Source organism: Lepidothrix coronata, unplaced genomic scaffold (genome assembly GCF_001604755.1).
Source record: "Lepidothrix coronata isolate B3197 unplaced genomic scaffold, Lepidothrix_coronata-1.0 Scaffold10, whole genome shotgun sequence".
NCBI lineage: Eukaryota > Metazoa > Chordata > Aves > Passeriformes > Pipridae > Lepidothrix > Lepidothrix coronata.
In genome coordinates this window covers 3,123,123-3,360,296 of record NW_016690190.1, presented here as the reverse complement: position 1 = coordinate 3,360,296, position 237,174 = coordinate 3,123,123, and the positions used below count along the sequence as shown (strand labels likewise).

At 43.0% G+C, this 237,174-nt stretch overlaps 8 protein-coding genes and 1 long non-coding RNA gene across 24 annotated transcripts in view; 7 read left to right on the top strand and 2 right to left on the bottom strand.

Annotated features, from left to right (window-relative positions):
• The window catches only part of DENND2A (DENN domain containing 2A), a 57,486-nt gene extending 54,469 nt beyond the window's left edge, over positions 1–3,017 (top strand). For both annotated transcript variants that reach the window (XM_017804909.1, XM_017804910.1), the window contains exons 18-20: positions 120–359; positions 1,412–1,498; positions 2,295–3,017. In XM_017804909.1, coding sequence (XP_017660398.1) covers positions 120–359; positions 1,412–1,498; positions 2,295–2,326 — 359 coding nt within the window. In that variant the 3' untranslated portion in view covers positions 2,327–3,017. The remainder of the gene's footprint in view (positions 1–119; positions 360–1,411; positions 1,499–2,294) is intronic.
• A 6,402-nt stretch (positions 3,018–9,419) lies between these two features.
• LOC108492404 (pseudouridine-metabolizing bifunctional protein C1861.05-like) lies at positions 9,420–34,177 on the bottom strand. Of its 4 annotated transcripts, none has more exons than XM_017804693.1 (19): positions 33,780–34,176; positions 31,916–32,019; positions 31,264–31,378; positions 29,860–30,034; positions 29,137–29,248; positions 28,023–28,129; positions 27,068–27,194; positions 26,408–26,528; positions 26,038–26,123; positions 24,857–24,981; positions 23,530–23,589; positions 19,694–19,760; positions 18,434–18,528; positions 16,738–16,866; positions 15,172–15,286; positions 14,235–14,372; positions 13,406–13,572; positions 12,889–12,977; positions 9,420–9,833 (listed from the first exon to the last, which is right to left on the bottom strand). In XM_017804693.1, exons 2-19 carry the CDS (start codon positions 32,007–32,009, stop codon positions 9,638–9,640), a joined length of 2,118 nt encoding a protein of 705 aa, XP_017660182.1. In that variant the 5' UTR covers positions 32,010–32,019; positions 33,780–34,176; the 3' UTR covers positions 9,420–9,637. The 4 variants fall into 4 exon arrangements, with proteins under 4 accessions (XP_017660182.1, XP_017660184.1, XP_017660183.1 ...); XM_017804695.1 differs by having other exon boundaries at positions 31,935–32,019; positions 33,780–33,831; XM_017804694.1 differs by lacking the exon at positions 16,738–16,866 and having other exon boundaries at positions 33,780–34,177.
• Positions 34,178–36,690: 2,513 nt separating this feature from the next.
• On the top strand, positions 36,691–57,998 carry MKRN1 (makorin ring finger protein 1). Of its 3 annotated transcripts, none has more exons than XM_017804698.1 (9): positions 36,742–36,926; positions 43,820–43,948; positions 48,725–48,951; positions 51,716–51,856; positions 53,663–53,889; positions 54,374–54,588; positions 55,276–55,386; positions 55,836–55,974; positions 56,403–57,998. In XM_017804698.1, exons 1-9 carry the CDS (start codon positions 36,757–36,759, stop codon positions 56,613–56,615), a joined length of 1,572 nt encoding a protein of 523 aa, XP_017660187.1. In that variant the 5' UTR covers positions 36,742–36,756; the 3' UTR covers positions 56,616–57,998. The 3 variants fall into 3 exon arrangements, with proteins under 3 accessions (XP_017660188.1, XP_017660187.1, XP_017660189.1); XM_017804700.1 differs by lacking the exon at positions 36,742–36,926 and adding an exon at positions 37,661–37,681; XM_017804699.1 differs by lacking the exon at positions 51,716–51,856 and having other exon boundaries at positions 36,691–36,926.
• Positions 57,999–59,272: 1,274 nt separating this feature from the next.
• On the bottom strand, positions 59,273–67,447 carry RAB19 (RAB19, member RAS oncogene family). 2 transcript variants are annotated; one of them, XR_001873102.1, is made up of 4 exons: positions 67,174–67,447; positions 66,147–66,330; positions 63,677–64,075; positions 59,273–61,614 (listed from the first exon to the last, which is right to left on the bottom strand). XR_001873102.1 is itself a non-coding variant. In XM_017804701.1 (3 exons), exons 1-3 carry the CDS (start codon positions 67,366–67,368, stop codon positions 63,810–63,812), a joined length of 645 nt encoding a protein of 214 aa, XP_017660190.1. In that variant the 5' UTR covers positions 67,369–67,447; the 3' UTR covers positions 62,332–63,809. The 2 variants fall into 2 exon arrangements, 1 of the variants encoding a protein (XP_017660190.1); XM_017804701.1 differs by lacking the exon at positions 59,273–61,614 and having other exon boundaries at positions 62,332–64,075.
• A 173-nt stretch (positions 67,448–67,620) lies between these two features.
• Positions 67,621–90,295, top strand: SLC37A3 (solute carrier family 37 member 3). 2 transcript variants are annotated; one of them, XM_017804902.1, is made up of 15 exons: positions 67,621–67,733; positions 71,340–71,516; positions 71,957–72,071; positions 74,072–74,164; positions 74,609–74,692; positions 75,897–76,042; positions 76,671–76,767; positions 77,823–77,907; positions 78,934–79,115; positions 80,917–81,058; positions 82,265–82,366; positions 84,223–84,270; positions 85,013–85,164; positions 86,904–86,969; positions 87,826–90,295. In XM_017804902.1, exons 2-15 carry the CDS (start codon positions 71,416–71,418, stop codon positions 87,916–87,918), a joined length of 1,506 nt encoding a protein of 501 aa, XP_017660391.1. In that variant the 5' UTR covers positions 67,621–67,733; positions 71,340–71,415; the 3' UTR covers positions 87,919–90,295. The 2 variants fall into 2 exon arrangements, with proteins under 2 accessions (XP_017660391.1, XP_017660392.1); XM_017804903.1 differs by having other exon boundaries at positions 67,725–67,770; positions 71,338–71,516.
• Positions 90,296–110,033: 19,738 nt separating this feature from the next.
• LOC108492508 lies at positions 110,034–115,066 on the top strand. The gene is made up of 2 exons (XR_001873125.1): positions 110,034–110,145; positions 110,638–115,066. It is a non-coding gene; the product is annotated as an uncharacterized LOC108492508 (long non-coding RNA).
• A 1,882-nt stretch (positions 115,067–116,948) lies between these two features.
• On the top strand, positions 116,949–206,774 carry KDM7A (lysine demethylase 7A). Of its 5 annotated transcripts, XR_001873088.1 has the most exons (25): positions 116,949–117,124; positions 143,447–143,532; positions 149,511–149,628; positions 150,481–150,641; positions 152,330–152,471; positions 152,729–152,915; positions 153,774–153,936; positions 157,005–157,092; positions 157,821–157,927; positions 160,732–160,823; positions 164,925–165,014; positions 165,856–166,065; positions 167,543–167,667; positions 168,182–168,339; positions 172,002–172,099; positions 174,330–174,478; positions 174,616–174,824; positions 176,959–177,044; positions 178,040–178,316; positions 179,044–179,487; positions 180,876–180,941; positions 192,983–193,126; positions 193,874–194,012; positions 203,096–203,256; positions 205,821–206,774. XR_001873088.1 is itself a non-coding variant. In XM_017804662.1 (20 exons), the coding sequence occupies exons 1-20, from the start codon at positions 117,009–117,011 to the stop codon at positions 179,136–179,138; spliced, it is 2,757 nt and encodes a 918-aa protein (XP_017660151.1). In that variant the 5' UTR covers positions 116,949–117,008; the 3' UTR covers positions 179,139–184,014. The 5 variants fall into 5 exon arrangements, 3 of the variants coding, with proteins under 3 accessions (XP_017660151.1, XP_017660152.1, XP_017660150.1); XR_001873089.1 differs by lacking the exons at positions 192,983–193,126; positions 193,874–194,012 and having other exon boundaries at positions 203,054–203,256; XM_017804662.1 differs by lacking the exons at positions 192,983–193,126; positions 193,874–194,012; positions 203,096–203,256; positions 205,821–206,774 and having other exon boundaries at positions 179,044–184,014.
• Positions 205,821–221,403, top strand: LOC108492384 (cystine/glutamate transporter-like). 3 transcript variants are annotated; one of them, XM_017804665.1, is made up of 13 exons: positions 205,821–205,925; positions 207,837–208,098; positions 210,073–210,199; positions 210,960–211,075; positions 211,756–211,881; positions 214,301–214,400; positions 214,481–214,525; positions 214,711–214,834; positions 215,121–215,224; positions 217,145–217,241; positions 218,051–218,200; positions 220,505–220,679; positions 221,293–221,403. In XM_017804665.1, exons 2-13 carry the CDS (start codon positions 207,906–207,908, stop codon positions 221,355–221,357), a joined length of 1,422 nt encoding a protein of 473 aa, XP_017660154.1. In that variant the 5' UTR covers positions 205,821–205,925; positions 207,837–207,905; the 3' UTR covers positions 221,358–221,403. The 3 variants fall into 3 exon arrangements, with proteins under 3 accessions (XP_017660154.1, XP_017660155.1, XP_017660153.1); XM_017804666.1 differs by having other exon boundaries at positions 205,894–206,002; positions 207,839–208,098; XM_017804664.1 differs by lacking the exon at positions 205,821–205,925 and having other exon boundaries at positions 206,893–208,098.
• A 130-nt stretch (positions 221,404–221,533) lies between these two features.
• LOC108492385 (poly [ADP-ribose] polymerase 12-like) lies at positions 221,534–235,390 on the top strand. Of its 2 annotated transcripts, XM_017804668.1 has the most exons (9): positions 225,799–226,451; positions 227,786–227,938; positions 228,598–228,733; positions 229,213–229,333; positions 230,381–230,471; positions 231,711–231,786; positions 232,503–232,633; positions 234,457–234,608; positions 235,048–235,390. In XM_017804668.1, the coding sequence occupies exons 3-9, from the start codon at positions 228,674–228,676 to the stop codon at positions 235,326–235,328; spliced, it is 912 nt and encodes a 303-aa protein (XP_017660157.1). In that variant the 5' UTR covers positions 225,799–226,451; positions 227,786–227,938; positions 228,598–228,673; the 3' UTR covers positions 235,329–235,390. The 2 variants fall into 2 exon arrangements, with proteins under 2 accessions (XP_017660156.1, XP_017660157.1); XM_017804667.1 differs by lacking the exons at positions 225,799–226,451; positions 229,213–229,333; positions 230,381–230,471 and adding exons at positions 221,534–224,586; positions 224,666–224,842.
• The last annotated feature ends 1,784 nt before the right edge of the window (positions 235,391–237,174 follow it).

Here is a 237,174-nt window from a genome sequence, read left to right as displayed (position 1 = left end):
TGAGCAGCTTTTCCTGCTCAGGTTGAGTCTGAAAAAAGCCAGGGAATTTTTACCCAGGGATTTTTCTAGCAAATCCTCACAGCACTATCCTCACCACTGCCTCTTTATTTTCTCCTTAGAGACCAGCCCTTTAAATGAAGTGGTGTCTGAGGCCTTTGTCCGTTTCTTTGTGGAGATTGTGGGCCACTATTCCCTCTTCCTGACCCCTACGGAGCGAGAGGAGCGGACCCTGCAGCGTGAGGCTTTCCGCAAGTCTGTCTCTTCCAAGAGCCTCCGACGCTTCCTGGAGGTCTTCATGGAGACACAGATGTTTGGGGGCTTCATTCAGGAGCGGGAGCTGCGGAAGCAGGGGGTCAGAGGTGAGCAGCTTGGACTGGGCTCTGCTGCTGTGGAAACTGCTGTGCTCCTGCGAGAGCCGGGAGATGCTCCATCGGCCGCCAGCTCCATCCCCAGCACCATGGCTGGAGGCTGCAGTATCTGCAGGAACAGCAGGAGGGAGGTGGTAGGGAAGCACCAGCACAGGCTGATGGTTTGTTCTGACACTAGTACATGACCTTCACAAATCCCTTGGGGATTCCTTGTCTCCATTTCCTTATCTTCCCAAAGCAGAGAGCATTGCCTCACAGGAGTGTGGTGAGACACGTGCACGGTGCATGGGAACCAGCTACTGGAGAACAGGGGCACTTTGTGCCTGATCTGGGTATTTCTTGTTGAGATTGGGGTTATAGTCACCCTTATCCCTGCAGTATCGTCCACGTGTGGGCCTCTTCTGTTCCACATTGAATTCCCATCAGGACTGTCACATAAGGGGTATACTGCTGGAATGATGTTTATTCTTGCAGTCCCTCATGTCCCCTTCCTGTGTCTAGAGGAAGAATGGGCCAGTTATGGCTCTTTTGGCTAGTAGAAGATATGGATGCTCATGTCCTTCCCAGAGCTGCTTCTGTTGTTTCACTGCTGTTATCCCACAGTCCCAAGGACCCTACTGGCAGGTGAAGTTTCTTGTCCCTGCTGCTGCTCAGTGCTGGCTTACAGCTTCCTCCCAAGCACTAATAAGCAGGGGACACTTGAATAGGTGGCTGAGTAAAAGAGATTTTGCAGTGTGGTAAATGCTGCATGACAATTCCCCAGATGATCTCACTCTCTGGACTTAGCTGTGTTCATAGCAGAATGAACAGAGTTTTTGTCTCTCCCTGAGTGAGGAACAGAAGCTCAGTCAGCCTTGCAGTGGGGAGGGAGGGGGCAGACCAAAGTTTCTGTGCCAGATCTGGGCTCAGCTGGTGGAGGAGGTGGGGTGAGTTGTTCCCTGTTGTTTGCAATAGTGTGTGGATAAACACACTTTCAGATGGGCATTCTTGCTTGGATTTATAGGGACACAAAATAGAAGTTGCTGACTTCTTTCTTTCTGCAGGTCTGTTTGAGGTACGGGCTCAGGAGTACCTGGAAACACTTCCCAGCGGGGAGCAGAGTGGAGTCAATAGGTTCCTGAAAGGCCTAGGTAAGGAACCAGCAAACCCCCTGGCTTCTCAGGAGGGTTGGGCTTCTTGCTGCCTTCAGGGTGGGCAGTAGAGAAGCTGCCCAAGGGTGGCAGGGCTGTCCTAGTGACTGTGTGTGGCATCCTGCAGAGCAGTGCTCTGAGCCATGAGTGATCAGTGTCTTCTAAAGGAAACAGCTAGGTCTGAGGTGGCAATGGAGCAACCAGTGACTTGGGGGTGGCAGATGCATGTCCTGGTGGGGGAAGTGACACAGTCTTCATTGCCTTTGGGTTCACCCTTGGGAATCAGCCTTGGGAATCGCCCGGGAGTATTCTAAGATTGAATCTATTTTCCACTGTAAGAGTAGCTAGACAAGAGCTCCAAATGCCAGAGTTCAGAAGTCCTTGATGATTCATTGGACACTGTGGCTAAGAGAGTTTGATCATATGTTCAGGTGGCATCCCTGGCCATTCTTGGCCACTTAAGAGCAGCAGTGCCTGAGGGGCTGGAGTGCCTGGCCTCCATACAGGCTCTGGCCAGGTGAGCTTAGTCATGTGTTCACCTTCCAGGACTGCTGGGCAAAGGGGCTCTGGAGGGTGTGCCTGGGGGTTTGCAGGGTCCAAGTCTGTAGCACTGCTCCCAGGGGATGGGCAGAGCTCTACAGGCACCTGCTTCCAGCTTTGCAGAGCAGCTGGCTGTGGACAAGGACCCGGGGCTGGCAGCAGGGCCAGTTCTCTGCACAGGGTGGAGGTGGTGAGGAATGACACTTGTGTTGCCTGTCACTGTGGGGAGTCCATTTTCCTTTCTCTGTCTCTTCAGGCAGCAAGATGAAATTCCTGCACAAAAAGTAGGAGTGAAGCACATCCTCGTTCCACAGAAGAGAACAGCTTTACCATTTAACAGCAATAAATCAGACTTATCAAACATTCCCATTCAGCCTGCTCCCAGGAGCCAACAGCCTTGGGCAAGCTGACCATGGCCAGGCTGCACTCGCACGGACATGTAGTGCTGCAGGAAGGTTGGATGGCTGTGGGGCTGCCGGGACAGGCTTCTGGATATCTACAGTACCATGCACTGGACCAAGCACTCTCTCTGAAATCTGCACTAGCACGTTGCAGGCATCCCAGCAGATTGGATCTCTTAGCTAGTCAATTCTTTGGGTTTTGTTGTATTTTTCTATTTATATTGAGGTTAGAACAATTATTAACCAATGACTCTTGCCCTGCCTCCTCTCTGCCTGGTGCTGCAGGAGGCCGAAGCGGGACTTTCACGGGACTGAGCAGTCAAAGCTCAGGCATGGAGGGGAAGAAGAGAGATGTATGGAAGTAGGTCCCTGCAAAGCAAGGACACCAAGGGCTGCAGGGGTGATGTGGACTGACCAGGAGGAGCTTCCAAGCAAGGGAGAAGGGTGAGGGGGAACCACTAAACCTACTGAGGACTTGATGGGCCAGCCAGCTCCCTCAGTGGCTGTACCAGGGGGTCTTGGCCCAAGGAGAGGTCTTTCCTTATGCAGTGTAATTAAAAGCGAGTGGTGTAAAAGGCGTGCGGATCCATCGTGTTTGGGGGGAAAGGGGTGAGCTGTGTCTTCCCACCAGCCCACTTGGAACTGACCATGAGCCAGAGAGGACATTTAGCAGCTGAACTCTCGACTTGGCCAAGCTCTCAGCTTCTCTGTGAATCTCAGAGGCTGGGTGGCCTCGTTCCCTCTCCTGGCCGCTTGCAGGAAGAGACCAAGGTGGAGCTCACCTGCAGGATCTTGCCTTCGAGACCCACTTCCCAAAGGTCAGATGGGCTCTCTTCTCCCATTTTGGGTGTTGCTGCTGGGAAGCACAGTAGGAAACATGCAGAGCAGAGTGCCTGCTGCTGCCTTCTGTGCTCCTGGTTTGGGAGGAGGTAGGGTCTCCTGCTTGCCTCTCCTCTGTTGTTTTTGGTGGGGAGGAGAGGTGGGAGGCTCATGGAAGTTGAGGTGGTGTGAGGTCTTTTTTCCAGCTGGTGTGGAATCTGTTACACTTCCACTGCTTATGAGAGCAGACTCGAGTATCTGGAGCATCCTTGAGTCTCCTCTGCTCTTTGGAGGACAGTCTCTTTCCCTGCTGCCTGGGGGTTGCAGGGTGAAAGCCACATACAGATACCTTTGCTGTGGGCAGCTGTGCTACGCTGGGCTGTCCAGGGCTCCAAGAAGTTTTGAAAGTGGTCCACGTACCCCTGTGGTCAGTGGGCTTTTCCAGGTAAGAGGACCTTGTTGACCAGCAGCGGGGTTCAGAGGAGCTCACCCCTGCTCTGTACCGTACCAGAGCGGTGGGTCCAGTGCTGCTCTGTGAATCTTTTGAAGCCTGCATTTACAGAGTTTCCTACAGCAGCCTCCTCTTCCTGTGTGGTGCTCAAGGACAGAAGAAGTGGGCAGTAATGGGTGGTGGCAGGCATGGGCAGCTGGGTGGGTGGAGGGGTGAGCTCTGGGAGAGATGGTACTTCACTGGCTCGCAGCGCAATGAGGCTTGCTCTGTCTGTGACTTGTGCCACTCTCTGGGGACCAAACTGTCTGGGCAAATGGCTCTGGGTGGCCCTGTTTCAGCAGGGGGATGGCCCAGAGGTCCCTTTCCCCACCTCAGCCTCTCTGTGGTTCTGTGGTGAGCACTGTAAATGCCAAACAGCTGTAGTGCCACACTGGGCAGGAGGCAGGTCAGCAGCATCTGCAGCTCTGTGCCCCCCAAATTTTGCACAGGGACAGATGAACCAGCAATAAAGGGGCTCAGAGAAGCCAGCAGCGTTTACCCTCCACCCCTCCCCAAGGTTAGGCTTCTGCAGGGGTGACCAGGTGGAGAGTGTGGGGGCTGCCCCTCAGGTGTTCTGAGCAAAGTTGGCACTACTTCAAGCCTAGTTTGTCACAGGAGGCAGTGGTGGCCCACTAAAGGGAACTGCAATGAGATTCAAGGTGAATCAAATGCTGTGCTTTGGTTCTCTTTTTGAAAGATGTTTTTAATACTAGCACAATGAGGTTTTGCAAAGCTGGGATGCTATTACACATGCAGAGGTGGCCAGGATGCCTGCAAAACTCTGTGAGATGCTAAATAAAGCTGATCTGTGACTCAGCTCCAGCCTTCAGAAGCAGGTCTCCTACACAGTCCCGCACTGCCAAGCCTGCTCCTGGGGACTCCGCATTTCCCTTCTCAAGTGATGTTTTCAACAGCATGGTATTTGGCCTTCCTTGGCAGGAGCTGTGGTAAGGAACTGGGAGGGATGCCCTGTGCTTGGCTCAGCTTGAACTTTTGTGTGAGCATGCTGAGATACTGGCAGCTTTTACTGCAATATCCTAATACCTTAAATTAAAAAGGGTTGTGAAAAAGACCCTTTTGCCTCATTTGGGGGCTCCAAGGGGGCTCTGCCAGCACAGCGCTCTGTGACCACTCAGTGCTTTTACTGGCAATTCTCAGGCAAGTGGGAATCAAGCCTACATAGTGTACAAAATCTAAGGGGGGGGTTAAAAAGCAGCAGCATGAGAGGTGCAATGAAAGAAACATTTACAACTGTGTCATTAAGGATTTAAAATGAAACTCAGACAGAAAGTATTGATCTCCAGCTGCAGGACAACCTCTTCAGCTTTATTTCAAGCTGTGTTGCTCCGAGATCAGCATGTCTTTAAGGGCTCTGGATGCTTTGGAGGAACCCACCTGTAAAGAAAAACCATAAGACCATCTGTGCTGGGTCTGACCATGGGCCCATGTGTCCTCTTGTGGAGGCTGCCAACAGCAGGTGGCCAGAGAAGACTGTGAACAGAGCACACATATGCTGGGTATGCCCAATATACTATACATACACACACACACTGTACTATACATACCCAAAACCTTAAACTTGCCTACTGTACATCCCACAACCAGGGGTTTCCTACAGCAGAGCTGGTGTCTCTGTGTTTAGTATCCTTGGATGAGTTTCTGTTCCATGACGTTATGTATGTGGGTGCAGACAAACGTGCTAAGGCAAGAGGCCAATCTGGGGGCAGTATGGATTTGCAGAAGGATACGGACCAGGATACTGGTTAAACATTAAAAGCTGTGATCTCTGCTCCCTGACAGTTCCTGGCTAATTCAGCAGCTCTCACACACCAACACAAGCAGCTCTGCAGGGCCTGTGATTCACAGGACTGCACTTGCTGACTCCCAAGCTGCAACCTAAACCCCGAGTCCTGTACCCCTCCTTGGTTTTCCAGCATGGGCTGCTGCCAACCTGCAAGAGCTCAAGGTACCCATCAAATCCCAGCCCTCACAAAAATTTATGGAATTGTCCCGTCTACCATGCAGTAGATGGTGGCCAGTGCCAGCAGGACAGACAGAGAGCCCTGTGCAGTCAAGAGACCAGATCCAGCCCTGCACAGGGCAGCCAGATTTGGGCTTAAGAGGTGCAGCCAAAGAGCTGTGCTTGCGTTTGGCTGTGTGTTGGTGTCCCTGGTGCCTGTTGCCGAGGAGGTTACAACTCACCTCTCTGCCTGGAGACGGCTTTCAGGTTGCAGATGCTAGCAGGTAGCTTGCAGGTGTAGAGCCCCAGGCAGCCACCACAGTCAGAGGGCTTCTGGCAGGGCCGGGACTGAATGATATGGCAGGAGTGCTGCAGAGAGAGGGAAAGTGGTGGCTGCAGTGCCAGTGTCCAGCTGTGCCCAGCACCCATACAAGGACCCCCTCCCAGTCCCAGCTGTGTCATCGCTGTGCTCACGCTGCCAAGAGCCCCAGGGAGCCTGTGCTGTTCACAGGCTCGAAGAGACACTTTCTGTGCAGCCTCTTGCAAAGTCAGAAGGTTTCCTTTGGGGGTGCACATGCCCCACAGCTGGTTAGTTGTTTTGGGAACTGCTCAGTCCTGGAACCCCGTGATTGCCAGAGTCTATCAGCTCCATCACACTCAAGCTGACAGCAGTGTGATGCCTGGGAGTGGGAAGAGCTCAGAAGAGCCTCTTCATTTGCCCCAGAAGGGCAGGGCAGAGAAGCTCCCATTAGAAAGAAAAGCAAAGTTGTAGAAGATTATTTGATAGAATGGGATGAGTGTTTGGTTTTCATTTAAAATGGTAAAATAATGCAATAAATCCTGCAGTAGCAGGACAAATAGCTCACCAGGCTATAGTACAGCAGCTTCATGCAAGGAGCTGGAGAAGCTGGGGCCTGAGGAAGTGGTTCCAGGGGCAGTTCATTACTGCTTTTGGCAGAAAGCACACTCAGCAGCTTTGTGGCCACCACAAACATACACCAGTGGCTCTGCTCTTTTGCTTCTGTGTCACCTGCCCCAGCTGGGTGGCACCTGGCACAGCATCACACAGCACTTCTTGATTAAGGCAAGGTCTACTTGTGTGTCGCCAAAAGTTGGTTTGGGTTTGATAATGGAGCAGTTGGTTATTTGCTGTGCTGAGCCCACGGAGCAGGTTTCCCATGGGCAGAGGAGGTCTGTGCCTCCCTCTGGCCATCGCTGCGAGGAGCTGTGCCTGTCAGCATGGCAAGGGGCATCAGGGCACAGTGCTCCCATTACAGAGCTCAGAGAGCTTTGTGGTAGTGCTTCTGGGAGGGTAAACATGAGACTTTGGGGGCTGGGGAACATTGCAGGGGCTGGGGCTGGAGCAGGACTGTCCCTGCAGCTCTGAGGACAACATGTGATGCTGCAGCCAGACTTGCACTCCTCTCCTGCTCTGCTCACTACCTGCATGCACAGCCATCAGCTCTGCTCTAAGCCTTGCCAGGTACTAGCTGGGGCTTTAGGGGTGTCACTGCCCACCTCCCTCATCAGCACCACAAGCCACACTGTGCTGTGAGGTTATGTTGTGACTGGCACCTTTACATGCAGCTTATGAGGAATGGCCTGAAAGCACCTTTGTACCTGATGTTTGTAGGGTCATGGCATGCTTGGCACCTGCTCCTGCTGCCCTCAGTCCTGCCTGATCCTGACTGGTACCTCCACTCATCCCCAGCCACCCTGCAAACCCCTCCCGCAGACCCTCATACTCGCTGGCCAAGGACAGGTTGTGCTTACCGTGTCACTGTTGAACTTCCCGTAGTCCTTCAGGTGCAGGCTCAGCCTCGGGATCCTGCTGCGGGAGGGCTGCAGTGGGAGCCTCCAGGGCTTGCTGGCAGGGACCTGATCCCCACTGCCCAGCCGGGGTTTGGCCATGATCTTGCTGGGGGACCCGGAGCTGGGGTGTGCCTCTCCCATCGCTTTCCATGCACTGGCTGGGGGGTGGCTCCCCTCTGAGCCATGCCCAGGCAGCTTGTCCCCTCCATCTCCAGGTGGCCAAGCACCTTCTCCAGGGCCCCTAGCTCCTGGCTGCCTCTTGGGGTTGCTGGCCTGGCCCCTCAGTGCCCCAGATAGTGCTGGGGCTGAGCAGAGCAGCACCAGGAGGAGCGCAGCAAATGTCAGTGCCTGGACCTTCATCCTCAAGGCCTGCCTTTGCTCGGGGTTCTCCTGCCTGGACAAGGCTGTTGGAGGCTGGAGCAGAGGTGGAAGCTGTTTTCCCCCTGACTCTGGATCCAACTGAAGTCATTTTTATACAGCAGCGACATAACTTGGGGGCACAGCCCTTTTCCCCCGCCCCTGCTCTGTCCCACCTCCCTGCTTACGAACAAATCCAGCTGCTTGTGTGGGCCCCAGTCCCCCCCCCTTGTGTTCCCAAACACCCCAGCACCCTCCTGCCATGGCCACCCTGTCCAGTGCCAGGTACACACATGGGTGTATGGCATCTCCCATTTCGGAGCACAGAATCTTTTAGCTAAACCACAGTTGCAAGCAAGGTCTTAGTAAGGGTGAGGCTGCTGGCAAACGTTTGTGTGTCTGAAGGAAAGGCAGCAGGTTCAGAAGTAAGGAGTTGGTATGGGCCTGGTGAAAGTGGTCTTGGCTAGAGGAAGGATACCCAGTTAATGCCTCTGTCCATTGCATTCTTAAATAGTAGAGCCCACCCAAGAGAGAGGTGTTAAAGCTGCCCTGACCAAGCTTTGGTTGGCTTTTGTGCTGTGTCAGACACCTGGGATCTGCTCCTCAAACAAGGGTTCTCACTATGGGTGGTCTCTATATGAAATGGAGGGTAAGTCTGTACTCCAGACTTGCTAGCTGTTCAAGAACCAGCCAGCACCAAGACCTAACTCTACTAGAAATTAGTTTTAATGAGTTTCAGTGTTCACTTATCTGTCGATGCCCACAGCTGCATCCTGTGCACATTACATGCTGAGAGAGAGAGTAGGTGACTTTTCCTCATTGCTTCCATGAGAGATACCCTTGCTCCCTCTGCTCTCTTTTGCTTCAGACTTGACACTCCAGACTAAAGAAGGAAGGAAGCCCCAAGTTCAGAGGAAGGCGTGTGGAACAAGGGTCTGTCATCTTTTAAAGGCCACCAGCTGCTCCCTGGTTACCCCTCTTAGCTTAGTTTTGCCTACTTTTTCCAGGGGCATTGGACTTCAGAGCAAGAAAGTGTGGCTGGCTGGCTGGCTCAGGAAGACTGATGAGGTTATCCTACAATGTCATGATCCTGCCAGCTGCACCTTGCCACAGGTTGTGGTCCACGGGACCTCTTAGATAGAAAGGATTTTGCTGGTGGGCCCAGCTGAAGAGACATGGTCCTGAAGATCTGGGAGTCAATGACTGAGGAGCTACCATGATAATGGGCAACAGTGACACAAGGTGGAGGAAGAATAAATTCCCTCAATAGACAATCTAGAAGGACTGGAGGTCAGGGAAGCAGGAGGTCTGAAAGACCAGAAACCAATTTTTCTTTACATGGAATTTCCCTGGTTCGGGGCCTCCTTCCCTGAGCATTTACTTAGGCCCAAAGCAGATGAGTGTTCCCAAAGTGTTCTCAAAGCAGATGAGATGGAGGGATGAGGGGTGGGTGAGATATACTGTCAACAGGCAGAAGAACCAAGCTGTGGTTGCTGTAACCCACCAAATAAATTTTTTAAAAAAAATTTAAAAAAAGGACAGTTAACAACAGCAGACAAACATAAATGTGAACAGTGCAATATCAGTTTTCACCGAATGCACTCCACAAACACTTCACCTCCCAAAAAGTACCATGCACCAAAAGTCTAAATCCTCTGGTCAGCACCCAGCCTTTGAACTCAACACTTAAAACAGTCCAGTTCCTGGAAATAGGAATGCTGGGACTTCAGGGAAGTGATAGATGAGAAAGCCACGGTGTTCTAGTCCATCTTCCATACCTTCACCTCTGGCCAGCTCCTGCTCTTGACTTGCTCCTGGCTGACACTGGAAGTGCTGATTTCTGGGGAAATGGGCTCATAGGAACAGAGAGACAAGCTTGCAGCAAGCAGACCCATCTGGACACAGGTGTCTGTGTCATGTTTAGCAAGCATCCCTGCAAGGATTCCTCCCATTAAGCTGTGGAGAGAAAGAAAGATGGTTTTGAACAAGAGGGGAACAATTTTGACCTTGGGAACGTGGCCATTCATTTGTAAGGGCTTTCATTTGGATCCAAACCAACACTTACAGAAGCTGAATATGTCAACTTCTCATCTCAAAAGTTGAGGCATTTTCTCTTGCATCACATTTTCTATTCTCCTCAGTTTTCCAGGTGAGGCAGGAGAAAAGAAAGGAGTCTAAGAAGGGAAGAATATACTTCTCCCTTGCTCTCTAATTATTTTGTCACTTCTCTGCTCTTTGTTGGTGCCTCATTATGTCCCCTCCTCTCCCTATAGGGGTTGGATAGGGTGAGAGGTAAAGTTTCCATACCTATGTGAGAGGGACAACAGGCATAGCTGGAAAAAGAAATCCAAAGCTGAAATGAGATTGGAAATTCAGATTTTTAAAAACATTTGCTGTGGTTTTCCATTTGAGATTTCCCAGTAAAAATTGTGTGAGTGCTTGCAACAACAGTTGTCATCCTCGGTCCCCACAAGGCACTGAGGCAGACAGCAGGAGAAGGGAATGACTTTGGCATCTGCCTGACTTGCAGGGGAAGGCTCCTTTGAGGCATGGATACGTGCAGGGCGGTGTTTGTGATAGACTGGGAACAACTACTCTTTATTCACAGTCAACTACTCTAATGATGTTCTGAAGCTCAGAAAGGATAAAGGAGAAGTGAAAGAGAAGGGAGAAGACAATGCCATTTGAGAGGAAGAAGCAAGGAAAGGAAAATACGATGTCAAGGAGGATTAATAAGCACATCTATGGGGAAGGGAAAAAGAGCCCTTTTTTTGCACTCGGGCTAATTACCTTAACATCTTTTTATCCATAACAAAGGCACAGAAGATTATGACTTCCATAAAGTGTTCAATCTCTCAACAGCTCCAGAGATTGAGAGTAAATATTTGGGGGAGCATCCCCTAGCAATGCTGTGTGCGGGCAGGCGATGTTATGTTGTCACGGCAGCCCCCTGCAAGGAGCAAACAGCTGCTGCTGCCACCTGCACACACACTCAGCTCCTTGGGCAGCATCTCTGGACTTGTGGGAGAGCCACAGGGTCAAAGCAAGGCAAGAAGTGCCCTGGATCGCTGTTTCTGGGTGTGCACTCTCCCCTGACCAGTGCTTCAAAAGTGTGAGGGTTCACGGGGGCCAAGCTGTGGAAGTATTATTGTTTAAATTAGATATTAGGAAGAAATTCTTTACAATGAGAATGGTGAAACAAGTACAGGTTGCCCGGATAGGTGGTGGATGCCCCATCCCTGGAGATGTTCAAGGCCAGGTTGGATGGGGCTCTGAGCAACCAGACCTAGTTGAAGATGTGCCTGCTCATTGCAGGGGGGTTAAAACTAGATGACCTCTAAGGGTCCCTTCCAACCCCAACCATTCTGTGATTCTATGATAGTCCTTTAAAAGTGCCAACAGGCTGGGCTTGAATGCTACCAGTTCAGGCATGAATGTTACCAGTTCATGTGCTGTGGAGATGGCATGTATGTCACTGCAGTGTCCTAGCATTTGCAGCCTGTTTTGGCACTCTTACTCTGTAGAATAGGAATTTCTGCAGCTCAGAGGAGCAGCTGAGGTTATTAGGAAAGAAAACCCTGGACAAACAAGAGGACTATGAAAATTCCCCCACATGGATTTGGGGACTCTAGGGAGAGGGATTTCCAGATGAACGTTACCTCAGGAATGGGAGCAGCATTGGGCCCCTAGCTCTCAGATAGCTTTGGAAGGAAAAGTAAACTTCCGAGTTCTCCAGTATAACTCAATAGAGGTGGTTGGCAGTGGCATGCTTTATCTCACCTTTGGTCTTCCCTTAATTTAACTTTTTAAAAAGGGAAAGGAATCCCTAAGGAACACGTTTAGTTTACATTAGCCTCTAGAAAAAATTGTCGTGCAGTAAGGGGTACTGGTGTTCTGAGCAAATGGTGCAGAGAGGAGGCTCCCTGGAGGGGCTGGCAGACAATAGGGACATCTGTTGGGATCATGAGCAAAACTCAGCTTTCCTTAGGACAGGCTGACTCCATGAGGTTCCTCCAGCCCCTTTTCCTGCTGTTACACCTATTGCTCCAAACAACCCTAGAGAAGACCAGCTTGCAGTTGCAGTCAGCTCATCTCAGAGGTGGTCTGGGACACAAGGAGCATGTCCTGGTGCTAAGTGGGCTAACTGGCTTGGCAGGAAGTTATTGATTGATCCTAAGTCAAATATTGAGGACTCTGTATGTTTAAAAACAAACAAAGAAAACCCACAAAAACCCTTTTCATTCTGCCCACTGATAATAGAAAAAAAGAAGTGTTGCAATGATGAGTTATTGGTAGGTAAGCATAGAAAAAGAAACGGAAATATCTGTCACATACAGACTTTTGGTCTGGCCCAGAATCAATTATTTCACCATAAGAAGCAAGAAAAAAAAAAAACAACCCTGCCTGCTACATATAGTTTGTCAAGTTAAAAAGGAGCATAATAAAATATTACTCTGACAGACTGAGAATTGATCAGCAGGGCTAGCTAACATAGCTGTCATTTCCCACTCCTATGTAGGGCATTGTGTGAACAGCCAGGCGAATTATACAGCAGACTCTTTTGAAGCAAGAGCTTTAAAATTGCCAGAGGCAAATGCAGAACCTGATGAAATGCTTTTATAGGGCCATTTTTGCTATTGAGTGGCAGTTCCACTTCCACTGGAGAAGTGTGGAAGTAAAGCAGTTAGTTAGTTAGATAGCTTTGATGTAAGGTGGTTTACTTTGCTTTTAGCAGCTCAGCCCAGACTAATTCAGAACTCTTAGATTGCCAGGAAAGGCTTGGATCTTAAAGAAAAGCAAAACTAATGATGGCAAGCCTTCCAAGATGCTTCAGGGGACATTTTTATCGAGCTTTGCAAGGAATCACAGTAACCAGCCCTGTTCTCACGTCTTTGGTGTCTCTTCCTCTAGTAGCAGAATGTCGTTCTCGCCTTTGCAGTAAAATTTCAAAGAAATCCGATTATGGCCCTTCCACACTTAGTTGGAGAGTACAAAGCAGTGAGCAATATACCTGTCGCCAGCTCCTGAGACATTGACTATCTCCTCTCTGCTGATGGGGATGGTGGGGTAGTGGGCGGCACAGAGGCTGGCAGCAGCAGTCTGTGGGAGTAGAGAAGGGAAATTAGTGGGAATTGCCAAAGCTGATAAGGCCTGATGTGGGTGATGCCAGACCTGCATGGTTGACAAAAAAAGAAAAGACTGAAAAAAAAGCAATAATCTTTTTTCACACTTTGAAAGAGATAATTTAAATGAAGCTTCCCGAAAATGAAGCTCGCAGTCATGAATATTCATGTGAGCGCATTTAAAACTAACTGACTATAAACACTGCTCCTAGGAGCCAGCAGTATATGGACAGACAACTTGATTTTCTTTCAGAGCTGTGTATTCCACCTCCCAAACACATACATTTTCCAGCACTGATGCCATGTTTCCTAGGACTGCTGCCGTGCCACCAGAAATAGTAACAGTGCAATATGGTCCAAGAAAGAAGCAACTGAGAGCTCAGAGTTAGTTTGCTGCGCCCTTACCTGTTCTTGAGCTCCTGGACAAAGCAAGATGCTCCCTCCCAGGCTCTTGCCACACAGGAGGACGCCGTGAGTGCCGAGGGTCACCACCACACACTGCAGGTGGGCCAGCAAAGGGCAGGCCAAGGCCACCGCAGTCTGGACAACATCCTCCAACCTGGATGGCAGCTCTTCAGAGAGTGGGGAAGGAAAACCGTGTTATAACTGTAAAGGTCCTCAGCTGGCCTTTCTGTGGGCTGACAGCCTATTTACGAGCACCTCTACTAGTATTTATGAGCACTTCTGAGATGTGGTTGATAAATTTTTTTTCTCCAAATTATGGGAAACAAGGAATTCCTCAGTGTTAGACTTCCATACTATATTTCTATGCTGGGGAATCCAGCACTCAAAGGGACTAAACCTGTCCGTAGAGATCAAAAAAACTGTCTTGAAGCGCACCTTCCTTGTCTTAATGCTGTTGGATTTCCACCTGCCTTTGGCAGGGTGTTTCATTTCTGCACAGGATGGTACTGTTGGGACAGATGCCTCAGAGTACTGTGCTTCAGAGACATGGTTACAAACCAAAGATTGCTCCTGCTTAGCTGGTGAAGTGAGGCAAATGGGATCTCTGATTTCAGACAAGGAGCCATCCCAGGCCTGCTGTGCTCTCTGATAGATCAACAGTCCATACAATCCATGCAGATATGGCTGTAAGGTGCAAGACACCAAGTGTACTTAAGAATTTCCACGGTTATAACCCAATTTGCTTAAAATAGAGGCTGGAGCAGAAAATGCTCTTCTCCAGGATGTAGGTTATCTAAAAGTGTTGCTGATCCTTCTGAGTATTAAATACCTGCTGGCACAGGGTTCCCAAGGGTCCGATTTATTGCTCTTAGCTCTTGCAGGTTGGGGGAAATGTATGTGAGTGCTTTCCAGCTGTCTGAGAGGAACGGCTTAGAGGCCTTGTTCTCATCTGTTGGCTCATAGCACACTTCAAAACAACAATGCAATTGGTTAGTTAATTAATTAATTAGTGGCTCATCTCTATGTCAGAGCAGGATGCAGTGCAGAAGGCTTAGTGTGATCTGCACAACTGGAGTTACACAAGTAATCTATTAGAAACTTAAATACTATTTCCCCCATGCTTGTGACAAGGTCTCCCAAGGGCTACTTTTCAGTGCTCAGCAATGAGACAGCTGCTTCTGGCTCCAGAGTGATACCATCAGACTTCAGTTTTGTTACTTGTCTTAGCTGCTTTTGGGGCCTCTGCCAGATTTTAAGATCATTGTGTCCTCTTTTAGGATTTGCTTTTAAAAATGAAGGTGTAACTCCAAAGGTTTTGGAAGCCTTGTGAAAGGTCCCCAGCATGCCAGTGGAGAGGGGGTATTTATTTTTTGGGAAGTGGGAAAGAAAACCTCTCAAAAAATGCCTTAGGACTTATTCTGAGAAGCAAACTATATTGCTGCTCAACTGGCAGAAGTGCTCAAATTGGCACTTGCCTTGAGATTAAAGACAATGAAAGCAGCTTCCCCTGGCTTTCTGGTAGTGCCCAAGGGCAATACTAACTACACTTCAGGAATCTGATTTAGCTGCAGAAAGAGGAAAACTCAAGAGAAATCAGAAATGTTTTGTCCATTGGAAACAGAGTAGCAGAGTACAGAAACAGGCATGTCAGACAGTAACTGGGTATCTCCAGCAAGCAGCGGAGGCTGGGGTGCACAGAGCACAGAATGTCTAGGCACACAGGCTGTAAGGAGCTACAGGGCCAGGGCTGGGCAAGTTTTCCTTACCTGCTAGCTGATGCTCTTTAGCTAGTTGGCAGACGTACTGAATAGTGGAAAGAGGCACATTTCCATCAATGCAAACTAGCGGGGCCTGACACAGGGTCTCCTTGAACTGGGACACCTAGTGAAAATCCAGGACACGGAGGAGAGACAGCTTGAGTCATTGCAGAGGGACAAAATGATTGCTAGTTAGACTTGAGGTAGGATTTTCACTTGTATTGCAGCCCTTAGGTGCAGGTATGAACCTACAAGAGCAATTCACCAAGGGAAATGGATTTTTCCATTTGCCTCATCTCTTCCCCTTCTCCTTCCCCTGCTCCTTGCCATCAAGTGCTGGACTCAACTGGCAGGGCCCCTCTGGCAAAGAAAGATAGTTGCTGGTACTCACTAGACCACTACAAGGAGAGAGAATGCTGCTGTTTAATGCCACTGCAGGATTCCCTGTGCCATGCCTGGCTTCACTCCACCTTTTCTCACTCCACATGTCATTTAGATGTCCTCTGTGCACAGTGCCTCCTAAGACAGGTTGTTCATCAGCATTTTACTCCTTGGCCCTACTGAATCCCATAGGGATGGAGGACAATGGAGCAGTAGAGTGGGGAGTTGCTGTTCTCTCCTTTGGCTCTCTGAGTCTGCACAAGCACTGTCTGGATGCCAGGCCAGCACTACAGGTACTCGTGCAGCATCCCTCCTGTGTCTCTGCCAGTCCTGGCAGGAGGAAGTGCTGCCAGAATGCACTTTGCAGAAGAAGACTGGTTCAGAATTTCCACTGGCCAAAGCTGTTTCATAGAGCTCAGGAGAATTAATCTGTCATGTAACAGTTTTCTGTGCCAAGGCTTGGGGGAGGCAAGGTGGGGATGTAAGTGGGAATGGTGACCATATTTTTGCCTAGGAGGGTTCCACCTCAGGGAGACGCCACTAGTAAGTAAATTGCATTTAACTTTCATGTTGCTGTCAGTCGTGAAGCACAGGCTTTTGTTCTGTCAATAAAAGAATGAGTAGGGGAGGAGGGTGCAGTGAGGGGCTTTCACTGAATCAGTCCTTAATCACTGCTTCCATTAGCCCTGATGTTTTTGAATGTTTGGATGTGCTGAGCAACAGTTTCTGTTGATACAACTCAGCATGTAGAAACAACAGGAATGGTGGGGAGGGGATAGAAGAGGAAAACTTGCTTTAACCAGTGTTCTGTCCATTTTTTTTTAAATTTTATTTTCTCTATAAGGAGAAATATCATTTCTGCAGACTGGATTTATTTCTGGCTTTAAGGCACCAAAAATTATAGGCTAGCTTGGACAAGTTAATGAAGAGGATTCTGGCCTATGTGTCATGGATCATGGTAGTGGTGATACTTATGGACCAGAAACAGAAACTCCACTTGAGTCAGCAGCAACAGAGGGCTCTGGTAGCTTCTCATGCTGCTATCTCAGTGGCCAGTGGCTGGGGTTAACTTTAGCATCTCTCATGTCCCTCTGCACACCCGCTCTCCCCGGTACAGGCTTTACCAGTGGCCTTTTGTCACAGGTCCACACTCATTCTCGTAAGAAAAGCTTACAAATCAGATGGTGTGCGTACGTATTGCTCTGTGATCTGCTGGTGGATGTCCATATCTCCCAAGCCGATGCTGAGCTCCCCAGCACTGGTGACCACAGCACAGTAAGTGGCTGTGCTCTTCCCCTCCAGCTGAAGGACAGCACTCATGTCCTGAAACAGGGAGGACAGGTACACACTGAGCATGTTTCTCTTCCCTGACACACTTGGCTCAATCTTTCTCTAGCCCAGCTCGCTGTTCTCCCTTCCAGCACCCTTCTCCCTTGGGATAAGCAGCATTTCAGCAGTGTCTCAGTCTAGACAGTGCTGGCACATGGCTATTTTTTAATATTTTCAGTGCAACACAGGTTAAAGCAATCCATTAGTAAATGAGAGTGACAGGTCTCTGCCATGCAGTTCCACAGGCTGTGTCTGTCATAACAGAACAGTGGTCTGCAGCCCTGTCTACTCCAGTCATCCACTCCTGTAGCTTGTGTGACACTCTGATGGCCTGCTGACGTGCTGGCATGTGTTGGTGGCACACTGCAGCTAGCAGTTATGTTGGCCACCTCATGAACTGCCCAGCTGGATTCTAAAAGCAGCCTTGGAGCCATTTTTGCAGCAGTGGGGCAGACGTAGCTGTGACATATCCTTCCCCTGTGGGTCTTGTGAATGATCTGCTTAGAGAACTCAGGGCATATCTTGGAAGGAGCACGTGGACAGAGAAATGACAGGGAAGGTGGAGGTTTCAGGGAAAGGGTCCTCTCCAACAGTTAGGAATGTGTTTTGCTACAAGTAAGGATTGCTTGGTAGCTGGCCAGTAAGTCCATCCTTCCTTGGGAGACTACTCACTTTGGTGGCACAAACTGTGCTGTGTAGAGGAGGGATTAGAGACCAGCCGCTATGAAGCCTTTATAAACCAAAATGGAGTTCAAGCTCTCATTGCTCAACTTGTAAAGTTGCTAAGGTAGCCAGAACTAAGGTCTTATGGGCTCTGTTTGAGTACCAGGGTCATGAGGGCACTCATAAGCCTCAATGATCCTGACTAGCCTCACCTGGGGGCTGTATCAACCTTGCCTTGCCTTCAGTCCTGCCTCTTCTCTATGGAGTTGCCTTATGCCCTAGGTTAGGGCTGCCCTCCTGGCTTTTTTTGCTCCCTGCTGGGGTGGTGATATTCTGCCTTGATGTCCCAGGGAGCTCCTGCTGCTCCTGGCTTCCTGACCTGGGTGGACAAGCTGCTGCTGAAGTCAAGTATTCCCCTGGGGCACAGGTAAGGGGGGTGTCTGCAGCTCTGTAGAGGACTCTGCTCCTCTGAGCTTGGGGGGTGTCCAGCCTGCAATCCCAGTTCCAGGCTTTCTCTGTCTTGGGCTTTACCCAAGCCAGGGTGATTTTGGCATTGCTTTGTGTATCCTCAGGGTCAAGGTTTACATATTTGTTGCTGTGCTTAGCCCTTACTAGAATTTTTCATGGTTCCTCCTGATTTACCTCTATCTTCTTCAAGCACTTGCTGGAGTGGAATTTAGACCCCATAGTTAGACTCTAAATGTTACATACATCTAGCCTGTGCTTATGGGGTTAGCTCCTTGTTTTCCAATTGCCTGTAACTAAAGAAACATTGAATTATTCCTACTCTAAGCCTGATGAAAGGTGGCTCTGATGTCTGCCAGGGTTGAGAAGACTTTTCCCTCTACGTATTGTCATCACTTCCATGTTTCTGAGGTGCCACTGCTGTGCAACATACCATGTGGTGGCAGTAGTGCAGGACAGACTGTAAATGCTCATCCTTCCCCACAGCTGATAAAAGGAGAGGAGTTTGTCCAAGACGGCTTAAACAGTCTAAAAAGCAAATGGAAACAAAAGCTATTAACAAATCCACCAGATTAGTGGGAACACAGTGACAGCCTGTATGGGATGGGTGTCTGTAGGAAAGCCCTCTCCTGGAAAATTTAATGCTCATCAGTCCTTGCCTAGAAGGATAATCAAGACGAAATTCAGCTGCAGCTGTTGCAAATGGCTGGTTGGAGCTGAGTGAGGTGATTCTGCAGAAAGCTGCACCAGCACTCTGAAATCTGGGATTATTTGGAACATCTGCGAGTGGAGGAAAAGAGGAGGGGGAAGAAAATTCTGCACTTTTTTGGCATCAATTCCTTTATCATCACAGGCATGTAGGTTTTCCCATAATGTTTCTGTGCATGGCATTTTTTGCTGCTGGCCTTCCCACACTGCTGTTCCCACAGTGATATCTCACTAGAACCACTGAATCTAAGTGGATTCACGGGAAACCCTTCACCCTCTCCCTTCAAGTTACTACAAATTATACCTCAGTGGGTGTCATGGGTATTTTGGGGTGTTTTTTTTAACACTCAAGCCTCTTCATTAGTGATCTGAAGTGACAGTAGATTTATGTTAGGAAGATTTCAGAAACATCTAAAAGCAGGAATAATCCTAACATCTTTCTGTAATCTGCCCCAGTTAATTTCAATACACAAAGACTGGTCTGCTGCTTCTTATGGTGGAGCACCAGGTACAGTGGGATCCTTTCGTATTGCCAAGGACTGTAGCCCTTTCTCTTCTACAGTAACTCCTGTACCCCAGTCCCCCTTGTCCATAGGACGTGGTTGATCACCTTTGAACAAGCTTATTCCTTTCAAATTCTTACTCAAAACATACTTCTATTGTGACTACAACTTGGCATTAATTAAATCTGAGGGCCAGGCTGCTCAGTAGTCATTGGAGAATGCTGATACTTATTTAACTTTGATTTGGGGTCAGGGTGCTATATGCTAGTTAGCTTCATATTTGTGGACCTTCCTTTTCTGATCTCAACTCCCTCCCCTCTTATTTCTTGGAATGGCCCCTGCCTTTTCCAAGCAGTCTGCCCACTGGTATATTGCCTAATGTGTCCCAAATCTTGACAACATTAAACATCTGCCGTTGAAGGAATACCAAAGGACGAATCACAGCTGGCATGCACCCGCAGGCAAACCCAAGTACAAGGCACCTGCCAAGTTTCTTCCAACACCGCCAAAGGTTCGTCTCACTCTTCCAGCATTTGTTTGCCCACCACCCTGGAAGAAAAAGCTGTTAGTTGGTAAAACTGGGAGGGCTGCTTGGCATAGATGCTATGTCTCCACCAACATGTGAAGTTGCTGAAATATAGGTCAGCAATCAGAGGGAGCAGAGGGCATTCACCTAACAGATTGAGGGCAATACAAACTTCTGTGGCCATCTGTAGACTTCAATCTCAATGACAAGGGGCTGCTTTCTGGAAGGGGAGATCCACTTCATCTCCCCATGAATTGCTATTTTGGTCTTATTTGCAAAGACCTCCTACAACAACGCTAATGAGTGTTTCTGTTGCTATGAGCAGCAGTCTGAATTGACCTGCTCAGAACAGCCTGGGACTCCAGAGCTGCTGACCCAGACCTGACGGGCTCTGCAGCTGCTTTCCAGGCCACTTAGCTCCCACCTTAAACAGTTTGGGGGTTTTATTTATTTTCCTCTTTGAACCTAAAATGATATTTGTTACCTTTGCCTGTACTGCCTCTGTACTTTATTCATGGAAGGATCTGAAAAGTCTGAAGATTTTTTCACTCACCCTTTGCTTCCCAAACATCTCTCTCATAAAAAATACCCTTCTTTTTTACGTGTGGCTATCAACTTCTCTTTTCTCTTGCCTCTGCCTTCCACTCCTCTGTCCATCTGCCTCTCTGTCACAAATAGACAAAGTGTCAGAACACAGGCAATCGCTCACCCATCTCCTAATTCCTCTGCCAGAAGAATTACATCAGTAAGTGCTCAGATCAATCTGGGCTTCATCTGACTATCAAAGGGTTTTAGAGCTCTCGTTTCATAAAATCCTGACACATATTTTCCATTTCTGGAGCCAGCTTGCCACTGGCAGTTATAGTGATCTTCATAGGGTATAACTGAAGCTCCCCAAGGGCTCTTCTTCCCCTGCATGAAGCGGTACATCTATCCTTTGCACACAACTCTTTCTCCTGCATCCAGCCCTATAACCGTAAGAGGCTGCTCTCCCACCTAAGTATGCTCTTTTATTACTTTGCTCTGACCTCCAGGCTCTTGTTTGTAGCTCTGACTCTCCCCAGTTCTGTACTTTGTAAGACTTGGTGCTAATTCTTGACACCTTTACTTTTCTGTCTGGCAGTTCTCCAAGCCCAGAACTGTTCACATCACCTGAGCAGAACTGCCTCTACATAAACAACTTATGGCCTCTGTCCATCTTTCCATTACTTGTCATTTCTCATTAACGCAAATGCCCCTTGGTTACATTTCCTCATGCTCCCTGGGAGTTGCCACTGGCACTGCTGGGAATGAGGATATTTCCATCTACAACTGTGTCCTGTTGAGTGTTGCAGATTTCAAAAGCATTGAGCTCAGCTATTTTAACTCTGAAGCTTACTATCTGTAATAGAGTCAGCCAAGGAAAAAAAACCCCAACACTCCAAAGTAAAAAGCAAGGGTGCTTGTTTAGGCAAGTCAAATAACATGGCTTTGAACACTGGCCACTGTTTCAGTCTTAAAAGAGGGTGCTCACTGCCATCAGTAATGAGCACAAACTGTGTTTCATGTAGTTCCACTATCTGTTTTCTAAAACTGATGCTTGCAGGAATGGTGAAAATACTCATGAAGTCCTTTAGTTGCCTGGCATGCCGATCCTCTCTTTTAGTTCCCTGTGCTCCCAGAGGCAGAGTTGCTGGGTTTTTATGCCAAGCCTTGCCCTAAGAGCAGATATACCAGCCTCCTGCTCAAGGATCCACCTGTGGGTGAACTCCGCTGTTGTACAACCCTACAGGGCCTAAAAAAATGAAGATGCTAGATCTCTCTTTAAAGTAGCAGGTGGGTGCAGTGAGAGAGAAACCAGCAGCCAGCTTTTGAAGAAAAAAAAAATGAATTACTCTCATCACACTTTGCCACCTCAGTCGTAACTCCAAGTCTGAGCGGTACTCAGGTATCTCCTCTACACTGTGGTCGGGTGGGGCTGGCTGAGATGAAAGAACTTAGATGAAAATGGACTTGTTGAAGTGATATGAAATAAGGCTGGGCTAACGCTTTCTGGCAGTGTTTCAGAGAACTGAGTGAGCCTCTGGAACCTTCTTCAATGTCTTAAGAGATTTGAATTCCTAATGTAAAAGTGAGACTCTGCTCAACTTCTGGGTGTCCTGGGGGAGTTATAACCATAATGCTTCTTCCAGCATCTTTCTTTGAGCAAAACTATGCAACCTTCTCAGCAGGTCAGATAGTTACCTATGAAACACTTAGCTTCTGGGTAGCCTTGAAAGCCATGTGGGAATTGCAACCAGGACAGAATACAGCTGCTTTCCTGTTGAGACACCATGAGGTGCGAGTGGTACCCCAGTGCTCTACAGCAAATCTAACAGGCATAAAGGTGGGACCTGCTGGGTGCTGAACCCTTTGGAAAAAATCTCTTTAAAAAGTCAAAACAAAGCAATGCTTTCCTCTGTGCCTAACCACAGTAGCTGTCAGCAGGAACATTTTGGATGTCAGTTCCGAAATCCTCCTGCAGCTCGGCATTTGGGTAGCTGTCGTGATGGACTATCAGCTCTAGGGTTTGCTACTATACAGAAGGGCAGCTAACACCTCACTTTTCCAAGTAACACTAAAACTCTCTTTCTTCCCCTGTCAACAGTTCCCAGTGGGGGCTATAGTGGTCCTTGGCCCTCTCACCATGCTATAGGTGGGATTTTCACTCATGTCTGACATGCCAAGAAATGCCTATTCACCCTTGGACATAGCTCTGCTCCTTGTCCTGACAGCTGAGTGTGGGCTATGTATGTTATTGGTTAGATCACAGGTGAAACACTCGAACTTTTGGGTTTGCAAGCCTTCATAACCAATGCCACAGCATATTTCACCCTTGACCATTATAACACTGTTTGGTCTTTGTATCATGCAACAGCCAAATTCCTTAAGGACAGCTTTCCCATCACATCTTTCCCTATCTGACTGAGGCTGCCCCATCTCATGGTGAAAGCTTCCTGCCTTGACGATCAGCATAGGGTAATTTGAGACACTAGAGAATTTTTGAGGAAGTTTCACCACCTCAATCTGCAGTACTTCATATAGCTAAACAAAAATTTTACAGGCCATGCAAACGGCCACCATTTGCATAGAGGAGTCCCAGGTCTGTTCCACTTGAGCTTCTTGGTTGTTTCTTGTTCAAACCAAATTGAGAGGAAAAGGGCCTGATAACATTTAGAATGTTCTATTTTTTAAAGCCTTTTTTGTTTATTTTTTTTGTGTATGACTCAAATCCTTCACGAGTACTCTACACTGAGACTCTTGCTCTTATCCATGCTGTTTTCCACAGCTAAGGCAGTCCCAGACAGCCAGAGCTGGCTCTCAGCTGGGGATTTCCTCACTATGGGGTCTTGAATTAGGGGCTGACACAGCATGGTGAGGGTCTCTACCCATTGCTCTTTGTATACGTGACTTGAGAGTGCCCTGGGCACCTCTTCTGCTAGAAGAGCTCTGGGCTTGAGGCATCAGGAAACAGCCTCAAGGCACCTTAACAAAGACTGCAGAGGCCAGAGTCCTATGTGGAGATTGTATGGATTGCTTTGTCCCTGTCTTGAGTGGCAGGGATGGTGACTTTCAGCATGGAGACAGAGTAGGTAACTATATTTCACTCCATTGCCCACCTAGACAACACACCAAATATGTAGCACTACACCTGCTTGTGCGTGTGATATCATACATGAATAATGCCTTCCCCCCCAGACCCCTTTTAAAGGCACTCCTTTAAAAGTAGCTGGAAATGCAATGGTGGTGAGAAAACTGCTATAGATACAGTACCAGGATGTCAGGGTTCTGCGCCTTGGCTATAAAGTCAACGTTGATACCTCCAATCACCACCTTTAAGAGGGAAGAAAGAAGTAAAAAGTCATTGGAAGGACTGGAGGAAAAAGTTTCCAAGTCATGTTTGCTTTTCCTAGTCACTTTTCCCAACCCTCTTGAAAGCTGTCTCATTTACAGTGTAAAGGCCAGTGCTTATTTTGGATGGCTAGACACAGGTTGGTACAATCCCAATTAGAAAGAACCAAAATCTCTTCTGTATGTTGGTTTCTGAATTATGCCTGCTGATAGCCTTCCCCAGCGTGGCAGGTGGGATGTGACTCTGTGCACACAGGGGTGCTGGTGGTTTCTCTGTGAGGTGACAGAGTAATGTAAGAAGTCACATGGGTCAGGTCATGCTAGTGCCTTTGAAGCCATCTCTCTTGGAACAATTTCTGACATACCAAACCTCAGCAACATTCAAGCACTATTGTGGAAAAAAGCAAAGAAAATGGGAAAAAGTGGGCAGAAAAATGCAGTCATTTCTTGCAAGCTCCCAGGAGGAATTGCCATACCCGGTGACACTTTACAGATTGCTTTTTTATTGTCCTTCAAAGCCAGAATAAGCAGTACAGCTCCACAAACAGGAAGTTTCCAGATTCTTTGGGGACATACAGCTGTTTTTTCTCATTCCATCAAATGCTGGGTTATTGCCTCTGGAGTCAGTGCCCTCTTTTATGTTGACAAATCCTATTGCAAATGGGTTTTAGAAAATCTTTCAGCTCTCTAAAGACCACCTAAAATAGATTTCCTGTAAACTATAGGGCACACACAAAATCCAAGAGAGTGAATAGAGTATTAGGGTTATAGTGAATCTTGTTTGGATGTGCTGTAACTCTTGTGATTTTGTCAATCATGAGCAGGAGGCCAACAAAAAGAGATATTTATAAACATTTACGGCTCTGCAGCTCAAAATATCTTTCTCCACCCTCTTCCAGGTCTACTCTTGTAGTCATGAGTTCCCTGGCACTAAGAGCAATACAGTCAAAGCTGTACATAAGGGCACAGTAAAAGGTGAAAATGTGATTAAAGTTTTAATGGCTTTGATGGTCTAAGACTTAATGGGATTAGGCCATTGTCAGTGTTTATTCCCTGCAAATGTGGGTAGAGGGGGGAGGAGAAGATGTTTATCTGTGAAGAATAAAAAGTACTAAAGGGAGAATGTGTGACAGTGAGAAATAGAAAGTTTGGTCTCTGGCTGAGTCACTTTTTACTTTTGGGAATAGATATAAATCTATCTTGTGCTGTCAGCACAGAGGTATCATGTGGAGGCCAGCAGAGGACTCACTGGTTGAGGTGCAGTCGTGTCCCCTTGGTGAGGCAGGTTCCCCTTCCTTCTGGTTTTCTGTATTTTGCTCAGGGCTACTGCAATGCAGCTGCCCACTTTGGCATTATTCTGGATCAGTGCAAGGTCTGTTTGGCATTTCTTTGAGGAAAAACAAAAATACCAGCAAGATTGACCTGTTAGAAGCTTATGTAGGAATTCAGAGAGGGAGAAAGCAGGAAATATGTGCTGTGAGGCTTGGTAGAACTGATTCCCCACACTGTAATCCTTTTAGGGCATGTATAATGGGTTACAGTACTGCATAAACACTCTGATATTTTCATTTTTTTTCACCTTCCTCCCCCAGTATCCACGGAAAGAAAACCTGTCTTCTCCATTTGACAGATAGGGAATAGAAGCAAAGGCTTCACAGAGAAAAGAGAAGGTGAAGTGCTTAAATTAGAGCTGAGAGTCTAAAAACATTAGAGGATCTTGGCCAGCTTTCCAGAAAGAGATACCTACTGAGATTTTGCCAAGTCACTATAAGCAATTTTTTTAGTATTTGCACTAGGGGCAGAGTATCAGAGGCTTTGAAAGCCCCACTTTTCATCTGCATACAGCTCTAATTTCCACAAATGCCTTTACTAATCTGCTCTGATTGGTCAGGTCTCCTAGAGGGCTGGCAGCAGAGCCTGGATGAGAATATGGCCCTCTTAAATTCTATGCTGGCATCTCAGTAGATCTGCATTTTTCTTGCCTGTGTGAGAGGATTCCTGTTCACACAAGGGTGTTTTTCTTCCAAGTTTCTCTTACTCCACACCCACGTGAAGTGCTGGATGAGGCAGTGTGATGTACAGCCCAGGTACCTTCCAGAGAGCAACCTCACCATGGGCAACAGTGGCCTGACACTCCATCACAGGGCAGGCAAGCTTGGGGGTCAGATATGAGGGATCTCCTTAGGCTCTGGACCACCTGCTGTCTGTTTTGCCCTCCATTTTTCAATGCAAAAGGGGATGAAGACAGTAAGGATGCTCCTGAAAAATCAGGGTGCAGCTGCTAAACTCTCATCTATTTGCAGATACTGATATGTTTGCCCCTTGCTAGATTGTCAATGAAGTGGTAGTGTTTTCCACCAAGCACCATCAGAAGAGATATGAAAGACACTGGAGTACTTCCTTTTATCTCCCCATTCGGTAAAAGGATACTGGAGTCCAGTGATTTCCCATCAGTTAACTCTATGAGCTTCTGTAACAAAAAAGGGGTCACTTCTTTGCCTGTGATCCCTTTGGACCTGCAAATATAAAGAGAATTCCTGCAGATGAGAAGGACTGAACTGCAAGAGCATCAGAGGAGAAGCACTCTTGCTAGCAGATACTTTATCTCCATAACCACATACCATAAAAAGGTCCTGTAAACAAGCTTTGGGTTACATAAAGCTACAGTTGAAAGTATGTTGTGGGCTCACCCATGCCTGAGGTTAAGCTGTGCTACAGCTCTTGTAGCACTGTCTCTGAATTCCTTTACTGCCTCAGGACCACTGGGTGAGCAAAGGATGAGGTTGAGGTTGCTTCTCACCTGGCTTCACTGAGAGCTTGCTGGATGGCCTCTTCGATGACCTGGCCTGAGGCAGCTCGCTCCTGGGGACAGGGCACTGCTATCAGCACCCCGCTGCTTAGGCCTAGCCCCAGTGCACTGTCTGGGAGAGGATGGGCAGATTGTTAGTGGTTCTCCTTGGATAAGTCAAGTGCTGAAGGAAAAGGACAGAGTAGAGTGGGTGCAGGGTGAAGAAACCCACAGAGCTGAAGCTCTGGTTCTTAGCCGACCCAAGATCAGGGTCTTCTCCAGCCACCAACCAATTCACGTCTCCCTGTCTGTACAGCAAATAGGGCAAGGATTTCTGTCTTTTTCAAACCGATTCCATTTCTGAAGGCCCAGAAACTGTTTTTGCCGACACATTAATATGTGTATTCCCTCCACTTCACAGTGTGAAGAGAACATAAATGAATGAGCATGCCAAAGTGGCTGCAGCTGGCTTGCAATTTTACTTGCTGTAAAGACTGCACTTCCCTGCTACTTCATTTTCAAAGTACTGTTGAAGCAGGAATGGAGGAGGTGGGATGGTGTATTTTTCAGGGTAAATTTTTCTCCATAGTTAAAGAAAGTGCCTAATCCAAGGTGCTCCTTGTGTCCCTCTTTTCCAAGACCTCACATGGGCCTTTCCTGTCTAAAACACACCAATGAGTTTAGCTGCCTCCTCTTCGTCCCGGACATGATATGGTGCCTGGAAGCCACTCTGGCGTGAGAAGAAGGCTGGGAACTCTCTTGATTCTCCAAAGGCAGCCACACAGACACCCTGAGTCTCCTGCAGCAGTGGAGGTGAGACGAGCAGGTAATCAGCAGAGGGAAAGGGAACCCAAGTAAAGAATGGGACTTTTTCCTTCTTACCCAGAAAGAAACTGCCTTTCTTTAGCACAGGGCTTGGTTATTTTTATACATCCCATTCTATTCCATTCTCCCAACAACATATTTCAAAGCAAAGAGCCAGACATGGTAACTGGCTAGACCAAATCAGGCTTACTGAGAGAGGAGGCATGCACGTCCTTTGCTTGTGCTTGGAGCTGATCAAAAGCCATGCTGCTGTCACTAGCACAACACTGAGTCCAAGGTAACACCCTGTGATCTGATGGTATGTCATAAGCTGACAGGAATATAAATGAGTTCTGTTTGCAATTGAGAAGTATTGATGCTGGCCGTCACCTGAAGTGCTGGCTCTGCTGGTTTCCAACATACCAAACTTTTAAAGGTGACTCTATTGAAAATCATCTGGATTCCCATTTTAATTTTGATTTTATTTAGTGTTCAGTGGATCTTTCCTCATCCATCAATATCTGGGAGAATTCTCCCAGAAAATCAAGTTTAAGGCCAGAGAAAGAGGGCATGGTTAGCACTGCCTTTGACCTCAGTTGGAACAGCTGCTGGAACAGCCCCTTGGACATGGATAGATTTGTGTTAGGGAGTAGCCAAGTGCTTGTACAGCCCCAGGACTACAGAACTGTAAATGTGGGTTCATGTACTCTCAATAATAGTTTCTAAAAGTCTTAGGCTTAGTAAGTACCTTCATGCCACTGGGCATTCTGTATACAAAGAACAACATTATCTGCTTTCAGGCCCCGCTGCCCATGCTACCTACCAGATATTCCAGTGTCCTGCCAATATCAAGGATAGACTTGGCTCCTGCAGATACAACAGCAACTGGAGTTCGTCCTAGCTCTGTCAAGTCAGCACTCACATCCATAGCTGTCAGGGGACAAGCAGTCATCATGTTGGTGATTGTGTGGTACTCCAAGCTGATGTGATCTGCCCTCTTAAAAAGCTGTGTCTGCCTGGGATGCCACTGCCTGATTTTGTAACTGCTTAGGTCCACAAACACATTACAGGTTTAGATCGTGCCTTTACATGTTGAAATTGAAAGAGATATTGACAAAAAGAAGTTACATGGCTGAGGGCAGAGGTGCAGCCTTGCACTGTATCTCTTGGTTCCGTGATCACGTTGATAAAGAGTATGCAAAACTTTGGTAGAAAAGAAAGAAAAATGTGTTATGCAGCAAGGATGAAGTTCAAGGAGATAGAATATCACTGAAGGAGATTTTGAGTTTAGAACTGACATTGCTGGCAAAAAAAAAAAAAAAGAAAGCACCATAAGAGCACTGATGACCTCAGGAAACTCCCTGGTCTGGAATTCACATCACATCTGAAAGGGATGGCATACAGCAGGGCACTGCATTTGTGCTATGCTAGAAATACATATGGCTGAGAAGAGAGAATTTACTTAATTCACAGACTACACTGCCAAGACTGGCACATTTTTTAAGAGAGGACTACACACCTCTAATACAGACCAGGGCCTAAACATGTTTTGTGGTGATACTCTCCTTCTCCTCATCTGTGAGAAGTTGATAGCAACACTGTGTTCAGTAGCCAATATCAGATTATCCAACCATTACAAAGAGGGAGAGGTACAGTCAGCTCCTGTTGCACCAGCAAACAATATCCATATAACCACATGTATGCAAAAGATAAAGAGAAACCCCCACCCTCTTAACAACTGGCCTGTGCTCAAGAGGAACATTTTGAAGCTTCTAGAAAGGAGATACCGGGGAGAAAATAACCATAGTTTGGTCAAGAAGAATGACAACTTCACTCTTCTGAACAGACAGTTACTGTAGGACAGACTGGGGAAAAGGAATAAGATGGAATTAAATAATAGCAACATAGAGAAAAATAGAATGTATTGATGTTCTTACTGTTCTCTCCTTCCCGATGGACACCTCCTATGCCACCTGTCACAAACACGGGAATTCCTGCTTTGTGTGCAGCAATCATTGTTCCAGACACAGTAGTGCCACCAGACAGGCCCTGTCAGGGAACAACCAGTCACAGTCAGCGCCCCGGGGTGACATGGAGAACACAGCATGTGGGCAGCAGTGGTTGTGGTCTGACACGCAGCAATGTCACAACAGCCTGCTGTCACCAACTGACCAGTGAAATTCTGATACAAATATTCTTTTGGGCAAAAAGGAAGAGGAATCATCCACCATCATCCCTGCTACATAAGCTGTTCTTGCCCTGATAGCAAAGGCCTTTGTTCCCCAGGGCATTCCAACCAGAAGTCATCGTGGGCAGCTAGTGTCACCTTTAGCTGTCACTTTGAGCTCGCGATGGCCTACGTGTCACACAGTTTGCATGCAGTGTGATAATGCCTTATCGTGCCAATAAGAATATTCTTAGCCAAGTGCTCATGGCTTGCCAGCCCATCCAGAATGACTTTTCAGGAGCCCTGTTTCATGGCTGCTAGTCCCTTACTCTGTGGTATTTTCACTGTAGTTAGGACCACATTTGAGCTTACCAGGAAGATACTACTTTACATTATATTTTCAAGAGGTTTAAAAGCAACCTGGCTTGAACCTGGAGAGCACTATACTAATGCCATGTAGAAAAGACCACAACAGAAAGTCTGTGTACCGTACCTGGCTGAGGACAAAAGGAAAATCTCTCCGAGACACTTTAACTGCATTTTTACTGCTTGCCAAGAACTCGAGTTCCTCGTCTGTGAGTCCCACATGGATTTGGCCCCTTAAAATACCTACAGTGGCTGGCACTGCTCCGTTTACTCTTACAGTTTCTTCCACCTCTCTGGCCATGCTAAAAAGAGAAAAGACAACAATCACAAATTAGGGAGGCAAACAATCAGGCAAGAAACTGCCATGTTTGATGGCCGTCACTCTCAGTTTTACAGTTCTTGTGACTTGGGCTAAGTCCTGTTCCTCTTCCGTATCTTCCTAGTGGCGGAAGTCTTTGCACTTGAGCTTGCAGAAGTGTAAAGCTCCCATTTTCAGGTCAGCAATGTCCAAGCTCTGTGCTTCAGTTTTAAGAAAAATCATTTGGCTTACAAGCAAACCTGGTTGTACAATAGACTACTGAAAATAGGGATCTTTTCAAAATAGGACCTCTCTGTATTTCTTATCTGTTATTTCTCTGAGATCATAGATCTTCACAGAAACCCCAGCTAATTTAAGCCCTGGTCAAATGACCAGAATATATTTTTTTCACAATTCAAGCAGTTAGATATAGAGTAACAACAGTGCCAAAAAGCTGCTGCCTAAGGGTACTCTAGGGCTGCAGACTAGCATACACTATCCTTTTTAAGAGCAGCTTCTTCTCCCTTTCTGAATTACTTGGACATATGCTAGGCAAACTTTAACTACTGAAACTACCTCTTCTCCAAAACAGAGTTTTCAGAGCTTCATTCTAAGACAGAATGTCAGGCAGAATAGTGGCCAGGTAAAGAGCAAGGTGGAAAATCAATACCAAAACATTCCTGTGCTTTCTGAAAGCAGGGATGGAGGGGAGAGTGCAATGTAACTCAATAAAACATAAGTCTACTGAACATTAATAAATAAAAGGTAGAGGTAGGGGGTTTTCCATGCATGGTACAGAAGGCAGGGAGAGGGACCAGCAACTCTCACAGTAGCTGCTCTGAGTGGGCTAAGGAACAGATTTCCCTATTGTGTTTCAATCCTTTTTGCATTACAAAAGATACAGGAAAAGAAACTGCAGAGGGTTTTCAATGTCTGTACAAAGTATGCAATTGAAAAGGCTGGTAGCTCTCTTTTAGAGCAAATGATGACATTATCTGCTGCGATATTTTAAAGGAAGACAGAAATTTAATTACTAGGCTCCCCATATGTGTCCTTAAAAGTCCAAATACAAATGTTTTAACACTTGAACTCATATTCTGCATGCCTAGAAACCTGACATATACATTTGGTCTTGCAACGGCTTTGGCTGGATCAAGAATACTGATACCAATCCACCAGGTATGTGCTTAATTCTTATAACTTTGTTGAACAAGGAACATCAAAATCCAGCACCTCAGATTCAGAGGATAGGCCATGCCATGAGTAATGATGGTGCTTTCCAAGGCTACAACTGGTCTCCCCTCCATCAGGGCTTCCTGGACAGAGGGATGAATCCTGACATAAGCACCTGGGCATAAACACAGAAAAGTGAGTTATTTGTATGTGTATTCATAGTAACTAGTGAGCTGTTTTATAAAAGGCAAATTGTTTTCATCACAGCAAATTTATCCCCCTTCAGCTGCTCTTTGGGGTGAATTTACAAATAACTTCAAGAAGACTGAAGCTGTGTTTTATGTAAGTGAAATATCTGCAAAATATCTCTGCTGTTAATATGAATTATAATCCTCATCACTATCAGTGAATGGTCCTCTGCCACCATTTTTGCAGTCATGTTGTTATTTGCTCCAGGAACATTGCTTGAACATTATTGTGAACTAACTGAGTCCTACAACCATGCCCAAACACAGGGATATGTTTTATAAGTGGAAACACCAAGGATACCATAGTAACTCAATATATTTTAAGACTATCGTACACCAAGACAATTGTTGCTCTTTGCTGTGGTCCCACAAGACTGCCACCAAGGTCTCTGCTGCATTCAGATGAGGAAAATGCTTTCCACCCAGGAACTGTTTAGGACACCTAAACAGAATACACTACTCACCATGCAGAAATCTTCTCACCTGGGTGGTCCCACGTGCCATGGTGGACACATGTCTTCCCAGGCTGGAGGTTATTTTCCTAATCATCTTGTGCATATGGATGGTGCTGAGATAATGGAAGTCAGGTAAAAATGAAAGATGTAATTTAGCAACTATGTGACCTTGTGAAGCTAAAAATATCAGCTCTTGCCTTGATCTTGGAAAAGTAAACAACCCTTGTCCAGGAGATTGCCTGGAGTTTCCTGGTGTTTCAAGCATGAGCCAGGGTGTCAAAGCAAAATGTTATGCTGAAGAAATGGAGTTACAAGGGGTCACCTGGCCCATTATCAGCGCTGGGCTGAAATCGTGGTAGAGCAGAGAAAAGGATGAGAAGTAAAAAACTAGGGAGAATTTTGAAGCAGGCAACTTTTTAAATTCCAAAGCAACTTGCCAATGACAGATTTCAGGCTCAGCCACTGCCACCTCCAACATGAAAGGTCACAAGGAGAAATCTACAAGGCAGCGTAGTGCTATAGAAATATGAATCTGTTTTTTGCTGGTGTCTAGAAGAAAATAAGCATTTCAGAAAGGAGATGAGAACTGGCAAATTGGACTGGAACTGCAAAGAGGAAAGAGCAGCTTTCCCCAGAGCAGGGAGTGCTTTATGTAGGCTCACATTACATCATCCTTCTTAGTGCAATGCCTTGGAAGCAGAGTGGCAATTCAGCCCCGGCAACAAACTCCAGAACTCCTCTGGTCTCTTAGCAACTCCTTTTCACTTTAATTAAATTCATTCCCAAACAGAGAAAGAGGGGGAGAGAGCTGTAAATGTTAAGGGAGTGGTCTGGTCCAGGCCTTGGGGCAGTTTCACTTAATGCCTGGCTGCTTCACATACTTTCCCTGGGCATTTAACCATATCCCTTCAGTCTCTCTATTCCTCACCCCTTCACTAGGAGGAAAGGATTCCCTTCCTCAGTCCTTTGTACCTATTGTTAATTTAGATGGCAAATTAAGTAAAACACAGTACTGTGTTCATGATACACTTAGTGGAACATGGCTCTGATCTCAGTACAGTGTGTGGCTTTACAGTTATATAGAAAATTCTTATACCCAGGAAGAATATATTTGCCCAAATATAAAGACTTCAGCTATACAGGACAGCTTGGGCTGTGTTACATAAGAAAAGTGGCACCGGATCAACTAGACACAATACACACCTGACTGAAACACTAAGATTTTCCACTTTCCAAACTGTTAATAGGGACTAAAAATTATCTTAATGAAGTTTATGGAATCATGCAATAACAAAAAAAAAAAGTGACAAAAGCTCTTACTTCATGCTTACAACTGTGCAGTGCTAAGCTCAGTAGCCTGGGCAGTTCATGGGCTCATGCCAATGTTCTGGTATTGCTGTGTGTGTGCCTACACAGCCCTCACTCTCTGGGGTAAAGTCATCTTTGGAATAAATTCATTAAGGCAACAAGGTTACGCCAAGGATTGGTTGAGCTGCTCGAGCTGTGCTCTGAATTTTAACAACCCCCCAAACTCTGAAGCACAAGAGCCAGGAGTGCCCATACTGTGCTGGCTGGTGGATAAAAACCAGCTGGTCACCACCTGAAACCCAATACGGCTGAGCTGATATCCACTGGAAACTCAGCCAACACTCAGCCTGAGCTGGCTCAAAGGTTTTCGAAGCTTGGCAAGTTCTGCAGCAAGACCTGTACGGCCTTTTGCCTCTCAACCAAACTGCAGATTCGTAGTGCAAGTTTCAGGCAGCTCTAGCACAGACCGGCTCTCCTCCCTCTTCCAAACTGTCCCTACTCATGTCCCCTGTGATCGATCCGGTGTATCCGCCCTCACGGAGCAATGGCCTGGCATGTTTCTTACCTCTGGGTGTCCGTCTCATGGAGGGAGGCTGGGTGGGTACTGGAGCAATGCCTGGGCAGCCTGGGAGGAGGTGGAGGAAGGGGGGCAGGCAGCACATGGGGGTGCGCAGGCCAGGACTTCTGGCCAAGAGAGTCTATTTATTATTAACCACAGGCACAGCTGAGCTCCACAACTGCTCCCTGCCTGGGGTGCAGGGGGCCATTTCATGGCTTCTGTGATTATTTTCGTTCACACAGAGCCAGATTTTCCCCTTTTCTCATTTTTCAGATTCCTTTGCTATTAGATTTTTTTAAATCAGTGAATTCATTACTCACTAAAACAATGCCTTTGCAGACTGAGGCACTTTGTATCTATGCCTAAAAAGCTGGGGAATCACATTCATGCCTCCCCCACAACCTTGCTAAATGCAGCTAAAGCTCTTCCTTCTCAGGGTAAGAGCTCTGCCCAGCTCTTGGCCTCCCCAGAGAGGAAAGCTGTAGGTCTAAAGATAGTTGTGGCCACATTTCGTAGGATGCAGACACCTGGTGATGCCAAGAATACAAGCTGGGTACCCAGCAAAAAACTCTTGTAGTCACCTCCTGTAAAGACAATCCATTCTAGCAGTTCTAGGGCAGCTTTGAACAAGGACTTTGAAACTGATAAAAAGCCTCATAAAAAAGCCATGATACTTTGATATCTAATGCACTGGTATTGTGCATGTTTCAGTTTTATATTCTGCAGAAAATATCAGAGTTGAGAGTTAAATGGCCATGAAGGAATTGATTTACGGGATAAAAGACAGACATGATTCCATGCAGCATCCACGAATAACATAAAACTAGCTGAAGTAATTGCTAATGTATTGCTGAAGTAATCATTGTCAAGCAACTGATTTTACTGCAATCCATTAATCAGGAAATTGTAAAACATAGGTTGTTAAAGCAGTACTTGCACTTTACACTTGTCCGTTTCAAAAGAGATTTCCTGAAACTTTTGTTTAACACAGCAGTAACAAATGGTGTCTTATTTTCTACGTCCTTCCAATCTCTTCAACTAAACACTTTCAAGGAAACTTCAAACAAAACTTGCTGAGTTACAAAGACAATCCGCCTCTGACTTCTGTTACCCAGTCTGGAAGGAATTTAATTGCAGGAATGATAGATTGCATCCTCAGATGCCATAAATGGATGCTGAAGATTTTGTGAACGGTATCTTTTTCCTGGGGGGATGGGTAGTCAGATGTATTGTAAAGAAAATGTGTACGTAAAATAACATTTTTGGAAAAAATGCACAAATTATAATGACATCATTTAATTTTCCACTAAATCTGCAGTATTCTAGGAATCTATCTGGGCCATCCCATTGTTAACATGCTATCAGGCAAGATGATTTAGTAATCAAGCCAGTCACTCAGTTTCCAACTCTCAGCATCATCTCAAGATGATCTTATGCAATGGGCACCCCAGTTCAGCCTGTCAGATAAGTCAGGGGTAAGAATGCGTTGCTTGATTTGCCATTTTTCTCCTAAAACCCAGTGGAAAATCAGCCTGTTGGGTTTATAGCTCAGCCTTCCCGTATGAACCCGTACGTCTCTGAGACAAAATGGAGCTGCTCACTCAGCTCTCTGAGGGTGCTCCTGTGATCTTGTGCATATCCTAGGTTCTGGAATTGTGCCCAGCAGGCTTCTGCAGTGTGATACATGGCTGATGATGGTTTGGGAGCAGTTGGAACTACAATGTGTAGATGAGAAAGGAGAGAGAGCCCTGGAGAACAGCTGGTTTGTAAGTAACAACAGGTTTGTAAGGAACTGTGGGGCAACGTCTAACACTTCTCAGTCCCATCTGCCTGCAGTGACCCACAGCTCGCTGCTGGTACTTCCCTCTCCAGGCCTCAGAAGTAGAAGTTAATATTAAATAGGTTTCTGGGTAAAATGGGAGTGGTTGGGAACAAAGAAATTGCCATGGCAAATTCCTGCTGCCTGCTGGGAGCTGGGCCCTCGGGCCACCCTTCCATTTTCATTCCTGAGTGATTCCCACACCAATTACCATGTCCCCCGAAACCTTTTGTCTCTCAGGGCCCTCCAAGGCATTAGGGAAATGGGAAGCTCCACATTACTTTTGTCATGTCTGCCCTGGGACAGTATATTCCTTTCCCTGTGCACCTGCTTTCTGAGAGTCTGTTAAGAGTTGTTAGGCTGGAATTTGCTTACTGGTGTTTCTCTGTTGTAGAAGGTTGCTTCTAGGCCACCAGAATCCAGAAGAGGTAGCAGAGACATGCAGAATCACAGAGAACACCTGCTTGTCACTGTCTTTTTGGGGTGTGTTTAGTGCTTGGCTCAAGACTCCTGTCGGTGAGAAGCCAAGGACATGATGTGGATTGGGCAAGCAGGAGTTTCACAACCAGGATTTATTACAGAGCCAGTGAGGTCGGGAGGGACCACGGTGGGACATCCAGTCCAACCTCCCTGCTCCAGCCGGGTCGTCCTGGAGCACGTGGCACGGGATTGCGTGCAGATGGTTCTTGAATATCCCCATGAGGGAGATATTACGGCAGGAGGAGGCGATGTCTCTCAGCCCAAAAGCGCAGCACGGGGTGGCTCAGTGCCGACTTTCGGGTCGGGCTTTTGAGGCGCCACTGACCCGTTTTGCTCCCCCACCTCCCGGCCGGCGCCATGTCGCCGTTCCGTGTTGCTGCCCCCGGGAAAAAGCCCTTTCCCGGCGCCAGCTGATTCTGCCGGGCGGGGCGAGGCCCAGGCGCGGGGCAGCGTCGGGGGCGCTCCCGCCGGCGCCGCGGGGGCGCGCGCGGGTCTGCGCGGCCGCGCGGGGGCAGCACCGGTCCGGCCACGCCCCGCGCGCTCCCGCCCGCGCGCCCCGCTCGGCCAATGGGAGCCGCCGCTCAGGAGGGAGGGGGCGGGGCCTCGTCGCGCTCCGCCCCCCAGGCCGGAAGGCTCCCCTCCCGGAACTTCCGGCGCTGCCGCCGCCGTGCGGGATAAACAGAAATGGCGGAGGCGGTGGCGGCGCTGGAGACAACGGCGGGTGCGGCGGCCGCGGCTCTGGGCGCGCCCGAGGCGGCTACGGGAGCGGCGGCCGCCGCCTTCGACTTCGCGGCCGTGCCGCCGCCCTCCGCGGGGCCGGGGGGAGGCGGCTGGACCAAGCAGGTCACCTGCAGGTACGAGCCGTGTCTGCGGCGGGGCGGGCGGGGGGGGGCGGGCGCGGCCGCCCTTCCCTGTCCTTCCCTTCCCTATCCTTCCTTTCCCTTCTTTTCACCCCGCAGGAGCTTTTCCCTCATTGCCGCCGCTTCCCCCCCCTTGCCCCCTTAACCCCCCCCTCCCCCCACGGTCACGTACGCGCGGCGCGCGCCCGCCCGCGGGGGCGCGCTCCCAGCCCCGCCCCGCGCGGCGCGCGCCCCCGCGGCCGGCGAACGGGCCCCGCGGCCTGGCCGGGGCTGCGGCCGCACCGGCACCGACCGGACCCGCCACCGACCCCGGGCGGGGCTCCCGCGGGAGGCGGCGCGGCCGCAGCTCCGGGCCCGCCGGTGGGGGCGGTGCGGTCCTGGCCCCGACCCGCGGAATAGGGTTTGTTTCTGGGGCCGCGCCGCGCCCGGGGTGGTTTGGAGGCGCTGCCGGCGCCTTGCGAGGAGCCGCGGGCTGCTGTTCATTGTGTGAGAACGGCCCCGCAGCGCCCGGCGCGAAGGGCGGCCGGAAAGGAAGGGAAAGGGAAGGAAGTGCTGCAGCCGCGTCCCGCAAAGCGCGACAGAGCAGGAAATGCGAAGTAATTCGAGCGCTTGTGCGTTTCAATCCACATTTAAAATTGGAAACGAATTCCCGATTGATGCAGCGACAATTAGTTATTAAAGAGGAGAGCAGGAATAAGTCAGGGCAGGCTGGAGGAGGCGAGAAGCGCTGCTGCCCGTGTCACACCGAGGTGCTGCGTCATTTCCTATCGGCGTTTTCCCTTAAACCGTATTTCTGATAAATCTTCTGTATGGGGTTATGCAAGCCGTGCTGCGTGTTTTAAAGCTTGCCAGATGGACTATTTTTAAATCTACACTGCTGGTCTGTTGGCAGGCAGAAAGGAATTTAAAACAGTTTTGTGAATGCAGACATATTAGTTTGTATGAAAGCAAATGGTAATCCAAGATTAACATCGAGGAGTATGTCCTGATTTTTTTTCAATTTTATTTTTAAATAAAGAAAAATAAAAATAATAATTTTAAATTACTTTTAGCCCGAATAAGTTTCTGAGCAAGTACATTCCGAGTCACTTGGAAGTAAAAAGGATCATCTCTTGGGCAGAAAGGAAGAGGCTCCAGATCTTGCTTCAGCTCTATATCTGTCCCGCATTTTCTTTTTATATTTGTGCCGATTGCAGGTTGCAGCAGCAGCATGAAGAGCCGCTGCTTGGCTTTGGCAGGAGCTTGCTTGCTGTGTCCCTTCACTGTGCTGCTCAGTCTGCCCTGTTTAAAACGTCCCTATTCGACATTTATTTTGGCTAATGCCCTACTAACTGGTTCCCTTTGGGAAGCACCGTCTGTCAGCGCTCTCGGAGCGCTCCTGCAGAGGGCTCCTCCGGCGAGCCCCCGGGTTAATGTTTGATGCCGGCCACTTAAACGTGAGGAGGAAGTGGCCGAGGCCCGTGCTTAGCTCAGCTTTACGAGCGAGGCAAGGTCAGTGCTCCTTCTGTATAGATTGCCTCGTAATTTCTGGAGATCGAAAGGTTGAATTAGCCAAATTGGATTTGTGGGACGGCTATAGACAGGTATAGATGCAGGATCGATTTATTGAAGACAGTAACTGCCATAGTACAGAAGCAGTCAAGTTCATCAGGGTCCTGCAGTGCAGTCAATCTGTCTAGGGAATATATTTAGTTGCAAACACTCTGGACTAGCAGGAAGCTAAAGCTACTCTTTTGTAATGGTTAATGTGCTTTAACGTGAGCTTAAACAATGAGATCTTGGCCAACGATCTGATGAACATCTCCATTCTTTGTTCTCTTTGACTAATCCTGCTAGTTATCCCATTGCCTGCTTTATTAATTTTTACAGGGCTGTTCCAGTTGTAGGCAGAATAGCTTTCCTCAGACTTTAAAGTGAAATTAACAATTTTGACTTGGCCTTCTGGGAATGTGTAATAAGAATTTTGGGTTTCTAAGTTTGGCTTCAGTAGGATGTATTCATATTCAAGAAGATATGTTTCGTATTATTAAATCTTGGTTTACTTTTATAAATGAGCTTGAGGATTTAACAGTAATATGAAGGGGTTAAGTTTCAAAATGCACATTTTTAGTGTGGGAGGTACAGCAGTTTCTGTCTGAGTAACACTGCACAATTCTGTTTGTTCACAGGCTTTTTTACTTGAACCATCATAAGGGTGACAGTAAATGCTGCCTGAAAAACTTCTGGGAGACAGTGGTCCCTTCAGTATAAATGGGTTAGCACTTCATGGCTGCTAAAGGAATACTGCTGTTCCATTGGAACTGGGAGGTTTAAAATTAGTAGCATGAGTGCTTGCTGCTCCTTTGAATACCTGATATGATAAATAGGTTGGCTAATGAGTTTTAATGTGCCAGTGTGATATCCTTGGGATGGATGATTAATATCTCAGAGTGGGAGACACAGTGACTAAGATGAAGGACTTTGATTTCTCCTAGACATAGTTGTGCTGATGTTACCCTTCTGCTTTTCTTGCACCTAAAGTTTAGAAGTCTCACAGTGAAATATAGGAAATCATCACACTCCCTAAGAGATGATGAAAAATAGTTTTCTAATATTACTTCTGTGATTTAGCTGTTTTCAGGGCTCTTGTGCTTTGTAATAATTTATAATATTTTTAATCAGGAACAAATAGCAGAACTATTCAGAACTAGTTTAATATTCTGATCTTTTTCTTATTGCTGTCTTTGAAATAAGGAAAAGAATGGTGATCCTTGCCAAGTTTCTCAGTCCTTCAGTTGAGATGGATAGATGGTTTTATGGAGTAGTGGTATAGCAAACCTATTTTTCCATAGTCTTGGCACTGTTTGCTCCAGATACTTGTGTTTTCCAGATGTCATGCTAAAAGTCATCAAGTTGATGTAAATAGATTACATTTCACTTGTTTGTTTAATAACTGAATGCAAATAAAACCCTTAGCAACTAATTGGTGTCTTTTGAGAGCTGTCTACATGTTTGTACCTTTGCTGTTCTTTCTGAAAACCTAGGTCAGGTATTTATCTGTCTTTTCATACAAAGAATGTGCAGTAGTCAATTAATGCCTTAGTTCAGTGCACCACCAGGGATAAGATGTGGGGCACAAACCTGCCTGTATTATTCCTTCTGTTGCTGCTCTGTTCTGGATCTCCTGATAACGTCTTGCCAAAGGAGGTTATGGAGAAGAAGGGACAAGGAGCTCAGTGCTATTAAGACCAACTTTTTTTCCCCTTTTTCTGAAGGTTACTAACTCAAGTAGAATGTCATCAGCCACTAATATGGCTGAATGCTGTGCTAGATCAGCATGCTTAGCCTCTTCCTTGCTCCCTTCTTCCCTGGGAGTTCCCAGTCTCTGTATGGCACCTGAAGAAGCTAATGGCTGCAGTTGGCTGTTATCTGAGGATCCCTGTCTGCCAGGCACAGCCTTGGGTCGGGGTTTGCTGTTGGGTGTGACATTCTAATTTAGCAAAACCAGTAGTTTGATAAACAAAACAAAGTAGAAACATGAAGTAAAGAACAAGCCCCATGTGAATAAGGAAACCCATTGCAAACTTCAAAAGCTATGGAAAGAAGCATTGCATATTGATATAAGGATATGTTGTTTTGATCAAGGCATTTGTAACTAGCCATGTATTGAAAATTCTTCTGTTTGTTGGTGTCACTTGTGTTTTGTACAGTCACACAATGAACTGAACGGGGGAGATGATCTGGGCTTGGACTCTGACGAGTTCTGTGGTAGGTTCCCTATGCAGCTTAACCAAGTTATGCTTGTATATTTGAATAGGAAAGGCAGAGAGCACTGCTGCCAGAATAATTGCTTTTTGGATGATAGCATCACAGAGACTCAGAGAAAATCCAGTTATATACTTGTCTTGATCTAATTTTACTTTTTCAGATGAAATTACATGTGTTCTCTGACTACCTGACCAAATGCAAGTTTCAAATATCCTTCTATGTGTCACTGAGTGAGGCAGATAACTCATCTGTCTCTCAGTTTTAAGGATGCTTTTTTTGCTATAACAAGAATGAAGAGGCTGGTATTGCTGTTGTGTAGAGTTAAATTTAATAATCTGTGTGTATAAAGATGCTCTCCAAAATAAGTTTTGTTACCTTTTCCCCCAAAATAATGCACTTTGTTTGTTTCTTGACGTGACTAACGCATGTTTTAGCCAAATGCTGCAATTCAATATGTAAAGTCTTAAATTCTTTGTGACCTTACAGTAAAAATCTTACCTCTTGGTGAGGGGGAGGGTTGTGGAGGAAGTTGGTGTAATCCTTGGAGAAATACATTTTTCTCCCCTCCCACTCCAGCCTTCTTGTTCAAATGATGCTGAATTTGCTGTTTAGGATTGAAGACCTTAAAAAGTGATGTGTGAATTAAATTGTACTTGGGAGTGGTTTACGTTTGGTCTTTTTCCTTATATCCTACCGTTTCTCTATAATGAATTGTGACAGCTTTCAGAATTATACAGAGTCTGTATTTGCGGAGGATTTCCTAACCTAAACTGGCAAAGAAAGAAATTAAGACTTGGAGCTCCATTTCCTCTGTCTGAGAAGCAGTGGGAGAGTCTAATTTTGAGGCTTATGTACTTAGGATAAGTCGTGTTGACCAAGTAGTTTCTATCAGATGTCCTCACTTCAGACTGGTGCCTTTCTCTTAGTCACTTATTTGAGCTGTAGTGCTGTCCCAACGCTTTGTTGGCTTAAGGAGCAGTGTGGCTGGGCAGTGATCTGATCTAGGTTAAAAATAACCATGGGGGCAGTGAAAGGAATGTCACGTTCCATCTGCAGCCATTTCCTGGTCTGAGTCAGCAGGTGGCTATGAAGTTGCTGCCCCAACACATGGGGGAAGCAATGCTGTGTAGAAATCAGCAAAGGGTGGAGATAACACTTGTTAAAGAACAAACACTAAACAACCTGAATTATTTTTTTTACCCTATTGGTATGACTCCCATTTCTTAAAAGCAAGCAAGCCAGAAATTCCAGTTATGTTCTGGTTCTGTGAGTTCATGGGTAGTTGGGTTGTTTTTTTTTTCTTTTGAAGTGACTTTGTTTGTGGGTGGGTTATGATATTTTGTTGGTGGGGGGGGGGTGTGTGGTTGGTGGGGGGTGTTGTGTGTTTTTTGTTAACAGCAGAGAGTGCAAGGCTGGGTATTGTTCTGTTTTTGCAACACCCTGTTCCTGGTGTGTGCTGGCAGTTTGTGCTTGACCCTGCAGAGCTTCATCTTGGTCTTGGACTGCTTATTTTTTATGCAGGGCCACATTTCTTACCTAATAAATACGTGACTACAGTGTACAGGCAGGGGATTTTGAGGGTGAATTGCAGCCTGATGGCAAGTGTCAGCTGGTGGTCTGTAAAACCAGTTCAGATTTTTTTTTGCCTTAGTACATTGAATACACACTGGTATTGTGCATCTCTTAAAACTCAACCCCACGTTTTAATATCTTCCCTAATACTGGATTGCAAATGTCATTTGGTGAATTATTCACTTGGTCTTATCTGACTTCCTAAAAATATATTGGACTAAATAGTTGTGCAGAAATGCTTTTGCAGTTCAACAACTAGTCACCTTTCCTGTTTAGGAATATCAGCTGAATGTACTGTTTGATGAAGAGCTGACTGAATCTTGGTTTGGGCTGCTGAAAGATGATCCCTCTCTCCTGTGCTGGCTGTGTGGCGGTGTAGTGTAGTCAGCTGGTTGGAGGACCTGGTTCTGCTGGCTGTGCAAAATGGTGGAAGTGCAATAGGAGGAGGGCAGGACTGCCCCATTCAGCAGCAGTATGGGCTTAGAAGGGCATAATCTGCTTCTAAGTCTTTCTTCAAGTGGTGTTTTGTGTGTAACCTAAATCCTCACAAATTTTCTTGTTTGCGAGATCTTCCTATTTCCAATGAGTTCAGAGTTTGCAACTTAGTTGGTGTCTGGGGAACAATACTGCTTCTTTCTCAACTGAAGTGTTGGTAAACATAATTACCTCTAACATAGGTTTTGACTTTTTTTTCATTTTTTTCCTTTTTTTTTTTCTTGGCTAATACTTTTATGTGGATTGGGAAAGATGTACTTGAACTGGTATTTTCAGTTGTAGTTTTGATGTGAACATACTGAATCTGAATAGTTACAGTGCTTTTTGTTTCAAGAAATTTGCGTCTTCTAGGTTAAAATTAAAAAAATTAAAATTGAAACCGACTGTTTTGTTTTCTTGAACAGCTGAATTGAAGATTAAGCTTGTGCTACTGGACATGCTAAAATGTAGCAAACTGTCTTCAAAAGCTTTGAAACTATTCCAATCTTTCAAGACAGGCAGCACAGTATTGAAGCAGGGTGCTTCAACTGATTATTTGGCTCCTATTGCAGGAATCAATGCGTGTGTTTTGTCAGATGTAATTATCCATCACAAACATGATTTGCATTCTTGGAGAGGAAATTCACTTTTGATTGAATTATTTATGAATTCAGAATAGATTTTATCCCTCAGGCATTTTGTTTAGGGTGTGTCTGGTTTTGATTCTTTGATTTGGTGGTGGGATTCTCTAAGGTTTTTGCTTGTATCAGAACACAGGAACTACAAGTAAAAACTTTGTCCAAGACTCTTTCCTCTGTGTCATGGCCCAGGATAACTGTTTGCTTTACAGGGTTTTTTCAGGCTTTTGTAAGGGCAGGTCCCTAAATGTGCTGTGCAATTCAGTGGAATGGCTGAGGCTTCCTCTTTTCTCAGATGTTCTTATTTTTATGTTTATACTGGAGCAGGGTCCCACGAGTCTTTAGTGCTGCTCTTAATTGAGCATACCTTGATTTATAGAATAACAAAATCATCCAAATACTTTGTTTGCAACTTCAGTGCTTCTCCTTAATTCACAGTAATCTTTTGTCTTGCAGATACTTCATGCATGGAGTTTGCAAGGAAGGAGACAACTGCCGCTACTCCCATGACCTCTCCACGAGTCAGTCTGCCATGGTGTGCAGGTATTACCAGCGAGGATGCTGCGCTTATGGAGATCATTGCAGGTAAGGAAATGCTCTTGACCCTCCTGCAGCAGTCCTTTCACTCTGAATCCCTGAGTAGAGAGCTCACAGAACGGCAGTGAATCTTAGTGTTCTCCTTTTTCATTGCAGCTTCAGAAATTTAAAAAAATAGCTTTTCACATACTCTGTTCTCTTGCTAAGTAGCAATGTTTGCTTTGCTATGCAAAAAAGTGAGTGAAGGTGAGACCTTGTTTTTGTAAAAGTAATAGTTGTCAAGATGTGGGGTTTACTTGTTTATTAATAATGTGAGTAGATTAGTTGAAATCTGAGACTACATTCAGACTAGTTGAGTGGATAAAACTGAGTTACATTTGTTAAGTGACAATAAAAGCTGAACAGGTAAGAATTTTTTTTCCCTGGTATCGTTTATCTCTTGAGGATTTGGTACTCTGACACTTGAACTGCCATCTTGGAAAAGTAATTGGAGTTTGTCATGTAAGTACTAAAATGCTGCCTGTACAAAATAGTTGTACATTATGAAAACATAGTGTGCTGGTTTAAGAGTTAACCAGCAGGGGAAATGAACTCAACTCAAAGGAGAGATTATAAGTCAGAATAACAATTTATTAAAATAATACAGTAAGTACAATCATACAAACAAACAATTGGTCTTAACCCACAAAACCCAAATGTATAACCCAGCACCCTGGGGCATGAACAAAGTGGTGTTCCTTGGGCCCCGCTTGAGTCCAAAGTAAAGGGAGAGGGGAAAAACCTGCTGGTGGGAGAGCTGTTGCAGTCTGGTCAAAAGTGGTGATTGCAGTCCAGTTGAGGGTGGTGGTCTAAGTCTGGTTGAGAGCGATGAGCTGCAGTCTTCCTCTGGATCCCACGAGTGGTTAAAAATGTTCCAAGACTCCAAGATTATATATCCTCCAGTTCAGGCAGGAATGCTCAGTGCTTCCCTCAGGGCGGGGAGTACCACAAAGGGTGTGAGGACAAGAGCATCCTCCTATCTCACAGGCCTCTTAACACCTAGTTTATAGCCTGAGGAGTCAGGCTCTATGGGCAGAGGGTGCGAATAGTCTATTGACAACAGTTTCTGGGAAATGGCATGGAAGGCTATAGAATACACAGTTTTGGGTTACACCCATACCATGATGAACTGGTCTCAGCTGTCCTAACTAGGACACATAGTATGAATTAAACTGTACCCCTGAAATTATTAAAAAAAAAATCAACTGTGAAGAAAGGAAACTGATACTCTCCTAGTGGAGCAAAGCTGTACAAAGGCCTAGGGGTGTTTGTTTCATCGTACATTGATTTTACTGAAGTTTATCAGAAGTTTTAACATTCTGTCTTATTGCAGTTCTAATGAATGACTAAATATTTGCATCATGATTTAATATGGTAGTTCATAGTTAGCTTTGCTTTCACGTATGTATAAGAAAGAGAATAAAAAAAGCCTCCCTGTAAGCCTTCTGTGTGCCAGTGTTGCTTTCTTGATCATTTAGATCATGGTCTCCAAACTTTGGATCATGCCTCCATCAGTGAAAAACTTCTGAGCTCCCACCAACATACATATTTATTTATAGTTTATATGTATCTGCTGTTGTGCTAATGTTATGTACATAATAAAACATACACACAAATCAGAATTTAAGAAAGGATGTATTAAAGGTGAAATAAACAATACTTAATAAAAATTTTATAAACAGTCCAAAACTATTGTTGCTGTCACTAAAAACCTTATTAGTAATAATATTTTTTTTACTGACAGTAATGTTGATTCAGTGGGATTCACTGTTTTCTAAAATCTTAGTTTAACACTTTGCAATAGTTATTTGAAGGTCCCATTTGAAGTTCAGTTTTTTTCATTCCTTGGTTTTAATGGCTGTCAGAACTGAAAAAGATCTTTCACAAAGATACGCGGATCCCAAAGGAAGTGTGTTGTTGGCTGCACTTACTAATGTGTGATAAATTTAGCTGGTAAATTTCCATTTTCCCTGATGTCAATCAGCTGTTCTTACAGATTAGCTGGAAGGTGTTGCATTGTTATATTTTTAGCAAATGGGTTCAAAATGCACAGGACCTCTGAGTTTGGAAGATTTTTAAACATGTTAGAGAATTGTTTCCAAGCTTTAAGTGTACAAGATATGGAAGTTTTTTTTGGAGTTGACACACTTGCATAGTTTTTGCCAATAAAATTGCATGGTGATGGAAATATTTCATTTTCAAAATGTTGTCTGCATACTACAAGTTTCTTTGAAAGAGCAATTACCTGTTCTTAGAATGTCTTTGCCTTGAAGGGGCACTTTGAGTGTATTTGGTTTTGGTTTATTGTTTTTTTTTTTTAATATCTGCTCAGTAGCTTATTACTAATAGCGACTTGTCATCACGGAAAAGGTCACAAATTTGGACCACTTGTCTTTGTGAAGTAAACATATATAACTCATCCTTGAGTCATCAATTTCTAACTGCTTTACCATGAGATAATCAGCAAACATCTGTGTGATAGAAAAGATTTTTATGGTGGCTCTGCAACTCTTAACTGTTGTAAACGTTTGACTATTTAAAGGTCTTGTTTTTACAAAATTGACTATATTGATGGCGTTCTTTAGTTCTTGGGTGCTTCTGGATCCATCTTTGCTACAATATCTTACCTATGAACGAGGCAGTGAATGAATTTCTGGTGTGGTGTTATCTCTGGAACCTTACCCTGGAATTCTTGTCAGAGCAGCTGCTCCTTCAGTGATTTCACTTGCAGTTTTCCCATAAAGCATTATTTTTATTAAGGTAGTCATTTACTGTTGAAAATGTTTCTCTTCTGGTACATCTTTTCTTTGGTGTCTCACAAAAAGTAGTTCTTCGTGTATTTTATTATTGAAACAGAATCTAACAAGTATAAGCTGAGACATGTGAGAAACATCTGTACTTTCTTCCTGTACAACAAACTCCTCACACTAGTTCTAGTACTTGTTTCTTCAGATCTCTAGCAGTGTTTTCTGTGTGTTTCCCAACAGTATTTGCTGACAAAGGAACTTGTTTTACTTTGTCACCATATTGTTTTCCATATGTAGTTTCAGTCATTTTTACCACAGTAGGAAGAACAAGTGGTCCAGTGGTATGTGGCTTTTTGTTTTTCATTGTTATGTAACAAGCCTCAGAAGAGGCTTTTAAACACTTTCATGAAAAGTTCTCTAAAGCACTGGGTTGAGTATGGTATGACTTGAAACATCGTGGGAAAAAATTGTAGAGGTTTGTCTTCCTGTTCTGAATGTTCAGATTTTCAGTGTCTTGCTAACTGAGATGGCTTCTTGCTATCATTAGCTAATATCTCATGGTACAGTATACACTGAGGGCAAGGTTCTTTGTTAATAACAGTGGATGTAAATCCTTGTCTCAAATTGCCTTCTTGGTAATCTTGATTTATTTTGTGCTCCTCCTCCCCCCAAGTTCTTGTCAGAGCTGAATAGGCTGGCATTGTTTTTACTTTGTAGAGTGGCTGATGAAGAGCTTGCAGTAGTAGGAGTAGAAGTGCTAGCTCTGACATTTTCTTGTTTGCTTTTGCTCACATTATCAGAACTGTCGTCAGTACACAGTTGCGGGAATCTTTTCAAGGCACTTGTTCTCTTTGTCAGGGTTACTTTAGGTAAAACAAGATAATATCATCTGTCAATCCATTTAAGTGGGCACAAGCAAACTGCAATGTGTTGCAATATGCTGAAAGTGAGTGAATGAGGGGGGGTGCCACTGTCAGCCCCACTGGGTGATGGAACACCTGCTCCTCTTGCAGGGCACCTCGTACATACCACACGTGGGACCCTCTGACATATGGGCTGAGTGAGGACACTGCTGTCAACCTGTATGTTAAATATTAATACTTTGTTTTTTAAGGGGGGAAAAATTACAAAAAGCTCTAGTATTCTCTTCCTGCACCCCAGTGGTTTGTCTTGCACACCTCATAGGGTGCATGCACTTTGGAGGCCACTGATGTAGAGGACTGAAGGCTTGACTTTTAAATTTGGGCTTCACAGGATTAGGATTTCAAAGCTGACATTTGGTTGGGAGCATCTCTTTAATGTGCAAGAACTGTGACACTTTGGTGTTTTCAATCTGACAAAAGGTAAATTAATCACAGTCACTTAAAACTTTTGTATGATCTCAAAAAATTCCCTCCTGTTGTCCTTGAAATTAGGCAGCAAATATCCAAGACTTCAAAGGTACACTTGTAATTTATTTTCCCCGTGTAGTCTACTAGTTGCTAGAAGACAGATTTTTGAGGGAAATGGTGCTTTCCTGTTTGTGGGTGGTAGGGATCAAAGTGTTCTGAGCATCATTTTCCACAGTGAGTTGAAAGAGGCACTAGAAATAAATACTAAAATTCAGTGTAAAATCTGAATGACACAACATGCTCAGACACAGGAAAAGAATCATTTATGTTGGTGGGGTTCTCTGAAGTAAAGCTGAATGAACTAATTTTTCTCATTCAGCAGTACTGCATATGCACAGTAGGTATCTGACCAGTTGTAGACATAATTGAAGTTTTGTCTGTGTAAATTAAGTAAAAATTGTGTTATGCTGCTCCGTTTTCTCTAAAATCATGAGTTCCTTCCGTTTCCTTAAGCAGCGCTGACAGATTACACAAGTGGAAGCATGTCTCTATAAAGGGTCATCAGTGACTTTCTCTTTCAAGCCATTTCTAGGTCCTCCTTCCAAACAGCACGTTCACATCTTCATCAGTTTATTTCCAATACATTGGTCTGCTCTACCAAAAGTATTTTTTATGAAAAGTTGACGTGATGATGTTTGTCTTTTTAGGTATGAACATACCAAGCCACTAATACAGGAAGAAGTGGCAGATGTGAATCCAGATGCAGAAATCTATCCCTCAGTGTCCTCAGACTTCGCACCGCTCCCTGAAACAGTTGAAGAATTTATTGCTGAGATAGAAGATGAAAACACGGATCTGGCAGCTGCAGGAGTAGGTGCTGAAGACTGGGTGAATGCTGTGGAGTTTGTCCCTGGGCAGCCGTACTGTGGACGTGGTAAGCTGATCATGGGATAGCAGTGGATTTCCATCATGGGTCAACAGTTTGTAAATAATTGCACATGTAGTGCATTTATCTTAATGCTTTTGGGTACAGCTATTCATATTTATTAACCCCTTCAAGTGAGCTTGAGTTTTCCAATGTGAAGTTGGACTGACTGTTCCGCATCAGTTATTACTGTTGTTCTGAAACTGGGTGTACTTTGACAGTCTCTGTGTGACTGTGTTTGCTGTGCTGTGCCTCTGAATGACTGGGGGGGGTCTCTTTCTGTCAGGTTTAGTTTGCATATGTGATTGGAGAAGAAAATATTGGTGATGCAATTAATATCACTACTCGTGGAAGATAATCTGCTGCCTTTGTGTTTTGGGCCAGTTGGCTTGTTTCAGGGTGGTTTTGCAGTCTTTTAAAGGTTTTTCAGTGGAGGTACAGATTCCTGTGGAATGAATTGAAGCCTAACATTTGCTTTCATGCATACATGGCAGTTCAGGCCAGAGGCCAAAAATGAATTATTCTAGTTACCTTTCTGAGACTGAACTTGCTATTACTGTGACAGACCATGATAAGGTCGAGACTGAAGAAGCTCATCATATGGGACCAGACACTTTGAGTAGCGTAATTGTCATCTACTTTCCCTGCAGAAAGGTAGTACAAAGTCTTAAATTTTAAGTGAAAAGCAGGCTGAAGGTGTTTACTTAAAAATCATTTCAGTTTGGCTCTCTAATACTGAAGGCCCTGAGTACTTAAATTACTGTGTGAATTCAAAATGGACACCTTGTGTCCAGAAGAGTTCAAAGTTGCCATACAGTGCTCAAATTATATGCTACTTTGTCTCCACAGCACTCCTCAGATTCTCAGATCTGAAAAGAGAATTACCTTCTCAGTGTTCCAGGGTGCTGCTTACAGCCTGCTGTGATCTGGTTTGAGGAGAGTGAAGAGGAAAGGAATGACCAAATGACACAAACAGTTTGCTAGCATTGTTGAGATGTTTGATTATGGAGTTGTTTGATGAATGTGTGACTTCAGCATATCCCAAAGGAAGAAAAACTTGACTGCTACCTGTTAGTGTGTCACCTTACAGTCAAAAAAGATACAGCTTCCGTGCTTGTTGAGACAAAGGATCCCTTTTTTTTTTTAATACTCTTTCAACCAGAATAGAATAGTTTAGGTTGGAAAGAACCTCTGGATTTCATCTGGTTCATTTCCTGCTCCAAGGTTGCTGGGGGCTTTGTTTAGTTGAATCTCTATCCTTGGAGATGTTCAAAGTGTCATAAGCTCTGGGCATCTTTTGCAGTGTTTGACTTCTTTACAGGGAAAACCTCTTTCCTAGTATGTAATTGGATTTTTCTCTGCCTCAGCTTGCCTTCTGACGCTTGTCCTGTGCACATCCAACAAGAGTCAGTCTCTCTTCTTGGGCTTCAGCCTCATTAATGACTGGGTGGCCCTCCACTGGAATCAATTGATTGCGAGTTTGAACAGCCAGAGATCTTTTAAATACACCTACTCCTTAAGGAAAAGCTGGTGTTTTCTCTGGAATTCCCGAAGTGTATGAATTTTTCATTATACTGTCAACTTAATTTAACTGAAACAGTTTCTTTTTCTAAGGGTCAGGCTCATTTTTCATGGAAACTTGTGCCAGATTAAGTTAAATAACATTCTCTTCTCTGAATCTTGTTGCAAATTCTGTTTTATATCCTTTCAAATTTGATGTGTTTTAATGTACAAAGATACTCAGCCGTTTCTGTTCTGAACAGTGCCGTGATGCTAATTCCCATGGTGACTTGTTAAAAGCTGTGTTTGAAAAAGCTTTACTGTTCTGAAGCCACTGTCTTTTTGAAGCTACAGAAATGAAGAACCTTGCTGTAGTGATCAGGTAGATGTATGCAGTATGTCCTACAGTGTAAAGCCTTACAGATTATTCTTGTCAAATGTCTGGAGAAATGTACAGATGCTTAGTAACTTTAAAATGGAACTTATTTGTCAAGGTTAGCCAGAAGCCTGTGTGTTTTAAGTTGACTTACAAATAATGAACATTCAGGGGTGGCAGTTTAACCATGCATAGCTTGGGCTATAATGCTTATCTTCTACTATGGATCTCTGATTTGAGACTAAACCTGGTATCTTGAAGTCCACTTCAGTACCAGCAATGATTCTTTGGATATTCACTTGTTTGTTGTACAAATGTGCCACATTTCCATATTTGTTCTGCAGCTACTGCTGCTACATGTTCTGGAGTATTGAGGAAGAGTAGAAAGGCAGAAATACAAGAAACACTGAATTAGGTGTCTGTTTCCTGGTACTACAAGATGAATGTATTTGATGCTACAAAGTGTGTCCCAGAGTGGAAGCAGGTGGTGTGTGGATTGAAGGTAACAAACCAGTTTTTCCACTAGCATGAATTTAACCCTGTTGACTGGGAAGTGGGCAGTGAGAAGGTGGGGATTGAGTCCACCTACTGGAGAGCAGTGGTTTGGGAAACAGCAGACAGAATCATAGAGAGCGAATATTACTCTGAGTGATGTTGGATTTGTAACTACGGAGGCAGCGAAGTCTTTTGAATGTCTCTAGTTTTGCTTTCAAAGAGGAAGCAAAACTGTAGTTGATACAGAAAATATGCATGCTGTTCCAGCCTTGCAGTAAAGACTTTCTTCCTATTTCTAATCTAAACCCACCTTCTTTCAGGTTGAATTTCAGTTTGAAAGCATTACCCCTTGTCTTATCGTTACATGCCCTTGTAAAAAGTCCATCTTCATCTTTCTTGTAGGCCCCCTTCAGGTACTGGAAGGCCGCAATAAGGTCACCCCGGAGCCTTCTCTTCTCCAGGCTGAACAACCCCAACTCTCTGAGCCTTTCCTCATAGGAGAGGTGTTCGATCCCTCTAATCATCTTCATGGCCCTCAACTAGGTAAAAAATCTGTAACAACATTAACTAAAACAAACACTGGCAAATACAGCAGTTGAGGGAATAAATTCTGGATGGTAGTTGTGATTTTTGTTACTTCTTTTGGAAGTGAAGACCATGGATTTCAAATGGGACAGGGCAAGTGGGATTTCAGGAAGTATGTGCCTATTTTCATATTATGCTGAGCTACTCAGAAGAGTAGGTAGAGCCTAGTATATGGTTTTTTGTTACTTTTCTTGGTGCTAGGTCACTAGAACTCATGGGGAAGAAGAGGTAATGAGCATGCTTTCGTTGGGAGTCTCTGACTGAAAAGTGAGCAGGTTGGCAGGTGACTTATTATTCTATTACACACCTGCTTTAGAAACACGTTTCTAACGAACACACTGGTCCAAGATCGATGTGAGTGACTGCTACAGTCAGACATGGCTCAGGAAGCAGACTTGATCTTATTTTGAGAGCTAATTTTTTCCTACACTAATCTTCAATATTTGCTTGATCCCCTAAAACTCTGAGGTCTCAGGGACCTGCTTTTTCTTTACCTGTGTCCCCAAACTAACAGACTGATACATGCCTATTTTATCTCTTTGCTCCATGGGGTTGAAAACTGCCATTGTGCAGCCTCTGATTCATTTTGAGAAGGAGTTTGTCCTTCACTTTGCTGATCCAAGTATGCTTCTGGTAGTTTCTGATAACTTCTCCAAATCTAGTACTTGAACAGCTTCTAAAAGTTATGCTTTCTTACAGCATGGCTAACTTGTTACTCTTGTAACAGCTGGTTATGTAAATGAAGTCCAGCTGCTGTTCTTACTGGTGTTTTTTCTGAATATAATAATACTTTATGTTTATTACATCCTCAATTTCACACTGACTGCTTTTATCTTGTAATTTAGTGATCATCCTGCTTATGTAATAATCTCAAAAGGCCTGTTTGACTCGTGGTGATCCAAACAATGGTGTGTTCAGGAGGTTCAGGTTAAGCAGCAGCTGTCTAAATGGGGAAGAGAAACAATACAGATTTTGATTCAATTTAGAATTAGGTACAGGAATTCACTTAGGGTTTTGCAAAAGTGATGGCCAGCTTAGAATGCAGTGAAAATAGCCTGAACTTCAGTTTCTTACGTTCATCTGTTTGGGTGATAGACAATATCTGTTTAGGATAGTTTTTTTGGCAAATATGTAGAACTGAGTTAGTTTGAGAGGCATGAAAACCACTTCTGTGTAATTCCTAGAGATGCATGGGAGTCTAGAAATGAAAGTTTGTTCATGCTGAACAGCAACGTGCTAATTAACCTGCACATAAGGAACTGCTGATGTGGTGTTCCCATACTAGCATTTTATTATGCTGGATACACCTTTATTACTCCCTTTATTAGCTGTGTAATTTCTGGGGACAAAAACTGTTAGCTTTAGCTGACGTGAAAAATTTAGCTGATGTGAAATTGATTCTAAAAGCAGAGAGAGATCTGTAGCCTTTATTTAATTGTTGCTGAACCAGAATATGTATAGCAATATATTTAAGAAGCTGAGGACTACTCAGAGTTTTCTAGTGTGGACTTAGCCTGTAAGTGGATCTACCCTGACCACTGAAGCCTTGATAGCTTTAGTCTTGCTTGGGTTGAAGGATGAAGAAATTGGTCTTGAAATTTCTGGAGTGGGAAAAATAACTGTTAGTTCAGATTGAGGGTGCATGAAGCTTGGACTGAAATGAACCTTGTTTTTTTTATTATTCTCTTTGGATAACTTGAATGTTCTTACTCTTGGTGCTCTAAATCCAAATGTGTTGCTTACTGTCTTTCATTCTGTTCCCAGCTGCCCCTTTCTGTGCTGAAGCACCCTTGCAGGAAATGGTGATTGAGGAAGAATATGAAAAGCAGCAAGCAGATGTGGAGATAAAGAAGGAGCTGTGCCCCTACGCTGCATTAGGAGAGTGTCGTTATGGAGAAAACTGCGTGTACATCCATGGGGACGTGTGTGATATGTGTGGCCTGCAGGTCTTGCATCCAATTGATGCTGCACAGAGATCTCAGCACATAAAGGTAAGCAAACAACTGTCTGGTGTTAAACAGCTCCAAGTTATTGCTTCCTAGCTCTCCTCAATCACTCGTAACTAATCCCTACCATTTGAAGGTGTGTGCAGGTCAGGCAGTGAATGAAATTCCGGTTGTAAACTAGACTGTTTCCTGTCATGGCCCTGCTCAAAAGCAGCTGGGTTTCCTTATCTGTGCTGGGAGAGCAGTCTGCTTAAAGATCCTAAAGCTTTTTTCTTTGCCTAGTAAAACTGGATGGTCTTTTAGATTGCCTTTTCATGTTCACAAGGAAAGTCTGAAAAAGGAATTTGAACTGTGAACTGATCGTTCCCTGTCTGAGCAAATTTTATTTTGAGGATAAAGATTTTTTCAGTTTAATCATACTCCATTCAGTATGGAAAACAGCAGAGTAAAACTGAGTTTAAAAACCTGCTTAGACCTCACCAGGTGAACAGTTGTCTCTGTAGTCGTTTTCTTTGTCTCTCCTTTTCAGTCTTGCATTGAAGCTCACGAGAAGGACATGGAGCTTTCCTTTGCCGTCCAGCGTAGTAAAGACATGGTGTGCGGGATATGCATGGAGGTGGTGTATGAGAAAGCTAATCCTAGTGAGCGCCGCTTTGGGATCCTCTCCAACTGCAGCCACACTTACTGTCTCAAGTGCATCCGCAAGTGGAGGAGTGCTAAGCAATTTGAGAGCAAGATTATAAAGTGAGGCACTTTCCCATTTCGATTGTGCTTTGTTACTATGGAAGAACTTAGTAACTTGTGACAACTTGCAACAGACTTCCAGATGCAGACTGCACAGAGACTGCATTTAATGCATACTAACTTAGTTTGGAAGTGAAATAATTGTTGGGGATAACATTTACACTCTGATTTGGTTAATACATTTTAAGTTGGCTAAACTCAATGGTAGAAAATAACTGTTTATTTAGTAGCATGTTGTCCAGTGGTTACTGTTTATGTCTTGGACACTCAGACAGGAATCTAGAAACAGATTGACCAGTTCAGAATGTATGCTGCTTAATTCATTACTGCCCTGGAGCATCACTTAGTTGACAAAACATTACTCCATCTAAGGCTGTTCTAAAAAGTACAGACTTCCAGTCAAATAAATACAGGAATCATACCAAAATAAATTTATTTAATTCTAAAGAAAAAGGAGTCCGTGTGAAGTGTTTTTTCAAGCTTTTCTGAGACAAGCTGCCATTGCCGTTGAGTTCTTGAAGAGAGTTTAGGTTATCCTCGTGTAAGAGAACGTAGATTGAAAAGGTCGTACAGCAAGTATACAAGTGCAATACCTCTTTAAAGATGGATATGTGCCATGACTTGTTATATAGGAGGGAGAGCGCCCTGTAATGTGGAATTTTGCAGCACAGTCTGTTCGTTTCCCAGGTCCTGCCCAGAATGTCGGATCACATCTAACTTTGTCATTCCAAGTGAGTACTGGGTGGAGGAGAAGGAAGAGAAGCAGAAACTCATTCAGAAATACAAGGAGGCAATGAGGTATGAGCAATGCAGCCTTTTGTCAAGTTGAGACTGCAGAGATAAAGGCACACATGGAGAAGGGTGTTGATGTAAAGCCCCTCTCACACCTCCTTTCACCACCTTGTGTGAAGTGCATCTTTGCCTATCTGCCCACAGATGCATGCAACCACACAGTCCCAAAGCTATTCCCGTGTTCTTTGACCTCAGTCTTTCCCTCCTATACACAAAAGGCTGGTGGTGTAGCCATAAGGCAGTACAAGCTCGTGCACTGCAAACCATCAGTGTCCCTCTGCATGCATTGGCCCAAACGTGTTGTGTAATACATCACTTCTGTGTGTTAGTCTTACACTGACAAAATACCTTCAGCCCCTGGTACCTGAGATCCTTGTGGACCTACAGGTAAATGCAGTTCTGAAGTCCCGATTGGGGTCTGCACTCAGTAAGGGTTGCGATATTTTCCTTTCCAGCAACAAGCCATGCAGGTACTTTGATGAAGGCCGTGGAAGCTGTCCATTTGGAGGGAACTGTTTTTATAAGCATGAATACCCTGATGGCCGCCAAGAGGAGCCACAGAGACCCAAAGTGGGAACATCGAGTAGATACCGGGTCAGTGCTGCTGTTTGTTTGTTCTTTCCATACAGAGAGCACAAGAGGGGGGTGCATTATGTCTTCTGCCTTGAGAAGAGGACAGGGAGATGTTGACTTTTTCCTTTCCCCCCTCACCCCTTCTGATAGACCTCTGTAATGGTAAATTTGAAGGAATCAGTACTCTGAAGTTTGTGAATGCTGGAGGCCAAGACGAAAAGACTAAATTTGGAAAACTTTCTTACAACATATTGAAGTAGAAATATTGGGTAGCATTAATAGGGGAGTGTAAGGGTAAATTCTACTGGAGGTCAGTATCTCCCTGAATGAGAACTGTGATTTCTTGCCTGTCAGAAAGTACACCAGGGGCTGAACATTGCCAGCCTCTGGAAGGGCTCCTACTTTGTACCATGTGGTCACCCGGGGAAATGCTTGTGTTCCGCTTGCAGGCCCAGCGGAGGAATCGGTTCTGGGAGTTCATCGAGGAGCGGGAGAATGGTGATCCATTTGAAACCGATGAGGATGAGGTGGTGACCTTTGAGCTTGGTGAGATGTTGCTTATGCTGTTGGCAGCAGGAGGTGACGATGAGCTAACGGATTCCGAGGACGAGTGGGACTTATTTCATGATGAGCTGGAAGATTATTATGACTTGGATCTATAGCACCTGTCAGTGGAGTGTGGACTGTTGTCTTGGCTTCAGGCAGTAGCTATTACCTGTGGTGTTGTGGCAGTGCCTGTGTTTCTCCTAGGCAGGCCGATCAATTCCAGGTGCTGTTGTAATAACTTTTACCCAGGGTCTGTCTCTTCCCATCCCCTCCTCTCCCACCCCAGGAGTGTTGTTTTTCCTCTGTTTAAACAAATAACAAGAAATAAATCTTTAAAATGTTAGTTTTTGTAAAAATAAATTTAACTGTCAAACAGTTAGCTTAGGTTTGTTGCTTCATCTGTGTACCCAACAGAGTTCACCCAGTTCCAGGGTTAAAGTGTTTACAGGACTTCCACACTCATTTTGAAGAGCCCAGATACAAAAATGAGCAGTGGCCATGCAGTGGGGATGTAAATTGGCTGATGGCCCTTCTTCTGTCTTTGTACCATTACTTTCAGGCCAGATACAAATACTCTTTCTGGCATCAGCTCCGTTCCAGCCCCCTCATGTACACGTCTTCATTTGTGATTTTGGTCTCTGTTTACTTGCACATTACTATTACTACTGTGTAACCAGAACCAGGTGTGAACGTTCTGGGTTTTTACTGTGTTTAGCATGAAAGGAAAATGTCTTTGTGAAAGGAGAACTCTCTATGTGTATATACCGATAAATGTGGAGTTGGACCTCAAGGATGGGGAGACTCTGTAAGTTAAAAAATAACAAAACCATCTTTCATCCCCTCTTGGTGCATGAAGTGTAGCCTCCAACTGGACGTGAAACTGGTTTAGTGGTCTCAGCCCAGTCTGCGGCAACAATCTTAACTAGTGCTTAACTTGATAAACAGCACTCCCTAATACACCAGCTCTATTTCATGTGTATGGTTAGGGTTGTCAGGAGCAGAAATCCGGTTAGCCAAGGTGGGGTCAGAGGAACACCAGAGAGGACCCTTTAGCTTTATCGCTCTGTAAGTTTTAGAACTTCATGTAAACACTTAAGCCGTGAACTTTGCTAGGAAATCACTGTTCCTCTCAGCTGCTCTGAGGTTCACGTGCTCTCTGCAGCTGAGTGAGGCAGGTTGCCTGGTAAAGCTGTTCAGTTTATGTGACTTACTGCTTACAAAGGCAGTCATGCAGTTTCTGGCTGTAATTTGCATTGAGAAATTACTTTGCCACCAAAGCCCCGGCACAGGAATTTTAACCTTGCATTACATTATTGCTGTTTTTTATTGACTTGTGGATGCCCCGTGATCTGTTCTCCTGCTGCTCTTGTCCCCTAGACTGCCTCTCCTTTCACTTTTAAATGGAATGAGAAATTGTTCTGAGGTCTATAACGTATTGTTTTGCAGCTGCCTTTTGTAAGAAGCACTTTTCCCAAATAAAAAAAATCAAAAAAATTAAACAAGAAGTCAGTCTGTTCTTTTATGTTCGAAGCTTCTGTTTTTTAGCTTGATTATTTTTGTGTGTTTCTGTAAATATAAAGGCATTTGTCACTTTTTCTTAACTCCTCCAGAACTGTGTCACTCTCAATATGGAATTTTAGTATTGTTACAGCTTTTCTAGCAAAGAGCCTGTAATGTAAGGAACACATTCTGCACAGACAGCTGAGGCAGTGGAAAGGTTGAAGGAATATCTAGGGCCATTAGTGAGCACAGATGTGGCTTGCTTTCTCAGAAGTAGTTTTTGCACTATTGTATTACTTTTATTTGCAGTACATATTCTATCCATAGTTTCCTGTCGTAATGATGTTGGCACAGCAAGCCCAAGGACTGCTACAGGCCACTTCCTTTGACTCCACATGCTTCTACAAGCCTATGTGTGTTCAGAAAGAAGCATTTTTCTGCAGAAGTACATGAAGTTGGAAGTAAACTAGTAAAAACTTATTTAGTTGCTGAAGGATATGAATAAGACAACTTTAACTGAACAAACTAAAGCCATCTTTGGTTTGGTTGGTTGTTTTGGTTATGTTTTGTTTTTTTTTCCAGGGCCAACTAGCAGAGGGAGAGAAAGAATGTAATTTGAGCAAGTGACACTTAAAACTGATATAGGGAGAAACAGAAAAAATAAAAGCCTTCCTCCCCTCCGTGGTGAACATAAGTTGCTACATCCTATTGGAAAACTGCATTCAAATGTAAGTTTAACAAAGATGTGTTCTGGTAAGGTGGAAGAAGGTAAAACTTACCAGCCAGAGCACACACATGAGGTTCTTTTCCTAAGGGGTGAGAAGTGGTGTGCTTTACTCTGTGTGGGTGTACATGTGGCACAGTGGTGGATGCTCCCGCTTCTGAAGCGGCTTTCTGTGGGTGTTACAGGGGAGGCTGAGGACACACAAATGAATGATTTGCTCTGGTGGAGGCTGTTGGGTCCAGCTGCAAGGTGACAGATGTGGTCACGTGCATCGTGACAAGTAGCTTCTGTTGCTCTCTCACTTTGAATCGTGCTGTGGTTCCTGTTCTGCAGGTTCAAGACCCGCATGTATTTGTCACCAAGCAGTACTGTTGTGTGCCACTTGTGTCTGAACCTTGCTGGTGGGAGGTTTGTTTCTAAGCTTGCTGTAGCATTGTGATTTCTACCTTCCACCCATCCCAAACTGGAACAACTGAAAATAGTAGGGCCTTTGAAATAATGTTAGTAGGCTGTTATGCTTTTCCTTTGTAAGAACAGGAATAATTTCAGTAGAAATAAGGCAAAGTTTTAATGTAAAAAGATGGAGGGTGACAACTTAGGCTGTGCTATGTTTTCTTCAAGCACATACCTAAGGTACAGAAACTGAAGAGGCCAATCAGAGTAATGTCAAGATGAAAAGGTATCAAGTCTCCATAACCTACCAGCAAAGTCTTGATTTCAAAACAAAAATCTTCAGGAAAAGATGCATGCTCTCACTTCAAGGGCCTTGACTTTACTCCCTAGGCCAGGATATATACATTTAGTTTGATACAGAACTTTGCCTCTTGTGGTAAGTGCAGAGTATGTGTGCTGCCCGTTCTCACTGCTCTGAATGGGATGATACAAGCTAAGAGTACTTGTTAAAACCTCTGCTGCTTCAGTTCAAATGGTGGTAGCACAGCTTGCCTTTGACTGTAGCCCAAGGTGGATTGTAATCTTTGAGGGGATGCCTGATGCATGTAATGAAATACAGAGTAGCTCACCTTGCCTTAGCAGGAAACTTATGGGGTGTCTCAGGTTTGGAACAAAACTTGTGTAGCTGAAATTATCAATGCTGCAGCAGTTTAAAAGGAGAGCCCCCATGTAATCCCCTGGGATCGAGATACAATACAGGACTTCACTGCAGGGATCAAGTAGCTACAAAGTCAGTTTAATGCAAGCATTAGAGAGACATTATTAAACTATAGTTGTGGTGAGCCTCACTTCAGGTTAGCAAAACTAGACTTAGCAGAGAAAACTGTATAAGCAGTGATATTCATGGGCACAGCAGTAGCAAGGAAATGCAGGACTCCAAATATGCTAAGCTCCTGCCCTGTTATATATAGATGTGCTGTTTGTCACTTGCTGTCAAGCCAGAGTCAACAGCTTGATGTGACTGCATTGACAGAGGTTGTGCAGGCACCTGAGTGCTGATTTTTAGAAGAACAGCATAAGAAAAATACTTCAAAAAATATTTAAAAGTCCGACCCATCTCAAACTGCACATTCCTATTACAAGGTGAAGTATTCTTAGGAAAAAGGAGCTCTGGGCATGTCTAAAACTATTCTCAAAGGGCTCCCATATCCCAGCATTGCCTGTTCCAGTTCCTAATACAATTGCATGAGAGTGGTGCTTGAAAATTATTTCGGGAGTCAGTACGTTGAGCAATGACTATTTAAGCCCCCCCACACACACACCTCCAGCCAAATGTGGTGTTCTTAGAGCTGAGACCCAGAAAAAGCTGCCTGTTGGCAGCCCGCAGCTGGAAGGGGCATCTCCTAAAAGCACTTTCGTTTGAGCACTCACCTGGTGGGGGGAAGCTTCACTTTCAATTCCTTGTCCAGAAGCACAGGCATGCATCTCCTTCCTGAAAAAAGGCTCAAGGATAGAGCTCTCCACCTCTGTCAGGACCTGAAAATTGCTTTCTCTGTCTCCTTTCCAACTATACTTAAACATTAACTAGAATGATTAGATAAGAACCTCAGCTTTTGCAATTAAGAGCCTGTCTCCTGCATATGAAGCAAAGCCTGACCACATAGGCAGTGCTATATGCCTTCCACTTCACTGGCTTGCTGTTATGTTGACTTTCAAACTAGTCAGCTTCTGGGAGGTGTCAGTTTGCTCCATTTTAAAATACTTTTTTTTTTTTCATTATCCTGTTTCATTGGGTAGGTCCTGCTTCAATCTCATCTGGCATGGCTGCAGTGCAAGTAATGTGCCACAGCTAAGATTGAAACACTTCCAAGTAGATAAAAACTTAACAAATGAGCTCATCTTCAAGCTGAATGTGCAGCTCTTAAAACTGAAACCTGAGGGACAGTAGTAGTTTTTAGAATAGTGGTGTAAACAAGCTATACTTTGAACAAATGCATTAATGATACTGTCAGGAAGCACACTGAATTTGCATATGATGCTGGGGAGCAAAACCATTAATGGAATGTTCCGTAGCAGTTAATGCCACTTTGCCTTGTCACAGCTGTGTGTTCCCACCTGCTCTCTGATGGGGAAAGGCAGAACCGCAGAAATTACACCGAGTTTGTATTTTAATCTAGTGGTTCTCACAGTCTATAATAACATGCCACAGTAAAGGGGTTTTTTTAAAGTTTATGGCTTCATGTATTACCTCATGAATAATACCATTACCAGTATACTCTCTGAAGAACCTTGTTAGCAACTGCTGCAGCTTGTTCTTCATTCAGGCGAGGACAGCTTGAAAAGTGTCCCTGCAGAAACCATTCAGTGTAACTGCCCAAAGGCCGTGTGGAAGATGCCAAACAGAACCAACCAGAAGAGGTCATGCTCCTGGTTTAGTTGCACAATGGGGAGGTGTTTAAGACTAGTTTCTTGAAGGAGGAGAAGGAAGCCTGTTAGACCTGTTAAAGGAAAGGGGACAGTGCAGCTCAAGGCATGGTCACAAGCCTGTCCTCCCTGATCCCGTGTTGCACAGCTTTCTGTGAGGAAGAGAATGGCAAGAGCCCTGTAACCTGGCAGTGCTGGGCAGTCAGGGAGGACCACATCAGCCTGCAGAAATCTCCATACTGAGGGTAAGCAAAATAACTTGATACACTAATTGCTAATTAAGGTAGTAAACCCAATGAACCATGCCAAGGTTAACACTGCCAGTAACATGGTGAGATGAACACAATACTTTTCTATTACAGTCTCCTGAAAGATACAAAAAAAAAAAAAAAGAGATGGATTACGACCAGGAGTAGTTTGGATTTTAAACAGAAAAGAATATTAAGCTTATATTTTACTGTTTTCGTAGTGACACAAGGTGTAGAAACTAGTAGTTTGGAAGCTTGCTTCCCACTTGGAAAGGCTATGGTATTTATTGTTGCCTAAATGTGCAAACTGAAATGCAACTACTAGGCTAGTACTGAATGAAGAAGAAATAAGATTTAAAAAGTAAACATCAGAAAGAGGATGTCTGAAGATGAAGCTTTCTCTACAGCAGGCAAAAGGCTTAGAGGCTAGCATGGAGGATTCCTCCCTCAGTTTACACACAGCTGCTCTTTGCATGTGATAGCAAAGAACTTAGCCAGAGAAAGCATTAATAATATTAGAAGTATTTCCAAGACTATAAATCAGTGATTCATTCTGCTTTATTTTTTGTGCTTCTCAGACAAGATTTTCCAGAAATATTTGCTACGTGATTTTCCCTATTTTTCCAGGGCTTAGGAAACACGGGCAGACCACCATTGAGTAAGCCAGCAACACACCAGCCTTCCCAGGGCTGCTTTGAATGTGACACAGACCATATTTTATCATTACAGAGTTTGAGTTGCAGTTCATAGCTTAACAGTAACTGACACACTTTGGTACATGAGGACTGCAGTCAAAAGAACTTCCCTCTGTATAATATTTCTTTCCTCCCTCTCCTTCCCCGTTTCCATCTACTGGGAAAAAAAAATGCAAACAAAACAACAGAGAAGAAAAAAACCTACATCAACAACACAAAATCCAAAACAAAACAAAACTCAAAAAACCCCCCCCAAAAAACCTCAAAGCCCACACCAAAAAAAACCCCAACCAAACCCCTTCATTCAGTTCAGGTATACAGAAGTGACCCCTGAGTAGCAGAGCTTGCATTTGGGAAGAGCAATCCAAAACCTTCCACATTGTTCAGTCCCCACAGCAGTAGTGTATATTACTTGCCTAGGGCAGCTTCTGGTGCACCCCATACCATTCACTTACTGCTATAACACAAGATTACCTAATTAAACCATCTTACCCCTTGCTGAGTTTTACAGGAGCTTGGATCCATCCTTCAGACTCCCCTGGAAATCTGCAGGCATACTCTCAAGCTGCCATTGGCCCATTGCACAAGCTACAGAAGGCTTTTGGTTAAAACCAGCACATCAAAAAGCATGATGAGGTTAGTGGGGAGAAAAGAAAAAACATCCTTTCACTGGAAGCTTTGCTTCTAGCAAGTCTGTGTAGCAAGATGGAGACCAGTACTGGAAGCAATTCTGACAATTAGGGAGCAAAGTGAAAGGCAGTCTTCTCACCCCAGGAAGAAGTGTATCCTGTTCTGCCTGCCATGTAACCCCAGGGATGTCTCCACTTATTCTTTCACAAATGTTATTAAGTCCCTTGGGATGAGTGGCTACATGCCTGACATCAGGACAGCCCCTAAATGAAAGTTTAAGCAGCATGTGTCAGACTTCTTACAGCTACGGGCAGAGCGGAAAGTGCTTGCACTTAGAACCAGCAACATAGCTCAGAAGGGTCAAATTAACACACAGCTCTGGTGCAAATTCATCTTCTGACACAGCCAGAAAAACATTCAAAGGTTATAATTAAAGGCAGTAGTTTTTATAGTTCTCTTTGATTAAGGCAAGGGCTGGCAGCTTCCTGAGTCCTCTCAGCTCATTGCCACGTTCAAAGCAACCTGTGCTACCAACAGCAACAATGATCTCTGAAAATACTTACAAGCCAAACTCCAAGGTAGAGATATCAAGAGACATGGCTTGAGGCCAGAGAGGACACTTTCATCAATTGAATACAATTGCATCAAACAGCCTCAGAAGAATGACAATTTCCAAGCTCTTCCTGAAATTTCTCTTCAACAGGGGCACTGGGCCTTCTCCACACTTGGACTGGCAATCACTGGCTTGGAATCAAGATAGAAGCTGTTTGGAGGGTTCTCTCCATGAAGCTGTAAGGTATTTCGGGCTATTAGCTCCTTAGCCATTAACATGAACACCTCTTCTATGTTTTGAGCTTCTTTTGCTGATGTCTCCAGTACAGCTAGGAGCCCGTGCTTCTCTGCCAGCGTGCAGGCGTCTTCAAACAGGACCTGGCGCTTATCCAGTGAGTCTGATTTGTTCCCTTAAAAGAAGGCAAATAGACATTCAATAAGTTAGTCTCTCAAAAATTCATCTTTAAATGCAATGGATTAATTAAATTCTGTTAAACAATAGATTTATGTTAGGTGTAAGAGTTACTGGAAAGAACAAGATGCGAGCACATCGGAGCCACAAACACAGACTATGGATCAAAACTGCAGCTAATCATAGGATAGGAAATGACTTGAAATCCAAGAAAAAACTAAAAACCTGTGTTCATCTAATTATTTGGTGTAGGTAGTGGTGCCAAAGGATTGTTTGGAAGCAACTATTGGTTCTATTCTTTAGTGGTTTTAAACATTTAGTAGCATTTAGGTTAAACATTTTAAAAAAATCTTTGAAGATGATGTCAAAAAAGACAAGAATTCACACTAGCTACTTTAATGCTTAAGATAGAGACTTGTTTCTGCATATATAGATTAAAATTTTTACTTGCAGCACTCCAGTCAAAGTCTATCAGAAAGCGTGAAACGCCTCAGATAAAATACCTTTGTATATTTAAGTAGTTGCAGCACATGTGGAATTATCAGTTCTGGTACATGCAGTACCTGGCTGAAGTCTACATTCATAGTTTCAAGACAGCCCTTCATCAAATTCATATCTTGAATTTGAAGCATATACAAGCCAACTCCCCTCCCATTAAGTCCCTTTCAATTTTTCTAAAAGGAAAAAACCCCAACAAAAACAACAAAACAACCCACCCCACAAAAGAAAACCACAACCCCCCAACAAACAGCTGGAGGGTTATTTGCCTTCTTAAAAAGAGCCCTCCCTTCTTTCCTCCTCCAGTTCCAGATGGGAAAGTTAGACTTCTTAACCTTAACCTCATGCTAGAAGGGTGTATAACATGCTCAAATGTAATTAAATGTACAAAGACTTCTGCCAAAGTAAGTAAAGCAAACAGCACCAGCTCTGGAAGAAAGCACCAAGCTGAATCCTTAACAAAAGCTTTATTTTTACCAATTTCAGAACTTTTCTCTTTAAAAAACAGCAACAACCACCACCAGCCCCCACCACACACAGGTAAGTCTTTTCTTTAGATTCATGACATCACTTAGAAAAACCCTGCCAAGTTCAGTGATTTACACCCACCCAGTTCTAAGCACTGCAGTTACAGATGGGGGTCAGAATTTGTTGTTTGTTTCTTCAGAGCAAGAACAGGAAGAACCATCACAGCCGCAGTAAGTACTGTGCTGGGAGCACAAGCAGCAGCTTCTGTTCCAGGCCCGTTGTGCCGTGGGGCTCAACCTGCCCGCCCTCAAGAGCCAGTCTGGGCTGCTGTAGCTGCATGCAGTGCTCTCAGCACAGCGCCACAGCACAACAGGCAGAGGCTGTGGAATGTAAATAAAGCCTCTGTCATTTTACTACACCAGTTCTCTCATTTGCAGCTTCTTCCTTGGGGACAGGAAGAGCAATAACAACCTGAAACCAAGAGGAAGGAACCACGCTGCTTCCTACCAGCTCCAGTTCTCAGCGATTGCTTCCTCAAGAGGCAAAGTTTCCTGAACGCTAGTGGAATGTAAGCAGACTACTTCATGCCCTGCAAAAGCCATTTCTCCATCTATTGTCTTACCTGCTAGGAATCCCATTACAGAGCAATGCGCATGCATATCAAAAGAACAGAGAGGAAAGATGAGAACGAGGAGTTGTGTTGCTCTGTGCATTCCCCTTCAGTCTTGAATTATTGAGCCTCTACATTCCTGTGCATCAGGAGTATAGGGTCAGACTTACTGCAATTCTAACCTCAGCAAGGCTGTCCCTGCCTCGAGCCTGGCAGCAAAGCTTGTTGCATTATTCCAACAGGAAAGAAACAAGTAAAAAAAGGTTTTGCTGTCTGCAGTGGGTTTGGTCCTGTCAGGACCAGGCTATGACTTTCCTCATTTTTTTTTAAAGCTTAGGCCACACTGATATATTTTCTGATGTTCTGTAATTAGAACTGCATTCTTTCTTAATGCGTAGTTTATAGATGCTTCAGGTAGTGGGGGAAAGTGAAGGAGATTTTATATTCATGTTAAAAAAGCTACATAACACAATATTTAAAATTAAAATCCTACCAATTAACATCATGACCAAGTTTGCAGCACCATACTTTTCAATTTCATGAATCCAATGAGGAATGGATTCAAATGTGGACCTCCTAGTAAGGTCATAGGCAAGGATGGCCCCATGGGCACTCCTGTAATAAGACTGGGTTATTGTCCGGAAGCGTTCTTGGCCAGCTGTGTCCCACACTTGGATCTGTAAGAGAAAGGACAGAAGTTGTAAAGGCCAGTGAATGCCACTTCCTAGGTGTTTGCCAGCAGCATCCAGGCCTTTGAAACCCCTTGTCTAGAAGGCAGCCAGACCTGCCTCAGCTCTCTCTGCTACAACAGTGTGGCTTTGCTTTCTCTGGGTCTGAAGAGACATTTATGAGTCTGTAAAGTCAATCTACACAGTTCAAAGAGAAAGCTGCAAGGGTAAACCCAGCTTTGTAAAGAGGCCAAGAACCCCAGTTTCAACAACTGTACTAAAAGATGTAGAGCATTACAGGCTTTTAACAGGAAAGGAAGAAGCCCTGATGAGGGACTGGGCAGAGCAAATCTATATAAAGGGCAGGCATCTGAACTTCCATCTGCATGCAGAGGGAAGTTCTAGCTAACCATTTCTTCTGGTGTCTGTCTTGGAAGCCTTCTTCCCTCAAATTAAGCACACATCAAAGTGTAGCCTTTGCAAACTAGAGGGTTTTCTCTCCTCAGTGTCCCAGCTTAAACTCCCCCATCTCTGACAGAGGTAAGAGACAACCCCTCCAAAATACAGCAGTCTTCCAAAGAACTCCCTGCAGGCAAAGTGTGAGCCCCCTCCTCAAGTAGATGCAGAGAAGTCACGAGAGCAAGCATGTACCCAAATCAGGGCATGCTCCTGAGAGAAAGCTCCCCTTGGAAACACCCCTGGTCAGAAAGGCGGCCAGCTTTTGCCAGCTGCCTTCATTAGGGCCGAGCAGGAGATGCTGTGCTTCCCACCACTCCCCGGCACCTGCATGGGAAAGGTGACACGGCAAAGGTGCTGCCCACCAAGAGTCTCGGGCTTGCTCCCACCACGGACCTTTACTTTCTTGCCGTCGATGTCCATCGAGCGCACGGTGAAGTCGACGCCGATGGTGTTCTGCTGCTTCTCGTTGTACTGCCCCGTCTTGAAGCGGTGCACCACGCAGGTCTTCCCCACGTTGGAGTCCCCGATCAGGATGATCTTGAACAGGTAGTCGAAGGCATCGTCCGCGCCGGAGCTGGGGAACGGCATCGCGGCTCCCGGGCGGGCCTGCGGCGGGAGCGGGGCGGGGGGGGGAGGACGAGCCGCAGGCCCGAGGAAGGAGCCCCTGTCCCACCGCTCACCTGTCGGCGCTGCCCTGCCGGGCCAGGTACGCCCGCTTTCTACCGCCTCGGCCCGGGGCCGGCGGGAGATGTAGTCCGGGCCCTCCCCTTCCCCGCCCCGCCGGCCGGGGGACGCTGCCGGCACCGCTCGCTGCCCGCCCCCGGACGGGAGGTGGGCAGGGCCCCTCGGCAGCGGCCGGGGCCGGACTACAGCTCCCGCCGCTCCGTGGGACCGCCCGGAAGGGCCGCCTCCCTCCTGCCGACTTCCTTCGGCAGCGCTGGGCGCCGGGCGCGGTACGCGGGGCCGGGCGGGCGGCGGGAGCTCCCCGGGGCGGTGCAGTGGGGTGGGATGCGGTGGGGTGGGATGCGGTGGGATGCGATGCCGCGGCGGGGTAGCGGCGGTGGCGGAGCCGGTGCGTGCCCTGCGCTGCCCGCTCGGCTCCGCTCCTCGCCCCGCCGAGGACGTGGCCGCTCCGCCACCTGCGCGGGGACCGGGCGGGAGGAGCCGCGTCCTCCCCGCCGAGCCGAGCGCGGGGGATGCGCTGCCGGGCTCCGGGCGCTGCCGCCGCTGCAGATGCGCTGCCAGCGGGGGCCCGGCAGTCGGATCGTGCTCGCATCCTCCCGGTGCTCGGGCAGCCCCTGTTCTTCCCAGACAGCGTCTGACAGGGACTCCGGGGTGGCGGACGGTCTGCTTGTGCTGGCGGCGGAGGGCCCTGTGTGGGTTTGGGTTTGTGCTGCCGGGCTTCTGTCAGTTTGGAAAAATGGCGTAAGACTGGGAGGTTTTGTTAGTTTGGGTTTATTTATTTATTTATTTTATTTAATTTTTAAGAAAAAAATCCGTTTGTTTGGCACTTTGTAAGTCCCAGGAATGTGAATGCTAGTCTTTCCTGCCAGCTTTGAGGGACGGCAAGATAGTATTAAGGAAGTTTGTTTTGAACTTAAGGTGTCTTATTTTGACCTTAAGGTGTCTTATTATGACTTTAAGTGAAGGGATAAGAGAACTAAGGGGGAAGCTTAACAAATAAGGGTGAAAGCTTAACAAAAGCTTACTCAAAATATTGGCTAGCTGAAGATAAATAATGCAAAACAGTTAGACAAGGTAGTCTTAATACCCTGAAAGTGCTCCTCTTCCTTTCTTAAAGGCTTGTGCTTCACTGCCTTGAGTTCTGTGGGTTATCCTGCTGCCTAGTTTTTGCTTCCCCTCCACTACAAACTTACTATGGTGTTCTCAGAATAATTAGAAGACTAATTTTTGAGGATTAACCTCCTAATTGCATGCATTTCTAGCCTAGGGAGAATGCAAGTTTTGAATATAGAAAGGACAGGATGAAGAAAAAGGGAAAACAAAATCTTTCACAGTCATCTCTATACTGTGAAAATGTCCTGTGCCAGAAGGTCTTCTAGAAAGCTAGCTGAGACTGAGAAGCTCTGAGAAACAGATCGTTTCAATAATAAATGCTATAGAACAATAGGTGACTTTAAGGTCAAACGAGGTCTTAGCTTTAAAAAGACTCAGTATCTTGGACAAATAAGATCTATATTTGCATCTGTTGACATGAAGCGAGTAGTAAATCTTGTGCTCCGGGCTGCAAACTGATTACCCGAGGAAGGAACTTTTCCCTGCAGTGTTGCACAACTGGCAGTGGTTTGCTTTCCTCAGGAGTGCTCTGTAACCTGCTGTTGCCTGGTGGGAGGGGAGGGAGAGGCAAGGAAGAAGAACGAGCTCTTGTGTTTGACCAACAGACCGTGTGGTTCACAGGCCCATAAGGACCGCGGTGCTGGGAAATTGGAGTACCTTGGCTTCCCTTCTCTTCTTCATGCAGCTTGTGTGGCAGACAGCCCTGAGCAGTGTTACCACTGCCTGAAAGGGAGTAGCACTGTGTGGTACTTGTGTGGGTGCTGAGTTTTCATTCACTGGTGCTGAGAAATGGTCTGAGACCTCAGGGGGAGGGTAGTATCAAGACTACTTGTGAAGTTGCCTCTTCCTGGGCTAGCCTTGCCTTCCCACAGCTCCAGCTGTAGGTGCTTTTTTTCTTCCTCTGTGCAAACCTAAGCAATCTAGAAGCATGTCCCTACAAGGAGGTGCTGGCACACCAAGGTGCTCTGTGCTAGCTGGAGCAGTGGGAGTGTGGCTCAAATGCACCTGGGCTGTATAGAGGCAGGTCTTGTACAGACTTGCTGTATTTGTCTTGGATGAGAATGGAGGCATTCGGGTGTGGTGTAGGTTAAACATGACTCCGGTGTCTCAGAGCGGTCACAGCTGGATCCATATTACTCAGAGGCTCTCCATGCTGTACTCTGTTCTGGAGGTCAGATGTGACCTGGTTTGGAGGTCAGGTTTCAGTTTCCATGATGGTTCATGTCTCCAGTAGTAGCTGTTATCCTTTTGTCAATCAGGCTCGCATCATCATTTAGAGGACAGGAAACAAAGACTTCCTGCAGTGAAAGATATCTTAATGAAACCTTTAAAAGCTATTAGAAGGAAGAGCAGAAAGTCTCTGTGAAATACAGAATTTTCAGCAGCAAAAATTTGGATGAGACTGTGTCTGGGCAGTGACTTCTAATTTCTCCAAGTGAGGTTATAAAGCTGAACTTGGAAAGTCTTCTGTCAGGTTTGCAAATAATTACAAAAAGCATCGGTGGATACAGAAGAATACAAAGGCACTATCTTCTGTCTTATTTCAGTGCTGAGGGGGAACCAGTTCAGTTTCAGTTCCTTTGGGGGAACAGGTGTGGTGCTTTATTTTACCTCTCCTCAGCTTTCAGAATGCGTGTTGTTTGCACATCTTCTGCAAATGCAGTTCCCACCAGTGGATTTGTCCCAGCGTCTCAGGCCAGTGAGTGCTGACAGGATTGAGCTCTGCCTTCAGCAGCAGCGTTGGTGTGCAGCATCTCTCTCTCTGCACTGCTCTGTCTGTCACATGGACACAAGCCTTTGTGTAGCTGCTTTTTGATCTGTGGTAGGGAAGTTGGCTGAAAAAGATCTCTACCAAGGAAACAAAAGGCAGCTGTGGGGTGAGATTCACCACCTCGCTGCCCAGTGGGGCTGTTTGCCAATCTCAAGTTAGCAGAAATGGTCCCTCGACCATGCCAGCACAGCTCAGGGAGCAGAGTAGTGTGACATAAACTAGCATGAAGAAACTGCATCTATCATAGCCTTCCCTCAGTAGTGATAATTTCTGGGTATGTAGAAGTTGGGGCAGATGTCACCCGTGCCCTACAGGAGGGTATAACTTGCCATGTGCTGTACTAATGAGTTAGTGACAGATGGAGCTGTAATGTCGGGCTTGAGAATAAATAGGCAGGGAGTCTAACTGTTGGATTTCAGCACTGTCCTCACGGTTACTTTCCTTTTTCCATCTGTGCAAGTCCACTCTTGGCTATATTCTTTCAACAACATCTTAACAAGGCAGTTAGATCCCAAACCGTTCTTCTCCAGCAGCCAAACGCTGCTCTCATGATTTCATCACCAGTCTATGACCAGCCAGGTAGCAGTGGAAATCTGTCTTATTTATGACCACACTGTAGTTCATCATGTGTGTAAATGGTGCAGAATGGTTTTTAACGTGGGAATGCTGGGAATTGGTAGATCCAGGGGGAACCCCTATGGTGATGGGCACTGAAGAGGCATATGCTAGGGGAGAAACAAAAAAGAAGTGGGTTGTGAGATGACCATCAGGGTACTGAGAGAATGGGAATAAAAAGGCACGTTTAGGCATAGAAGATGTTAAGGAATGTACAAGTGATGAGATAGGTAGTGGTGTGAAACAAACGGGGAAGGAATGGTGTGGAGTTGTTTCTTCTGAATTCCAGCTGTTTGGGGAACAAAACTGTGCTTTATACATGTGTTTTAATCCAAATATATTTTCTTTTCTCCTCCCTTCCCACCTTCTTTTTAAGTGAGAAGAAAAAAATGACCTAATCACCATCCAGGCCTTGTGGCCAAGGCAGGAGCAAAGGTAGGGCTGCCAGGAACATGGCTTTGCCTGGAAGCTTAAGGAGGCAGCCTGCAAACAGAGGCCTTGTGTCCCGTTGCACCCACCATCATATTGTTGTGTTCCTGCTGACCTTCTTCAGGTAGGTTCAGTGTATCTCTGCACAGAGAGGTGTTCATCTCACTGAATTTAGGGAAGTGAGAGCATATCACAGAAGAATGAAAGCAGGGAAATAGTCTTAACCTTTGGCTGTGAGCCTTGAAAACTAACTTATAAGCTCATAGAGCCAATCAGTCTGGGACTCATGCAGTTATAGAGGTAAGGGTGTTATGTCCCTGGGGAATCCAACCACCAAAGGTGAGGCTGGCTGTGCCAAGCCAAGAGCAGTCTATTGCAGAAGGGTGAAATCCCTGTCTTCCCATAATTTGGGGGTTCCCACTGCTGACTGCTATCTCCAAAACTGCCAGTCCTCTGCTATGCTGCCTGCTGAGACAGTGTGTATCTGTATTTGATACCCCACCCTTTCCCACTTGACCTCCAGAGAAGATCTGGCCAACCTGTGTCTTGTGTGTTTTCTGGCAGTTATTCCCTGCTCCATGCTTCCAGAAAGACATTCAGTAATGTCAAAGTCAGCATTTCCAGCCAATGGACTCCTTCCTGCTTTAACAGCACGGCCCCTGAGCTCCGGCCATATGAGGTAAGGACACAAGGGATAGGGCAGTGCAAAGAAAGATGGGTAACTTCCAGTGTGCTGGAATTTGTGAACTTGCGGTGCCCAAGAGGCCCCTTTAGGTGTCTGTCGGGAACACTTCTCAGAATGGGAGCAGAAACTTCAGGTGTTTGCATTGTAGTTTTATGGATCATCAGGTGATGGTGAAATCTTTCCTAGTGGTCCCCAGAGAGCAACTCCTCAGGAAGTTACAATGTTCCAATGGAAATTAGGACCCCAGCAGAGTCTGTAATAGGCAGCAACATGAAGGAGGGGGAAAGAGGGACCCTTCCTCGGAAGTGTTGGAGGCAATAAACCGAAGCAGTTAATGGGTTTCCAGAGAGTTCTGTGAAATCCTGGTTGTGCTTTCTCTGTGGCAGTGGTGCTGCTACCACCCTGTTAAAAGAGTAGCCAAACTAGGAGAGAAGAAAGCTATCTGAGAGGGCTAGTTGCTTGTCCTAAATGTCTTTATCTTGCATCTAAAAGGTCTGATTTCCAAAAGTGCTGAGCATCTTGTCTGTAAAATCCTAGACTCAGTGAAAGCAGTGGGAGGTTTGCCTGCAGGAAAGTAAGTTGTATGCTGTTTGGTTCTCACAAATGGGAATGCAAGAACTACCTCCTGGCTCCTACCTGTGGTGTTTTTAGAGCCATTCTTGTGTTTAGTAATGCTTTGTCCTGATGCTTTTGAGAAGTGGAAGAAATCATACATTACAGCATGGTCACAGGCCATGAGATCTGTTGGAGTAGGGAGTTCTAAGCTGGTTGCTCGAGTGTTTGTATTAGAAATCATCAGTTATTTGAATGTTTGACAGAAGGATGATAAATGCTGACTTTTTGTGATAAGTGAAAGCAGTAAATTGTGCCTGAATTGTGTTGAGGATTTTATAGTGTGTCTAAAAGGAGTGAGCATCTCAGGGATGCCAAATTGAAACACAAGGTGTTTATATTTAGTTCTTTAACTGACATTCAAACAACCAGTATGTCTTGGAAGCTGTTTTGATTTTTTTTTTTTTAATATATATAGATGATTTAGTGCTTGCTGGATGTTGAGGTGCATGTGTCTGATCAAGAAAAGTAGTCAAACAAGGTATCAATTTAGGTTACATCTTTTAAACTAAGTGGATGTGTAATTAGTGTTCTCTGTACAGAATGTTCTTCTGGAGAGGTAGAATCAAACTAAAACTGATGACATTTGAGTTAGGCACATCCATAGGTCAGGTTTGGATTGGATTGGTTTGTTTTCTAATGGGGGCATTGTAAGAAGGGAAGAAAACTTTGTTTTGATTAACTCCATTCAAGTTATCCTCAAAGCTTGCTATTTTCAGCTGATGTCACTAATCTTTCTTTGGGGACAATTGAGTCTTTTTTTCCCTTTTTTTGATCATATTGAAAATAAAATGAAACTCAGGGTAAGCACAAAAACTAACAACATTAGTGACTCGAGTTTGTTGTAAACAGTTTCCAACCAGTCTTTTCTTCCCCTTGTTCCTTTTGTGTTCTTTCTTTTCTGTTTGTGGTCTGTCATTTCATATTATGGCTGCTGCCACAAATACTTTAAGGGAATTATTCATTTAGTGAAGACAGCAAGATAAGTACAGAAGAGATGCTGCACATAAAACAGAATATACCTTTATTGTATTATTCATTAAGATGCTCATCAGTGTTTTAGAGTAAGAAGCTGTCTAACATTGCATGCTTGTTAGAAGTAGGGTTTGCTTTGCCAGTTGGTTGCCTTGATCCAGGTTGAACAAGGGTTTCTTGCTGGTGGTTTGTTTGCTTGTCTTTTAGAAGTGAAACAAAGTTGGGAGTGGACATTTTCTGCAGTATATAATACCAAAATTGTTCCTGATTTGATAATTAAAGTGTTGGAGGAATGAGAGGTTGCTGGGGCCAGATGGTGTTCTGCTCCAGAGTTGGGGTTTCCATTGAAATAGAGTAGGATGAGCTCCATCTCTTCCTGTTTACCTGTTAAAATTTTCTCTCTGTAGCTCTGGAACAGCAACCAGTTATTTCCAAATGCAGAAGAAGCAACTCTCTTCCTGGGGACATTGGACACTATCTTTTTGTTTTCCTATGCTGTGGTGAGTAAAACTAATGCAAGCTGCTAAGCTTTGGTTGAATCTTAATGGGAAGATCATACCCACATTAAAAAGCTTAGCTCAGAGGCATATTTTTTTCCTTCAGCTTCTGTTAGTTCTGCCCATGCCTGTCACCCACGTGAAGATGCTTTTTAACAATCACAAGATAAATACTATCACTTCAGAATTTCTTATACACCTGTTACTAGGGGGTGGGAGGACTAGTTCTGTCTATCCAAGAATTCTCAGATGAATTTTTTAAACAAGAAATGTAATGAACAGCTATGAGCAAGATTTCTTTGGTGGCAGAAAAAGTGGTTAGAATCAAACTGTAAGTTGGTATAACAGCAACATTTGGATTAGTTTGACCCTTCTACATCATCTTAATTCTTACAGATATCAGGTGCAAGTCTTCTGACTTTGTTTAATGCTGTGTTTTGTTCTTAGGGTCTCTTTGTCAGTGGCATAGTTGGGGATCGCCTGAATTTACGCTGGGTTTTGTCTTTTGGCATGTGTTCCTCAGCTCTGGTGGTAAGTTGGGACATAGTAGTGGGATTTAAAAATCTCTCTTAGGCTTTCTGGGTAGGGTTTTACTTTAGGGGAGAAAAGGCTCTGTTTCTGTGTGAATTTGCTCATGAGCTGTAGCTATACCTCAGTGGTCTCAAAGCCTGTGGGTAAAACTTGGTTCTGGATGCATGTACTGCATTGTCTGAAGCACAGACCTACGCTGGATGACTCACCTCTTCCTGAAATATCTATTTCTGGATACTGTGTCAGAAGGAAATTCTTAACTTTGGGGCACTGTCTAGAGACTTAATGAACAGCTTTTGTTCAAGATTGGTGTATTTGGACTTTGGGGGACTGTTTTCTAATATAACTTAATTTCTTAGCCCACACTTGTTGTTATCTAGGCCTTTGCTTTCAAACACAATCTTTGTTCTTTGAAGGACATGCTAACAATACCAAGCATTCATTTACTTATTTTATAATTGCTAGGAGGGTATGTGTCAAAAAAGAATGTCTCCTTAAAACAAAAGAGTATTTCAGCTTCAAGCCATTGCACATAAATGTGAATCAGTTTTATCTCATGGTGGTTTTCTGGTTGTTAAAGTAATACTAAGATGTGTGGAGTGTGTTTGATTTACCCAGTTGGCTACAAACCCCACTGTGGCCTATTGCACTCTGCAAACACATGACCACAAATGTGCATCAAGCACAGTGTCCCACAACATGTGTTTATTTTGGCTAGTTTGGGTTAGAGCTCTTAGTAATTTGAGATCTGGCTGTAGTATTTGTGTTAAATTTTGCGAAGATAAATGACTGCTGAGGGTTCTGTGTTTGCATAGAGCCTCGAGGAATCGGATGTCAGTACAAGGGCAGATCAAGAGGCTACTGTATTTTTAGTGTTGTTACCAAGAGGATTTGTCTCTTTCTTCTCCTCTCTTGTTGTAACTGTGCTGTTTAGGAAGACAAAAGTCTTTTGGAGAGGAAGTGCCCTGACAGCACATTTGTCTCTGGAGCTGTTTGGGCTCTGAAGTTGGAGCTGTGGTGGCTCAGCAGAGGGTGCTCTTCACTCTGCACTGTGTCTCAAACAATGCCAGGCTGGCCTCTGGCCTGGCCCCTGCATGGGACCAGCTCCCTGAAAGGCTGTTGCTTTTTTTAGGCCCCCACTCCTGCCTGGCTTTCAGCGGTAGCCTGAGGGTTTCTTCTCTGTTTTGCCCCCCCCCCACCGTAGGTATTCTTCTTTGGCACACTCACAGAATGGCTGCATTTCTACAACAAGTGGTTCTACTGCTGTCTCTGGGTTGTGAATGGCTTGCTGCAGTCCACTGGCTGGCCCTGCGTGGTTGCTGTCATGGGAAATTGGTTTGGAAAAGCTGGGTAAGTTAAGTTTTCTTTAGTGACTCACACGACCTGCTGAGTAACAGATTGAGCTGAAATTCTCAAACCAGGAAGGCCAGCTGTTAAATTAATTAACATTAAATTAATTAATTAATTAATTAAAGTTGGGTGGGATGAAATATGCCTTACTTGTTACATTATATCCTTTTTTGTCTTTTTTTTTGTGTGTGTTAAAAGCACAGATTCAAACTTCAAAAATCTCATAGTGCAGAGTGACTGAATTTGAATTTTCCTACCACTGGAAAACTGTTTCTGTCTCCTTACCAGTAAAGAGATCAAAAGGAAACTGACTCATTGTACGTTCAACTCTGTCACTTTGGGACATTGCAGATGAGCTCTAGCCATAGCCTGTAACCTTGTTGTCAGCTCACCTCTGCTGTAACACAGATGTTTCAGAATAGAACATACTGTCCCTGTACCACATGTACCCCCAAGTTGTTATGCATTTTGTTTTAAATGAACTTAGAGTCTCTTTGAAGTGGATTGGGAAAATACTGTAACTTTATTCATAAGTTAAAGTTCACTTTAATGTTTTATCTTTGTCTTGTTCCTAATGTCATCTCTCCTCACATTGCTGGTTTCAAATTTTTTTTTTCCCCTTCTTCAGGAGAGGTTTTGTGTTTGGACTCTGGAGTGCCTGTGCATCTGTGGGAAATATCCTTGGGGCATTCCTTGCATCCTGTGTTCTCAAATATGGCTATGAGGTAGATATTGCTGTCTGGCTTCTAGCTACGCCTGCATGTCTGATTGGGTTATGAAACACTAGTTTCTTATCTTGTCTTTGGGAGATAACAGGCTCATGTGTCCAGTTTCATCTTCCTGAATTCCATGGAGGCAAGCAGTAGGCAGAATCAAAAAGCCGTTCCTTCGTGACTCTTCCCAGTTGAGAGAAACAAGCCTGAGACTTCCCTGTAAATGGGACTGATGTTACTGAAGAGCTCTAGTGTCACAGTATACCCTCTTCTGATTTGCGTGGCTTAAAGTGCTCTTCAGAGTCATCCATCACAGGTTCTCACTTAACTGGAGGCACAGCTGCTGTCACTGGGAAGGGGCCAGGCACGCGCTGTGTTGCCTGTGGCAGGCAGGGGCTTGAGTCCAGGGAGTGCAAGTGAACCAGCACAGTGTGTGACCTGTGGGGACAGGCTGGCAGAGCTGAGCGTGTCATTCTGGAGATGAGGAGGCTTAGGGTACCAATAGCAGCCTTCCAAAGCCTCTGGGAAGATTGCTGAGAAATCAGATCCGGACGTTTTCCTGGGTTGCACTGTGAGAGAGGGAAAAAGCGGTGGGTATAAAGTGAAGTGGGGATAATTCCAACTGGGTGTTCAGAAAACTATTTTACTGTGAAGTATGTTAAGCATTGGAACAAGGGGACAGAGCCTGGAGTCTTTGGAAGATTTCAAGACTTGATTGAACAAAGCTCTGAACAACCTGGTCTGGATTTGGTGTTTGATCCTTCTTTGAGCAGTCCTTCCAATATAGCTGGAATTCTGGTTGTGTTTGGTCAGCTCCTTCCTCACTGCTGTTGCCTCAGTACACTAAAACAGCTGTTTTAGTGTGGTCTTTCAGCCTAGATAGGGCCAAATCTGTTCAGGAGACGCAGAGATCACTCATTTCCAAGTTTTATGGGTGCAATCTGTGTTGTCGTAGCTGTGTTTGCTCTCTAACAAGGTTGGAATGTAAAAAGAAACCCTCATTAGTCGGGGAAACCTGTGTGACTGAAAGTGCTTTGAAAAAGAATCTTTTATTTATTTCTCCTCAGTATGCTTTCTTGGTGACTGCCTCGGTACAGTTTGCTGGAGGAGTCATTGTGTTCTTTGGGCTCCTGACGTCACCGAAGGAAGTGGGTAAGTAGAAGAGAGCTGTACTGTTTCGGTCCCCTCATGGAAAGCAGGTCTGCAGCTTTCCATGTAGTACTACTAAAAGCACTGCTCATTCTGACAGTACTTATCCTCAGGGCTCTTACAAAATGGTGTTGCACTTAAGTGTATTTAATGGAGCAAATGTTTTACTCGCCCAGATCACAGTAAATGCCACCATGCATCCCGTGTATAGAGTCTGGATATTTTTTTAAAGCAACTAAAATAGCCTGGCTCTAACATCTCCATTAGGATGTGCCTAATTATCAGTTTTTCTTCACCTAAAGAAGCTGCAGACAAACTGATAACTGGCTATTGTAGGAGAAAAGTATGGCAAGCTTTAACCATGCAGTAGGAAGGGAAAGTAGGTCTCCCACAGCCAGTTAAATAGCTCCAGGGTTGGATGTGGTCCTTTTCTGAGAAGGTGGTAAGCAAGTCAAAGTGTAACAGGAAAACAGAAGAATGTTTGGGCTTTGACAGGGCCATGGAGAAGGTTTCCCAGTTGCCTGCAAAGGCTATGAAGTTGGTAGCATTAACGCTACCATAAAGAGTGCTCATAAGAGTGCTCTGCATCCCAGAAAGCACAGTGCAGTTTCCAGGCCTTCCACTCCAGTGGAGGCATTAACAGGCAGCAGCTGAGTATGCTCAGCCTCCACAGTCAAGGGAAGTGGTATCCAGGAGCCAGGTCTGAGAATCCCAACCACTAAATAAGGGGGGAAATGCACTAATTTGTTGTGTCTTCCAACTAATGGCCAGACACTCAGAACAGACAAAGCCGACGCCAGGATCAGACAATACTTTCAAGAGCGCTAGAAGACAAAGGGTAGAAACTGGCGGCACTGCAGAACACCATCTAGAAGAGTTTCTAAGCCAAAGGAGGATGGAGGTATGGGAGAGCAAGGGAATTGCTGGAAGGTAGAATTACTTAAAAGAAGTGAGCATAGCTTTAGAGTGGGGAGAAGGTGAACAGGCTGTGGTCTGTTTTTCCTGTTGCTTATCCCTTGTGAAACTTAGGCCTCCCTGAGCTTGGAGCAGATGAAGACATCGTTGTGGAAGAAGATGCCAACAGACCTTTAATGGGCAGTGATGATGCAGATGATGATGACCGGAATTACTCTATTCAAGCAACTGACACTGACAACCAGCCAAAGGCCATTGGATTTTTCCAAGCTTGTTGCCTTCCTGGAGTAGTACTGGTGAGGACACAGATTCTTGAGTGAATCTGACTTACCTGTTAAACATAAAGCTGACTTTTTGTGCTGTTAGCATTTGTTGATGTCATTGTTAGTATGTTGACCATATGTAGTTGTTGACATCTGACTTCTTATGCTGTTAACATCTTGGGGTTGGGCCTGTTGTCCTTGTGCACATGGATTATAATACTGTCTGGGTATGTTGGTTGTGTGTTGTTCTTCCCATCGGGCCCCTGCTTCATGGAGGGCATGTAATGAGCCAGCAAAAGGCAGCAGAGATCCTGCCCGTTCTGCTGGGGATTTGGAAGGGAGGCCACAAGCAAAGGTTGCTGTAGGATGCTTTCTTGGTAAGATAGGTATTTGCCCTAAGGAGTGGGGTTCTCACTGTTAGCTGAGCATCACACAGAGCTCTGTGGTGCTAATATTGAGGTTTGGGGTTTTTGAGTTGCCTTAAAGCAGAAAGGTGGCCTGAAAAGCCTGAATTAGCATGATCTAACATCTGGCAAAGTATGCAGGGTTTTTATAAACAGCTGGAAGCAAGGCCTCGTGGTGCAGTTTCCAACATATCCTTCTCCTGTCCCTTGTGTGAGAACTTGTACTTCTGCATCAGCAGTATTGCCAAATTCATGGATTTGATTCAGCTGAAAAATTAACCTGTCACTAAAAAACAATATTAACTTTCTGCAGCAGTGGGCTGTGGCTCCCCTGAGTGCTAGAACCAGTACAAGAAAGGGGGCAGGGTGGCTGGCTCAGCAGTACAGTGTGAACTGTCTGGATTTGGTCACAAAGCAGAATGGGTAGTGTTGTCAGGCATCCTTAATGAGTAAAGCAGTTGGCTGTTGTGATTGAGGCAACAGAAAATCTAGAAGGGACGGGTGCATTGTCAGTGTTTTGGGTGCAGGACAGTGACAGTTCTGTTGTTAAGACCCGTTGAGGGATGACAAAAGAACGCAAACCCATTTTGAGTTCCTTCCTAACATGGCTAAGTGCCTTATGCAAAATTTCTTAGGGTGGCATCTGCATTAGTTGATGTGTGACTTTTTTCATTGGCTGGAACAAAAGGGAACAACAGGAGCTGAGGTGGCTGGTTTTGTATGTTGGATTTTGAGGACATGTTCTGCACCCTAATCCAGCAACCTGAAGACCTCTGAGTCTGTGAGTTTTATCTGATGTCAGATTAGTGCCCAGCCAAATCAGTACACCATGTCAGATTGGTGAGAGACCAAGGACCTAAGGAGAAATTGAGCCCAGCAGCCAAAAGCAGGAGGTTGTTTCAGCTGTTGGGTTTGGAAGCATGTGCTTAACTTTGGCCAAACTTTCATCTTGTCCTGGAATACTTGCCTGGGGATCATGAACGAAGCTTTCTCTTCTGGTGCTGCAAGCAGATGAACCTTCTGAGCAGCACAAGATAGTACAGAGGAACTACTTCACATAACTTTTCTCAGCATGATGCACAGATGACTAAATCTCAAACTTGTTTCATGTCGCATGCTTGGCTCCCTTCTCTTGAGAAGGTGAATTAAATTTTCTTCAGTTTTGAAACCTGGTGTCATTTCCTCTCAAGGTTACACTGAAAGTACATTGCATTCAGCGAAAAAAAAACCTTCTTGACAGTGATTTTTGTATTCCTGGGTTCCTTTTGATGTTCAGCATTAAGCTTTCATAATGCTGTCTTCTTACATGAAATGCAGAAGCACTTCCCTCTGAAAGCTCTAGCTGGATCCAGAGCTTTATGTGAAGAAGAATCAAACACTGTTTGCATTTCTCAAGTGCTAACTGCTCGCTGGCCCTCTTTTTGTTCCAGTACTCTTTGGCCTATGCCTGCTTGAAACTGGTGAATTACTCGTTCTTCTTCTGGCTGCCCTTCTACCTCAGCAACAACTTTGGATGGAAAGAAGCAGAAGCTGACCAGCTCTCAATCTGGTATGATGTGGGAGGAATCATAGGTGAGTGAGCAAGTAATGACATCCTTCTGCAGTTGCCCTGCTAGCATTTGAAAGTGAAAGACAGCAAATGCAGCCAGAGCAGTCATGTTCCGTGGGATCCAGCTGTTCAGTGAATATGTGAAAATTCTAGATATGTATGTGGCTGCTAGGCCTTTTTTTTTTTTCTTAAACACAGAGTATGTGACCCCCTAAAGAGTTTACGTATAAATAAAGGGCACTATCATACTCTTGAACATTACCCCCAGCTGACATTTTCCTTTACTGACTAGGACTTCTTGAAAAGTGCTGTGTACAAAATGGTGCCCCTGCTTGCTACTTTCTTTCCGACAAGTACCCTTGAGGGATATTTAGATCTGGACTTACTGAGTTCTGAACTGTCCCTTCTGTCCTGTGTTTTTAAGGACAGACTCAGCCCAGATCTTGGCAGAGCAGGGACCAACTGTGTTATGTTCAGAAATAAAATGTAATTGCACTTGTTTCTGCTGGCTGCAAAATCTTACCCTGTTCCTCCAGAATAAAGAACATACTGTATATGTGTTTAGACTTCCACTCTTATGTGCTCAGTTTCTTGCTTTATTACCTTGTCCAGTTAGCTTTCCTAGAATAGCCATCCTTGTTTGGACCTGTTCAAGGTCAGTAATTTTGCCTCTGTGGCCTTTTCTATGTCAGGCTTTCTCAGCATTCTAGTTTTTACCAGCAGAGCAGTTCCTACAGAGGTAGCAGTGATACATAAGGTGATTTTTGTTGGCCTTTGGCAGTTGCTGGAATCAGTTGCACCTACCCTAAGAAGGTGAAACAGCAGGAAGTATGAGGCCCCTGTGTGATAGTGCTTTTCCTGTGAGAAAAAACAGCCTTTTCTTACACTTTCAGCCACAATGTTAAACTTGCTTAATCCAGAGTTGTGGTGGTCCTAGAGCTGTGATGGTCCTATAGGGGAAGAAAAAGAAAAGTGGGAGCATTGGCTAGTTGCGTGCCAGAAAAAGCAGGCTTTTCCCAGGAAAGCAGCACGAGTAGTTTTCCCTGTTTTATCAGTTGTCTTTTTGTCTGGGGCAGTAAGGCCAAGAGACTTAGTTTTCAGGATATTAGAGAGAATATGTATTGGTGAGAAGGCAAGAGGCCACTGCCCTCAGTGAAATGAGTTTTGTTTAAGGTGTCAGCATCCTGAACCTGACAGTGGTTTTTTTTGGTTTGTTTTGATTTTTGCAGGTGGGACTATCCAGGGCTTGATTTCTGATGTGCTACAGAAGAGAGCCCCAGTGCTAGCAATTAGCCTGCTTTTTGCTGTAGGCTCTCTATTCGGATACAGCCGTGAGTATGCTTGTGCTGCGCAGTGATAAGAGGTTCATTCAGTACATCTTAGAGAGAACCAGAGCACAGCCTGTTCTAATTATGTTTTCTGGCCTTGAAACTGCTTCTGGATCAGAATGGTGCCTTTTGGTTTATTTTGCTGAAGTGTGGCACTGCACAGAAAGAAATCTGTTCTCTGGTTAATGAGGTGGAAAAGAATTAGCTGAGTGGTTAAATTTCCCTATACTGGTGAATTATGGTACTGATCCTTCTCCAGTGTCAATGTTTTAGCGTCGTCATTGTGTCAACACCACAACTGGCAAAGCAGGAAATCTCAGGTGCTTCCCTATAGTAAGAGGAAAGAGAATCTAGGGACAGATCTGTGCTGGGGTATATATACACTACACAGGGCAAAAGAAGCTCTTAGACTTCACCTCTTACACTTCTGTAAGTGGTGAAATTGGAGAGTTTCTGCCCCTTTTGTAATAAATATAGTTCTTGGTGTTTCATTATTGAATGGAGTCTGTCAGGAAAACAGAGCATAAGGAGTCAGGAAGATGTAATTTCTATGAAACCTCCATGAAGAACTTCTAAGTGTGACAGTTTTGTGTGTTCAGACAGAGCATCCTGTGGTACCAGAGTGATTTAACTCACTGGGATGTCATTTCACTTCTTTATGTCTTCCTCCAAAGTGGGGTGGTGATACAGGCAGGCTTCTGTAGAGCACTTTGAGATCTGTGAACAGGTGCTGGAGTCAGACAGGAAAAGTACAGTGTGCCTTTTGGAAGCACGTGGGCTTACTCAGATGGTCTTGCAGTAAGGTCAGTAAGTCGGGACCACTGAGTGGCAACGAGTGGGTTTGGTGGAGTTCGGTGGAGTTTTTGTAGGCTTTTGTGCTAACTCATTGCTTTCAAAAGTGAATTAGAAGTAAATATGAACTTATTGCTGATGAAGTTTGAATTTTCTACTAGATATCAGAGCAGCCAGGGTTCCACATGCCTTGTGCTTAACTCAAAATGCACTACTGTCCAGCCAGATACAGAAATTTCAGACAGGTGATCCAGTTCCTGCAGTGTGATAATTCTATTTCCATCGGCCAAACCAAGAAACCTTTTTGTGCCCATAGTGTGTTGCATGTAATAGTTACAATGGCCTGGGAAATATGTGAAGAGGGCTGCAACTTGCCTTACGTGTAGTAACTCACCTAAGCTGAAGTGAGTAAGGGATTCAGGTAATGCCTGACAGTGAGATATCAGGGAAAACAGCATCTGAAAAGCGCTAGGGGACTGTAATGGAAAGCCAGCTGCTGGTGGAAATACAAATGAAGCCTGTAGATGCTCAAACATGGCTTTGTAAGGAGGAGTTGGGATATGGGGGTTTGCATTTTTTTTGCTTTATTGTGCAGCATTGTTTAGACAGTTCCTGGATCACTACCTCCAGGTATAATCTCTGTATTTAAAAAAGTGTTTTGGAAAATTCAGAATGAGTGGAAGGGCTGATTCAAGTGCTAAATACTTTTATGGTGTGAGAGTTTGAGCTGAGTCTGACTTCCTGTCACAGAAAGAGGCATGACACAGGCTGAAATACAGAGCCAGGCAAATCTGATGTTGAAGTAGGCCACAAAATTTTAGTGGCAGTTGATTTTTCTACTGTAAAGTGCTCTCAGGAAACTTCTGGGTCTTTGACCTCTTAATGCCTTTGCAGTAAGACTCATCTCTGTAGAAGTCTCTGGTCAAACAGAAGTTTTTGTTGTCACTGTGTAGCAAACTGAGCAAGCAGTTCAAAGTAGATGTGTCCATGCTTCTTTCTGAACTGAAGTGAATGGTTTTCTCAAGTTCATTTGTTTTATTTACACTCACCTGGTCTTTCTCTTGCAGGTTCTCCAAACAGCAAACCTATCAATGCTGTGATCATGGCAATTACAGGTATTTTATCAAAAGCCACTGTTCTACTAGTAGACATCTGTATCCATTGCAGAACAATCAATAACACCAGCCAGGTGGTGGTAAAAGGTGTTTGTGTGTGCTTTGATCTCTGCTGGTTTTGCAGAAAGAGTGAAAGCTGAGGCCCAATTTCTGTTACCTTTGGAAAACAGCTCTAGGAAAACTGCTTTACAGAGGGAGGTATGGAATAATGGCTTGGAGCTGAGGGGATCTGCCTTGGCTCAGTATGATGGAGACAGATTTATGGTAAAATACCTAGCAGTAATCTGGTGTCTGAGGAAGTGGATGTATGGCAGAGTCATGAGCTGCAGCTCAAATTTGAGGGCGTTTGTCAGAACCTGAAATACTTTGTGTACTGTGAGAGGTCACAAGGTTTTTGTACTACCAGACATACTGTGCTGTGTTATGGAATTAAGATTAGCCCACATGAATAGAGCCTTTCTTTCCAAACACTCCTACTTTGGAACTCCCTGTCCTGTTGTTGTGGGGTTTTTTTTGCCTTCCATCTCTTCCGTGAACCCTTAGAGACTGAGACTGTAGCATGGGGATGTGCTGTGCAGGGTGTTCCATGACCGTATGCTTCACCTGCAGTTAGTCTGTGAGCACTGTCCTTAGACTTAATTCTTTTCCTGAGCTTTGCATAGTAGGAAGTTTGTGTTTTGAAGATGCTCTGTTGAGAATTAGTGTTTGTTTTGCACCAAGGCTGTTTTCTTGTCACTCTCAGGATTTTTCATCGGAGGCCCTTCTAACATGATCAGTTCTGCAATTTCTGCTGACTTGGGGCGCCAGGATCTGGTGAAAGGCAGCAGTGAGGCTCTGGCAACAGTCACAGGAATTGTGGATGGAACTGGCAGTATCGGTGCTGCAGTGGGCCAGGTGAGGCTACCAAAGGAAAATTAAGGTCTGGGGAAGGAAGCAAAGAGTCTGTTGTGGTTAAGAGATGTTAGTGCATTTCTCAATCCAAAGTTGTGTGGGGAGAGGGAGAGGGGGTTGGGTCGTTTTTTTAAAATAATTACTTATTTAGGATCCAACGAAGGGAACCTGTCTGTTTTATCAAGGTTTCCAGTGGAAGCAATTTAATTGAGAACTAAACTAAGTATTCATAGTGCCAGTGTTATGGCACTTTCATAATTCAAATGAATTTTGGAGACTTTCATACCCCGAACTCCAAAAAGCAATTAAAGGCCAGCTTTGCAAAGAGTGAAAATAAAATATTTTGACATTTGTTTGGGATTTTTTGTTTAAAGATGATAGCAAAACGTTTGCTTACAGAAAAGTTTACCTGTACAACTGAGTAAAATTGGAATGCCTATTATGAATGTTACAGTGTTTATGAAGTAATTTAAAATTTACTCTTATTTGTAGTTTGTGTCTGTGGATGTGTTTTACGCCCTGTAAATCCAGCACTACTTGCTTCAATAGTCAGTATGCTGCCAGAGGTCTGAGGACTAGACTGTTGCAGAGAAGGAAGCTGACAGTGTGCCCACTGGGGATGTTCTTTCTTCTCACATACAAGTGTTAGCTATGTGGAAGAACACAGCGGTGCTTTGGGGAGGATTTAGTAGAAAGATCAGAGCCAGTTCTATTTCAGGCATCCTCTAGTGATGGTAAAATACCAGGGACACAGGCAAGGCATGCGAGTTTCTTTTCTAGAAAGGGATTTGGGTTTGTACTTGCCATTGATTGCCTGATAAATACAGTTGTTCAGTCTCTGTTTTATAGGATAAATGCTGCTTAGATCCTTTAAACATAGAAAACTACAAGTGCTTTGTGGACATACATAAGTGCACTGTTACACTCAGTGTTCTTCTTGCGTCGTCTACAGTGTTTCTGTCTTCCCACACACATACCATTCAGACTTAGATCATCATAAAAATTGGGTCTCTAGTTCTGAAAAATTCCACCTGCCTCCCATTCCAGCACTGCATTTATTCCAGCAGAGACAACCATGATGTCATTCCGGGGGTGTGTGAATAACAGCAAACGCACAATGAACATGTTAGAAATTCAGATCCTGTTCTGTGCTGATATACCCAGTAGTGAAAAAGGGAGGCCCTTGTGCAGCATCTGAATATAAATCTGCTAATAGGGAATATATTTCCCTGTGTGGCCTCTGCAGCCTTGTTGAACCAGAGTGCAGTTCAGAACAGACTGTAGTCTCAAGTGTCTTGCCTACGATGGAGGGTTAAGTAGTCAGTGGTTGCACAGCTCTTGAAAATGTGTCCTGTGTAATTTATAAGCCATTCTAGAGCTTTTAGTTCTTCTGAGAGTACTTACATCCACTTATGTCCCAGTGTTCTGTGCAAAAACCTTGTATTCAGCAGAGTCAATTTGTCACCCTTTGAAACTGTAGTTCAGTTCTGTCTTTACGCTGCTCTGAGTTACTGTAAAGCTTCAGGATGGTGTCTGCTTTACTAACACTGTGGGTTTTACACAGAAAAAGGCTGCTCTCCTGAGTCATCTCTTCTGATAGGAAAAGATCAGCTGGAAGGTTTTGTGATCAGCTCTGTGTGGTGTGCTAACAGCCCACAAATTCTAGAAAATGAAAGTGTCATGCCTGAAAGTCATCCCTATCTTCCCAGTTTGAATGATTTCTTTTTTTTATTTCTATTTAGTATCTAGTGTCTTTGATCCAGGAGAACCTGGGGTGGATGTGGGTTTTCTATTTCTTCATTCTAATGGTAAGAAATCATTTTTTTAAAAAATTCTTTATCGAAGTTCAATTTACAATAGAAAGTTTTTGTGAGAACCTGAAAGTTGTGACTTAGGGACGGACTCTGTCTCTGCAGCACCTGTGACCTCTGATGTTGTTCTTAATGTGGTCTGTGGTGTGGCTTTGCCTCAGGGTATCTAAATCAACTGTTGTCTTTTGGGATCCCTAAAAGTCACGTTATCCGAGAGGAACTGAGCTTGTGGCAGAGACACTAAAATACTTGCCTAAAAATACCTGTATGCATTTCCTAAAGCTCATGCCACCTGACTGACTTCCAAGGCAGGAGATTTCCCTTCTTCATCTTCATAATACGTAGTTCCTAATATTTTCAGAGAGCTGAAGTTAAGCTGCTTGTTAGCCCTTGAAGATTATTGAAGGGAGTGATGAGGATCTGAAAACTAAGATGAAAATGCCTTACCCTGGTACGCCCCTGGGGGAGAATTGTGTTCAGGCCCTGACCTCCTTAACATCTCCACAGCGGTGAATGCTGCACAGTTCACTTGGTTCTTCCCTGACGGAAGTGCCAGGAATTGTCTTTGCATCTGTGCTGACAAAGGAAAAGGCCACTTTGGTAAACAGCAGAGGTGGTGAGGAGGAAGGCCACTGAGGAGCTGAAGAGCTCATCTTTATGACAAGATGATCGTGACAGCTGAAATTGTATAAGCTTTCCTGCAAGCTCAGTCCTTCCATCCGCTGTGTCATTTTGTCATTGCTTCTCTTAGCCTGTGTCTTTTTGGGGTGGCCTTGGATGTGTGTTGGGGCATGGGATGGCTGCAGCTCTGGTTTCTCTGTGCTAATTGTCCTGGATATGCTTCTTTTCACAGACAAGTTCAACAATCCTGTTCATTTCACCACTGATAGTGAGGGAGATCAGGTTGCTTCTGCATGAGCGGCGCCTGCGAATGCTGGCAGAGTGACTTCTGCTTGCCTCTGGAAGGACTGTTGTATGGAACTGACAGCTGGAACTCTAATCAAAACTCTGGGAGACTTGTTTCTTACATCCTTCAGGTCTGGACTAATTCAAAATGGCTCCACAAGACTGGATTGACTCGCCTTTGGTGAGCTCAGTAGTGAAGTACCGAATACCCATCCTGAGGCCACCTGCGTCATGGAGCTGCTGACCTAAGCCAGACAATCCCCGGGACTGATGGATTGTCCCAGACTCTTCCATGCCAGCAGCCACACTTGATTCTTCTGATAGGTGGTCTCACTGCTATACCCTTTCTTATTTATTTCTGGATGTGCTGACCGAAGGTCAGCTGTTTAAAACTGACGGTTTTCGAGAGGCTGTCTTGCAATGAATTCTGATGCTCTGTTGTGCTGGTGAAATCATCCAGTGCAGTTCATGGGTAGGCTAAATTTACGATCACTTAAGCTTTTAGAAAGGGCAAAAGTAATTATTTGGAATTTACACTGTCCTGTTGTTTAAAAACTGCTGTTGCTAAATCCATGCACAGATGGACCTCTGCTATCCCTAGCTATTAATTGTTACATATTCTAGTAGAGTCACATGGAGAAGTCACATCTATATTTGTTTTTAGCATTTTTTAATACTATTACTAATCTCTGAGAAATGAGATTTCATTTTTTTAACTATTTAAGCAGACAAATAGTGTGCAATACTTTACTATGATCTCTGAAATAAGCCTTAATAGATCCTTTGTGTCTAAAGGATACTTGAATGGCTTCAGGGTTCAGTAATGGGACACTTTCACTACAGCTTTGTTTATTGAACCTGATCATTACTGACCAAAATGGGTCTGTCAGGTGACCCTCTGAAGGAAACTGATGTTACTGACTTCATACTTCTTGGGCAATTGCTCATCTCTAGCAAAGAAGGACCAGAATGGAATTAAAGGAATTTAAGGGACCTGGCTGCTCTTGGACATAGGCTTCCAGACAGGGACTGAAGCGTACTCATGGAATAGCATTTATGAGCAACTGCTGCTGTGTTCCCCTATGCTACTCTGTCTACAGCTGCCTAGGGAACTCAAGCTCCAGGGTTTGAAAGCTTGAGTCATGTATCTTGAAGGGAAAGGTAGAGGCAAGTCAGCACTAAAAACATGTGGCTGCACTTAGTGTGGTGGTGTTGGAGTGTTTTGCAGTGCTGCAGTAGGTAGGGTGACCGACTGACACCTCTGACATTTGTTGGTGATGTTAAAGGGGTCACCGAGTAAGTTGTCAACAAATTGTTTTCTGCTTATGCCTTGGATGTTTCACTGTAATAGGTATGTGTTAACCTGCAGAACTTTTGACCAAACACTATGTCCAACTAGTCAGCAATGCTGGGATGGGGGGCAGCAAAATTCTTCGAGCTGAGAATTTGAAACTTTTTAAAGGGCAACAGTTGCCTTTTTGACTTGTACAATGATTTTATTTTATTTTTTAATTGATGAATGTCAATTTTTAGTCATGTTGATTGTAATGAGAGGAACATCATTAGTGCCTTACGGTTTTAGAGTATTGAACAGTTGCTTGGTGATTGCTGCTTCTGCAGTGATGTCTCTGTGCAGCTTTGCTTAATGTGAAACTCAGTTGCCCCATTTTGTACGTTTTTTGGGAGTCTTTCTCTCTTAGTGGAGGTTATTCTTGCATCTTTTTGCTAACCCTCAAAAAATTTTACTGCTTGGGAAAATGATGCCATTAAGCTGATGTGGGACCTGAATCCTGTTCTCGTTTCTTCTCATTCCCATTCCAATTTTTGCCTGTATAATTAGAGCAGGAGACTGAGAATCTATCATCCTGTTCTCAGAATTATGCCCTGGGGTTAGTGTTCACATCCCAAGCTACTCATTAGCCCCTGTACAAACAGAATGAAAACTCCCTGAAATTTAGTTCTAAAATTGATGGTGGCACCGTTTGCCCCAGCCATGGCGTCTGAGAATCTCTGGTTTCAAATTCCAACCTGGATGAGCTTTTTGGCCGTCTGGGCAGTAGATAAGCTGCTGATGAAAGGTGGGGTGGGAAAGGGACGTCGCCAGGGTCGGGGGGGAGGAGAGGCCGGCCCCTGTAACAAATGGCTTCCTGTAAACAGTTCTGTCCCCTCTGGAGAAGTGTCAGATGTGATTCGAGCACCGAAGCACGGGCGGCCTCGGCCGCTGCATCCAAGTGCACGGCGGTGCTTTGAGGCCACCCGCAATTAGGGAGGCGTGCCTGTGGCTTCGGGATTGTTGTTGTTGTCATTATCCTGGATTTTTGGTTCTGTGTATTTCCTCAAGGTGCTCGGATGGAGAACGGTTTTCAATCTGGTTGTGTCCAAACTGATCTCATGTGAATAAACTTACTTTGACTTGATCTGGGCTAGTTCTTCCATGTGCTTTATTCCACTCTTCCCAGTGTGGTTCTGCAGAGCGTGCTTCTCATCCTCCTCACAGGCCTGGCTTTAACAGCTGCTTTTCACTCAACTGCTATGAAGACCTGAGCCCTGACTAATGCTGAAACCGAACCCTCATCCCAACCTAAAATGGGACCATGTTCCCACATGCTGTGGTTTGGCACTCTTCCTGGTCAGGCTCACAGGAGGTTTTGTGGGAGTCCCCTAATAGATGTCCATAATGGTGTAAGTAATGATTTTAACTAAAGAAGCCAGTACATATACTTGGTTTTATTAATTTATTTCTTTGTTGATCTGCATGTAGAAGTCAGGTGTTCTTCCCTTGGAATTAAATGTGCCATGTGGCTGCGGGTCCTGCTGTGCCTCCTCTCCTGTGGCTTGTTTCTTTAAACACGAATCCACACCTACACTTAGCTGTGTTTAAACGGACACAGCAGGGAACTTGGTAATTGTGTTTGTGTTTTATATTTACCATAAATTCAGAGTTGAGCACAATACCAGATCACTGGAGAAACTTTGGTGCCTGTGCATTCTGGTCCCTCAGCTCCCAGTAGTTTGGTGGTGCTATGATGCTGTTCCTCAAAAAAACTAACAGTTCATATTTTTACCTTTTTTCTGTTACTTTTTTCCAACTTACTCATCAGGAACTTTCCAGCCTACTCTGGAAGTACTCTGAGGAGTAAAGCTTTGCTTGAGTATCTATTTGAAAATGCAGATAATAGCAGTCCCCATCACCACCACTGTGACTATGATCTCCAGAACTGAATGCTTGGGCAAGCCGAAGTTTAGGAATTACTTAACTTCAGAGTGCAAAGGAAACACATTAGGAACTAATCTTGAGGTGGTTAGACTGAACACTAGGATATGACAGACTGTCTGACCAAGCTAGTTGTGAAAGAAAAGATGTTCTTCAGCCCCATAGAGCTTTTCTGTATCAAACAAGGTCCTTACAATAGATGCCCTACAAGCAATGCTGCTGCGTCCTGATCTTCTTGGAAGCCTGGAATGCAAATGGTGTGGACATCTGCCTGGAGGCAGTACCACAGGGTCTCCAAAGCGGGGAGAATTGGGCTTCTGCTCTAAGTCCTGGGCAGCCTTAGAGAGCATGTGAGCTGCTTGCCCTTACCAAACCCAGAAGAGCAGCATTCCCTTCTGCAGGAGAGTGGGAGTAGAAGCAGCAGTGTGATTTAAGGGTTGTTTTTTCCCCGAGATGAAAGGAGAAAGTATTTTGAGGTAGTCCCACAGATCTCACCAGTACAAGCACTGGCTGCTCAGGGATGTCTCGGACACAGTGCTCTTTGATTACTCTCCTGTAATTTTGCTCTCTATGCAGCAGTGGCCAAAGAGCTCTGCCAAACCTGTTTGCAATTTCTCCCCTCCTCTTCTTTTCTAGGTTCTTTTCTAACTGGAAGTGCCTATGGGGATGTTTTGGGTTCTGTATTGCAGAAGTTTTCTAAGGCACAGCATGCCCACCTTCCTGCATCTTTGTCAAGCCTTATCTAATCCTTTTAGTAAACAGCCTCCCGCTTGCAGAAGGCTGTAAATACAAGCTCTTAGGCCGCTGTGTGGGGCTGTGTGGGGCTAAATCGGGGCTCTGTGTGACATGTACATGCCCACAGAAGCATCCCCGATCCCTGGAAGTGTTCAAGGCCAGGCTGGATGGGGCTCTGAGCGATCTGGTCTAGTGGAAGTGTCCCTGCCTATGGCAGAGGGGTTGCAACTAGAGGATCATTAAGGTCCCTTCCAACACAAGCCATTCTGTGATTCTATTAAAGCCTTTCATAAATGAGAGTTCCTTGGATGTGTATGTACAGTAGTAAAAAGATGAATTTAGGCAATTGCTGCGAACGTTTCCTTTGGTTCTCTTGTGATAGTGATGATGTTTGTTTACACCTGGATCCCAGAGGGAATGTCTCTTTTGACCAGGTCTGCAACAGCATGAAGGTGTTGATGAAAACAGATGCAATGGGCAAATGAGAATGTATTCCTGGAGCCAAGGAGCAGAGAGCAAGCTTTGTGGCTCTCTTGTTAGGTTTAAAAGTACTGCCAGGAGAAGGGAGACTGCTGCTGAGATTACGGAGACTCAGATGAACTGTTTGGGGACAATCTGTCTTGTTTGGGAATAGATTTTAATGCAGCAGGTGGCAGTTGGTGGACCTCTAGGTGAGTTGATGAAGTCTGTGTCCACTGGTGTTCTTGCTCAGCTGTGAAGGATAGCAAACCCATACACCTTGTCCTTGTAGGCCATGTAAGTAGCAGTAGAATCCACAGTTTACCAGTGGAATGACAACAGCTAAGGATGAAATTACTTGCATGTGCTAATTAAATCTTTCTTTATAATGCAGTAAGCAAAATATTGGGGATTTGGGATGGGTTGATTTCTCTGGGCTTCTGGATTCTAACACTAGCTCGGAGAACTCCTATACTGGGACACCTTTATCCTTACTCTTTTTCCCATTTGTCAGGTGGGAATGGTTTCTAGAAACTCACTCATCCACCACAGGGTGCGTGGCAGAGAAAAGCAACGTTGGGCTGACAAAAGCTGGTGTTTGCCGGCAGTGAGTGCCAGAGATGACAAAGCAATTGGGCTACGGCCGACTGCGCTATTCAGCCGGAAGGATGGGAGTATACGAGAGGCAGTTTCATCGGGACTGGCGCAACTATCCATTCACCTTCAGTCTCCTTGCCCTCTGCTGTAACTCCTGCACCCTTCTGGGAATATTAATGTTTCATTTCTTCCAGTCAGAAGCAGGTTCATCCCAGGACTGTTTATCAAGGCATGGCAACAAGTAGGGCAGACGACAACAAGCAGCAGCAGTTCTTCCTGTTGAATGCAAAGGAGCTGTTCCGTGAGGACAGAGCCAAAGGTGGAAGCCCTGCCTGTGAGAGCAGGAATGCGTCAGCAGGAGTGAGTTGTGAATCAGTGCACGCCTCCTAAACGTCAGGTGAGTGCGTGTGCAGGGCCGGGAGAGCCTCTGCTGGACAGAGCTTTGTTTCTGTGCTCATCTGTGGTGCCATCTGGGGCTACGGGAGCTCTCAGGCCAATTTTTAAAGATTGTCTTGGCTCTGTGTGCTCAGACTGCATCAGGGCTGGTTTCTCTGAGGGAAAGAGGAAGGGCAACGTGGAGCCATGGCCCCAACAAGCTGAGTGCCAGCCTGGTTATGAGGGAATCTGGCCTTTGCTCCCAGATGGCAAAAATCAGATTGCTTTATGTGTCTGGTTCCACTGTACTTTGCCATCTGCTTTGGCCACTGTTTTGCTCTCCATTGGATGAGGATCTCTGCCTATCTTCTGCAACTTTATTGACTGCAATTTTCTCAACTGCCTTCACTTCTTAGGAAGGGAGCAGGGAGTTGTTTTGGAGAGACAAGAACTAGGTTTGCCGACTCTTTTATTTGCTCTTTTTCTCCTAATTCCACAGTTTTTACCTCAATTTGCCTGTTCGACCTCAAACATGCAGGGCCATTTTTAATGTCCCCAGTCCATTTTCTTTGCTCCAGCCTTTGTGGTAGCTTGTCTCCAGGACTGGAGAAGGAGCTGTGCTAACAAAGTGAGCATTGTAATGCAGTTGCAGAGTGGGTGGATGTGATTGCCGACAGACAGATGTATTCCTTCTGCTAGGGTGTGGATTAAGGCTCAAGGTGACTTTGTTCCTGCATAAATTCACTAACTTTCCCTGGGGAACTGAAGGGGCAGGGTTGCAAGGGGAGAATTATGATAAATGAAAGTGTCGGAAGGAAATGCACTTACATAGCCTGTGCTACCAAAGCATAAATGTGTGCTCTGTGAGGAGCTTTCAATGTAGCTTAAGGTACCACTCAGTGGGTTAAGAAAACCCAGGACGCTGTTTAGCTGGGAATTTGAGCTTGGCTCCCTGCAGGCTGCTCTCCCACTATAATTGCCTGTTTAAGTGGATTAGTGAGCAGCAGCATGGCTTGTTTGGGGTTAGGCAGGCACTGAGGGAGCGAGGAGGGCCCCGTTCCTCACAAGAGGATGAGACACAGGCAGTGTTTGCTGCAGGAAACAGTGCTGCTCTCTACCAGTCAGACTTGTTTGATGCTGAAAGCTGTGGCTGACGGTCGGGTTGTCATTGCGGGAGCTCATTGGGAAGGGTCCCATGGAAACAGTTCCTTTCAGAGCTATCACTTGTCCTTATCTGCCACGAGGTGGGTATGGTGACAGCAAATCACATCTTGGGACACTTCTTCTCTGCCTTTGTTGCCATGGGAATCAGTGTCTCATGCAGCTTTGTCTTCTGTGAAAAAAGAGAAGTATTGTTACCTCCCCTGGCTTGCCCACCAAAATGTGCTGAGGATGAGAGGGGGGTTGTGGTCAGCCACAGAGCGCCTGGAGCAAACCTTCGTGTCAGGGACAAGACTGTGAGGCTTGGCTTAAAATCTCTCCTGGCCATGCAGGTCCCTCTGCAGTAGTTGCCACACCTGTGCTACGGGGGGAGGGAGATGCAGAGCACAAAGCAGAGAGGCACACTGGCCCAGGTGGTCCTGTTCCACTCACCCTGGGTCCCAGATGCTATCAGACCTTGCCAGAGTAACAGGGCTGGAACCTGCCCTTGCATCCACTTCACAGTTAGGTATAAGAATCTGGGTCATGCAGATGTCTGACATGCCAAAATAGGACATCAGTTCAAAAGCCTGACAAGGCCCAGGGATTTGAATGTGGGAACTCAGGTGGGGTCCCCTGCCTTTGGGGGAGTTGAAGGAGAGGGGCAGAGGTGCCCCAGATTCATAGGGAGAGGTGACGTGTTTCATCTCCCTGGGTGACTGAGCAGCCCCTGGGAGGGATGTGGGAAGCACTCAGCTGGCCTTTCACAACCAGGAGGCAAAGGCCCTGTGGAGCCACTGAAGGGACTTAAGGAGTTCCCAAGGAGCAGGACCCCAGTTGGGTTCCTAATCCAGCATCTGCATCTCTCCTGTGCTTCAGCTCACTTGATCAAGCCCATTTGAGTGTGGCAGGAAGCTCCTGTGTCTGTACCATATGTCTCATCCCTTCCTCCCGGCCCACGATAGATTGTAACTGATCTCTATTTCAGTTACATTTCTTGAATGGATTCCGATAACCAATTGAAAGGTGTCTATCTGCCCAAAACTCCTACGAAATACAGCAGTGTTATTTCCCCAGTACTGAGGAACTGAGTCAGAGGGAGGCTAAATGACACACTGAGGTTACCCAAAGAGGCTGAGCGCTGCTGGGAACCGAATCTGAAAGTTCCTCTCCCCATTGCCAGAGCCCTTGCCTTCTTCCACTGTGGCACTGGATGTGGGGCATCACCCTGCTCTCCCCCTGGCCTTTCCTCTCAGCCTTGACCCTTGGACTCTTGAAATGAGCCATAAATACAATCAACGTCTTTCATAAGGAAGACTGATTTATCTCAAGCCCTAAATTTTGGCATTGAAATTAAAGTAGAATTTGAACTAGTCTGTGCAAATAACTCCACAATTACAATCCAGTGCTTTTGCTTAGATGTTGATGTTTGGACTGCTTCATGCTATGCAAAGGGTCTTTTTCACGTTCAGTTATTCAAACTATAAGTGGTTAAATGTAGAAATAGAAATGAGAAACATGGAAGTCTGAAGCAGCAGGAAAATGGCATAGGAGTTTAACCTGGGATGGAAAGAAAACATACAATTCTCTCAAAAATGTGTGCAAGTGCTGTGCTTTTAAATATAAAAATATATCTGTGTAATAAGCTGTTTTAAGTGAGTCATTCAGAAATGCAAGAAGTTTCACTTTCTGTTTGAAGAGATGCATGTTTCTGTGTTTATCTTTTTGCATATGTATGAGTATATACACATATATAAATACATGAAATGATCATACTGTTGTAGCTTGAACAGTTCTTCTGTATTTCTCTCTCTTCAAATAGTGTTGATTATTCTTTGAGGATATTCATACCAAAACCCACTTTAACTCGTGCACTGCTAATTTAAGAGAAATGGGCTTCAATTACAACTTGAAGCTGTTTTTGTTGCCTTTGACCTCTGCTTGTGAAAGGCCTTCTTGGAAGTAGTTGAGAATATTGAAATAAAATGATGGGATAAAAACAATGAATAATAGAGGGTGGGCAACTACTGAGTCACCATGAAATACTGCCAATGGAACTTGCTGAGCTCCAACTCAGCTCAATCTGGCTACCTATGTATCATTGCTGAGTTCTTCGAAATGTGCCACCACAGACGGCTGATGCAGCCAGCTAACCACAGGGAAATGGTACGACTTCAAAGCTCTGGGAATAATAAAAGTCATGTCTGCCACTGTCTGCTTACTCACCCTTGAAACGAGCCAGTATGAAAGCAGCAGAGAGCAATTTAGGCTCACAAACAAAATGACTCGTAGGCTGTGATGTGTTAGAAATTAGTCATGTTTCAGTCTGCTCTTCTGATTTTGCTCAGAGACTGTCTGCAGTGCCTCGGCCTCTGCCTGCTGTCCTGGACGTCGGGCAAGGCAGGAGAGTCAGGGCGTGATGGGGGCAGAGGGGGTCCTCTGGGAAGGAAAATTGAGCCCTCTGAACTGTTCCACCATGCATGAGGAGCACACAGACCAGCCAGCATGGACATGCCAGGGCCTCTGGCCAGTGATTTGCATGGCAAGCTGCTGCTGAGGGCTGGGATTTGCTGGCGCTGCTGCTATCGAGCAGGAGTGATGGAGGTTGGGAAGCGTGTCAGATGTGGCGTTTGAAGGCACAAAGGATGCTTTATTGGCATGGGGCTTCTCATTCAGTGCCTTCCCCAGCATGGACACCTCCTCAAGGAGGTCTTTTACCTTTGCCAGAAGAAAGGAGGGGAAGGTTGCCCCATTGTTCTCAAGCTTAGAAACTGCTTCCCCTCCCTGAAACTGTGGGGCCAGTGAGGGGCTGCTTTGGTGGTGTTTTTCTTTCATGAGTCTGGAGTGGGTTAGCTTGGTTTTCAAACACCTTCCTCCACTCCAGCCTTTCCCTTATTGTACAGCCATATACTTCTGCTGGCAGGCAGTAAACCAGCAGTTAAAACCAAATCACTTTCCGGTGGGCTCTGTGAGCCCCCTGTTCCCCCTCCCCACCGCCTGGGGCTCAGCCCTACCATGCTGCATTTGAGGACAGGCCTACAGTGGCACATCCACCACGGCCTCAGAGTTTGCTGGAAGTGGGTGCTTGCTGGCTGCTGTGCCCAGAGCCCTGCCCAGAGCAGCTTGTTTACCCCAGTGAGCTGCAGACACCATGGGACAAAGCCAAGCCCTTTGTTCCACTTTTTTTTCCCCGGGAGCCCATGAAAGCTGCTGATATTTCTACTCACTGTCCACAAGAGTGGAAACCCCATGTGGACACCCATCACATGTGGGATACCAGCAGCAGTGCGTGCTTTGGTGGGAAACAGCTGAGAGAAATGAGCCTGAGGGTGCAGTGCCATGCAGAGGTGGCAACTCTTTGTCTTTGCCCTCCAAAACAAGGTTCCCAGTCCATGGGAGGGAACAACAACGCTGCACTGGTGCTGGTGCCACGCTGGGAATGTAAAGGGCCTGAGCGGTGGGTGGGTTGATTTGAGGGATGTGCAGTGATGTATTTTCCCATGTTCTCTGGGTGTCTGGGGTTGTAAAGCTGAGATTGCCAGGTGCTGCTGGGGCCCAGTTCTTATCTATCAGTTTTTCTTTCTGCCCAGTACCAGGTCACAGGGGATGCAACTGGAGTGGTGGCATGGCAGAGCCTGCCTGGTGTATTCCCCTGGCACACCTGCCAACAGACAATGTGCTGCACAGATCCTACCTACAGGCTCACAGCCATTAGGGCAAGAAAACCTGGACTGGCTCCTGTCTTTCAAATAAGAGCTAAGCAATACTGACAAATCTGAGCAGAAGGTCAATCCTGGTGCACTGGCTGCATTTAATCCACAAAAGGCCATCTTGCAGGTGAGGGCAGCTCCCCACCGTGGGGGCCTGCAAAGAGACCCCCTCTGAAGCACAGTCCCAGAGACCCATATTAGGTTTGGGCTGCTTTAATGTTTAACAGGCACAGGTGCACCTCCACAGAGCAGGCAGTGGAGCAGGAGGCTGGTGGTAGTTGAAAGAGAAGGGGTTTTACAGCCCGTGCTGCAGGTACTTTTTGAAATATTAATATCACATCATCTTGTTTCTACTTTTCTGAAGTGGTAAAGCCCAACTCGAGCAAAAATCTTCCGTTGGAGCTAATGAGAGTTGCACATATCAGTCTTTTCAGTGGCTAGGAATTAATACAGAATATTTTATCCCTTAAAATGCTGGGCAAACATTAACTAATCCTCTCAACACCCTTCTGGGATAGGTAAATATTACTCGCTACCAGGTGCAGAAACTAAAGAGGAGAAGTTATGTGATTTGCTTAAAGTCACAGAGGAAATCAGGTGGGGGTAGAGGTGGAGGGAGGGGTTTTATAGCTTGTGCCTGTGCTTGGGCTCACTGCAGGTGCTGCCTCTCAGCCATTGTTGTTTTGTAAACTCGGTCGTAGTGGTGGGGAAACGTGCTGGTGTTTCCTTAGCACTACAGGGAGTGAACCAGCCGATGTGTGAGCGTCCAGGGTCTGCAAGGAGCACAGATCGAAGGAAGGGCTATTAGGGAGCACATGGCTCTGCAAAAGTGCTCTCACTTGGAAGTCAGTAAAGTTTCAGCCCATCAGCTTCAAGGCAGGACTTAAAACTTGTTACTTCAAGGCTGAGCTTGCCATGGATTTGAGGTGCCCCTCAGGGGGCTTAGCCCTGAGCTGCCTGCCTTTAAAGTGGGTGATAAATGTTGTCTGCAGAGCTGGGCTTGTTATCTTTGGGATTTACATAGCAGATACAGTGGCGGGACAGCCCAGTGTTTGCAGACCTGGAGGGAAAGCTGAGCGCCCACCCCGAGGAGAGAGCTGCGGCTGCTGCCCGGGCTCAGCCTTCCCACAGTGCCACAGCCCTCGGGTCGGGCCGAGAGTGTCTCTTGGGCAGCAGCGCCCGGTGCTCTGTAGGACATTGCCTCCTCTTCTTTGCGGTTGGGATTTTAAATGGCCTTGTAGCGAAGGGTTTCTCTCGTTGTGCTTAATTGCACAACACTAACCTCTCCCTGCTCCCATTCCCATGGCGTGTTGGCTCATCTCCTCTTTGCTTGTTTTCTCATCTCTGACCTGGTCAGGGCTTTAGTTTACAGGTGAGAGATAAAATTCAGTGGAAATGTCTGTGCGTGCAGCCGTTCTCACCTGCAAAGATAAAGGTCATTCTGTGCCTCCAAGTAGTGCTGGGGTTTACCGGGTGTTTACCCATTGGACTGCGACTGCAGCCACTTCAGGGCAGTCGCCATCCATTGGAAAGCCCTGGTTTGTCATTCCCAATCCTGTTTCAGATGGGGTACGAGGTAAGGTGATGTAGTCAAGGGCTGTTCCCATGTGATGGGGCTGCTGGAGAAGGCTCCTGTCCCTGCTGCCTTGTGCATGGGCTCTTTTAATTAGAAGAAACATGGTTTATTATTTAAAAGAATATGCTTTGCTGGTCGTTTGTTAGGATCTTGTATCTGAGAGTGCTGCAGCTTGTGAGCCTTAAATAAAGCTGTAGGAAGGACATTGAGCACCTGGGGAAGGGGCTGCTGCAGAACCAGAGCCTATTGTTCTCACCCTGAATTGTGGAGAAGCTCTTTCCCCATGCCGGCTCTTTTACTTGGGAGCCAACTAATACACACGGTGGTTTGTTTCTCCCTCCATCTGTTCCAACTTCAGTTTATTCACGGCTCTGTAGGTATTGTACACTCAGCTGCCTTTTTTTTTTTTTTTTTTGGATGGGAGAGCCTCCTCTTTTCATGGTTCACTTATTCATTTTGTAGGTCTCTGGCTTCCTTGTCAAGATTTCTCTTTTGTTGTATTAATTGGTCTTAAATCTATAGTCAGGTGCTGCGCGCGTGCTTCCCGTGTACACCTTAACCATCTGCTGTGTTTCATCTCCATGGCACCCGGGCCAAATTCCAGCTCTGGTAATGACATCCTGCCTCCCTGCATTTTCTCTGTGCTTTTAATTGGCTTTAGTTCACGGGTTTTTTTTCCCCTGTTCTAATGTGCACCTCCACTCAGTGGCAAGGAGAGGTGGTCTGGGGTGGTGAGGGGCTCCAGGCTGCTGCACCCACCTGGAGGCAAGATGTCCATCACTGCGAGAAGCCGTGACACAACTTGATGACTGGAGAGTGAAATGGGGAAAACGCTGCATTGGAAACAAGATGCATGTTTTCAGCACTGAAAGCAGTTGTGTGACTTTTAGAGGCACGCACTGAATTTTGCATTTTCTCAAAGACTTTTGCAGAACTTTTAGAGGGAGGGAGTGCTGTTGTCTGCTGTCTGCCCTTCTGTCCAAACAGATCAGCTGTTGTCCTTGGGGGAGGGCAGAGCAACTCCTGATAATGTTTACCCTGGTCTTAACACTCCTAGATCTTGATACCTGCAGAGTAAAACCCAGACTGTATTGAAGCTCCAGGAGTCTCACTGGTGCTGTCGCCTGGCTTATCTGGCACTTAATAGTGCAAGAGTTGTTAGCTTTACAACCTGGTTTTGGGAGGGCCAGGCTGGTGTCTGTGTTTGGGAATTGCTCTGCGCAGCAAAGCGTTTTCCTGGAAGAGAGCAGGTTCTTGCTACTCTTTTTTCCATTTGTTGGTGGTGGTTGTGTTTTTGGTTGGTTTTTTTTGGTTGTTTTTTTTTTTTTTAATACTGACATCTCATTATAATTTAAGAGATTCTCTGATTCTCAAAACTCACTTAAAAGCGTGGCCTGAATTCTTTATTAACTTTGTCTATTTCTTGCCAGCCTGGAAGCTTACTCTTCTCTCTGCTAATCCTGTTACTTCCGGTGACAGCCCCAGCCATGGGGGTGAGCCACTGGCAGGGCTCTGTCTCGCCTGTGCTCTCCAATTGGGAGTCCCTGCTCTCACAGCCTGGCTCCAGTTGTCACACTCAGTGCTATACTGGTGTCTATGGGCATCCAGAGGGTGGGTGGGTGGATGGATGGATGTCTGTGTGCACAGCCCCGAGCTGCTGGCACCTATTGAGAAGGTGTGTACCTGCTGGGGATAGCAGCAACACCTTCCTCTTATCCAGGCTTTCACAGCAGGTAATGTCTTCCTGGTTGAGGACAGGACAATGGTGGAGACTGGGCTGCATGCAGCCCCTCAAAAAGCAGAGCAACAATGGACATCATTTTTTGCTTCAGTAGGCAAGACATCCACAGGACTTCAAATTCCTGGTGGTGGTTTTTACTGCTTTGGAAATGCCAAAGGAAGGATTGGAATTGTGGGAGTATTCAAGGGAGTATTGCCGCATGGAGTTATGTCGCCTCCTGGTCTTATGTGAACGAGTGGAAGGAATGTCAGGGCTCATGCTTGCAGAAGTCCTCTCACCCTGTTCCACAGAGACTTTCCCTTGAAACAGCAGTAAGCTGCCTGTGGTCCTTTCCTCTTAGAATCATAGAATTGTTTAAGTTGGAAGATTTCAAGATCATCAAGTGCAACCATAAACCTAGCACTGCCAAGAGGATAAAGTACTTGTAGCAAAGTCTGCCCTAGCAAACCAGCACAGAATATGTAGGGAGAAAGACCAGTTCTTATCGATGAACAAAGCAGTACAGCTAGCAGTAAAACCATGAATAACCCTGCGAGCCCCAATCCAACAAAGTCCTTGCAATATTATTTATTGTTTGTCTGTTGAGGTCTTTGTGAACATGGTGGCCTGCTCAGCAAAGTGTTAGGCATGCACATGTTAGGCTTCTGGGAAAGTGTCTGCCCTGAAGTATTTGGAGTCCAAGTGAATGAGTCAGGTGGCAGGGGAAAGAAAGGTCTGTGGATCCTGTTTCCTTGGTGAGACATAGGCTGACTACAGTTCAGAGTTTACTAGTATTTGGGAACATGGAGATGTAGGGAGGAGGTTTCTCCAAATGTTTCTTGCTGGGGTGCTTCATGGCACGGTCTTTAGCACATCTCTGAGTGATTAAATGTCATTGGTAATCTAGTCTTTTACTTGTGAGACTTGGGAATTCAATAGCAAATTTCTGACTCTGAAGTAGTCTTTTAACCATGGTAACATCCTTCATTTGCTACAAGGTAAGACTTCTAGATCAGGAATGCTCTGGGTCAGATTTGATTGTTTCAGATGTGTGGGGTGGTTTACCAGTGTAGTGGGTCAGCACTGTGTGTCTCCCTCTGTCCTGTAGGTCTAATATCTGTAGCGATGAAACAGTTTGTGAGTGATAGTGGATGTATCACTGTTCTCAGTCCTGGGAGAGAGAGAAGTATGGCATAGAAGAAATGAGGTTTTTTAACTCAGTGTCAGAGAAGAAAGTGCTGCCGTGGTGTGAGCATTGCCTCAGGTGGGCAGCATCCTGCCTTCCCCACGGAGGTGCTTACAGCAGGGAACAGAGGTCCCCCTTGGTTAATAAGTCAGTCAGTGCTCCCTTCCCCTGCCTCTTTCCTTGTTCCCACAGATCAGATCAGCCCTCTGTGCCACAGCCTGTCACCTGATTTATGGGAGCCATAAACTGCAAAGCAGAAAGAAATAAAAATACTAAACACTTGGTTTTTTAAAAGGCCAACAGCACATTGAAGTCTCGGTGATAATTTGCTCATAAAGAAATATTATGCTTCAGATCATAATCCCAGGCTGCAGATGGAGGCTGAGGTCTGGCCTGAGTCTCTCACACTTAGGCTGTAAAAGGAAGGGAATGGGATGAAAAAAACCACATAGCATGTGGGGATTAGGCTTGGCTGTCTTGCTGTCCATCAGCTCTGGTGCCTGGGAGGTCTTGTGGAGAAGGGCTGATGTTCTCCAGAAAAAAAACTTGTCCTCTGTTACAGGGACAGCGGGCTCATGGAGGGGTGGGAGGCAAGAAGGGAGGAGAGCATAAAAATGCATAAACAGCAGTCAAACAACTGAGATTTATAGTCTGTGTGCAAGTGCCCAAATTGGTGAGTTGAGGGCTGTTCCTCTTGGACTGAGCAGGGGGTCTCACCTACTTTATCCATAATATTGTTGGCCTGGCCAGCCAAATGCTTGTTGATGCTGCTTGGGCAGCAGTTGCCTTTAATAATTGTTGTTGAACACTGGGTTTTGCTCAATGCAGGTGGGTGTCTCTGTTTCTAGAGGTGAAAACCAGCCCCCAGCCAGCAAGAGCAGAGAAGCAGGTAGGTACATGAGCAAGTTAGACCTTAGGTGGTGTCAGTGTTTGACTGACAGTCCCAGCTGCCCCAGACAGGGGATTGTTCAGGGTGGATAAAATTCCTTTCTGGCTTGGTTTCCTGATACAAACACTGTCTGTGGCTATTTACCTACTTGCTTGCACTGGGGACAGGCACCTGAAGGTTAAAAGGAATGCATTTCTCCAAAGGAGATCAAGGATTTCTCAGCCAGTTCAGTGCAGATGTATTTTCCCCATCTGATCTTCTTCACCTCACCCTGTCACAACCACCACTGCCACCTCAAACAAATCTTGCTATGATGCTGTAGGGTTGCGGGAGGGCGGTAAGGCTGTTAGACATGTGTTTGATTTTTCTTTTTTTCCTTCTGTCTTTTCCTGATTTCCTGCTGGCAGGGAGGCCGCTGGCAACAATGTCTTGCTCCCTGAACAACATGGAGTTTGATTGCTTTTCTCAAGTCTTCTTCCTACAAGAAACTCTTCTTTGAAAGAGAACCTTTCTTTCTTAGATAGATATCTGAGATGTGATGTAGGGCTGCTTATAAAGACATGGGAACTGGGAGGAAATTGTCACTTCTGGTTTTTTCCTTAATTTTCTCTCCTTTCCTCTCCTCTAATAATAAAAATGAACAGATATTCCAGGAAGCCCTAACTCTTCTCTAGGATTCATAACATTCATAATGCCTGCTATTCCAGCTCTGTTCCCGGTGCAGCCTTAGTGGTGTTGAATTATCCCCTCCCTTTGGCCTGCTGGCCACACTGCCCCTGACATTGCCCGCTATGCTGTTAGTGTTTGCAAGGAGAACACACTGCTCATACTCCACTTGGCATGCCTGTAACTCCCAGCTCCTTTACTGCCAGGCAACTACTCGGCTGGTCTGTTCCCAGCCCATGCTGATGTCTGTTGTTATGCCTCCCCAGGGCAGAGCTTTGCACTCCCCTTCCTGTGCTTCATGAGGCTGCTGTTGACCCAAAAGCTGAATTTCTCAGGGTTGTTTTGGATCCTCAGTTTGCTGAGAGTATGGTCATTCTGCCATGCTACATTTAAAGGGGTTGTATAACTCCTTGAGAACTGCTGAGTTCAGCCTTGCTGCATCTCAAAGGCTTGCTGTCGATCTCAGCAGACACATGTTAATGGTAATCAAAGGGACAGGGTACTGCTTTTCAACAAGGACTTTCTTAATTAAAATAAGAAGGCTTTAACAAAAACAGATCCAAAGCATAAGTAGCCTGGTTGAAAAGGGAATCTGAAGTATTTAACTTCTCCCACAAAGATGCCGCTTGGGAGATTCAGGGGTGGTCCTGGGCTCAGCAGTGCCTGTGCTCTTGTGGTAGGAGATCCTGCACTCCTTATGAAAGCAGGAGAGTTTCAAACACTCTTCATCAACCCCAGAGACACAAGGGCATGAGTCTAGTTCAACTCCCCCTGGGGAAAAAAACATCACTTTTACCTTGTAAATTAATCCAGTCAAGACTGTTCCCTCCTCTGCAGCCCTTTACAGTGTTGAATACTGTAGGAGAAACTTCTCCAGGAGAGAGGATTCACTAGCTATTTCTCCTCTTGTTAGAACAGGCAGTTCATTTTCTTGGATAAATCAAAACTTTCAGAACATCTGGCTGCCCCCATCTTTCCCTTAGTGTTTCCTGAAATGTTTAACAGCATCCTCTTTGCCTGTATCCCAGAGACTGAGTTCCTGTTTGCAGTCAAGGTTTCTCTTTGCTTCTCCTCGATCACTGATAAGCAGGGGAAAAAAATGATCGTGATGGCCAAAATGCACCATTTCTTGTAGTAAGTGGCTGCAGAAGTGGAACTTTGTTCCTTTCTCTAATTGTATTTTCTTCTGCAAACATGAGGGAGAAGTGATGCTTTCTCCCACCAGACAATAAGTACTTGGAAATGTCATAAATGTTTAGTGATGTCTTTTAACAGCACACAGAAAGAAATCAGCTCTGAACTTCATTCCTCCCAGACCCTGTCTTTCATTAAGAGGTGGTGGGTGATGTGTCTGTGCAGGTTTGGCAATAGACACAGGTACTATCTGAATAGCAATGAACATCTCGCTTCTAATAGGGCTGAAATAGTGGTCCTTTGTGGGTCAGTGTAAGCAATAGCAGCATGTTCTTAACAGGTGCCAGAAGTGGTTGATAAATCACTAATCTCTCCAACAAAATGTTCCAAAATGAAGAATGTTTCCGGGAACTTTACTTGGATGTTGTAAACTCTGACTTTCATGGAGCACAGGTATTTACAAGGAATAATCTACAGATACTGTTCATTATAAAGTATATAAATAAAACCACTTGAAACAACAGAACTATATGCTCTCTGGACACCTGCAGGTTTGGATAAGCAAGCAAGCAAGCACACCTGTGCATTGTCCTGTAAATCAGTGTAGGTTTGTCTCTTGGCTACGAGGTCCAAGGTTGTTACCCATGCTGGTTTGGGCAGTAGCTGTATAGTGGATGAAACCTGTTTGGCTCTTGCTTGTGAGCCTGCAGAGAAAGCTGAGGGTAGCAGAATACGTTTAGCTCCTCTGCTGGAGGGGAGGCAGCTGTAATTGCTGTGTAACCTCTTCTCACTGGGTAACTTGATCACTGCAACAGGCGTATGCCAGGGTAAGTGGTGGTGATCCCAGGCCAGCTAGGATTTAAAGCATGCCACCTGCTCAGCAACTCCTTTTCTTTGATTTTGTTTCTGGTGCCATCCTGCCCAGTGATACTTTTGAAAGACTACATTTGCAGCTTCATCTGTCAGCACTTCTCTCCCAGGGCTCGTCAGCAACAAGCTCTCACCTTCCTGAGCACTTTGGTTCATAAGACCCTCCTTTCCTGTGTCTTTCTTGTGAGTCCTCTGAATTTACCCTTGCTGTGTCCAGTGGGGCAGGTTTTCTGTGCTCCATGTCTGCCAGGGTTGCTCTTCCCTTCTCTGCCTCCAAAGGAAAGGCCCCTCAGGAGCAGCGGTCAGCACAGCAGCCAGTGGATAGAAAATCATTCCTGGGAACTCCTGGTTTCTTTTGGAGGTGGGCTGGCTTTGTTTGTGTAGGCTTAATGGCCTGACAAGAGACTGTCTGCGGGAACTGCAGCAGTCCCCCTGCATATAACTCCTGCTTCTGGGAGAAACAGCCCTGCTGCTCTCATCTGATGCTGCGGTGCAGTGCTGACTCTGTTCCCCATCGCCGCTTGTCCAGCAGCAAAGCGATTAATTTTCCAAGTGACATCGTCGATTGAACCCTTTAAATTGGGGCACTAGAGATGTAATTTAGATTAAGCTAAGGTTCCAGCTGCAGGGGAGACACTTAAAACATGCAGTGCAATTCTGCCTTCTTCATAGAGCATTTCCTTCTAAGCCTGGAGACCCTTTCAGGCACTACTGGGGTGCAAAACTCTTTTGTTGCAAGAGAAGGAGGGAGCCTGATGGAGATGGGCACAGTAGCTGAGCAGAGCTGGCTCCTCAGGCACCAGGTGGTGAATTAACCCTGTCTCACGACCCAAAGTGGTGCAGTGGATGTCTCTGAGCAGATGGGGCAGGGAATGCCTTCTCTCGATGTCTCTTTTATTCCTAGGAAACCTCGCAATATGCTTTTCAAATCCGCTGTTCCAGAAGAGCAACTAAGCACGTGCTGAACTTTGATCAAGCCAATGTTGGTGTTAATAAGTTACAAACTAACCCAAGTACTCTGCAGGAGCCAAAGGCAGCCTGGGGGAAGTTCCCTGCTTTTCCGTAAGAAGCACCTTGTTACAGTCCCTCCTGTTCCCATCAGCTTCATTAACTCAGGCAGCCCCTCCAAGCTTGGATGCCAAAACAGCTCTTGTATTAGTTCAGCTCTGGGCTGATGCAGCCAGTTCTCCAGCTGCTGGAATGCCACTCTGCAGGAACACCAGCTTGGTGCTGGCCTGGGGAGCAGAGGTGCCATGTCCCCGTTTGCTGGGGGAAACAGGGAGATGTCATGGAAGAGGCATGCAGAGAGGCCAGGAGCTCTGCTGTTGACCTCCAGCCCAACTCCGGTCTTTCCTCTTTCTTTGACTTTTTGCAAGATGAAGGCCTTTTGCTTATATCTGGCTTTTTGCTTATCTGCTCTCACAGTCTCCTCTTATTCAATGGCTTTGGGAAGGACTGCCTTGCTTCTGCAACTTAGATGTTACTGGAAATCTCTTGTCCACTGAGCTCAATGTGATTCCTGCTTATGAAGCACCAATATACTTTACAAGAGCTGCTGAGGCTTCACTCTGAAGCAGAAAAACTCAAAGAAGGAAGTGATGCTGTTTATATTTGTGGTTTCTACCTTTTTTTTTTTTTAAAGTAGGAATTTTACAGTTTTCTTTAGCAAAAATGTATTGCTGAAGAAAGCTTGTCTGGAGACCACCTTGTTGGTGGCCATAGAAGCTTTTTTGCAAAAACTACTTAGAATTTTTTTGAAATATAGCAAATACAATGAAAAAATGGGAAGAGAAACTGAACTTTGGGTAGTGTCTTCCTCTTTAATGGGACTCCTTAGTACCAGCACCAGTTTTCCTAGCACAAAACTGAGAAATTGACTCTTTATTAGTATGTTGCCTCCTCACCATCCCTGTCCCTTATTGACACCCTCAGGCTCCATCAGCAGCATCCATACAGTAAGTTTCCTTATGCTTGTTCCTGGACTCTGTTGTTCTCTGTGCCAGAGCTCCCAGCACTGCTGTCCTGACAGTGGAGCAGGCACGTGGGGGCTCCTTTGTAGTCCTAGGTGTCATTCCTCAGGAACAAGCTTTTCCCTGGGATTTGGATCTTACCTTTCTTTCTTTGCTTATGCCCCATTTGTCATATTGTTTGAATGAGACCCACCTTGCAGGTGTTCCTGTGCATGGCTAAGATTGGATGTGTGAGCAGTGCTGGCAGAGAACTGAGAGACAGCTGAGGGGAGACAAGGCAGGGACGGCACAAGGCAGGGACGGCACGAGCCAGTGCGCTGAGTCCAGGTGAGCAGTACCTCTCTTTGGGTCTCTCGCTGGATATGGTCCAGCTACAGCTGCTGTGGGACTAGGCAGTGCTGTAGTCCTTTGGGCAAGGGCACGGGAATCATGGGGACACCCTCCTCCCCGCACTGGAGGGACCTGGCTTTCCTGTCTCTGTCCTGGTCATTCCAATGGCAGTGTGGAGTGACAGTGGGAGGAGAGCTGAGCAGTGTGCTGCAGCTGGGGACTGACCCCTTGGGAGGGCTTGGCAATTACAGCTCTGCCCTGAGACAAGGCAATCTGGGTCCTGCCACCAGCCCCGCAGGACTTGAGGGGCTGCAATGCTGCAGCCACAGACATGGCTAGGATGAGGGTGCCACAGCCACCACTAGACAAAGCAGTGGAGGTTTGGCAGAGGTGTCTGTGCTGCTCCTAAGGCTGGGAGGGATATGGGTGGCACGATGGGTGCTCAGTGCATCCCAAAGTCTGTACTGCCAGATCTGCTCCCTCATGCAGCTTAGCCAGGCTCACCAGCCTTTGATCAGCGTTGGGAGGTGTTAGGGCAGCCCTCACAACCCCTCTGCAGGACCCGGTGACCATTCCCCACCTCCCAAAGACATCACAGGATCAGTCTCTGGAGGGAGCAAGAGGTGGTCAGGAAGGGGCTGCTGGATTCCCCATGGGCGTGGAGAAACACCCGTGCCCCTGTTGCTCTATCTGCAGTGCTCCACAGGCCCCTGCTCCCTACCTGCCCTCTGGGGCAGGAGGAGCGCAGGCCCGTGGGCCAGACGGGCACGTACAGCAGGGCCACTTCTCACATACGAGGGCTCCCTTCAACAAAGCCGTGTCTGTCCTGCTCCCACTATTTCTGCCTATGCGGTTGGGGACTGGGGGGGTGGAGGAGCACAAAGGACCCCAGACAATAGGGCGAGCGGGAGCATTCCTCACACCCATGGCGGCAGGCAAATGGGCTTTGTCTCCAGCCGATGCCTCCCTCCGTTCGGGGGGCAGTCGCTGCCGTCCGTCCTTCCCTGCTCCTTTGTTCCCGCTCTGCTGCCAGGGGTGAGACAGGCAGGTGAGCGGCGCGCGAGGCAGGGGGCTGGCAACGTGCGGCGGCGGCCGCATATTAATGGATTTCTCCAGCCTGTCGCTGGGTGTTTGACTTGATTCATGAGACTCCTCCGTCGGATGCGGCCGGCAGGGAGAGAGAGCAGGGAGACAGCTATTGTCTGCCAGGCCTGGGGCCCTGCCGGTGCTGCTCCGGTGGCTGCCACCGCCGCCCCCAGCCGCAAAAAGCACTTTGCACCTTTGCCCCGATGTCCTTCCCACTCGGGTTGTCCGTCTGTCCAGGGTGGCGCGAGGTGGGACCGTCTGGTACCTGCACACCATGCGTGTTCCTGCGGTGTTAAGCTGCGCTGGGAAGGCAGGCAGGCATCGGGCAGCTTCCCAAACACAACCCCTCGGAGCGCAAGAGCATCACACTCCAGTCTCAGCGGGCTGGGCTGCTCACTGCTTGTGCAGCTGGAAAAGCTTTCACCCAGTGTCTTAGTGACACCAGGAAAAAGCTTCTGATGTCCTTTTTTTTTTTTTTTTTTTATTGCAGCTGTAGATTTTACACTACATTTTATGCTTGGCTATAATTTTGAAACAAAACAAATAGGCAGCTGGTGGACAGGTATCAACCAGGCAGCAATCAGCTTCTATCTTGAAAAGCCTGATTCAGGTACAGCATTTGATAATGCTCTTTGTGGGAAGGGCGTGGATAATAATAGCAGAGAAGGAAAACAAACTGGATGGAGCGCACTCCATCATGCTGACAAAGACCTGGATTGTACATGCCGGGGTGCAAATAGGATTGTTTGCATATTCAGCTGACTCTATCTTCCCTTTTGCCCATCCCTGAATGTCGGTGGTGCCTGAGCTCCTTGGGGAGCTGTTTGAGTTGGGGGGACAAATGTGTGTGGGGGAGGGGGGTAAAGGAGCATGTGGAGGAGGAATGAGAGCAGAGAGGGTGCTGCTTTCAGGAGCTACAATAGAAAAGGTCTAGCTGGTGGGCAAAATGCTCTGGGGATAGAGTTTATCGGACTGAATATAGGAAGCTACAGATGAGCTTGTCTGTCAGGCTTCCTTTTATATCCCTGACATGCAGTTCATCTCACTCTGCAGAGCAAAATAAAGGTCCCAGGTTTGATTTTTTTTTCTTTCTTTTTCTCAGCTGTCAAGGAATAAAACTGAACTGAGGGGGAAAGGAGCATTTTTTCCCAGCAGGAAAAGAGAGGAACGCTGAAATGAAGGATTTTCTCCAATTATAGCACTCCTCAGGCAGCAAACCTACCTCTGGGTTTCCAGCAAACCTACCAGGCCTACAAACCAAACCAATCAAGTAATGTCAAGGTGTATTTACTCTCCTAGTAACCTGCTGACCCATTCCCTGTCTGTACCATGCTAGTGGCTCACAAGGATGCACCCCAATGCTGTGTGCTGGGAAAGGGCACAGCTGTGAGCCCAGGTGGGGCAAGGTGACTGAATGGCTCCCAACTCCCGCTCTCCATCCATCATAGCATGGAAAGGGGGTGCTGAAGAGGAGCCTGTGTTGGATCAGTGGTGCTTGGGGACTGTGCCTGTCCTTTGTGCTGGCTGCTCTCAACGAGGCAGAAAATTAATTGTAAAGAGGAACTCACACACACCTGCCTGCAGCTGAAGAGCAGCTTGTGTCAGAGATCACCTAGACTTGACTGCTGTCAAATATTGGCTGCAAGTGAGATGGGTTTCCTGAATGCTGTGTTTTACTTGGTGACATATCCTGAACCTTTGGGAAGAGCTTTTTCGAATAAGCTTTTCTCAAGTTTTTTGCAGTTGTCTTTTTTTTTTTTCTTTCTTTCTTCTTATAAAGAGTATTAGGCTATCACAGCATTGGAAATGCTGATAAATTGGTGTAAAAGTCTTGTCTGCTATTCCTTTCCCTATCTAATGTTCATCTCTGCACTGTCCTCAGAGCATGTCCTGCCCACAGTTGCTCTGTTAACTTGTCCCTGCTCATAACACCCTGCACAAAAACCACAACTGAGCGCTTTTTGGTCTGATTAAAATCATGCTGTGCAATAGGAAATACAAATTAGCTCTGGCCTTTGGGCTCCTGACAAGTTTCCAGTGCTGCTTTCAGCACCACGCAGATTGTGTAACTCCATCCGTGCGTCCTCCGTGTGGTGACGTCTCCCTCTCCGTCATGAGCTGGGCTGGCTGCCACACATCCAGGTTCAGCTGTTAATACTTCAAGCAGCTTTTAGAACTGAAGGAGGAAGAGAGATTGCCAGCAGCCTTGTGAAATGCGGAAACCAGCTTTTTCTTGCTAGGAGACAGTGTGGGAAGGGGCAAAAAGAGTTTTTTTTCTAGGTAATTCCCCAAATCTTGATGTTTGTGCAAATACCTCCCTGTCTAATGAGCAATTGGGGAGCTCAGCAGCAGGACAGCCAATGCTTCAGTACAGGATTAACCTCTGAAGGAAGAGCACAGTAGCATCTTATACAAACTGTGGCTTAAGTTTGCCTGGCCATGAAGCACACAGCACTTTCCTGCCTCCTCCAAGGATTCAAGCCGGGCAACTATGTTGCATCATTTCGGCATTGCTAACAGAAGGGCTCAGGCAGCAGCTACCGTGTCATGTCTTCAACAGAAACCTTTAAGTCTCGGCAACTTCCTCTGAGGATGCTGAAGCAAACACTGTCCAGACCTGCAAGTGAACAAGTTGCAAATGACATCTCTGGTTCGAAATGGTGCGTGGGCGCGACGTGGGCGAATGTTCCCTGCCCTGGGTGTTTTCTAAAGGTCTCTGAAGCATGAGGCATGACTGAATGACTTGTGTTTTCTTTAAATGACGAGTGGGTGAATCTTGAATCATTGGTCTGCTTTTATTTTTGTTAGATGTGTGTGGGCTGACAACATGACTCAGTATTTTCTCTGCAGATGCAAAGATCGTACTGCCAATTCTCGGTATGCTTCAGACAGTTTCACACAGAGAACTGGAATGCTTTTTCAGTCCAGAGCTTTGCTTTTCGGCAGTCTTAAGCCTCTTGATGTGAAAATAAATAAGTAATTTTAAAAATGAGTGCTTTGCCAGAATCTGCAAAAATACACCGAAGAAATGGCCAAACATGGGGAAAGTACCTCTACCTCAATGTTTCCCCAATAATTTGTCTGATTTTTTTCACGTTATTCTGGAAGTGGCCATTAACATTTGATTTCTCTTTGTGATTCTCCCTAGCCTCAGTTGCTGCTGGGCCATCTCTCTGTCTGCTGAGTATAATCTCTGGTGTTTATTTAACCACCCTTGCCCTTCTGGGTGAGAGCCACCATCCTTGGACTGATGGCTGTGAGTTCTCCCCTCCTCTCAAGAGACAAATAGGCATATTTGTGGGTACCTGTATGTGGTTCAGACAGAAGTTCCAGAAAATGTTCCTTTCTCCCTTCTGGCAACCTCCCTACCTTGCTCCCCCTTCTTTATCCTTCCTTTATGCCATGTACAGCATATGGCACGTGCTTTGGGAGATATGCAAGGCCAGGCATGGGCTTTGGATGCTTTTATTGTGCAATGGTGAGTGCTCTCTTCTCCCATATCCTCTTTGCTGATGTGCAGTGTGCTGGTAGTCACGTCCTTGATAAGAATGGCTTTCTTGCTAAGACCCTCATCTGTAATCATAGCCCAGCATCTTACTGCCAGCAATAAACCGTTTTTCCCTGCTGATAGCAGCCCTCAGCCCACCCTGGACCTTGCTGAAGACTTGTGAATGGCTAGAGAATAACAGACTAGTGGATGGAGGATGTCGCAGAGCAAGGGTTGTCTATGAAGACGATGTGACTATAGATTTGCTCTGTAGAGCATGCAGGGTGAAATGAATTCTGTACACTCTGTTTATTTGATTGCTAACTTCTACCACAGAAGAATTTTCACACTCAACCCCTAGCAATGTCCTTGGCTAATGTGACCTGTACTTAGCAGCAGGACCCAAACCCCACTATGATCCTGACTCTGTACTGACCCATACAACAGTGAGCCATACCTGGCCCATATATGCACAAGCATGTATTATAGTGCTAGGGAACTGTATCATCTTTCTATCATTCTAGTTGCTCAGTCCTAAGATTTACTCCCTATTCCTGGCATTTTCTCTACCTTCCACTGCCTACCCATGGCAATCTTTCACCCTAAGCTTAAGGCTGAGCACATCCACCATCCCTACAAACTTCACGGAAAGCCACCTGATGTGACTGGCTCAAGTGCTTTTGCAGCTGTATCTCATAATGACAAGAACTGGGTACCAGGCCTTATAATTTCTCCACAATCCTCACATTATTCAGGAATAATCCTACAATTTAAGTTCTTTTTACTTCACAGCCTAATTCCAGCCTTAAGCACAAGCTATCAGCCAGCACTCCTTGAAACATGAGCAGAAGCATTCTGCTTTACTGAGTACCAGCACTCAGGCTTGCCCTGAGGAGGAAAGAGGTGGTGCTCTTTAGTCCTCAGAATCCCAATCCCTAACCTTGACTTTAGTGTCTGAAGACCTGATGCTCTTTATCTCTGTACCTCTGAGTTCCAGAGCCACTCACCCCTGCCAGCCCCAGCCATGTGTTTCTAAGGTGTTGGCTAGAGTCCAGGCATGGGGATGGAGGCATCCACTGGGACTTGCTGGGTTTAGGGGCTGGAAGTTCTGTTTGTCAGAAGTTGTGCTTGGTGGGGCAGGGCACGTATGGTGGAGTTTAGGGTGGAAAGATTATGGCTGGGCACAGCTGTAAGGATCAACTGGCTTACTCCAGCTGCTGAGGGGATAGTAGGCTGGGTGCAACCCAGAGCATGGGGCGAGGGGGAGTGTGACAGTGTCTGTACATCAGACAGACACTGATGGTGTGTTCCACTGATCACTCTCCTTTCTTAAGAAAGGCTTCTTTGCTCCTGCCTGCTTACTTCTCACTATGAGCTTTACTTTGCACTCTTAAGATCACAACTTCCTTTTTTCAGAAAAAAAAATAAATCTTTTTTCCTGTAATCAAGGCCTGTGAAGGGAAGCACCCACAGGGTGCTGAGATCAGCCTGCTGCCTCATTCTTTGCTCTCTCATGGGTGGGCAGCTTTCTTGTGTGTCAAGTGAAAACTTCCTCACCCAACCCCGTAGTGCTGGACTCACCCTGAGCCAAGCCAGGTCTCCTCCCACGTCCCTCACGTTAGGCAGCCTCACCCCATCTCTTACAGGAATACCCAACCTACACAACGTGTGCCTTACCGAGGCTCTCTTGTTTGCAGACACCTCCTGAAACACAACACATGTGCATTTTTATGGCCAATTTGGACAAAGTCATCCCTCCAGATGGTAACTGCAACTTCTAGATAAGACCTGACATGTGACAACCTAAGCAACACCAAATTGAGGAGGGAAGGAAGGAATTGTTCATTTTCAGATGCCAGCGTGGCTACATATACTGACACTGTTGCACAAACACAAACAATTTTATCTGGAACAGTTGCCTCTTGGTAGTTGTTCCATTACCTGTAATTGATTATGCCAGAGCTTGCAGCCTCTATGATCAGAAAGCAACTTCCTCTGTGTGTTTTCGAATCAGATTAATAAAGGGAAACAATATTTCTACTGAGAAAGCCTCTTGGTATGTATTATTTCCTGAAGCCCTGAAATTGACATTTGTTACCTTGCTGGTGTTTCTTACCCCTATGAAACTTAACATCAGCGTTTTAGACAACTGATATGTCCGTGGCCACATTTTCAGTTGTTGAAATACTGGGATGTGTTGGGAAACAAAAGAGTACTGAAACACCCACTAACAATGTCCTGCAGGTCAGAACCTCATGCACTTTCTAAATAGGTCAGGGTTTGGTCCGAGAATCTGGTGTTTCTTGAAGATATCCTTTACATTTCCTTTATATCTCTATTTCATTCTCCATTCAGTCACAGAGCCTGCATGCTGGATTTATTTGTTTTACATTTTTTTGCTGTCCAATTTGCTGCCAAATCATCATCTCATATTGCTGTCTTATATAAACGTTAACATTAGCAAGCTTCACAATAACAGCCTGGAAAGGAAACATTTACTTCTGAGCTTTCCCCTGCCAAACAAATGTACAGCGTTTGCTTTTTTTGTGGCTACTGGTTAAGGCCATGGGATATAAAATTATAATGCTGTAGGCAGTGTTAGTCTATTACAGTTATGATCACTGTAACATGCACTTCAACATATTTATTGTTTTGCTTTTAAATTCCTACATTCAGTGTGGAGGACACGGGTCCCCATTCCCTCACATAATCTCCATAGCTCCTTGAAAGTCTGCAGGAAAAAAACAACTCCATTTTTAAGCTCTACTTGCTTGTTCAGGGTGACACATAGTGAAAGCATCGGTGTTACTTTTCTGTCCTGAAAGAAGGGGTGACGGCGTGAAATGTAATAATGATGCAAAAGTACAAACGTATGCAGAGAGCTTGAACAAGAAATAAACGAGTGGAACCCGCAGCTGGGCAGCATGGAAACGCTGGCCTGTCCTAAAATCAGACGTGCCTCTACCCCGAGGTCCCTCCGGGAGAAAGCACCAGTGCGTGTCCACCAGCATTCCGTGTGTGGAATTCAGTTTGTGCCTGATGAGTTGGGGACAACACTTTTCAGAAACTGTAGTATGCGAGTGGTACGTCATTGGCTTCCTCTGCCCCTCGGTATCCTTCAGGTACCTAACTCGCATGAGGAGGATTCAGCCGGAACCGGGGGAGACTTGCGCGGGCCCCAGTGCCGAGGCCAGCAGAGCCCGGCTGGCCCCGGCAGCTGGTCCGACCGACCTGCGCCGGCTCCTCGGGGACAGGACGGGAGGAGAGGGGACAGGACTGGAGGAGACGGGGCTGGACAGGGCAGGACGTCCCGACCCTCAGGCGCCGCCGCCGCCGCGGTCGTTACATAACGGGGGGGAACGGCGCGCGCCTGGTCCCGCCCCCCCCGCCCGTGTCCTCGCGGCACCCCGCCCCGCCCCCTCCCCGCGTGACGCTAACGGGGGGGGGGCCCCAGCGCGTGCCTCCCCGCGCCCCGCCCCCCGGTAGGGGCGGCACGTGCACGCCCCTCCCCGCGCGCCTGGCGGGGGGGGAAATGGCGCTCCCCCCGCGCACGCTCAGTGCCCGCCCCCCTCGGGCCGGGCCGGGCGGGGCGGGACCGGGCGGGGCAGAGGGGGGGCGGGGGGGTGTGCTCCGTTCGGCGGGGCGCAGGCGCGGCGGGGCAGGTCGCCGTGCGGGGCGGGCGGGGAGGGCGGGGCGGTTCCCTCCTCCCCCCCTTCCATCCCCATCCTCCTCCTCCTCTTCCCCCCGCCTCCGCGGGGGCCGGGTGACGCACGTGCGCGCGCCCCCGCGCGCTGTTGTCCGCTCGCTCCCGAGCCGCCCGCCCGTGCGCGTGCCTGCCGGCGGCGGGGGGCGCGCGCGGCGTGCGGGGCCGGCACGCGCGCTGTTGTTATTGGCGGCGCCGCCGCGGCCGCGGCGGAGGGAGCGGGGCGGGGGGGACGGGACGGGACAGGGAGGAGCGGGCGGCTCAGTCAGGGAGTTCTTTAAAGATGGCCGGAGCGGCGGCCGCCGCCGCGACCCCTGTGTACTGCGTGTGCCGCGAGCCCTACGACGTGAACCGCTTCATGATCGAGTGCGACATCTGCAAGGACTGGTTCCACGGCAGGTACGGCGCCGGGAGCGGCGCCGGGGTCGGGCGGCGCGGCGGGGCAGCGGCCGGGGCGGGCGGCCGGGCGGCCACCGGGCACAGGCGGTGGCAGTCGCCTCCCCCCCCTCCCTCCCGGCGAGGGGACAATGGCTGCGCGGCGGCAGCACGGAGGGACCCGCGGGCGCCCGGCCGGTCCCGCTCCCCGCGCGGTGGGGACAGCGCCGGTGCCGGCGGGGGCGGCCGTCCCCGGGCACATGGGTCCGCGGCTGCGAGGGGGCGGACGGGCCGAGCCGGGCGGGGGGGCCGGTTACGAAAGAGCAACAGATGCGGTGCCGGGGCCACCCCGAAGTTGTGCGGGCTGTGCGGAGGCGCCGCGTGTCCCCCCGCGCCCCCGGGGGGTCTCTCCCGGGACAGGGCGGTCTCCCGGCGGCGAAGTGCGGGCGCCGGGGCTGCCCCCGGCCGGGTGCGAGCTCCGGGATGCCCGTGCGTTTTGTTTGCGGGGCGGGGGGAGCGTAGGAGGAGAAGGGTCGCCCCGCGCCTCTCTCTGCTTTGACGTTTCCAGCCCGGTCCCGAGCGGCCGCCGCCGCCGCGTGTGTGTGTGTTTTGCGACCCGAGCGTGCGAATAATAAAAGGCCCGGCAGGAGGAGGAGGAGGAGGAGGCGGCAGCGGTGGGGATCCACGGGCAGTTAAACAAAGGAGCAAGTTGCGGGCCCGCGGCGGCGGCGGCCGCTCGGCCGGGCCGGGGCTTGCGGGGGCCGCGCGGTGCCGCCCCCGCCGTGCGGGGAGCGCCGGGGCGAGCGCGGCGGCCCGTGATTGACAGCGCGGCGTTTAAATACCCCGAGCGGCCACAACAACAGCGCCGGCCGCCCGCGCCGCGCCCCCTGCCGGGCAGGGCCGGCAGCGCCGCCCCGGCCTGCCCCCGGCGCTGGGGGGGGGGGGAGTCCTGCTTGTTTTGTGCCTTTATTTGTGGGTTTGTTTTTTTTTTTTTTTAATTTGTTTCCTCCCCTCAATGGCAAAAGGCAAGCGCTGGCTGAAAGTAGGTTGCGTATCTAGGTGTTACTTAACAGTGATTGTTGCGCACGGGTGTTTTCACGCCACGTTTTTTTAGGATGAAAGGCAGGCTCTCAGCGTTTCAGATGTTGACTCGTACGCCGGGGTTGATTTGTTCTTTGTACACGGGTTTTTCCCCCCGGCTCGAACCGCAGTATAATAGAAACTGTGAAAAGGGGATTTGTAAACCATAAAAACTGGCCAAAGCAGAATTGTCATACCTTGAAAACAACTCCTCGTTAATATTTTTATCTAGATTACTGCCAGTAAAAAGATGCTGAGCATGGTCAGAACTTTGAACGTGGAGTTTAGTAGGGCTTTTTTCTCAGTGCCGGCATCAGCCACAGATGTGTTGTGCCATCAAGGTACATTCGCGGTCTTGTCTCTTCTGTGGCTCTTTGTGGCTCTTGGTGTGGCAGGGCTGGGTTTGTGTTCGTTTTCCAAAGAAAACTCTTGCCAGTGCTGTTGTTTGGAGCGAACTGCACAGCAACTCTTTCAGGTTACAGCAGCTTAATACAAGTTTGTCAAAACTCAGTCACTGCCTAGAGTAAAGGTGCAGACATCCCGTGAAGGTGTTTGTGAGGTTACAGGTTCTCTTTTTTCCAAGTGTTTTTCTGCATTTGTGTAGTTGCTCTTTCAGTCTGTCCTGGCAATTGCTGAGGTTCCATGCAGGCTGAACTTAAATCCTGGCCTTGCGCATCAGTATTACTGGGGTAGGGGTGAATTAGTTTTTGGAATTGTTATGAGGAGGAAAGTATTGCCTGATTCAAAGGTGGGACAGACCACTTGGTAGCTTTCCTGAATCCCGATCCGCAAAAAGTTCCACAGTGGTTCCTGTGATTGAGCTCTGTCATGTAATGGATAGAAAAACTGTGCTAGCACTGAACAGCTTTGACAGTCTGAAACCCTAAAAGTGGAAAATAAGCGAGCCAGCAGGAACTGGCAACAGCCATGCTGCTCTGGGATTTAGTTGCACGCTCACCCAGTCCCGTGACTAAGGGACAGGTTTGTGGGAGACCCGATGCCCTCTGCCAGCTGTGGTCTGCTCTGGTAGTGCCTTTCCCCTTGTTTTAAGAGTGTCTAAAGACTGTTACATAGCTTGTGAAAGAAAATATACACTCTCAAATCTTGAAGTTTTTGGTGAGCTTCTCGGTTTCATGTTTTCTTGATTTGATTTTTTAAATTTTTTTTCCCCTGGCCTATGGAATGGGAGTGATGTTTCTTCTGTATTAAGAAATATATAAACCCAGATTTACTTAAGGCTGTGAAGTGCTAACATGATACCTAGCACGTATTACTGGATTATGGACTCTTTGCTGCCTTCCTGTGTATAGTCAAGAGAGTGTCTGAACAGTGCAGTAGAGGCAGTACAAAGCCTGTTCTGATAGATTGGTACTTAGTCCCTTTAAATTTTATGTGAATTTTTTCCCCCTGTGTTTTCTTCTTGCACTCTGTCTTCAAATGACTGAATTTTGGTTTGCTTTTACGAATACAGTAGTATTATCAAATATGCATTTTATTGCTTCTGGCAAATATTTGTGTAAAACCAAATGTTTTGTTGTGCCTGGCAATGCTGTGAACCTACACTGTGGGTTTTAGTTACTCTACCAGTGGGCCTAACATGCCTAACATCCAGCCACAGTCTTGTGTAATTACCCCTTGCTGAACAAAAGAGCGGAACGTGTGCTGTGCAGCGTTTGAGGCTTGGTGGCTGTCTTGAATAGCTTGCAAGAGTGGAGAGATTACAGAGATTTAGATGTGACAAACTGTCAAATCTCTCAGATGGGCAAATCCATTTATACTTTAGACATTTTTTGTGTTTTTCCCATCTTTTTATCTTTTTTAAATGAAAATGTCACATTAAGCTGCTTCCTGCTTTCTGACTTGTCTAGGATATACTCCAGCTAGAATGCAGCATAAAAAGTCCTTTATTCTGCTCTAAGTGTTCAACTTTTTCTTGGATCTGTTCAGTAACTCTTGAAGCCTGTTTAATTTCTTGGCTTCATCTTAGAATGATACTTCTCTGTCTCCCTTCATTTTTTTTTATGCTCTCCCTGAGTTATTAGGGTAACTACATGCTGTCATCTTTTCTCACTTGTGTTTTTTTGCTGTGATATATGTAACCTTATGCACAGAATATCTTTTTTTAAACTGATCTTGCAGTCAGCTCTGTTCTTGAAATATGTTTGTGAAGTTTGCAGAAATCCTATTGTCAGCTTGGAAATTTTTGTCCTTTTTCATGTTCATGATATCTGTACTTGACTAGATTTATGTGTCTTGCATAGATGTCACTTATTTCTGTAGACTAGATTTCAGACAGGTCGCAACAAACTGAAGTTTAAACATATAATTCAGGTGTTGTCTGTAGTGCTTCAGGAGTAAATGACTGTAGAGTTGGCTTTTTGGGGAGGTTTGCTTTGTATAGCTGCACTGGTTGTATCCTGTACTGATTGTAAAGGAGCAGAGAGAAGTCAGTCAGGTAAACTGAAAATTAAAAATGCAGGTGCCCCTATGAAGTCTTCAGAGCAGCCCTTTTCCTGGGGTTGTTTTGTTTCTCAACAAAAATACAGTAAACTTCTAACATGTCTCAATGATGAATAGGTTAAGAAATTATCAAGTGTGCGGATGTCAATTACAGTAATGGCCTCTGCCTTTTGAAATGCCTGCAACCTTTCTAATGTATTTTCTTACAGTGACAAAAAAATTTTATTTTTTTTAAACAGAAGAAATGTTTTATTCTTCAAAGTTAGAATAGTGGGGAATGGGAAAGGAAAGCATCCTTTTTTTTTTCCCCCAAAATTAGTAGTTTTTCTGAAAATTTCATAATGGTGTCAACTCTTATGTCTTCCCCCTCAAGGAAAAAAAAGACAGAAAACAGCCCATCCAGCTTTGCTCAACTCATATCTTCAGTGTTTTGTGTAAATGAAGCTTAAATTTAGAAGCCATAAATATTTTTTCTTTTATAATTTTTTGTGTTTACAGAAATAAGCATTTAATTTCAGCAAGTTAGAGGGCAATAAAGGAAATACAACACTAACCTGTGTGTAGTGTACGTATTCATGCACTTCTGTTGTAAAGCAAAGTCAAATTGATTAAATTTATATGGAATTTTTAAAAAATTGATAGCTCTTGCTCTCAGGATTAATTTTGTATTCTGTGTTGTCTTGAAAGAATTAACTTTCCTTTTCCCTTTCCTGGAGCAGTTCATTGATGGTATTTTGCCATTAGGTGTTTGATATTTTTTGCAGCTTTGTCATTATTGAAAAACATTTAATAACATCATTTGAAAAGAAAGGTGATTCATGTACCTTTTGAAGATGATTATTTAAACTGCAAATGCCTTGAGGCTTTTTTTCCTCAGATGGAGGAAAAATTCAGCACCAAAATCACATCTGAGTGAAGTTCACATAGGACATAGTTTTTCTGATATTGTGTAGATTTGAACATGTCTTCATTTGGTCTCTGAAGAAACATAAAACTTCTCAGCCACTCCTTAGTATGATCTCGATTTAAAGTCAAGGTTCCCTCTTACAGCTGTTGGGTTACGTGCTGCAGGTCTCTCTGAATGCACTGGTTTATACTCTGAAGGCAAGCTTTCTCCTTAAGAAAAGAAGGAAATGTACATGCTATAGTGACTATTTTTCCTGAATTGGTTCTTTGTTTTGGAGCTTTATACATGAGGTTCTGCACGATGGGCTTCGCCAACTCTTTGCTGTTGAAAGAGGCTGTCCCACTCCTGGCTGCATGCTACTATAATTCCTCTTTTGCTGGTTCAGTGCTTGGCTGATTGGTAAATCAACTCTGCTCACAAAACTGACAGAACCCATTCTCTTGCTGGGTTAGCTTTTTGTTGGGTTACTGAGCTGAACGGGCTCATCAAAGGTTAAAATGAGTCTGAGGGTGTTGCAAAACACTGATGAGGACTGTGTTGCTGGAGATGATGATAGTAGGTGGGAAAAGACGGAAGAGTTGCTCATTTTTCTTCCTCACTGCCGACTTCGGGATCAATAGCTTACCCAGTTTTGTGGAACCTTGTTTTTGTGTCTCAGTCACCATATATGTTTCTGCTTTGAATGCAATGGACTCGGCCCAAACCCAGCTGCTCATCTAGCAGGGTCTGTAGGAGTCAAGGACTTCCAGCGCAGCTGCAGGAGTGCAACCCCAGACCATCATCTGTTTGCAGGGGCAGGTGAAGCTCCTGCATCTGTCTTAAAGGGACTTGAAGGACAAGGCATGGTGATGCTTATGGCAGGAAGTGTGAAGGCTGCAAAGCGACTATTGCAAATGCCTTCTGGTGCAAATGCCTTCTGTTTACAGAAAATTAAGGCCTTGTAGTTAGAAACTACAAGGGACCTGAACTGAATCAACAAATCCTTGTCTGGTCAGTAAAGCGTTGGACTGTCATCAGAGGCTCTTGAGCTGACTTTCTGGCGTTCCTAATGTATATGCCTTAAATTCTTTGGGTGGCAATTTGGTGTATCTCAGGGAAGTGTTTGAGACATCAAGGGAAAGCTAATATGTTTGTTAACCTTACTTTTCCTTGTCTTAGCCTTGTTTCCTCAGAAGTAAGATGGAAGCCTCAAACTTAAGTCTAATGAGCTGTGTGTCCTCTGCCAAAGAATTAAGTAACTTCAAGTGACTTGAGCTCTTCTAAGAATACAAAAGCTGAAACAGTTTTGGTTAAACTGAGAAGAAACTAGTTATAATGAGGCTGCTAGACAAGCACTTGTGTTATTGGGTGTGTGCTTCCAACCCTTTTATATTCTTCATTTGAGCAAACCATTTTTTTCCTTCTTGGTTCCCATCTGTGAAGTGGGAAGACTTATTAATATATATTAAAGTTAGATGTATTCTACTGTACTAAGCACTGAAGAGTTGCAAGTATTCAAATTTCTTCAATTTTGAAGCTGTATAATAACATGTGGACTTATGTGTAGAAGTTTTTTTCTTTATAGTTTTCTTGAAAAACTGGCTTTATTTGAAGTATGTATACTTTGGAAGTTAATGCTTCTTTCCTTTAGATCTGTAATTTGGTAAATTTTTTTCATTTGTTCTGGAATAGAAGGCAGTAGATGTTTTAGAATATGCTTTCTGACATAGTAATTAGGACAAGAAAAACTGTATTTCCAACAAAGATCTGTAAGAGAACTGAATGGTACGTAATGCAGCTTTTTTAATTAGAACTCCAGCAAGATTCTAGTGAGTTATTAAATGGTAGTAATTCTAATTTCTAATTAATTATTAGAAATTATTTCTAATTAATTATTGGCTTTTCCCTGTTAGTTAAAAGATACAGGTGTTCAGATTTAGTGATTGAAAATACCTTAATTTTTTATAATATTATAGTTGACCTATATTTTTGGTACAATATTTTTTCCTTTGGCCATTCTTGACTTTACAAACAAAGGCACTGTTAAGTATTTATGTGTAATTTAACTATGTAGTAGTGAATTTTTTATTAGCTAGTTCAGTTATGATGATTTTATACTCCAAAGTGTCATTTGTTGGTGCTTATGTAGCACTTCAGTATCTTCCTTTCCTTTTGTTATGTTTAATACATGCACGATTTGACCGAAGTGTTCAAAATGTTTTCAGAAGGCTCTATTTTGTGAATTTTGTATCTACAAACTACAGAGGTAAGAGAAGTCTGAGTGGGAGACTGCTGCTTGGTACACTTAATTTCTATATATATTTACTAGGTGCTACAGTGCAGAGTGTGAAATATGTTCTTTTATTTTAAGCTTATCTTGATCTGTTGATAATGCTGAGTTCTCTTAGGGTAACACAATGGCAGTAAAATGGATTAAGCCTTACAGTGGAGTATCACTCTGTTAACTGCCAGTGGGCAAAATCACATTAATTTTGTTTTCATTCTTCATTAGTGGTTTCTAGCTTTTCTTTTTGTGGACAGTTTTCATATTCATTAGTAGGTTTTTTTATGCTCAGTGCAGTTTTCTATGCACTGTCTGCATCATCTTTTGAAAGATCATGTAAAACAGTGTCTCCATTCTGTTGACATAATAGTTTGCACAAGTTGAAGATGAACTAATACTCTTCATGTAAATATTTGTAATTTCCCTACATCATTGTAAAATAGAATACCATTGTCTCAAAACAACTCTGAGTAATCAGTAAAGACTTCTGTAGGTACAATGTGCATGCTTAAAACCGTAAACATGCTGAAATTTTACCTTTTGTCTCACTGCTCAAGTACGAAAATTCAATTAACAACATTGCTATTGCTGTATTGTCAATGTATGAGAGATATTTTAGTGAAATATATAGCTTTTAAAATAGTTAAGCTATTTTTCATTTGTCAGTCCTTTCTAATGTGTTGTAACATTAGCTCGTGAATACACAGAAGTAACAATCTATGGAGTATGAATAGTCTTGAGATGTCTGCTGTATGGTGGTAATGTGGATTTATGTGGCTAGTTACATCTCCTCAGGTCAATTCTGCTTTTGAATGGAATTAATATTTAATACTGGTTTCTCCATTACTTCAGCATTAACTAAAGTAGACTTCAAAACTGGTTTCTTTTTGAAAATATTGAGTTCATTGTTGCTCAGGCAGGCATAAATGCTGATGTTTACCACAAAAGCAAGAAAGCTTTTTTTACAAAACCCTCCCACATCATTCTGTCTTAAAAGCCAACTGGAGTGAGAATGACTGTTGTAGATTTTTAATATATTGTGGTATGAAGTCTATTTATTTTCATCTGAAACTGTCAGCTGACACTGCATCTAGCCTGGGAAATTAATTTCATAAATTTAATTGTGTTTATTCTGTTTACATTAATGCTTTATTCACTTAAAGGCTCTTAAATCAGTATTCATGGAAGTGAGTGCAAGGAAAGGTGACTCTCTGAGAAATGGAATCTTTGATATTGAAGGCATGGGATTGATCTGATCTGTCATTCTTGCCACTTATCAGGCAGTATTTTCTGAAGAGACTGACATTTTTCTTTTGGGATATTGATGTTTGACTGCCAATAAACAAAGGCCAGATCAGATAAATGGAGAGCAACCAAAGAAAGTGCTGTGTCTTATTACCCAATAGTACTTGTAAAACTTCTAGTTGGCTTACCCAAGGTACAGATTTTTAGTTTTGTTTCAATAACAAAAATATTTTAGATCCAAAAATATTTGGATCTTTTCACTAAAGGATTACATCATATGCTTGACTTACAAAACTCAGTGTCAAGAACAAGCAGAAGAGAAATGAGGTATTGCGAGTTAACGTAGGGCTTTCGGAGGTGTTGGTGGGTGCATCTGTGAGCTGTGGAGTGCTGTATGGAGCAGTCTAGGAACAGTATCAAGAGCAAGGTAGCTGTGCTCGTGTGACACATTGGCAAATGTTGCCAATCTGTCTCTCAGGATGGTGTTATCCCTTTTTATTTCATGAAGGTGTGCTGTGTTGACATATCACAGCCTCAAGCCCAAACACTCTGTCCTAGGTGTTTCTCTGTGCTTTATTGCTTATGTAAGAGGGGACCGAAAGAGTGTTAGGAAAAAGGTGTACACATGTACACCTAAATCTCCTAAATCTCAAGTTCTGACTACAGTATTTGTCTGCCTGGAGGACAGATCAGTGTGAGGCAAAGGTGAGCAGCAACTTTCTGCCCCTGATGCTGTGCTCTCCTGTGGGAACAGCGAGGGCATCTGGGGGCATGCCTTCGCATCTCTTAACACGGCGGTAAAACGTGCTGCTCTGATGGAATGAATATCACAGAAGGAGTTTAGAGTGCTGTTCTTATTCTTGCTAAGAACGAACAGGACAGCTGTAGTATTGAGTGATTGGACTAACGTCCTCGCTGAAAAGTGCTTATTTAACATTTAACTGAGTGAAAGCAATGCCTTGGCTGTACTTACACTTCCAGCATGGTCAGCTGGCTTGTGCTTGAGGCATCACGAAGCTGGAGGATTTAGGTATTAACTAGAGTTAGAAGTGTCATGTGCTGGTTTAAGAGTTAACCAGCAGGGGGAATGAACTCAACTCAAAGGAGAGATTATAAGTCAGAATAACAATTTATTAAAATAATACAGTAAGTACAATCATACAAACAAACAATTGGTCTTAACCCACAAAACCCAGATGTATTACCCAGTACCCTGGGGCATGAACAAAGTGGTGTTCCTTGGGCCCCACTTGAGTCCAAAGTAAAGGGAGAGGGGAAAAACCTGCTGGTGGGAGAGCTGTTGCAGTCTGGTCAGAAGTGGTGATTGCAGTCCAGTTGAGGGTGGTGGTCTAAGTCTGGTTGAGAGCGATGAGCTGCAGTCTTCCTCTGGATCTCACGAGTGGTTAAAAATGTTCCAAGACTCCAAGATTATATATCCTCCAGTTCAGGCAGGAATGCTCAGTACTTCCCTCAGGGCAGGGAGTTCCACAAAGGGTGTGAGGACAAGAGCATCCTCCTATCTCACAGGCCTCTTAACACCTAGTTTATAGCCTGAGGAGTCAGGCTCTATGGGCAGAGGGTGCGAATAGTCTATTGACAACAGTTTCTGGGAAATGGCATGGAAGGCTATAGAATTTTGGGTTACACCCATACCATGATGAACTGGTCTCAGCTGTCCTAACTAGGACATGTCATTTGAGTAAATAAAAATTTTCTGAAGTGAAGGTGTATATCTTAAGTGCTTCTACAAATTCTGACATTTATATTTTACTAGTAAGGGCAAATTCCAATTTCCCTTTGTTTTTTCCAATTGGTGTCTTAGCTACCATCACCAATAAGAATGCATTCATCTTCCTGGCCCTTATTTGACTGTGAAAATAATTCTGTTTTCTAATGAAAAAACACAAACCCTCCACTTTGTAGAATAATAAACCTTTTTACTCCTAATTAGTTCTGGTACTGGATACTGAATAGATTTATTACTATAAGAGAGATCCAAGTCTTGTGTATTGGTGAAAGGAGGATATCACTGGTGGCAGTGTTTAATGTGTTAATGCCAGGTGTCATTGCTTACTTCTGACGAAGATGCCTTGCATACAAGCGGTCTTTTCCCAAAGGTTATTCCTAACATTAAGGAATAGATACAAGATTTGTCTACAGTCCTGTTTGTTTATTGCACATTAGTGCTCTTGAGCCTTTTTTCTTTCTCCCCAGCATGTCAATGTCCAGGCAGGTCTCTAGTTGGCTGAATCTCTCGGTCTTTCATAGGGTTGCACTGTGTCTAATGCTCATTTTTCTTTGATGCTCCATATAGTCTTAAACAGTGATGTTAAGTGTGGAGGAGGAGAAGGAAATGAAACAAAGTCATGAAAAAATGGTAAAACATGGGCAAATAAAGCTTCAACCTTTAAATATGGTCAGATGATCAGTGAAATGATTCTGAGCAGACATCTTGTTTGTCTGGACTAAGCTTACATGAAGCAGGCACTGGTACATTTACATCATGTGATTAAGAGTGAATTGCAATGCATTCCTTACTGCTTTTGGTACATGTGTGCTGAGAATGGAAGTGAACAAATCTTGTAGTATGTGAGGTCAGTTTTCAATGCAAACTACGTGGACAATTCCCAGAGAGTTGCTTGTGGACCATATAGCAGACTGAAGCAATAAAGCCTCTGTCTGCAGTTTTCCACACCATTCCAGGGCAACACTAGTAAATTATAAAATGCTTTTCATAACACATTAGTAAATGCTTTGAATAGTCTGTTTTTCTGTGGAGCTTGCTTTTTTCTTTTTTTTTTTGGGAGGTGTGCGTGTGGGGGTTTTTTGTTTTTTTTTTTTTTTTTTTTTTTTTTTTTTTTGTTTTTTTGTTTTTTGTTTTTTTTTTTCTTTTGGTACAGCTAATGGAGAATTTGGAGATAGAAGTAGCAGATAAATGTGTTTTATATAAATGTGTTTGTTAACACAATGTAAAATTCTATTTCTTATAATGCCAACCTGAGGAAGCTGGACAGGCATCTTTCTAGTGTGAATGTAGGCATTGTTCTGAGCCTCTGAGAAATTCATCAGCTTTCTATGAAGTTTGTGCACCATGATACTTTGGAACGGGGTTTTTGTTAGGAAATGTGCTTTGTCCCTTAATATGCTTGCCATGTGTTTAGAAGAAAAACTGTAAATCTCTAGATGATCATTGTTGGAAATTTACTGAATATATGCCAAGAGGATGGGAGTAAGTAGATACTTCCTTTTCAAAATTCCGTACCAGACACAAAGTAACTGAATGGGATTTCTGGTTTTCAGGTGTCTGAAAAATTGGACCATCTGTTCACATGGGGTATCTACAAAGGGAATAAGCAGCCTAGTGAAGAGGAGATAGTCCTCTAGGTGAAAAGCTGGATGGAAAGGTGTCAGAAAACTGAAGACAATACAGAAGAAAACTGTTACCAGAACAAAGAATACTTGGGGGATATGAAAACTTCACACTCTTGCAGTAGAAGTTAATTTTGAACATTAATTTGTGACTGAAAAAAGCCTCTGTGCTAAAATGTTCATTACAGTGGCCAATCACTCTGAAGTGATGTGTGGAAGATCCAAGTTCTAATGCAGCCAGTAGGCTTGGTGATGCTTGCTGATACAAATGCATAGCTGAGTTATTGATTAGGTGGAAACTGCTTTATTGGTGTGCAGAAATTAATTTAAATTTAAAATGTTACTTTCAGTAACTTTCTCTGAATGGAATGTAATGTGAATCAGCTGCATCAAGTCCAATTTTAATTATTGCATTTTCTGAAGATAGATGTGCAGTTTGAGGTTGTCTTATGTAACTCTACAGCTTGCATTGCTAAAAGAAAAAAAAAGTCTTTTTAAAGAAAGCTGACTCTGAGTGTATTTGAATTAATGTACTACAAGTTATATTGTAAGGTTGGGGAATTCTCACTCTTCAAATAGTTTGATTATTTTTTTCTTAATATTTTTAGTTTTAGTTTCATAGCCAGTGCTATGTAATTTAAACAAATTGATGAATAAACTTTTCTTCTGTAATTGAACTGTAAGAAAATGGCTTAATGGTTCACATTCAGTGAATTGTCAAACTCATTAAAGGCTCTTTAAAGATCATTGACCTCTAAATCTTTATCTAGAAAACACTTGTGGTAAAGGATTTTTCTCCTGTCAAGTATTTACTACTTTTTGCTAATTATTAAAGAAAAATCTTTTTGGCACTTTCAGATTACATTAGTGGAGGTTGTAACAAAAAACAAAACATTACTTTCAAGCTAGAAAAGCAACAGCTTCCAAAAAGCCTGGCAGGTATGAGGCAGGTTTTAGGCAAATTTAAAGTCCTCGCTGGTTCTTGAAATATTTAGAGAAATGGACAGTTCTGCCTTTTTTCAAAGGAAAACAGGTGCATTCACAGTCACAGCATAGACTATTATGTTCCTGTAAGAAGCACTATTAAATCAGAAGGCTAAGAAAAAGTATCAGTGTGTCTTAAGATCTGTAAACGATTGTGCTGTAATTCATGTTTACTGTATGTATATGTTCAGTAATGTTAAGAGCAGGGACCAGAACTCAAGATAATCTTGTCAAAGTCTGAGTGCCTTAACCAAACACTTGTGTTTGGGTCATGTTACATTCTGTTCTGGGCATATAATTCTTGGATACTTTTCTGCAGAGTAAGAGGTCATAAGTGGGGGAGATAAAGAGTATCTTTATACGAAAAGTAACATGGAGGTGAACATTCCGGTGAGATCTGTGGGCTTGAACTCCCACACCCGAAATAAGCGCTGCTGCCATCTTGCTTGGACAAACAAAAGCTTTTCCCTTCAGAACTACTTTTTAGTGCCCGGTAGTTTGAAAGTATGGCAGCTGTGCTTGCCTGCTGGCTTAGATGCCAGGGAATGTGGCACATGCTGGCTGAGTTAGAGGTTTTCTCCCAAAGAATTAATTTTGTGTTTTTCACAATAGGTGAACCTTAATGTCTCCTGTGATTTTTTCAGGGGACTTTTTGCACTAGGTCCTCTGCTTCATGCTTCATGCTTTCCTTGTACGTTTTTTTGAGCATTCTTGTTTGAGTTATGAGAGTTTTCTCCATTACGAAGAAGAAGGTATTGTAAGAGCTGTATGTACATAGACTATACATACACTGATACATGGATAAAATTTTTTTTTAACTCCCCCCATATAAAAGCTGTGGAGCTGAGGAGCACAGACTGAATTAAAGATTACTTTTGAAAGTGTTTGTATGTAAAGTCTGGAATATAAGATGTAGATTTGTGGTTTTGCAAATATTATAGATGATTCTAAATAGCTTATGATAGAACAAAAATAGTTTTGGTAACCTGGATCTGAACTTTTAAGAATTTGAGATTAAAATCAGCATGTCAGATTATATCCAGAATAAAAATAATGGATGCAGATAAAATTCATTCTTAGTTCTGATGTAACTCAACCTCAGAATTCTATTTACTTTTGTTCTGCACTATTTGAAGTTTCCACATGGTCTGAAAATTACTGTGCTCCATTAATTCCATCTGAAGAGGATTGAACAGTTAGATTTCTGTAGATAGAATAATGTGTAAAAGTAACTTCTTGAGGTTATGGACTTATGGACTGCATGGATGCAGTTTTGACTGGTATGCCCCTCTGGACCTCTATAAGCAGCTGAGAATCCAATAAAGATCTCTAAATTATAGGCATTATCTAGTTGGTTGAAGGAGCTTATTCTACTTACAGCTCTGCCAGCCAGCCAATGTAACATCTGATATTTAGACTCATTATCTGTGTATCTGAAACAGTTTGCTTGTATCATAGCTTAAATAGAAGTTAATGTAATCAGATACTCCATCTGCTTTTGAAACGAGCATGGTGAGCTAGAGATGATGAGCCAGTTTGCTCTCAGATTTCTTCAGAAATGAAGCATCTGTCTCTACTTGCTATTGACTGCAAGTCTATTTGCCTTATAAAAGTAAGGTATTTCAAAGCTTTAGGAGCCATCATGTATTATTTTGTGTTGTGGTTAGAAGATGAAGAAATTATTCAGCTTACTAAAAAGCTTACTAAAAAGTTCTTAGCAATGTCTGAAAAATATTGTAGGCTGGAGGAGGAATTACTCATTTGAGAAGCAGAGGAGTTTAAAAATTTCTTCAATTTTTATTTTTCTTAAAGGAGAACTACCTAATGAGTTGAATTTTGAAGGCAATAAAAGATTTATTTCAGGTACAGCTGCAGAGACTCTGAATGCTACTGTGGCTTTTAAGGCTACTTAGGAGAAGGCTCCAGGAGGTCTTTAAAACCAATCAGAATAAGAAATTTTTAACCCAGCTAGGTGGTAAAGTGTATTTGGTGTAAGGAGCCAATTAAAAGGTGTGTGAAGGAGGCTGAAGCCAAGTTTGCTGTAGCTGCAGTCTGTAAAAGTAGTAAACCAGACACACAGTAACCCAGAATAAGGCATTTGCAGCAATGTGGTTTTAAGGTTGTGCTAATACTGGTTGCTGGTGCTAGAATGTGGGAGACAGAAAATGGTATTGTCTAGTATCGATAGGAGAAAATCATATTTTCAATTATTCCTGACATCATTTTCAAATTAAAGGAGCACAGTTTAAAAACAATAATTAGTGTCCTAATCAATGCTCTCAGGTTAGGAAGTCCTTTTGGTTTGTTGTTGTTCACCTCCAAACCTTTTTTTATCACTTCAGAACAAGACAGATCGGATGGTGTCTACTGACAGTGTTACTCAGAATGTCGTAAGCTTTGCAGACTGTGCATTGCATAAAATAACACACTACTGATAGTACTTGTCAGGCTTCATGATCTTTTTAAACAGCTCATCTTTATTAAGCAACCTGATCTTTCTAAACAGCTCATCTTCATTAGGCAACCAGAATAACCAGCTAATACTCTCTGTAGGAGGCTGCAGTCCGTGCACTTCGTTGATGAGGAACATTCAACACTTGTAGCTATTGAGACGGAAATGGAACCGCTGAAGACATACCAAAACATTCCCAGATGAATTTAAAAATGCTTACAGTGCAGATTGCCTAAAAAGAGGGGGTTGAACTAAAACTAGTGTTAGAGATGTTTGTTACATAAATGTTTTTTTTTTGTGAGACTTGGGTGTAGATAATTCTGGAATTTAGAAACTGTTGTGAGTGAGTATGCAAGTCAGTGAGTATTAAAGAACCATTAGTGAGGTTTGTTTCTGATCAGCCTCTAAAAAATAAACCCCAAACATTAAACCTTGTTGTTTCCCTGATAGTGATATTTCTTTAAATAAGAGCATATAGATATCTTCCTGCTTCAAAATGCTCATCACGTTTCTTTTAAACTAGAAGGTGAGAATCTAGCTGAAAGTTTGTCCTTCTAATCTTGCCCTGCTTTATGAAAACCCATGTTTAGAAATGTATCTTCCAAACTGTTAGGATTACTCGTTTTATAGTTACTGTTGTACTTTAGTGAGATATTGGAAAGAGTGTTTTGTAAGCAAATAACATACCGGTCATGACATAAGGTCAGACATCTGCCTGGTACTTGCATCAGCTGCTCCTGTAACTGGAGCTACAGATAACTGGTCTCAAGGAGCTGATTAGGCACTTCATCAGAGAAGGACTGGGTGCCTAAAGGCATTCAGACTAAGACCATCTTAAATGTTGTGCTAAGAAAACCTTGGCTCATATATAACATCTAGTGCCAATGCATGCATCTCTTGGACTTAGTAATGTCTCCCTTGATGTTGTGCGGGGTATATGATTAAAGTCTAGGAAGTTTTCCACATTGCAGGGATGTTCCCTGCAATCTAATTGGTAAACTATTGGCAATTTATCTATTAGGTCGGAGTAGTTCTAGGTATTACTGAATAATGAAGTCCAATGGTAGGCCTGACCAGGTATAGTGACTTGCATGGCCAAGAGGAGCAATCCTACTTCTCGTATCCCTCTCTCTAGATTGCATAGCTCCATTCCCTCTCATGAATTGGCTCTGGCAGTTGCCCAGCTGTGCTGTAAGCTAACTCAATAAACAGACAAAAGACTGGTGAGGTTACTTTCTGTCAGAGAAACGAGTGAAAACAGGTTGCCTTATAACCTGGCAAGTACCAAGGCCATTGCAGGGAAGGGGAATAGGAGTGCTTGCTTGGAAGGGAATGAGTAACCTGCCTCTTCCAGTGGGTGCAAGCTGTTAGATTAATGCAAGCTATATCGTGTAATGGCTTCCTAGGATTTGTTTGGCATTTTGGGTTGACCCTCAGTTTCTCTTCATAGGATGTTTCTGTGTTTAATTCTGTTAATTTCTCTTTTCTTTCCTTCCCTTCCAATGTCCTCTCTCTTAGAAACAAGTAACTAATATGTCTGTTCTGTGTATAAAAGGCCCTTGATCTACTTAATAGGAAACTGCACTGGCACTGAAATTTCTGTTGATTGTGGTCAAAAAACTTGGGATGCCAGTAGATCTTAACCATATCATGTGCAATGTTTCATTAGGATGGCTAGTGGGAATTAACAAGAGTCTATGGGCAAGTTGGAGCTGAAGAAGCTCAGGACAAAAAACTAAGAATGTAAAAGTTAGGTGGGCAAATGTGTCTGGACTATATATCATTGAATCATGGAATCATTAAGATCAGAAAAGACCTCATAAGATCATTGAGTCTAACCATTGAATTAACACTGCCATGTTCACCACTAATCCATGTCCCCAAGTGCCACATCCACACATTTTTTGAACACTTCCAGAGATGCTGATTCCATAATTTGTATATGATATATATATATATAAAAGGTCATATAATATATAGCCTTAATTTGCTGTATTGAAGTTTCATAGTTGCTTTATTCCTGAATGACTGAAAATTTAATTAATTTGTATACTGACTTCCCTTTTTTACCTTCTCGTTATCTCTGTAGAGCTTAGCTTATTTCTTCCTCTTTTTCTCCTGAGCAGGTAATGGTAGCAATTTGGGATAGTAGTTTGTTCTTGGGTAGAATACAACCACACACAAGCACTCAGTTTAAGATGTCTCTCAGCTATGGCAGCTGTTTTAAATGGTTGAAGATTTTGTGGTTTGGTGGTGGGGCGTGGGGCGTTTTTTTTTTTTGTTGTTGTTTTGTTTTTTGGGTTTTTTTTGTTTTGTATTTTTCTTTTCATAGTGTCAGTTCTGCCTTTAAAACCTCTGGTTTTGAAGGTATTATTTTAAAGTACTTATTTTTTGCTTGTTGTAAGTTTTGGATTTTTTTTTTATTTGTAAGCACAATTGTAAGAGAATAATCCTGGCTGAAAATTGAAATAAGGCAAATTACCTAAATAAGATGCAGTTATGTGTCAGGGGGTTTTACCAGGTAGTGGTATATCTCAGGGGAAGAGGTAAACTTCTATTAACTTGGAGTCTTGAGGAGGAGATGAAAATACATAATTGAAAAACTTCCTTAAACACCTAGAAAACCTTTGTCATTAGTATATATGGGGGCGATTATTTTTGTCTTTTTTTTTTTTTTTCTCTTGCAGTGCTTTCTCTCTCTGAAACAAATACTAATATGTGTATTCCTTTGTGTGTATCGGGCCCATACTACCTCATAGGGAAACAGAACTGTTGTAGACTGTGCATTATAACCTGGACTGAAATTCATGTTGGCTGCGGTCAGATAAATTGGGACTCCAGTGTTCCTAGAATTAATTGAAATCCAATGTTAATCCTCTTTCCTGCATCAGTTATGGGAAGGACAGGATAGCTCTCATTTATTCCAACAGGCTTCAAGCAGTTGCAACTCCACTAAGACACAGTGCCTGAAGTCAGATTGGACTATTGTTCTTCCTTCTCTTTGGTGTGTCAGTCTGGCCACTCTGGGAAAATGAATGGAGAAAGATGAATCTGAACTGCTGTAGAGAATGTTTCTAATTCCTGAGCACTGCATTTTGCTTCGTATACAAAGGATTACACAGATTGTTGGTTTTAAAAAAGAATTTCTTCAGGACAGATCAATGGATATTTTTTTCTTTCTTTCCTACAAATCCTATGTCTTGATTCTCTTGCTGGTATCATCCTGGTTTCTGTCATTGGTTTCACACTGAAATAAGGCCTTCAGCTGTCACAGCTGCTTTTAAAATGCTTTTTTCTCTGCTCTCACTGACAAGCTGTTTAGTTTCGAGATCTGCTGTAGTTTTCTTAAATATTATTTTTCTGATTGTCTTGAGGCAGCTTGTTTTACCCAAATCTACACTAAAATGTGTAGGCACCTTCAGACCTTCATTTCTCTAAAATAATGATTTTAAAAGGACAGGGACAAAAATTAATTGTAAATACTCTTTTAAAGTAGCTTGTTGCAATCAGTAATCCCATTTGGCATAGGAAGGACAGAGAAATTTGGTATATGCTTACCAGATGATACAAAGCAGAAGGAATACATCAGAAGTACTTCTGTAATGTTAAGTTGGTTCTGTCAGAAATAGTGATTATGAAAAGTACTTCTCATAAAACTGCTGCACATTAATACATGGTGGTTGAGACCATTATGAATTAGCCTGGACTGTGTGTCTCTTTCTAACAGTCTTACATTGTAGCAAAAATGTTGTTTAACCTCAGTGTGTACTTTTGCATGTAATGCTGTTTGGATTTTCTGAGCATGTAGTTCTTGGTCTTCAGTTGAACAGTCATTTTGCTTTATTTTGCTTAAATTATTAATAGTTGCATGAAATTGTTGTATAGAAAATCAGCTTTCCACACAATCTTTTTATAGATGATTAGAAGTAAGAATATGTTGATTATACCAGATATTCAGTTATCAAAGTATTTTGTAAAAGTTATGACCCTTTCTTTCTTACCTTCATTCTAGCAATTTCAATAAATTGAACTCATTGTACTTAAAATCCAGATCTTGGATAAAAAGCATGTGTTAAGTTTCGAAAACATACCAATTTGTTTTCAGACTGGACTGGAATTGTGGAACGAAAGAGCCAGTTTACAAATAATGCACTGCACTGTTGTTTCCCTGAGATTTTGGGTAGCATCATGATTGTGTTCAATATACAGCTACATCGTAGATGTAGGTAGAAGGTTTTATTGTATTTGTAGCTGAATATATTTTATTATGTAACTTGATAGCTTTGTTCCATTGACCGTAATTTTCCTTTTGGGTGTCTAGTTTTCAGAGTCTGTTCTGTGGAGTTGAGCTTTCTTTGACAAGATTTTATTTATCTTAATCTCTATGCTTTGAGGGAGTGAAAAGCACTGTTACTTGAGAAAGAAATGATGTATACTAATTTTCTTTCTCAATGGAAAATTGTGCCTGAGTATTGCCATTAAAACTGTCTTCTGAAAGGACAGCATTAGCATAGCTATCACACAAAATTTAATTTTGAAAGGTGCAGGAAGTTTGAGTCTTTGGAAGGCCCTTCGGAATTCAAAATAGGTCATATACCTTTCTGCATGTGTATGTTACTGCAATACCTCATTTCTGAGAAATATTACATAATTTAAAAGCAATAGGTTTCCATTACATTAGGGAAGTCTAAACCTATGTAATGAACATTAGCATTTTTAATGTGCAATTTGATGGTTAATCGGAAGTAGACCGTGATCTCTTAGGACTTTGGAAGTATCAGAACAGATGTCTCTGTGCAATCAAAGGTCAGAGTTTTATGTATATTGTGGCACACAGCATTGTTATTCTTGGGATTCTTATCTGTGTTGTAGGATGATGCAATATTTAATAAGTTAGTATATTTTCAGGTGTTTTGAGAGTTGACCTTACATGTAATTTTTCTGTCCTTAAGAACTTGGTTGGTGGAATGTGTGTTAGTGAATATGTACTAAAACTAGGTGTGCTGTTGGGCCAACATGCATATATTTTATGCAAATCTTGAAAAATGTATTATTAATTTTTTTTTTTCCTGGAGAAAATTGGTAACTTTGGGAGAGGGGAATGTACTGCTACATATAAAATTGTTTTTTAAAGTGTATTTATGCATGTTGATTAAATGGTGTTTTGTTTTGGAAAGTGAATATGGCAAAGTCAAAAGGTCAAATATTTTTATGTTGTGTATTTTTTTCTGTGATTTATTTTAAGGCAGTATGGTTTTGTATCTAGTGCATAGAAGTTTGGCATTTCTCTAAAATTGTTTATTTGCCAAAGTAAATCCTTGTAAGCCTGCCTTGATTCCAAAACTGTTGCCATGCTTATCATGGCAGGGTGAAGAGATAGCTGCTGTTTCCTTTCGCTTTCTCATGTTGCTTTGTGGTTTCTTTTGGTCAGTTTTGTTCCTTTGGTGTACCTGCATTCATTTTGAAGAGGGGGCTTGGAGGGGAAATCTAACTAGTTTGAGGTTCAGGTTTTTAAAGCTCACTATGTTTATTTTAAGTTTTAAACTGTTCTTCAAATAAACTTCAATTTTTAGCTATTTTGATGCTATGGGATGATATGGAGCCTGTCAACAGTATTGTCACACTATGACTTTGCCTTTCTAGTCCTAATGAAGTATTTTAATATTGTGCCAAATGAGTGGCAGATGTGGCTATTTGATTGTGGCAGAGACATCTTTAGAACTTCCATTGTTTAAACCTGTAAATATTGCATACTTGGCATCCTTTTCCCACTTGGAAGGCAGAGGCTTGAAGTAAATGACCAACCAGAGTTCCTTAAAATTTGCCAAACTGGCATCCTATTCCATGCTTATCTTTGCGTTCTTGGGATGGAATAGGAGAAGCTGTTCTTTGCATAACTTGCAAGCTTGCTAATCAATTTTGGCAATAAATGCAATAGTATTTGGGGTTTTGTTATGCTGGAACAGATTAGGACTGAATGTAGCAACTGCAGACCTTGTTACAGGTAAAATGGAAAGTTTGTTATAATGCTTGCCTACTATTTACAGCGGTATTTGCCCAGTATACTTTAATGCTTGATTATTTGAAATTTGATAATAAGACCTGATACTAGAAAGCTATATTGTCAGCATAAGATTGCTAAAAAGTTGTCTCCTTCCTATGGTTTAGCAACCATTTTTAGAAAGACAAAACAGTGTAGAAATGAAATAACAGAATATTTTCTTTCATATATAATGTCTCTAAAATAATATTAAGTTATATATTTGCTAAATGACTGCATATAACTGTAACATGTACCTTTGTATTTATAGGAGTCTTATTGTTAAGGTTTCTAAAGCCTATCTGAAAAAGTTGAGTGGCAGTTAGTTTCTTTTCCTTAGGATCAGTTTATTGAACTGACTTGTCATATGACTCCCTGATACTGGTGAGAGAAACTATGGAAGCCCATGGTCAGACAGTTGGAGGAAGGAGGGTGGGACCTTTTTTCAGCAGCCACAGCTCCGCTCAGTTTAATGTTATGAGAAGCTGTACCCTGTGGTAGTAACTTCAGTTGTTGGACAATTAAGGCTGCCCTGTTACTAATGAATCTTTGCTACTTCTAAAGTGACTTGTTCCTTTCCTCATTGCTGTTAAGATACAGTAGAGATTCAATATTTATATATCTTCTTGGCTGTTCTGTGGATTACTGGAAATTGAAAAACAATTTTGGGAATCTGCTCTGTCAGATGATAGGAGACATGCCATGCCCTTAAGTAATTGTCTATAGCCCTGCATTCCTGGTAACAGGGAACATGCTCTGATACCTCTAGTATTTTTCCATTGTTCCAGGATTTTTGTTGATTTCTTTTTTTTTCCTGTTGGATGTCAAGACCTGTGCTTTTTTTCTCCTTTTACGGATAAAACCTGCAGTGCTCGTTGAGGCATAGCAAGGAGAGGTTGTGGGTGCTGATGCAAGGGTGGACATGAAGAGGATGTGCCGAGTTTTTGTTCAGAAACAGGATAGTACAGAAAGAAAAAGATTGTCCATAGTGTTTATTCAGGGAGAATATAAAGAGATCTTGGAAAATGTAATTTTAAATAATTTTATAGCTTGGAAAAGGTGCAAGGTTCTGCGCCTAATCAAATGTACTAGCAAGAGCCACTAATGTGCATTTTTGCTGCACAATGACAGCAAAAAAAATCAGACTGTTGAGATCAGACTGTGGAAAACCAAGAGGTCTTGGGGCTTGAACTTAGTGTGTCCCAGTAAGAAATAAGAGACTTAAAAAAACCACTTTGGCTGAATTTTGAGCTGTAAATCAATGCCTAGTTGTAAACCAATATCTATCCAACAATATCTGTTGAAGAAGAGGGCAGACATGCCTGTGATGGCCTGTCCTGTGAAGCTTATAGATGCAAAGCACCATGCTGGTGTGCAGAGAAGTGGAAGCTGTTGTGGGAGACTTCTTAAAATGTACAAGTGCATCCAGAAAGATGAGCCTGTTAGATTGGTTTGCACATGTTACTCAAAGAGGTGAAAAAGGACCTTATAGAATTGAAGCAATAGGGAAAAGGAACAGAAGATGGAATCCAAGAGGATCGTGCCCCATGTACAACCCAACATCTCAACAAATTAACTCTTTGCTGTTGATGGTGATTCATCCTTTTTCTCAGTCCTTTTATTAGATCATTGAGAATTGCTTACATCTCTCGGTTTTCAAGATTTATATTTTCAGTATTCCTTGTGTACAGGGAATCTTGGAAATTTCCTAATTGGAATATCTTGCCAATTAAACTGAGAAAATGGGCATTCAGACCACTCATTTTTTTTACTTTTGTAGTGCTATTTGTGTAATCATTGCCTTTTATACTTGGAATTTTATGTGAGGGTAGAGTTCATATGGTACTTATCTTAAGAAGACAATGATTATAATGATAATAATTTAATAAGACAATAATTAGTTTTTCAAGTAGTCATATCTCTTAAAGGACACTGAAAATAAGACCTTGAATCAAGTGCTTTGAATTTTTTTCTTAAACCAGGATTCTTTGTCTTACCGACAGAGGCAGTTAAGCAATCTCTAAAATGTTGTGGTCGTACTTGATAACATCAGAAGTAGGCAAGAGAAAAGCCAGACTGGATTGAAAGCAAGCAGGTATTAGATTTGGAAGGTGCAGCCTGTGTGGTGACTGACATGGATCCAATACTTGTTTGTGTTGTGCTGCTGTAGGAGAAATGTGCCAGGTGCTTTGGGTGGCTCACAGTGTACAACCATGCAGTTTTATCTTCAGGCGTAATACTTCCTTTAAATGTTTTGGACTTTTGCAAATTCTTTGTACGAGACATTCTAGCATAATTGTGAAATAGTTGTTGAATCCGTCATGCTGAATTATCTGTACTCATCTCTTAAATTCTAAATTAATAACAATACTGCAGTAGAGACCAGCTTTTGCAGGATTTTTTTCCGCCTGTGAAAGAAGCCTTATTTGCCCTTTACAGAAAAGCAGAGGTCCATTGGTACCTCTCAGAGATGTTAGATCATCCTCTTCTGGTTGTTTTTGATTTACACTTGCTGCTTTTACATTGCTACAAATATAATAATCAAATGGAAAGTTTAGACTAAATAAAAAATATTCACCTTCCAGTGAGATTTAAGTGTGGAGAATGGGTTCCTCCAACTTCTAGTAGCAAGCGATTCCTTCAGTTGCCAGGTACGGGCACGTTCTTGTGTGTGAAAAAACTTAGTAAGTTCCCTGATTCTTCTGCTACCTCTTGCTGGCTCTGCCTTGATAGTAGACACCTTGGGGAAGTTATGAGTGTCTGACCACTCAGACTGATGTCATGGAATTTATTTTTGACTAAATTTTTCTACCTTGCTACTCCTTACAGAACATTTCAACTAATATTGGGCCTGTTTAGCCCTTCCACCTTCATGAACAGAATTAGGGATGTATTTTTGCATAGTCTCATACAGTTGGTTTTTTAATTTTTAATACTATAAATATTTCACTGTTCCTGAGGATTAGTCTACCACCTCCCTGCAGGAGATGAGCAATTTAAGAACTAGGTAATATATACTAAAGGCATTTCAACCCAAATGGATTGGGTTGATTGCAAGGTGAAGGGTAATAATGTTTCATTCAGAAAAACATCAGTGGATTGGGAGTGTTGCTGTGTTTGAGTATGTTAATGCTTTCCAGGCTCTCTGCTACCTCTTGGTGACCTTGCTTTGATGCTTGAGGTCTGAAGTTGCACTTACCACAGTAATTGATTGCTTGCTAGTAGCCAGAGTGATTAATGGCAGAGTCATCTATGTGTGTTGGAGAAAGGGACTCAGGAAAGTGACTTGCTGTGTGTGATTGATGGGCACTGTGGCATCCTTGGCAATGCTTGTTCCTTGGCAGTGCAGGTGCTGTCACCTCGTTTTCTATTTGCTTCAGTCAGGCAACTGCTACGAGATTCACTTCCATGATGCCCAGTTAGTGTTTCACCTTTCCAGTTAGTTCTGAGTTTACAGCATAAATAGTAGACTGAGAATGTTTGCATTCCGTATTGAATGGATATTCCAGTTATTTTAATACCATTCCAGTCTCTGTACACAAAATCCCATGTGCCTTCTTGAAAGGTTATGGAGTTAATCAAGTCAGAAAAGTGGTTAGTGCTAAGCCTCAAAATAAAGCAGAAATTCTGTTACCTGTAGCATTTTATAAGAGATGATAAAATTAACATTCTTAAATAGAACATGACAAACAGTTGTCAAAGCTTGAAGGTATTACTATATTTTTATGCCAAGTTCTTACTGTTAGAAAGATAACCTGATTGGGGTGATGATGAATGTATCAGATAAACAGAAAGAAAAAGGATGAAATGCAAACTTGATCAAGATACAGTGGAACATAAATATCTTTAGCTGTTGAAAAATTAGAAGTTTAGCTAAAATAATGAGATTCCTAAGGATGTATAAAACCAGCCTTCTCATTTGGGGCTTTTAGAATGTACATTTAAAAACAATTTTCCTATAATACATAGGATTATGAGTCACTCAGCTATTCTATAAAAAGAGAGAGAACACAAGCAGAAGGAAATGGGACATGCATTTTTAAAGACTGCTTCTGCCTTCCTTTCTGTTTATGTGTCAGCTGGATTTTCAAGTAATAACAATTCCTGTAGTTGTGGTCTTAAAGCAGATGCTAAATATTGCAAGAATTGCGATGAACTATGGCAGCTGAGTTTTGTATTTAGATTTTAAAATAGTGTGCATATAAAAAAGCTATGTAATTTCTAAATTTTGTGTGGTATGTACTGCATGGAGAAGTAGAACTAGCTGAACCTGCTTACAGAGTATTCAGAGTGATGTACTTCTCACTGAGAGTTGCATGGGAGATGCTCTTCGGTTTCAGATTGGATTTGCTCATTGTGCTTTCAGTGCTAGACTGCTTCGAGTATTGTTTTGGCAGCATGTACTGACACTTGCTGGAGCGTGTCAGCAGTTTGGCACTAGGCTGCTAGGGAAAAGACTTTGTGGAGCTGGATCATTTCAAAGCCTCAGTGCTTAAGCAGTCATTACACTTCTGATATGAAATGGGTTACGTGACTGGAGTACTGTTCAAGTTCTTATGTTACTAGAGTGCACTGAGTAAACATATCTAATTTTGGTGCAAACGTTCAGTGTTGTAGTCTTGCTTCTTATTGACTGTAAAGTCAGCAATTTTGTAAGTGTCCATAAACTTTTCAGAGAATGAAGAACTCTGCCAGGATTCAGATTTGACCAGCAAGCAGGGATTACATTTTTTTTCTTGAGAACTTTGTGCAAAAGCATGTTTTCTCCAATTAACCTTAGTGTTTCAGCTTCTAAGAAAATGTACTTAATTTTGTCTTTAAAATTCTGTTATTTAGATATCAGCGGTGTAGATACTTTGTCAGGAGTATTATAAAGATTTCAATCTTAATCCCACTTTGACTTTTATCGGGGAAAAAATGTGCGCTGGGAAAACACTACATCTGTCAAGTGCTCTTTAAAATACTTGTTGCTATTTTAAACCAAAAACACTTCTACAAAGTTATTTGTGTGGTCACTTGTGTAACTTAGGAAGCTAGTACTAGTGTAACGATTTCAGGAAGAACACCAAAGTATTCTTCATTAATTTGTCTTGGGTGTAGGAGTCAGTTATGTGCTTTCTGTAGAAAAAAAAAAAGAAAAAATTGCATTATATCTTCTACAAATTGACAGCACATGAACTTCAGATTTTTTTTAAACTCACTGTCTATAACGAAAATTGCATAAACTGTTTCCTGTAATTAGGATCAAAGGTTTCTGGGGAGCTGAGAGGTAATGGTGTGTATATATTGTGGATTTGCTCACTTTTATAGAAATTTGATTCTTGTTTCCTTTTTATGATTTTTTTTTTAATGGCATTCTCTTTTCAGTGGTAAAGAAATTATTACTCGAAATTTATGTGGCAACTCAGTAGTTGAGATAATTTGGTATCTCATTATAATTTTGTGGAGTAAGCATGTTTTGATAAAACCCTAAGATTTAATTATTTTTAACTTGAAAAATAAACCTTATATGTATTCTCATTAACATTTAAAAAATATTATTCCAGCTGCGTTGGGGTGGAGGAGCACCATGCTGTTGACATTGATCTATATCATTGTCCCAACTGTGCAATTCTCCATGGACCTTCTCTAAGTAAGTATGGCTTATTCAGATTTCGTTTTACATGTTCAGACTGTTTTCTCTCCATGTACAATTGAAAAAGACCGTTCAGAAGAATATTCAAGATGAGTTTGATTATTTAGAAGGTACTGGTTCTACATGACTAACTCTGAGCTGATTAAAAACCCACAAAATAAACAAACCATCCTGAAAGGTTCCCTGATGTGGAGATGCAAATAGAATAAAATATAAGCCACTGCTATAGATTAGAGAAATCGAAGTGCACAGAGCTAGAAGAAAACAATCTGGACTTGGCAGAGAGTGAGAGAATGAAAATTAGGGAATCGTAATTAAAAAAAAAAAAAAGGAAAATACAAAAGATGGCTTCAAGGTTCCTACATTTTAATTATCAAAATTCTAATACCATGGAAGACAACTTTGAAAAAATGTAGGAATTAGGTGTCCTACCTTTCGTGCTGATTATAGACTATTTGCCACAACACTCTAGTGAAATCTGAGAATATGAACATCCTGTGAGCAGTGTTTGTTTGGTTGGGTTTTTTGGGTTTTTTGTTTGTTTTTGCTTTTGTTTCCCCCCCTATTTATGTCCTTGAAAGTTACACAGCTCTGATTTGTAAACAAGTTTCCACCAAGGTCAAAATGAGTTGCTAGAAGAGTGTGAAACAGAGCAGCAAGAGACATCTCTGGTTCTCCTTTCAGTGGACAAATTTGCTATAGTGATCTGCAGTGGGAAAACGGAATAGCTTTTGTCTGTCTGTAACTTCTGAAAGAATACTGCTTTATTCAACTCCATAGATTTTCCCCCATGACTTCTGTTCTCAAATGGAAATGGAATTGTAAAAAAAATCTAAAAATCAATTTCATGTTTCCAACAATGAATTAAGTTTCTATGTTCAGACCAGAAAAATATGTATATGCAATGTATGCCTTTAACCTCCAAACAGTCGTGGTCATTTGTGTTTTCTAATGTGGATTTGTTTGTGTTTTAATTTGGTGGTTTTTTTTCTCCTTGAAGGCCATATAATGATTTATAGTCAACAGTGACTTAAGATCTAGAATATTTTTCAAAACTAAATTTACTTTACATTTAGAAATAAGTTTAAAACCGCTACACCCTCAGTGGTAGTTTTGTGGAATATGAACAAAATGATAGTGTCATTTTTTGATGTAATTAGTATATGTTGCATGATATGTATCTTGTGTAATATATGGGTTCAGGGTCAGTCTGCTAAAAGGTAAGATAAATGCTGTTTTATGTGCTTCTAGTTTTTAGTACTCCAGTGGTAATTTTCAGTTAAAAATCTGCTTATTTCTCTTATAAATCAGAACACAAACAACAGCCATTTCTTTCCCCACCTTTCTGTCTGTTTTTTCCTATGGAATAGAGGGACTAGGAGAAGGAGTAGAAGAGGGATCATATCAGTAAATTTGAAACTTGTTTTCACCCCATGACTTGGGAGAACTAGTATGCTTCACCGTGATGCCTGTGAATAACCTTTCTTGTAATGCGGAATTTGACAATGAGATAAGAATGATTTTTATTTTGAAAGTTTTTTCAGGAAGACAAGAATCTGTGGTAAAAATTATCCTTATTAAATTATATTACTTCAAGTGTGTAGATCATCTAGATTTAATAGAAGCTTCAGACATGTCACTTACCAACCCAAGCAGAGGTGATATAATGAAATATGTCTTCACAAGGAATTTTATTAATTGTTCTCAGCTGTCAGAATCAAATCTATGATAGTTTGTGGTTTGGGCTCTGCTTACTTCAGTGTTTAGAGAGACTGATAAAGTCTCATGACTTTAAGTGTGGCAGCAATGTTCCAGAGTGCTTCAGTCATATGAAATTATGTACATCACAAAAAAAACATTTTTATTTACAGCTTTGTATTCTAAAATCACTTTGTCTAAGAGTTTTGAAAGAGACAAAAATTCAGCTTTGTAAGAGGGCAAGTATATCTATGATTTCAACAGACATTAGTACATATAATCAAATAAGGTAGCGCAAAAAATTACTTAAAATATACAAGAAACACATATTTTATAGTACAAATGGGTGGTTACTTTCAGTATCCTACAAAATTAATGATGTAAAAGTTCCAATAATTAAAAGAAAGCTACTACATAGTTAGATGGAAAGATCAAATTAACTGATCAGTTTCTTCATGCATTTCAAACAAAAAATAAATCCTCTTCTTGATTTGAAAGAACAACCATTTTATAAGACCTTTATTGAGAAGCTGTGTGTGTAAAATGCTAAATAATTAATCCTAAAATCCTAAACAATTAAAAAAGAACAATTTAAAAAAATAGTAATATACTATGGAGGGGTTTTTTTTAATAATATTTGGTTTAGAGTCTTCATATTATATTTTGTTATTTTCTAAATTTTCTCAGTGATCCTGAAGTCTGAAAATGCTGTATTTGCATGAATGCTTTGAGTCAGATCTGCAACCAGACTCTAGTGTCCAGAGCTTTGAGAGAGCACAAGATGCGGTGAATATATTAACAGGACTGTGTTTGTCAGGACATACTTTCTTAATCTGTTTTTTGATTTCTTAAATTCTGAAAATACCCTCCAACCTGTATTTTTTTTGTCTGTGGTAGTAATGTCTGTGCTTGGTCTGAGCTGACAGTATGAGATGATGTCCCAGGCCTTAGCAGTGTACTCTGTGGTTTACTGTATGCTCTTTAGAATTTTTCAGTCTTCCCATGGAAAAATTTCTCTTGCCTTTTTGGTCACTGGGAATCATCTGAAGTACCACTTCCAAGACTTGGAGCCTCACTGTAGGGTTGTTCACCTCTTGATGGTCCCCATTTGAAGTCTGCCGTGTGGTGGTCTCTGAGGGAAACAGTCCAGCAGTGTGAGAAGGCAGGGAATAGTGTCTGCCTAAGTAGGTACAGTTATTGGCCCATTGTTTTGAGGGTATAAGGAATGTAATTACAAAAAAAAAAAAATAAGCTTTCTACTTACTTTTCATGAAAACTTCCAGCACACTCCTTTCTTTTTCTAACCCTCCCTGCAACTGTCCAGTGTACTTTTAGTGCGTGTGTTTTTAGTGTTGTCACAGCGAGTTTTGCCTCGATTTTCAGGAACACCAAGGGTGAACACTGCTTCCTTCCACTAGTTTGGAGTGATTGGGAGGGGAGGTGTTATATGTCCGTTTCAACTTATGTAGGGTTTGTCTGTTTTAATTTGAGCATTAGGATCCATTTGGTTAATTTTTTTTTTTTACAACTGTTACTGTAATGTCTTAAGGGGTTAGAAAAGCTCTGCAATTAAGAGATACGTAGGCAGAGAAAGTTTTCAGTATTGTTTTCCATTCTTCAGTGTTCTCTTACTTATGAAAGGATGATATATATTGCCAAGTACAAGTAGAAGAATTACCTTAGTTCCTGATTTTTAAGTGTTGGAAAGACAGATTTTAGGAAGTCTTTCTGTGCTATAAAATCTCTTAAGCAGCTGTATTGTCTTACAATTTTAATGACCTGTTATAACAGCAGTGAATTTATGGGAAACTACTCTGTTGCAAATTAGTATTAGCTACTAATTTCTTGTATTATTATTTATGACTGAGAAAATAGCTTTGAAAACTTAATAAACCTGGCTTCATTATTTATGAAGTTTTACAGTGTTTGGATAGTTGGCTCATTAAGCAGCACTGGTTTTCAGTTTAGCAAAGAGCTATAAATGTCAGTTTATTCTCTTAAATGTCTTCTAAAGGGTACATGTCATGTCTGCAGGATACAGATCATCAGTAGGAATAATTACCTCTTATGTGTAATGATGATATGATGCCTGTTATTCCTATATAACCAATTGTTTTTTCTGGAGAAGCACCAATTTTTTTCTTTTTAGAAACTATTTTCTCCCCTCCTACATCTGTAGCTTCCTATTACAGTTTTCAGTATTGTTAGCACTTCTTTAGATTTTTGGGAGCATCATGACTTACGTAAACTTAAGAATGAGCTGTTCCATAAAGTTAAATTTTCTATTAATGCAATTCTTTGTCTGGGTGTCATGTTTACATTACAAGCTGTTTGGTAGACACCTGTAAAACACAGTTCTGTGTTGACAAATAACAGTAATTTTTCCCTCTTGTGAGTTTCCTCAGCATATGTACCTAAATTTCTGCTTAATATTAGTGGTTAAGTTATAAATCTGGTGTTAGTAAATCATCTTGGGGCAGTCCTCCACTAGCAGCTATCTAGCTGTGGAGCAGAGTTTGGCTTTTTTAGGAAAAACTGAAATGCAACCTTAAAATGTCTGTACCCTTACTATGTTTCTTAGTGTTGTAAGTGATAGGCTGGCAAGTAAATAGAAAGGTAGGAAGTTCAGCACTCCTGGAGTTTCTTTCCAAGACTGAGATGGTGATCCGTTTTGCTGAGGCACCCTTTTGGTGATTTGTTCTCAGCTTGTTGAAAGCTTGAGGATGACAGATGCAGGTTTATTTGCAGAGAGAGGAAATGCTCCAGAGAGCAGTTTGCTAACAAACGGGTGATATAACCAGGGACTTCCTTTCAAAGCTGTAAGCTTGTGTTCTTTATAAATGAAGATACAAAATGAATGGTTGGTGAAGTTGAATGTATGAGATATCCATTAGGAAATGATTTGTCGTGAAATAATGAAAATTTGAAGACAGGCACTAAGTTCACTATGATATCATTGGTCACTTTGTCCTCTGCTTCACTCAAGGTAGAAAAATTCAAATGAGGACGCTGCATACAGCTTACAATGTTTTATAGTTATTATTATTATTATTTATATTATTTTTAAATGTATAAAGGGGACTTATAAGAAATAAGATAACTTTTTACAGAGGCCTTTAGTGAAATAGCAAGGTTACCCGTTGTCACCCCTTGTCATTCCTGGCTTTAAACTGAAAGAGGATAGATTTAGATTAGCTATAAAGACGAAATTCTTTAGTGTGAGGGTGGTGGCACAGGTTGCCCAGAGATGGTGTAGATGCCATATCCTGGAAGTGTTTGAAGCCAGGCTGAATGGGGCTTTGAGCAAACTGGTGTAGTAGAAGGTGTCCCTGCCCATGGCAGCAGGGTTGGAACTAGATGATCTTTAAGGTCCCTTCCAACCAAAACCATTCTATGAAAATATTATTTTTCTTTTTTTCATTTGGGTATCTGTCATGGGGAGATCACTGCAACAGTTTTTATGAGAATGTCTAGTTTTTCAATTTCATTGGCCCCTTAAGTATAAGGAACTGTTAAAAATGCATTTTTGTTGCTATTGAACTCTCAGTTTCAGATTCCCAAAATTGTAATTGAACTTTAATTTATCTTTTGTTTCTTATTAATATGCTGTAACATTGCATTAAAGCTTCAAATCACTCTGAAGTTGTATGTTTTGGGGCACAATGATTGTGTTATATGTATTGCAAAAGTCATTCTTTCCCAAAACAGTTTGCACCCAAAACCGTTAGGGAGACATAAGCAGTGGATAAAAGAAATAGCATATGGTAGTGAATAGCAGTAGTATTATCAGACTGGATATGGGCTTGCTCGTAGGGTGAGATAGCATAGTGGGATTAGGTCTTGTTAATTTTGTGTAAATATGTAAAATGAAGTCTGTGGATATTCAAGAGGTGTGATTCTTCCATATATTAAAAAAAGTCCAAGGAATTTAGGAAATTAAAGTTCAATTTCTAGTTTCGTTGCTGTTTTTTTTAGATTTGGACAACTTTCAGGCTGCAACTGTTTATTTGTGTTGCACTGGATATGGAGTCTTGAATTGTGTATAATGTGCACTGAGGTTTTCATGTAGAAGGAGCTATAGAAGTGGGGAGAATTACTGTTGGGTGTCCTGCAGATTTCATTTGTTGAAAATGGGTAGAGTGTCACCTGATAAAAACAGTAAGATTTGTTAATCATAGTAATGTGATTGAGGCATGTCTGTCTCACTGATGGGATGACTGCTAATCTGAGCCATCTGATTTAACTAATTCAAAGTTTAACCCTTCTGAAACTTGTAGTGAAGAAGAGGAGAAACTGGCACAGACATGACTACACGGAGCCAGATGATGGTTCCAGACCGGTGCAGGCTGGAACACGGACCTTCGTTAAACAGCTGCGGGCTCGCTCTTTCCCAAGGTACGGACTCTTACACGGTTTGGTGGAAAAAGCAAAGAAACGTTGTCGGCAGAGTGTGTCTTAGGGGAGGCAGCTAACATTTCTCTGCTTCAGAAAATGAAGGTCAATGATAACTTCCTTCACCTTTACAATTCCCCACACCCCATCCCTGTTTCAGATGAGTACATTTGCCTTTTCATGCAGTAGCCTCCCCTGTTCAGTTTTGCACTAGGTTATGTTGTCTGTTGGGACTGCTGCAGGATGGTGTGAGAGGTTTTGAGTTTTGGGGGGTTGTTTTTGTGGGGAAGTGGGGGCAGTAGCATGACTGATTGGTTTTTGGTTTTCTTTACTGTGCTTCAACTGTCAGAATATTGTCTGTCTATTCCTGTAGTTCATGAATAGTTCTCAGTTTCATTCCAAATAACACAGAACATTCATATGGGCTGGTAGTCTATCCGTTCTCACATGCTTTAAGGGAAAGTAGAGAAATGTGGTTATACTTTCATCCTGATCCTGATTGGATATCTCACTGAACCATGATGGTTTATAGTTCTTCAGAGGAGCTGCTGGTGGTGGTTGTTGTTAGCAACATGTACTTTAATGCTTTCTCTGAGAATTCCTTTTCCCCATCCTTTCCAATGTATAGAATGACTGTGAGTTCCCAGGTTATGTGTGCAGTAAAAGTTTCTTTGCTTGTTGAGTTTGTTTTCTTTGTCTTTTAGCTAAATGCTTAATATAAATGTACCATGGATGGTACAATGCTCTTGGATTCAAATATAGCCATTCCCATCCATCCTCCCCCAAACTGAGACTTTTTTCAGTAGTGCTTGTGGGATGCTTTTCTAATAATACTCCGTAATTTCTTTCCACCAGTGCTGATGAAGTAATTTTGAAAATGCATGGAAGCCAGTTGACACAAAGATACCTGGAGAAACATGGGTTTGATGTTCCCATTATGGTTCCTAAGTTAGATGGTCTGGGACTCAGACTTCCTCCACCAACTTTCTCCGTTTTAGATGTGGAACGCTATGTAGGTAAGAGTCACTCTGGAGAACTTTATTAAAATGATCCTGTCTGTAAATAAAATAAATATTTGCATGTTCATAAGAGCTTCCAGAGTGCTAAATATTTATCGTAAATTCAAGACTAGCAGAGAATACAATTAAAGCTGTGGTTTGGAGTTTTTTTTCTTTCTCTCTTTTTTCTTTTTTTTTTTGGTGTGTGTCTGTTTGGATATGTGATAGGACAATAGCTTTCTCAACTTTCCAATATGTTAATTTCAGTGCAAGCTACATGTGGAATGCTGGACCTTTTTCTGCTACATGTTGTAAACCAATAAAGTATAATGGGAATTGAATTAATCACTCTTAGGATTAATAAATTTAGTCATTGGTTAGACTATGTCTAAACTTAATGTTTTAGACTTAGTAAATTGGCCTGTCTGAATTAAATCTTTCTTCCTGGAGAATTTCCTACCTTGACTTCCTTTAGCAGGAGAGCTGGAGCTTCCTTAGAACCATTTCTTTCTTATCAGATCTCTTAACAGTCTGTAATTGTTTCAGCCTCATGTAAGTGTGTAGTACAGAGAAACAGAGACTGAGCCAATTGCAGCAGGGCATTTCCTGTAACTCGTGGTGCAGTTGAGAAGTCTGTGTATGGCCTTGTCTGCGTTCTTGTGATCTCCTAATGTAACGAGTTGTGCTGAAAGTAGGTTTTTTGCCCATCAATATTTTACAAAGGCATCAGAATATGGAATGTTGTTACAGTTACAATGTTAAACAGTAATGCGCATTCTGCTTTAAAGATTAATTATCATTCTGATACTTCTGAATCTTTTCTTTTGAATTACTGTCTATTCAGATAGAAACTTGATTATCTCACCCTTATGCATACATTTTGACCTGCCCGGTTGTCCAGTTTAGGGAAAAAGTTGGAATGTGACAGGTTTAGCTTTCTATTATTGAAATTAAAAATAAGAGAATTGAATAAGTACTATTCCAACTGGAATTTATCAAGGTGATATAAACTTGCTGTTTTAAAGTAATTATATATATAATGTACATCTAGACACATTCCAGCATTCAATTGTCAAATTTGACCATTGTGTAACTAAATGGACATAAAACAATTGCTATTATAATATTGTTGTTAGTCCTTTCTCTTGGCTAACGTTTGCTTCTTGCTTGTCTAGTTCTCTAGATGTATCACTTCAAAATACACTGTGTGTAAACCAGTCCTTGTTATCAGAAATGAAGGACGCTTGTGATAATTATTAAATGAAATGGCTGTGTTTGCAAGTTGTGCACATATATAAGGAAGGTCGAGGGTTGCTGATGATTTATAGGAAAAGTGAGGAATAGATCTGCCTTGATGACTTTTTCCATGCTAGTGTTTCCAATTGCAGCCATAACCCCCCGCCCCCCTTTTTTTTAGAGTGAGATGCGGTCATTCCATACTATTCTTTCTTTTTGGTTAACCACAGGAAAGAGAATTTATTTTTAGAGTGTTTTCACTTCTGTCCTTAGCTGATTATAGTAATTAAAAAAAACTAATAAAAAGTTGTTTTATGCTGATCTGTCTCTGATCCAAGAGAATACTGATAGTAGTGGAGTATTTGTGCAGAAATATTTTTATAAAGGCTGGAAAAAAGTTAAATTTGTCTTAAACAACTGAAGTTTTTTAATCTGTCATAGCCTTAAGAGAGTCATCCTGTTTTTCACAGGTGGTGACAAAGTGATAGATGTCATAGATGTAGCAAGACAAGCAGACAGCAAAATGAAGCTCCATAATTATATTAAATACTTCACAAATCCTGACCGACCCAAAGTATTGAATGTGATCAGCCTGGAATTCTCAGACACAAAGTGAGTATTGGCTTCAATTCCTTGAATATAGGAAGTGGTTTTCACTAAGCTAAACAATATGTGTAGGCATATAGTGCCTGTAGTAGGAAAGAGAGGAGGATGTGTATTTTATGTAGACAGCTACTGTGATGTAATGTGGGTATGAAACATATTACTTATGAACTAATAAATATCTTTGTAGGAAGCTACCATTTAAAGAGATGTGATTACTCCTGTTTATATTTACAGTTCTTTTTTGTTTGTTTGTTTTTTAAAAGGATGTCTGAATTAGTGGAAGTACCAGATATTGCCAGAAAGCTTTCGTGGGTGGAAAATTATTGGCCGGATGATTCTGTCTTCCCTAAGCCTTTTGTTCAGAAATATTGCTTGATGGGTGTCCAGGACAGCTACACTGATTTTCATATCGATTTCGGAGGAACATCAGTTTGGTACCATGTTCTCTGGGTATGAATGCTTCTTGGTGTACAGAATCACAGAATATGCTGAGTTGGAAGGGACCCATAATGATCATCGAGTCCAGCCCTTAGCTCTGCACAGGACCATCCCCAGGAGTCACACCATGTGCCTGAGAGTATCATCCAAACGCTTCTTGAACTCTGTCAGGCTTGGGGCTGTGACCACTGCCCTGGGGAGCCTGTTCCAGTGCCCAGCCACCTTCTGGGTGATTATGACTACGCAAAACAAAATTTATTCAGCATGCAGCCTTCTGCTATGGCATTATCACCTGTGTGAAATGTTGTACTTGAAAAGCTGTGGGAAGAGCTTGAAAGTGAATTACTGATCTTTGGTGTTGCATTTTTATGTTTTTATTGTAGCATGCCACTGGTGAATTCTAGACTGTAATTGGTTGACTGATCACTTTAGTAGACTGGTAGGTGATGTAGTGAGGTTTCAGTAGGAATAAACAGTGGAATGAAAATTGTTGACATGCTCAACTTTTTATTGTTCCAAACTTTGCTGTGTATATATCATAGAAGAGGCATGTTTTTTCATTTGTATATATGTGCATATCCATAAATTCTTTATAAAAGCTGGAATTTTTTACACTCCAGTGAAAAGTTTTGGTTGGTTTGTTTGCTTCCTTTAAATCACAAGATGCTAACTGGTTAGTGTACTATGTCTAAACTTTTGATGGATTAGAGTTGTGAAACACTGACACTGGGAAGCCCAAACATGCCATAGTGGGAAGATGGAATACTTACCATTTAGATCAATCTGTTACTTCATTAGGAGTGACTCGGAGGTTGTAGTATACCTCTAAGAGGACATTAATTTATTTATTTGATATTTTTGTCTTAACAGGGTGAGAAGATATTCTATTTGATCAAGCCCACTGATGAAAATTTGGCTCTTTATGAGTCTTGGAGTTCATCTGTTACCCAGAGTGAAGTATATTTTGGGGACAAAGTTGACAAGTGTTACAAATGTGTTGTGAAGCAAGGACACACTTTATTTGTTCCAACAGGTAAGATTTTACTCTTATTATTACTCTTATTATTTACTCTTATTACTTAGCATGTTTAATCAACAGGAATTAAGAATATAATAAAGTAAATGTGTTATCAACATTTGGTATCCCCTAAAATTTTGGATAAGAAAGAATAATAAAAGAAATTTAGAGATTTAGATTTTCAAAACAAGTAATTAGCTTTTAAGTTTGCCTGACAGTCATAACAATTACCAGGGAATGAAAGAGTGTTACCCAATTAGAAGACAACAAATTAAAGTTTAATTTGATTATCAGGGAAATAGAGCACAGATTTTTCACTATTTGGTAGGTATCCAGACTGAATTCTTATCTTAATTTTATAATACAATTTTATTTTTACAGATTTGAATACTGCAAGACCTACTAGGCATAATTAGTACAAAAACATCACATAAACTTCTTATGCTGTAGGCTAGAGGATTAAAAATATAAATTGGGTGTTCTTTTTGGTTTGGTTTTTGTCATGAGAAATGCCAATCAAATTAAACTTCTTTATTAAAAAAAACCCAACAAAACAAACCAAAACCCCCACACGGAGAAATCCATCAAAGAAAATACCCCATCCCATTCAAACTTCCAAATAGCATAAACTTGCAAGTCTTTACTAAATCAAACTGTATTTTGCCAATAAAAGGGAGTGCCAGTTTTTTGTATTTTCACTTATCCAAACTATCCATATAAATACTTTTTATTATTTAATTATTAAAAATTATACTGGGTGCTATCTTCCTTTTTTGGGGGGAAAGAAAGCTTTAAATACACAGAGCAGGAAAATGGTTTATGATTCTACTTCTGGAATAAACCTTGAAGAATATAGTCAGTACCTTATTCTTTCATGGATTTCCTAGACTACTGCATTTCTCCCATGTCTAAGTTCTCTGCCTGTGAGGTTCAATGTTCACTGTTCTTGTTCATAGCTTGTGCAGAATAAATACTTCGTGGTGAGGACTTCTCTGTGCGCTTAACATTCCTGAACAGCCAGAGCTTTTAAAACCATATATTTTTGGCAAGAGATTGCATTAGTTTTCTGTGTTTAAGTGTGAGTTCACATCTATGAACAAAGAATGCAGAATTACAAAATGAAGAACTTTATTGTGGCCCACAGATCTTTGTTACTGCTTCCCAAAGTAATCAAATGGATCTGAGCTCTCACTGCAATGTGGCCGTAAAGAAAAATATCACATGGTAATTTCTAATGTGTAGAGGTATCTGCATGTGTATACACATAAAATGGTACTTGTAAATGTAAATGTGTGTAAACACATATGTGTGTATGTGTATACACACATCCTTGTTCATATACTTCGGAGTATAGTGTAAGAACCAATAAATGAAACTAGTTTTCAAGACAGGTGTTTAAGAAAATGGGAAATTCTGTAAGACTGAGTAAAGACTTTGAAAAAAACCCACCCTGATCTCTACTGAAACCCACTTTTGCTGTTCCTGCTTGCCCTGATGCTAATGGATATCATAATTATTTTATAATCTCTGAAATGTGTTCAGAGTAGTCTTCTGATTTAAAATTAATCTTGCATGTAGGTGAATAGCACTGGAAGGGTCTTTAGAGTTATTTAAATATTATTCAAGATATTCTGTGTGGTCTACACTGAATTTTCTTTCCTTGTTACATAGACCTTGACCAAAATTGCAGCATAAAAATAGCAAGTAGAAGTGTAAAAAAAAAAAAAAAAAATTAAAACCTTTAGCTGATACAGGTATGCCATAAAAATCTTTGATGTTGATGCAACAGTGAGGAGGCTTTGTTGTCAATTTTGTCAATGTCTGGGGAGATGTGTGTTTAAAGGACTGAAACGCACATATCCCTTGGAGAGTCAGAGGTGTCTGTCTGCTGTGATGATGATGAGTGAAAATGAAACCATGTACTTAAGTTGCTGCTGCCTGGGGTTAAATGCAACAGTAACTTAACTTCCTTCCCGGCTACAGGGTAGGTGTGTTGCTTAGTCAGCGTAACTGTTAAGTTTCAGGTCTTTTTATATGTGGTACCAAAACAAGTAGAACTGTTTGTTATTAACTGAATTAGGGCATGGATTTAGTGGTAGTTTGTACTGGGTAGTTGCTTATGACTTGGTCTAGTCTTGCCTCAAGTTGGTAAACTTCCTATGTTTGTATGTCTTGCCTACCCTTGGTGAAACCATGAGTTAATCTGCAAATGTCTGGCCAACTCGTCCTTTGTCAAAGATCATCTGTATGAGTGCAAAATCAGAAAGAAAATCTTGAAAGAAGAAAGCCTCTTTGTAGTTTATTTACATTAAAGCTGCACAGTGTAAATTTGAAAGGTAACTATTTTTAATCAGGAAGCTCATGTCATACATTCTGCTGTGTACTTAGTTGAAATTATCCAGTAGTAATTAGCCAGATCGATAGCATCATATTGGCCATGCTTTACCATGTTGAATAGTGCAGTTCACAAGGACAGTATTTCAATTATGTGACAAATTTTTATAGAGTGTCTAGACTGGGTTTTAAACTGTTCATAGTTTCACTTGACTTAGAGTGACTGTATTTAGAATAATTTATGGAACCACTTCTGAATTCCTACTTGAGAAACCTCAGTATTGCTAAATGACTTTTTTATGTTGTGCAAACAACCCGGTTACTGTAAGCAACATGTAAATATTGAAAGACATATAATTTCTGTTTTATTTTTTATGACTTTATCTTTTGTTCAGTATATTTTTTCTCTCCGGACTTGCTTATCTTTGTGGATTGGAATGAAAACTTTTACTTGAATTTTTACTTGCATTTTGGAGGCCGTTTTTACTTGAAAAGTTGGCTTTACATACTTTCCCCTCCCAGTAATAAATTTCTTAAGCTTAACTCCTTCAGAAAACTACAGTTCAATAGATTTCTGAAACACTGTAGTTTACATGTTGTTAAAATTTAGATTACTTGTTCCTAGCACAGAATACAAATTTGTTTGCTTTTTTTCTTTCAGGAACAGTGTTTTTACTTATATATGTATTTAAAAACAGTCTTAGAATAATTCATATGTATGTATTAAGTTTCACGATCTGTCATTTCAGGCTGGATTCACGCTGTGCTCACATCTCAGGATTGTATGGCTTTTGGAGGAAACTTTTTGCACAACCTCAACATTGGCATGCAGCTCAGGTTAGTCTCAGTTCTTCCTATACTTTTTCCTCAGTCAGTAGGATATTCTTTTCATAGAGATTTTTCTTCATGTGCTTAACCAGGATCAAATTGGTACAGGCTCTCAGACAATAGTGGCTTTTTCAGTTAGAATGTATCAAGCACATTCTCTTATGTGACTTCTGCAAAGTTTCAAAAGCAAAATGAAGGTTATGCAAGAATTTGAGTGAATAAAAGAAAAAAAAAGGAAGAAAAAAACTCTACTTTGGAGATTAGTATAAGTGAGTAAAACAAAACTAAGCAAGCCCAGGTGTGCGACACTGAGTTGAAATGAGCGTCCTCAAGTCAGCATTGCTCTAAGGGCAGCTGTATTTAGTTTTTGTCCAAGATGTAGAGCTGTCTTCTAAACATATTGTTTTTATTTATTACAGTGGAATCCTGATAAAATTCCATCTGTTAAAAGATCACACATTGGGTTTGTATCCTAGTTTTTTGAAGTCCAACTTTATTCTTAGAAGTGCCGCAGTCAAACTTGATAAGGTCAGAGCCTGAATGAGACCAGAGTTCAATCTTGTCTGTGGTCTTGTTGGGGTTTAACTATGTGGTACTTGACTTCTTTTATTTATCATGGCCATGGTTATTTTATTTTATTTTATTTTGGACATTGTGTCAATTTGAATGATTACATAGTTGAATAACAAATTTGATAATTAAAACATTCATGTTTTCTAATATTTGCATTTATTCAGGTGTTATGAAATGGAGAAGAGGCTAAAAACCCCGGATCTTTTCAAATTTCCTTTCTTTGAAGCCATCTGTTGGTTTGTGGCCAAAAACTTACTGGAAACATTGAAAGGTAATTCTTGTTTTGTTTTAAGAGATGCACTTGTATCTACTTTCATGATTCTTTTTCTTTCCATGGATAATGAAGAAAATTGCACTGCTGTTCTGTGAACAGAGGAGACTTTTTAAGCTGCAAAACTAGACTTGAATTACTTCTTTTTTGCCTTTTTTTGGAAAGTCACATCATTTTTTTACGAGATTTTAGTGAGTGCTGCAGTGTGACAGTTCTAGATCCAGCAGTTCTTGGTTTTCATAAATGATCTTTCTAAAAACTACTTTGATGATTAAAGCTAGTAATAACCAAGAGGTGATTAAAGGTAATAATGGGTAACTTGCACTGGACAGAAATGTTAGTGCATTTGATGGTGCATGTAACTCACACCTCATAGCCTGCTGCTGGAACTTTTGAACTATTTTATTAGTGTTTTTCATCTAATGCTTATGCTGTAGCCAGTCAATGAAAATATTCTAGATTATAAAGGCAGAGAATCTGAGATGCTTGTACATTGCAATTGTACTACCAGCCAAATAGGATTAATGTGCCATTATCTCACAAGGCTTTTTAAAGGAAGATAGGAAACTTATTTCCATGGCGCCAGTTTTTCTCTCAGGCTTCCTTCATATCATTTAAGATCTTGGAGTACCCTTTGATAGCCTTTTCTTTTGAGCAAATGATTCTGTGAAATGATCCCACCAACTTGTATCTGTGGATTTCTTCTTGGTGGCTTCACAGCTGAACAGAGAAATTTTCTTGCACTTGTACAATTTTCTTTGACCTTTTCAGTCACTGCCTGTTGTCCTCTGCACTTGGTTGTGAAGAGAAAGGTATCTGTGAGGGCTTTTGTGGGAAAGATGCATCAGTTCCTAGGAGTTTGCTGTTTTTTTCCACACTTCCTCATCTGTTCTTTAATTGCTATATTTGTACCCATGTATAATTGAGCTTGATAGAGTGTCTGTCTGACTTCACCTTCTTTTCCTCAAATATCTTGCCCTCTGCCTGCTCTATTTAATTTTAATAATATGATGTATTTCAAAGGACAGAAATCAACCTTCAGAGGAGGCTGCTGAATTCAGCTTCTGCTTTGAAAGAGATCAGAGTCTAACGTAACCTTTTTCTAATGTTCTAACAGTTACAAGTTATTGAAAATTATTCTTCTTTCAGCAAATGAAGACATTGAACAACCCTTGTTTCCAAAATGAGCATTTAAAGTTTCTGGTGAACCTAAAGCAACTCAGAAATCTTACCAAATAGAACAAACTTGCAGAAAATTTTTCCTTCCAAAAAGAAAGTATTTTTGTCTTGAAAGCTTGCTTTGATTGGCCTCAGTCCTGCATATTTAATGCTTACAAACTCATCAGAAGACACAGGAACTGTATTCCTGCTGGAAAAGCAGTGGAATATGTATGTTTCTATATCACCTAGCTAACTATAAGCTGTGTCTGTTGGCCTCACTCTTCCCCCTCCCGTTTTTATCCCACGACTCCTTGAGTTCATAGGCTAGGAGCCTCTTGTGACTTAGGGGAGGAGTATGAAACTTATTCTCATGTTACATTTAATCTTTGGCTCAGCAGATGTTTGTTGCTGAACAATGCTATGACCTATAAACCCATTATAAAAAATGAAAATTGAGATTTCCATGGCTAGAGTGAAGTTTATGTTGGGCTTTGGCATGAAGACTTATATGAATTAGGTGTTTTCTAGTCAGAATCCATTGTTTTATAAACAAGGGATGACACCGGTTTGGTTGTGTAAGGTAATGGTGATGTCCACCCTCTAAATTATTGAGTGCATGATTGTTGGCAGTACTTTATCAGAAATTCAGGTCAGTAAGCAAAATCAATACAGCTTATCTTTCTGGTTCTTTTTATAAAATGGTAACAGGGTCCCAGACATACCAACTGAGTCAGCTAGTGGGCAGGAAGACTACTGCTGCAGCTCAAAGTCTGCCACTCCTTCTCATAGCCTTTGAAAAGTAGGAGGCCTTTGAGACATGAACAACTGTTTAGTAACAGAACTTCCCTTTTTCTGCCAGCATACTAATACATTATCCATAAGAACAGTGTTTTATTAGTGTATTCTTTTAAGGGAATAAAATGAGCCAAGTAGTTCTAGTGTTGATCCATTTGCTATTGAGAAGTGGAAATATTTGTCAGGAACATGAGGAGAGATTGTAAACTACTTTTGGCTGTTTATGGAGTATTTGTCTTTTCCCTTCTTTTTTCACCCCCGTGAAGGAAAAGAAAAAATTACTCGAGAGCACCAGCTTCCTTAAGAAGAGAAGCTTCTGTAGCAGAGTGGTTTCCACCTCATGTCCCCTTTGATTCTGGGAGGAAAAATGCAGTAAACTGTGTGAGGGAGAACTGTGATAATTGGAAGGGTTACAGAAAATGTTTGGGGAATGGAAGTATGCTAGTGTGAGCCATTTGCAGAGTACGTATGGGAATAAGCAATACAAATTCTAATTTAGAGATACATCCCACATTCTTCCGATCCCCTTTGACTAAAATATTTCCAATGAAATAAAAGTGATTTCTTTCTGTATTTTAGATCTGGGGTTTTCTTGTAATTGACCTTGAGTATGATGTAAACTAACCCTAATTCACACAAGAAGGTTTTATGTAGAATCACTTTAGTGTTGGATTTGGCTTTTGTTGTTGTTGTTACAGTATGCACATAAATACAGGATGTCATGTTTCATTTGCTTGCACAATTTTTCCTTTAATGTGCTGTTGCACAATGGCAACTTTATTGGCTGAAGGGTAGGTATCATTCTATTGTTTTCACTGTTTCTAAATTGGTTGCTGTATCCTTTTTAGAACTGAGGGAAGATGGTTTCCAGCCTCCAAGCTATTTAGTGCAAGGAGTGAAGGCTTTACTTACTGCTTTAAAATTATGGATGAAAAAAGAAGTAAGTATAAGTGATTATGTTTGGTTTTTTGTTGAGCTCTGTTTTGATTTAGAACTAAGTGAAGATCTGTGCCCTTTTAAAGTTCAAGATTATTTTTATCTGTTAATGAATACGGAAAAAGTCTATGGAGAGTATATACTGCTGATCTGGGGAAGAATCATCATGACAATTTTATATTTCATAATGTTAATAAAGTCTATTAGACCAATTAATAATCTCAAGTATTGTAGCTGATAGAGGTAGAATCTCGTTCACCTCAGGATGGGATAAGAATGCTAGAGGATAAGATGATAGGGTGGGGCTTTTTTCTAAGAAATGTGTTTATGTAGTCAATTAACCCTAGTCTGATGCAGTGGAGGGTGGAATGCCGTGATATTAGTCAATAATTTGGAAAGCACATTTCAGCTACATCTGCTGATAAGTCGATTTAGATTCAGACTGAGGAATATTGACTTCAGTTGAATACTGTCCTTGCTGAACATGGACTGACTCTTGTAAAATCATTAGTATGGCATCAATGCTGGCTTTGCTGGTGCTGTTCTCTCCAGGAAAGCTTTCCTGTTTTGGCACAGAACTGGATCTGGCCTAACCCCGTGTGTTTTTTCATATGCCTGTGCTATTAGACCCTCTTGGAACTGGTACTCCAGGGAAGTGCTGTGTGCTGACAGGCAGTTGGGTTCTGACTGAGTTTGTTAATTCTAGTTTGTTGCTGGCCCTGATGACTTGAACTGGCTCTTTGAGATCTCTTTGGTCTTTCTGCCAACAAGTCCTACTTTTAAGAGAACTTACTATACAACATGTATGATAATTGCATAATGCTGCATCAAACATTACGAGCTCTCTGGAAGTAAACATGAGGTACAAATGCAGAACTGGTTATTTGATGTGGAATCTGCTGGGGTCCAGCCTGTGTAGCATTACTCATTCCAGATGAAGCTCTGCTGACTCTCTGAGTTGGTTCTCCAGTGTCTCTTGGTCTACGCTGTTCTGGATCAAAGCTAGATAGTGAGCAGTGTAGCAGTATTTGCAGGATGTTGTGCCTAAGCTTCTAAACCACGTGTGAATCCAAGCTATATCTGCATCTGGGGCATGGATAATAAGCAAGCCAGATAATAAGACTGCTGATAACTGAGATCAAACATAGCCTATATAAATCCTTATTTTAATTTGAAATTGGATTGGACTTTCTTTTTTTCTAGATCACTGTAGTATAGTATTGTAGCATTTGTGTACTGTCTAGTAGCTCATTAAGTAGTTTGATTAATACTGCATGTGGAATGTGATGTTTTCTACTTTTCTGTGGAAGAAAAATCAATTGCACTTGCTGCATTCTGAATGATTACTAATGAGACCTGTGAGTATTCCCAAACCAGTGGCTGAACAGACTCATCAATTGTGAGGAAACTGCAGAGCATCAGTGATGTAGCCACAATGCTGTCTGCTGTCCACCAGCTATCATGTTTTGTACCTTGTGTTCATCTAGCTACTGCTTCATATGTGAGCTAATCTTTTCTTTGCAGCAGGCCATGTGTGTGATAGGATTGTAGTTGTATGCAGGTGAGGACAGGAGGAGCTTTGTACAGTGCTGTATGATCTGCTCATACTGGGGGTTTCAGACAGATTCTGAAAAAGAAATGACAAATGTCTGCTCCTCACTTGAGAAGCCTACTTCTCAAGCCTACAGAAGGCTTCACATTCGTATCATGGAGTATGTCTTTTCAAGACATATGGAAGTTGTCTTAGAGAATTATATAACATTTACTAGAGAATTTCAAACTCATATTCAGCAGGGCGGTGATATCTTCGTTGCTGCATTGTTTAAAAACTGCCAAAAATTAAAAGATGCTGAGGACAGAGGTTGAGTGCTACTAAAATTATTTTAGTTCTCATGTCTTGATTTGAATTCAGTTTGTGCAAGGCTTTCATCAGTGTGTATGTCCTCCAATTGCTTTGGTGCAGGCCATCATTCTGCATTCTAACTGATACACAGAAATGATGATGACCTGCCCAGTCATCTGAGCTCTTGAATTTTAGCTCTGATTTCCTTCCAGCTTGCATAAGCAACAGGTCTCAGAGTCAGTTTTTAAGACGTTTGGTTCATGTAGCAGTAAGATTATTTTGGGCAACTGTTCTGTGTTTTTAAAACAGATACTGCTAGCTGTTGTGAAGGAAAAAAAAAATCAGTGTGTTTTTTTTTTTTTTTGGTGAGGAGGAAGGTATGTGGGGTTTATTATTTCAATTTTTATTTTTTGTGCATATTTAAGTGTTGATATACCTCACTGTCATGCTACTCTGCATTAGCCTACCAAGATTTTTTTTATCTATACCTCTTGTTTTAAGACAAGTTTCTTTTTCCTTTGTGTATTTCTGACACAAAACCATTTCTTGAAGCTCTTGAATGAATCATAGCTTTCTTTCATTGTTTTCTTTACCTGCAGTTGACATCTGGCATACTTAGGCTGTTTTGTTGCTACTAGTTTCCCTAGAAAAAGAGAATTCCTCAGTCCCAAAGGCTGCATGTTTCTTTTCCAAGAACGAGGATGCAGAGACAACTTAAAAACAAGTTATTTAATAATAATGATAATTTTTCAGATGTGGCTTCTGAAGGTATTCATATCTCTCTGCTGCAGCTTAATTGAGAAAACTTTGGTGTAAATAGATAGCTTTTATCGTGACAAACAAGTGAGCTTGCCTGTGGAACTCACTTTGCTCAAGGAGTTACTATAAATCATACCGGCAAAATAACATGCTTCTGATATAAACTACATTTGCATTAGGAAGGCTTTTTAGTGGTTTTAAACTAGTTTTTGGGAGGATTCCATCAGTCACTTCCTCTTGAAGTCTTCATGAAAAGGAAGACCTTTGGGACAGTGAAGTCCTTAAGCAGAAAAGATTGAATGATCCTAAAATGACCAGTAACTTGCTGGGAAAATTATGCAGTTTAGTGACAGAGATGCTGTGTTCTCAAGTGTGAATGTGTGGAGGTGATGCATTCAAAGAATGAAGAATGGTAGATAATAGCAGCTGATTTAATTTTTCCTGTGGAATTAATGACACTGAAATGAATGATTATACCATGATTATACATTCAGGTTGGGGTTTTTTTGGAGGGGGAGAAAGCATTTGTTTTAATGACTGAGGGGAAACCAGGTTCAATGAAATGCACATACAGTATCGAATTGCTTCTAGCAATCATTTTGCTGCTGAATCTCATTTTTGAAATGTGGGTAACTGAAAGTGTTTGGGATGTTTTACCATTTAAATGGTTGATTAAAGGGATAGCAGAATTCATGTCAGTCATTCTGGTCTATGTGAGTGCTGTTTTGTCTGTTTAATTCTAACTAAAAGTGTTTTGAGATTTAAACATTTAAACTACATACAAAATATTAAACGTATTTTTTACTAGATCTAAGTGTAGAGCATTTGGAATTACTCAGATTGGTTGTGTGTGTACATATGAAATCTGTCTCTGATACGATTTCAGAGGATTAAAGGGAACATAAACTCTTATGGCTTTCTATATTTTGTTATAGGGACTGATTATTTTTTTTAAATTGCATTCTCCAACCTATTAGATTCTAAATAAGCTAAGAAGGTAATTTTTAAATATTACACGTCAGGAAGAGGTCTAAAAATCTGCGTCTTGGTTACTGATGATTTTTCTTGATTTGCTCTTTAGATTAAAGTTTGCCATGGTGAAATTCCCTTAGTCTTTAGCTTTAAGTCTTTAGTTTCAAAGGTCACAACTCTAATGAATGTCTGAAGTATGGCTCTATGCTGACCATGCTGAAGAAAAAAAAGAAGCTGATTACTGTACTGAGGGTAAAAAAAAGTTGATTATCAGTATGGCTTTGTATTACCTCTTCTTTGGATTCTTGGAGCCATTGAGGGATATCTGTTGCCTACTAAAACTTGGACTGGAAGATTCTGTGTGTGTGTTTGTGTATCATCCTAGAAGTCTGCAGTCATGATTATAGAAATGAATCTATTTGGGATTTTTTAATTTTATTTTTTCCCCTGTAGATTTGTTTATTTCATATTATTTCTGATTTTATCTGAAAAAAATTAATTAAGTATCTTTTCTTCCCCCTTTGCATGCAGCTTGTAACAGAACATGCCTTTGAAATTCCAGACAACATTAGGCCTGGGCATCTCATCAAAGAGCTCTCTAAAGTGATTCGTTCTGTAGAGGTAAGAACAGAGGCAACCTATGTAAACCTGCAGAAAAAGATCTTTGAATAAGGGAACTCCATAGTAGTTATGCTTCTGATTGACTGTATTCCCTTTTTAATTTATTAAACATTCATTTAATAATAGAAGATCAAGAGGAAAACTCTTGGGAATACTAAGCTGTGGGTATTTCAGATAAAGAAAATGTATAGTGAGTGTTTATGGCTTTTTTTAAAATTATTTTTAAATTTTAATGGTGAAATTATTTATAGGTCAGTGTCTCTAAAATGTTCTCACTTATAAATTCTTAAAAGACTTCAATTTGAAATTCTGTGCATATTCCTTTCTCATACCCACTTGTTTGTTAGTTTTTGGTCCAGTTGTCATCTCTTTTGCTCCCTCATGTGTTTTGTGGCTGTTTGTTACATAGTCAATGGGGATGTCTTTTCCCTTCCTTTTGTTTTTGATTGCTTGTACATACCAGTGTTTTGCTCCTTTATTCCTTAATGAATATTGATTCTTGGAAAATTCTCACATTTGTATGTGGAGAGAACAGATCTGAGATGTGACCTGTTGTGTACAATACAGGTCTACCCGATGCTGCCTGAACAAAAGCGTATGTTTTGGTGGTAGCTTTTGGTGTCAAGCACCACTGTTATGGAATAGCGTAAAAGCCCCTAATGGGAAAGAGGTGCAATAGAACTAAGCTTTGTTCATCAAATGCAAGTGAAATATGTACTGTTTCTCCAAAAGGTCTAACAATTATTTGTATAATTTATATTTATTAGACGAACAAGAGGCAGCACTTAAATATGTGAATTTATTCCTCTGAGACTATTCTAAAATGTGTTTTTAATTACAGGAGGAAAACAGCAAACTAGTTAAAACTCAGGGAATTCTTGGTGTGTCTCCAACTTCACGATCTTCACATGAAACAGCTTCCCCTCACCACTCCAGACGAAGGGTGAGGAAGCTGCGAGACCATGCTACCAAAACTCCTTCTAATCTGGACATCCTGGAACTCCACACTAGGGAGGTACTGAAAAGGCTGGAGATGTCACCATGGGAGGAGGCAAGTGTTAAGCTATGTGCAAGAAAAACAAAACTAGAGTAGGTTTCTAATCTCTGTTGATAAGGAATCACTTTAAAGATGCATAAGAATACAGACTACGACTCTTTGTCATATGAAACATGGATAGATTTGTGTTTGATTTCTTTTGAGTTTTTCTGAGAGAAATATCTCTTTTCTGTGATAAATTTTTGTGGAGGTTCCTGCAAAATATTGGTTCAGAGGATGCCCTGACTCCACTACCCACTTCAAGTATAGTTTTTGAATTCCTGTAGTCTGCTGTAGCTGTTAAGTGCTACTTTGAATCAATTATCTGAAGAAGGGAGCTTGCAAAGTCTTGATTTGGTGAGGCTCTGAGCCAGCCTGTTCTCTGTGTTTTTACATAGCTGTTTCTAGTAGTTCTGTATAGTTCTTATAGTTACTGTAATTTGGTTAGCCTTGCTTTTTGTCATGTTCCTATTTCCTATGTGACAGTGCCTCCCTACCATTAAGCTTCAGGATGCCTTTGGTCTCTATAGTGGGGCCGTGGACTCTGTGACTGTATTACAAAGATATCATAGAGCAAATGAGTGAAAAGTACTCTCTTGAAAAATACCTCTTTCCAGGTTTGATGACATTATTTCAAAGAACAGCAGCAGAAGTGGAAGAAGGACTAAGAGAAGGGAAATAAGTAGCTTTATGAAAGCAAATAAGTAGCTTTTTAAGTATAAGCAATGCTGACAAATTTAGCTGGGAGAGGATGGACTTTCATAGTGGAGAAATACTGATTTGGGTCTTTAGATTGATCTTCATAAGGCATGGAACAAGAGACGTTCATTTTAGCCCCCAAAGACAGGAAGCTGAATTTAAAATTTGCCACAAATAGTTAACTCATGCAGTGCATTGCTGCAAACAAATGTTTAGGAGAATTAGTTTTTGTCATTCAATGCAGAAATATAATGCTCACTATCAGTACAGAGATTTAAAAAAAAATTATTTTACGTGTTCCTGGTTTGGGGCATAACTGCATTGCTGATTGCTTCAGAGTATATGTCGAATGTAAGTTGCTTTGAGCTAAGAAAGTTCTGGTTATGGCAGGTTACTTTCCATTACTGATGTTTTACTGTCCTCTAAATTAGTTCTGAGATACTAATTTCAGGGACCAGATACCCAATCCTGGAGCTGCCATATCAGTTCCAAGCCCAGCTTCTGGCTTGGCCGTCTCTACTGGTATTTCTCCAAAGGAAACGTAAAAGGAGTATTACAGGCAAGTTGTAGTTGTTTCAGATGCTCCAGGAGAGTATAGGTGATTCAAGGAAGGAGAAGGTGCAGTCACCTTCTGAAGTTTTTTACATCCAAACATGTTTTTTCTGAGCTTTCTGCAGTTGGTTATTCAGGTGGTAACAATCCTAGTGCTGAGTTTAAGCTTTTATGGAGTGCAGAAAAAAACAATTTAATTTATAAGAATAAATAACAAGCAACATTGCTTTTACTTCTTTAGGATATCGCAGGCTCGAAACTGAATGGGAGATTTAACAAGCCCTTTCAGCCATCCTCTACAGTACCTGAGTGGCGAACAAAAGACAATGATCTTCGCCTCCTGCTGTCAAATGGAAGAATAATTAGGTATAAAGGATTGGTTGTGGATCACTTTTTTGTAGTCATTATGGTCTGGAGTATGGTAATTGTTGGTAACATTTTTATTTGTGGAGCTCTGAATTCTTTTTACCAGTAAGATTCATATTAGGAGTATAGAAGGAATGTCTGTGTCTGCTGTCCCCTAGTGGAGCCATGATTAAGGAGTGAAGAGGGGATTCTTTGCAGGTTCTTTTGTTACAGCATTTCATTCAGTTGCTTAGTTGGGTCTGTACTGAAGGGAATGCTTCAAAGTAGAAACAGTTTTTTATATCCATCTATTAGAGTGTTTCTCTTTAAAAATATTCTGGTGTTAAACTTCATATGTTTATGGAAATGACAGTTGTACATGAAGTAAAATGGGAATAAATACAATTTTGAACGAAGAGATGACCATAAGAGAATATTACTGTTGTATCTCAAGAGCATGTTGTAAATAATGGAAGGAAAACAATTGCTTCAAGTCTCTAAGATTAATATGAATTTTTCTTTACTACTGAGACAGAGATGAGAGACGTCCGTTTACAGATCGCAGTCTTTACACAGCAGACAGTGAAGATGAAGATGACAGGACAAGGTCGAAAAAGTCGACTGTTAAGGTAGAAGACCAGCCCTCAGGATTTGAAGGAGAAGGGAATGCAGATGGCCAGAAACCACTGAACAGTAAGAATGTCTTTAAGTCCTATCAGTTGAACATTCCGATGATCTTGAAAAGGGTCTAATTACTATTGGTCAGTCTGACTGAATTTGAAGAGGATAAAGTAATAAATCAGATGAGTAATACTAGAAGTTACACAAAACACTTGTCAAATATTATCTATCTACTGCAGAAGCCAACAGGATAGAGACGAAAAGTAAAACTCACTTTTTATGTTAGTGCCATCTTGAATACTGTGTACAGCATTTTTCAGAGTGGAGGTTTGGTTAGTGTTCTGGATGAGTATTTGTTACTTTTGGTCTGTTTTATAATATAAGACTACTGATTTTTTTTTTTTTTTTACCCAAATACACTTCAGTGTGAAAAGTTCATCACATCTTTCACTGTATAGAATGAAGGATCATAACACGCAGCTAATTTTAAACCTATCTTATATTTCACTTTTTCTGTTCCATTTGATGATTACCTACTTGATCATAAAATTTTGTATGTTTTGATAATGAGTAGGTTGATTGCATACAAGCGATAAGACATAATTTAGCATTAATAAAGTCTTATACTTTTAACTTTTGCAAGACTGGGAAAGAATTTAGGTTATTTGTGAAAACTTTAACCCTACTTTCCAGTGCCTTAAACCATCCTTCATTAGGAATTACTCTTTTTCTGTCTTTCTATAGTCTGAAACCTTCCTGCCAAGTGTTCAGCAGTGATGATCACACAGTGTATTAGTGAAGTATCAGTATTGAATGCCTGTTGTCAGTGCCTGTTTTAATCGTACACTCTGTGTGCAGTGACAAATTGGTCCTTGACATAACTATTCAGCTCTCTTTTTAATTATAAAAGTCACATCCTTCCTCAGTAGAGCTTAGAAGGGCTCAAAGGGTATGTACTAGGAAACTGAAGTCAACACCTAAAAGATAATAAGACTCCTCTAGAGACTTACAGTTTTCTGAGTTTCCTGCACAACAGTTCATAACAACATTTGAGTCCACTGTCAGCCTGCATAAAATATGTAATTATTTTCATTAACAAAGCAAATTATAACCCCTCTTTACTATGCTTCCAAATGTTGCAGAGGACAGTATTAAGAAACCTGTATGTGAAAGAGATCTCTCTTGGGTACTCATGAAACAAGGCAAACAGTTTGTTGAGTGAGGCTTACTGTGGTGTTTTTCCACTTGCAAAAGCAGACTAAGTAAATTAAAGTAAATTTTGCACTTGAATCAAAGATTAAATCATACAGAGAAAGGGTAGATTTTCTTCAAAATTGTTGCTCTTATTTGATACAGAATGAATATGGGAATGGGTATCCAAATGTAAGAAATGTACTTAGAACTAGAAGTGAATGTTGAGATTGTTCTTCCAGAAATTGAGTACTTGGGACTACCACTAATATTTTTAATTGAAGATTGAGAGTCTTCAAACTTCCTTATTAAAGATTACCTATGTTTGATTATTTTACCTTAACTGAGAGTCTAAAGAGTAAGAAAGGGGAAGGTATTGTCTGCAGAGAATTCCATAAAAGGAACTACCTGTTTCTATAACAGTTTCCAACTTCCATTGTGCTTACTGGGATTAAGGCCAAGAGGCACTGTCCACAGACAGATGCCTTTAAACAGATCAAGCTCTATAGAGCTTTGTGTGTCATGCCAAGATCCTGGTTTTAAATGGTGACCCAGTGTTATCGGAGAGACAAAGATCAAGTGCTGTGCTTAATAGAGCAAGATACTTTGTGTGGATAAAGGGAAGGTGATTTAAGATGTTTCTTTAAATTCACAGTAGCTTAGCCTGATCTTAGAGATAATGACTCCTGCCATTCACCTGATTTCTGGAGTATTCCTCCCAGTCTCTGGAAGCATACAGAGCCATAACTTTTCTTGGAAAAGGCAGTAGTCTAAAGGAAAATTCTTTGAACTATAAAATGATGTTTTCTGTATCATGCATGCTGTTGCTTATCCTAGAATTTGTTTGCCTTTTTGAAATGAGCCAAAGGCTTGAGTTATCATGAGAAATTCCTTGGGTTGTTTTGAGCTGCAGTAATTTAAAATATTAATTTTATTGTCATATGTTAAGCATTACTTTATTTAACTTGACTTCATATATAATGATGTTGCTCATTTAATGTGTTTAGATATTCCTCTTTCTAACACTTTCTGAAGTTTAATTAGTCTTCTCTAGCTTTTGGTACCAGCTGTTCATTTTATTCACTTTCTGATAACAAGTCTCATGTTTAGCTTTCTTCTGAATCTAAAAATAATTACCATTATGCAGTGTTTAGAAATTAATAATACCCTTGAAATATATTCGATGCCTATTTGTGAGCTTTACCACAGTTTTCAATAGGAGCAAAACCCTATCAGAACTGCAGTGTATATATGGTTACAGATACATCCTCTATTCTTGCATAATTAGAGTTAGGAAGAATTGTGTATTGTTTATGTAGTTTCATGTAAAACTATGCTGAAAGCAAACCAACATTTCAACTTTTCTTGTGTTCATTCATTCAGCATAGTTTTGTATGAAACTGTAAGTACTTGAAAAGTGATGTTGCTTTCTTTAGCCACTACTTTCTTGACATATATTCATAAATTTTTTTATTCTATTTGGCTTTTCTCCAAAAAACTTCTTCTACTTAAACTGCATATTGTCATCTTCAACAAATTTGTACTTAATCAAGACTTTTGCCAGCATCTTTGACACAGGTACACATGCAGCTCACTGGCCTCGAGCTGTGGATTCCAAACACTTAGAAATGTGTTTCCTACTTGTGGTTCTTTGAGACATATGCTGTCTCTTAAGAGTACAGGTTTATGAGAACTGCTCAGCTGCTTCATGTTTTGAGTTCTTTCAGCGCTTAAAGTAAACCATGTGGACTAGTTAGCTGCTTTGATTGATTGCTTTGTCATATTGCAAGTGTTTTTGATGTCTATTTTGACGCCTGATTCTCTTATTAGTTCTTTACCTTAGTACTAGCATAAAGCAAGTCTAAGGTTGGTATTTCCTCATCTTCCTTTTCAGGTCATTCTGTGATAAAGACAATGCAAGTATCATCACAGTAATACTTCAATATTTAACAGGTCTGCATTTTAACCCTGATTGGCAGCTATGCCAGTAATGGCAGAATATGCCAGTAAATTGTGACATGGAAGTAAAATTGCAAGTAATGCAATTTTTTTACCTTTAAATCATTTAATATCCTTTGACTTCCATGTTTAGTGTTTCTTTATAACTGCTTTTGTTTTTAAACAGGGAAATCCCAGGTTCATAGAGCGTAAGGCAAAGTAATATTGAACATTATTTCTGATTAATGTTTTCTGAGAGCCACTTCTCTGACTCCACCCTATACACAAAAGCAGAAATTGCCCAAGGTGCCATCTGTGGAGTATGTGCTTTATGGGAGAGAAAAAAATATATGCTTCTTCTGCACCTGATGTATCTTCCTGTCTTCATCCAATCAATTGCTTGAGGAGTCTATTGGTCAGCAGTAGGCAATTCATTATAGTTCTAAGCAGAATTGTCTTGTGAACCAGATCAGTGTGTGGATGTGCTTTTGTTTGCAGGCTGTTAGAAATTAAATATGTGTTTCTTGATTTTTACTTCCAAAATAATAGTTAAATATTATATGTAGTAAATATTGGGTCTTATGTTTTAATTTTTCTCTCTGCAGTGTTCTTTGAAAGTGTGAAATCAGAACTCAGGAATGGATCCTCAGAGTACTCTGATATTTCTGATTCAGAAGAATCTGAGCCTGATTGCACTACACAGGTATAGCTAGAAAAAAAGTCACAAAAGTTAATGAAGCCATTAAATATAATTTTGCTCACACATTTCAAATTTGTATGGTCAAAGTTTGTGTTAAAACTGCAATAACAAACTATTTAGTTCTTGTTCAAGTTAATATGTCAGACTTAATGTTCTGCCTCATTTTTCATTTATTCTAGTGTTGAGAAAAATTATAAGGTATGCTATCTTGAGCCAAATTTTATGGTCTCCATTGTCATTGAAGTGGGGCTGGCAGAGGATGAGCCCTGCTCTGGAACAAGCAGTCTGACAAAAGTTAGAGTTGCTTTGTTTATTTATTTTGTAAAAAGTCCAAATTGTATCTTTTGAATTATAAGTATCTACCACACAAGTTTCATTTTAGTACATGATTAGTTGGAAACAATCTTACAGGTATTCAGTTTTTTTAAATAAGCTGAAGCAACTAAATCCTCTTCAGGTATTTTAGACTACTGGAAGTAAATGGGAATCTTCCATTTGAGTGTCTAGATTGTAGTGATTTCTTTAGAAGTAAATGAAATATAAATGCAAACATGTGCATATTTGCAAGCATATATTTTAATACAATGTGCATATGCATATATAAATATTGTAATTATTTTTTTTGTTTGCAAATTGTACTCTGACTTAGTAATTTCAATTTTTATTGGTTAGCAGTAGGGTGGAGTGATTACTTCAGATTTTTGTTTCATGCTTCTGGAATACTAATGTTTTGATCTTTCGTTCAATTTTCAGCCTATTATTAGACTTTATAAGAAGTCTTCAAATTCCTACTTTTTCCATAATGGTCAAGATCTTTTTTTGATATTTGTTGTCTTTCATCATTACTTTATCTAGATGTTGGAATAAATGATAGGGATCTTCATGATATGGCTTCTTCTGGTTTAAACTGCATTGTCAGCAACTCTGGCTCAGCAGGTTTCCTTTTCTAAGACACAGAATCATTAATTACTCAAATGTGATATATCTCATCTTCCCAGGAGAATGTATCCAGTTTTGGATGACTTTGTAAATGAGTGAATGTTTTATATTAATGCTGTTTACTCTCTTAGTTCTTCCCATACTCTTCTGCTTTTTAATTTCTAATATCTAATGGAATCATTTTTCTACATGTTTGAATTTGTCTTTTGTAATAACATATCCAAAATGAACTCTATCAGTAGCTCCTGTAAATCCTTTAATGTTCTTACATTGTGCTGAAGATGATCTTGGCAAAACAATGCCTTTACATTGAATCATAGTTATAATTTAATTGCCCATTGGTGTCACTTTCTAAGTGTCAAAGATTAACAAGCTGCTCTTGTGAATGAAGCTATTGAAACTATTGTATAAAAATATCCCTTGGTGATGCAATGCACTTAATTCATGCCAGTTCCGTTTTTGATGATAGTGGTGTCAGTCTTGAAGGATCAGAACATATCCATGTTCTGATCTTCCACTTTCAGTACTTTTTTACTGAGTGTCATGCATATTCCTTGGCTTGAAAAAAACACTGTGATGTTCTCTGTACTTGTTGAAAATAGATTAGTCTGAATTACCAAGATGGAACATATGTATGGTAGCCCTTGCTTCATGTAAAGGCATATTGAGTCACATATGGTTGCTCCACCTTTGAGAAGCTCTTGCCCGTACAAGCTGTAATCTCAGCAGGAGCTGAAAAGCTCTTTCATTCATGAAATGAAGGCTGTGCCACTGTAAGGGAGACAACAGCTGTTGTGTCTCTGTTCCTGCTGTGCTCTGGATTTACCTGAGAGTTTCTGTCATTCATTAGAGAGATGGTGCTGCTGCAAGTTAGATTTGTGAGAGCAGGAACCAGAAGCGGTTATTTGGGGCAGAATGTGTCCTGTTATATGTAACATGCATCAGTTCTGGCTGCTGCTTGGAACCACACTTCTGGGTTTTTTCCTCTACCTTGAATTAGTGCTCTCTTGAAAGAGAATACAATGATTTGTATATGGTTTAATATTTGTGGTGGTTTGTAAGAACATGGATTTTGGAAGCGCTTTTTATACTGGAACATGTCCTCACCGGTATTACAAAATTTGGATGTATAGCATCTCAGTTGCTATATTCAAATCAACTGCATTCTGAATATTATATATGTGAAAAAGTTAGACCTGAAAGCTTTTGAGTTATTCACTTAGCATAAATTAAGGTAGTGTCTCCATTTAGGGGGTCTGGTGACCATTCTGCATTCTGTTTCCTCTTGTTTCAGCAGAAGGATTCCTCCACAGAGGAGTCAGAAAGCTCAGGTGATGAAGAGAAGCAGGAAGTGACATCAAATTTCAAAGAGGAATCTAAGGTCATGAGAGACCTTTGTCAAAATACCCAGAAGCCATCCAGAAATGAAACTCCCAGTAAAAAGTAAGCACATTGTGGGCATTTTTTATAAACTGTTAGACCTTTTCACGTATATTTATTGTTCTACCTTATACCAATGTAAAACTCAGTCCTTCGGAGGATTCTGTTTCGAACTGCTTACTACTCCTTTATTTTTCTAGGGAATGTCCTACCTCGACAAGTACAGAAGAAGAAGCTATTCAGGGCATGCTTTCTATGGCAGGATTGCACTATACTACATGTTTACCAGGTCATACTCAAAGCACAGACTGCACAAATAAAAGAACCTCCCTTCAGGAACACAGAAGCTACGCCAGGAGTCGGCATAAAGACAGACAGCCATCTCAGAGCCACAAAACAATAGAATGTGGTAGGTATCTGAACTAATGACACTGTTACTCTCTGCTTTTGGACAGAGTGCTCAGCATAAGCACTTAAATTTACATTTTTAGATTTGTAGTCTTTATACTAGTAGTTTTTAATCAGACTGACATTTAAAGCTGTGTTCTTTGGTTTTGTTTGTTGTTGGTTTTTTCTAGTAAAAAATAAGTGTTACTTCTGAAAACTGGGACAAACTTAGCTTATCATCAGAAAACCCCTTCTAAATATTTCCATCTAAAAGTTTTGTGGCATCCTTATAAGACTGGCAAAGTTTTGGCTTTGCCAAATGCAATCTCTTTCAGAAAAGACAGAACCTTCATGGTTGCAGCTTTCATAACAACTGTGTTGCTTAGACATCCTTAGGAATCTGCTTGGTGATTTTTCATGTGTCTTTGGAAGGCATATTTGGCTTTACTCCTGAAATTCTGCTATGAATACAGTGCATTAAAAGAGGAGAATTCAGAGGTCGGGTTTTTTTGTCAGTGGCATTTTGATGTCTGTGGAAAGCAAACATCTGTTAAATGCATTTTGGGAATGCAAGACAGGAGAACATTAACACTAATCCCCTCAAAGGAATCAAAATCACTTATTGGAACAGAGAAAAAGTCATCATTTGTGAACATTCTCTGCTTGAGAGAGAAATGGAAGAGGATTATAGCTTTGCTGATGTGAAACAAATAGAACCCCACCAGCAAGCACAGTGCTGATTCAAAGAACTGATAGTATGTTGATATTTGTTTACCTAGATAACAGGAAAACCTAATGTGATGTCATGGACTGTATTCTGGTAACTGAAGCTCTAGGTCATTCAAACCCACCAAATAAACAAACAAACAAACCCACAACCAGCAGGAAAAAAAATCCAACCTAAACCTAACCAGCAAACCACACAGACACATACAGTGTCTGTCCACCTTTGTAATTTCATGAAAGTCATAAGATTCAGGTTTCCAGATTGTGATGGGTTGACTCAGGCCAGCAGCTAAGCACCCATACAGCCTTTTGTTCTCTCCCCCACCACTGTGGAATGGGGAAGGGAGTAGAAATAGCAAAAGTGATAAGATTAATGGATTGATATAAAGACAATTTAGTAAATGAAGAAAGGAGAAAAGGAACAAGTGGCGTAAAGGCAATCACTCACTACCTTCTTCAAGCAAACTGATGCTCAGTCAGTCTCTGGTCAGGGGCTGCCTTCGACTGCCTTTCCACAAGCCTCTTCCTCTACCCCAATTGTTATTGCCGAGCATAACATTCTATGTCTATTCTGTGGTATGGAATATTCCTTTGGCCAATACAGGTCTGCTGTCTTGGCTGTGTCCCTTCCCAATCTCTTGCCTACTCCTACCTTACTTATTGCAGGGAGCAAAGGAGAAAGTTGTGACACTGTGCAAGCACTACTCAGCAACAGTCAGAAGTTTGGTGTGTTATGAACACTGGCTCAGCCACAAACTTACAATACAGCATTATATGGACTGTTAGGAAAAAAATCTGTTCCAGCCAGAGCCACTACATGTGTCAAACTACACGGGTGAAGATGAAACTGTGCTTGTTAGCTAGCAGGTTTCATAAAACCTTTCAGTCTCCCCAAATGCAAATTGAATTGGTGTCTTGGGATACCCTTAATTTTACAAGTTAACTGTATTGTAAATGTATTTTCAATGCAGACGCTTCTTCTATAGGCCTATCAGCACAGTTCTTCCTTATATTGCACCTGAATAGCACATCAGTGCTTAGAAAAAATACAGTCAATAATACCTGAAAACGAAATGTCCATCGTTCTATGAGCTTCTCATGATACAAAGCCATGGTAGAAAACTGCAGTTTTAACAAAGAAAGTAGGTTGTCTTCAACATCAGGGCTTTGAAATTTGAAAGATTATATTTGTCTGACCTTCTTACTGTGGTGTATTGATCCTTATTTAGGTTTATTTATGCTGTGAGGTTTTGTTCCCAATTTAGTGTGTAGAACCAAGCAGCTGTAAATTTTAATTTGTATTCAGGAAATATTTTCCATTGGGTTTTCCTTTCTTTCTTGTTTTGTTTTTAAAGTCACTCAAATGTATAATTACCTTTGTATTCTTAATTATTGATTTTAAAATTTAGGCTTGTTGAACTTCTCTTTAGGTAGGTCTGTGAAGGAAGAGGAAAGAGACTTGGGAACTTCAGCATGGACTAGACACCTAAATGAAGCTTCAAGGATTACCCCTCAGGTAAAGCAGTGCTTTAAACATTTTGAACTCATTTTTGTAGGAGAAGAGATCACGAAGGTGTAAGTACAGAAGGCACAGTAGACAGGTCTTTCCACACTGCATATCTGATGATAGATACTTCTGGTTCTCGTAACTGGGTATTATATTTTTGTCATGCTTGTTTTCATTGTTGTTGTTTAGTTTTTTTTGCTTTCAAATTCTCTTCTTTCATACTGGCTAGTATGAAGGTGTTCAGGGCAGTATCTTGAAAAATCAAAAATACTTTATTCAAAAAGCATGAATTTACATTCAGTCTAACTGAGGAAGCACTTTATTATTATTATTACCAACCAGAGCTTAAGAACAAGTGGAATATGTTGATAGTATTTATAATAAAGATACTTGCTTAGGAAATTGGTACTGCCAAAATGATACAACCTTTCAACAGCCAACAGGTAGGAATATTCTTATTTTCTGATATCCAGATGGAATCCAGCAAAGAATGATAGGTTGTGTTTCTGACAATCTGAACTTTTTTAGTATTTCTAAACTTGTCTGTATTAGAAGTATTAGAATAATTAATGAAATAGAACAAAGTTGCAAAATTGCAACTATTAAATAACACTGTTTTTTTAACTGCATGCTTTCTAGTGTTTGCTTGGTAAGAATATGTAACTACATGGTACTCGTTAATTCCCGATTTAGCATTTGTTGTCTTATCAGCTGAATATTGAAACTAGATTACCCGGTTACATATACATATATTATACATATTATACAGTGGTATATGTAAATAATCTGTAGTGTTGCCCTTAAATGCATATGGAAAAAATTGCACAGAGACTATGTTGTATGTTATTTTTAAGAGGTATCTATGATGGAATCATAAAGTGTTCAGATACTAGTGGAACTAAAATATCCTTTCCAAAGACACAAATTAGAATTAGAAAAACTGGAGTGAACTTGTAGCCAGAAGGTACTAACCTCTACATTTTTTCTTCTCATTTCCATACTAGGATGCAAATAAAACTCAAAAATATATCAAGAAAGAGGGTATATCAGAAGCCAGTTATAAGGTTCAGGAAAACAGAAGCATAGTCCACAACAACAGCTTGAGTTTTCAGCATGGCAAATACACACGAGACTCCAGTCTAATTCAAGGAGAATGTCAGCTGAGTGATGGCAGCCTTAGCCCCGACAGGCCGTATGGTGAAACGTCCTTGTCTGTACCACTTCATCCAACAAAGAGGCCAGCATCAAACCCACCCCCTATCAGCAACCAGGCAACAAAAGGTAATGGTTATCTTCATCCTCTTGCCAGGGGAGGGGGAGAAAAAGACTAAGAGAAGGAGCTGGTAAACATCAAAAAGAGCTGTTAGATGCAGAAACTGAGTAAAGGACAGGATTAGACCTTGATGAAAAATACAAAGTGAGCATACTGTGGACACTTAGATTTTGGCACAGAATGTGTGAAGGTGGAATTAAGAGAGATCTAACTGGCTGTGTGGCCAGATGAAGCTTTCGTAGTTGCAATTGCACAGGATATTTCTTATGCATTTATTACAGGGAACAGACACAACTATTCTCTGAAACACTGACCTGAATCAGATTTCCTTATCAAAGTGAAGGTTTAAAAATTCTGACACTTCAGAATGATGAGCATACTATTTAGTTTTCAGTTTCTAGTTTATATTCTATAACTTACTCAAGGGAATAACTTGTGTAAAATTCAGGAAGCTCAGTTTAAGTTCTCTCCTACTACACCCGCTGCCTATTACAGACTAGAAAGGTTTGTAAATAATATAATCATTTTATTTATGAGAATGCTAGCCAGAGTTTAGGAAAAACGGTTCCTGGTTATTTTTCCAATTCTGATTCCCTGCTTGTTTGTTTGTTTTTGAAACTGATTTGGGTGAGAATTTTGCCTGCTTCAGCTTGAACGCTGCGTTTCATTGTTGTTCTACAACTACTAAAGCTTGTTCTGAAGATCCTGATTGAAGCACTTGATTTTATTTTTCAGGCAAACGTCCAAAGAAAGGAATGGCAACTGCTAAACAGCGCCTTGGGAAGATCTTGAAGCTGAACCGGAATGGCCATGCACGCTTCTTTGTTTAATGTAGCTGCTACTTCTACTACTGCTGTCTTTCCTACACAGACCAGTACTGAGGTCGACAGAGCCTGGAGCTGCTGTTATTCCTCTGCTTGAAGCAGACTTGCATGTACCATCTAAAACACTGCCTGATGAACAAAAACGAGAAAGAGAAAGAAAAAAAGAAAAAAAAAACACAAAAAACCCAACCCAATGCTGCATTTTCACTGTGCCACACCTGCTCAGCAATAACCATACGGGAACGGGGAAATCTTCAGAGAGACATGGACTGTGAGAAATAGTCTCTCATCAGGGCTTGAATATCATTTGTTGCTGGTAGTTTCTGACCTAATTAATGAGGGGAAGATGATGAAGGTGGTTTATCAATAATTTATTTCTGATAGATTTTCACAACTTTTAAATTCATTTAAAAAACCTATTTATTTGGAAGACTTTTTCTGTGGGGGTTATTAATTTAGATTTAATAATGTGAAAGTTTTAAATTGTTTTGATAATGTGTGTTTGGTGCAGTGGAGAGCCACATTAATTGTGATTAGTCTGGACTCCTAAATTTGATATTCAGGTTATAGTCTTAAATAGGGGTGAGATGCATTAATAATTATTTTTTAAATTAAGGCATATGGAATCTTATTTTTTTTTCCTGCTTTTTGTAAGCTATTGGCTGGGCTTCTGTTGACTTGCAAGTTGCATATTCTCTGCAAGCTTGTTTATTTTTTGACCTGTCCTCTTTATTATCAGATTTATTTATTTCATGGACTAGAAGAGACTCCTAAAGACAGAAGAATTTTCTTATGTCAGTCTAGTAGCTAGCTTGTTTTAAACTGCACCTCTTTCCTCCAAAATTGAGTGCATACTACTCCTCCTGATGATCTCTCTGTGATGATTTTCTTCTGTGAAAAAGGTCCCTGAAATTGTATTTGTACAAGTTATTTAAGAGTTGGTACAAAGGAGGAAAACCCAATATATCTTTTTGGAGGAACGGGGACATCAATTAGGATAAATGTTTCTTCAGAACAGTTACTCTGAAATAACTAGTAAGATATACGTTGCAGTCATAAGATTTGGCATATTACTTAATGTAGCATGGAAGAAGCATTAAAATGTTATTATTGTTCTTTAAACACATTTTACTGAAGAGTCAGGAAAGCAGGAGAATGTGCGTTGCTTTCAAAGCTGGGTGAGACAGCCAATTAAAAGTCTTAACTGGTGCATATATAAGCATTTAAGTAGCTTACTGGTATCAGAATGATCATTTGTGTCAGGCTTCTTACAGAGCTGATAACAAATGCCCTTTCTGAATTATTGTAAATAATTTTGATTTAAAATTTGTATTTTTCTGTAATATAAAATTAAATATTTAACTTTTGAGGGACGGGGATGAAGGGGAATACCTTTACTTGATTCTGGAAAAAGGGCATTTTGTAGGGTCCAGCCAAAATGTAGACATTCATATGCTAGTGACAACAATGTTGTTGGTTATTTAGGGTTTTTTTTGGTTATTAAGAGTAAAAATACTCCTGTGTCACTGTCCAAGTCATCAAATTGATTTAACTTTCCACACCAGTTTTTCCTTCCTCCATATTCTATACTGGAATAATTTTCTCTTGTTGTAGTTTAAAAGCAAAACTCAGTTTTACTTTCCAGAGTATTTGTGCAGAGTTATTTTTGTTTAGGTTAGATTATGAATGCTTGTAGAAATTTATGAAAATAGTTCTGATGTCAGGTGTTTTTAATTGTTGCAGGATCAAAACCAGTTAGCACTATCGTGTTTCTAAATGGAGAAGCATCAAAATATAATGCAACTGCAAGTAAGTCAGGTAGCTTTCACAGCTTTACTTCATCTAGAGCTTGAAAATTACAGGAGTGTTTTTTGCAGCCCAACTTTTACATTATATTGACTTGGCTTGTTTTGTGACTTGTATGGGTGACTTTTTTTACTTTTTTTGTTGTTTGCTAATTAATGTTTCACAAAAGCATTTTTTCAGTCTTTTAAATTTTTTATTCTTGTTTAATTTAAAACAAGTTATCAACCTCTACAATATTGGGAATGGAGGTAACAAAGGATTTCTAAGAAGTAGAAGATAAGCTAAGAGGTACTCTAAGGGTGCTGAAAATTACTATAAGGAGTTGTAGTTCTCAGGTGCTATGATTTCCAGAAGGAAATAGTTAAAAGAGAATATTTTAACTATCTTCTAATACGTTCTCACCAAAGTCAGTCAAAGAAAGAAATTGTTGTCAATATTAGTTAAAATTATATATCCATATGAATTTTCTCTGTGTTTAAACTTGAGCAAATGCCTGCCAGGCTTTGGAAGCTGTTTTAGCTTTAGCATATTGAACCAAACTGTTTCCTTCCTGCTAGCTGAACAATTTCTAATAATAGAAAATTCCAGTTTAGAGCAGCAATCAGATTCAGAGCGGAATGAAGAATGAGTTCTCTCTCCTTAAAGGCAGATTTTTATCTGAAGTAAAAGTATGCCAGAATAGAATCTGGAGTAAGGAATTTTAAAATACGGAGTATGCTTTCTTGTACATGTGACTGGCTTATACAGAGACTCTTTTTTGACCATCCACATTATTTATCTGTACCTTACTGTTGGAACATAGATATGGCTGGACCCATATATATTATTTCTTCTTGGTTTTATTCTTTCTTTTGCTCTACTTTCTACCTTTTTTTTTCCAAGTGGCTCTCCACTGTCATGAATTTTTGTAATAGTCTCTTCACAGGCTGTCAACAGGCGGAGGTTCATTCGCATTTTCTTCAGATAATCCATGCTTCCAGCAGAATTTAAATCTGATGTTCCACCTTAGAACAAGTAATTTAAGAGAAATTGCCATGATGAGCAGTATTAAAAAAAAGAAAAAAAAAAGAAAAACAGCAAAGGGGGAAAAAGAAGTCTCCTGGTAGCTTATGAAGAGGATGTGGTAACCTCACTTGTTTTGTGTACTTGTTTGTAGGGATATTTTTATTGTGTTCTAGATGAAATCACTTCTGCACCAATCTTTCTGTAGATGGACTGAACCTTGTGTTGTTGTAGTGGAGAGAAATAGCCCAGTTTTCTTCCTTGCTGTCTCACTTGGAGTAGAAGAGGGAGGGAGTAGGGAACACTGGCTGGACGACAGAGAATCAAGCCAGCTATGGTAGTTCGTTTTCAAGGATAATCTTTTTTGAAAAGTCAGGGAACTTGGATTTGGCATAATTTTTTCTTTTTGTAGACAGAACAATAGGAAATGAAATATTGTAGGGGTTTTCCCAGTCTCTTAAGTTCTCATATTCCTACAATGGAAAAAAAAGAAACAAACATGAAAATGGAAAGACCACCTAGAAACTATATCAAAGACTCTTCCAGCAACTTTCCCTTTTCTTCTCCTACTATACTTGCTAATAAACCCTGGCTACAGGGTAGCCTTTGTTGACCTCTGAGGTAGATTACCTATGCAACCTGTAATACTCTACATTAATTCATTCTTCAAGAGAATTTTGAAAGGGTTAGATGTTGAGAGTTAAAACTGTTGTTTTCTGATCACAGGGGAGGCTTTGGGGTTTTTGATTTTTATTTTTTTTGGTGGTTGAAGTGCTTGTGTTACCTTTGGTAGAGATGTAAGAGAACACAGTGTCATTATAACATTTTCCACGCTTCAGCTTTCCCTAGGCTTTGCTGTAAGGCATAAGCTACTTTCATTCACAAGGCCATTAAGTTGTAAATGTTGAAAATTTTTGCAGGATTTCAAAGCCAGAGCTGATGAGAATCTGGCCAACCCCCTTTTTGGTAGTTGTGGAGACTAAGCAGAACTGAAACTAGAATGACCCGGTAACTAGTGCCCTATTTAGGCTCCACATGCCCACCTATCTCTTCATACTCCCACCATGACCCCAAATCTTGTGTCTTTCCAGAGAGTCATTCACGTAATACTTCCAGACCATTAAAAGCTGTTTATAGTTCTGGGATTGAGTGATCCCAGAGCTACTCTTTCACAGAAGAAATACAAATGGAACCGAGGGCCTTACTATTTGTCGTTAAACAAGATTAAAAGCTGCAACATCCATTTTTCCAAAAAATAAACCCAACAAAAAAACCCTGGTAACCCTCTTTGTGGGAGCCTATGAGTGATAAGTCATGCAGTGGATGGGAAATAAAAGTAGCACTGATAAGGAAATGCATATTCTTCGTAGGCTGCATTTCTGTTTGGAAAAAAAAGACTTTTTCTACTTTTAATATAAATTAAGCCATAAGAGTTTCATGCTGTGGGAAGGGAATGAAAGGGATCACTTTAAGAGATTATATTGATATGTATTGTCACTTCTGCTGGGAAATGTCTATTGCTGCCAATGCTTGGGTGAATTTTTTTTTTTTTTTAAAAAAACATGGAATTTGAAAAAAAAAGGGGCTAGTTCTTGGCTATATTTACTAGTTTTGTAGTAATGTTTTGCTGGCCCATTTGTCTTTTCCTCTCCTTTTTCTACTCTCATAGTCTAATTTCTATCTTTCCTTCTTAATGTTTCTGAAAATATTAGCTTGTCTGCTCAGTAGGGATCGGTGTATGTGTGTCTTCCTTTTTACAGAAACGCACTACTGTGTTAAGTATTTGGCTGGGAAATGGGATGCTGCAGCTTTAAGAGCATTTTTTTCAATTCATAACAGTATTTCCCATCCTCTTTTGCCTGCAGGCAGGGAAAGTGTATGTACAGTATTTATTTTGTTTTGATTTTACTTTAAATTTGTAAGTTTCTATAAGTAGTTCATATTGATTATTCTAGGGGAAGATAAGTGGCTTTGTTTAAATTTGTATTTGATATTCATAGTTTCCACTTTCTGTACTTTAAAATACTGAAATTAAAAAATTGTATTGCTTATGTTTTGATTTTAGCACTCTAAAGCGTTTAATTTCTTCAGACTTCTGCTTTTTTGCTTCAGTGTAAATAGAGTAAAGTGTACAGAATATCGTGAGGAGAAGAATGCTTTTCTAGGCCCAGTCTCTGTGCCCTTTACTTGTCACAATTTAAAGAAGAAATTTTGTGGAGAAATGTGAGAGAATATTCTCATACTGTTTTTTAAAATTTATTCAAAGTGCAAATTTTCATTTCAATCCAAGTATGTTATAGGGCAACTGAATGCATTTTGTGAAGATGTGTATAGTCTTCTTGAATCCTAATATAAAAAGGAGGTGGAAGTTTTTGTGATTCATCATATTATCAGATCCAGATCTATAAGAAGAGTGTCAAATGGTATTTACATGTTTTTGCTCTTGGTTTTTGTTCAGGTTTGTCTCATGCTAATGATGACTGACTCATCTCTTGATTTATTTTTTCTTTTTTTGTTCTTTTTCCTTTAAGTGTGTGCAGTTTCTGGAAGAAGAGCTTTCTCTTTCACACTTTCACATGCTTAGACATACTTGCTTTTATCCTGGATGACTTCTCTGCTGATTTCTCCTACCACATGTCATCTTCTGGTTTACAGTTGTCGGTGCTCCCTATTTTGACTCCGTATGGCAGTGCAGTGTTTGCATGTGGGTGCTCTACTTGGGGGTAATGGAAGCATTACTGTCTCACACTACAGCTTTGTGTAATGCGTTTTCTTCTGCATGTAGTGCTCAGTGCTACTGAACTGCTTCAGTGCTGTGATGATGCTTAGATTCCAATGGTGGTCATTTTATGGGAGCCTGAGATAAATGACATGGCAATGGCATTGGAAGAACCAGGTGCCAAAAGGTGTTTGATGGGAGAACCCTGTTCAGCTGTTCAAGTTTCCTTTTTAGCTTGGCTTCTAGTTTACAGAGAACTTAAGGTTGACTGTAATGACCAGGAGATCTGTTTATTGACCAGGACTTCATTGTGCCAGCTGCTTTACAGACAAAGGACAAGAATGCTGACCTCATCAAACCATGTACTGCTTAATGAAGCAGTTTTAAAAAACTCAACAAACTAGAAAGTTTTGTGGCCTAAAGTTTAAAACATAGTAGTGTTGTAGAGTTTAGAAGCAGAAACTTCTGTGCTTTTTCAAAGGCAAATTTCATAATGGTTTAAGAAATCACTAGGAAAAATCATGAATCAAGTACGGGTGTTGAAGATGAAATATTTATATGTCCAGAAATCTGTTCCCATTGTATTTTGACATGTCTTTACATCTTTTAAATTAATGAGTTAAAACTGATTTTAAATTTGGTTAGCCCAAGATTTGCCAAAGATCTGAAAGAGCTGTTTGTCTGTCAGAGCAACTATGTATTTTGAAAAGGTTTTAATCACTGTGATTGAAGAGCAATGCTACAACCTATGCATATCCATCAGACAGACTCATCTGGATTTGTCACACTGAACTCACTGCTCATACTAATGTTTTGGTCTTAAAGTGATAGACTTTAAAAAGCTCCTCAGTGGGCCACAAATACAAGTTTCATACTCATCTAAAAACCTACATCAGCACCTTTACTATTTGTCCTTTTGTTTTTCGCCAGCTACACTTCAGAGATTTTTTCTGTGACTGCTGTTTAGAGACTAATAGGATAATACACTGGAAAACATGAAATATCTCAAGTGCTGCTTTAAATGCTACTGGATAGTCTTCAGCAGCTGGAGATGTATTTCCATTAAGAGTCAGAGTTTCTGGTTTTCTGCTTTTCTGTTTGCGGAGGATGGGAAATACTTACCTGGATTGTTCTTTCCTAAGGGAAAGATGGATTTTAAAGATTTCAAGGCTACCAAATGTGACAAAAGAATTGAATTTCTAAAGTCAGGGAATGGACAAGATACTCCTCTTGGTATCTGAAGACTAAAGTTACTGGTTTTGGTTCTTAATCAACAGTATTCTATTGCGTTTTAGGTAAAGTACCCCCTTGTAAAGTGCCTACAGACTTGATTTTCTGTCCATTTAGTGAAGTTCAACTCTTTCTCTAGAGGGTTTGTCCTGACCTCCTTAAGTTGTGAAACTTTTGTGCTGGTGGCTCTTTAGTTAACACATTCAACCAAACCTTTTCCAGTTTGTTTTGTTTAGATAGAACTTTGGATTGATGATGGAAACCTGACTAGCAGCATGAATATGTGGAAGTCAATCATGCGGAGTGTTGGTTTCTATAGAAACTTATTTTTTTCTTTGTCTAGAAGTAATTGTCCTGGGAACCCCTGAAATTACGCTTTTAGTGCTGGTAAGTAATGCCAACTGTCTGAAGCCAAAAGTTAATGAGGACTGAAACTGTAAAACCAGAATGATATTGTTCCTCCTTCTGATATGACCAGGATTGTTAAACACCTTTGTTTCTACAATGATCAATGACTAAAGTTTTTTACCTGCAGAAAAAACAGCTGGTGATCAAGACAGTGAATGAAATCTGTCGTTGCCAGAGCTCATAGTTTTCCACCTAACAGCTGGCTACTGGGACAGTTTGCTTTGTCTAGACTAAAGTCTGATTTCTCTGAAGCCAATTATATTCAGTCTTTAGAATACTGCAAATTTTTGAAGAATTGTGTTTGGCTTAATAGATCTATTTATCTGTACTGCTTCTGCTGTATTTGCTTTGGTCTTGGAAAAAATACTCTACTTTGGAACATATAAGCCAACTAAAAGAACAGTATACAAAGAGTCTGCTTGTTTGTGATGCTTTGCCCTAAAGTTTATTTCTCGTAAGAAATGTTTCGCTGCAATGACTGTGAGTAAAGTTCCCACCCATACTTGGAGAATGTGATATGTATCTGGAAGAAACATTTGCCCATGAATTGTACACCTTGGTGATAAGTCATAAAGATACAAGTCAGCTTTTTGTTCTGGTTCAGATAAAAGTCAACAAAGCTCTCACATCAACTGCTACTCTGGTCTCCTAAAATAGGATCTGGGCTGTGGAAATGTGGTTTAACTTGGCGGCAACTTCAGGCTAGTATTAATTTGAAGAAGATACTAAATCATGTGCTTCCTTCTTAAGTTGTTGATTTCTTGTTACAAAGGTTTGTTTTTTTTTTACTTTTTTATAAAAGGTCCTCAAATAGCTCCATTACAGGTCTGGCCCAGTAAGGATTTTCCTGTACTCAACCAGCACTTGTAGAAATAGTTTTAAATTGCATCATGAAATAGTTACTGAACAGAGCTGTTCCCATGTGTAGAAGTGCCTCTCCTCAAGAGGCAGCTGACCTCTGTGTTCCCACTGAGTGGCACCTATCGAAGGAGAGCATTCATAGGGTATTTCCTGTGCCAGCTGCCCTGAAAGTGGTATCAGAACTGGGTGACTCAGATGTGGTTCCTCATCGAGAGGAACCATTTTGCTTCCAAGTCTGTCCATGTTCAGCTCAGGTCCACTGGGAGGGGGGACAAAAATCTGTGAGCTGTGCAGTGCACTACTGCAAAATGAGTTGACCATATTGCAAAGACTGCTGGACAGCTGTGCCTGTCATAAAATAAGTGCCACAAGTGAGGTTGAATTGCCATAGTTTTAGGAGGGAGGCCAAGCATTAAATGGGACATGGCATGTGAAGGATTGCTTTGTGGCTTTTGCAGCCACTCAAAGAAAGGTATTAGTGAGATGCTTTGAGAAAATTTGAAAACACTGTATAGCATACCTCTTCTGGTGCTACAAGAAATTAACTTAGGCACTGTTTCTGTATTTTCTTCAATATTAAGAGGGTTTCACTTCAGGTTTGTACAGAAAGCTGAAAGATATTTTATGCATCCTACAATCTCCTTATGAGTGAGGTTTGTAAGGGGAAGTGATTTGTAGTAGAAAACCTGACATGTTCGAAGAGTGAGAATTAATGTGTACCACTCATGGTTCACATGTAAGACATTTCCTCTCCACACAAACTTTATGTACTCACAATACAGGGCCACTGCAATGCACTGGTGTCTTATAGACTGTTTTCAGTTATGTTGCCATTGGGTTTCTGTTGCCTCTTATCTCAAATAATTTTGAACAATATAGAATGTCAGCTACCAAACTCCATTATTATTATTGCCATAGCTATGATTTAAAGAATGTCTTCATTAATTCTTTTATGGCACATTTCAATTGACAATGAAATAGTGCTGTCAATACTCTCAAAATACTTTATTTAAATTCTTTTCTACTTGGTTGGGACATTCAGACATTTCTGATTTTTTTTTTTTTTGCACTGATGCTAACTCTTACTGTATTTTAGAATTCATGACTTGAAGAAAAAGCTGAGTTATCATTCTGTGCCAGACTTATGGTTCACTGAAAAGGACTCTTAAAAGATTAGGAACAATACAAAAAGAAATCACTGATCTGTTAAACATTTTGTGGAGCCTGTACCTCCAGTCATTACGTAAAGCACTAAAGCACAGGTTATAGTGTAACCTGAGATCTTAAAGATGCCATGTTGACCAATCAGATCAAAATGTACTTAGTGGTGGAAAACAGAAGGGAAGCCATATATATAAAATGAAGTAATTTTTTCTCAATTAGCTACAGGAATACTAGATTTTTTACTGTTTCACTTTCATGGTGGAGTTGCGCTGAATGGGCTTAATACCTGAAAGACTAAGGTAATAGAAATCACTGGGCCAAAATAGGGTTGATTTCCAGTTGCTTTCCAGCTGGCACCACCGTGGTTTTCCTTTTCTAAGGAATAATCTGCTTAGATTTGCACACCTTGGCTACCTTTAATTTCTGACCAGTTCAGATACTGATGGTGCATATAATGATTTTGGTGAGGGTAGAGTTAATGCCTCAGCTGATGTAGTGACATATCTTTAAATATGTATCTGTGCTTCTAAGGCTTTTCAGGGGATGCTATGGTTTGCTCTTTTGAGATCCTTGATCAAGACTTAAGATCATTCAGAACTTTTTCTAGACTACTTTGGGAAGGAGGTAGGATGACCCTCTGCTGCCTGGGAGTTGCTTTCCCCTGTGCAGGAATTTATTTAGGGGGAAGGCTTTGGATTGTGCTGCTATATCTTAACCTTTATTTTGCTAATATGATAAGGGCCTCTGGGGTGTACTGGTGAGGGAAGGAAGCAGCAAGGGCAGAGTAATTGTCCAGTCAGCAGATTATTCAAACCCTGCCAGCCCATGTGGTGAAAAGGATGGAGGGGATGAGACCCCAAAAGATGTCCTTGCTTTTCCCTGTGTGTGGGGATAAGCCAGACTAAGGTCTGATCAGTCTCACGAGGCCATCCTAGAGGATGGCTCCCATCCCTAGGCACTGCCCACTGGGTACTGCATCCAGACAGGGAAGGATTCCTTGGTGTTTTCCTAATTCAGTGGCCTCTTCCTGTCCTTTGCATGGATGTCAGGTTTGGAGAGGTCAAGCATGTTTCTGTGGTAAAAATGACAGAAAATAACATGGAGTTAGTTATCCAAGCTGGTACCTGGAATGATGTGTGCAACCCCTGGGGGTCAGCTTGAGTTTTTTGTATTTTGAAGTAATATTTAAATCTTACTTTTCCATATCAGTCTTTCACTTACACTACTGGCATAATATGGAATGAACCTCTCAGTTTTGCAATTTTGGAAAGGTTCTTTCTGAACCATTGTCATTTTGGTTGTTTCATTCTTCCTTACCTTGAATGAAATTGCATGGAATCTAGCTTTGTCCAATGTTCCAGCCACCTAATAATGTAGCAGCTTTGGCTGGAAAACCAAGTTAGCACTGAATCATCAGCATTTCAGTCACTGCAGTAACAGAATGGAAGAACATTAAATAGACACATTTCCTTTTCTATAAAAACATCTAAACCAAACATCTAAACCATGTGACCTCTTGGAGAATTGTTTAAGATCTCTGGATCCCTCTTCTTGAATTTCTTTATCAGCTGCTCGGAAGATTGGGGTATAACGGATGCAAATTCTAGCTGATTTTGCAAAGGATCTGAACTGGAGGATATTTACTGACTCTCCAAATTTTTTTCTTTTTATCTGTTTAACTTCTCTCATGTTTTGGCTTGTATACTGTTGCAGCCAAGTGTGATGCAAGTTAAAAATCACAAGTCTGAAAAGCATTAAATGGATTATTTCTACAGATTTTTAGTTTTTGTAGCTGAAGGCTACACTGGGCATTTTAGGGATCTATATTGATTTTTACTTTTTCTCCACTTAGTTTTTTGTGTATGCTTTGCAGTGTTTCTGCATTGAAATACTGAGTCCTTTTCATTCATGTGATTTTGTATGGAAGCTCTCTCTGGCCTTCCGTTCTGCATTTTTCAAATTCTCTGTATCTTTGGGGACATTTCTTAGTGCAACTCTTGTTAGTTGATTTTCCTGTCTCCTCAAATGATGTTGGTTTCTTAAGGTGCTGATTAATGATGCAGCGTGAGCCCCAAGGTTGCCATTCCTGTGAACAGCTGGTAAAACTCAACAGCCCAAAGGGCTTTCAAATCAACACAATCGAGATCATCATCAATAGCTGGGAAATTAAAAGGTGTAACAGTAAAATTTACAAAAAGAGACTTTTCTCTCCTGGAGATGTTATGACAAGGAACTTTTAGATCACTTTCAAACATAGGACCTGCATCAGTATTATTTTGTAAGGTATCTTAGAGGTGTGCAGAAGAAAAGACACATATTTCTGTGTATGTGTAATGCATGTCATTTAATCCATGCTTTTCCCAGAAGTAAGGATTGACTGCTGAGGTACTTACTGTCTGCACAAGAATGCAGTCTGCCACAGAGCCAGGCTGTGCCTCTGATCTCTGGTGTTATCCACTTCTCTCTCTGTGTGACAGTACCTGAGCAAAAACTAGGTTTTGGAAGCCCATGGTTTGCACCTCTTATGTGGAATAAGTAACAGTGATCATGAAGAAGGGAGAAAAAAAGGAAGAGATGCTGAAGATTGCAGGAAAAACAACCCCTCTGATGTTAGATCAGCTGTCGAACAATTCTGTGCCGAGTCATCAGAAGAATATCCCGACAAAACATTTCTAGAAAGAGTCTTTCTAATCTGAGATGTTGAGTTTAATAGCTCTGACATGAGGCGTCTTGGCTTTGTACTGAAGATGGGCAGGATTAATGCTGGTCTGGTAGCACACCCTGAGGAAGACTGTCTGATGCCTCGTCCTGAAAACTTCCCAGTATGTCAAGTCAGTTTTTGACAATAAGGCTCTGAGCAAAGGCAGATCTGATGCCAACATTGTTTCTATTACCTGGCTAGTAGAGAGTGTATAATGAATTAATATAATTTCATTTATGCATTTATTTGCATATTCATATATTTAAATAACTTGTTGTTAAAAGAAATCAGAAGATGCTCTGCAATGCCATAATATCATATTCTAATGGCTAGCCAGAAAGGGAGTGGAGAACATTGCTAGTGACAATCTCTGCAAAAACTATTGTATTGTTTTCTTTCCTCCCTGTTGTTTCACTTGGGTGTTGCTGCTTGTTCTTTGTGATGTCTCTTTTCTGGGACGGCAGCTGTTGGATGCTGGATGCTCGTGCAGTGCCTAACAAACTGACTTGGTTAACATCTTGAGACAGGATTACCTATAATTTAGCTTTCTGTAATATTTTTACCCATGCTGTTTGAGTAGAATAGAATTTCCCATTCTGTCCATTCCATCCCAATCTCAGAAGGTGACAGGGATAACTCCTTCCTCTTTCCCTCTTCCTGCCCTGCAGACTCAGCATGGAGAATGCTTCAACAGGCATAAATATTTAGGAAGGGTGTATTTCATTGGCTGTGGATCATACAAGAGTGGAAACTGCAGCAAACGAAGTTATTTCTTCTGCTAGGAATAAAATGTGAAACTCTTGATTTTTATGGAAAAAAAATAAACATGAGGGATGTGTTCATTCCCTTTACCCACATCTGCAAGCACTGAGGAATGAAAGCCTTTACATCACTCCCAGAATATATGGTTTATTTTATGTTTCCAGTTTCTTCTCTTTTATACTCAAGAAACACATAGTGTCAGAAAGCTGTATTTTTATTTTTGAGCTCGAAACACAGGGAAGTTAATAACAGTATTCCTGACCACCAGGAGGAGCTCATGACACAGCCTGCAGCGTTAGCCTTCTCCCTGCGAGCTTGTCAGAATTTCTCCAAAGAAGGAACTTAAAATCCAAGCAGTGTGGGGGCAGCCATCCCCTTGCAGCTGTCAGTGCTGGCATTTGACATGGACAAAATAAAACTACACCTGGAAAAGGCAAAACGACCCAAAACAGGGAACAGGTGGGACAACGTGCCATCATGGGCAGATGTCATGGGAGGTGAGAGAATGTAATGATTCATCGTATTGTGAATAGCCTCTTATACAGGGAATTCCAGCATCAGACTTCACTTCCCAAATCTCTCTTTTTCCTCTTTGTAAAAAAACAAGCCAAGATGGCATAAAGATCAGCTGGCAGCCAGAAGAGGGGAGTGTTCACATGGTACAGCACTTTTTAACATTTTAGTAAAGCTCTTTATAGGCAGGTTAGTAATGCCACTCTGCTCACTAGTGTGAATGTTCCCAGCTATTCAAGGGCAGCAGAACAAATTTGTAAGTTAAAGGATGGTAGTTTTTATTATGGAAGTGATGCTTGATTTCACAAAGCGCAGAGCTTCACCTTGCAGCTGCTAAAGTTTCCTTTGTTCAGGGCAAAGCAGGAGAGAGCCACGAGCATTGAAATTGCTGGGAAAAGAATTGTAAAAAGTTTCTGTAAAACTGCAGGATGGATGAGAAGAACCCACTGTCTGTCACATCTGTTCTGCTTTCTGTCTATTTTTGTACTCGTTTTAAAATCCAGTATTTAACATTTCCTCAGGACTAACCAGTTCCCTTTTCACTGAGGCAAGAGACTAATGTCTGTAACTCAGTGACTGTGGGCACCTTTCTTCTTGGTGAAATAAATTAATACTGAACAGAGTCTTTTTATCATAGCCATGCTCTTATCAGACCATCTCCCTTTATATTGCTTCCTTCCCCAGCCATTGTGGAAACAGACATCCTGCCGAAGGCATCGAAATCCGCAATCTGCTGCTTCTTCTATGGAGCCTCTGGACTTTTGCCAACAGCCCCTTGAGGTGGTCCCAGATGTGATTGCTTTTTCTGTGCTACCCTGAAAATATCCGGTAAAAACAAAGGGCTGCACTCACCCCAGTTACTGCTTTGGAGGCCAGCACTTCCTCTGCTGTCAGGGATGTACAGTGGGCGATGTTAGGCATGATGTACCCCAGAGAAACCATGGCTAAAATGGCAGGGTCACAGTCAAAGGGATATTCCTACAATAGAATAAAGCCAATCTTTTTATTGCATCTCTCAGCTGGTCCTCAAGTTTGCCTCCAGTTCCCATGAACCCAGGAGATGTGTCTGGGTTGTCTTTCCCACAGCATTCTTCTGCAGGGAAAGTGCTAATTCCTTGCACCTACATCATGTGTGAAAGGAGATTAGGTTTTAATACTGCTTTTCTTCAGGGGAAAAAAAAGCAAACAACTCTTTTTATTTCAAAGTAATTTGGACTTAAATTGCAAAACAGCCAGTGCCTTAAAATAAACCCAAAATGTTTTTTTGACTGACTTGATAGCTTTTTCGGGTGAAAGCTGAGGGAGAGAGGAGGGAAGTGGAAATACCAGCTCACAACAGTTTTTGTGGCTTGGATTTGTAGGGGCTTTTTGTTTCTTTGGTAGGCTTGATAATTTTCAGTAGTCCTGTCTGTCAGAAACCCAACACTGTAGTCCTGGATGTTACTGTAGGTGGCTGAAGATACCCATGAGGAGTCATGGGGATGAAGGTAGAGCAAAGGCATCTTGCTGCTGGGTTTCCTTGAGTAATGTCTTGTAACCTTCTACTTTTTTCTTGTTTCTTTGATCTCCCTGCAGCTTCCCTGCTCTGATGTAAGTTGCCTGACTCCCAGAGTTCCCACAGAGTTCCATGGACATTTGTGCATGCAGTAAAACATTCAGAAGGGTTTTAGACCAGTCATCAGTTGTTAGGCATTCACTCATTGAGGGAGGACAGGTGAGAATCCAATGTGATTTCCTGTGTTTGTTCTTGTTGGTTAAAGGCATTACTTGAGTGTCACAGGAAAGAAAAAGTTCAAATGCCTATTGGGATTCATCTTGCAATCTTTCTGCCACTAAAATGAAATGATTTGAGGAAAGTCAAAGAGAAGAAAAAAATGGATCCCAATGAAATCTACATATACTATGATTCAACAACTCTGGAAGGCCACATGTGGTTCAGCTGGGCTGAGAAATTATTATAATTGAAGGCATTTTATTGCTACTTTATATTACAAAAAGCCTCTGCTCTGCAGCTTATTTTCCTAATTGGAAGTACTTTGAGTTGATGTTGCACTTTTCATTTTGGGTTTGAAATGTCTTTTGGAAGAATCTTTATGTAGACCCTGAAATGACTATGGCTTTTCAGGGCTGCACTAACTGAGTTATTCTCCCTCACATCTTCTCACCAGTCTGCAGGTAAATCCAGCCAGCTTTCTGAGATTCAGTTCATGGCTGTCCTCAGGGCCATGTGGTAAATTTATGTCAAGTTGGGGTTGTGTCGTCATGTGCAATATGGCCTTCGGGTTTATTTCCAGAAACAGAAGTGTATCTCTGTGGCATGTGTTCTGTTAAATATTGACCTTCTATCAACAGTGTTAGAGGTAAGGAATCTCCCTGGAAAAATCAGCTCCTGAGGATTTGCATGGTGTTTCTATGGCAGGAGCACAATTTTTTTAGTTTGTTTTTTTTAAGGAAATTGGGACAAAGGGGCATTTTGAGGTGTCTCTTCATACAAGGCAGGAGCATCACTTCAACAAAGCACAAGGGCTGATACTCAGTCCTTTGCAAAGCAAGACTGATAAAGCAAAGCACCTTAGTGACTGAAGGTCTGAGATCCATTGTAAACAGTGCCTACCTATTTGTTGTTACTCTCCAGAAATGCCCTGACGTTACTAACTTGCAGATGAGCTTTTCTTAACACTAAGTGCTGTGCCAGCTCCAGCCAGAAACATAGTACCAGTACCCTCTGTAAGCAAACATTCCAAAATAAAAGGCCAGAGGTGGCTTGTAAAGGGTCAGTGAGCTTAAGCCCACAGCATGATGCAACCTTCCACAGGAGAGGAAAATACAAAACTAAATACGATGATCCATGAAAAACTGGTGGTAACATCTAAATGGATGTGTAGACAAGAAGTATGTAAGTTTATTTGTGCATTTGCAAGCACAGTGGCAACACAAGACCAGTCTACAATGCTTCCACGTGGCACGGTCTTGACTTTCTTGTGTTAGAAGGAACACTGTAAAATGCTCTTAGGTGAGACTTGTAGCTGTCCCCCTACCTATCACATGAGCTGACTGCTAGTCAAGGAGAGCCCATGTCAGCTGATGGCAAGGGTGGGTCTCAAAGGGCTGACCCATGATCAATTCCTCCGTAGCCAGGCTCCTCTCATTGCCTTGTCCTCCTCATGGAGGTCTTGTGTCTGAGATTGCTGATGGCTGCACCCTGTCAATGGTAGGAGAGAGGACGTCTCTCAGTGAATGTTCAGGATGATTTGTATTATAGAGCTGAGCTGTGTGGGCCATCAGGTGCACTGTGCTCCCAGGGCGATTGATTATGCTGAATTTCTCTTTGTCTTTTTGTTTGGCAGATGTAATCTAAAGGCAAGTATCAGTCTGATAATTGAGAGCTATAATCTCTTTATCCCGCAGGAAAGAAAACAAATGGACCTTCTCTGCCCATTTATTCCTCAGCACTTCTGCCAAGGCTTCAGTGAAGAAACCAAGTGTGTGGGTGGGAGCTTGCCCTGTCTTTCATACATGTGTGTTACCAAGACCACAACAAAGGAGAGATGTGCTATTGCCTAGTGTCATAGAAGTAGTGTTGTGCTAAAGACACTAAAAGAAGCTGACTGCAGGGCAGGGACCTCTGCCTGCACCCCCAGCTCCCCAGCTTGGCAACCTGAGAGTTGGCTGTGGTTAGTTCATTTCCAGGAAAGAGGCTGATGCTATTGACCCTGAGCTATTATTTGCCTAATGAAATACAGGGAACTGAGGTGTGGGGGCTAGATGTGAGGATCTGAGGCTTGCTGTTTTTCCTCCCTACTTCCCTGGAAGAGTTTTGCAAGAATGCCTGAGCACTGCCAGAACACTGGTGTTGATGGCTGGTAGAAACGTCCCTGCTTCAGGGGTGTCATACCCTGAAATATTCAGTTTCTGTCTGCAGCCTTTACAGATGGAAACCATGTGGCTGGAACTTTCCTGCCTGACAGAGGAGCCACAGTCTTACTACTCCAAGAACTCTTGCAGCAGGATGGTGTTTTGCCAGCTGCCCTCAGCCATCTTTTAATGGTTCTAGGCAGCCCCTCATGTCTGGGGTTCTGCCTATGATGCTGAGCTGTCACCTCATCTTTGCAGACCAAGCAGAGCATCCTGACCATTTTTACAGGATTGTGTGACTTGGAGCATTCTACTTTAGCAGGCACCAGGAAGGTATGGCTCTGACAATGTCCTGCCCCCTAGGGGTACTGCAAGGACTTGGCCTTGGGAGCAGCCTGACCTCAGCCTGTGCTTCTGGGCCAGGTGGGCTCTGCCTGAGCTGCTTGCTCCATCAGCCATTGTCACGGAAGGCGGAGGGAGGCAGGTCATGTATCAAGCTGATTTCTGGATAGCGCGGGGTCTTTGTCTGTCAGAAAGCCCAAATGGATTTGCAGATCACAAAGAAAATGCCGTCTGCCTTATTACTGAGCTGCAATCTGTTCCTGCTCAACCCCCCCAGTTATATTCCCCACCAGGGATTCATTGTTCCTTTTCAATCTGATGTTTTAATCTCCGATTCCCCCGTCTTTGCCCCTGTTGTTTCCCTTTCCAGAGCTGCTGCTCTTACTTGTGTCTCCCCTGCCCTTGCCAGCTGGAGTGAGACACTTGCAGAGTGTCTCGCTCAGAAGTACCTTTAGCTGCCCATCCCTGCTAGCTGCCAAAAGAGAGGAGCTGGCAGGCATGGGCTATGGGGTTTTCAGGAGAACCAAAATCTAGGGGGGCCATTGCATCTGTGTTTATCCTAAGTCCTGTGTAAGACAACTTGCACCAAAGCAAAACAAGGAAGGAGAATATACACGTTTGCATTGCTGTTGCATGCACAGAGCTTGGCCAAGGTCCGTGCTACCTTTGTGCTCAACAAGTTCTTGCTCTGGAGAATCTACAGGAAAGCAGGAAATAAAATGGCCCTGGCTGCTTGCTCTGCAGAGACAAACGGTGGCAGCTGAAAACAAAGCCTTTAGTGACAGGGCCATCTTTCCCTGCAGGTGGAAGCTGTCTGGGAGAAGGGGCAGAGATGTACCGCATTTGAAGAGCTCCCAGAAAAGCCTGACAATTACATATTTCAGAACATGTTTGCTCTTAGATGAACAACCAAAATATTTAAGCCTAAGGCAGCTAGTGATGTGGTACAGCAGGGACATACTGTTTATGCCTGAGTGCCAAATCTACACCCCTCCTCTGTGTTCCGATGTCTACGGCGTGTGCTGTACAAGAAGTCCTTTCTCTCCCAGAAAGGGACGTGTTTCCTGTGGTTTGTCCTCTGGTGCTTATTTTTTAGCTTTTCCCACTGAGAGGACACAAACCTCCAGTGATGCCATCAGCTGAAAGTGAGCGAGCAGCTGCGGCAAGCCTGTGTCCCCCCAAGATTGTCCGTGCTGGCTCCGCAGCCCCGGCGGCGCGTGCCAGGCGTTGTGCAGCTGCAGGGCTCGGTGCCAGTGGTGTGGTCGCTGCCTGTGCCGCAGAAAGCCTGATTCAGCAGCAAAATCCTCAAGCTGTCTCCGAGCCCTCCTGGAAAAACCATCTGCAGGCATCCCACTTGGGTGGAAACATCCAGTGCTGGATGTGCTTGCTGGCTTGCTCCGTGTTCCACGCGTCGTGCAGCTCCCTGGGGATGGAACAGCCCCCAAAGGCTTCACCTCGAGCATCCCAGCTCCTTGCTACTTGAGGGTGTGAACAAAGCACAGGGGTTTGTGCTGTTCTTTCCTTCCTTGCCCAAAGGTCTTAACCTGAAGCCTGTTGAAACCTGTGGACAGACTTGTTGGCTTTCTTGCATCTCGGGGCTGAAATTACTGCTTGCTTCTCTGTCAGCTACACACATGTGTAGCATTCTGCTGGCACTTTTTAAAATTACATTTCTCAGGATAAACCAGAAAGAATATAGGGGAGGAAGAGGGGAAAAGAACACAATAAACTCTTTCCTTCATCTAAAACAGCAGTAGGTGGCTGGGGAGGGTTGAGATAGTTAAAGGAATTGCCAGAACTTAATGGTCTCATATCCTCTGTACCTGCTGCTGAGGAGTCATGTGTTAAGTAGAACCAGTTAAATGCATCTGGGCTAATCTCTTAATGCTGCTCCTACTGTCTTCTTGCCGTTGATCTGCAGGATATGTTGCATCTTCTTTCTGGATGTGCTTTATGAAAGTACAGAAAGATGTGTTTTGCATGTCAGTACAGTTGCACAATGTATATATGGCCCATTGATCTGGGGCTTTGATCTGGATGTTTGCTCTGGAATGGTAACTTTTTCTCGGCTTTTTGCATTAAACTTTTGTTAGGATGCCTGTCAGATGGTAGCCAAAGAGACACTGGGAAAGGAGAGGGTGATTGTTTGACAACCTTGGCCATAGTGGATGAATCCAGTGAGCAACAATGACCATCACCTCGCTCTTGGTTTGTTTCTGTGTCTCTCCAAGGCTCAGCACCAGTGGGCCAGGTCAGCTGTAAGCAGGGGCCATGCTGGGGTGGAATGTGGTTGGCAGGGGCTGGCAGCTCCTTGTGGTGGTGGTGGTGAGGTCTGGGGATGCTCAGCATCACTGCTGGTTAAAAGTAAGGACTCTTGGTGGCCCAGAGGTCTAATTCTGAACAGGACTGAGGAGTATTCCTGACATCTAGTTAACTCATTTCAGCTGATCATGCTTCAGCCCCAAGCTTTGACAAGCACAGAAGCCCAAACTGTGGCCAGAGGCCCTGTGTCCCTGAAAACCCATCTTTGTGTGGCACGGGAGACCCACATGGTTCACCAGCACTGTGACAGGGAACAAGGGCTTGGCCCCAGCTGTGCAGTTGCTCCCCTTGGAAGTGTTTTTTCTGTTTCTGGAAGCAGCACCTCAGCTGATGCAGATTGTGCTGGTCCCAGTGACACGTGGAGGCTGTTACATGCTTACATCAATCACAGCATGCCAGTTTATTTTCTTTCTCCTTAGCTGTAATTATTTTTCATAATTACATTTGAGCAGCAACATCAATCTGGAATTTGTACAGATGTCCTGAGTTCTGCCATGTTCTCACTCACATGAGGCACCTCAAAAACCACTGATGCCCCAGAGAAGATCCCGCACGGCAGCCAGCATTGTGCCACAGATAGTGCCACAGCCCCTGCCAGAGCAGTGATCTTCCTCAGGTAAACAGTCTCCTTGTTCCCCCTCCTATCTGGTAAGCAGTAGCTGCCCTGAACAGGCGTCCCACTCTTGTCTTACATGGCAAATCAGCTGGAGACAGAAACAGCAGAGGTTTGAACTGCTGGTGCAGGTGCAGCAAGTACTCCCAAGATGGAGCTGTGTGAAGAGGCCAGGGGCTAGGGATATTCTGGCTGGTATTGTTTTATGGCATCCAGGAGAGGAGCTGAATTCAGATTTTCCGTATTAAGGATGGTGACTCCTTGGTACTGGCCAGAGTGAGCCCAAATCCCAGTGCCTTGTATGGCTGTGGCCCAATCCTGTAACAGTAAATCCTTCCTTCCTCTCTCCACACATATTCTGCATCTGTGCTGAGCCACAGTGACAAGGAAAACACATGGTGTTTCTTCCTTTGTATGGCCTGCAGTAGAGCCTTGGTGAGCTGCCCTGGCCCAGAGCTCAGTGTTGTGCACAAAGGAAACCTCCTCCTGAGATACCCCACAGTGCTCAGATTTGCCTCTGTAGCAGGAGACGCGGTGACCTCTGTTTCAACATGAATAATCGCAATTGTAGTTCCTGCCCTTCCAGTGATGCAGGTCTTTATTAGAGCTGACTGGGGTCTGTAACCTCTGCTGGCTGCAGGTTCTCCCAGCTGCCGGCGTGCTGTGTGAAGTGCTGTTTGTTCTTCCTTCTATTCATGCTAACCTTACCTGCCATGAATGATGCAATCATGCGGACAAGATCATAGGGAGGTTCAAAGTCCAGGATGGAAAAAGGAGAGAGAAAAAAAAAAAGAGCCAAAAATAGAGCTCCCAAGGCTGGAGGTCATTTGGGTGTGGGGCTCGGGGGATATCACAGGCATGCTAGAGCGCATACTGGGGCCTCCAGATTGGAAGGGAACATCCTCTTGGTGCCTTTCACTTGCCTGTAGCTCTCTGTGCTTAAGCCATCACAGCTGCAGCTGTGTTGAGTCCATGGACTTTAGGGAAACCCGAAAAGAAGTGAGTCTCTGGGGGCTGGTGGAGCCCTGTTTGCAGGAGAGGGAGGGGTGGCAAGGACCGTCACCAAAGACCAGTATGAGCTGGTCTGTGCAGGGACAACACGTGAGGTTGAGCTCCTGAAGGCCTCCAGAGTGGTAGATGATATGGTTGTTGATGACAGCCACAAGAAGTGATTGGGACATTCAGGGTGGCCGTTGGGAGAAGCTTCTCCCTGGGAGGGTGGTGCAGCACTGGAACAGGTTACCCGGAGAGGACAGAGACTCTCTGACCTCAAAGGGTTTTAAGATTTGGCTAGGCAAAGCCATGGATGATCTGAGCTAGTGTTGGCAACAGTCCTGCTTCTTATGGGAGACAGGACCAGAGACACCCAGAAGTCCTTTTCAGCAGATACTTCTATGGCTGTACTTACATTAAAATTGAATAAACATGCCCTTGTGTTGGCTTAACCTTTCCAGTGAGCATGTTGATCTGGTTTTGTTGACACTCTTGTTCCTAGAATCTGATTCTCATTAAATACAAGTGAAAATAGGGGTGGACCTGTATGTTACCTGAAAAAACAAGTGAGTTAGGTGTTTGGTTAGTTTCTGGTGCCATCCTTCTGGCTCTGGGAAGCTGGCAGGGGCTGCCTACTCATTCCTGAGATGATACGGTGCCAAATGCCACTTTGTAGCAAGCTCTACAAAGATTCCTCCTTGTGATCAGGACTCTAATGGCCCTTCAGTCTGTGTTCCTTCTCTCTTTGCACTTCAGATTCTGCTGCAGGTAAAATGGGCTGTAGCTGCAAGGGCATGGGGACTCCAGTGACAGATGTTTATTCCCTCACCTCTTCTAAACCAGGAGATATAATGATGTGTGGGATTTCTGTGCACAATTGCAGATGTTCCTTTCAGGCAAGGGGTTACAGCTCTGCCCAAGCTGCTCCCACCATGGAGCATGCACACCCCTCCCCTCTTCCCTCTCCTCTCATTAACTGCCATCCTTAACAAAACCTCCTCTCACTCGTGTCACCCACCAAGACCCTTGTCTGGCAGCTGCCAGCACAGTCCATACCCTCATCTGGGCTAGAGATGCTCTGAATGTGCTGGCAGGGCTGAGCATAAGACCCATTTTCTTTCTGACCAGAGGGTTTGCTGTCTAAGTCGCTGCTCCCTGCTACCCAGGACAGACCCTGTCTGTTCCTGTGTTGTCTCATGGGGGATGAGGTAGTGGTTCTGGTCAGAGAAAACCCTTCTTGTTCCTCTTCCTTCCATCAGAGGCATGGGGAATGGTGAGCAATTAATCTGAAACTTTGCACAGTAAAATGTAAATCCCCATAGCCTGACAAATTCTGGGTAAGAGCCAAAAAGGGTTAACAAGGAAACATGTTCCTTCCAGCGTAATTTTATAGTTGGCTTATATTTTAATAAATGAGTAACAGCTGAGCAGAAAGGCCAAAAGGAGAAAGTCCCCCCCACCCTGAGGTATGATGAAGGCAGAGTTTGGGCTGTGTGCAAGTCAGGTGCCAGAGTGGGTGATTTAGCATAAAACGTGGAGGATTAACTATGGATTAGGCAGTGAGCAGCAGTCAAAGTGAGTGGCTAATGCAGGTGTAAAGGGTTGTTGGTTTTAAGTCTTTAAATTTTCTTTTGAATTCCCTAAAGGTGGGAAGAGAAGAAGCAAACCCAGGCACTGTGGTTGAGTCTGAAGGGAGCTGGAGCCCTGGGGTGATAAATCAACAGCACTGCAGTGAGATTAAGGGGAAAACTAGTGTAATATATGAGGCAATATGGAAAGAGGAGTCTTATTACTGCAGTTAGTTCTCAAAGGATTCCATTCCAGATGGTTAAAGCAGGGGTAGATCAGGAGCCCCCATTGATGGGGCCCACCATCTGACAATAGTAGAAGCAGGGGAGAGTTTCCTCTGACTCCAGAGTTTCACCTGGAGAGAGCTGACTCCATAGCAAGATAAAATAGCTTGCATTACTGGGCAATTACCTCTTTGTGAGGAAAGCTGGTGATGAACATGGCTATTTTGGCATTTTCCCCCATTCGGGAAATGTGTCTTGTTCTTGGAGAATATTTATGGAGAGGCTTTGTGATTACTCTGCCACTCTAAAGCACAGGGTGGTTCTGGATGATGGTGTCATTGGCCTGTCACTGATGGGAATACTGGCCTTGATAAAGACTACCATCATAGCAACTCCACAGTCCCAGGGATGAGTAACAGCTCCCCACACAATAACGTGAAGCTGTTAAACTTGCTTTGCTAAGTCACCAAGCAGTGGCTAGGAAGCAGTGTCTTTTAGAGCCCTCAGCCAAGGCAGGAGGTAGAACAAAGACCTGGTTCATGGAGGAATTTTCCCTGCAGGATTGAGAGCTGTTGAACATTGGCACTGCCCAGCTCCAGATCAAAGGCAGATAAACCCTTAGACTTCAGCACTCATGCAGTGCCACAAACTGTTGAAATGAGGGGGTATGTTTCTCTGTTATGGGATTTATTTATTTTTTTTTAATTTGAAGTGCTTGAGAAGAATTCTCATTTGGGAAAATTTTGGCTGTACTTTGCTACAGCGTTAACTTCTCTGTTGGGTGTCTTCTGCTAGAAATGTTTAGATTTATTTTTGTTTGTGTTCTGTCTTACGCAGCTAAGAAAACAGTTTCAAATAGGACAAATTGTCTTGTTCCAGGGAGGAGGTCTGATCTGGAGAGTGAAAACAGCTTGCTACTTGGAGAGCCATCCACAAAAGAACAAACCTCTAAGGGCAGTTCCCTGCATTGTGCCCCACAAGACATACTGTAGAGCCAAGATGTTGGCCTCAGGAAGCACCACTACGTGAGACAGCATCTTGTTAAGTGGCTTTTTTTTTTCCCCTTGGATTTTTGTGTCCCAGTGCCTGGTCCCCTGGGTATTGCTCCTTTGGGTCTGATGGGCTGGGAGGCAAGTGCCTTGGGTATTCTCTTCTGCTTGTAAGAAAGGAAAACTTATGAATGTTAGTTCATTTCACAGGGATGCTGGTATACCTTCCTGATAGTCTTTAATAGTTAGTGTTGTAGAAGAATACTTGAGTCTATTTTAATCAGTTGTGCATCTCTCCCATATTTGTGTTTTGTGTGTCACGGGCAACATGTGAGGAAGAAATGTTCATGAAAGGGTCCATATTCCTCTACAACATTAATGGGAAATTAGTTCTGGATACATAGAAGTACAAGTTCCTTGTGGCAGTTGAATGGAGAGTTATACTTGAATACTTAGAAAAGTGGGATGACATATGATCTGTACATTCTGTGAGACTGAAACGGAATATTATTTATAATATTTAATAAAAAATAATAATATTATTGATAAGTTATTATTAAAATATCTTCTTTTGAAGTGTCTGCTTTGCAGACTGGTCATAATGAAGAACTTTAAACTTGCTGTAGAATATAAATCCTGGTAGGAAGGAACTCTGAAAGCAACAGCAATTTAGCTGCTTGAAAACCAGACTTGGTTTAGTCTAATTTCTAGCCAAAGAGGTAAAGTGTGGATTCAACACTTTTTAGGTTCTCTATTAAAAGGTCATCCTCATATCATCAAGAGGTCCAGACTTACCATATCATGAGCCTCCTCTCCTGAAAAAGTCACCCTTGTCTGAAGGACAACTGGAAATGCCTAAATGAGATGATAAATATGGTGTGAGCTGAACCAAGAGCCATTTTGCAGTCAAGGCAAAAAAAAATATCATTAAGGCAGATATGTTACAAAATAGTAGTCTTTTGGTAGACAACTCACAAGACTATATTTGTGAAACTCTATAGAAAGAGAAGCCAATGGAAATTATTTTTACATTTACATCTAAGGCAATTGCATGGATTTATTACTACATCTGGGACTGTGAGCCTGAGTCTGATTTATTAACTACTGTCCCTTTCAGTTTCTTATCCAGGGTGGCAAACCAGCTGTAGAAAGCTGAAAAGAAGTAGAGCTGCATGTCTTGTCCTTTCAGTGTGTTTCTTGTGTTCATATTGGTCTGTAAACAAACATCTCTCAGGTCTCCTAAATAGATTTTCTGATTGAGTTCCCAGAACAGACCACCACCAGCCTCATTAAAGCTTATTTATGCTACTTTCATGCATGAATAAAAAAGCTTCCATTCACTGCTGATTTTATTTAGTTAGATCTTGTGCCTTGTGGTGGACATTGAATTGGAGTGACATTTTTGGCACACAAAAAAAATAAAAACAGTGGGACTGTGAGGAACTGCTTGACGCCTGCATCTTTTGCAGTGTGAAAAGGAAGGGGTTAACCTGTTCTTGGCTGTGTGGTATTGATTGAGGCCCACACAAAGAAAACAGCTGTAAATAGTTAGGAGTATTCCCTAGTAGCTGGGGTGTTTTTTGGGGGGATAGGTCATTGAAGTGGAATTCTGGAGGTACAGTCTGTTTCCCAGGGATGCCACCCACTTCCTGTGTGATAGGAGGAGGAAGGTCACTGGTTGCTCTAGGTCTCAGCTCCCCAGCTGAGAATGATGCTGTCTCCCTCCTCTGCTTTTTCCAACTTGCTTGTTTATCTCACTAGCTTTTCAGCAGAGTAACATCTACTCTGCCTCTGTGCTGACCACAGTGGGTCCTGCTCTCAGCTGGGGCTTCTAGACAAATAACAGACATGATTTTCTCTTTATGCCTATCTTCTCCATCTCCATCCATGCTGCGGTGCCTGTGAGGTAAGATTAACAGCTAAAAAAAACAAACCAACAATAAAGTCAGTATAAATGAAGAACAAGGGAGTAAAGATCCAGTATGTGTGGTAAGTTGTGAAATAGGTTTGAGCAAGGTTTTTCTCCAGCCCTGCTGACTGATGATCTGTCTCATGCAAAGGTATCCCATATTGGGACAAGAATGATTTGAACCTGTATTTTAAGTCAAAGGGGTGAACAAAAAGCAGCTTTGCCTGTTTCCTTTGTGCCAAGCACATTGTGAATATTCTTAAGCATTGCCACAAGGATTAACATCTCTGCATTATAATGTGCCTGGTGTTGGACTGTAGCTGGAAAGCAGAGCAGGCAGGAATGGTCTCTCCAAGCGGTAGGCTCTGCTAGGTGACTCTTTGAAGTGTTATTCAATACCTTTCTATTACTTTTTATATTATTTTTCCTTTTACCTCTTTTTTCCTCCTCCTTCAACAGCTTCTGGAATAAATCCTGATAGATTTCATATTTCTCAGATTTACTGGATTGGACTGTTTTATCTCCAAATACTTTTGCATGGCAGTGGTATTTAAAAAAAAAACCAACAAAATAAACCAAAACAAAAAACCCACGAGGACAGAAGTACGGAGTTTGATGTTTACTTTGGATCATTAACCTGGTCAGCAAATTTGATTTGATCTCTCCTTTTTTTTGTTCCTCCCCTTCTGTCTCTGTGTAATTTCAGAGCCTGCAAAGAGACGCTGTCTTTTGCTGCTTCGGGATCCCAGCAAGAAATGGGAGTCTGATGGATTGTAAATGCACCTGCTTGGTTTAAAGCCCAGCCAAACAGATAAGTGCCCTTTTAATTATCTCAGAACAGTGTTTTAGGCACAGCTGTGCACAGCATCTCTCTTCAGTTTCAATTCGGTGAGCCTCTGTGTTTCACCCCTGCAAATGAATGCTGTGTGGTTCTCACTTCATCTGAGAAATACCAGATGATATTGGTATTTCACGTTAAGATAATTAATTGGTGTCTGAGGGAACTGCAGCTGAGGGGTTGGGAAGCTCCCAGGGGTCTTTCCCTGCTCCTCCAGAGCCACTGTCTCCAGCAGCCCTGTGAGGTTTTGGGACTCTGAGGAGCAGCTCTGTGGGACCAGATGAGGCTGATGTGACCCATCTGAGCCTTAAGGAGTCCTCTGGGACTCATTAGGGGTTTAATAACTAAACTTGGCTGGTTTGATTGGGAAGATGCGTGTGCAGGCTTGGCATGATCTCAGAGAAACCAGCTCACGCTGCTGGCAGGAGAGAGGGCTTTCCGCATGTGCTAGACATATGTGTGCAGAGAAAGTGATAACCCCCACTTCCTCCTGCTGGTCTCCAGGTGGGAAAATACCTGGAGATGGGGGAGAAAAGCCCTTGGTTATACTGAGTTTACACAGGGCATGCAAATAAGTATCGCGGGTGACTGGTAACAAGAATTGTCCCCCTCAAAGTTAAGGGGACATTTATATCTATAGGTAGAAAATACAGACTATCAAGAAAGCACTTTCTGGATGCTTAAATTTGCTTCTATAGGTGACCAATATCTCCTCACAGACACACCACTGCAATTATTAAATAATTCAATAAATCCATACAATAGGGTCTAATGTACAGTGTAACTTCACAATAGTATACAGACATGCAGCTGTGGCAAATATATATATATATATATAATTTATATATATTTGCAATTTACTGCATTAGAATAATGAAAAAAAAAAAAGCACTGAAGCTGAGTGTCTGAGTATTGGTGGGGATGTGTGGGGATTATCTACTACTTGCCTTGCCTGCTCTACCGGGGATAATTAGCAGTGTAAAGTATCTACCTTGCTGTTACAAAAACTACAGACAGGTTTGCTGCAGCAAATTGGACTGCAGTAACTGATCTGAATTCGCCTTACCTACCTGAGCAAAAGGTTAGTTCCTTGGTGAAGGTGGCAGCCTAAGACTGAGAGACAGGGGACAGACAAGGCAGGGAAGTGGGAGGTTGCTGTGTTGGGAGCAAACTAGATCTGGATCAACTCATGTGATCCCTGAAGTCTCTGAAGTTCCCTCTTTTCTAGGAAAAACTTCACTACTTCTGTTACCAAGAATGTTTTTATATTAATGGAAGAAATGACATGTCTGATAGTAATGAATATGCTCTGTTTTGCAATTGTATTTCTGACTCTTCAATACTTTGAAAGCAAAAAGGCTTGACACCTAAAGTGAAACTCTAGTGAGAAAAAACAAGGCTTGTTTATTCAGGAAGGGTGGATAGAAAGCAAAAAAGGTTAAATCATCTGTGCACACCAACTAATGCAGCTTAATGTTTTTTAACCTCAGAGATCCTCAAGGTCTAAATTGTTAGGTTTGCAACTTTAAATCTGTTTTCTGCCCGCAAGCTGAAATCAATGTACCCCCAAATTAGGTTCCATTAAATTAACCCTAACCTGACCAGTTCCAGTCTGGGTATCAAAGTCAAATTTGCAAATCATATCCTGAAATATGACATGCAACATGTAATGCTCTGTGCTGCTTGACAGAAGAGGAAGAAAACACTTAAAGTGCCTCTTGGGAGCTATACTGATGTGAGAGATGATACCAGTTGTGTTCTGTGCACTTGTGTTTGTTTGGTGCGTCCTGCAGTTGAGAACAGATTCAACAGATCTTGACAGGTTTCTGAAAAAAAATCTTGTCCAGAAAAGAAGATCCTCGAATCCCTAACTCCTTGTCTTACAGGTGAGCCTTGAGGACACTTGGGAGACTGTAGCTTCTGAATGCATGACCTTCCTCTGTGATTAGAAGAATGGGGAAGGACAAGAAAGAAGAGGCCATCTTTCTGAGGCAAAAGATAACTTTGCTGAGGGCTTTCTCGCTCCTCATCGGCAGCATGGTTGGCAGTGGCATCTTTATCTCCCCAAAAGGAGTACTGAAAAACACTGGCACTGTGGGTTTCTCCCTGGTTGTCTGGTTTGCCTGTGGGCTCCTCTCAATGTTTGGTGAGTGGTGAGCTTTGTCAGCCTTTGCTTAAGCACCTGGGAGGTGAGGAGAGCCTGCACGTTTTCATGTATAAAAAGCTGGAAGATGAACAAACTCAAAATACTTGGTTTCTACTGCAAGAGAAACAAAGGTTTAACAAGCCAGGAGGTGCTCGTTAGTTCAAATGATTCCCCTGGGGTGACTGACAAAATTCCAGCACCTACCATCTGTGAATATCAATTCATGTTTGAGTCCAGGGCAGAGGAGTGATGGTGACTGCAGATGGAGTCTCAGTCTGGAGGACAATGAGGGGACCCCTTCTATAAGGTGGAAGGGAGATGTAGGCTCCTAAAATGGAATGGAAAGGCTGTGCTGTGCTTCTCATAGGCGCTGTGAAAAGGGCAAGAAGGGACAGTCTCAATATGCCATGTGGGATCCCCTTTCTGTTGGAGAGAATAGCAAAGCTCTAGAGCAGAGTGCCTGGGGAACTGCAGAGTATCCAGCAGCTGGGGGTGGGTGTCTGGGTGTCTGTCAGAAATGGTGTGGGTATGTCTGATGCTGCCATGGAGCAGGAGATGGAGCAGATCAGTTCAGCCCCACTTTCTGTGCATTACCCTTGGCTCGTTTTCTGGCATTTAGTACTAGCCTTTTCTCACAAAGGGTTGTCTTTTTGATGACAGTTTCATTTTAGTTCTTCTGAAATAATATAACTCCTAAAGTTAAAATGGATAAAACACATGGCTTTTAGTTTCTTTCATTAACTGCATAAAATCACCATCTCAGAAACTCTCTAAAGGTGCTATTGGGACAACTGCAAGATCTCAGCCCAAGAGAGAAATCTGATGCTTATTACAGTGGGTGACTTCAACATTCTTCTTCTGTTGTAACTTAGAAAAAAGAAACAAGAAAGGGGAAATACTCCATGTGAAAAAACCACTTCGACACCATGACACGTACATGCAAGTTTAGAAATTGAGGCATTCAATTGTTAATATGACAACAAGAGTGGTTCTTGCTCTTAGTGTATGTGTACCAATATTTCACATTGCAGCTTATGTGTGGTTGTTTGGTGATTGATACACTTTTGCCTGAAGAAAATCTTATGATATAATGTGAGCATGGTGTTTCTTTTAACCAAGCAGAGCAGTAAATGATAATGTGTGTGCTAATCATGTAGCCCAAGTTCTGCACTTGTAAAGGTTTCTCTCTCCCCTGCATCCCTTGATAGACTCTGCTGGAAGGGCCTTGGGAGCCTCTTTATGAAGCTATCGTATTTTGTAGCTGAATTTGTTGGTTTTTTTCTTCCCTTTTATCAGCTTGATGACCTCCTCTGGTCATTTCTCTGACACCTTTTTGCAGTATGTTAAAAAGGCTGACTTGCTTTCTTTTATGATTTTTTTTCTTTCATGATTTTTTTTTCTTTCAAGCGGGGCATTGCAAGTCCCATTGCATGAGTTCAGCAGAGCACTTAAATGCATGCTTAGAGCATGTAAAGGGACCCACTGGAAAAAATGAGATGAGCTGTCTGCCTACATCTACGCTTTGAACAGGGATTCTGCACAGATTTCCCAACAGAGAGGCAGGAAAAATTGAGGTTGCCACCATTGGCATGATCTGAATATGGCATGATTGCCACAGGACTTAAGGTCATGACCATATCACCACCAGGTTCCTCTGCACTCTCCTTCCACAGCCACCTGAGCTGGCTGAAGAAGTGGACAGCGCAGCTAGAGATGCTCTTACTTCACAGGGTCACATCCAACAGTGCTCAGTTCCACTGCAAGTAGAGTCGTGCTCAATGAGAGAAGTGTTTTAGGATTTCTTTTGATGAGCAAATCCAACATAGGCAGGGCTTAAGATTTGTAAGATTTGTACTTCTTCCTCTAATTTACTACTAACTTTAAATGTATTCATTCAATCCCTGAAAAGTCACACAGAAAAGGGAAAATCCATGGGATGATTTACTCGGGACACTTTTACCTGAACTTTTCCAGGTGCCTTGTGTTATGCAGAGCTTGGAACAAGAATCACCAAGTCTGGAGGACATTATATCTACATTTTGGAGACGCTAGGGCCTCTGCCAAGCTTCTTATTCCTGTGGGCAGAGTTTTTTGCTATCAGGTAAGAGATTTTGTTTGTTTGCCTTTTCCTGGATGCAGTGACAATTTAGAAACCAAAAAGTTATGATGCCACGTAACAGTCCAGGCAGTTTATAAAGGAAAGAGTAGAAACAAGTTGAACAATTTTTAAAGATTTTTCAGTGATAAAAAGAAGAAGGCATAATGAGTAAACAGTTACACACGTTCAATATGTTTTGTGCTTGAAGAATATCTCTCTTCTCCTCTGGCAGCTGGTTTCCCCCAAGAGCCATGGTATTTTTCAGAGACTGACAATAGATGCCAGATTTATTTCAGATCTTCTGTTTTCATTGTGAAACTTTTTTGGTTTCTCCAGATTCAGAAAGTGGAGACAACTTTCTGGCTTAGCCCCAAGTGAAATAATTTAGAACATTGCGAATGGCTTCTTTTTTTAAGAGTAAAAAGGAAGTCCTCACTTCTCAATAACCTGTGTCCTTCATGTAAACTGAGATGAAGCAGGACATATGAACCACACCACGTTGCTTAGTATGATTAATCTCAACTTTTGCTTTCAAGTTGGGAATTAATCTTTTTGCAGCATGTGGTTTTTAACCCATTTACTGAGGAAAAAACTATGAAAAAGACTCTGGGAACTCACCATCTGCATGAGTGAGCAAGATTAAGCCAGGTGGGGAAACTTGCACCCCTTCCCAAGTTTTGTGCAGTTTTACCTCATGCTGTTTTTCGGCTGTCCTCAGACCAGTTTGTGCTCAGTTCCCTCCCCCACTCTGACCCCTCTTCAGGCCTGCCAACAGTGCTGTGGTTGCCTTGGCGTTTGGACGGTACATGCTGGAGCCATTCTTCGCCCCCTGTGCAGCCCCTGTCCCTGCAGTGAAGCTTGTGTCTCTCATGGGGTACTGTAAGTACTAACATTTATGGGACTGTCAGTTCTGGAGCCTCTCTGCCCCAGACCAGGGGCACTTAAGGTGCCTCTGAATATCCTCTGAAATAAGGGTGGGATCTGGCTCCTGTCTTACCTCCTCAGCTACACAAAACTTTCTGATTGAAGGTGGTTGATGGTTTTGGGTCACTGTATTCTCCAAGAAGAGGAATGGGCCTCCCTGTTGAGCAGCTGGAGCCCTAAGTCAGGGAGATTTTGCCAGGTATGGGAGCAGAAACTCTTCATGTATAGCTGTGCAAATGCCACCTGGATAGAGGGTGTAAGGCTCAAGATTTTGGACTCCTTGCCTGGTGCAAACAACCTGTGACACTGTCCTGCCTGCTGTGGATGCTGTGTGCTGGCACAGGCAATGCTGTGCAGTGCATCTACTGAGATGTCCCAGCACTCTTGCACCTTTCCCTCAGACAGGTGTGGATGACCTGGCAGGAACCAGGATCCTGGTCTCTTTTAGGAGCATAACCTTCAAATGCTGTACACTGGGCCACACCTGTGATGTTTTCTGAGATCTCTTACCCTGAGCATCCTGCATAAAGATGCAGTCTTGTCCCTGGCATCCCTAGAGCAGGGAATGCCTTTGTAATTTTTCCTGTGCGTGTCAAACATGGGCTACAGCTGTAGCAGTGTGGTCTTCTCTCCAGACATGGTCCTCACCCTCAATTCCTGGAGTGTCACCTGGAGTGCCCGGCTGCAGACGGCTCTCTCCGTTGTTAAACTCCTGGCTCTTGCACTCATCATCGTGCCAGGGATGATGCTGCTGGCCCAGGGTAGGTGTTGCTGCTGCATGGCTGAGGGAGGGTGCTTGATGTGCCCGCCTGTCACAGCTTTTATCAATCCCAAGTGAAAGGTGTGGTGTTCATTTAGCTGCCAGGAGCTTTCTCTGTCCATGTGCTGGATGCGAATTATTTGGGAGATAATCTGAGACCAGCGTAGTTGTCACTAAGCTACATCATAGCACTGGGCTGATGCACCTGGCTAGGTGGTGCTTTCTTCAAAACTAAGTGGGCCTTAGTGCCTTAGGCTGTGTGGTCCTACCTGGGGTCATACAGGCACCTTGCTCTGCAGATGGTCTTTCTTTGGAGTCAGACTTACCTGTTCCCAGCATGGCTCAAAATCTTTCCAAAGCACAAATCTGAAGGACATTAAGGGTGTGTGACAGCATCCCTTGGTGACCTGAGCCAGGCACAACTGTGCAATGAGTTACCAGCCCTCAGCCGAACCCTGGTCATGGCATCTCTAACCTTTCTGTGGCTTATGCTAATGTTTTTATCCTCCAAATCCAGATGGGCAGTAATTAAGGGAACTTACAAAGGAATCCTGCAGGCTTGCATGCTCACATTCAGAGTGGGGGCTAAAATACCCTACTAGTAGTATCTTCTGGGAATGATACAAGAGTACTGGCTTTCATCCAAGCCTCAATTTATAGAAAAACCCGAGTCATTCCCACTCAAGGGAGGAAGCTTGCTCCTTGCTCCCTCCCTTCGTGCTATTACCTTCCTCTGCAGAGAAAACACCACAGGCAGTGGGCTCCATGTTCCTGTTTCTTTCTGATGTCTGGAGCTGGCTCCTTTGAACATGCAAAGATCCATCCCCCCCTCCCCTTCCCAGGCTGGCAGCGCTTCTGAACTGAAGGACTGCCCTGCAGCTAGAAATCCCAAGCCATTATTGTTAGGAATGCCTTCAAACGACAATCTGGAGCCCTGGCATCGGTCCTCCAGTGGGGAGGATAAGTGCTGGTGACATCTGGAGGGAGAATTCACTAAGAGACCCCAGTATGACAGGTTGTATTTAATGTGACTCACAAGGGACAATGCATTGCAGACAATAAATCTATTTTATGCACCATGACTTATCAGCCATCATTTTAGAACATAAAAAGTGTACCCCAACAGGCCCACTCCTACATTTTGGGTTAGGTTTTTCAAATCTATTTTCACTTTGACTTCATTTCTTTTGTGCTTAAAAATCAGTTTTGTCCTTTTAAACCAGTTTGCCTGATTCCCCTGCTTTGTTTTGCCTTTTTTTTTTTTTGTTGTTGTTGCACTTTTGCCTTTTCCTCTGCCATTATCTTCTCTTTGGCTCAGGTTTATTTTAGAGACTTGCTGAGCCACCATTTCAAACCAAAATGTCCAAATTTCATCTCTGAACTTCTTGCAGAAGCACCTCCATAGAAGAGGCCTAACTTTCTCCAGATGCTCCATGCCATTTCATCCCTTTCCTGGTGAAGTCCAACTAGAAAAGCTCCACGCCTCTTACTTTTAAAGAGACTTTAATATGGAAAACTGAATATAGACATAAAACCATACCTTCAGCCAGCCAGATTTGAAAATGTTGGAAATGCAACTATTTTTAACTATGTTTGACTGAGAGGCCATTAGACATTTCTCTAAGTTTTTTTTTTTTTTTGGAGTTAGAGAAAATCCTGACTTTGGGGTTTTTTTTTGTTATGTTTTGTTTTGTTATTTCAAGCACAGAACTCGTAGGAAAATTGGGGGAGTTGGAAAAACAGGTTTTCTATCTGAGCCACCTCTGCTTTTTAAATCTATTTGTTTTTCCGTCTGTGTCCTTCTCGTGTGGGCAAGCAGGGGTGGTGGGCAGGGAACCTGCCTGGACAGGGGGCCAGACTGGCAGTCCCTGCTCGTGTTCCCTCCTCCACCCGAGTTCCCATGCTCTGGCCAGTGCAGGGCTGGGGTCAGTGCTCCGGCAGCGGGAACAGGAGGGAGCACAGTGAGAACCGAGTTTGCCGCCTCGCTGGCTGCACCACATCAAAGAGGAGTGTGTGTCCAGCTCCTTAGGGGGCTGGAGAGGGAAAATGGGGGTCAACCCAGAAAATTAATTTTGGGCCTGGAGGAAGGACAGGACTACGTGAGTCTTCTCCTCTCCACAATCTCCTGTTCCCATGGCAGGCTCTGTTGGAAACAACCATCTGTCACTGTTGCCCTTCCTGAAATGTCTCCTGTAGCTGGACAAGGGATAGATTTTTTTCTGTCACTGTGGGGAAGTAAATGTGTCAGCAACAGCACTGCAAATTAAAGCAATGAAAGAAATCTGAATATCTGGCTCCAAGGAAGTCACAAACAATACTCCCAGGTCTGAATGAGAGGTACAAGGGATGTTATCCCACAGGGAAGGAAGACTCTCTGTGACATTTCCCTACTCCATGTCCATTGTTTATCTCCTCTGCAGGCCACACCGAAAACTTCCAGGATGCTTTTGACAGAGAGTCATTGGTTTTGGATACGCTCCCCCTGGCTTTTTACGCAGGCATGTTCGCATATTCAGGCTGGTAGGTGGAATGGGGACACTTCATGAGAAGCAAACAGGTGCCCTCAGCGTGATTCAGACTGACTCCCTGTTTCTTCCCAGGTTTCAGGCCAGTTTTGTGCGCGAAGAGTTGGTCAGACCTGAACGGTAAGGCTGGGAAAAAGTTGTCTTAGGTTACCAGCTTCTGGGGTATCACGCTTTGCCAAATGCAGCATGGGAGGAATTAGTTTGTGGGCTCACCTAACCAATGCCAGTGACAGTCTGCAGTAATACCGTGCATAACAAGGGATAGCAGCGTGTTCTTTGTGTGTCTGTCTTCCTCTTTCTTGTAGAAATATCCCCCTGGCTGTCATCATCTCTGTGATCACGGTAATTGTGGGGTACATGCTCACCAATGTCTCCTATTACACAGTCCTGGGAACACAAGATGTTCTGGCTTCTCCTGCTGTGGCTGTGGTGAGTTTTTCCACTATTCTTATCTCTTCAGCGTGGTCAGCTTATACTGTGATCGTGGCAAGACTTTCAGAGGTAGTTTTCCTATAAAGTATTTTGTTGCTTTGTAATTTCTCTGGATTACTGGGCAACAGTAACTTCTTCTAGTCTTGTCTAAATGATAAGGAAAAATAGCCTGCAGATGACAGTAGAAAAAGCGAGATTTAGGAGTAGAGTTTTTTCTCTTTTGAACCTGATGTCTCCTAGAGGTCACCACATGTTCCTAAAGTCAGGCTTGCTCTTCCTCCAGAGCTTTGTGCAGCGAGCCTTCAAAAGCCTGATCTCTGTGGTCCCTGTCCTTGTCGCACTGTCCTGCTTTGGAACCATGAATGGAGGAATCTTCACATTTTCAAGGTCACATCCCTACAAATTTATTATTCCTTTGGCTTACTGAATCAGAGGGAAGCACCAGCAACCTGTGCAACTCTCCATACACATAATGGCATTTTAGACATTTCTGTGGGAAAAATAAGGCTTTGACTCTCACGTTGTCAACTGCATGATGGTCCCTATTGGCTAAGATTCTGTTCTTTCTATTTGTGGCCAGGCCTGGACTTTGCTGGCTAGGTCTGGTCACAAACAAAGATTTTTATCTTCTCCCCCCACCCTTCAGTTTAAATCCCCAGTTTAAAGTGAAATGTCAATGTTTCTGTTGAACTAGAAGCTTTGTTGACGTTGGCAGCTGCTTGGTGAGACCTGGCTCTTCTTTCACTGGGTTCACCCAGCTGCACTTCTGCAGGGCACAGGGTCCCTCTGTTGTGAGGATCTCTGGCCAAAGGCAAACTCTCCCTTGAGGACTTTGAGGTCAGTGAAATGTTATCGGGATGGGCTATTCCTAAAACAATAGTTGATGTTCAAAAAGTCTTGTTGTAGCAATAAGAAACACTTTGTTCCATGGAAAAATTAACTTTCCAGCTTCTCTGTCTACCACATTCTGTGTCCTTATTGGAGCCTTGAGGTTGGAGAGGAGGACAGAGCTCACAGAGAAGTAAGTTGTACTGGTCCTGTGGAGCTGAGAGAACTCTCTGGAGCAGGTTCTGTTTCATAGCTTTGATTGCAAAAGGAAAAATCAGTTGAAATGAAAGAAATGTTTCATAGCATGAAAGATAATGAGATATTTGATCCACTAGCCTGAAGTCCTGTATTAAATATAGGTGTGGAGAATCCTCCCCGTTAGTCCTCTAGATAGTGGTTTTTGAGGATGAGAAGTCTCCAGACAGCGCAAAGGTTCTTCGTGTCCCCTATCGCCTTTCTCTCCCCCATCCTGGCGTCATTAACATAATCACTGCAGAAAGTCCATATAAACATCCATGGGGCCTCCCTGGCTGCCTGCCAGCCACACCCCTGCAAAGCCACAGAGACAGCAATAAAACCCGTTGTACACTCATGCCCCAGCTGCTTTGGGCCCTGCTCCAGCCCAGCTGATGCTCTGGCATGGTTTGCTTGTGGATATTAAATTTATAAAATTGGATGCAATTGCCTTCTCCCTGCTAATTGCCCTTTCATGAGTCAAAGGAGGCATGGAGGCAAGGAGCTCTATGCTCTCATTTTGTAGCTGGTTTTGTGTATAGCTGGCCTCTTGGCAGTATGACAAAATATATATTTTCCAACAGCTGACCTGAGGATTGAAAATTCTCTATTATTTGAGGAAATTGCACTTCATTTTTTTAATATACATTTTATATATATAAATATAGGCGTCAAGACCGACAATCCCCTTTCATAAACTCCACAGCTTCTCATAAAGGAATGAAAGTTGTGATCCCTCCACTTCCTTTACACTGAAAAGACTAACCCCTTTTCTGATGGTGAGACTTTCTTGCTCCTGTTTCCAGCCTGAACTCCTTCATGGTCAATTTGGACTTGCACAAAGGTCTCTGCTAATGAGCCACCCAAGGGGATGCTGCCAGCGGTCCTGATGGTGGGCTGTGCTCTGTGTTGAACAAACTGGTTGTGGGAGAGCTATGGAAACTTAACACTGGGTTTTTCTTCCAAATGCCCCCGAAGTGGAGCTCTGAGCAACTTGGTCTAGTGGCAGGTGTCCCTGCCCATGACAAGGGGGTTGAAACTAGATGATTTTTAAGGTCTCTTCCAACTCAGACCATTTTATGATTCTCTGAAAGTGCAGCTAAAGGCAGAACTGTGGCCTTGACTAGGAGACCTGGGCTGGGTTAGCGAGTGGGTGCCTTGTGGCCTCAGGTTGGTTCAGTGACTGATCTCATTTCTAGTCTAGATGTAGGATGCTAATGCATAGGGCTCCCTGTCTTTTCCTAGGACTCTGTTTGTGGCTTCCAGGGAAGGACAGTGGCCTCCTCTCTTCTCCATGATCCACATTCGAAGGCATACACCCCTTCCTGCTGTCATGTTAATGGTAAGGAGATCTGGCTGTGTGAACATGCTCTGTTCTTGCATTCTTGGCTTTCCTGCAAAGACTGGACAAGCTGAGGAGTTAAAGATTGTTGAGACATTAATTCAGCCTCTGAAAAATAAAAAAGGCATGATACAGGAAATGGCTGCAAAGTATTACATCCCCTTGAGCCAACAGTGCCATCAGTATACAAATACACTACTTTAAGTCCCTGCCTTATAACCTTGGACACCTTTTTTAAAAGTGATCTCCCTACCACCTACCACTGTTGCTGCTTGTTATTGTCCTGTGAAAGCACCAATAAGCTTTGGCTTTTTGGAAAATGAAAATTCCCAGGTGCGGTGGAAATCCTGGGAATGAACATTTGCAGAGATGGTTTTCTTTTTGTTTTGGTTGGTTGGTTGGTTTTTTTTATGGCAATGGTCCAGCTACATCCTAACTGCTGCAGTGCCTCTTAGTCAGCTTGGCTGACCTGCTGAAAACTTAGCAAGTGTCTTTGTAGGTAGCCTGTGTACTGGCAGGCCTTTGGATCTTGCTTGTTTTAATTGCCCTGCCTTGGACATAAGGCATCAAAGATCTTGCTGATCTTGAAAGGATTGCTCCTTTCTGTAGCACAACAGAAGACTGTGTTTAGGCCTTTTGCCTTCAGTCTGTGACACGTTTGTAAAGCTCTCTGACCTCTGAAATGTTGGGCCTGTGAAGTAGCTCCCTGGGGCTGCAGGGGGGCTTCAGGAGGTGACCCATATTACCCTTTCTAGTCTGAGGACCATGACAAGGCTTTAATGACTGTGTTTCATCTTCACACTGCTCAGTTCCCTTTGGTCACTGCCATGGTGTGTGTTGGAGATATCTACCATCTAATGAACTTCTTCAGCTTTTCCCGATGGCTCTTCATAGGATTAGCCACCCTGGGGCTCATTGTCCATCGCCACCGTCACCCGGAGCTGCACAGCCCATTCAAGGTAATGCACATGGCAGGCTGGAATGTGCAGGCTTGTCAAGTCTCTCTTTTGTTTGCTAGTAATTGGAGCATTACATGGTCATAGTTGCATTTAGGCTCTAAGGGATCTCAATCCCTGATGCTCAGTAAAGGCATGTGAGCTCCTGAAATTGGTTGATGTACCCAAACAGCCTGATGTGATAAATCCTATTAAGCCGGTTCTATGTGGTGTCACTAGCTGCATCTGTTAGAAGAACACTTGCTCCTGGGGACAAAGTTTCAGGCTAGGAACTGGGAGATGTACAGAAAGCAGTTCCCACACTCATCTCTTGTGGGCTACAAGGAGAGACCCTTGCCTGAGTTTTATTTCAGTGGTAGGTAATTCTCAGCTCTAGCTGAGAAACAGGAGAGTATCGGGCTTGGGGTAAGAAGAGTGGCCAGAGGGGTCCTGGGAGCAAACCTGACTCGAGAGGAAGCATCTGCTGGCATAGAAATACTGTCTAGTATAAAGCAGTGGTCCCTCTAGTGGCCCTTCTTAAGCTGCTGGGTGCTGGGATCTTCCTCATGTCAGCTGGAGCAGCTTTCTTGCGCTTGGGGCACCTTTCCCACTGCTGCATAATGTGTAGAAGGCACTTGGCCAGGGTGGTGCTTGAGGCAGGCACAGTTTGTTCCTGTCTCTGGTGACGCCTGCATGGTGCCTCCAGCCAGGCCTGGGGAGGAGAAGAGACTTCAAAGGCCACTGGCAGTGGGCAGCTGGTCAGCAAGAACCTTGGGGGACAGAAACACTTCCTGTGGCTCCCAGGGCTCCTCCCTGAGCTATGTGCATCCTGATGGAAAGTTCGGGGTAATTTTTCTTCTTGCTCTTTGCTGTCAGACAATGTGTTTGAAGGTTCCTAGTTTGTTGTCTGGCTGCACTCATGCATGCCTCCAGAACCAGACTTTAAATAAGTTTTTGCTTTTTCTTTCAAACCAAGCTCCTCAGGGGAGGTTTATTAGTGGGTGGCACTGCTGATCATTTCAGTTGCTGAGATTTTGCCCTGTTTTGCTTTAGACAGAGATTCAGAATTTTAACAGCTCCTAAACGCTGTTTAAGCAAGGGAGGGAAACACTGGCCTTTTGGTCAGTCGGGTTGTTTTCCGCCCCTTCTCTCCCCAGTTTTACAAGCACTTGAAGCCCCCAGCGCAGTCCTCTGCAAGAGGAGGAGCTGCGCGCAGGTGGCGCGGGCACATGCTGCGCTCTAGTGGCCGGACTCAGGCCGGCTCCTGCCGCGGGCCTGAGGAGAACGAAACAGGACACACGTGCGACTGTGCTGGTATTTATTCTCCCTATAGCATTTCGAGTTGAAAATGGTGAGAAAACACCGGTAAGAGGAGAGGAAAGCTCTCTCACTCGCCTCTCAAGCAGATGAGCAGCGTGAGTGTGTACCCGTAGGAGAGGCTGGCAGGGGATGCTCTGGCTGGAAAGACAGCAGGAGCACATAAGTTTGATGGCTGGATGTCTGCAATATCTAGAGCAACTGATCTCTTCCAGCTTGGCATGGTGAGCATCCCAAATAGGATCTTTATTACCGGAAGAGAGATTGTCACCCTTGATGAGAACAGCAGCTCCTTCATTCCATCACCCATGGCAAGGAGTTACTTGCCTGAGTTTGGATCCAGAGATGGAGAGGGTGTTTCACAGTTTTCTTATTTATTGCAGTCTTCTGATTTACTCTCTAAATAACCCAGATGAACTGGCTCATCCAGCAGGGTATGGCTAAAGTGCTGACTGCTGCTTTCATCTTCCATCAGGGTGTTGCTGAAGCTCATGTTCTTGGTAGAGGTACCATAGAGAGAGGGAGTCTGCCTTATCCTGTTTTAGTCACTGTAAGTCTTAGGCAAGCTGAAGGCACATCAAAACAAGTAGTGAGTTTTATAACTAAAGAACAGTTTGATTCAAAGTGTCACTTCTATCCTTGGCTTCAGATTTTCCACCAGCAGTTGCCCTAGGTGACAAGTAGGTATATGTGCATGCACAGGAGCAGGGCATTTAGAGAGCAGTGGTGCATAGGTGACTTCTCTGCTTGCTTGGTTTCCAATTGTAAGTGAGGTTTATATTTTGATGCACATGAATATGGGAGGCATGCACCTCACAGGGCACACTGGTCTCTGAATCTGATACAATTGTTTACAATCTGACTGTACAGAAGTACAGTGCAGGACAGATACATGCTTCTTCTCATCTTCTTTAGATGGAGAAGTAAATACAGTGTGTGCTGGCATGTATGGAGTCTGATTTGCTACAGCCATCAGTTTTGCCTGACAGTCTTCTGTACTCTTTTCCCCAGGTTCCTCTGTTTGTTCCTGTCTCTTTTACCATCATCTGCCTCTTCACAGTGGCTATGTCTTTCTACTCAGACCCTGTGAGCATTAGCATCGGATGCACCGCGGTTTTAAGTGGTTTTCCAGTCTACTACGTCCTAATTCACAGGCAGATGTCAGACCGTTGCCGTAACCTGTTTTGTAAGTATGCGTTTGAGTATTGTGGACCTAAACTCAGGATGCTGGTTTGTTCCCAGGGCTCATCTCTAATGCAAATTGTTCCATAACCAACAGACCTCATGAAACCTAAATCATGACCCCTGGCACCCCTTAAGCAGCTTTCCCAAGGCACAGCCTCCACAGCCAAATTTGTTTTAACAAAGACAGGGCTGAGGTCTGCCAACACGGGGAACTGAGAAGGTCGCTTTCACCCCCCAGCCCTAGTTCCTACTAAACTTTATTGTACCTTTGAGATCACCAGCTCTGGGTCAAATTTGTCTGAGACTGAGCACCAAGACCAAAAGTTAGGATGGAGACACTGACAGGCGGACACTGTAACCCCTCGTTATTAACAAATATAATTGCTGAAAGGCTGGGGAGAGGACTGGTAGGAGAAGACAGTGCTGCCTGAGGTCTATCTGCTTGGGGAAGAGGCCAGGATGGTTAAGGCACAGATGTGGGCATGTAAATGAAATACATGTCCGCTCTATGCAGTGTTTAGTACAGATTTCCTTTGCATGTAGCTCTTATTTTCAGCCATATATCAGGATTTCCTCTGGACTAAGCTTCCTTCCTTTTTTTCCCACCCTTTCAGATTATCTTACACACAAACTACAGTTACTGCTGGAAGTTGTCCAACAAGAAATCAAGACTTATTGAGAAAACTGTCAGAACTCACAGGAGAAAATAAAATCTACTTACTCCATTTCTGACACCTTTGATCCTTCCAAAAACAGGCCATGCTTTTATTCTTTTAGTGACTGCAAATGAGGATGAACCTGGGCCAAAACCTTGCTGCAAGTGTTCCCAAGCTTGCCAATTGGGATTGGGATGCACGTATCACATCTGCTTCTGCCCTTTTCTTTTTTCAGAAGAAAAAAACTAGCTCTCTGAAATGAGCTTGCTTTGCCTACAGTGTCTTTGAAATCAAGATCCTAATTTTGCAGCCTAGCCTGGTCCTGAGTAAAACTGTGTGTGTATACACACACTATATTTTATTTTCCTAACTTGGCAAATAGAGGAAGGGAGCATGTTGCAGTTCATAGAATCCGATACATGGAAGCCAAATGCAGGTTTCAAACTGAAGTGCTATAGTATCTGTGCTGTGGGCAAGGATTATGAAGGGAGAGGGGTGGGGAGAGCAGATTAGAGAAAAGGCAGATGAATTGGAAAGGAGGAGGCAGGGGAACAAAACTTAATTCACCAGAAAGTAGAGATTCAGGTTAATAAGATATTTTAAAACCATTTCAAATTCAAATATTAACAAAGTAAGGTCAGAATGTTTTATTTTGATTATTCTATAAGCAGAATAAGTTTTTTTAGCTTTGAAATCATCTTTCAACTTTGAATTTTATTTTTTTGAAATGACATTTTAAAATGTACAAACACATTGAACAAAACCAGCTGAATATCAACTGGAATACGAAAGAATAGATCCTGACCCCTTCCTCAGCTTCCCAGCCCCACTGCTCTCCAGTGAATGACTTGCTGATTCAGTACATAAATGCTCATTTGAACTAATGGCATAGGAGAGGTTTCCGTTATCGGATTACTTTGGTTTACATTATTAATGTGGCAATGTTATGTCCAGATAAAACAGCAATTAGCTATTTCCAATCACATAATTGTTAATCGTTTCCTAAAAGGTGGGAAGTAGCATGCTGGGACTCCTCTGATGATTGCTGGAGAGAGCAACAGCAGAACACGGAGCATTTTTAATCTTTTGTATCCAGCATTTATGTACTTACAATAAAAACAAAGTACCATTTACAAATCCGATGTCATCTACTGAAACTTGTAAAATTTTGGAACTAAGTAAGGTGGGTGTTTTTTTTTCAAAGCAATTGAGAGTTATTCTTGTTATGACTGCTTCCTGTTCCTGTGCTGAATTAAGCTGGGACAGCAGCAGTGTGGTTGGTAGGGCTCATTTCCCCACTTCCCCCCCTCCAATTTAATTTACAAGCTGCTGGAGATCGTCCAACAGGAAATCCAGTCTTATTGAGAAAACCATTGAGAAAACCTACAGGAGAAGATACTGGCTTTAAATGCTAGTGTGGTTTCAAATGAGATCTAGAAATGTTTCCAGGAACCCAGACAAGAGTTGGTCCCTCCTCATGCCAGGCTTTGCCGAAGCTGAACCCCTTGGCACACCTTTCCACAGCAGCCCATGGACAGGATCCTGTGTGAGTGGTCAGGGAACCAACCTGCAGAAGACCTTGCAGAACCAGGTGAGCCTGGTCACCCCAACATTTCCTGAGTCCACCTGCTTAGGTGCTGATTTGGGGGATTTTCCACAGCTTGAGGTGGAAGCATGAGGTGCTGTCAGCCTGGTCCCATGCTGCAAGACCCCTGAGAGCACAGCATGCCCATGCCGTAGCACCAGTACTCCCACATCAAACCTTGGAGCAGTTTGAAAATCCAACAGAGCTGCTGTGTGTCTGCAGACAGGCACAGAGAAAGGGTGAAATGTCCCTTCTTTGTCTGTTTCCTCTGAAGAGAAAAAGTGAACAAGAATTGAAATTCCTGGGAGAAAACTAAGAAACCCTACCTGGAGGACCATGTTTTTTTTTAATACAGGATAAATCATTTGACATATGCAGGGAAACCACACTTGGGTGCCTCTGCTGACTGTGCAGGAATATGATCTTGCAGGGCTATATATATGATGTCTGCTCCAAGACCTGTCAGATACTGGAAATACAGACAGATATAGTACTGTGGCTGCACTGACAGTGAGAAATCTGAGGTTCAACAGCTCCATGGATGACATTGCAATTAAAAGGGATAAAAACAATAAAAAAAAAGATGCTCACAAGGTATCGATTTACAGTGAGCTCAAGTCTCCAGTTTGTGGAGAGTTGTTTGCTTTTAGAGAGGATGGTATGCTGCTCCCAGCAAAGCTATGTAAACATTTTCTACCAAGTCAGAATGTTTTTCCTAGAGCTATCTCATGCATACTGAAGTTCTTAGCTTCAGTTCAGAAGTGTATTTTACTAGAGAATTCACATAAGCAAAAATGAAGCTCTAGGACCTGATCCTATAAATCTCATCAGTCAAAGGGAAACATAAAAGCATAAAAGTTATGCTACTGTGGAGATGAAAGCCAGATACTACATAGCAGGTCAAAAGCCAGACAAGACAGGCCAGATGCAGAAGAAAGTAAGTTCAGCTTCATAATCACATTTGTGGCGTTATGTTTTGATTTTTTTTTAATACTATGTCTATAAAATGCACTCAGAGTGCACCCTTTCCAGAAACTCAAACAGAGATTTATGTGTTTCAGCCGCTACTGATCTAGTGTGACTGGATCATCGTGAAATAAAAATGTTCAGGGTAATCCAACTGAACGCAATTTGTGTAACAAAAAAAAAAATTAATGTTTACATCTGAAAAAGTTTGCATAGTCAAGACTACTTGACCTGTTGTTAAGCTTTATGCTTCAGTGCTATGTTGGGAAACACTGTCAGCTTTTTAGACTGAAAGGCTCGAGGTCAGACTGGAAAGCTCCTAACCCTTCTCTGATTTCCATGGGGAAGAGCAGAGCTGAGGATCAGACTTCAAGGTACAGGAATGCAAACACTTGGGACTGTGCACAGCTCAGAGGGCTGACTGAGCCTGCCTCACAGGGCTCTGTGCTTGGCATACACTGGTTTGTGTGGCTCCATGCAGCACTGAATACTGCAACCCCGCCAGCAGTGTGATAACTAGCCTGGGGAGAGCATGTTGAGCGATGTACCCACTTTCTGCACTGAGGTTTGGGGTTCACTTTGCAAGGCATCACCAGCTTTTGGCTTTCAAAGAATGATGCTCAGCAGAAGCTACTCCTTGATGAAAGGAGAAGGTCCCGAATATCCCCGGCCACTAGAAAGTTGGGAGGAATCGGCTTCAGGTAAGTGCTGGTGTGCAATGAAGGGGAACCGGGCAGTAGGAATAAAGCATGCTGCTTCGTAATGATGCTGATTTTGCAGATGTATCTGCCAGAAACGTCTGCTGCGCCTGGCTGGGTGTGCTCACGCCTGGCAGACGCGCATGCGTATGTCGCAATAACCAGAAGGAAATGTTACTCAGCTCCGTCTTCCTGAGGGTCTGTGGCACAGAGGTATCCATGCTGTCCCACGGAGAGAGGCTTCGACAGAGACAGCAAGGTACAGATGTGCTGTTGGGAGTTGACAAGGAGTTCTCACAGGCCAGTTGTACTTTATTTTCGAAGGTCTTACTGCACCTGGGGCACCTTTCCCATGCGGAGCAGGGGTTCAACAGGCTCATCCAACCTGTCGGGCACAAGGTTAATGCCCCCAGCTCCCAAGGGTGGTAGCTGGGCAGCCTGCCAGGGGGGTGGCACATGCCGGGCTGTGACAGCTTTCCCGGGGTTGCTGCTGAGCAGGGAGGGTCAGAGACACAGGAAGTTGGGGATTTCATGGCTTGGCTTTAAGGTCTGTTGGAGTTAGTCATACCGTAAGCCATGTTTATATTTCATTAATTCATCTTTTCTCCTTATGTGAGAGAAAAGGTAGCATGAGGTTGCTTTTTATGTTTAAAATTCCCTCTGTATCAAGTTATTCCTGTAGAGATATAAAAAAATTTACAGATGCACAAGATCCGATAGAGAAATCTTCAGCAAAAGGTGAAGGACACTACCTGTCCTGCCAGCAAAGTATTTCTGTCTGCTTTTTGTGTTTCATCTCTCTTTATTTCTAGTTGGGGTTAGTTGGTGAGTGGAAAATCCCTGCAAGGAGCAGAAAGTGGAAAGTGAAAGCAAGGCATAACTGAAAGCAAGGTTCATGTGATTAGGGCGGACTGGGAGCCCTGGATCTTGGCAGGGGAGCCAGCAGGGGTGGTTAGCATCTGCTTATGGAGTGGGGATAGAGTGAAGAGGGAGGGAGGCAGCAGTGGAGAAAAGCTGCTTGGAAGTATCATCCCACCCCACTTGCCTACTTTCCTCTCCATTTCCCCCATCCCCCTCAAATCCCACATTTCAAATCCACAAACTTCAAATTCTTCAGCCAGTGCTAGCAGCAGCACCATTGTGCTGTGCAGAGGGGAGAAAAGGGATGGCCACATCCAAAGAAACCTCCTGCTGGATCTCTTGAATCTCCTGCAGTGGGACTGATCTCCTGCAATGGTTGAGAAGACGAGTTTGGAGCATTTTCTAGGAACAGACCTGGCTGCTGTTACTGAGCAGAAAGAGCGACTGTGGTCTGAAGGCAGCACTGGAACAAGCGACATCTGCAAAGGAGACTTGAGTCTTTCCTCGCTCTTTCTTCTGGCAGTCCAGGGACTGCCAAGCCTTTGTTGTGTGGACCTTTGCACTGTAAATAGCTCTGTGAGGGAGCTCCTCCTATAACCATTTCCTCTCACTGGCCTGCTCCAAATTCCCATGATCCCTGCCGAAGTATGAAGGACGTCAGAGCCGGATACACGATCATTTCCAGTTTCTGTTTCCGTATTGTGTTCAAATTCTTCAGGCAGCTCAGAGCAGACCCTTGCCACAGACCCTTGCAAGCTCCACGGCTGGCAGGGGGGCATCTCTCAGCTATGGGTATGTGATCCACGATAGTTAATGTTGCAGGGACAGTGAAGTGGTGAAAAAAGTGTTGTCTGGGTCCAAAACTGGGATATTGAATGGAGGCTGAAGCACAGCAGCAAGCAAAGTAAAATCCTCCAAATTGGAATTACTGGTGGCTACCTGTTTCAGCTTCTTCTCTTCGTAGGTGCTGTGTCTCTAGGGTAGAGCGCAGAGCAGAGACTTTGCTGGTAAGTAATGATATCCCCCGCTCCAAGGAATTTGACCTTGTCTGGCTGTCAGACACCTGGCTAGCTCTCACTCCTCATCCTCAAAAGGACAGGAGAGAGAAAATAAGATGGAAAAGTTCATGAGCTGAGATAAAGACAAGAAGATCACTCCCTGTCTTCTCAGATTCAACTTCACTCCCCTGTTCCTGACTTTTCTACCTCCCCCTGCCCCTACACCCCCCCCCCCAATACAGCAGGGAAGGGAAATGGATGTTGTCCTCGGTAACTCAGTGAGAGTTGCCCTCTGCACCTCCATCATGCTCAAAAATTTCCCATGCTCCAGAACGGTTCATTTCCCAGGGGCTGCAGTCCTTCAGGATAAGCCTGCTCTAGCAAGGGTTCCTCTCCATGGACTGCAGCTTCCTTGAGGGCCTGCCCACATGCTGCAGCATGGGGTTCTCCATGGGCTGCAGCGTGGATATGTGTTCCACCATGGTCCTCCACAGGTTGTGGGGAGGCAGATTGCCTCACCATGGCCTTCTCTAAGGGCTGGAATGGAATCTCTCCTCCAGCACCTGGACCACCTCTTCCCCTCCTTCTTCACTGACCAGGGAGTCTACAGGGTTGTTTCTCTCACATTTTTCCTTACTCCTCACTGCTCAGCAGCTTTCTCAGAGGCACCACCAGCTTGGCTGATGAGCTCAGCTGTGTCCCGCAGTGGGTCTGTTGAGCTGGCTGTGTCTGGTGTGAGGCACCCCAGGGGCTTTGCTCATAGAGGCCATCCCTTCAGCCAACCACTGCCAGGACCTGAGCACCTGCACCTGGTACAGTACCTGTGAGCAGCAGCTTTGTTTTCCTGAACATTGAAGGAGGGATGATGCTATCAGTGCCTTCTGAAAGCACTCTGACTTCTGCAGCTGATCACACACTGCTCAGAAGCCAAATCTTATGCCTGTTAGCCAGGTGGCATCACTGGCCTTCATGCAACAAACTGAGTTTATTGTGTCAAGTGTATTTCCTTACAATGTGTATTTTAGAAAGATATATTGTAGAGAAAAACAGCGATACAGGTCCAAGACAGAGAGGTCAGGGTTATTTCTGTGGTGCTTACCATGCCACTGTCAAGGGTTTACTTTTTCTAAGAAAACCAAACGGGAATTTTCCTTTGCCCTGCTGCATGTGGGGGAAGGATATTGTGTTGGGAGGACAGCTCTCTGCCTTGGGTGATTAACTACACCAAGGAGCTGGCTGGCAGAACTACATTCCAGGCTAATGGCCCTTCCAAATCAGCAGGGAGGGGAGTATTTTCTCCTCCTCTCCTTACAAAGGGGGAACATTTAACTTTTTGCCTTAAGGGAGGCAAGGTGTGTATGTTTTGCTCTCGACCTGGTCATCAGCTTGCCTGCGCGCTGCCCCTGCCTCCAGCCCGAATCTGCTCAGAATTCATCGGAGAGTTTGTGCTCGTCGGGGAAACGGAGGAGTCCCGACCGCAGCCAGCCGCAGACAAAGTGAGTTTCGTGGGAAAGAAACCGCCCTTCTTTCCCCTTCTCCCCTTCCCCTCCTTGGGGCTGGGAGATCTCCATTGCGGCTCCTCCCGTGATCCGGGGCCCCCCGCGGTGGCCGCCGGAGCCCAACAGCGCTCCCCTCCCGACCGCCACCGAGCACTGCAGGCTCTGCTCCTCCGGCGATCCAACAGCGCTCCTGCCAACCCTGATTAGAACCGCGCTAGGGGACAGAGAAATATCAGGCTGTTTCCTTTTCGAAGGGGTCTTTTGGGTACAGGATTATTGCTTAGTTGTTTTTGTGTTCTGTTACTGTTTTTTGCCAATTTACATCTATCCTTTAATAAAGGGTTGTTATTTCTTCCTTTTTCTTTGCTTCTTCGATTGGAGCCTTTTAATTTTGGATTTCCAATTGCTGAGAGAGAGGAGTTTGGTCTACCTCATAACTCGTCCTCCTTAGCAAAACACTCCAGTCTCTTTAAACTGAGACAGTCACATAAATGTATAAACAGCAGTACCTTGGTTCTGGGGCAAACCTGCACTTTCCAGCTGAAGGGGGTCTCCTTTTTTGAGAAGTGATTAGCTTTCTGATCAGACCAGGGATATTGCATACTTTGACAGTTTTGGAAGATCCTACTTGAATCTGGATTTCTCTTTCAATATAGAGCAGAGCAAGCAGCCAAGCACTGATCAGCTCTTCTGCACCTGTGTTATCTCTGGATTCATCTGTCTGCTCCTGAAATGGAGTACTCCTGGTATTGGCTTGATGATTCTGAGCAGTGGATTGAGTATGGGAAAGAGGTGAGATCCATCTGCTGTTGATGCCAAAAGCTTTTGTTGAATCATCTTTGGACAGTTATTTAGGGCATGTTGTTCTGCAGCTGGTGTGTTCTACACGCACCACTGGGTGCCCTTGCAGTGCTGCTCCGATGCTCGGGTGGAATTGTCTTATTAGTTGTCCCTCAAAGCAGGACTGGAATTCTGCGAAAGCTTTTAAAGGACTGGCTTTGAAAGTGTGTGCATTTTCCAGAGCTGACAGACATCTTTTGGCTGAAGCTGACCACACAGGCTGAAGGCTGCTTTGTTGCTGTTGTTACAAGCAGCTGTTCTCTGTGGGGTACCCCTCTGTCACTGCAGAATAAAATACTTTAAACCTTAGAGACTTACTTCAGAGCAGCATCACATGATAGAGGCCTGGGGAAACACTGGTACTTCCCCACAGTGACTCCTAAACCGAAGGGTGGTTTCTAACAGGTATAATTTCGTTGTTCTTTCTACAGCATCCAGATCACTGCTCTGCCAGTGTAACATCTGCATTTCTGGAGAATGAATATCTAGCTGACAAGAACGCTGTTATTTTTTTCTCGGCTGGTTCTCAGCACTATAAGATAAACTTTGCAGGTGAAGTATATCCTTGTTTTAAGTCTGTTACACAGTGCAGCTGGCTCGAAGGTATCTTCTTCCATGCAGAGCTTTCACCCTATGTCTGCATCTCTTTGAACAGGTCTTTTTCCTCCTGCAAATTTTCTCCAATGCTGCAGAACTTGAGCAGTATGTACATTTCTCTGCAGTTCTGAGATGCCTTGCTCAAGCTTCTACACTTGGGCATCTGTAGTCAAAAAAGCATCTCTGACAATATTGTATATTCAGAAGAAGGGTCGAGAGTAAATGCTTTGCTTCATGGCACCTGGCTTGTCCATTTGGATTTATACAACTAAAGAGAAGGAACGAGAAACCAGAAAAAAACCCAAAACAAAAGACTTAAAAGTCAAGTGGTAAAGAAGTGAGACCGTAGTGGACATCTTGCAAGCTAATTATGGGGAGAGAAAGCACAGAGTGCAGCTAATGAAAATTTAGGGCTGGTTGCACAGAGAGAGAAATGGGAAAATGAGAAATGCTTTTCTGTTTCTAATTTATTTACCCATCTTAAAACTCCTGTTAGCTTTCCAAACTTTAAATCTGTTTCCTGGCATGAATCAAAAGTGGTGTTTAAAGGAGGAAACAATGGATAATTAGCCATGTCACACAGCGTGTGCTCTGTGAGATTGTTACAGGACCAAGAAGAGAGGGCAGACTTTCCTCTTAGCACCACGTAACAACCCAGTGCTGCCAGGAAAGTCAGGTTTATGGCCCCCATTGTATTGAAAACTCTTCCCTGCTGCAGGCCTACCATCAGACCTAGTTTTCTCTGGCTGGCAGCCTGGGTGCAAATACATATGCAGGTGCAGTTGGTGATTGGTTGCCTTTGAGTTTCACAACCTGTGCTTGCTGATCTCCAAGTAGGAGCAGTGCAAGTGAGAACAGTAATGAAGTCTGGACTGGGGTGGGTGGGATAGAGAGAGCACCACAATACAATATTCAGGGCTACCTCCTCTTTTATTTTTACTTAACATATAAGAGTGTGTTCCTGGACAATGAATTTTTGAGTTATTGTGTTTTTCTTTGAAGACATGGTCCAAACAAATTTGCTCTTTAAAACACAAAGAAATGTTATTCGACTGCCAAAACATCTGTTACCTGAAGGTGGACAAGACACAAGGTAATATACATGCATTATTTAACAATGTCTCTATAGGACAGCACCTTTCTGCTTAGAAGTTCCTCCTACCTGTCTAAAATGCAATTTTCGATTTCTTAAATTCATTTTTAGATGACTCTAGTGGTAAATTTTGTGGCTACAGTATTTGTAAATTATGCAACACTTCTGTGAAGCACTCTGGAGAGATGTTTGGTGGCAGTGTCTGGCAGCTGTGAGAGACCACTAGAGTGGATTTGTTCTCTCTGTGAGAGGCAAGGCTACGTAAGGCTGACCCAACAGTGCCAGGAATTTTTATTCCTTGATTTATGCCTCAAAGCTAATAAATAAACTGTGCAGAGATTAGGAGCAAGAGACTGCCAATCCCAAGAGCTGTGGAGCATATGGATACCATTCCCTGGAAAGCTGAGGATATATTAAAACACAAATTCAGGCAAATCCCCCTAAATTAAATGAACTAGAGGCACTTACTTGAGATGCCCTATCTCATGGCTTTTTTTGAAGGAAGTTCAGCTTAACAGAATTGGAGCACATCTGCTGTAAATGTCAGTTGTGCTACTGATTTATTTTAAAAAGAGCTGCCTTTGCTTCAGAAACTCACCGATAGAAAGTGCGTGTGAAACTGAGGGTTCAGTTTAAGGGCTGGTTCAACCAAAGGGGGGTTAATTAAAAAAAAACCCTAACCAAACCAAACTATAGATCCTGAATGGATGATGATGCTCCTATTGCCTGGGTTAAAACCTGGGTGCCAGGAGGGCATAGTGCTGGAAGTTGTTGAGCACTGACTGGTGCAGTAGTGCCTGCAGGGCACAGCCGTGCATCCACAGGCTCCTGGCTGGCTTGGTCCTGGGGACAGTACCACTGGCCACCCATCTGGCTAGTGAATCAGAGAAGGGTGGCCACATGGAAGGAGAGGGCTCATGCTCTGGTTTCCTTGAGATGTTCAGATAGCACATGTGGAGGGCTGTCTGGAGCAGTTGGATAAACCAGCGAGCTAGGAAGGTGTTACTTCTCGTTTGAAGCTCTTCTACCAGTATCTTGACCTGCCAAGGGATGCATCAGTGCCGCTAGGATGTGTGTGGAAATCTAAACTGGGGAAAGGGATAATAGTTATGAGAAAAGTAAAACAAAAATAAAAATCCAGGGATACCTGAATGCTGCTGTAGAACCCGTGGTTGGATTCTTCAGAAGGGGGTTTTGGTTAGAAGTATCGACTAAATTGCTTCTCTTTCTCTTCTGCAGCCAAAACACGACTCTATCTTGTTCTATCTATCCTCCACAATGGGACCAGTCTGCACTACCCGACATTGGGTTCAAGGTAGGTCTTTCCAGCTCTCCAGTGGGTAGGATGAACTGTGTCCTGTACTGATTTTCCTGAGAACATGAGTCAAGGCAGTTGAGATGTTCCCAGCTTTTAAACGTGTCTTATAAAAATAAGCAACTATGATGTGAAACAAGACTGACAGTTTCACAGTCAGAATAGATGTGTGTTTCCTGGGAAGCTCTCTGAGAAACCCCTACGATACCATGCAGGATAAGAAAGGCTCTTTTGGCCATTACTGGTCTGATCTGTCCTTTGCACTGTCCCAAGGCACCTCCTCATCTGATAAACTGGAGGAATTGCATCTTAAGGGGGTATTGTAATATTTCCCCTGTTGATTTGAGGCAAAATGTTATTTGCTGTGGTAAAACTACAACTTAGCCCTGTAGGGAAGGAGCTAGGGTGTCAGATTAAGGCAAAACTTTCCACTCTTCTCCAGCCTGAATACTGCTGTGCATTTCAACTTTAGGTTACTCTGAACTCAAAATAATCTGGATGCGGAGGTGTGTCCACCGAAGGAAGCTCATATTGGATTGCACTGATTTCCCTCAGTTAGTGTCTGTGCTTCCTCATGGGGAGAGGATGGTTAACAGGAAAAACAGAAGGAGCTTGTGATTTTTATGTAGATGTGAGGAGGTTGATGAGTCCTTTGGGAGGACTGGGAGTTGTTACTGTCAGTAATACCCTATTTTTGGTGTTTTTAAAATTTTCAGTTGATACAGCTCAGCTTTGATTCCCACGAATATGGAAAAATCAAAAGGCTGTTTGAAAAGACGATGAAAGATTATTGCATCAACCAACTTCAGAGGATCCAGAACCCAACACTTTGGGAACTTTTTCATTGGTTTGTATCTATTTTTTTTCACTTTACTTATGATATCAGAAGACCAACATTTCCTAATCTATTGTCCTCCATAGCCTACCTTAGGAGTTGCCAAATCCAGTGGCTCAGCAGAGGTGAGGCTGCCATGTACCTGTGTGCCTGGGTCTGGTTAGTAGTGAGGTTCAGCACATGCTCCCAGTAGGTGCATGTGCATATACAGAAAATATATGAATACGCACAGAGAAATCAACACGGGCAGCACAGCACTCGTGCAATTGTAAACAGCACCAATGGCCTCACTGCTGTCCCTTCCTCTGGCTGAACAGAAATGAGTGTCAAAATGAATGTCAATATAAAAGCCTGTTAATGGAATACATATACATTGAGGGATCCCTCTAGGAGCTGGTCTTAGCCTACTCATCTGCTGGCCCCTGGGTCCTCTTATCTCCAGTTATGTTTGGCATAGACAAATACACATGCAAATGGATCTTGGTAGATTTCACGGTGTCTTCAGCGATTGGCCTGGACCTCCCAGTCCCACTCATAAGCAAGCTCAGACCTTCTGGTCTCTCCAGCATCTGGCTTAGACTTATGACTGCTCCAAAACCTGACTCCTGGGCCAGCTCCCCTCCTTACTGGCTGTCCAGCCTTACACTGGCTGGTGGTCACACACCGGCACACGTGCCCTCGTTTGCTGCAGTTGCTGGGGCTGTGGATATATGGCTCCTGTGACCCAAGGTCCTACTCCAGTTGCCACACACAGACCCCCAACACGTGCATGCACACAGGCTGGAGACTCCATCACCAATGTAAGAGTTAGAAACTGGAGTTTAATGAGAAGATAGGGCAGACTGTCCTGATCAGGCACTGGATGTGGCCAGACCAGCCTACTAACCAGGCAGTGGCCTGTTTTTACACAACCAACCCTTTTTACCCCCTTGTCCATCTATTTTCCTATTTATCTTTCTCAGGCCATCCTGATCTCACCCTTCTCCCACCTGCAGTTCCTCTTGTTAAACATCGCGTTTTAAGTCCTGTGCAATCTCTGAATGCACTTCCCCTCTGTCCCATAACAAGTCCCATACTCTCATGGGCAGTACCCTCTTTATGTCTGTGAACTGCTCTGGGCCTGTTCCATTGTTCATGGTGCCAAGTGTCTCCCTGATCTGTGGGTTTGAGGCTTCCCTGGGGCTGAGGTTCCCCTGGGGCAGCCCTTGAAGGAGACTGGGGCTCCTCTCTGTGACTGGGGTTGCCTCTGTGTTCTTTTGTGTGTGTGGAAATGAGCCTTTTATCACATAACCTAATGGGGCTGTGTATGTGATTCTTGCTAGTGTTATTCAAAAAATAAATTCTTTTCCTTCATCATAACTGAGCTCTGGTATTTCAAGTTTATTCCTTTGGTTTTAGTTTCTTCCACGCAGGAGTTTAAGAAAAAAAAAAGGAGGGACTTTTTTATGATAAAGGTGGAGCAGAGATTATACAATCTTCACCGTGGGTTCATACAGCTCAGTTTTATAATCATATTTATGCATTCAGGATTTATATAACATGAGAACTGACCAATTTCCAGTCAAGAGATGTTTGTCTCTTTACTCTCTTATGTGGTATGAAGTTGTGGGTGACACAGTCCATAGCGATGCTGAGAACTTTTTGTTTTGCTGGCACGAGCCAGCTGTGCAGCAGGGTACCAACAGAAGTGCAAAGCAGGCAGTAACCCCACTGAGAGTGGTTTGTGTCACTGTTTCTCCATGACCCAAAAGTAGGAGGAGTTGAGTTGGGAAGTTGTCCTCATGTGAACCAGGATAACAAGTCATTGTTTTTTTTCTTTTTTTTTTGGGCTCTAGGCAAAAAGAGAAGATGAAGAAGGTCAATAAATCAAAAAGGGTGGATGAGCGGCTCCTGTTCCATGGGACAGATCCATCCCACGTGTCTGCCATCTGTGAGCAGAACTTTGACTGGAGGCTCTGTGGGACTCATGGGACAATGTATGGAAAAGGTACAAGTGCAGAAGTGTGGCTGTAGGGGCTGTAGCAGCATGGGCTGCAGACCCTGGCCAGGCTCCTATGTGGGTGTGATGTGACTGACTGTCCCTGATCCCTGCACTCCTGCCATTAGAGCACTCTCCCCTGCCTCCATCTGCATTGCTGCAGACAGCATCCACAGCAATCCCTTTCCAGGAGGGACTAAAAACACCTCTCTTTGCTTCAGGTACCCGCAGTTCTGCAAAGCTCTTGGGCAGGTGGGACTGGGAGGTTGATGGTGAAATATGACTAGAGTTTGTCGATGCTTTAAAATAAGCCAACGTGTGTTGTCATCTTGGCAAGAATGTGCGTAGGGCTACCTGGAGTTGTTGAATCACTGGCTACCAAAGTGCTGACCACAGATTGTTCCTCAGCTGCTGTATTGTCTTACCTGTGCCTTTTTCTGGTCCCTAGGAAGCTATTTTGCCCGAGATGCCAGCTATTCTCACCAATACTGTTCCGCTCGCAGTGGTCGCTACACCATGTTTGTAGCTCAAGTTCTTGTTGGAGACTTTGTTCAGGGAAACTCTGAATACTGTCGCCCTCCAGCCCGAGCCAGCAATTCAAACAGACTTTATGACAGCTGTGTGGATGACCCAATAGACCCTTCCATCTTTGTCATCTTTGAGAAGCAACAAATTTACCCTGCCTATATCTTGGAGTACAGCATTGAGACCCAGTGTGTGGTCCTGTAATGAATGGTGGAATCTCCTTTGAATTCATATCGAATAAATTACTCTTTATAATTATTTTTTAATCTTTGTTCAACTTTAGTAGTAGCTTTGGAACACTTCATAATGTGGTTAACAAATATCATTCCCCTGATGGTTTTGGGGGATAGTTTTTTTGGTAGGGGCTATTATTTTTCCAGCAGAAAGCAGTAAACTTCAGCATTCACTCTAGCCTGGAACAAGGATGAGCTTGCCTTGCATGCCCTGATGCAGTGACACCTACTACTGCTGAAACCACCACTACTGAGTGTACAATTAACTGATACAATCACTTAGGGTTGATTCCTGCCTATGATGGTACTGATGTGCCGAAGGGAGACTGGGCAAGGAATGTGGAAGAAGGAAAAGTGAAAGAACCTACGTCGTGGTGCACAAGAAAGGAATCATGGCCTGTCTTCTCAGCAAATGGTAGGAAGCTCCTGCATTCCAGAGGCTTTGCAAGTAATGCTGGCAAAGAACTTTGCTTTGTTTCCTGGTCTCATTGCTGACATCTCTTCTCACCTTGTTCTGCTATGTCAAGTTCGACCGCCTCTGTGACATCCTGTCCTTCTTCTGTCCCCACTGGGTTTAGGTCAAGAAAAGCAGGCATATTGCAGCTGCTGAAGTTAACTCCCCACCATGCCATGACACCAACAGTGAGGAAGTCTGTGGTGAGCTGAATAATGGCACACAGCAGTGTCCCACCAGGGCTGCAGAGCCACTGCCTGCAGCAGTGAGCAGTGAGACAAAGGGTCTGTGTGAGGGTGGCCACTGGCATGGCCACCTCCTTTCCACCCCGCAGGCTGAAGTTGGTGATGGCTATTTTGTGTTGCCCTGCTGCTGCCTGGCACTCCTCCCAGTGATTGAGAAGTTTCCCAGTGGTGTGTGCTCCAACTGGGATGATGTGGGGGAAGCTTGGGTTGTGGTCATAGTACTTGAAACTTGGTGGATGGTGGGATAACATTTAGGATGACCAATAGCGTGGAAACAAAAATTTGTGGTTTATTTTAAAACAGTCTTGATGTATAAGCTGTCATAATTCATCAAGAGTCACAAGTGGTTCAGCTGTGCATGCCATATGTGGAAGGAACCAAGAGGAGGGATGTGTGTAAGGTCTCATCAGTTTTCCTAAAGCCTGTTATTTTCAGGCACAGCCAGTGCCCTTAGAAAATGTCAGAAAGACAACTGAGTGCAATGAGTCCCTGGGCTGCCCTAATTCATGCACTTCCATGTCCCACTGCTTTTGTAGGAGCCTAAAGGTTGTTCTTTTGCAAATTAATGATCTAATCTTGTCAGACACAGGTAAGCAGAGAACTTTCTATGCAGTCAGGAAGTAAAAGTGAAAGTCACTTAAATGGACTTTTTCCCTGAATATAAGATATTTTTTATTTAAAAAAAATAAGAAAAGCACATACCAGCTGCCACACACCTTTCTCAATAAGGAAAGTGGTGAACAGTTAATTGCTCTCCTGTACTATCAATACTACTGCGTTGGAAAACTGCCGTGACTTTGTAGATCTGTTTGCCATGGATTTGTCAGTTGTCCTAGATCTGCATCCTGTGCCTTGCCTGAACATGAACCTGAGCATTATTTGTACAAACAATAACAGAAAGTCTGTTTTAAGATGATAATTTTATAGCTAGCTGAGATTACATAGAGGTCTTTGTTTTACAGACTTGCTGCCTGGCTGTGGCACTCTATGGTGCTGTGCATGGGCAGCCTTCACCCCTTGCTTCCTCGGAGCTGCAGGCTTGCAAGGAAGAGAAGGGACTGAATAATGACCATTTTCAGCTGTCACCTTTCTTTGGTCCTTGCAACATTGCATAGTTT

Coding starts and splice junctions, on each gene's coding strand:
- SLC37A3 (XM_017804902.1), top strand. CDS start 71,416: ATGGCTTTGCCTGGAAGCTTAAGGAGGCAGCCTGCAAACAGAGGCCTT. Junction 76,768..77,822: donor TTCTCAAATATGGCTATGAG/GTAGATATTGCT, acceptor ATTTCTCCTCAG/TATGCTTTCTTGGTGACTGC. Junction 79,116..80,916: donor GCCTTCCTGGAGTAGTACTG/GTGAGGACACAG, acceptor TTTTTGTTCCAG/TACTCTTTGGCCTATGCCTG.
- LOC108492404 (XM_017804693.1), bottom strand. CDS start 32,009: ATGCACAAGATGATTAGGAAAATAACCTCCAGCCTGGGAAGACATGTG. Junction 28,130..29,136: donor CCATCGGGAAGGAGAGAACA/GTAAGAACATCA, acceptor GTCCCCTGACAG/CTATGGATGTGAGTGCTGAC. Junction 23,590..24,856: donor ACACGACTGCACCTCAACCA/GTGAGTCCTCTG, acceptor TCCCTCTTAAAG/GTGGTGATTGGAGGTATCAA.
- LOC108492385 (XM_017804667.1), top strand. CDS start 224,418: ATGTTGAGCGATGTACCCACTTTCTGCACTGAGGTTTGGGGTTCACTT. Junction 227,939..228,597: donor CGCAGCCAGCCGCAGACAAA/GTGAGTTTCGTG, acceptor CTTTCAATATAG/AGCAGAGCAAGCAGCCAAGC. Junction 228,734..231,710: donor GGATTGAGTATGGGAAAGAG/GTGAGATCCATC, acceptor TCTCTTCTGCAG/CCAAAACACGACTCTATCTT.
- RAB19 (XM_017804701.1), bottom strand. CDS start 67,368: ATGCCGTTCCCCAGCTCCGGCGCGGACGATGCCTTCGACTACCTGTTC. Junction 66,331..67,173: donor TCGACGGCAAGAAAGTAAAG/GTCCGTGGTGGG, acceptor TTTCTCTTACAG/ATCCAAGTGTGGGACACAGC. Junction 64,076..66,146: donor CTTGGTCATGATGTTAATTG/GTAGGATTTTAA, acceptor CCTTCTTTTAAG/GGAACAAATCAGACTCACTG.
- KDM7A (XM_017804662.1), top strand. CDS start 117,009: ATGGCCGGAGCGGCGGCCGCCGCCGCGACCCCTGTGTACTGCGTGTGC. Junction 150,642..152,329: donor AGATGTGGAACGCTATGTAG/GTAAGAGTCACT, acceptor TGTTTTTCACAG/GTGGTGACAAAGTGATAGAT. Junction 152,916..153,773: donor TTTGGTACCATGTTCTCTGG/GTATGAATGCTT, acceptor TTGTCTTAACAG/GGTGAGAAGATATTCTATTT.
- LOC108492384 (XM_017804665.1), top strand. CDS start 207,906: ATGGGGAAGGACAAGAAAGAAGAGGCCATCTTTCTGAGGCAAAAGATA. Junction 208,099..210,072: donor TGGGCTCCTCTCAATGTTTG/GTGAGTGGTGAG, acceptor GAACTTTTCCAG/GTGCCTTGTGTTATGCAGAG. Junction 218,201..220,504: donor AGCTGCACAGCCCATTCAAG/GTAATGCACATG, acceptor TCTTTTCCCCAG/GTTCCTCTGTTTGTTCCTGT.
- MKRN1 (XM_017804698.1), top strand. CDS start 36,757: ATGGCGGAGGCGGTGGCGGCGCTGGAGACAACGGCGGGTGCGGCGGCC. Junction 36,927..43,819: donor ACCAAGCAGGTCACCTGCAG/GTACGAGCCGTG, acceptor TTTGTCTTGCAG/ATACTTCATGCATGGAGTTT. Junction 55,975..56,402: donor GAACATCGAGTAGATACCGG/GTCAGTGCTGCT, acceptor TTCCGCTTGCAG/GCCCAGCGGAGGAATCGGTT.